This window comes from Bos indicus, chromosome 15 (genome assembly GCF_029378745.1).
Source record: "Bos indicus isolate NIAB-ARS_2022 breed Sahiwal x Tharparkar chromosome 15, NIAB-ARS_B.indTharparkar_mat_pri_1.0, whole genome shotgun sequence".
Classification (NCBI taxonomy): Eukaryota; Metazoa; Chordata; class Mammalia; order Artiodactyla; family Bovidae; genus Bos; species Bos indicus.
In genome coordinates this window covers 48,333,463-48,597,943 of record NC_091774.1, presented here as the reverse complement: position 1 = coordinate 48,597,943, position 264,481 = coordinate 48,333,463, and the positions used below count along the sequence as shown (strand labels likewise).

Here is a 264,481-nt window from a genome sequence, read left to right as displayed (position 1 = left end):
AAGCACTTTTAGGAAGAGAATGATTTCTTCTACTTTCTCCATACTTCCTTTTCTTTATGTTCATGAACAGCTTGTGAATAAGTGCCTTTGGTAGACAGGTGATGTATGCTTTTTGCGCCAACTATAAAATTATGATGAGGTGGCTGTGAGGATGGAAACAAATATCAAGGAGTTGAATATCAAGAGCTTGGCTGTCCATTATGGTAGCCAAGAGGTTCTGGTGGCTCTTGAACACTTGTCTGAATTGAGATGTATCATACATATAAATTGTACACTAAGATTTTGAAGACAGTTCAAAAAAATAATGTTAAATATCTTAGTATCTTTCACATTATAGATAGCAATGATAATGGGCTTCCCAAGTGGCTCAAGAGGTGAAGAATCTGCCTGCCATGCAGATGACCTGGCTTTGATCTCTTGGTCAGGAAGATTCCCTGGAGAAGGGAATGGCTAGCCACTCTTAATATTCTTACCTGGAGAATCCCGTGGACAGAGGAGTCTGGCTGGCTATACCGTCCATGGGGTCGCAGAGTCAGACATGTCTGAAGCAACTTAATACCCACACACTCATTCACAGTAGTGAAATAGTTCAGTTGGATCAGATCAGATCAGATCAGTCGCTCAGTCATGTCCAACTCTTTGCAACCCCATGAATCGCAGCACACCAGGCTTCCCTGTCCATCACCAACTCCCAGAGTTCACTCAGACTCAACGTCCATCGAGTCAGTGATGCCATCCAGCCATCTCATCTTCTGTCGTCCCCTTCTCCTCTTGCCCCCAATCCCTCCCAGCATCCAAGTCTTTTCCAATGAGTCAACTCTTCGCATGAGGTGGCCAAAGTACTGGAGTTTCAGCTTTAGCATCTTCCTTCCAAAGAAATCCCAGGGCTGATCTTCAGAATGGACTGGTTGGATCTCCTTGCAGTCCAAGCGACTCTCAAGAGTCTTCTCCAACACCACAGTTCAAAAGCATCAATTCTTCGGCGCTCAGCCTTCTTCACAGTCCAACTCTCACATCCATACATGACCACAGGAAAAACCATAGCCTTGACTAGACGGACTGTTGTTGGCAAAGTAATGTCTCTGCTTTTGAATATGCTATCTAGGTTGGTCATAACTTTCCTTCCAAGGAGTAAACGTCTTTTAATTTCATGGCTGCAGTCACCATCTGCAGTGATTTTGGAGCCCAGAAAAATAAAGTCTGACACTGTTTCCACTGTTTCCCCATCTATTTCCCATGAAGTGATGGGACCAGATGCCATGATCTTTGTTTTCTGAATGCTGAGCTTTAAGCCAACTTTTTCACTCTCCACTTTTCACTTTCATCAAGAGGCTTTTTAGTTCCTCTTCACTTTCTGCCATAAAGGTGGTGTCATCTGCATATCTGAGGTTATTGATATTTCTCCCGGCAATCTTGATTCCAGCTTGTGTTTCTTCCAGTCCAGCATTTCTCATGATGCACTCTGCATATAGGTTAAATAAACAGGGTGACAGTATACAGCCTTGACGTACTCCTTTTCCTATTTGGAACCAGTGTGTTGTTCCATGTCCAGTTCTAACTGTTGCTTCCTGACCTGCATACAGATTTCTCAAGAGGCAGGTCAGGTGGTCTGGTATTCCCATCTCTTTCAGAATTTTCCACAGTTTATTGTGATCCACACAGTCAAAGGCTTTGGCACAGTCAATAAAACAGAAATAGATGCTTTTCTGGAACTCTCTTGCTTTTTCCATGATCCAGCGGATGTTGGCAATTTGATCCTCTGCCTTTTCTAAATCCAGCTTGAACATCAGGAAATTCACGGTTCACATACTGCTGAAGCCTGGCTTGGAGAATTTTGAACGTTACTTTACTAGCATGTGAGATGAGTGCAATTGTGTGGTAGTTTGAGCATTCTTTGGCATTGCCTTTCTTTGGGATTGGAATGAAAACTGACCTTTTCCAGTCCTGTGGCCACTGCTGAGTTTTCCAAATATGCTGGCATATTGAGTGCAGCACTTTGACAGCATCATCTTTCAGGATTTGGAATAGCTCAACTGGAATTCTATCACCTCCACTAGCTTTGTTCGTAGTGATGCTTTCTAAGGCCCACTTGACTTCACATTCCAGGATGTCTGGCTCAGTTGTATGGTAGGTAGTAAATGGTTAATTTTTTTTTTTAACTGCCAAACTATTTTCCAAAGTAATTATACCATTTAACATCTGTTTTATCATTGTAGAAGTTATTCTACATCCTTGCTATAACTTGATTTTGTTTAAGTGTTTTAATAGATGCACAAGTGAAATATCTCATTGTGACTTGAATCTGAATTTCTCTGATGCCTAGGGATGCTGAATATCTTATTTTTCTTTCTTATTGTCAACTGTGTATTTTTTTTTTTTTTTTGATGAAGTGTCTTTTCAAGTCTTTGATCATTTTTTTTTAATTGTTGCTTATTTTCTCATTACTGAGTTTTGAGTTTTTCATACATTCTTGATATGTTTCTCATTATATATATGCTTTGCATATATCTTCTAATATTTGTCTTTTCTATTTATTTACTCTATTAAGAGTCTTTCAAAGAGGATGAGTTCTTAATTTTAATAATGTCCAAATTAGCAAGTTTTTCTTTTATGGATCTTGATTTTGATGTTTTATCTAAGAACATTCCTAACAAAAGGTCGCAAAGAATTTTTCTTTAGTTTTCTAGAAGTTTAGATTTTATACTAAGTCCATGAACTGCTTTGAGATTTAAAAAAGAAATAGTGCAAGGTATGTGTCAAAATCCATGTCTTTGTATATGGATCCAATCATTCCAAGCACTATTTGTGGAAAAGACATCTTTTCCATTGAAATTGCTTTGTAGCTTCATCATGTCTCAATTGGTCATATATATGTGAATCTTTTTCTGGATTCTGTCCTTTCCCATTCATCTACTTATCTATCTGGATATCAGTATTGTATGTATTGGTTATTGTGGTTTCATAATATATCTTGAAATAAGTTAGTATTAAGTTTTCTATCTTTTATTCTTTTCCAAATTTGCTTTCACTATTCTATATCTTTTTGAAGTCACATGTGCTGTTGTGCCTTGATTGACCTCGTTATGATCTCTGTCCACACGGTCTTTTATTCATCTATCCTAAGCTTTCTGAATGGCTACTGGGTTCCAAGAAGGCAAATGAAAGCTGCAAGGTCCATATGCCCTGGAATTCACACATCACTTCAAACTTATTCTGTTGATCAAAGCAACTCACAAGGCCATCTCTAATTCAGAGGGTTGAAGAGTAGGCTACTGCTCATGTATAGGGGAGTGGCGTGTGTGCACAGCAGATGGAACAATGATTGACAGCCATTTTTGTACATGGTCAACCACATTTGGTTAAGTAGCAGGTTGATAATGTTCAAAAACCTGACAATACACTCTGCTGGAAAGATTATGAGAAAAAAGACACTCTTACTGGAGTAGGTTGCCATTTTCTTCTGCAAGGGCTCTTCCTGACTCGGATTGAACCCACATCTTCCTCACTGCAAGCAGATTCTTTTATCCCTGAGCCATTAGGGAAGCCCCTATACATTGCTAGTAACAATCAAAAATGGTGCAATCACTATGAGGGAATTTTCAATATCTAGTAAAACTAGTATACAAATGCAGTTATTGTTTGACCAAGGTAATTGTGTTTCTAGTAATTAACCTTAAGATTTATTAATAGAATTAACCAACTAAAGAAGAAAGAAAAAATGAAAAAATTCTTTGATAATAATGCAACCATATCACAAGATCACATGTAGTTGGGATCCCAAAGTGAAATGAGAGAAAGACTGAAATCTGGCAGCTTACGTAAAAATCAAAAATTTACATGTTCAAAACTCTTGAAAAACTTCATGGTATAAAAAACAAGGAACGCTACATCTAGATACATCACAATCAAAAATTAACATAAATTGAAAATACTCAATGCAGTTAAAGGAGGCAGGGAAAAGAAATACAAATGTCCAAGTTAATAAAGACTCATGACTCTTCTATGAATTTTTAAGCATGCATTTTTATATTGCCTCAGGTAATAGTTAAACATAATTCATGACTCAAATTTGAAACTTATAAAAACTCAGGGGATGAATACTGTATAACTTCAGTGTAATCCTTTTTATGACTAGCAAAACTTGAAAAATCATTGGTGCCTTCAAATTACAACTATTTATATTCCTGTTGAAAATAGATTTCATATTAATTAAAATGAGCCTGTAGCAAGGCTAGATTAGGTAGAAAAGGCTTTTATATCAGAAAAACCTGAGAAAAGCAAAAATGAAGAGAAGTAGAAGAAAGAGTGGCAGATAGGCAATGGTCATAGTGATTTAGCCCACGTGGGAAGAGGGTGAGGCTGGTAGAGACAGCTCTGTCCCTGGAGTCCTGATGTGCTTCCCTCAAGGGCTCCACAAAGGAAGATAAACAACCCTACTCCTGACCGTCACATAACAGATCTCCTGTCTGTCTGATTCTATAATCTCAGCCGAAAGCTGGTGAGTGAATTCAATATCTGTTGAGTGGGTTGTTCCAGAATCAAGGAAGGACTGTGTGTGTGTGTTACTTGCTCTATCATGTCCAACTCTGAGACCCCATGGACTAGCTCACTAGGCTCCTCTGTCCATGAAATTCTTCAGGCAAGAATAATGGAGAGGGTTGCCATTCCCTTCTCCGGGAGATCTTCCCAACTCGGGGATTAAACACAGATCGCCTGCATTGCAGCAGATTCTTTACCATTTGAGCCACCAGGAAAGACCCAGATAAGGACTGGGCCAGTGTCATGTCCCAGACAGGCCAGCAGGGACAGGACTCTTGGAGACTATTGATATATGTGGACAAGGAATGGTAAAGACCAGAGGTGCAGATCTGATTGGTTATAGCAGATGTGGGGAATGGAATCTGGAAAGGGATGTTGAAAGCATGTAGGGGCTAGATGAAGGATGCTGAAGTGTGGTAAATAATGAGAAACAATTCAATAAATGACAAGTATCCTAATAATTAGATGAGAGATGAGAAAACAGAAAACATATTTACTTAGACTATAGTCTCCTCTTGGAAAACTATGAAAGGAGCCCTGAGAATGGCAGGAGACTGTGGTCACCTACCCTGTACAAGACATTTTAAGGAGCTTTGAGGAAACAGTCAGGGAATCTTGAAAGATATGAGAACTAGGAGCCAATTTTCCTCCCCAGAATGATACATCAGGGTCACTAAGAGGAGGAGCTGAAGTGGAAGAAATAATGAGCATAAAATATACCTTAGCCACTGAGATAGATATTTTAAGATATCCCTTAAATATTCTCAGAAACCCCAAGAAGAGGGTATTCATTGTTTGGCTCCATTTCTCTTCATTCTGTGAAAGGTAGATCGCCATGGCTGTCTTCTCAGAAGTATCATCTGGGTCCATTACACCTGGAACATTTTACAAAATTCATCTGCTTACATATCCACCATTCTCTCAAATCATCTGTCTAAATAGGACTCAGGCACCTGGTATGATGCCTGAAATATAGTCACTGCTCAAAATGTACTTGTTGAATGATTAAGCTCATGGATGAAGAAAAGTGTTTAGTAGGAAGTAATTGATGAAATCATATATTCATTTCTATCAACTGAAGAGTATTCCACGTACCAACTACTGCAACCCCCTACCCTCCAGCAATAAATTCTTTCTTTTTCCAATTTCATTTATTTCTAAGTTTAGCCCTTTAAAGTGGGAACATCACGGGTGCCTCATCTCTGCCATGGAAACCCTGTCTATGTAACCCCTTAGAACTTTCATGACTCCCTTCACAAGTAAGCAAACTGTAGATAGTGAAGTTAGAAGATCTAAATTCATTTCTATCAATTGTTGATTGTGAAATTTGACAGGTGATTCATAGTCTCTGAGTCTCACTTTTCTTAGGTGTGAAACAGAGATAACATCCACTTCCTAGAGTGGATTTCTACTCCCTACATAAAGAATACATAACATTAACCTGCATACTACAATCCCTGGTATAAAACAATGCTTAATAAATATCAGTGACTTTTTGTGGCTTTATTATATTTAGATCCATTCTACTTCTGGAATATGAATAATCTTTTAGCACCAGACTCTTCAGTCAAATACTAATAAACTTTCACGGGTAATCATTCTAAACTAGTATAATCGTAAACTCCTTGCTTCAAGACATCTAATGGCTACTCCCCATGTAAAAGATGGAGTCTAAGTGTAAGTTGTGATCAAGGCCTTTAACAATCATGGATATCTGCCTGTACAACCCCCTATGAAAATCTTAAGTGCCTGTTACTATGCGCTGGAAGTGTTCCAGGAGCTTCCTTTATTGCAGTAATCTGTATATTTACCTTGTGTTGTGCTATCATATGTCTCACTTCTCATTCATAATTTATGATAAGCTCATCATTTCAAGGTCAAGTTCAAGTGTCAATATGTTCACGGGTTTATCAGACATAAATACTGATTTCTTCCTTGTACTTTAATTTTCTCTTTGAAAGAGAAATACATATAATAGCATCTCTTTATTTAGTTGGAGGTAAGTGTAGTTGGCTATCACTCAATGGCGTGCAGACCATATTCTTTCACCCTTGCCTATTTCCTATGATTTGCATGTTCAAAAAAGATGGAGAGTGTGAGATAGGCCAAAAGCTCCTGGTATATTTGTCACAAAGTGTGTTTGTATGGTGGTGGTGGTTTAGTTGCTAAGTCCTGTCTGACTCTTGCAACTCCTTGGACTGTAGCCTGCCGGACTCCTCTGTCAATGGAATTCTCCAGGCAACAATACTGGAAAGTGTTTGTATGATCCCTCTTAATGAATATATTAAAGAATATATATTTTCCTCGATTTCTGTGAATAAGAAGTGCAGTCCCATGTCATCTGCTCCAGGTATGACTGCTTCTAACCACAGCAGTGTTAGCCACACAGTCTTCCACTTGCTGGGCATCCCTGGCCTTGAGGACCAGCACATGTGGATCTCCATCCCCTTCTTCATTTTCTATGTCATCACCCTGCTTGGGAACAGCCTGCTCATCTTCATTATCTTCTTGGAACGGAGTCTCCATGAACCCATGTACCTCTTCCTCTGCATGCTGGCTGGAGCAGACCTTGTCCTCTCCACATGCACAGTCCCTCAAGCCTTGGCTATTTTCTGGTTCAATATGAGGGAGATCTCCCTGGATCGCTGCATCACTCAACTTTTCTTCATCCATTCCACCTTCATCTCTGAGTCAGGGATCTTGCTAATGATGGCATTTGACCGCTACATTGCCATATGCTACCCTCTGAGATACACCACTATTCTTACACACACACTAATTGGGAAAATCGGTGTGATTGCCTTTCTGAGAAGTTATTGTACAATTTTCCCCATAATATTTCTTTTGAAAAGGTTGACTTTTTGCCAAAATAATGTCATTCCACACACCTATTGTGAACATATTGGCTTGGCCAAATATGCTTGTAATGACATTCGAGTGAACATCTGGTATGGGTTTTCTATCCTCATGTTAACAGTGGTCTTAGATGTCCTATTAATTTTTGTTTCTTACATTCTGATTCTCCACGCTGTCTTCCACATCCCTTCCCAAGATGCTCGTCACAAGGCTCTCAACACGTGTGGCTCCCATGTCTGTATCATCATTCTCTTTTATGGGCCTGGAATCTTCACAATCCTTACTCAGAGGTTTGGCCGCCACATTCCACCTCATATCCACATCTTGTTGGCTAATGTCTGCATGCTTGCTCCACCTATGCTGAACCCCATCATTTATGGGATCAAGACCAAGCAAATCTGGGAGCAGGTAGCCCATGTGTTGTTTATAAAGCAGAAATAACTTTGGCACAAGATGTGAGTTTTCAGAATCTCTAGCTATCTGTGAAGAAGTCTATGGAAGTGGTGGGAGGGATCAGCTGAAACACTAGGAAATAGCTCAGTGAGTCCTGTCTGAGAACAAATTCACCCCGAGATTGCAGAATTTAGTTTACTGTTGTCAAAACAACCTGGCAGAGTGAAGCCATGTTTGACTAAGTAAGCAACCTTCTTCAAAGACCCTGAAACAGGATGGATTGATTTTCAGAAGTCATCTATAATTAATAACACTATAGTATAATCTTCAGAATTAGATGAAGGGAGAATAGTGCTCTAGCTTGGGATTTTGCTCAGCTACACCTAACTGAGTTTCTCCCGCTCTGAAACAAACCTCTTTTACATACAAACCTCTGTGCCTCAGTGTCTCTCATTCATAACATTCTTAGAATCAGTGATTCCAGGATTTTACAGTTATTCCTATTATATCATAATTTATATCCTATAGACATGCATGTCTATAATAAGAGGATGTAAAGATATGTGTGTTTCATATTTTGTAGAACAACTCTTGAGGAGACTGAGGAGATTGAGAATGATCTGAGAAAAATAGCATATTGTACATAGTTCTATTTTAATACATATTTGACTAAAATCTATAGTTTTTGTAGAAAACGTTAGAAAAAAGAAAAACATGAAATGAAACTCATGGACTCATAAACTAAACAGCCCTCAAGCAATTTTATCATTAAAACTTTTTTCTATAGTTGTACATCTGTATCTATATATTTATATATCTATGTCTGTCTCCATCTATATCTAAATCTATATCTTAATCTGTGTCTGTACTTTATTTCCTTCTGAATCTATTTTTAGTTTTATCCATCCTTGTGCTATAAGGAAATATTATGATACATGTATAGATGTATAGATTATGTATGGTACTATATACATGGTCTATAACTTATCTTTTTTTCTGGCAGAACATTGCTGATACGGGGAACAAAAGTCAACAAAAAGCTTGACTTTTTGCCAAAATAATGTCTTTCCACACTCCTATTGTGAACATATTGGCTTGGCCAAGTATGCTTGTAATGACATTTGAGTGAACATCTGGTATGGAGGTTTTCAATCCTCATGTTAACAGTGGTCTTTGATGTCCTATTAATTTCCAAGGTTTATGAATTTATAAATTCATTACTATCTTTATATAGTATTTCATTGCAGGGTTTTACAATAACTTACTTAACCAAGCATTCCCTTTTTAAATCCTTTTATCTGGTATTATGACTATATATTCACAAATTTAAGTCTCATTCAATTTGTTATTTAAGTACACAGTCCAGGTGTGTTCTTAAATTATTTTAAGTATTGTCTTTTAATATAAAATGCAAATGCTCAATGTAAGACAGTTGGGAAACAGCAAAAATGTTTTTAAAAATTCCTAGTCTGGAGAGAACCAATGATAGCTTTTCTTTATGTTATCCCACCTTACATTCTTTGTTCCATGGATATGTAATTCATACATTTTCAATATTATTGGATATTTAGAGCTTTCCATTTTTAACTGTATATACAAGACTTCTCTGAACATATCTAAGCTTGCTCTGATCTTTCAATTTTTATTTTAGGAATAAAGTCTCAGAAATGCTGTTGTGGATTGGATTTTTAATGAATCCTATAAAATTACTCCCAGAAAAGATTCATAATGTATCTTTCTGCACTAATAATGAGGCTGAGTAAGAACAAAAGAATAAAAAAGATATTGTACTATAATTTTAATTTCTTTTTAATTGCTATTGAGATTAAACCTCTGTTGGAGAGTCATACTTCATCTTATCAAGTAGTGATAGCTACCATTTGTTGATGACTGTGTCACAGCTCCATGCTAAGCATTTTGGACATTACCTCACGTTGTCTTCATTTGGACCCCTTAAAACAGTATTACAGATGAGGAAATGGAAGTCTACTAGGGAAATGGCAAAGGCAGGAACAAATCTTTTGTCAAGTTTGTTTTCTTGACTACTAAATCTCTGCAATGGTTCTGATTGTTTCTGCTTTTGCCCATTGAAGTCTCGAAAACTCCATGTTGTCCTTATTGCTCTTTATCATTTTTTACAAATAACATAATACTCTGTGTTTTCACTGTCACATTTTGAGTATTTGCCTCTTTTTAGTTTATTGTTAATATTTTTATAAACTTAAAAAATATTTTTATAAACTTTTAAATATTAATAGCTATGTGTAAGTCTTTTCTCTTGTTTCTTTTTTATTGGTTACTCACAGAAAATTCTCCTTAAGCTTGAAAGCTTTGAGCCTTTGAGTATTATTCACATCTGTCTGCTTTCACCTCCTCATCCTTAAATTAGGATTATTTAATCAAAATTATGAAGTTCATATTAAATTAGGTTAATTTAATATGAAGTTCATATTAAATTAAATTAGATTAAATAGGCTAATATATGTAAAGTATCTAGAATGGTGTCAGGCATATAGTGTTATATGCATTTGATGTATAATAATAATTATTATATTTTTGTTTGTCTTCAGATATCTTTATTTCATATTCAGCAATTTTTTAAAAAAGCTTTTTATTCTGAAGTAATTTTAGATTAATTATCATTAATAAATAATTAAATGTAAGATTTTATTTTTCTAGAGTAAATGCTCAAGCACACAATTCTGTGTTGTAGGATAAGTTTGTGTTTATTTTTGTAAGAAGACACCAGACTGTTTTCCTGAGTGGCTCCATTTTAATATATCCCCACCAGCAGTGTATGAGTGCTTCAGATCTTCCGTTTCCTCATCAACATTTGGTGTCATCAATATTTTTTATTTCAGTTAGTTTGTTTTTCATCGTAGTTTTAATTTGCATATTTCTAAATGTTGATTATGTACATTTTTCATGCTCTTGTTTGTCACCTGAGTGCTCCTCTTTAGTGAGATGTCAGTTCACGTGTTTTGCCTGTTTTTTTTTTTTTTTTTTTTTAATGTTTATTTATTTATTTAGGGCTCTCCCAGGTCTTAGCTGTGGCACATGGGATATTCGATCTCCATTGCAGCATGTAGTATCTTTGGTTGCAGCATGAAAATTCTTAGTTGCAGCATATGGGATCTACTGCCCTGGTCAGGGATTAAACCTGGGCCCCCTGCCTTGGGAGCATGGAGTCTTAGCCACTGGACCATCAGGGAAGTCCCATTGCCTGTTTTTTAACTGGATTATTTTTTTCTTTTTAACTGTTAAGTTTAGGGAGTGCTTTTATTTTTTTTAATATAATTTAAATAAAAGGCATTTGTCACATGTGTGGTTTGCAGATAGATTTTCCCAGCCTGCAGCTTGTCTTTACATCTTAACAGAGACTTTTTCAGAGTAAATGTTTCTAATTTTTAAAACTTCTTAAATTTTTTTAACTTGATAAGTCTAATTTATTTTGCTTTTCTGAGTTCGGCTGTTGGTGTCACCTGAAAACTCTTTACCTAGTTCTAGTTTCTAGGGATTTTCTTTCTTACAAAATTTTTCTAAATGTTTTATGAATATTTATTTTATATTTAAGTCAGTGACCAACTTTGAATTAATTTTTGTATAAGGGGTTAAATTTGGGTCAAGACTCATATTTATTTATTTTTTTCCTTTGGATGTTCATTGCTTCTTGGTTAATGTAGCCAAATATTAAACTTTAACATGAAGTACAGTGACACGTTAGTTTTTCTTTAATTGTTTTAAATACTTTAAGTCTTTTTTATTTCTTTCCTTATAAATTTTGGAATAAGTGTATCTATATCTACAAAAATTCTTGCTGAGATTTTGATAGAATTTTATTAAATATATATATATTCTGTAAAAATTGATACCTGATCTCCCTTATTTTGAGTCTTCAAATTCATAAGTCAGTTATGCCTCTCCATTTATATGCTTCCTTTTATTTTTTATCAGCACTTCCTAATTTTCAGCATACATATCCTATCCGAAAAGCTTTATACCTATGTACTTCTTTCTTTTGCTCCAAGTGTTATTTGGATGTAAAAAACAGCATATGTCAGTGTGAAACATAGGTCATAACTACTGATCTATTTATCTAACCCTATAACTTGTTGTCTATTGATTTTATTCTAGTTTTCATTATCTAAATGAAAAAGGAATAATCAATTTCTTAAAAGTAGTCAAAGGATAGGTCCACTTATAATGGATACAGAAATTTTTGCAAGAAAGTTGTTAAAATTTCAACAATTTGGGGGACTCTCTTTCTGCGTTGGATTTGTCCTTCGTCTCTAAGTATGAGTCAGAAGATGGGAAAGGGTAGAAGGGATATTACACCTTGGAAAGCAGTTTCCAAAGGTCGCATTTTTTCTTATGTAATGTGTTTTCCAAGAGTACAAGAGAACCCAGGACTTCCTCAATGGATACAGCACAAAAAATTAGCCTAGGGACTTCTCTTGTGGTGCAGTGGATAAGAATCTGCCTGCCAATGCAGGGGACACAGTTTCGATCCCTGGTCCAGTAAGGTTCCACATGCTGCAGAGCAACTAAGCCCATGTGCCACAACTATTGAGTCCATGCTCTAGAGCCCATGAGTCACAACTGCTGAGTCTGCATACTGTAACTACTGAAGCCCATGCACCTAGAACCTGTGCTCTGCAAGAAGAGCTACCACAAAAGCCTGTGCACTAAAATGAAGAGTAGCCCCCACTCACTGCAACTAGAAGAAGCCCCCACACAACAACAAAGATTCAGTGTAACCAAAAATAAAATAAATAAATTTTTTAAAAGGGATTAAAAAAAATTAGTCCTTTAATTGTATTTCCTCAATAAAGCTAAATAAATAGATAAATAAATAAAAATTTTCATGGAGACATAGTGTTCTAGGATTATCCTGTGCCCAAGAAGGTGGGAGACTTTTGATAGGGACTTCTCTGCTCAAGGTTGTTCCCACCAGGTGTGGTTTCAACTCCCATCTCCTAGGAGATGGTGTAATGCTTTTGGGGAGCAAGTCGAACACTGGACAGGAAGGGTTGATTCAAATTGGTTGATTGGGGGACTTTCCTGGTAGTCCAGTGGTTAAGACTCTGTACTCCCAAAGCAGGTGGCCCAGGTTTGATCCCTGGTCAGGGGACTAGATCCTACCTACCACAATGAAGATTGAAGATCCCACATGCCACAACTAAGATATATCACAGCCAAATAAATATTTGTTTTAAATGGTAGAATGATTGAGGGCCTGTGCACAATTATGAAAGTGGTGGAGACCCTCCACTTCTAGCTGGTCTAGGAAACAGAGATGGCTAAACAGAATTTCTCAACCTCGGCATTTTGGACAGAACACTGTTGTGGGAGTGATCCTGTGCATTATAGAATGGTTGGCTGTATCCCTGGTCTCTGTCCACTAGATGGCAGAAGCATCCCCCACAACCAAATTTGTCACAGAGGCCAAAGGCCCCTCCCCTCTTGAGAACCTCTGGGTTAAAGCATTACTCTCTCCCCAGTGGCCCTAAGGGACAGCTGCCAACTTGGCCCAGAGTTCCTCCCCTCTTCCTCTTCCTGCCAGGCCAAGATTTCACTTTCGTTTCTCTGCCAGCTCCTCATAAGAAACTGCTTCATGCAGACTGAGCCCTATTTGGTGAGTGAATTCTGACCTTGATTGCCCCTGCTTTTCTTCACCACTGAAACCAAGAGTCTTCTCTGGAAGCTGAAGGTGTGTGGGGAGGTTTGTGGAGGCACAGAGGGCGGGAGACTCTGGAAGGAAAGTACTAGGCTTAATTGGATGAGTTTAGATTGTGGCCCAGGCTTGCACTGAAGGTCAAAAAAGCCAACTTGCAGGCTTCCTGCTGAGTGCAGACAGATGGCAGCTCTGAGTCTAGAGAAGGAACGGCCTGGAAAGAAGTGAGTGTGGAAGAGGCAGAGGGCCTTGCTTGCTTCCTGGAGGAGCACTTATTTCTCCAGGCTGAGTCCATCCGCATCTCTTTCCTACACCATAGCTTTGATTGTCTACCTTCCTGAGAGGAAATAGAATCCTCTCTCTGTGTGTCTCTCTGTGTGTTTATCTTTCTGTGTGTGTGTGTGTGTGTCTCTCTCTCATAAAGAGATGAACAGAAAATCTACTCACCTCCACCTCCTCAGAAGAAAACCTGGTGAAGGAGGTCCTTGTTTTCCAACTGTGTGAAGCCCCAGCTTCTTGTACGGAGCATGAGACAGAATGGAGCCTTGGGAACATGGCCAGGGGCAATGTTGAAGTTGATCCTTTTGCCCTCCTCCTAGCACCACTGAGGGGCGTCTGTGGCCGTCCTGACATCCCCTCAGCTTCTGTCCTGCCTGAGGATGGCAGGTTGGATGTTATGACAATTGCCCACCTCTGTGGCTTCCACTTATCGCGTGTCCCGCTGAGGTCCAGTCTCAGGAATCTGCTTGCACTTCCCTGAATAGACCTGCTTCTCTCTCTTCAGTAGTCTCTGCTGCCTTGGAACTTTTCTTCCTTCTTCTTCCACTTAGGCACACCTTTGAAGTGATTGTTCCCTCAATTACTTATTATTTACAATAGACCACTAATTAATAAGGAGTTGATTATTGCTCAGAAGTAGCCCAAAGACTCAGTGGTCTTGCCAAGAAGTTTGCTCTTATCGATTGACACTAAGGATGTCCCATCTTAAGCTCGCATTTCACAGTGATTGATATCTTTCTTTATTGTTATTATCCTATCTTTTTTTTTATTTTTAAATTTATTTTATTGAAGTGTAGTTGATTTACAATGTTGTGTTAATTTCTGCTAGGCAGAAAAGTGATCCAGTTATACATATGTATTATTTTTTATATGCTTTTTCCATTAGGTTTATCATAGGATATTGAGTATAATTCCCTGTGCCATAGAGTGGGACCTTAATGTCCATTGATAGAAGAATGGATAAAGAAGCTGTGCTACATATACACAAGGATTGATATCTTACTTACATTCTGATACATGGTCTCTCTGTTCTGTGTGCCCACTTTTCAGAAGTCATTGTTACTGCCTTTCTGTGAGTCTATGCCTTACTCTTGAATAGGATCCACTTCTCCCCAGATAACAGTTGTCTTCTCAGGGTCAAAAATAAGGTGCAATAAATAGGAGGAAAATAGATTTATTCATTTATTTTTAAGATGTATTTCATAGGAACTAAAGCAGGCTGCTGGCTTTTAAAAGTACAATGAATATCCATTCAACATACAATAAATGTTAAATATGTATAGTAGCTTACATTAGAGCTGGGAAGAGATTGTAAACAAACAAAACTAAATGTAGTATATAAGAAGATGATTAATATTATGGAGGAACATTTTTTAAATGTTGACTCAGGCTGAGGAATCTGCAAAGACCCAGTAAAGGTCTTGCAATTTTAAGTAGTGCTCTTGAAGCCTCATTGATTTGTTTTTTACAAATTCTGGTCACACCCTGTGGCATGTAGGACCTAGGTTCCCCAACCAGGGATCGAACTTGCATCTCTTGCATTGGAAGGTGGAGTCAACCACTGGACCAATAGGGAAGTCCCAAAGGTCTCATTGTGAAAAGAAAATTGAGCACAATCTTACGAATGTGAGAGACTTAAAGGCCTGCTTTTCTCATTGGCAGTTCCTGACTCAGGAAACCCAGAGAAGTGTCTGGGATGTTGTCCAGAAGCTCCTAGGGCCATCCTTCCCTGCACTCCACTTTCTAGAGACACTTTCATTTTACTGTCTAATCTGCAGAGAAGCATAGAGTTTACAATATCATGAATCCAGATATTAGGAGAAGACTCAAGTATAGGATGCATTCATTTGACACCATGGCAACTATCTGACCTGGGAGTTCTATTAGGTAGATACTTCTTGTCTTCCCTTCTCCATGTCCCTGAAAAATGGCTGCTGGGCTCTTGGGGTCATTCTTGGGTCTTGGTTGGGTCACTGCCCATGTTTGGGGGCTCTGGCTCCTCTGCACCTTTCTCCTTTTGTGGCCATTTATGGTGGCATCCACTTTGACATCAGTTCCTTGCAGCCAAACTCTAAACAGGAGATCCAAAGCCCCACAGTAGAATGCATGTTCTACTCTTCCCTCCTCTGTAGACTCTTAGTGTTTCTCAGTATTGAGTGGATTCTAAATAGAATGAAAATATATCATGCCAATGTTGGCTCATAGCTTCAGTTGTAAGCTAGGATGGACAGTGTCATATTATGTAAACCCCTGGTCTTGCCAGTTATCAGAGCCTGATCTGACACATAGTCACTGCAGCCAGGAGTTAACAACATATGGCCTTTAGACAATTTTCAGTATCTCTACCATTGGCTAGATTATACCCACCAGCTTTACTTCTCACCAGGTTCACTTCATGGATGATTGGTGAAGTGGACAAATTTCTAGACCTAAATTTATCTCCATGCAGCTTTCATTATGCCCCTCTCCCCGACTCTTTAGAGCAAGGGTAAGTTTATAGCTTATGAATCCCTCAGATCTTTGTTTCAATATCAAACCTTTGCAACTGTATTCATTTCCTACGACTGTCACAAAGAAAAATGGATCACAAATTGGGTTGTTCAAGGAACAGAAATTTATTTTCTCATAGTTCAGGAGGCTAGGAGTCCAAAATCAAAGTGGTGGTAGACTTGTTTCTTTTCTGTAGGCTCCAAGGAGGAATCCATTCCATGTTCACCTCCTGTTTCTGGTGGCTTTCAGCAATCCTAATCATTTCTTGCCTCGTGGCTGCACTACTCCAATCTCTGCCACCATCGCCACATGGCCTTCTTTCCAGCATGTCTGTGTGCCCTCTCGTCTTCTTGAAGGATATTGGTCATTGTGTTTATAGCCCACTTTGTATCAGTATAATCTCATCTCAACTTGATTACATCTGCAAAGACCTTGTTTTCAAATAAGCTCACATTCAAGCAAGTGAATGTATCTGCATAGGAGACAAAAAACCCATCATAGCAAGTTCCAAGATATTAATATCTACTGAGATATTCCTTTATTTTTATTTCTGTAATTTTTTGCTTCATAGTTCCTTGTACTGAGTCCAGGTTCTGAGAGTCAGCATCGCCATGCTACCACTCTGTGACAGGACCTCTGATGACCACTAGCACTAGTTTCAGGGTTGGTTTGCCATTCCCACTCACGTATCTTAGCAGGGCAGAAGCCAACCAGGTTCACTTAGCCTAGCAGGGGCACAGAGGAGAAGAGACCCAGAAGTCAGTATGGCCGCCTCTGGTGGGCTCTGCATGAGGGGCCATATTGTAATATAGTAGGTACGTCGTCTCTCTCTTCAGGTCATTTGCAAGAGAACAAGATCAGGTGGATATGTATGAAACTAACATAGTTTAAGTAAGTTTTATGCCAGCAGATTGATTACTTTGTAAGAACCAGAAGCATAGCTTACAGGACCCTATAGGTGACCCTATAAGAGTCACAACTTCTTTGATGAAGCTGAGGTCTCTGTTTACTAAAAATAACAAAAATAAAGAACAGGAGAAGGTAATGCCAGTGTCTTCCTTCTTACAGGAAGTAAAGACTTAAGCCTGATGATAATCCTTCATTCCCATATACATAATCTCTAACTCCCAAGCCTGTCATTTTGTCTCATCTCTCACTCTCTTCTGCTTCTCTCCATTGTTTCCATCAACTTGTCCTACAAACTTCCATCACTGAACCTCTGCTCTTTGGAAGGAAACTTCACATCATGTAGGAATTGTAAAATTTCTGGTCTCTTCTGGGTTCTTGCCATTCTGAAAGCCTAGCAGCTCTCTGTATACCAGTCAGGCTGACATTTTAAAGCAGGTCAAAGATGCCGTGCCTTTCACTAACAGGACGTCCATTCACATAGGTGACTCCTTTTCTCTAAAATATTTTTTTCCTCTCATTTCATATTCCCTTCTCATCATTCAGCTTTCGATTAAAATCTTACTTATTCAGCAGCTATATCTTCGATATTCTCCTATTTGGAAAATTATTTGATTTCTCAAAACTATGTACCTCTAGGTAATAATGTTTATCACATCCACCAGGCCTCTGAAAGAGGACCCTGAAGACACTATGAGTGAAGTGAGTGAAGTCGCTCAGTTGTGTCTGACTCTTTGTGACCCCATCAGGCTCCTCCAGGCAAGAATACTGGAGTGGGTTGCCATTTCCTTCTCCAGGAGATCTTCCCGCCCCAGGGATTGAACCTGGGTCTCCTATATTGTAGGCAGACGCTTTACTGTCTGAGCCACCAGGGAAGTCACCCCAATTCAACTTATTGATTTCAATGATCTTTGTAAGTCACTTGATTCTATTTATGCATCTGAATAAAGGGAGTACTCATTTCACAAGGATTTTTGTATGCAGAATAAATAGGTTGAAGTGACTTATAAATTCTAACTGGCTAGACAATTGTTACAAATAGCTGTGAAAAGAAGAGAAGTAAAAGGCAAAGGAGAAAAGGAAAGATATACCCATTTGAATGCAGACTTCCAAAGAATAGCAAGGAGAGATAAGAAAGCCTTCCTCCTAGATCAGTGCAAAGAAATAGAGGAAAACAATAGAATGGGAAAGACTAGAGATCTCTTCAAGAAAATCAGAGATACCAAAGGAATATTTCATGCAAAGATGGGCTCAATAAAGGACAAAAATGGTATGGACTTAACAGAAGCAGAAGATATTAAGAAGAAGTGACAAGAATACCCAGAAGAACTATACAAAAAAGATCTTCATGACCCAGATAATCACGATTGTGTGATCACTCACCTAGAGCCAGACATCCTGGAATGTGAAGTCAAATGGGCCTAGGAACCATCACTATGAACAAAGCTAGTGGAGGTGATAGAATTCCAGTTGAGCTATTTCAAATCCTCAAAGACGATGCTATGAAAATGCTGCACTCAATATGCCAGCAAATTTGGAAAACTCAGCAGTGGCCACAGGACTGGAAAAGGTCAATTTTCATTCCAATCCCAAAGAAAGGCAATGCCAAAGAATGCTCAAACTACCCCACAATTGCACTCATCTCACATACTAGTAAAATAATGCTCAAAATTCTCCAAGCTAGGCTTCAACAGTATGTAAACCGTGACCTTCCACATGTTCAAGTTGGATTTAGAAAAGGCAGAGGAACCAGAGATCAAATTGGCAACATCCGTTGGATCATGGAAAAAGCAAGAGAGTTCCAGAAGAACATCTACTTCTGTTTTATTGACTATGCCAAAGCCTTTGACTGTGTGGATCACAACAAACTCTGGAAAATTCTTAAAGATATGCGAATACAAGACCACCTGATCTGCCTCTTGAGAAATCTGTATGCAGGTCAGGAAGCAACAGTTAGAACAGGACATGGAACAACAGACTGGTTCCAAATTGGGAAAGGAGTATATCAAGGCTGTATGTTGTCACCCTGCTTATTTTACTTATATGCAAGTACATCATGAGAAATGCTGGGCTGGATGAAGCACAAGCTGGAATCAAGATTGCTGGGAGAAATATCAATAACGTCAGATATGCAGATGACACCACTCTTATGGCAGAAAGTGAAGAACTAAACAGCCTCTTGATGAAAGTGAAAGAGGAGAGTGAAAAAGTGGGCTTAAAGCTCAACATTCAGAAAACTGAATTAAGACCATGGCATCTGGTCCCATCACTTCATGGCCAATAGATGCGGAAACAATGGAAACAGTGAGAGGCTTTATTTCTGGGGCTTCAAAATCATTGCAGATGGTGACTGCAGCCATGAAATTAAAGGACACTTACTTCTAGGAAGATAAGTTATAACCAACCTAGACAGCATATTAAAAAGCAGAGACATTACTTTGCCAACAAAGGTCCATCTAGTCAAAGCTATGGTTTTTCCAGTAGTCATGTATGGATGTGAGAGTTGGACTATAAAGAAAGCTGAGCACCAAAGAATTGATGCTTTTGAACTGTGATGTTGGAGAAGACTCTTGAGAGTCCCTTGGACTGCAAGCAGATCTCACCTGTCCATCCTAAAGGAAATCAGTCCCGAACATTCATTGGAAGGACTGATGCTGAAGCTGAAACTCCAATACTTTGGCTACCTGATGCAAAGAACTCACTCCTTGGAAAAGACCCTGATGCTGGGAAAGATTGAAGGTGGAAGAAGAATGGGGATGACAGAGGATGAGATGGTTGGATGGCATCACCAACTCAATTGGCATGAGTTTGAGTAGACTCCAGCAGTTGGTTATGGACAGGGAGGCCTGGTGTGCTGCAGTCCCTGGAGTCACAAATAGTCAGATCCAACTATGCAACTGAACTGAACTGAGACAATTGTTAGTCATAAAATTACTTTCCTTTTATAATGTTTACTCTGTCTGTGTGTGTCTCTGGGGAGTGAGTGTAAGTATGTGGGAGGACTCCTTATGGAAAGGTATATTGGGAGAGACAGATGGGAAAATCGATTGATTGATCCATAGATAAATCTTTACTGGAAAACTATCTGTGCTCCTAAAGCTCACCTATAGGAGAACAGCTAATTAATGGAAAGAAAAGAGGAAATGCTGATTTTTTTTTAAAAGGTCTAATTTCCTCTGGAGAAGTGAGAAGATCCTTTATGTATTCATCAAACATCATGTTCCCTGTGCTAGGCATTAGGGATACAGCAGTGAATAAAAACAAGTGCCTAATCTACACAGATTGCATTTTTGGAGTAGGATACTTCAAGAAAGGTATCATATATTATACAGTGATAATAAGAAAAAGATGGTAAGTGCACACCAAGTGATGTATTGATGCTTGTGCTGTAGATGAGTTAATCGCATAAGGCCCTGCAAAGGAGAGGCCATGTAAGGAGGGTGTCAGATGAAGCATAACAGGAAGTCATGCAAATATCAAAGGAAAGATCATTGTAGGGTGAAAGAAAAACAAACTGCAAAAGCCCTGAGGCATTAGTGGCTTTCTCAGGCCATTAATTCTATTTGTTCTTTCTTGTTCTTCAGTATTTCAGTCTTAATCAGTTTTTAATGTCTGCATGATTGAAATCTTTTTTTATCTATGCCAGTCTTACATATCTCTTTTCAATCTGCCCATCCATCCCAGAATCCTTAAGCAAGAAGAGCTCCAGAAGTTTGGACAGGAGGAAGCCAGGGAGCAGCTGCTATGGCTTTAAATACTGTGATGAACCTACAGGAAGAGGTATCCTGTCCCATCTGCAGGGAGCTTTTAACAGAACCCCTAAGTCTAGGCTGTGGTCACAGCTTCTGCCAGACTTGCATCACTAACAAGGAGACAGACATCAGCCTAGGAGGGGACAGCAGCTGTCCTGTGTGTGGTACGCAGTACTCACTTGGAAACCTGTGGCCTAATCTGCACCTGGCCAACATAGTAGAGAGACTCAGAAAGGTCAAGCTGAGCCCAGAGGAGGGGCAGAAGACAGGTCTCTGTGTGCACCATGAAGAGAAACTCCTACTCTTCTGTAAGGAAGACAGAAAAGTCATTTGTCGTCTTTGTGAACGATCTCAGGAGCACCATGGTCACCACACATTCCTCATGGAAGAGGCACTCAAGGAAAGTCAGGTAGGGCCCAGGATGGAAATTAGTACTTGGTGGAAAATCTCACCTTTTCATTTTCTCTGTTTGGCACCATAGTAGTGAGCTCTATAATCTCTGATGTATGTCTCTTAACGGTATGCTCAACTTCCAATGTCTGAAGGACATTTCTGTGTTTTTCTTTAGTTACATAAAGGAGGAGCCAAAAGTATAGACTCTTGGCTGAAAGTGAGAGGTTTTCTTCTTTTGTCTCTTTCATTGTATTGATTGGCAATTCCTTCACCAGATTAGCTCTAGTTGCTGAGATTAGCTCTCAGCAGAATGGGTGCTGTTGAAGATTGTGGATTGGATATAGAAAGAGTGTCAATAAGAAAAAAGGACATTCCTTGCAAGAGCAGAATCAATAATTACTCTAAAAAAAAAGAGAGAGAATTGGCAAGGATAGTGACTTTCACCACTTAGGAATAAACAATGCATTTACCTTCTCAGATTTTCTTCTATCTCATGTCATCAATTTTAATGATGAGATTCAAACTGGTTTCCATAAACTGGTCTCTTCTGAGATCAGCATGGTTTCTTCCCTGTTTATTCTCTGTCCAGGTGCTGAAAAAGCCCAAAGTTTGATGCTAATGTAGTTCCTCCCTTATAGGAGATGCTCCAAGCAGCTCTGACGAGGCTGAGGAAGGAGCAGCAGAAGGCTGAGAAGTTGGAAGCTGACATCAGAGAAGAGAGAACTTCCTGGAAGGTGGGAGGAGACTCTTCCTAATGCATTTCTGAGTTAGGAGTCAGCACAACTGTCTCTTCTCCTGTCCTAATCATTAGGAAGCCCCTTCCTCTTGTCACCTGGCATTAAATGAGTCCAGGTGCCATTTTATTTGTTCTCTCCTTTGTCCTTTCCCTGTGGGAAGTAGGGTCTAGAGAGTGGATATGTTTCAAACATACACAGAGTTTTGGAATTCAACATGAAGACTGACTTTATGGTGAGTCTGTGTTGTTGTGCTCAGTTGCTTCAGTCGTGTCTGACTCTTTGCAACCCTATGGACTGTAGCCTGCCAGGCTCCTCTGTTCATGAGATTCTCCAGGCAAGAATACTGGAATGGGTTGCCATTCCCTTCACAGGGGATTTTCCTATCTCAGGGACTGAACCCAAGTCTCCTGAGTCTCCTGCATTGCACACATGTTCTTTGCCACTGAGCCACCAGGGAAGCCCTCTATGGTGAAGAAGCCTGGAGAATTCTGTCTTCCATTCCACCTGCAAGTCTCTGACACCTTCAATGGAAGACAATGGCAAAATACTGAGCTTTTTCTCAAGGTTCAAACTTAGGGACTGTAGTAATACAGGGAGGCATGAATGTCTAGGACAGCTATCCAGAACGCAAACCTCACTCAGACTTTACATTTTGGCCCAGGGTTGGCAGATAAGATTGTCTGAGACCTTTTTGATTTGTACTGAGGGAAAATAATAGAAAAAAAAAATCTGAGCTTTCCCCAAAATTGCTTGCCTACTTTAACTCCCCTCCTGGTAAGAAGCCCCTGAAAAATATTTTCCTGGCTCTTAATCCCTTACACAGTAGACTCCCCAGCTGACAAATTCATTCCCTCTCCCCCTTGTCTAACCTTACAGTATCAGATTCAGACTGAGAGACAAAGGATACAAACAGAGTTTAATCAGCTTAGAAGCATCCTAGACAGTGAGGAGCAAAGAGAATTGCAGAAATTGGAGGAAGAGGAGAAGAAGACCCTGGATAGCTTGGCTGTGGCTGAGGCTGAGCTGGTTCAGCAGGGCGAGCTGCTGAAGGAGCTCATCTCAGATCTGGAGCGCCGCAGTGAATGGTCAACTGTGGAGCTGCTGCAGGTGAGGAGGGCCATCCAACCTGCGGTTCTGAACCCGTGTCAGTTACCTTCTCATCTGTGTCCTTGAGTTCTAATCCTGTTGTTGTCACTAAGAGGCTCTTTTGAAATATTTATCAAGCTTATTTTCACTCATATTGATGGCTTTTCTAATGTTGAAGCAACCTGGCATTTCTGGGATAAATTCAAGTTGACTATGATGTATAATGGGCTTCCCAGGTGGCACTAGTGGTAAAGAACCTGCCTGCCAATGCAGGAGACATAATAGATCTGGGTTTGATCTTGGGAATGGTAACCTACTCCAATATTCTTGCCTGGAGAATCCCATGGACAAAGGAGCCTGGGAGGCTACAGTCCATAGAGTCGGAAAGAGTCAGATATGACTGAATCAACTTAGTATGCATGGACGCATGATGTATAATCTTTTATATTTTGCTGGATTAAATTTTCTAGTGTTTCATTGAAAAAGTTTCATGTCTATATTCATAAGGGATATTAGCCTGTGGTTTACTTTTCTTGTAATGTCTTTGTCTCATTTTAGTATCAGAATAGTATTGGCCTCATGGAATGATTTGGGAAGTGTTTCCTCATCTTCTGTTTTTTGGAAGAATTTGTGAAGTATTTGTACTATTTTGTCTTTAAAACTATCAGAATTCACCAGTGAAGCCATCTAGAACTGGACTTTCCTTTACAGGAAGTTTTTGGTTTCCAGTCCAATCTCTACATGTTTTAGGTCTATTCAGTTTTTTTATTTCTCTCTGAATCAGTGTGGATAGTTTCTGCGTTTGAAGGAATTTGTCCATTTAATTTGCATTATCTAATTTGTTGGTATATAATTTTTCATAGCCTTTATAATCTTTTAATTTCTGTTAATTCAGTAGTACCGTCTCTTCTCTAATTCTTGTTTTAGTAATTTGCCTTCTATGTATTTTTTTCTTGAGATATCTAGCTAAAGAGTTATCTATTTTATTGATTTTTTCAAATAATTTCAAATAACTTTGACTGCTCTGTTTTTCTCTATAGTTTTCCTATTCTTTGTTTCCTTAATCCTGCTGTTTTATTTCTTCTCCTTGACTTGTGTTTTCTCTCTTCCTCCTAGGACATGAGTGGAATCATGAAATGGTGCGTATGGGTGATCAGGAGTCATGTTCATGTGGTATGAAGAAAAGTTGGTAGCCATAAGAGTTATCTGGTCAATCAGAATGAAAAATCTCCCCAAACAATGAAATTTTGATGTAGTATTATTTTAAATTGTGGTCATAGATGAGGATTTTAGTGTTCTATATTTTTTGAGAATGAGCCAGATTCTATGTTAATGAATCCGGTAGTTGGAATTCACAGAGTTAGGGTCTATAAGGGCAAAGAGGATAAAGGATTTTACTGTTAGACTCCTGTGACTTCACTCATTTATTTCACCCTATGTTCTTCTTTGGTTTCTTTATTTCACTGGTGCTTGTGTTAGCACATGGGCCTTGTCAAGCCCTAAAATAGTTATGCGGGTCAGCTTTAAAGAGGAAAAAAAAATGTTTTGTTTTGTTTTAAATTTTGCCTACATAGAAGTAGAGTGGGACTGCATCATTCCACAAGCAGACCTGAGCCTTGAGGTTATTGGTTTTGACTCTGGTGGCAATAATTAATCTTTTCCAAGTCACACATTTTAAAAACTTACACAGGAAAGTGTAGTCTTTGTGTCTAAAGTTTGCTGATCCATCTAGCAGCACCAAATTCTTTACAAACACATGAAGTTCTAACCATTTTCAGTTCAGTAGTCATAACTTCTCCTTTGCCAGAAGTTTTTAACTTTTTCCCAGAACTCCTAAAAATCTCCAGTGTTGTTTGTGGGCCACACCCCTGGAAGTAAAGCTTTGAACCAGGGCACGGGCTTATCGGCTTTCCAAAAATAGACCCATACCACAGTCAGGATCTGTAGCCTCCCTACTGATCTGCCTGGGAATGTCCATCTGGGAGACCCATTAATGGTGTATGATGACTTTTCCATATTAGTACCATTTTAGAGGTAGCAAAGGGTTTCCCTGGTGATTCAGACAGTAAAAGAATCCATCTGCAATGCAGGAGACCTGGGTTGGGAAGACTCTGGAGGAAAGCATGGAGGAATACTCACTCCAGTATTCTTGCCTGGAGAATCCCCATGGACAGAAGAGCCTGATGGGCTACAGTCAATGGGGTCGCAAAGATTCGGACATGACTGAGAAACTAAGCACAGCACAGCACAGCACAGCACAGAGGTAGCAAAAGCCTTTCCTATATAGTATTTCACCTAGTTTCATATTCATTCCATGAAGTATCAAAAGAAGAGTTAATATATTCCATTTCTAGAAGGAGACAGCTTTTTATTTTACTTTTTTAAGTGAAGGTGTTCTTCCTAAGTGGGCAGGTAGACATGAGCACATTTCTTTTGGCTGCAGTGTTTCATATTCATTCCATGTTTCATATTCATTCCATGAAGTATCAAAAGAAGGGTTAATATATTCCATTTCTAGAAGGAGACAGCTTTTTATTTTACTTAGTTTCATATTCATTCCATGAAGTATCAAAAGAAGGGTTAATATATTCCATTTCTAGAAGGAGACAGCTTTTTATTTTACTTTTTTAAGTGAAGGTGTTCTTCCTAAGTGGGCAGGTAGACATGAGCACATTTCTTTTGGCTGCAGTGTCAGAGCCTTCACTTCTCCCCTCCTTGGGTTTCTCAGGGAGGAAGGTTTAAGTGCATCAGTGCATGGAAGGAGAGGAAGGCAGTGGTATTAAAAGGATGGAATGTAAGAGACATAGGGTCAACATTTTTGTCATCTCCAGGAGTGAGATCTGGACACTGAAGAAGCCAAAAACGGTTTCCAAGAAACTGAAGAATGTATTCCGTGTTCCAGATCTGCTTGGAATGCTGCACACGTTTAAAGGTGTGGAAGCCAGGGCAGGAGTGTGGATATGGGATTCTTGTGGTGCCAGGGACTAAATTTCGGCACAAGTCGGGGTTGAAAGAAGGAGGGTGTTCAGAGAAGGGGTATTGCTGAAGAGGATGTGGTTATATAAAAGGGAGAATGGCTAGGTTTCTGGTTCATCCTCTCATTCACCACTTCATAGCTTCACAGTGGTCCTACCCCTTACCCCACCCTAGAAAAGAAATAGGTATCAGTGCTTAGTCACTTGCATCAATCAACATCATTGAATCTTTTATCATTTCAGACCTAACACGCGTCCAGTGCCACTGGGGTAAGAAGATTTATCGGGTCTTCAAATTACTGTGTTCTGACCCCATTTCCGAAGTTTGCAGTTTCAATTAGATTTGGTCATAGCCCCATGTGTTCACCTCCTGATACATGCATATAATATGTCACTCTAATGTTTGAACCCCTTTCCCCAGTCCATCAACACAAGTTCTTCACAGTCAATTGCCAAGTTCCCTCTTCACAATGTCACTGGATAAGCTAACCCTATATTTGTTATATGTTTTGATTTTTTTTTTTCCTCTGCAGTGGACATCACATTGAATCCATTCAACCTAAATTTGAATCTTGTCCTTTCAGAAGATCAGAGACAAGTGCTATCTGTGCCAATATGGCCTGTTAAGTATTATAATTATGGTATCTTGGGCTGCCAGTATTTCTCCTCAGGGAAACACTACTGGGAAATAGATGTATCCGAGAAGAATGCCTGGATCCTAGGGGTATACTGTCGAATACGCTCCTGTAATATAAAGTTTGCTGTTCAACAAAGCACGAGTTATGAAAATGCTTACTCCATATACAGACCTCAATTTGGTTACTGGGTTATAGGGTTAAAGGATAAATTTAGATATGAAGCCTTTGAGGACTCTTCCACCACTCATCCTGACTCAAGAGTCTTAACTCTTTCCATGACTGTTCCTCCCCGTCATGTTGGTGTTTTTCTAGACTATGAAGCAGGCACTGTCTCATTTTTCAATGTCACAAACCATGGGTCACTCATCTATAAGTTCTCTAAGTGCAACTTTTCTCGGAATGCCTATCCATATTTCAATCCTTGGGACTGTCCGGCTCCCATGACACTGTGCCCTCCAAGTTCGTGAAACTTTTGTTCCCGCTCCCACTTCTTATAGTGACCCTTGCCTTGGATTTCATCTTCTATACCTGAGCCGATCTGTGCCATTCACACCATCTCTTCCTTCCAGTCTCCCATCTCTACTTTAGAACTTGTGCTCATCTTTGGGATGCAGAGTGCATCTGCTTTGAGTTAGCAGACATGCTTAATTACCCATTGACTCTCTTTTGTATTCTCAAAGAGAGACCTCTAATCCCTTCTAAATAAAAAAACAGTAATGGTATAACGTCTTTGCCCTCATAATCCTCCATAAATTTCTTTTTTGACCACCAACCTAAAGAAACATGGCAAAGCCTGTCTGCCTCCATCTATGATATCCAGGACAATCTACAATCACTCCCCACCCACTACCATCAACTAAGTATTTGAGCGAATGTCTGTTGCCCAGGACACACTCAGTTTATCAAAGGGTCATGGAAAGGAAAACACAAGCAATATCTGTACACAGAATAATAATTTTATGTTCAGAGTGTTGGAGTTCTAATCCTGTCTTGACTTTACAAGGTGTGTAATGATGAAAAATTTCTGAGCTTCTTTTTCCTTAAGTACAAACTAGGGTTTAAAACTGTGCCTAACTCTGAAGATCATTGTGTAAAACTAAATGTTAGTGTAAAACAACTATTTAAGTGTCCCGCACAATTTAATAAAGATTTACTCTATGATTACGGAAAAGTATAAGCTGTGTCAATGTCCTGTGTACATATTTGTGCCCTTCAGATGAACAATAATGGACCTATCAAGTCTCATTTTTCAAGTTCCCAGACTTGGCTGGCAAGACCACTCCAGTTCCCATCTTGTTTTACAGAACTTTTTTATACTGAGGCTGCTCTATATGGGACCATTTTTAACGTCCTTTACTGGAAATGGGTCAGAAAAGTATAAAAGTATGAGTTTCTGAAACCTATCTAGCAGAGGAAGCCATGTTTAGGGATAGCTGTTCTTATTAAGGATAGCCTTTTGATTTTCAGGCCTTTCTGTTATGGTAAAACACAGTACAGGGCTTCCCAGTTGGCACAGTGGTAAAGAATCCACCCTTTTGATCCACCTAAAGATCGAATGCTCGTTCGATTCCTGGGTTGGGAAGATCCCCTGGAGGAGGAAATGGCAACTCAATCCAGTATTCTTGCTTTAAAATTTACATAGACAGAGGAGCCTGGTGGGCTACAGTCCATGGAGTCAAAAAGAGTCAGACAAGACTGAGCATGCATGTGTGCACGCGCGCGCGCGCACACACACACACACACACACACTCACACACTCACCCACACATTCTACAGTATATGCCATACCATGTACTTTTCTTTTCTGTTCTTTTTTTTTGGTAACTAGTTTCAAATTCATGATGAGAAATTGACCTAGGATAGCAAAGGAGCAAGCTTTTCTCTGAGAAGTATATGTTATAAATTAGAGCAGACTACTATACAGCGTCTACATCAAATTATAGAAGGGTAGTACCTTGTCCCGGTGGAATGACAAAGCATGTAAACTGGGAATTGTATATATATACACACTCATACACACATGTACGTGTGTACACATACATATAATTATGTGTATAAATATACATATATACATGGAGTATCTTTATCCCAGTAAATCTTCAAAAATTTCACATGAAGAACAAGTTCCTATCAGGTCATGAAAGGAATACATAAACTTATGAGGTACATCCAACATTTCATGGCTAACAGTGCAGAAGACAGGATGATTAGCCCTAGGACTGCGTTTCTCCAGCACAGGTGCTCTTTCAGTAGAATACTCCCCAAGAAAAGGTAGAAGTCAGATTCCCTAGGATGTGGAGTACGAGGGAGAGCCATTAATGAAGCAAGAGCAGGTCATGGTAATGGCTAAAACTAAGTTGAGCTATTTCATAGCAGGGTGCTCTTACAGGTCACATATTATAGTTGGGGAACACTGTGGACAGTTAAGAGCTTGGGCTTTGAAATAACAAAATTTTATTATCATACTTACTGCTGCTGCTAAGTCACTTCAGTTGTGTCCGACTCTGTGTGACCCCATAGACGGCAGCCCAGCCCTTATTAAAATTAAATAGATTCAGTTTTCCATAAGAAATAAAAGTACTAAGACTTACCTTATAGGCCTATTGTGGGAATTAAATAATAGAATATTTGTAATAACTTAATCTCCCAGCATATAAGCACTGATCTAAACTGATATCAATTAATTTTCTTTGTGGGCTTCCCTTGTAGCTCAGTTGGTAAAGAATCTGCCTGCAGTGAGGGAGACCTGGGTTCAATCCCTGGGTTGGGAAGATCTCCTGGAGAAGGCAATGGCAACCCACTCCAGTATCCTTGCCTGGAAAATCTCATGGACAGAGGAGCCTGGTGGACTGCAGTCCATGGGGTCGCAAAGAGTCGGGCACGACTGAGTGACTAACACTAATTAATTTTCTTTGTGACTAGAAATGCATGTTAAGAATGAATAGGAGCTTACTTTTTTTTTTTTTTTTTTTTCATTTTTAAACACGTTTATTTAAACAACAAGATGCTTGACTAGTAGAGAAAACTATCCAGGATTCATTTCTTTTAGAGTAATTTATCTCTGCTTAAAGATAGATCGCTCTACATGTAACAGCTATGTACAAAAAGTTATAAAATTGTTCATGGTTTTACAGTGATAAATGAAAAACATTAAAATTCTCCAATCAAACAAGGTATACAAGAATTTTTATGTTCTTCTTTTTTGTTGTTGTTGTTAAACAGTGAGAGCAAAATAACTTACTGGAATACAAAGATAAGAGGTGATGGGCCTGCCACTAACGGAGAAAAGGGGGTATTTTCAGAGAATCAGTATTTTTCCCTATCCCGTCTCCATTTGATGCTGAGCAAAACATACCATTGGCCATTCAGTTTAAAAAAATGCAACATGCTTGTGCACACACACCAGTTACTTCAAGTACAATAAAGGAATGGGTACGAGGGAAACTAAAGAATGGAGAAACTATACTGTAGTAGTCAGGATGTGGTGGGAGAAAACTGTGGTTTTCTAACTGACAATGTCTTCTTGGTCTCGAGGAACAGAATTCTGGAGTAAAGTAGCAGGTTCCCTTTTTAGTAGACACTTCCTTCCTGCTGCTGGAATATGTCAATTGTATCTTCATCTTCCATCTCCGACTATGCAGGTGTGTCTGTTTCATTGATTAGCTGCCCATCAAATTGGAATCTGATCTGCCCCATTGATAAATCTTGTCATTCACAATAGGCTTTTATTAGTTTACTACGTGGTGTATATAGGGTAAGGGAGTTAGAGAAGGTGAAGTTCAGAAAAAGAATGAGACCGGTACTTTATAGGAACAGATCACCTTTAATGAGACGAGAAGGGGCAGCAGTCCGATTAGTGAGCTAATGCACTAACTCAAGAAAAGAGTAAGTATATATAGGCATATATGTGGAAATCAACTGTCTTAAGGGGGCCTGTTTTCTCCAAGGTTGTTCAGATTAGTTATCTCTTAAATGGCTGGGGCAAGGTATTCTGGAGATTGGCCAGAGGCTGGGACTAGCTGGGAGCTGGGCGTAATCTACTTTAAGGTCCATGTTTTCTTCAGGTGAGAGAGTTCTTTGTTTTGCAAAGAGTGGTGGGGAGAACCCAGAGGGGGGTTTTAACTCCAGGCTGTTTTGAGCCGTGTAACTCTCCTTCAGTGTATGTATGCCTCTTAATCTTAAACCACACCACAGAGCCATCCTGCCCCACCACCTACAAATTAATATGATTGATGTTCTAGGTCTTGACATCTTCCTTGGGCTTTTTGTCTACCATGTCGAGGACTGCTGTCTCCTCAGCTTCCGCTTCACAAAAAAGGTACGAGGTCCAAACTCAATGAGCACACAAGCAGCACCAGAAGTGGAAGAAGAAACGATAATCTACTTTAAACATTAGTAATTTTGCTTTGCTTTGCTTTGATAAGGAATAACTTGATTTGGGACTTTACCGGTAGTCCAGTGGTTAAGAATCCACCTTCCAATGCAGGGTACAAGGGTTCTATGCCTGGTCGGGGAACTAAGATCCCACATGCCATGGGGCAACTAAGCCTGGCACAGCAACTATTAAGCCTGTGTGCTCTGGAGCCCATGCACCACACTAGAGAGAAGCCACGTGCTGCAACAAAAGAGCCCTCATGCCTCGGGGAAGATCCCACATGCCACAGCTAAGACCTGATGCAATCAGATACATAAATTCACATTAAAAAGAATAACTTGATTAAGGAATCACAAATCATTTTGTGTATTTACTTTTTCTTAAATCTTTAAATACTTTTACTTTAAAGATAGTTTTCTGAATTTACAATTCTATATTGTTATTTATTTTCTGTAAACATCCTATTTGATTCTACTACTTAATACTCTGCTGTCAATCACATGGGCTCTTTTATGGTGGTTCAGTTCAGTTCAGTCACTAAGTCATGTCCGACTCTTTGTGATCCCATGAACTGCAGCACGCCAGGCCTCCCTGTCCATCACCAACTCCCAGAGTCTACCCAAACCCATGTCCACTGAGTCAGTGATGCCATCCAACCATCTTATCCTCTGTCATTCCCTTCTCCTCCTGCCCTCAATCTTTCCCAGCATCAGGGTCTTTTCCAATGAGTCAGCTCTTGGCATCAGGTGGCCAAAGTATTGGAGTTTCAGCTTCAACATCAGTCCTTCCAATGAACAACCAGGACTGATCTCCTTTAGGATGGACTGGTTGGATCTCCTTGCAGTCCAAGGGACTCTCAAGAGTCTTCTCCAACACCACAGTTCAAAAGCATCAATTCTTTGGCGCTCAGCTTTCTTCACAGTCCAACTGAGAGGGTAACAGGCAGGAAGGACAGGGATCTCCAAATGGAGGAAATAGCCTGCAAGTGTCAGACATTTTTATCTCTCTTAAGCGGCAGGAGGAAACAAACTAGTGATATTTTTTCCTTCTCTATACAAATTTAAAAGGAGGTTTCTCTTCAAATTCTGTGTTGCCATAAGGACACCTGGTTTCACCTGAAGTTAACTATTCTCAAATCTAGAGATAACCAATGCCTTTTTCTTATGGAAATGTTTGTCTTAAGCTATGCTAATGTACTATGCATTTACCCCCAAACTCTGTCTTCAAGTCCGTTCTGCTTCTTGGCTCAGAACCTGCAGGACAAACCAGTTTGCTATACTCAGATATAGTTCCCCTAATCTATGTAAATGAAACTATTTGTATGGGGGAAGGTAGCCTGCTGAGTCCACACATCTAATTCTGTTCTCATCTGGAAATGACACCGACACAGACACACCCAGAAACCATGTCTGACACAAATGACCAGTCAGTGTTAACACACAAAATTAGCCATAAAACTAATTTTCCTGCTTCATTTTGTAAGACTTTAAGGATTATATGATAAACAGCATTAGATGACATTGTCCAACAAATAACCCTCCTACAGTTTCCTCTTTTTCAACCTATTTAGGAAAAGTCTCATTTTAGCCATATAGCATCCAGCTTCTGAATGTCAGTGTCAATGAACTACCCCCTCTGTGATCACCCCTCTGACTGACAACCTGAGTGATTTCAGATTTGTTGAGCCATTTCCTCCAACATGACCTAATAAGGCAGACTGTCCATATTCACTTACTTCAGCTGGTGGACACAGGCCAGGGGAGAGCATGCCAGTGTTATTGCCTCAGGGGAGCTCTCAGTGTGGGTCTTCACTGGGGAAAAGGGGGTACTTTACTCCCTCCTCCTGACAGCTCCTTAATATGCAACAAGACACGGTGAGTGTCTGAAACTGCATTGCTTATGAAGCCTGATTTTCCAAAGGATTTATTATTTTGAAGAGACTTAAGAACAGCTTCTAGGAGAAGAGCTGAGAAAAGAATAAAATGTACTCACTGACCCACCAGGCTCAGGAGTAAAAGCCTTGTTTCCTCACAGTGTCCTAGTTAGACACCTCTTACTGGTCTATAGCTTCTCTCCTTTCTCGCACATACTCCACCCTCTAGAATTTAGCTTTCATTTTCACTTGTCATCTATTAGAGATCTTAGTGGAGGTCAGGCGCTGGTGTTTTGAGTGAATCCTGAACACATCTGCCTGTCTTCACAATTTCTGCATTAGGATGTGAGGATTGCTGAGTGGTTTGTGGAGGGAAGAGTTTGAAAGACACACAGAAAAAACGAAATCTGCTTGGGTGAGTTTCATTTGCTGTCTAGAAGCCGTTCTGAAAGAGGAAATGGCCCAGCCTGCAGGCTTCCTGGTTAGAGTGCTGGCTAAAGATCAGTCTGTGGGAGGTAGAGTCTTACAATAAGGGAGGTTGGAAGAAGAAATCTGCTTTGTTTGTCCCTCAAAGGGACTGTATTTCTCTAGGCTGAATCTACCTATCAGTTCAGTTCAGTTCAGTCGCTCAGTCGTGGCCGACTCTTTGTGACATTGTACAGGAGACAGGGATCAAGACCATCCCCATGGAAAAGAATCCACCCATATCACCTTCCTATTTTGTAAGTTTGAATCGCACATGCAGAGAACAGCCAGAATCTTTGATTTTTCAGAGGTAGAAAGACCTCCTTCAACAACAGGTCAAAGACCAAGGTGGTCTTTCAGTTGTGATGTTTTAATTTCTAACTGTAAAAATGCAATATTTCTGCATGGCTGTGTAGAACATTTCTTCATCACTTTGGTCTGCCTGTGCTCAGGCGTCTGATGGTGTGCCAGCTGGTTGGCCCTGCAGTCTGTTATGAATTCATTCATCCAGACACAGGGAACTGCTGCAGTTCCTTACGTCACTAACCTGCCCCTCCTTCTCCTTGAGGAGGATCTGCCACCCAGAACTAGCTCAGCTGAGAGATCAGGGGCAAGAGGAACATGTGGGAATAATTTCCAGAAGTGGCATCAGGAAATATCCAACTTTTAGTAACAATGACATCTAACTTTAAATGTTAAAAAGTTGATTTAATGCACTTGATTGGTGTTAATGATATTACAAAGATGTCTGAGAAGTATCATAAGACCATGAGGAAAGTAAGTTAGAGAAGTCTTTGTAGTTCCTCCCCTCCTCCTTCTTACAGAAGTTCCATCTTAATCCCCATTTCCCAGACATGGGACACAAGACAAGTCTCTTTTCTCACCATGACTTTCCAGCTTCTGACCAAATCTTATTTCTTCAATGTTGACTTTGGAAATTATCATCTCTACTACATATTACTTGTTGCTCTCTCAGCTATAGTCAGTTTTAGAATCTTGTCTCTTGAGCTCACACAGTTCACCTGTCAGGCCAAAAACTACAGAATTTTAGAATTGATTTGTTAGTTTACTGTTTCAGGTTTTATTTTGCTAGCATCACAAGGAATTTATGGTGTATAATAATAGATGACTGCCTGGGAAATAAAACAAAGCAAAATTTCATTTTCCAAGTCTACTTAGGAAAAGTGACCCCTTTCCATAAAACATCCATAATCCGTGGCTTTATCCTTAGAGAAACAGTTTTACTGGAATCACAAAAGAAGAAAGTTCTATATATAAATTTACTTCTAGGAACTTTTCTTTTTATGTCCTTTTTGTTTATCTATAGTTATTTCCTCTGAGGAATTTTATCTCTGTGCTCAGATGTGAGAAAAGCAACCTGTAAGATTCAGCCACCTGACACCATGGCAGCCAAGTGGCCTAAAGTTTTATGAGGCAAATGCCGTCATGTTCCTACATTTATCTCTCTGATTGCATTGGAGCCCTTGGGCCACTGCTTAGGAAGAAGTCGAGGGGTGGGTTCAGCCTTCATGTATAGAGACTAGTTCCTTCCATGTCAGTTGTGCTGCATCAACTTTGACGTATTAGCTCTTTGGAGCCCTGAAAGGAATATAAATTCTGCAGCCTCACGGCTGAATGCTTGCTCTGTATCTCCTGTCTCTATATGCTTTTGGTGCATCTCAAAACTGGTTGGATGGAAGAGAAATAGCCTGCCATTGAAGTTTTATTTCCTCCTGCCACTTGAGGACCTCTGGCCTCCCTATCAAGGCTATTAATACTCTCACCACCAGACTTACTAAGCTTAGCTGGAGGTGTCAGGACAGGAGACACAACACTGGGCATAAGTGCCTCAGGTGAGCTCTCAGAGATGATCCTTACAGGAGGTACATTATCCCCATCATCTCAGCTGTGTAAGGAACCACACTAGATGGATGTGTGTGAACCCACCACAGGTGAGATAAGCCTAGAGAATTGATTACCTTGTAAAAAGACCATGAGCACCAGTTTTCAGGTCCCTAAAAGAAACATATTTGATGATGATAGTCACAATCTCCTTGTGAAAAATGAGGTATATTCTAACCAACTATGTTTATTTAAGAACTATATAATGCCTTCCTAGTCCCAAATGCAGTTTATATCAGACTAATTGTGTTATCCATAATGTATTCTTGAAAGGCTGCAGAACTTCTACTCAGTTGTAATCCAATAGGTTTCCCAGAAAACAACACACACACACACACTCACACAGACTCAGGAGAATTGTAGCCAGTATTATCTTTATAGGAAGAAAGAGCCCAGACCTGATGTTAACCGTTGTTACTACATATCTAATCTAAAACAGAATCCTGCCTTTTTATCTCTCACTCTCATATGCTGCCCTGCATTCCCCTCATCACCCTGTTCTCAAACTATCATCATCTCTCTCCTGAGCAGCTGCATCCTACCTGATCTTCCTAATTCCACACTGGGTCCATCCAACACTTAACAGCCCAAGGTCCCAACTGGTCATGCCCCTACTCTTTTCTGATGGGAAAACATTGATAACTTCTCCTGACTCTTGGAGGTGGGTCTGCAAATGTTACAAATGCTAGGAAGTGTCATAGTTAATGTCACTGCAGCCTCTTGTGATATCAAGGGCCTGGCACTTTTCTGTGCTCCTGTCACACTGGCCTTTTGAAACCTATATAAGAGGTTGTGTCTTCAAGGAACAGGTCATTTTCTACACCTAAAATGTTTATACTCTCTTTACTTCCATGTTTCCTTCATCTTCCTTGAGTTCAGCCCTTATGTTTTCAAGTTGGAATTCTTGGATAACCCCCCCCTTTTTTTACCCCTATTATTTGATCTCTGATAAACATATATGTCTCTATAGTGGTATCTTTATATCTGATCTTTTGCATATATAAGACTGAATTTTTATTTACTACTACTTTCCAGGTGAGTATCAAGTTTACAATGGTCTAAATCATCTTTTTGAACTCATCTTACTGTGTATGGATATTAATCCAGTTGCCAGCACATAATTCTTCATCAACAATAATTAGATGAATAATATGACCTAATATTTTGAGATTTTTCTTCTCAAGACTGACATTCATTTCATCTATGTTTATATATTTTTATATATCTAACTTCTGTTATTCTATGAGTCTGTTTATACTAACTCCCTCCTCACCATCATACACATACTTCTTTTAGACTCCTATCAATGCTCCTAGGAATATTTCTGGGCCAAAGGGAAATCAATATGTACACACTCAAAACTTTGTAGAACTATCCAGCTGGTTTGGATTTCTTCATTTCCACACACCCCTTCACATTGCTCTGAATATTAATTGGGTCCATGAAGTAACTTCTGTTTGTCTCAGATTAACTCAGTGGGGTAGAAGACAGGCCTCTGAAAGGGTGCCATCAATATATTAGGTTCAACCCATTCAGTGTATTAAAGATGCATGATCTTTGTAAGTCACTGGCTGTATTTACTCATCTGATGAAGGATTTGCTCTTATCACATGTATAAACACATTATAATATACTATGTCATAATAATATGGGAGATCATTGCAAATGTCCAGCAGTTAATGGCAGTTGCTACTGCTGCTGCTGCTGCTAAGTCGCTTCAGTCGTGTCCGACTCTATGCGACCCCATAGACGGCAGCCCACCAGGCTCCCCCGTCCCTGGGATTCTCCAGGCAAGAACACTGGAGTGGGTTGCCAGTGGTTACACATAAATTGTTTAGTTAGAGCAGTTCTTTGTGATGAAAGAACATCAGGAAAGAGTTTACCAAAGCATAAGAGAGAGTCATACTGATATCAGGGGAAGCGTTTCATATTGAGAGAAGAGTGGATATAAAATCCCAAAGACTTTAAGTGATTTTAGCCTTTTGATACTGCAGACACTTGGGCATGGGAAAGAAAAATCAGGATGGATGGTGTGTCATACAAGTATCTTAGTAAAAAAGGCTTCAGGTCATACTTCTGTTGCTGCTGCTGCTGCTAAGTCACTTCAGTCATGTCTGACTCTGTGTGACCCCGTAGACGGCAGCCCACCAGGCTCCCCTGTCCCTGAGATTCTCCAAGCAAGAACACTGGAGTGGGTTGCCATTTCCTTCTCCAATGCATGAAAGTAAAAAGTGAAGTCACTCAGTCATGTCTGACTCTTAGCGACCCCATGGACTGCAGCCTACCAGGCTCCTCCATCCGTGGGATTTTCCAGGCAAGAGTACTGGAGTGGGGTGCCATTGCCTTCTCCTATACTTTTGTTAAGTAACATTAAATAATAAGAATCATTAAATTTACTGAGCTGATAGTAAAGCATTAAATTATGAAATGTCCTTTTGACTTGGTAGCCAAGATCCTTTCCTTGTTTCTCCATGTTTTCTGTCCTTCAATAATTTGATCTTGGCCTGTATTTGATTTATAAGCAATTAGTACCATGTTTTTCTACCTTTCTTACTCTGTTCCCTTTTATCCTTCCCAATCCTGTAGCAATCTGTGAGCAAGAGAACCCACAGAAGTCAGGACAGGTAGGAGAAGGTGAGCAGGTGCTATGGCTTCGGAAAAATTGGTGAGCCTACAGGATGAGGTGACCTGCCCAATTTGTCTGGAACTTCTAACAGAACCCCTGAGCCTTGACTGTGGCCACAGTTTCTGCCAAATCTGCATCACTGCAAACAGCAATGAGTCCCTGACTGGCCAAGAAAGGGCGAGAAAGTGCCCTGTGTGCAGAATCAATTATAAATCTGGAAAACTACGGCCTAATTGGCACCTGGCCAACATAGTGCAGAGGGTCAGGGAGGTCAAACTGAGCCTGGAGGAGCAAGAGAAACATCTCTGTGCTCACCATGGAGAGAAACTCCTGCTCTTCTGTGAGGAGGATGGGAAGGTCATTTGCTGGCTTTGTGAGCGGTCCCAGGAGCACCACGGTCACCCTACATTTCTCATGGAAGAGGTCGCCCAGGAGTACCAGGTAAGAGACCACAACGGAGAAAAAACAGGGCAGAAAATTGTAGTTGATTAGAACTGTCTACTTTACATTGGACTTTAATCACCTAATCACCATGAACCTGGGGCCTGTGATTTTTTTTCTTCCTGTGCTCACCTTCTGATGTCTGAGGACATAAATGTACATTTTTACAATTACAAAGTAATAACCCTATACACAGACTCTTAGCCTAGAAGTATACATCCATGTACCTTGTGCTAATACGTAGAGATTGGTGCCCAAGAGAAGCTTTCCTTAACTCTTTGAACAGGAGAGGTAACTAGGACACCAGGTGGATTGAAATGTAAGCTATTTCCTTGTTGCAGGATCAGGTTTCTTCTTAAACAACCAGTCTTCTCTAGGTGAGAGGATGGTGACTTTTATCTCTTCAGTCTTGTAGAACACATTCCCCACCTCAGGTCTTCTTCCAAGTGAAAGTGAAGTCACTCAGTTGTGTCTGACTCTTGGCGACCCACGGACTATAGCCCACCAAGCTCCTCCATCCATGGGATTCTCCAGGCAACAATACTGGAGTGGGTTGCCATTTCCTTCTCCAGGGGATCTTCCCAACCCAGGAACAAGTAATAGAGTCTAATTGCTGTTCTCAGTTTCTGTAAAGCATATTCTCTTTGGAAATCAGGCTCATTTCTCCTCCATTTATCCTCTACAGTGATGTTAGGAAAATCCATAGCTTGACTGTGATGTGATTCTTTTCTCAACAGAAGAAACTCCAGGCAGCTCTGGAGAGGCTGAAGCAGGAGCAGCAGGAAGCTGAGGAGTTGGAGTCTGACTTCAGAGAAGAGATTGCTGCCTGGAAGGTAGGAGGAGACACTTCCTGAAGGAGTTAGATATCTGGGCAGGACCTTAGGTTGATCACAAGGAGCTACCTTCCTATTTGTTCCCAGACAGTTAAGTCATTTGACTAGTCCTTTTCTTCACTGCTTCCCTGATAAGAGTGGGTGCTGAAAAGTGAACATAAAGCAAGTGAACATAAAGCAAATAAACATAGATATTGGAAAGGAGGTATTCTTTTAGAGGAACTCTCTGGTGGGGATGACTAGGGAATTTCATGTTCCATTCTTGACATATTCATTAGCCTTTGACTCTTCTGAAAAAGACATCTGACAATGGCTAATGGTTCTATCCTCAGTGTTTGCCTTTTTGGCAGAGGTTGGTTGGTGCGGGTCAGAAGCAATGCAGGGAGGCATGAGAATTCTGAATAGATGTGTGAAGGCTGGAATCCTTTTGGCTCTTGGTTGTCCTTAACAGTGCAGACTTGGAGGCATTATTTTGAAATGTGATAGAGAGAAAAAAAAAAAAAAACCAAAGTCAGCTTCTCCAAAAATTGTTTTCTTCCTCTCTCTCTCTCTCTCATTACTGAAGAATCAAACACAACATGAGAGACAAAATGTCCAGGCAGAGTTTAAAAAACTGAGAGAAATCCTGGACAGTGAGGAGAGGAAGGAACTACAAAAGCTGAAGGCTGAGGAGACAGCTATTCTGTGTACCATGGCAAACTCTGAGAATGAGCTGGTCCAGCAGAGCCAGTTGGTGAGAAATCTCATCTCAGATATAGAGCATCGTTTGCAGGGGTCAACAATGCAGATGCTGCAGGTAAGAGTTGGGAAGAAGCCCTAGCATCTAAGACACAAGAAAAATGAAGGCAAAGTTTCCATCGCTTTCAAGTTGCTGTGCTCCTTCTGGTGCTGTCACTCACCCGCATCCTTCACTCCTTATAACCATAAGTTTGTTCTCTAAGTCTGTGAGTCTGCTTCTGTTGTGTAAATAGTTCATTTGTATCTTTTTGAAAAGATTCTGCATGTAAATGTTAGCCTATAATATACGCTATATTATATGTCTGATTTCACTCATATGACCATCTCTAGTTCTATTCATGTTGCTGCAAATGGCATTGTTTCATTCTTTTTAATGGCTAATATTCCATTGTACATATGTATCACATCTTTATTCATTCCTTGGTTAATGGGCATTTAAGTTGTTTCCATGTCTTGACTATTGTAAATAGCACTGCAGTGAACACTGGGCTATGTATCCTTTCAGATCATATTTTTCTCCAGGCATATCCCTAGGAGTGGCCTCGCAGGATCATGCTGCTGCTGGTGCTAAGTTGCTTCAGTTGTGTCCGACTCTGTGTGACCTCATAGACGGCAGCCCACCAGGCTCCGCCGTCCCTGGGATTCTCCAGGCAAGAACACTGGAGTGGGTTGCCATTTTCTTCTCCAATGTATGAAAGTGAAAAGTGAAAGTGAAGTCGTTCAGTTGTGTCCGACTCTTAGCGACCCCATGGACTGCAGCCTACCAGGCTCCTCCATCCATGGGATTTTCCAGGCAAGAGTACTGGAGTGGGGAGCCTTGGATCATACGGTAGCTCTATTTTCAGTTTCTTAAGGAACCTTTATTGGCCTCACCTATTTACATTCCCATCAACTGTGTAGAAGGGTTCCCTTCTCTCCATTCAGTCTCCAACATTTATTGTTTGTGGGTTTTTAGATACTGGCCATTCTAACTGGTGTGAGGTGATTTGCGTTTCTCTAATAATTTTGATTTGCATTTCTCTAATAATTAGTGATGTTGAAAATCTTTTCGAATACCTCTTGGCTATCTGTATGTCTTCTGTGGAGAAATGTCTATTTAGGTCTTCTGCCTGTTTTTTGATTTGGTTATTTGTTTTGATGATATTAAGCCACATGAACTCTGTAAATTTGGAGACAAATCCCTTATAAGTCACATCATTTGCAAATATTTTCTTCCAATCTATGGCTTGTCTTTTCATTTTATTTAAAACTGTTGAATTTGATTAGGTTCCATTTGTTTATTTTTGTTTTTATTTCCAGTACTCTGGGAGATAGATCCAAAAAACATATTGCTGTGATTTTTGCCAGAGAGTGTTCTGCTGATGTTTTCCTTTAAGTGTTTTATAGTGTTTCACTTCATATATACATTCTTAATATATTTTGAGTTTATTTTTGTGTGTGGTGTTAAGAAGTGTTTTAATTTCATTTTTACATGTAGTTTTCCAGTTTTCCCAGTTTGGTGGTTTCCTTTCCTCTGCAATTTTTTGGAACAGCTTCAGGATTGTCAATAACTTTTCCCCATTCACATGTCAGCACATCTGGTCCTGGACTTTGTGAGTTGGATTTTTTAAGTCACAGCTTCAATTTCAATACTTGTGACTGGTCTGCTCGTCTTTTCTATTTCTTTCTGGTTAAGTCTTGGGAGATACCTTTCTAAGAACTCGTCCATTTCTTTGAGGTGGTCCATTCTATTGGCATACAGTTCCTTGTAGTAATCTCATGATTCTTTGTATTTCTATGGTATCAGTTGTAACTTCCTTGGTGGCTCAAACGGTAAAGCATCTGCCTACAATGTGGGAGACCCAGGTTCAATCCCTGGGTCGGGAAGATTCTCTGAAGAAGGAAATGACAACCCACTCCAGTACTTTTGCCTGGAAAATCCCACGGACAGAGGAGCGTGGTAGGCTACAGTCCATGGGGTTGCAAAGAGTCGGACATGACTGAGTGACTTCACTTTCACTTTCAGTTGTAACTTCTCCTTTTTTATTTCTAATTTTATTGATTTGAGTCCTTTCCCTTTTTTTCTTGATGTGTCTGGCTAAAGGTTTATCAATTTTGTTTATCTTTTCAAAAAGAATCAGCTTTTAGTTTTATTGATCTTTGCTATTGTTTTCTTTGCCTCTACTTCATTTATTTCTGCTCTGACCTTTATGATTTCTTTCCTTCTACTAACTTTAGGTTTTGTTTGTTCTTCTTTCTCTAGTTCCTTTAAGCATAAGGTTAGGTTGTACATTTGAGAATTTTCTTGTTTCCTGATGTACGATTGTATTGCTATAAACTTCTTTCTTAGAACTTCTTTTGCTGAATCCTGTAGTTTTGGATATTATTGTCCTTTTATTTTCATTAGTCTCTGGGTACTTTTTTATTTCCTCTTTGATTTCTTCAGTGCTCCCATTGGTTGTTTAGTAGCATATTGCTTAACCTCCACAGATTTTTGGTTTTTGTGTTTTTTTTTTTTTCTTATAGTTTATTTCTAATCTCATAGCATTGTGGTTGGAAAAGATGCTTTATATGATTTTAATTTTCTTGAATTTACTGAGGCTCACTTTGTGGTACAGTATGTGATCAATCCTGAAGAATGTTTCATGTGCACTTGAGAAGAATGTGTATTTTGCTGCTTTGGATGGAATGCTCTATAATATCAATAAGTCCATCTGGCCTAATGTGTGATTTAAAACCTGTGTTTCCTTGTTGATTTTCTGCCTGAATAATCTGTCCATTGGTGAAAGAGGGGTGTTAAATTCCCCTGCTATTATTGTATTAACTGTCAGTTTCTCCCTTTTTGGCTATTAGTATTTGCCTTATATATTGAGGTGTTCCTATGTTGGGTCAATATATTTTTAAAATTGTAATATCAACTTTTTGGATTGATCCCTTGATCATTATGTAGTGTCTTCCTTTATCTCTTATAACAATATTTATTTTAACATCTATTTTGTCTTACATGACTATTACTACTACAGCTTTTTTTTTTTAATTTCCATTTCCATGGAATACCTTTTTCCACAAACTGAGAAGTTCCAGATGTAGTAGCTGGGTTTAGAAAAGCCAGAGAAACCATAAATCAAATTGTGAACATTAATTGGATTATAGAGAAAATTACAGAATTCTAGAAAAACATTTACTTCTGCTTCATTGACTGTGCTAAAGGCTTTGACTCTGTGGATCACAACAAATTTTGGAGAAATCTTTAATGATATGGAATACAAGACCACCTTACCTGCCTCCTGAGAAACATGTATGCAAGTCAAGAAGCAGTAGTTAGGACCAGGCATGGAAAAACAGACTGGTTCAAAAATGGGAACGGAGTACATCAAGGCAGTAATTATCATCCTGCTTATTCAACTTACATGCAGAGTACATCATGCAAAATGCTGGACTGTATCACTCACAAGCTAGAAATCAAGATTGCTGAGAGAAATATCAACAATCTCAGATTTGCAGATAATACCACTCTAAAGCAGAAAGTGAAGAGGAACTAAAGATCCTCTTGATGAAGGTGAAAGAGGAGAGTGAAAAAGTTGGCTTGAAACTCAACATTCAAAAAACTAAGATCATCACATCCACCTCATCATCACTTCATGGCAAATAAAAGCAGAAAAAAAATGGAAGCAGTAACAGATTGTATTTTCATAGGCTCCAAAATCATTGTGGACAGTGACTTCAGTCATGAAATTAAAAGACATTTATTCCTTGGGAAAAAAGCTATGACAAACTTAGGCAGTGTATTAAAAAACAGAGACACCACTTTGCCAACAAAGGTCCATAGGGTCAAAGGTATGGTTTTTCCAGTAGTCATGTACAGATGTGAGAGTTGGACCATAAAGAAGACTGAGTGCTGAGGAATTGATGCTTTTGAATTGTGGTGCTGGAGAAGACTCTTGAGAGTCCCTCTGATTGCAAGGAGATCAAACCAGTCAGTCATATAGGAAATCAACCCTGATTATTCATTGGAAGGACTGATGCTGAAGCTGAAGCTCCAATATTTTGGCCACCTGATACAACCAGCCAACTCATTGGGAAAGACCCTGATGCTGGGAAAGATTGAAGGCAAAGTGAGAAGGGGAGTGGCAGAGGATGAGCTGGTTAGGTAACAACATTGACTTGGTGGACAAGAATTTGAGCAAACTCCGGGAAATTGTGGAGGACAGAGGAGCTTGGCGTGCTGTAGTCCATGGGGTCCCAAAGAGTCAGACATCATTTAGCAACTGAATATCAACAACAATCTTTTTCCATCCCCTCACTTTCAGTCTGTATGTGTCCCTAGATCTAAAGTGAGCTTCTTGTAGACAGCATACATATGGGTCTTGTTTTGTGTCCATTCAGCCAGGTTATGCCTTTTGTTTGGAGAGTTCAATCCATTTACATTTAAGGTAATTATTGATATGCTAGTTCCCATTGTCATTTTCTTAATTGGTTTTGTTTTTGTAGGTCTTTTTTCTTCCCTTTCTCTCTTATTCTCTTCTCCTGTGGCTTGATGAACACTTTAGTGTTGTGTTTGGCTTGCTTTTTCTTTTTTGTGTATGTATCTATCATAGTTTTGGTGTTTGCTGTTCTTGAGACGTTTTCATACAGCAGTATATATACTTACAAGGCTTTTCAGATTGCTGATCTCTTTCCTGCCTAGACAAGTTCCTTTAGCATTTGTCGCAAAGCTGGTCTGGTGATGCTAAATTCCCTTAGCTTCTGCTTTTCTGTGAAGCTCTTTATATCTCTGGCAAATCTGAATGAGATCCTTGCTGGGTAGAGTGTTTTGGTTGCAAGTCCTTTAAATATATTGTGCTACTTCCTACTAGCCTGCAGAGTTTCTGTTGAAAAATCATCTGATAACATTATGGGAATTGCCTCATATGCTATTTGTCATTTTTCTATTGTTGCTTTTAATATTTTTTCTAGCTTTTAATTTTTGTCACTTTGATTACTATTTGCCTTGGCATGTTCCTCCTTGTGTTTATCCTGCCTGGGACTCTCTTTGCTTCCTGGACTTAGGTTGCAGTTTCCTTTCCCAGGTTAGGGAAATTTTCAGCAGTTATCTCTTCAAATATTTTCTCAAATCCTTTCTTTCTTTCTTTTCTATCTGGGACCCTTAAAATGAGAACAGTTGTGCATTTAATGTTGTCCCAAAGGTTTCTTAGACACTCATCATTTTTTGTTGTTGCTGTTTTTCTTTATTCTGTTCTGCAGCAGTGATTTCCCTCACCCTGTCTTCCAGGTTGCTTATTCATTCTTCTGCCTCAGTTATTCTGCTATTGATTCCTTCTAGTACAGATTTCATTTCAGATATTGTATTCTTCATCCTTATTTGTTTTTTAGTTCTTCTAGGTTTTTGTTGAACATTTCTTCCATCTTCTTGATCCTTGCTTCCATTCTTTTTCCAAGATCCTGGATCATCTTCACTATCATTATTCCGAATTCTTTTTCTGGAGGTTGCCTATCTCCATGTCACTTAGCTCTTTCTCTGGGGTTTGTTACTTCAGCTGGGACATATTCTTCTGTTGTTTTATTTTTTTTCTAACTTTCTCTGATTGTTGTTTCCATTCTATAGGCTGATGGATTGTAGTTCTTGCTTTTGCTGTCTGTCTTCTGGTGGATGAAGTTATCTAAGTGCTTTGTGCAAGCTTCCTTATGGGAGAGACTGGTGGTGGGTGGAACTGAGTCTTATCCCTCTTGTGGACAGGGCTAGGGATACTGGTGGCTTCCAGGAGAGCTCACTCCAATGAGTGCCAGTGTCTTTGCCACAATGAAAAGCCATCCTGTGCTTCTGCAGGAGGCCTAGCAAGTAGATCTCACCCAATCTCTTATGGGGTCACTGCTTTTTCTCCCTTTAGTCCTGGTGCATACAAGATTTTGTGCATACACTCCAAGGGTGGAATTTCTGTTTTCCTCAGTCCTGTGAAATTTCTGTGATGAGACTCCTTTGGCTTTCAAAGTCAGATTCTCTGGTGACTCCTCCATTGCTGGACCCCAAGGCTGGGAAGCCTGACCTGGGCTCAGAATTTTCATTCCTGTAGGATAACTTCTGTAGTTTTTTTTTTTTTCCCCAGTTTGTGGTTTGCCCACCTGTTGTGTATCAGATTTTATTTCATTGCAATAGCACGCCTCCTCCCATCTCACTGTGTTTTCTCTTTTATCTTTGAATATAGAGTATCTTTTTTGGTAGGTTCCAGCATTTTTTTTGTCAGTGGCTATTGAGTAGTTGTGATTTTGGTGGTCTCTCAAGAATAGGGTGAGTACACACCCTTCTACTCCACCATCTTGAGACCAATCCCCTAGAAACAGTTTCTTAGGCCCATATATGGTTTTCTTTATTTGTATGTGTGTATATATTTGTGCACATGTGTGCAGGGGGAGCTGTTGATTTAATTTACTATTCCTTTCTTAATTTTTTGAAGTGAAAATTTAGACCACTGATTTGAAACAAGCTCTTTTGATACAGTATTTAATGGCAAAGTACATTTAATTAACTAATTGTATTTCACACATTTTGATTGTTTTATTTTTGTTTCCATTCACTTTGACTTATTCTCAAATTTCCTTTTCAGTTCTTTTTTTAATTTTCTTTTTAAAATTTTGATTCTGTGTTAAATCTAGGGTATTTTAAAGTGTGTTGTAAATGAGAAAATGCTTACTGATTTCCAAGTTTCACTCTCTTGAGGATTTCAAAGTTAATCTTGTCAAAATCAAAGAACACACATCTTTATTATTTTAAACTTTTATGTTTATTGTTACTTTTTATGGCCTAAAATATTGTATATCTAGAAAAATTTTTATTATGAATTTTAAAAGATTATATGTTTCTCATTTATATGGTAAAATGGGCTATACACATTAGTTAGGTCTAGTTGGTTGGTAGCATTGTCCATGTCTTCTGTAAATTTGAATGTTTTCATATAAGCTGTTCTCTCATTAGTGAGAGTGAGTTATTAACATCTGCAACTGCTATTATTGAATTGTGTGTTTTTCAATAAACAATTATTGAATTGTTTTTTCAAAGCAAAATTTTTGTTTTTGCTTTGAGTATTTTGAAGCTCTGCTGTTAGGCACATACACATTTATAATTGTATATTTTTGATGAACTGAACCTTTTATAATTATAAAATTGCCCTTATGTCTTTTCATAATATATATCTTAAAGTATGTTTTCTTTAATATTAGCATAAATATTTGACCTTTTTTTTATTACTGCTTGCATGATATATATTTTTCTATCTTTTTACATTTTCCCTTTTTGTGCCTTGACTATGTCTCATGCAAATAACAATAGGTGAATTTTGCTTTTTATACAGGTCAACAATCTCTGATTTCAATTGCTTCGTTAATACATGAAATTTAAAGCATTTACTAATACACTTATATTTAAATTTGCTCTTTTGCCATTTGCTTTCTATTCAGCTCAGTTCAGTTCAGTCACTCAGTCATGTCCGACTCTTTGCGACCCCATGAATCACAGCACGCCAGGCCTCCCTGTCCATCACCAACTCCCAGAGTTCACTCAAACTCATGTCCATCGAGTCGATGATGCCATTCAGCCATCTCATCCTCTGTCCTTCTCCTTCTGCCCCCAATCCCTCCCAGCATCAGGGTCTTTTCCAATGAGTCAACTCTTTGCATGAGGTGGCCAAAGTATTGGAGTTTCAGCTTCAGCATCAGTCCTTCCAATGAACACCCAGGACTGACCTCCTTTAGAATGGCCTGATTGGATCTCCTTGCAGTCCAAGGGACTCTCAAGAGTCTTCTCCAACACCACAGTTCATCAATTCTTCATCAATTGAAGCATCAATTCTTCGGCACTCAGCTTTCTTCACAGTCCAACTCTCACATCCATACATGACCACTGGAAAAACCATAGCCTTGACTAGATGGACCTTTATTGGCAAAGTAATATCTCTGCTTTTGAATATGCTATCTAGGTTGGTCATAACTTTCCTTCCAAGGAGTAAGTGCCTTTTAATTTCATGGCTGCAATCACCATCTGCAGTGATTTTGGAGCCCCCCAAAATAAAATCTGACACTGTTTCCACTGTTTCCATCTATTGCTTTCTATTACTATATGGATATTGTAAGTTTCATTCTTTTCTTTCTCTTTAGCTAGTTTGTTTTGTGTTAAACAGATATTTCTAGTATAAAATTTTAGGTCTGACTGTATTTTTTTAGTTTTTGTCCTAATGGTTGGTGTAATATATACAATATGTTTCCTGCCTTATATAATCTATTTCAGACTGATACTAACCTAGTTTCAGTAAAACTAGAAACTGTTTCATTACCTTCAGCAACAACACAAAAATATTTGCTCTTTAATGTGGGTAACTAATCCTATGCAGTTACCTGTATTCAGTTGTCTGAATGCCTGTAGGCATACAAGCATTATTATAACTGGGAGAAGAAACTCTCTTTTCTTCTGGAGTTTATATCAAGAGGTTTATGTTTCCTTCATAAACTTGGAAAAAGAGTCATTAGGGGCTGAATAAATAGAATTAAAGAAAGATTCTGGCCAGATTCTGAGAATAATGTTCGAGCTTCAGAATTAAACTATGATTAAAGTTGCAACTGCCACCCTAATTCCTTATTCTTTCTCTTCTTATTCTAGTTTTATTTGATTTCTTTGTCATATACACAAAAGAGCCCTAATACAAAGAGTTTTTTTTTTTTTTTTTGAAACTCAGCTGTTCTAGTTTTTGGTGACATGGAAGTAAATCTTTAGTAAAAGAGATCAAATAAAGTAACAGATACCTGTTCAAACAAATAAAATAGTAAACATGATGATTAATACAATTAGATGGTAAAAACTGTTAAGGACTGGATTGAACAGACTCAGCAGAGACTAAAGTGCAGATAAATGCACGAGTACTTGTACAGTAAGTGTATATTGGTAGCATTATGAAAATGGTGTACAAGAGATGAGACAATTTAGTTGGTGAATAATAAGTTATATATTAGACATCCTACATTATTGATTCCTGTGGCTTATTTACTACTGAATAAATTAATATAAGAGACAAAGTTGAGTAAAAAAGAAAGAGTTGGAAATCAACTGCACATATATGGATGCTGAATTTAGGGAATAGAAGAGATCACTAAAACAGAGCTCATAAAATGAGAAAAGAGAAAAATTTTTCAGGCTTTTCCTGAAAAGCTTATATTGATATATATGTTTGCTCGTACTCTCAACAAAAGCCATCTACATAGCTTGAGGAATATTAAGATTATGATTTCATTTCTGATTCTCTAAAGCTTGGTTTAATGCTTGGTGTACAATAGTGTCCACAGTCCAGTTGAATAAATGAAAGAACAATGAATTATTCAAATCACCTCATGGGGAACCAGAATTACAGGCCTCTTGTTTTTTCCATAAATATGTCTCATCTCCAGATACTAGAAGCTTCATACTTCCACAAGGGTTGAAGCTTTTTTACATTTTTGGAAACCTGACAACATCACATGAATCTCCTAGAATTATGGGCCTCACTCTTGTCTTTACTTTTTGGCTCTCACATTGAGAGCATTTCTATTCCCCAAATCAGGATTTGATGGGGATGTGCTTAAGCTTTGAAAGTGGGGGAACCTATTACTTCTTGACTCACATTTTCTCTTTTCTCACTAGGATGTGAATGACATCTTGAAAAGGTATGTGTGACAGACCAGAGATGGTCCATTTATGCTGTGAAAATAAAAACCCTAGACATAGCTGGTGACCAGTTAGAATAAAACAATGTTCAGGGCTGAAAAAATGGGGTGTAGGTTTACCTTAAATTTCTATTCACAAATCATGGCTAGATTGTTCTATAAATCACTGAGAGTGAAACAGATTCTATAGTAGGGAATTTTGCTTGTGGAAAGTTGCAGAGTTAGGGTGAATAGTAATATTAGGATAAGGAATTGCACTGTCAGACTCCACAAATATTTCATTCACACTATGTCATTATGCAACTCAGGTTCCCATATTTAATTGTGCTTATCATGGGAAGTTTGAGTCTTCTTCATCTGCCAAGTACCCAGAACTGGAAACAACTTCTTTATATTTGAATTTCTTCCCTGGGTATGTTAGAACAGGTCCTTGTATATCTTTCTGTTTAGATTTCCAAAAGCACATGTGGGCCTTAGGCTAGACTTGAAAGTCAGCATCTTTGTGTCTGAATTTGCACACCTACACGATAGCCTCAAGCTGTTCACAAACACATGAAAATCAGGTCACTATTAGTTTAGTATTCATAATGGCTTTTTCTTCAAGGGTGTTTGTCTCTGGAGAACCTGAAATCTCAGCATATTCTCCTTATCAAGAAACAGCCTTTGAAGATTTGAGGATTCTAGACAGTGTTCTCATTCTTGATTTGCCTAGAACACCCAGGAGCCAGATCCTGTTACCTCAATTTTCTGACATTTTTCTTGGAAATACATATCTACGTAGTGACTTTTCCACAAACTGATTTTTTTGAGATACCAAATATTTATCTTGTTAAATTAATTATTTCATATAATTTCCTATGTCTGTGCATGTTAAGTCACTTCAGTTGTGTCCAATTCTTTGTGACCCCATAAGCCCAACAGGCTCCTCTGTCTATGGAATTCTGCAGGCAAGAATACTGGAGTAGGTTGCCATGCCCCCCTCCAGGGAATCTTCCTGACCCAGAGATCAAACCCATGTCTCTTATGTCTCCTGCATTGGCAGGTGGGTTCTTTACTACTATTGCCACCTGGGAATCCCATAATTTCATATGATTTCTAGGAAATAGGCAAAGGTTAATGATTTCATTATAGAAAAAAGAGACTGTCCTTCTGAGAGGTCAAGACCATCCCAAGTCACACAGAGGGTAACTGGCAAGATGGACATGAGCACATTACTTTTGTCTCCAAGGTCAGGCATCCACTCTCTACCTCCCCAAGGTCTGCAGGGAAGACAGTTCAAGTGCATCAATGGGGTGAAAATTTTGAAAGTCTGTGGTTTTAGAGGGATAAATAGTGAGAGATGTGAACATCAATTTTTGTCATTCCTAGGAGTAAGACTTTGACTCTGAAGAAGCCAAAACCTGTTCCCAAAGAACAGAGAAGTGTGTTTCGAGCTCCTGATCTGAGAGATATACTGAGAGTGTTTAATGGTGAGGAGTGCTACCCAAGTGGGTCTTTGGGTTTTTTGTGATGGAGGAAAAATGGAGAGGAGGCTCCAGTTTCTCGGTGTGGATAAAGACAGCAAAGCCCAGATACTATGTGCTTTTGATGTGGTCATCTTATGATGAGTGACAAGAGATGTGGTTTTATCCTATCTTTCACCAGTTCACTACCTCACCATAGCCCTTCCCCTAATTTGAAAGAAAATAGATTACAGGACTGAATCTTTTGCTTATATTTAATATTGTGGATTTTTAACATTTCAGGGCTGAGATATGTGCAACGCTACTGGGGTAAGGAGACATCACAGTGTCATCAACCCCCCCTTTCTCATTATCTTTTAGAATTTTTCATTGTCTAGTAGACCTCATGTTTTAAGACCCATGTTTTCCCTCCCAATACATACAATGTATTGTCTTTCCACTAAAGTTATTCTAATATAGTTTTTAAAATGTCTGAAATAAAACTACATCATGGCCCTCACATAACCCTCTAAATTTTCAACAGTTCACGTGACCCTGAGTCATACAACAGGTAATCGAAATATCGCCATTTCTGCTGATCGAAGACAAGTGACACATGTGTACAAAGACCAAGGAAATAATCCACGTTGGAAACAAGTTTATGAAGATTATGGTGTCCTGGGATCCCCAGTTATCGAATCAGGGAGACATTACTGGGAGGTAGACGTGTCAAAAAAACGTGCCTGGATCCTGGGGGTATATGGTGAAAAACACGTTGAATATAATACAAAGTTACCCCTTAAAGCTGATGGAAATCATCAAAATGTTTACTCGAGATGCCAACCTAAAAATGGCTACTGGGTCATAGGGTTAAGTTATGGTTCTGTATATAATGCTTTTGATGAGTCTTCCTCCTCAGATCCCATGATCTTAACCCTCTCCCTAAGTGTTCCTCCTCATCGTATTGGAATTTTCCTAGACTATAGTGCTCGCACTCTCTTATTTCTCAATGTCACAAACCACGGGTTTCTCATCTATAAATTCTCTTCATGTTCCTTTTCTCAAAAAATATTTCCGTATTTCAATCCTATGACCTGTAATGTCCCCATGAATCTGTGCTCGCCAAGCTCTTGAACCTTCTCACATCCACCTCTCTGTAGTGCCTCTTACTATGAGTGGATCTAACACATCTGAGCTTATCTGCACCATTTTTACCTTTTTTCCTTACTGCCTCCCCTTTCTTCCATTCGAATGTCCTTCATTCACCAATAGGGTTTACAGTTTGCATTGTGTCATATTTTCCACAATATCATGTTTGCATTAGGAGAAAATCTGAATTTACCATTTTTCATCCACCAAGGGAAAATGACTGATGCCCCATAAAGAAAGAGTAGTATCAAGGCAGCACTTCTGACAAATTTTCACAATCTTATTTCCTCTGCCACTGACTGAGATGATGAAGAAAAGCTTCTCAATAACTGTTGCATATTATTGAGGACCTATTGTAGGAGTCATTCATAAACAGATGCATCTTAAGCAGTGTCACTGTTTAACTATCATGTTTCTTATTCATCAAGTAATTAACTACACAATATCATAGCTCATATGTACTAAGAGTGTAAGTTTTGTGTCCAGAGTATCTGAGTTCAACTCCTTTCTCTTCATATTATTAGCAGCGTAACCTAGAATAATATCCCTAAAAGCTGTCTTTATTTTCTTAAAGTAATCTTAATTTTAAAAGCCGCACCATACACAAGATCATTGTCAGAAGATAAATGCTATCACATAGAGAGTGTCTAAGTGTCTCAACTTAATAATAAATACTCTATCTATTAATTAATGAAAACTATGACTTTTCTCTCAGTGTCTCATTCAACAGATTTGTGTCTTCTGGGACACAAGGGTTCTCTCTACTAATATCTAATTTTTCATATCCTAGGTGCCTCTTTGTTGCTGTTAAGACTATTCTAGCTTTTCTGTCATAGAAAAGTATGTACATATGTGTGTGTGGGATCACATTTAAAATTTTATTATGATTTTGATGTTGCTACATTCAGGCTCTTATAAAGCAAACTATATGGAATCCAGTTCCTCACTTACAAAAAGATTATACAGAATTTACGTAATTACTATTGTGAATATGAAACTGTAAAATCTTTTTAATAAGTTCTGTAACTCCTAGGACAAAAGTGGTAGTAAAATGTGTCATATATTCATTCTGATTCCCTCTCACTGTGACTGAAATAAATCATTTTCAGAATACATATTGCTTTATTTTCAACATTATTACCCTTCCAGTTTTAAGAAATACAATAAATTAATTAAAGAATGACATTTTATTTAAATTTTGCCTAATTGTAAAATGTTTCTGTGTAGCTGCTTCATTTTATTTTTTAAAAAAATTCTGCACTGATCCTTTTTTCCTTGAAATTAGATTTCAATCTGGGTTCTGTTTCCCCAGCTTTGCTGCCATGGTGGCTCAGCTGGTAAAGAATCCACCTATAATGCAGGAGACCTGGGTTTGATCCTGGGGTTGGGAAGATGACCTGGAGAAGGGAAAGGCTAACCACTCCAGTATTCTGGCCTAGAGAATTCCATGGACTGTATAGTCCATGGGATCACAGAGTTGGACACAACTGAGCTACTTTCACTTTCACTTTCCCCAGCTTTACAAAGCTATCATTTATTGTGATACATTAGGACTCAGAAGTATAATTGTGGAATTTCTTAACAATGATGTAGGTAGGTGTTTTGTGTGCCCTGGTCAACTTTAGTTTTGCAGTGAGAGGCAAGCTGTCAAGAATGAAGAAAAAGTTGTGTTATCTTCCTTTAGTAAGATAAGAGGTGAATTATTTCTGCAGGGGATGTTCATTCAGGGTTTGATGGGATTCCCAAGTCTTTAGAATTTTTAATCCCAATTCAGCCTCCAATGGAGTTAAAGTTTAAAAACAAATGCCAAAGTGGATCAAGGGTACCTGCTCTCATCTCTGCTAGTTCCCCCAAATTCCCAACTGCTTTAACTTTGGACAATCTTTGAATTCACAAGGGAGTCTAAGGAGAATTTTTTTTTTTCAGTTTCTGTCTCTCTGGTGTGTATGCACACATCCACATCTTAACACTCATCCTTGGAAACAGGGGGAAACTGGTCTTTTAAATTTATCCTTTGCCTTCCTTACATCCCATTGCTACAATGACTGATGCTCTGATACACTAGGAAAAATCTGTACTCTTTAATTATTGACAAATGACTCTCCAGGGTCCTTGATAACTTTTCACTTACTGGAAGCCAGTTGAGGATGAAGCAATTAGTTAAAAGAAAATGAAGACCTGAATTTTTGTATTTAAAAAGAAAAGATCTGCACCCTGAGGGGCATTCACTTTCTAGTAGTGGCTCCTGGCCCCAGAAATAAAGCCCTTTGCTGAAAGTATATAACACTGATAAGTAGCTTCCAGTCAGATATTCTCTTCTCAGAGAAAGGACAAAGTAGGTGTCCCAGAACCTCTTCAGTAATTGGTGCTCAGAAAACAGGACAGTTACATGTGAGAAAATGAGAATTAAACATTATCTCACACAAAATTTTTGTTCTTTGCAGTAGTAGTAGCAGTGTTAGTCGCTCAGTCGTGTTCAGCTCTTTGCAGTCTTACGAACTATAGCCTGCCTCTGTCTATGGGATTCTCCAGGCAAGAACACTGGAGTGGATTGCCATTCCCTTCTCCAGAAGATCTTCCTGACCCAGGGATCAAACCCAAGTGTCCTGCTTTGTAGGCAGATTCTTTACCATCTGAGCTACAGGGAAGATCTTTGTTCTTTGCAGGCCCACAACAGATTGGATAATGTCCACCCACATTGGGAAAAACAAACTACTTTACCAAGAACACATCCAATTCTAATCTCATCTGGAGACAACACCCACACAGACACACCCAGAAAGAATGCCTAATCTGGTCACCTAGTGACCAGTCAAGTTGACACATAAAATTAACCATCTCACTAATTTTTCTAATTAGGAATTATATGTCATCTACTATATGTCATCTATATAGTATTAGATGACTGTGCAATAAATGATACTTCATATACTTTCATCTTCTTAGTGTATTAGAAAAGTGTCATTTTGGCCATATTGCACCCAACTTCTGAAAGTCAGCATCAGTGAATTACCACTCTGTGATCACCCCTCTGACTGACCACCTCCGTGATTTCAGATTTGTTGAGCCGTTTCCTCTAACATGACCTAATAGGACAGACTGTCCACATTCACTTACTTCAGCTGGTGGACACAGGCCAGGGGAGAGCATGCCAGTGTTGCTGCCTCAAGGGAGCCCTCAGTGTGGGTCCTCACTGGGGAAAAGGGGGTACTTTACTCCCTCCTCTTGATAGCACATTTGTAAGGAAATGAGGTAAGGTGGGTCTGTAAAATTACATTGCTCAGGAAGCCTAGTTTTCCAAAGGATGGGTTAGTTTGAAGAAACATGAGAACAGCTCAGGAGAAGAGCTGAGACAGGAATAAAATGCACTCACTGACCCAGCAAACTCAGGCACAAAAGCCTTGTCACTTCCCAAAAGCTCTATGTGGACACCTCTTATTGGTCTATAATTTCTCTCCTCCTTTCCTGTCCAAACTCCACCTCCTGGAATTTAATTTTCATTTCCCCTCATCTTCTACTTTGGATCATCATAGTGGAGGTCAGGCCTCTGGTGAGGTGAGTGAATTCTGAACACACCTGCCCAGGGGCTGTCTTCACCCTCTCCAAGGAATCACAACTTCTCCGTTAGGATGCGAGGCTAGCTGAGTGGTTTCTAGAGGGCAGAGTCTGAGAGACACAGAAGAAAAACATGAAATCTGCTTGAGTGAGTTTAATTAGATGTCTGGAAGCTGTTCTAAAGGGGGAAATGGCCTAGCCTGCAGGCTTCCTGCTGAGAGTGCTGACTGAAGAGCAGTCTGGGGGAGGGGAAGTCTTAGGAGAAGGGGGGGTTGGAAGAAGAGAAAGGCTTGGTTTGTTCCTTGGAGGGTCTATTTATTTCTCAAGACTAAAATCTACCCACAACTACTTCCCATTCTGTTAAGTTTCAATTGCACCTTGCTGAAGTCAGTCAGGATCCCTGATTTTTCAAGAGGTAGAAAATCCCTTCTATCAACAAGAACAAAGGCCAAGGGGTCTTGAGTCCTGTTATTTTAATCTCTATCAGGGTATCACTGTAGTATTTCTGCATGACCGTATCAATAAATTCTCATTCCATAGGCTTGTCCATGCTCAGGAGCCTGATGATGTGACAACTGGCAGGCTCTCCTCTGTGGTATTCACTGGTCCAGACATGGAACTACTGCACTTCCTTACATCCCTATCCTGCTCAAGCTTCTCTATGAGCTGGATTTTCCATTCAGAACGAGCTCAGCTCAGAGATCAGGATCAAGATGAGCACCTGGGAAAAATTTCTAAAAGTGACATCTGGAAGCATCTAACTTCTAGTAACAGTGACCTCTAACTTTCACTTTTAAAATCTTCTTACTTGATTGGTGTTCGTGATATAAAAAGATGTCAGAGAAGTATTATTATATCCACATAATTAGACCCAAAATGGAAATAAGTTAGAACAGCCTCCACATTTATTTCCCTTCCTCCTTATAGAATGTCCAGCTGTACCCACTGTACTTAGGCATAGAATGTGAAATTGGAAAGTGTCAGTCACTTAGTCAAGTCCAGTTCTTTTCGATTCTGTGGACTGGAGCCCACCAGGCTCCTCCGTCCATGGAATTCTTCAGGCAAGAATACTAGAGTGTGTTGCCATTCCCTTCGCAAGGGATCTTCCAGACTCAGTGACTCAAATACAGACACAAGTCAAATCTCTTTCCTCACCAGGAGTTTCCCCTTTCTAACTAAATCTTTCTTCATCAAGGCTGACTTTGGAGATTATCATCTCTGCTATGTATTCCTTGTTCCCTCTCTGCCATAGTCGGTTTTAGACCCTTGTCTTCTGAGCTCATACACTTCACCTCTGTCAGGCCAGTTACTATAGGGTCTTAGAAATGATTTGTTAGTTTACTGTTTCAGGTTTTATTTTACTAGCATTGCAAGGAATTTATATTAAATAATAGTAGATGACTACCTTGGAAATAAAGCACAATTTCACTTTACAGTTCTCTTTAGGAAAAAAAGACTCTTTCCATACAGTATCCATAATTTATGGTTTTATTGTACTTAGCAGAAACAGTTTTACTGCAATCACAAAAGAAAAAAATTCTGTCTATAAATTTCCTGTTTGAACTTTATATGTGTACACTGACATACACACATAACCAAAACCAAAACAGTCAAAAAAAAAAAAAGAAGAAGAAAGTAGAAGAGATTCATCTGGTGAGCAAAGGAAAGCAAAAATGATATCAACCAGTTAAAAACAAAACATAATCTGGAAAACAAAATTAAGCAATATGCCAGCTGGGGAATAAAGCAATGAAAGCAAAACAGACTAATAAACATCGTGAGAAAAAGACAGAAAAGAAAGAAGGAAAGAAAAGAAAACTTAAATAGAAGTAGGTAAAGGAGATTAACGAAGAAGGCAATGGCAAGCCACTCCAGTACTCTTGCCTGGAGAATCCCAGGGACAGGGGAGCCTGGTGGGCTGCCGTCTATGGGGTGGCACAGAGTCGGACAGGACTGAAGTGATTTAGCAGCAAAGGAGATTAATATATACTAAAGAATAACTACAACAGGAAAATAAGAAAAGCAAACAAAAAATATATGTAGAAAAAAAATAATAATACATTTTTTTAATTAAAAAAATGGGAGGAAAAACCTTCACAACAGCAAAAGGCCAACGTAGAGGTTGCTGCTGCTGCTAAGTGGCTTCAGTCGTGTCCGACTCTGTGTGACCCCATAGACAGCAGCCCACCAGGCTCCCCCGTCCCTGGGATTCTCCAGGCAAGAATACTGGAGTGGGTTGCCATTTCCTTCTCCAATGCATGAAAGTGAAAAGTGACAGTAAAGTCGCTCAGTCGCGTCCGACACCTGGTGACCCCATGGACTGCAGCCTACCAAGCTCTTCCATCCATGGGATTTTCCAGGCAAGAGTACTGGAGTGGGTTGCCATTGTAGAGGCAGACATATTTAAAGGAAATAAGAAGTCTGATTAACAACAACAACAAAAATTCTCTAATGTGTACATAGATTTATTAGCATTAATAAAATCAACAACTATAGCAACAGAGGGAAAAAAAGGAGAAGAGAAAAAAATCCAGAAACAATGATAGAACAAGTTAAAATATAAGAATAATAAATGCTTTTCTTGGATATCACCTGCAGTGTCTTTTCCCTTGCTATGAGTTATAGTCCACCTCACCTCCCTAGGGTGCCCTCCAATACTGGGTTAGTCTCTAGACCTGATTCTAATCTGGCCCTACTCCTGCATTTTCTTGCCTCCAATGTCTGCATCGGCCTGTGCTAGTGCGTTTTCCTTTGCAGGACCTGTCATTGTCCTTATATATATTCCATAGACACTAAGTCTGCCTAGTTGATCACGTGAATTTAATCTGCAGCTTGTACCACTGGTGGGAAGGTTTTGGGTTCTCTTTCTTAGCCACACTACCCCTGGGTTTCAACAGTGGTTTTATCTGCACCTCTGCATGTGAGTGGTCTATAGGGCTTTGCTCCTGAGGCTGCTCTGGAGGACTTGGGTTTGCCCCAGGGAGGACTTGGTATGGAGGCAGTGCAACTGCTTGGATTGCAGGCCCCTGGCAGTCCCAGGTACTAAGAGGAACCAGCGGCTAGGACAACAGGGAATAAGGGGCCCTTAGGGTTTTTCCTAGTCTCTGGCTGCTCTGTTCAAGTGGGGATCATTCGAGGGGGTGGCACAGGAGCTTTGATCCATGGCGATGCTGGATACATAGAGGTGCCAGTGGCAAGTGTCACAGAAGATATGGTGCTATTAGGGTTTTGCCGGGTTCCTCTCTCCACGGAGTTCTTCAGGCAAGAATACTGGAGTGAGTTGCCATTCCCTTCTCCAAGGGATCTTCCTGAACCAGGGATCAAACCCAGGTCTCCTGCAATACAGGCAGATTCTTTACTGTCTGAGCCACCAAGGAGGCCCACAACTTGCTTCTGGCAGCTCCGCCCTGGTGAGGATTGAGCATGGAGGCGACACAGCTGCTTGGATCGTGGGAACTCTGGTGGTGTCAAGTGCGCAGGGACACCAACTGCCTCAGCCGCAAGAGCTACAGTCCTATTAGAGTCTTTTCCTAGCCTCTAAGAGAAGTCGCTCAGTCATGTCCTGCTCTTTGCGACTCTATGGACCGTAGCCTATCAGGTTCCTCCATCCATGGGATTTTCCAGGCAAGGGTACTGCAGTGGGTTGGCATTTCCTTCTCCAGGGGATCTTCCTGACCCAGGGATCGCACCCAGATCTCCCACATTGCAGGCAGACACTACCGTCTGAGTCACCAGTTAAGCCTCTGGCAGCTGGCAATTAGAGGGCCTCTTTGGCTAGGCCTTCTCTCTTGCTTGACCCATTCAGGCATTTACAGGACTCCCCCCCAGCTCCAGTTGGGGTTCTTCTCTGTTTCTTGGTACCTCAGGCACTTGCAGGACCCTCCCCCACTTTGGAGGCCTTTGCTGTTTCTCAGCACATCAAGCACTTAAAGGGCCACCCTGACTGGGGTCCTTCTCTGCTGCTTGGTGCATCAGGCACTTAAAGGGCCACTCTCTCTGGGGTCTTTCTGTTTTTGTCTCTCTCTGGACAGGTCCCCACTGTCCAGTGATGACCTGCGGAGAGAGACCGGCTATGGACATGGCTCTATCTCCTGTGTGTGACTCAGCAGTATCACCCTGACTCCATGTTTGCTTGGCTTTCCTTCACAAACATTTCCCATGGCTTCTCCTCCCACCAGTCCCCTTGGGCTGTCTCCCTGCAGTCAACAGCAAACCTTGCCCTGGGATTGCTCTCCAATCTCTATGCTCCAGCTCCCAGCTGCTGTACTTCCTGGGGGACTTGTTCCCTCTCTGGAGTATATATGGCTGCAGCAAGGGTTGTCTGTGTGATTATTATTCCATTCAGACTGCCACAGATCAGCTGCTTCACTCTCCAACAGCCTCAACCCAAACTGCTTCACCTCTACCCAAAACAGTTGTCCCAATGTGTGGATCTGACCCCTGCTTCAGTTCCTCCACCCTCCAGAGGTAAATCCAGTCCTACTCTCCTCTTTTTCACCCTTCTTGCTTTGTACTATCGAGTTTTGCATGGTTTTATATATTCTTTTCTGGTGGTCAGGTATTCCTGTCCATTCTTAGCTGGTGTTCTGCAAGATCTTCTGTGTCTAGAGGTGTATTCCTGATGTATCCATGGAGAGAGATGTGCTTCACATCCACCTATTCCTCTGTCATCTTGGATTTAAGTCCTCCTTTTACACTAATCTTACTTCATACAGATATTAGCCCTACTACCAGCACATAATTCATCAATGATAATTAGTTTAAAGACCTGGACTAATATTTTGAGATGTTTTTTCTCAAAGATTCATTTCATCTAAGTTTATATGCTTTTAAATATCAGACTTGTATAATTCAATGAATTTTTTTAGGCCAAGGTGAAATCACTATTTATATAGACAAAACCTAGCAGAGTTCACTGATTGCTCTGAGTATTAACTGGGTCCGTGAAGTTTCTTTTCTTTCATTTCACTCAGTGGGATAGGAGACAGGTCTCTGAAGGAGTTCCCCTAACATATTAAGTTCAACCTCATTCTGTGTATTGAATACACATGATCTTTGTAAGTCATTGTCTCCATTTACACATCAGATGAAGGGTTTGTTCTTATACATACAAACACATTGTCATATATTAGGTCATGATGATATGGGAAATCATTGTCAGTGCATAGCAAATGATGGCATGGTTACACTATAAATAATTTAGATAGAGCAGGTCTTTATGATCAGAGACTGTCAGAAGACAGTTTACTGAACTATAAGAGAGAGTCATATGGATGTCAGTGGCAGCATCCGGTGCTGAGAGAAGAGTGGATATAAAAGCCCAATGGCTTTAAGTGGTTTCAGTCTTTTGATATTAAGAATGCTTCCTGGGCACTGGAAAGAAAAAGCAGGATGGATGGTGCATCATACAAGTATCTTAGTAGAAAAAGTATCCAGGCAACTTTCCTTTGGTAAAATTTAAATAGCAAGAATCACTGCACAGATAAGGATGGAATTTGATATGATATGAATCAAGAACTGATAGTAAAGTGCTTAAAATTATGATGAAATGTCGTTTTGGTCAGGTCCCTTGTTTCCATTGTTTTCCCTTTCCCGTGTTTCTCTATAGTTTCTTTTAGGTCCTCCATACTTCTTGGCCTTTATTAAATTTATAAGCAATTATTATCATGTATTTCTACCTCTTTTTACTCTGCCTCTTTTATCTTTCCCAATAATGCAAAGATCTGTGAACAAGAGAATCCTCAGAATTCAGGACAGGTAGGAGGAGGGGACAAGTTGCCATGGCTTCAGGAAAATCAGTGAACTTACAGGAGAAGTTCATCTGCCCCATTTGCCTGGAGCTTCTGACAGAACCCTTGAGCCTTGACTGTGGCCACAGCTTCTGTCAAGCCTGCAACATTGCAAACAACAAGGAGTCCGTGATTGGCCTAGAAGGGGAGAGAAGGTGCCCTGTATTCAGAATCAAGTATGAACCTGCGAACCTGCGGCCTCACTGGCACCTGGCCAGCATAGTGGAGTGGCTCAGGGAAGTCAAGGTGAACCTGGAGGAGCAAGAGAGAAATCTGTCTGTGCCATGGAGAGAAAGTCCTGTTCTTCTGTGAGGAGGATGGCAAGGTCATTTGCTGGCTTTGCAAGTGGTCACAGGAACACCATGGTCACCACACATTCCTCATGGAAGAGGTTGCCCAGAAGTACCAGGTAAGAGACCAGAATGGAGGAAAGACAAGTCAGAAATGGTACTTGAGGGGAAATGTCTACTTTGCACTGGACTTTGATTACATGCTCACCATGAACCTGGGGCTTGTGATCTCTTTTCTTCATATGCTCACTTTCTGATGTCTGAGGGACATTTCAGTGCATTCCTCCAATTATAGAGTAATAACCCTATACACGGCTCAGACAGTAAAGAATCTGCCTGAGATGCAGGAAATTGGATTCCATCCCTGTGTTGGGAAGATCCCTCTTCAGTATTCTTGCCTGGAGAATTCCATGGACAGACAAGCCTGGCAGGCTATAGTCCATGGGGTTGCAAAGAGTCTGACATGTCTGAGAGTGACCAACACTTAGACACTTCAACCCTACACACAGACACTTAGCCAGAAGTAGACATTCATATATCTTGTGCTAATAGGTAGAGATCTGATGTTCAAGAGAACATTACCCCTTTCAACAGGAGGGTAACTAGGACACTAGGTGGAAGAGATAGAAATTGTTTCCTTGCTACAGGATCAGGTTTCTCCTAGAACAAAGAGCACCAGTCTTCTCTTGGCAAGTGTATGGTGACTTCTATTGCTTGAGTTGTAAAGAACACATACCCTACCTCATTTTTTTCCCCCAAAGTCATGGATTCTAATTGCTGTTCTCAGTTCTGTAAAGTCTCTTTGGAAAACATCTTCATTTCTCCACCATTTATTTTCTACATTGATGTTGAGAAAACCATAGCTTGACTCTGATGTGATTCTTTATTCACAGTGGAAACTCCAGGAATTTTTGAAGAGGCTGAGGAAGGAGCAGCAGGAAGCTGAGAAACTGAAAGTTCAAATCAGAGGAGAGATTAATACCTGGAAGGTAGGAGGAGGCACTTCCTGAAGGAGTTAGATATCTGAGCAGACCTTGAGTTGATCACAAGTAGCTGACTTCTTCTTTTTTCCCTGACAGTTAGTCATTTGACTAGTCCTCTTCTTCACCATTTCCCTGATAGGAGTGGGTGCTGAATAGGGAATATATCACAAATGAATACAGATATTGGAAGGGAGGTATTCATACAGAGTGACTTTCTGGTGAGGAAAACTGGTGAATTTCACATTCCATTCCTGCCATGTTTATTAGCCTTTAACTCTTCTTGGAATCCATCTGGCAATGGCTCATGGCTCTGTCCTCAGTGTTCAACTTTTTGGCAAAGGAAGGAGGGAGGGGTTCAGAGTAATGCAGGGAGGCATGAGTATCCTGGACAGATGTGTGGTGGCTGAGCTATACTCATGAGGATCCCATTTTGGCTGAGGGTTAGCCTCGGTAATGCAGACTTGAGGCCATTAATTTGAAATGTGATGGTGGTAGTGGTTTAGTCGCTAAGCCATGTCTGACTCTTGAGACCCTATGGACTGTGTAGCCTGCCAGGCTCATCTGTCCACGGGATTCTCCAGGCGAGAATACTGGAGTGGGGTGGTACCGGGAGCCAGCACGGGAGTCCCCAGCCCATGACAAGGTCATGTGGGAGAGATCTGGTGGGCAAGGTGAGCCAGAACTCGAGGGGTGCCCCTCTGGGCCTGCCTGAGTGTCTACCCCAAAACCTGAGCCTGTCTGTTTTACTGCTTCATGACATTCACCAACTCCTCTGACAGTCACGAGGGGCTATCCCTAACCACTTTTCTCTGTAAGAAAAGCAACTTAAAGTTCTAGTTAATAAGTCTCCAGGGTATAATAAGGTGTGTTCCAATTGTGTTTCCCTCAGAAAACTTTCTAACCTGCCTAACAGATTTCCAGACTCCTACAGCTATGCATATGATTGTTTATGGCCTCCCAGCCATATGAGGCACAAGGAGACTTAGTTACTCTTACAATGCAGAGCCTCTCAGGGAGTTAGAAAATTGTTAAAATAGAACTGATAGAAGATTTCTTTGTTGAGTTAATGCCTGCTGCCAAGTTTCCATATTTCTTACCCACTGTGTTCTGGGAGTGTATTGATTAATATAGTTGATATATAAGAAATATAAGTAGAAGCTTTAATGTTAATAATAACGTTGGACCCCTAAGCTAATAAATTCTTTCCTTAATTACCCCCATGACACTCTTGCCCTATAGGAATGCAACTCTGTTTAGTGCTTTCGGGGAGTGGTATTAAACTCTAAGAAAAGTCACCTTTGGAGAAAATAAGTTTTTCTGGTGGACTAATTCTTATCAGAAGAAAAATGTTAGCAGGTCTCCTGACCAGAAGATGATGTAAATCACCTAAAGCCTTGCGATAATGATTAAGGTCTGCTGAACTTACATGACTTTTGCATCCCCCATTATCTTCTATGTACAACTTGAGGTATAAAAGTCCCTGCTAGAAATAAAGCTACGGACCCTGCTCACTAAGCTTGGTCTCCCCGTGCCGTTCTTTCTCGTCTCCTTTTCTTTCCTTTTGTCTCTACTCTTTCTTTAGGCCAAAGTAATTGGAGCATGGGGGTATATTGATTTCCCAAGTAAACCAATTATAATTAGGCCTCTGAGTCTCTCCACTGACGCTATCCCTTTAAATCGCCAAAGCTGTAATCCTGAGGGTATCCCTGGATCCAACCGGGGCTGGACCCCAGTAGGGTGGCATTTCCTTCTCCAGGGGCTCTTCCTGACCCAGGAATCGAATCCGGGTCTCCTGCATTGTAGGCTGATTCTTTACCAACTTAGCTACTAGGGAAACCTTTGAAAAGTGACAGAAAAAAACAGGAAAAGTCAGTTTCCTCAAGCATTGCTTTCCTCCTCCTCTTTCCCTCAGTCCTGAAGAATGAAATACAACACGAGAGAGAAAATATCCAGGCAGATTTTTAAAACCTGAGAGAGATTCTGAACAGTGAGGAGTTGAAGGAACGGCAAAATCTGAAGACTGAGGAGGAGGTTGGTCTATGTAACCCGGCTGACTCTGAGAATGAGCTGGTCCAGCAGAGCCAGTTGGCGAGAGATCTCATCTCAGATGTGGAGCATCATTTGCAGGAACCAAAAAACAAGATGCTGCAGGTAAAACTGGGACCTGCATTTGAGACCTGAGAAAAATGAAGGCAAAATTTCCATCTCTTCTGTGTTGCTGTGCTCTTTCTGGTTTTGTTACTAAGGTTGCTTTGTGCCTGCAGCCGCTATCCCTCATAGCTCCATTGTTCCTGCAATGCAGAAGAACCTGGTTCAATTTCTGGGTCGGAAAGATCCGCTGCAGAAGGGATAGGGTACCCACTCCAGTATTCTTGGGCTTCCCTTGTGGCTCAGCTGGTAAAGAATCTGCCTGCAATGCGAGAGTCCTGGGTTCAATCCCTGGGTCCAAAAGATCCCCTGGAAAAAGGAAAGGCTACCCACTCCAGTATTCTGGACTGGAGAATTCCATGGACTGTGTAGCCCATGGGGTTGCAGAGAGTCAGACACAACTGAGCGACTTTCACTCTTACTGTCATGCAACTCAAGTTCCCGTATTTAGTAGATGCTTGACTTATGGGAAAGTTGAATCTTCTTTACCTGCCAGAGACCTAGAATTGGAGACAATTCCCTTACACTTCAATTTCCCCCTGAGTATAGAAGAGAGCCAGTATCTTTTTGTATAAATTTTTAGAAACAGACTTGAATTTTAAGGAATATTTTTGCCTTGCTGCAAATCATTGATCCATTTGGTCACATACTCAAGGAGCCAGAATGGAAAGACAACATCTTTGTGTTTGTATTTGCACACCTATATGGCAGGATTAAGATCTTTACAAGCACATGAAATTCAGACCACTCTTCATTTAGTATTCATAATGTCATCTTTTCCCGGAGTTTGTAATTATTCCCAGGTATCATGAAATCTCAGGGTATTTTGACACCCACCCTTTTAGGGAGTAGACTTTGAAGGCATGGGGACTCTTGACACACACTAATATGTCTCAAACACCCAGGAGTCAGGTTCTGCAAACCTGAGTGGAAGTTTTATGCCCGGAGTATCTTATTTCAGAACTGTCTTCACATATTAGCAGTGTGACCTAGAATAACATCCTTAACTGCTGTGTTTATTTTATTAATGTAATCACGATATAAAAACTGCACCATACATAATATTATTGTCAGATGATAAATGATATTTTCTCCTTGGAAAGACCCTGATGGTGGGAAAGATTGAGGGCGGAAGGAGAAGGGGATGACAGAGGATGAGATGGCTGGATGTCATCACTGACTCGATGGACATGAGTTTGAGCAAACTCTGGGAGAGGCTGAAGGACAGGAAGCCTGGTATGCTGCAGTCCATAGAATCGTGGAGTCGGACATGATTGAACAACTGAACGACAACAAAACGATACTAAGTGAGAAGCATCTAAGTGTCTCAATAACAAGTATTTGACCTATTGAATACCAAAAAATATAACCTGTGTCAGTGTCTCATTAAACAGGTTTGTGCTTTCAGGGACACAAGGATTCTTTGCACTGATGCATCATTTTCCAGATCCTAGATCACCTTTGTGCTGCTGTCAAGACTATTCCAGCTCTGCCTGTCATGGAAAAGCATGTGTGCCTAGGCGTGTGTGTCTCTTTGTGTTTGTGGGATTACATTTTTTTTATAATAATTTCAGAATTGCTACATACTTGCTCTTATTCAGTAAACATATTCTTTACTAACTGAGCCACTAGAGAAAACCTAAGTAAACTAGATTCTATGAGATCCAGGATCTTATTTGCAAAAAATATATATATACAGAATTTACCTAGTTATCATTATGTGTACTAAACAATACAACAGTTGTAATAACTTCTGTACCTTCTAGCTCAAAAGTGGTACTCTATATAATGTTTATTCATTTTCTGCTTCCCTCTCATTGTGACTAAAATAAGTCATTTTCAGAATAAATATTAGCTTATATTCAACATGATGACCCTTTCTATGTTTTAGAAACAGAACACACTGATGAAAGAATTGCAATTTTATTTAAATCTTACCTAATTGTAAAATAAATGTTTCTGGATAATGCCTTATTTTATTTTTTCAAAAAATTGTACAATAATTCTATTTCTTTGAATTCAAATTTCAATTTAGGCTCTGTTTGGCCCAAAGTTACCATTCACAGTGATACATTAAGACTCAGAGGTATAATTGTAAGATTTCTTAACACTGCTTTAGGCAGGTATTTGTGTGTCCTGGTCGGCCTTACTCTTTTAATGAGTTAAAAGTTCTCGGGAATGAAGGAAAAAGTATGATATCTTCCTTCAGTAAGAGAAGAGAGGAATCACTTCTGCACTGGATATTCATTCAGGGCTTGGTGGAATCCCCATGTCTTTTGGAATTTTTAATCCCTATGGAGTCAAAGTTATTTTCTTTAAAAAGTGGATCCAGTGTATTTTCTCTTATCCATATTTGTCCCAAAGAATTCTCAACCTCCTACCTTTGGATGAACTTTGATTTGACAAGGTTTCCAAAGAGGAATTTTCCCAGTTTTGTGTCTGTGTGTGTATGCACACATCCATGTCTTAGCACTCACCCTGGGAAACAAGGGAAAATTGGTCTTTTAAATACTTCCTTCATCTCTGTCTTCCTATCTTCCCATTGCTACAATGACTGGGATTCTGACTCATGAGGAAAATTCTGTAGTCTTGAATTATTGACAAATGACCCTCCAGGGCCACTGATGCTGTTTCATTTACTGGAATGCTCAGTTCTCCAGTTCAGGAGGAAGTACCTAGTTATGAGAAACTGAGGAGCTGGATTTTTGTATACAACAGAAAAGATCTGCACACAGAGGGGCATTCCCTTTTATCAGGGACCCCTGGATTTCCCTGGTAACTCAGCTGGTAAAGAATCCAACTGCAATGCAGGAGACCTTGGTTCGATTGGGAAGATGCACCAGAGAAGGGAATGGCTACCCACTCCAGTATTCTGGCCTGGAGAATTCCATGGACAAAGAAGCCTGCCAGGCTACAGTCCCTGAGGTTGCAAAGAGTTAGCCATGAATGAGTGACTTTCACTGGCCCCAGAAGTGAAGCCCTTTCCTGAAAAGAATATGACACTTATAAGTTTTTCCCCGTCACATGTTCTTTTCTTGGTTAAAGACTGAAGAAGGTGCCTGGAAGCTCCTCAGTTACTGGTGCTGGGAAAACTGTATAACTGCACACATGAGATGAGAACCGAACACTTCCTCCCACCGTATACAAAGGTAAACTCAAGATAGATTAAAGGCCTAAATGTAAGTCCTGAAACCATAAAGCTCATAGAAGAGAACATAATTAGACACTGTTTCACATAAATCACAGCAATATATTTTTGGATTTATATCCAAAGGCAAAGGAATAAAAGCAGAAGTAAACAAATAGGACTGAATTAAAAGCATTTACACAGTGAAAGAAACATTTGACAAAATGAAGATATACTGAATGGGAGATAATTTGCAACTGAGATAAAGAATACTGGGTTAATATCCAAAATTTTAAACAGTTCATACAACTCAATATTAAAAAAAAAAAAATATCACTGTTTGGCTCATTCTGGTAATTGCTGCTTATCTGTGTCATTATCTTTATTATAGTTCACCTCTGCCCAGAAAAAACACAGCATTTTTTCTTTACTGTATTATTCAAGGTACTTCAGAGAAACAGAATACCTATTTCTATATCTATTGTCATCATGAATATTTATTTGAAGATTCTTTAATGTAAGGAATTGGCTCACATAATTACACACCATGAGAAATTCCATTCCTGCCGTCTGCAAGCTGGAAATCTATGTAACTCAGTCCAAGTCCGAAGCTTGGGGCCACAGTACAGTCTAGTCCAAATGCAATAGAAGAGCTGCATCTCAGCTGTAGTAGGCAGGCAGGAACAGGAAGAACAAATTCTTCCTTCTTCCACATGTTTGTTCTTTCCAGATCCCTCAACAAATTGAATGATGATGCTCACCCACCCTGGAAAAAGCAAACTACTTTACTGAGTCCACAGATCTAATTCTAATCGCATCTGGAAACGACACCCACACAGACACATCTAGAAACGTCTGACACAAAGAACCAGTTGGTGTTAACACACAAAACTAATTTTACAGCTTCATTTTATAAGATCCTAAGGATTATATGTTAAATAGTATTAGATGTCATTGTTCAACAAACAACCCTCCTACAGTTTACTCTTTCTCAAGCTGTTTAGTAAAAGTGTCATTTTGCCACATAGCATCCAGCTTCTGAACGTCAGCATCAGTGAACGACCACTCTGTGATCACCTCTCTAACTGACCACCTGAGTGATTTCAGGTTTGTTGAGCCATTTCCTCTAACATGACCTAATAGGACAGACTGGCCAGATTGCCTACTTCAGCTGGTGGACTGTAAAGAGCAAGCCAATGCTGCTGCCTGAAGGGAGTCCTCAGTGGGGGTCTTCACAGGGGTAAAGGGGGTACTTTACTTCTGCATTTGACAGCTCTTTAGTAAGGAAACAAGACAAGGTGGGTGTGTGAAATTGCATTGCTTAGGAAGCCTAAGTTTTCCAAAGGACTGATTATTTTGAAGAGACTTGGGAATAGCTTCTCAGAGAAGAGCTGAGATAGGAATAAAAAGCACTCACTGACTCACCGAGCGCAGGCACAAAAGCCTCCTTAGTTTCCAGAGGCCCCTTGTGGATGTCTCTTACTGGCCTATAGTTTCTCTTCTGCTTTCCTGCCCAAACTCCACCCACTAGAATTTTACTTTCAGTTTCCTTCAGGCCCCTGTTGAGGCGCGCGAATCCTGAACACATATGTCCAAAACATGTGTTTACTCTTCTCCAAGGAATAACAACTTCTTCATTCATATCTGAGGATACCTAAAATGGTTTGTGGAGGGCAGAATTTGAGAGATACACAAGAAAAAAACGGAATCTGCTTAGGTGAGTTTTATTTGTTGTCTGCAAGCTGTTCTAAACAGGGAAAGGCCCAGCTTGCAGGCTTCCTGGTGAGACTGCTGACTGAAGATCAGTCTGGGGGAGGGGAATTCTTAGGAGAAAGGTGATTGGAAGAAAAGAAAGGCTTTGTTTGTTCCCTGGAGGGACTGTTTATTTCTGTAGGCTGAATCTACCCACAGAGCCTTTGTATTTTGTAAGTAGGAATTGAACATGCTGAGAACAGCCAGAATCTTTGGTCTTTCAGAGTTAGAAAGCCCCTTTCCTCAATAACAGGTCAAAGGCCGAAAGGTCTTTCTTCCCATCCTGATATTTTCTTTTCTATCAGTGTAGAAATACAGTATTTCTGCATGGCTGTATAGATCATTTTTCATGATCTAGGCTTGCCTGTGCTTAGGAGTCAGATGCTGTGAGATCTGGCGGGCTCTGCAGCCTCCCATGAATTCTCTTGTCCAGACACAGGGAAATGCTGCACTTCCTTACATCCCTAACCTGTTCATGCTTCTCCTTCTGTGGGATGTGCCGCCCAGAAGCAGCTCAGCTGAGAGATTGGGGCAAGTAGAGCATGTGGGAAAAACTTCCAGAAGTACCATCTGGAAGCATCTAATTTCTAGTAACAGTGACATCTAACTTTAAGTTTTAAAGACTTGTTACTTGATTGTTACTAAGGATATCAAAAGATATTAGAGAAGTATTCTTATACCACATCATGAGACCTATGAAGGAAGTTAAGTTAGAATTTATCTACCTTCCTCTTTCCTATAGAAGGTACAGCTGTACCCACTGTAGTCAAGGCACAAAAACGAAAGTCAAATCTCTTTTCTCACCATAACTTCTTCTCTGTTGACCGAATCTTATTTGGACATTATCACTTCTGCTACAAATTCCTTGTCACCCTCTCAGCCACAGTCGGTGTTAGAAACATCTTCTGAATTCACACAGTGAACCTCTGTCATGGTAATTCCTACATGATTTTCAAATAGATTTGTTACTTTACTGCTTGAGGTTTTATTTTGCAAGTGTTGTAAGTAGTTTATACTATGTAATAGTAGAAAACTGTCTAGCACATAAAACAAAGCACAATTTCACTTTCCAATTTGATTTACAAAAATGATGGTTTCCCGTGTAACATCAGGAATTTGTGGCTCTATCATATTTAGATAAACAGCTTTACTGCAGTCACAGAAGAAATTTCTGCTTATAAATTTCCTGTTTGGATTTTTACATAATTATTGCAGTTTTATGTCCTTTTTTGTGGATTTGTAGTTGGTACCTCTGAGATATTGTGAGTTTGTATTCTCATGAGCTCAAGTGTCAGATGACTAACCTGTAAGGTGGAATCACCTGAAGTTTTTCTCAGGCAGATGTGACTCATGTTCCCACATCTGTCTTCCTGCTTGTCAGGGAGACATTGGGTCACTGTTTAGGTAGTGGTGGGGTATCATTCTTCATATGTAAGAAGTAGTATCTTCTGTGTCTATTGTGGCGATCACTGTTTTGATATTAGGTCTTATCTCTGCTGAGAAAATAAATTCTGCCACCCCATGTGGCAGAATTTGAATGGCAGAACATGAATGCATGTTCTGATCCTCCCTTCTCGATAGGTTCTCGATGCAGCTGAGCATCAGTTGGATCTTGAATGCGTTGAGATATAACTGGAGGCCTCTCACCAGATTTGAATCACAGTTTTAGTCATAGATTTGAATAATGTTGACCTTTGATCTTATTCAGCAGAGAGTGATCTGGGGTACTTGAACTTTGCAGTCAGTGGCAAAGTGCATATTTTCAGTCTCTGTAACATTAGCTGGATTATATTTCTGGTTCACTTTCAGCCTCATCTTTTTTTAATGTATTTATTTATATAATCATTAGAGGCTAATTACTTTACAATTTTGTGGTGGATTTTGCCATACATCGATATAAATCAGCCACGGGTGCACATGTGTACCCCGCCATTTTGAACCCCCCTCCCACCTGCCTCCCACCCCATCCAGAGGGCTGTCTGTCTTACACATTGAGTTGTTACTGTCTTTCTAAATTCCATATATATGTGTTAATATACTGTATCAGTGTTTCTCTCTTTCTGACTTACTTCACTCTGTATATTAGGCTCCAGTTTCCTCCACCTCATTAGAACTGACTCAAATGCATTCTCTTTAATAGCTGAGTGATATTCCATTGTGTATATGTACCACAACTTCCTTATCCATTCGTCTGCTGATGGAATTCTAGGTTGCCTCTGTGTCCTAGCTATTGTAAACAATGCTGCAATGAACATTGGGGTACATGTGTTTCTTTCAATTCTGATTTCCGCAGTGTGTATGCCCAGCAGTGGGATTGCTGGGTCATATGGCAGTTCTATTTCCAGTTTTTTAAGGAATCTCCACACTGTTCTCCATAGTGGGTATACTAGTTTGCATTCCCACCAACCGTGTAAGAGGGTTCCCTTTTCTCCACACCTCTCCAGCATTTATGGTTTGTAGACTTTGATTCAGCCTCATCTTTATCAGGATCCTTCATGTAGGATGAACATGGCACAGCTGGAGAGTTTCAGTAAGTCTCAGTTTAACTCTGTGCAGGCTGTATAGCTTTCATTCCCTTGTTCAGAGTGAACAGAGACTTATTAGCTGTCTCACACTGGAGATCTTTCTTTTGTCATCAAACTATGGCAGCCATTAAGACAGGAATATCATTTGAGAGCTTCCCTTTCTTGTTTGCTGCTTCATCGTCCCCTTTGCCTGGAACCTCTGATAGACCCTCTGAGTTTAGACTATGGCCACAGGGCCATAGTGAGTTCAGGTTGAGGAATGAGCATCACAGGGCTACCACTCTGTGATACCGCCACCGACTGACCACAAGCAGTGGTTTCCAATCGGAATCACCAATCCTACCCATACAACCTCATATGATATAAATTGCCAGGTTGGCTAAGCTTAGCTGGGAGTTACAGGACAAGAGACAGCATTGGGCACAGCTGCTTTAGTTGAGCTCTCAGAGATGTTCCTTACAGGAGGGACATTATCCCTCTCATCTCAGCTTTGTAAGGAACCATGCTAGATGGATGTGTGTGAATCCACCACAGGTGAGATAAGCCTAGTTCTGTAAAGATCTGAACTCTTTGTAAATGACTATGAGCACAACTTCTAGGGACCTAAAACAGACATATTTGACAGAAGACTCACAATTCCCTTGTGAAAAATGAGATGTATGTTCATCAATCATCATTTAAATTCCATGCAAAGTCTTTCTAGCCCAAATGCACTTCATACATACCCAAATGACAGCTAGTCTTGCTGTCAACAATGTGGTCATGAAAGGCTGCTGACTTTCCACTTTGTTGTAATTCAGTAGGTTTCCCAGAAACACAAATCATATGCAACGAAAACAGCAACAACAACAACAACAAAAACCTTAGGAAAAAAAAAAAGGCAATATGATCTTTATAGGAGGAAAATGTCCAGGACTGATATTAACCCTTTTTCCCACATATCTAATTCAACTCCCAGTTCTGTCCTTTACCTCCTCTCATCTCTCACTCTCACGGGCTGCCCAGAATTTCCTTCATCATCTTGTCCCTCAGGCTATCACCATCTCTCCCCTGAGCAGCTTGTGCCTGCATCCTGCCTGATCTTCCCAGTTCCACACTGGTTCCATTCAACATCTCACAACCCAAGGCACAGCTTGTCACGCCCTTACTCTTCTCTGATGGGAAAACATTGATCGCTTCTCCTGACTCTCAAAAATGGGTCCCCAAATGTTACATCATTTGGGAAGTGTCATATTTAATGTCACTGCAGCCTCTTGTAACACAAGACTAGCAGTCTTCTGTATACAGCCACACTGGCGTTTTAAAACTCATACAAGATGATACGTCTTCCACAAACAGATCATTTCCTTCACCTAATACACACTTTTTCTCTTTCTCGTTTAATGTCTCCTTCATCTTCTTCAGTTTTCAGTTCAATCCTTATGTTTTTAAGTTGGAAGTTTTGGATAATTCCATATTTCGCCCCAGTCTTTGATTTCTGAACAACACATATGTCTCCCTAGTAATGTTTTCTCTGTCTCTTTATATATATACAAGTGTTAGCTGCTCAGTTGTGTCTGACTCTTTGCATCCCCATGGACTGTAACCTGCCTAGCTTCTCTGTCCACGGAATTCTTCAGGCAAGGATACTGGTGTGGGTTGCCATTCTCTTCTCCAGGGGATCTTCCTGGCCCAGGGATCGAAACTGGGTCTACTGCACTGATCATAGATTCTTAACCATCTGACACACTAGGGAAGCCTGGTATATGTATATATATATAACTGAATTTTAATTTGCTATTACTTTCTAAGTGAATAGTAAGCCCATTCATTTTATTTAAACCCTATGTTTCCACTTTCTATGTGTGGATATTAGTCCAATTGACAATACACAATTTTTTGGCAACAGTAATTAGTTGAATGATCTTGCCTAATATTTTGAGAATATTTTTCTCAAAAGCAACATTAATTTCATCTGTGTTTCTGTTTTCTTATGTATTTGACTCATGGGATCCTATGAATCTATTTGCACCATCTCACTCCTTGCCATCCTCATACTTTCATGTTATTAATCTCCTATCAATGTCCTTGGTTGACATATTTCTAGACCAAAATGAAATCAATATTTACATACTTGAGACTACCCAGGACCTCCTAGCTGGTCTAGGTCTCCTTACTTCTACACCCTCATTGCCTTGTATTAATTGGGTCCATGAAGTGACCTCTGTTTGTCTCTGACTAACTCAGTGGGTAGGAGGCCTCTCAAGGAAGACCCTGAATTCCCATTCTGTGTATTGATATATGATTTTTGTAGGTCACTATCTTTATTTTCACATCTGATAAAGGATTTTTTTTTTTTTTTTTTACTATCTACACAAACCTATTGTCGTATATTATGGCGTGATAATAAGGGAAATCATTGCAAATATTCAACAAATGGTGGTAAGAGTTACAGTATAATAAGTCATCATAAAAGAACATGTAAAGAGAGAGTGTACTGAAGTATGAGAGAGTCATACTCCAGTCAGAATGGCCATCATTTAAAAGGCTACCAATAATAAATGCTGGAGAGGGTGTAAAGGAAGAGGGGATCCTTCTAGACTCTTGGTAGGAGTGTAAATTTTTGCAGCCACTATGGAAAAAATTACGGAGGTTTTTTAGAGTTACTGTATAATCCTATAATCCCACTCCTAGATATATATCCGGATTAAATTCTAATTCAAAAAGATGCATGCACCACCCCAGTACTCATTGCAGCAGTATTTACAATAGCCAAGATATGGAAGCAGCCTAAATGTCCATCAACAGATAAATAAAGAATACATACAACGGAATAGTAATCATAAAAAAGGATGAAATAATGTCATTTGCAGCAACATGGATGGACCTAGAGATTATTATATCCAGTGAAGTAAGACAGAAAGAGAAAGAGAAATATTGTGATATCACCTATATTTGGAATCTAAAAAAAACGATACAAATAAATTTATTTACAAAACAGAAATAGACTCATAGACATAGAAAACAAACTTATGGTTACCAAAGGGGATGGGTAAGGGAAACAAATTAGGAGTTTTGAATTAACATATACAACCTACTATACTTAAAATGGGTAAACAAGGGTTTCCTATATAGCACAGGTAACTATACTCAATGTCTTATAATAAACTTTAATGGGAAAAGAATATGAGAAAGAATATATATACATGTATCTGTGTGTGTGTGTGTGTGTGTGTGTGTATATATATATATACATACAGAAGTAGATTTAAGGGCCTAGATCTGATAGATAGAGTGCCTGATGAACTATGGACTGAGGTTCGTGACATTGTACAGGAGACAGGGATCAAGACCATCCCCATGGAAAAGAAAAGCAAAAAAAGCAAAATGGCTGTCTGGGGAGGCCTTACAAATAGCTGTGAAAAGAAGAGAAGTGAAAAGCAAAGGAGAAAAGGAAAGATATAAACATCTGAAAGCAGAGTTCCAAAGAATAGCAAGAAGAGATAAAAAAGCCTTCTTCAGTGATCAATGCAAAGAAATAGAGGAAAACAACAGAATAGGAAAGACTAGAGATCTCTTCAAGAAAATCGGAGACACCAAAGAAACATTTCATGCAAAGATGGGCTCGATAAAGGACAGAAATGGTATGGACCTAACAGAAGCAGAAGATATTAAGAAGAGATGGCAAGAATACACAGAAGAACTGTACAAAAAAGATCTTCATGACCCAGATAGTCACGATGGTGTGATGACTGACCTAGAGACAGACATCCTGGAATGTGAAGTCAAGTGGGCCTTAGAAAGCATCACTATGAACAAAGCTAGTGGAGGTGATGGAATTCCAGTGGAGCTATTCCAAATCCTGAAAGATGATGCTGTGAAAGTGCTGCACTCAATATGCCAGAAAATTTGGAAAACTCAGCAGTGGCCACAGGACTGGGAAAGGTCAGTTTTCATTCCAATCCCAAAGAAAGGCAATGCCAAAGAATGCTCAAACTACCACACAATTGCACTCACTTCACATGCTAGTAAAGTAATGCTCAAAATTCTCCAAGCCAGGCTTCAGCAATATGTGAACTGTGCACTTCCAGATGTTCAAGCTGGTTTTAGAAAAGGCAGAGGAACCAGAGATCAAATTGCCAACATCCGCTGGATCATGGAAAAAGCAAGAGAGTTCCAGAAAAGCATCTATTTCTGCTTTATTGACTATGCCAAAGCCTTTGACTGTGTGGAACACAATAAACTGTGGAAAATTCTGAAAGAGATGGGAATACCAGACCACCTGATCTGCCTCTTGAGAAATTTGTATGCAGGTCAGGAAGCAACAGTTAGAACTGGACATGGAACAACAGACTGGTTCCAAATAGGAAAAGGAGTTCGTTAAGGCTGTATATTGTCACCCTGCTTATTTAACTTATATGCAGAGTACATCATGAGAAATGCTGGACTGGAAGAAACACAAGCTGGAATCAAGATTGCCAGGAGAAATATCAATAACCTCAGATATGCAGATGACACCACACTTATGGCAGAAAGTGAAGAGGAACTCAAAAGCCTCTTGATGAAGGTGAAAGTGGAGAGTGAAAAAGTTGGCTTAAAGCTCAACATTCAGAAAACGAAGATCATGGCATCCGGTCCCATCACTTCATGGGAAATAGATGGGGAAACAGTGGAAACAGTGTCAGACTTTATTTTTCTGGTCTCCAAAATCACTGCAGATGGTGACCGCAGCCATGAAATTAAAAGACGCTTACTCCTTGGAAGGAAAGTTATGACCAACCTAGATAGCATATTCAAAAGCAGAGATATTACTTTGCCAACAAAGGTTCGTCTAGTCAAGGCTATGGTTTTTCCTGTGGTCATGTATGGATGTGAGAGTTGGACTGTGAAGAAGGCTGAGCGCTGAAGAATTGATGCTTTTGAACTGTGGTGTTGGAGAAGACTCTTGAGAGTCCCTTGGACTGCAAGGAAATCCAACCAGTCCATTCTGAAGGAGATCAACCCTGGGATTTCTTTGGAAGAAATGATGCTAAAGCTGAAACTCCAGTACTTTGGGCACCTCATGCGAAGAGTTGACTCATTGGAAAAGACTCTGATGCTGGGCGGGATTAGGGACAAGAGGAGAAGGGGACAACAGAGGATGAGATGGCTGGATGGCATCACTGACTCGATGGACGTGAGTCTGAGTGAACTCCGGGAGTTGGTGATGGACAGGGAGGCCTGGCGTGCTGCGATTCATGGGGTCGCAAAGAGTCGGACATGACTGAGTGACTGATCTGATCTGATCTGATATATATGTATACACACACACACACATATACATATGCATGCCCGCCCAGTCTCAGTTGTGTCCAAATCTTTCAGATTCCATGGACTATCCTGTCAAGCTCCTCTGACCATGGGATTCTCTAGGCCAGAATGCTGGAGTGGGCTGTCACTTCCTACCCCAGAAATGTTCCTGACCCAGCGATCAAACCCATATCTCCTGCTTTGGCAGGCAGATTCTTTACCACTGTGCCACCTGGAAAGCCCTACACACAGACACACACACACGTGCATGTGTGTGCATGCTTAGTCATTTCAGCTGTGTCCGACTCTTTGACACCCTATGGATTATAGCCCTCGAACTTTCTCTGTCCGTGGGATTCTCCAGACAAGAATAATGGCATGGGTTGCCATGCCCTCTTCCAGAGGATGTTCCCAACCCAGGGAATGAACCCAGAACCCTATATATATATATATATAGGCTTCCCCTGTAGTTCAGGTGGTAAAGAATCTACCTGAAATGCAGAAGACCCTGGTTCAATTCCTGGGTTGGGAAGATTTCCTGGAGGAGGTCATGGCAACCCATTCCAGTATTCTTGCTTGGAGAATCTCCATGGAGAGAGGAGCCTAGGAGGCTACAGTCCATGTGGTCGTAGAGTCGGACACAACTGAGGAACTAAGCACAGCACGGCACAGAATATATATATATATATATACACACACACACCAACACACATATTGGAGAAGGCGATGGCACCCCACTCCAGTACTCTTGACTGGCAAATCCCATGGATGGAGGAGCCTGGTAGGCTGAAGTCCATGGGGTTGCGAAGAGTCAGACATGACTGAGCAACTTCACTTTCACTTTTCACTTTCATGCATTGGAGAAGGAAATGGCAATCCACTCCAGTGTTCTTGCCTGAAGAATCCCAAGGACGGGGGAGCCTGGTGGGCTGCTGTCTATAGGGTCACACAGAGTTGGACACGACTGAAGCAACTTAGCATATATATATATATATATAATCACTTTATTGTACACTTAATACTAACACAACATTCTAAGTCAACTATACTTCCATCAAAAAAAAAAAGAGTGAGTAATACTGATACACCATGAGGAGAGAAGAGCAGGTATAAAAGCCCAAATACTTAAGTAGTTTAGGGTTTTTTACATTGAGGATGTGCTTTTAGCATGGAGGAGGAAAGCAGGGTAGATGGTGGGTCACGCACAGATCTTAGTAAGAAAAGCTCACTAGTTTTTGTTTTGGTAAAGAAAAATAACAATCGACGCATAAATAAGGATAGATGAAATTTGTCATGTGACGTGAACTGGAAATAAAATGTTTAGAATTATTATAAAAAATTGTTTTACCAGGTCAAGAAGCTCTTTTTTTATGTCTCCACCTTTTATGTTTTACCCTTCAATATTTTGTTCTCGGGTCATCCTTGATTTCTAGATAACTAGTGTCATTTTACTTCTACTTTTCTTACTCTTCACTTTTAACCTTTCCAATCATTCAGGGATCTGTGAGCGAGAGAACTGGCAGAAGTCAAGACAATAAGGAGCAGGTGAGCAGCTGCCATGGCTTCAGGAATCCTGATGAACATACAGGAGGAGGTGACCTGCCCCATTTGCCTGGAGCTTCTGACAGAACCCCTGAGCCTTGACTGTGGCCACACCTTCTGTCAAGCCTGTATCACTGGAAACAACAAGGAATCCATAATTGGCCAAGAGGGGAAGAGAAGCTGCCCTGTGTGCAGAGTTAGTTTTGAGCCTGGGAACCTGCGGCCTAACAGGAATGTGGCCAATATAGTGCAGAGGCTCCGAGAGGTTAAGGTGAGCCCAGAGGTGGAGCAAGAGAGAAATCTCTGTGCTCACCATGGAGAGAAACTCCAGATCTTCTGTGAGCAGGATGGGAAGGTCATTTGTTGGCTTTGTGAGCGATCTCAGGAGCACCGAGGTCACAACACATTCCTCATGGAGGAGATTGCGTCAGAGTACCAGGTAAGAGACCAGAATGGAGAAAAAAACAGAGCAGGAAATGGTACTTGAGGGAAATCTCTACTTTGCATTGGACTTTAATTACCTGGCTACCAGGGACTTGAGGCCTGTGATCTCTTTTCTTTGTATACCTACCTTCTGACATGTAAAGAAAATTTCTGTGCATTCCACCCAAGTATAAGCAAACAAATGGGCTCTCAGGCAGAAGTAGACATTCATGTTCCTTGTGCTGGTGCATGCACATCGGGGGCCATGAGAAACTCTCATTACCCTTTTGAACATGATAGGTAACTAGGGCACTGGGTGGGTTGAGCTGTAAGTTTTTCTTTCTTACAGAATCGAGTTTCTTCCAGAACAAAGAGAACCAGTCTTCTCTTGGTGAGGGAGCAGTGACTCCTATATCTTGAGTCTCAAAGAACACATTCAACATCAAGGTCTTCTTCCAAGTCACAGATTCTAGTCACTTTCTCATTTTTTGTAAAGTCTCTTCTCTTTGAAAATCAGCCTTATTTATCCACTATAGTGTTGCTGAGAAAGCCCATATCTTGACACTGGTGTGATTCTTTTCTCACAGAAAAAGCTCCAATCATGTCTGCAGAGGCTGAAGGGGAAAAAACAGGAAGCTGAGGATTTGGAAATTAAAGTCAGAGAAGAGATGTCTACTTGGAAGGTATGAGGAGACACTTCCCGAGAAAGTTAGACAGGTATCTATGCAGGACCTTGGGTTGGTCACAAGGAGCTGCCTTTTTCTTTGTACCATGACAGTTAAGTCATTTGGCTCCTCCTTTTCTTCAGCCGTCCCATAATCAGTGTGATATTAAAAAGTGACCGTATCACAAATAAACATAAATACTGGAGGGGGAGTTTTATAGAGAGGGCCTCTCTGATGAGGATGGCTAGGGAATTTTATATTCCATTCTTATCAAGTTTATTAGTCTTCTCAGGGAGATATCTGACAATGGCTCATGGTTCTGTCCTCAGTGTTCACCTTTTTGGGAGAGGGTGGTGGGAGGAGGTCAGGAGTATTGGAGGGAGGCATGAGCATCCTGGACAGATGTGTGAAGGCTGCCCACACCCAGAGATCCCTTTTGGCTCTGAGTTGTCCTCAACAGTGCAGACTTGGGACCATTATTTTGAAATATGGTGTAGAGAAAAAATATATAAACAAAGTCAGCTACCCCCAGTATTGCTTTCCTCTTTCTATTTCACTCTCTTGTGGGCCTCCATGATAATTCAATTGGTGAAGAATCCACCTGCAATGCAGGAGACTCCAGTTCAATTCCTGGGTTGGGAAGGTCCCCTGGAGAAGGGATAGGCTACCCACTCCAGTATTCTTGGGTTTCCCTTATACTCAGCTGGTAAAGAATCCACCTGCAATGTGGGAGACCTGGGTTCAATCCCTAGGTTGGGAAGATTCCCTGGAGAAAGGAAAGGCTACCCACTCGAGTATTCTGGCATAGAGAATTCCATGGACTGTGTAGCCCATGATGTTGTGAAGAGTCAGACATGACTGAGAGACTTTCACTCCTTGTGGGAACTTCCCAAGCAGAAGAGTTATATTTCTGGCTCCCAGTCCCAGGCCAGTGGTCCAAGTACCTCTCTCTGTCTTTTTTCATTCCTGAAGATTCAAATAGAAAATGAGATACAAAATGTCCAGGGAAAGTTTACACAACTAAGACAAATCCTGGACAGTGAGGAGATGAAGGAACTGAGAAAGCTGAAGGATGAGTTGGGAGTTATTCTCAAAGAGCTGGCAGAATCTGAGAATGGTCTGGTCCAAAAGAAGCTGTTGGTGAGCAATCTCATCTCAGATGTGGAGCGCCATTTGCAGGGATCAACAATGGAGCTGCTGCAGGTAAGACTTGGAAAGGAACCCCAGCATCTGAGGCATGAGAGAAATATGTTCCTGTGATCCTTCTGATGCCCTCGCGGAGGTTGCTTTGACCCTGCAATATACCTTCTCTGCATCTATTTCAGAGGTTGTAAGAATAACTGAATTATTCAATGTAAGAATAACAAGGGAAAGTTCTATTTTTATTGTTATCAAGCTCATTGCAAACATTTCACCGTCTAGAGATTATTTATTGTGTTCAGTGATTTTCCATAAGCCCCTGTTTTCTGTGGGCCAATGCTAAACATTTATCAAGTACCTTTTCATGATTCAGATTATCACAGACAAATTCACTTCAGATTCCAAGAAGTTTTTTTTCCTCAATGTGTTGAGATTGTCTAACTTTTTTCTGTTTTTGAAGACAGTTTATGAAGAACTGTTATTTATCTTTAAATACTCCATATAATTTACCAGCATCGCCATTTCACTCTGGGTTTTTCTTATTGGAAAAGTTTAAAATATACATTTTTTTTTTGCTTTCTTTTTTACTTGTACTAAGATTATTTAGATTTTTGCAATCTGTTAGTCCTTTATTGTATATTTTTGTAGGAATTTGTCTATCCTAAGTTGTCTGGTTTCTAAACATAAAGTTAGTTATAACAATTGCTTATTGTCCTTTAATTTCTATAGTACTCAGAGCGAAGTCCCTTTTTGTATTCCAGATTTTGCTCTTTCATTTTTTTCCCTACTCCTTTTAGTTATTTTTGTCAATTATATTAATTTTTTTTCAAAAGCATTGTTTCATTGATTTTGTTTATTTTGTAAATTTTCTTATGCATTTATTTCTGCTCTCACATTTATTGGTTTCTTTGTGTGTTTGTACTCTTTTGTGTGTGCATGTGTGCATGTGTAATGTGTGCACTGTTTTTTAATAACCTTTCTTAGTAGATCACTGATTTGAGAGCATCTTAATAATATAAGCAGCAGTGTCTTAGTATTTTTCCATTCATTTTGATTTAGTGTTTGTTTTTATTCAGATAAACTTATTTTCCAATTTCCTATGCAATTTCTTATTGTTAAAAAGTAGATATTTGAAGGTGTGTTGTTAATTACTAATCCTTGGTGATTTGTGAATTTTACTTCTGCTGTAGATTTCAAATTTAATTCAATTGTAATCAGAGAATATATATTTTATTCCTTTAAACTTTTAAATTCACTGATGATTCTTTATGGCCTCAGATATTGTATGTCCAGAAAAATTTACATATGAAAAGATTGTATATTCTCCATTCATTGGGTGAAATGGTCTATAGATGTCAGGTCAAGTTGGTAGATTGTATTGTCCATGTCTTCTATAATTGGGTGGTTTCCATACAAACTATTCTCTCATTATTGAGAGTGAGTTGAAATCTGCAACTGCTATTGTTAAATCCTGCATTTTTCCTTTTAATTTTGCTAGGTGAATTTTAAAGCTCTATTGTTAGGTGTATGCACATGTATAATTGGTTTATCTTTTGATATACTAAACCTCTTATCATTATAAAATTATCCTCTCATTCGTTCATAATTTTTATTGTTTTAGAGTCAGTTTTTTTCTAATAGTAATATAAAAATTTGAAATCATTAGAGCTTGCATTATCTATAGTTTTCCTCTTTTTACTTTTGCCTGTTTGTATCTTTAGGCAAAAGTAAAAAGAGGAAAACTATAGATGATGCGAGCTCTTAATGATTTCAATTTGTATCTTTAAGTCTAAAATACATCTCTTATAAATGACAATCAGTAATTCTTCCTTGTTATCCCATCCAACAATCTCTAACTGTTTAATTTGGGTATTAAGGTGATAGCTTTAATACAAATACTGATATAGCTGTATTTCAACTTCACTATTTGCTTTCTATTTGGCTACTGTAGTTTTCTTTCTTCTCTTTCTTCTTAACTAGCTGCTTTTGTGTTAAACAAATATTCCTGTCGTAAAATTTTAAGCTTTCCTATTATCTAACTGTATTAAAAAAAATTTTTCCCCCCTGTGGTTGCTCTAGTGATTACAGTGATCTACTTCACACTAAAACTAACTTATTTTCAGCAAATACAGAACCTTCCTGTAACATTGCTTTATTTCTTTCCAGCAACAACACAATGATTATTTCACTATGGACACCTGATTCTATGTAAACTAATCACTGCAGGCTTCTGAACTTTTGCTTACACTGGAGGGAAAGTTCTCTTCTGGGGTTTATATCAGGAGATTCATCTTCTCTTTAAACTGAGAATAAAGTCAGTAGAGGTGGAATGAATAGAATTGGCAAAAGACACAAGCCAGCTTCTGATGACAAGGTTTGGGCTTAAGAATTAGACTTTGACTAAATTTGCAATTGACCCCCCATCATCATTTATTTTCTCTCTACTTATTCTAATTTTACTTAATTTTTGTGATACACACAAAGAGCTTTAACACAGAGAATTTTTATCAAAGACCACTGGTTGCTCTTGTTTTTGTTGACATGGAAGAAATAAAGCTTCATGAAAAACAGATCAGATAAAATGGTGCATACCTATTCTAACCAATAAACTAATAATTTATGTGATGATTAAGAAGATTACATGGCTAAAACCTGTTAAGCCATGGACTAAGCAGACTCAGTATAGACTACAGTACAGATAAATGCTCTAGTTTTTGGACAGTGACTGAATGCATATTGGTAACATGCTAAAAATGGGGTACAAGAGAGGAGACAATCTGGTTGATGAATAGTAAGTTACATATTAGACATCCTAAGTTACTGATTCCTGTGGCTTATGTTTAACCGAATATATTAACAAGCATTTAAGAGACAAAGGTGAGTAAAACTAAGGCATTAGAAATCAACTGTACTTGTGTGTATGTGGATTTAAGAGAGTATGAGATCACTTATAGTGTATAAAATGAGATGAGAGAGACCAAAGAACCACCTACAGTAATACATTTGTTTGCTTGTACTCTCAACAAGTGCAGTATAAATAGCTTGAGGAATATTAGGATTATGAATTTTCTTTGATTCTCCAAAGCCTGGTTTAATGCTTGGCAAATAATAATACATGACTGTGCACTATTGTTGAATAAATGGAAGAACTGTGAATTATTCACATCATCTCATGGGACACCAAACTTACAAGCTTTTTGTTTTCCCCTAAATATGTCTCATCTCCAGACACTAGAAGTCTCCTTCATGCTTCTACAAGGGTCAAAGCCTTTTACCTTTGGGAAATCTGACAACATCGCGTGTGTCTTCTGGAATGACTGGCTTCATTCTTGTCTCTACTTTTTGGCTCTCACATTGAGACCATTTTTATTCCCACAATCGATGGCTGATGGGGATGTGAATAAGCTTGGGAAGTGGGGAGACTTATTACTTTTTGACGCATGTTTTCTCTTTTCTCACTAGGATGCGAATGTTATCATAAAAAGGTATGTGTGGGAAACCAGAGATAGTCCATTTATGCTGTGAAAATAAAATAAACCCCTTACAGTTATCTGATAGCCAATTAGGATAAAACAACGCTCAAGGCAGAAAAATGGAGGATAGTCTTATTTTAAATTTCTATTCATACATCAGGGCTAGATTGTTTTATAAACATTGATAATGGACTGGATTCTATATTAAAGAATATTGGTTGTGGGAAGTTGCAGAGTTTGGGTCAGTACCAGTATTAAGAATAAGGCAATACAGTATCAGATCCCCACGACTTCATAAAATTAATTCACACTGTGTGTCAATGTGCAACTCAGGTTCCCATATTTAGTAGGTGCTTGACTTGTCATGTGAAGGTTGAGTCTTCTTTTCCCGCCAAACACTTAGAATTAGAGACAACTCCTTTATATTTTAATTTCTGCTCCCAGAAGAGATAAAAGTCCTTGTATGTTTTTCGGCTTAGGTTTCCAAAACAGATTTGAATCTCAAGGGATATTTTGGCCCTGGACCAAACTATTGACCAATCTTGGTCACATCCTTTAGAAACCAGAACAGAAAGGTTAACATCATTGTGTCTGCATTTGCACACCTACATGGCAGCATCAAGATCTTTGCAAACACATGAAAGTCAGACTACTTTATTATTCATAATGTCTTCTTTTCCAAGGGTTTGTAATTATTCCTAGTGATTATGAAATCTCAGGGTATTCCGAGAGCCTCTCTATTGGACAGCACTCTTTGAAGATCTTGGGACTCTAGAGAGTGTTCTCATACCTGCTATGTCTCAAATACCCAGGAGCCAGATTCTGCAACCTCACTTTCTGACTCCTTCCTGGAAACACATATCTGTGCAGGAAATGTTCCACAAATTATTTTTTTTAGACACCAAAGTTTTGTTTTGTTAAATCCATTGCTTCATATAATTTCATATGATCCCTAGGAGGTGGAGTGTGATGGGTTAATGATTTCATTATAGAAGGAAGAAACTCCCCTTCTGACATTTTAAGACCATCCAGGTCACACAGAGGGTACCTGGGAAGGTAGACATGAACACGTTCTTTCTTGCTCCAAGATCAGGCATCCACTCTCTTCTTTCCCAAGGTCTCCAGGAAAGACAATTCAAGCCCATAAACAGGGTGAACACATAGCAAGCCAGTGGTTTAAAGGGAAAAAAATCAATCACATTTGTGAGCATCAAATTTGTCTTCCCTAGGAGTGAAACCTTGGCTCTGAAGAAGCCAAAATCTTTCCCCAAGGAACAGAGGAGAGTGTTTCGAGCTCCTGATCTGAGAGAGATACTGCGTGTGTTTAATGGTGAGGAATGCTACCCAAGTGGGTGTAGGAGGGCCTCTTTGACGGAGGGAAAATGGGTAGGGGGCTCCAATTTCTATGTGTGGAGGAGACAGCAAAGCCCAGACACTATGTGCTAATGATTTGGTCATATTTATGGGGGGTGACCGGGGGCTTGGTTCATCCTGTCTTTCCCCAGTTCACTACCTCATCATGGCCATTCCCCTCATCTGGAAGAAAATAGGTTTCAGGGCTGACTCTATTGCTTATATTTAATATTGTGGATTTTTTTTCTCATTTCAGAGCTGACAGATGTGCAACGCTACTGGGGTAAGGAGACAACACAGTATAATCAAGCCACCCTATTCTCATCATCTTTTAGAATTTTTCATTTTCTAATAGGTCTCATGTTTTAAGACCCATGTTTTCCCTCCCAACACATGCAAACATATTACTTTTCCAGTCAAGTCATTCTAAAGATCCCTTTCAAAATGTCATAAGAAAACTACATCATTACCCTAACCCAAGCCTATATTTTTCAACAGTTCAGGTGACCCTGAATTCTCCAAGGAGTGCAAATGTTGTCATTTCTCCGGATCAGAGACAAGTGAGATATGCATCCAATGACCAACGCTCTAATGTGTATTTGAATGATAATTGTGAAGTTTTTAGTGTCCTGGGCTCCCCAGTTATCACATCAGGGAGACATTACTGGGAGGTAGACGTGTCAAAGAAACGTGCCTGGATCTTGGGGGTATGTGGTGAAAATATCATGATAGAACCACCAATATTTGGAAATTTTGGAAATGGAAATTATCCAAATGCTTTTTCAGTATATCAACCTAAAAATAGAAATTGTGGAAATTCTCAAAATGTTTATTCAAGATATCAACCTAAAAATGGCTATTGGGTCATAGGGTTAAAACATGATTCTGTATATAAAGCCTTTGAGTCTTCCTTCTCAGGTCCTGAGATTTTAACCCTCTCCCTGAGTGTTTCTCCCCATCGTATTGGGATTTTCCTAGACTATGAGGCTCGCACTGTCTTATTTCTCAATGTCACCAACCATGGGTTTCCCATTTATAAATTCTCTTCATGTTCCTTTCCTCAGAACATAGTTCCATATTTCAATCCTATGAACTGTGATGCCCCCATGACTCTGTGCTCACCAAGCTGTTGAGTCTTCTTACATTCACACTCACTCCTCTATAATGCCTCTTACTGTAAGTACATCTGACACACTTGTGCTTATCTGCAACATTCTTACCCTTTTTCCTTGCTGCCTCTCTTTTTTTTCCATTTGAACATCCTTCATTCATTAGAAGGGTGAACAATTTCCCTTGTGTCATATTTTCCCCAATATCATGTATGTGTTAGAAAATCTTAATTATTTTTCCGTACTCCATGGTAAAATGATGGATGCCCCATAAAGAAAGAGCAGTATTGATGTAACACCTTTGCCAAATTTTACAATCTCATTTACTCTGCCACTGACTGAGAAAGTGAAAGAAAGCTTTTCAAAAACATTTGTATATTAGACATAGTATAGGAGTCCTTCACTAAAGAGTGAGTGCTGAGCTGTGTTTGAGTTTATCCATGATGCCCATGTTCATTAAGAAATTGAGGAAAAAATATCATAAATCATATGTACTAAGAATGAAAGTTTTGTGTTCAGAGTGTCTAAGTTCAAGCCCTGTCTCTACATTTTAGAAGTGTAAACTTAAATAGCACATTTAAGCGATATGTTTATTATCTTAAAATAATCTTGTTATAAAATTGTACCATACACAAGATCATTGTGAAAAAATAAATGCAACTCAGTGTAAAGCATATAACTGTCTCAATAATAAATATTTTATCTTTTAATTACTAAACAAAGAACCTATATCAGTGTCTCATTAAACAGATTTGTTCCTTCAGGAATACTACGGTTCTTTTCACTGAAGTCTCATTTTTCAGATCCTAGATTCCTTTGTGCTGCGTCAAGACTACTCTAGCTCTTCCTGCCATAGAAAAGTGTGTGTGTGTGTGTGATCACAGAATTTTATTATAATTCTTATGTTTCTACATAATAGCTCTTATCAAGTAAACTAAACTCTATGGAGTTCAGTTTCTCATTTAAAAAATCACCTGATTAATATTGTGAAAATTAAACAATACAACATTTGCAATAACTTCTGTAATTTCAAGCCCATAAAGGGAAGCCCAGTATAAATGTCTATTCCTTTTTGTTTCCTTCTCACTGTGATTGAAATAAATCATTTTCAGAATGCATGTTACTTTATTTTCCACATTATTTCTTTGTTTTTAGAAACAGAATAAATTGATTGAAGAATTGCAATTTTTTCTCAGTCTTACCTAATTGCTAAATAAATGTTTTTGGATAGCCACATTGTCTCACATTTTAAACATTTTCTGTAGTAATACTATTTCATTGAAGTTGAATTTTACTTTGTGGCCTGTTTGAAAGTGCAAGTCACTCGGTTACGTGCAACTCTTTGCGACCCCATGGACTATAGCCTGCCAGGCTCCTCTGACCATGGAATACTTCAGGCCAGAATACTGGAGTGGGTAGCCATTCCCTTCTCCAGGGGATCTTCTTGACTCATGGATCGAACCCAGGTCTCCTGCATTGTAGGCTGATTCTTTTCTGTCTGAGCCTCCAGAGAAACCCATGGTCTGTTTGTCCAGCTTTAAAAAATTCACAGTGATTACATTCCCAGTGATACATTAATACTCTAAAGTATAGTCATGGGATCTCTTAACAGTGGTGTAGATAAATGTTTTCTGAGCCCTGGTCAGACTTTTGCATTGAGGTGAAAGTTCACAAGAAGGAAGAGAAAAGTCTGCTATCTTCCTTTAGTGAGATTAGAGAAGGAATTATTTCTGAAATGAATATTCTTTCAGGGACTGATGGAATCCCCATGTCTTTTGGAGTTTTTTCCCCAGTCTTCCTCCAACCAAATCATAGTTCATTTTTTTCTTTCTCAAGAAATAAAATGGATTATCTGTTTAAGCTATCGCTGCTTTTATTCCTGTTTGTTCTCAGGAATTCTCAACTTTCTCATTTTAGGAAAACCTTTGATGAGAGAAGGGTTATCAAGGAGGACTTTTCCAGTGTTTCTCTTTGTGTGTGTGTGTGTGTTTGTATGCACATTCAATATCTTAGTACTGATTCTTGAAAACAGAAAAAAATTGGGCTTTAAAATTTTCCCTTTGACCTCTGCCTTTCTGTCTGCCCACTGCTACTATGACTAAAATTCTGACTTACTAGGAAAATTTTGTACTTTTGAATTATTGACAAATGACTGTCCAGGGACATTGATGCCTTTTCTTTTACTGGAATGCCCCGTTCTCCAGTTCAGGATCAAGTGCCTAGTTATTAGAAAAGGAAAATCTGAATGTCTACATACAAAAGAAAAGATCGGTTCACCATGTGACACTCACTTTCTCACAGAGGTTCCTGACCCCAGAAATGAAGCCACCTTCTGCTGAAAAGAATAGAAATCGATAAGTTTCTCCCAGTTACAGATTCTCTTCTCAGGAAAAGACTAAAAAATGTGTCTTGGAATTTCATCCATGACTGATGCTGAGAAAACTAGACAGTTATATGTAAGAGGATAGAGTTGAACATTTCCTCAGACCGCATACAAAAGTAAATTAAAAATGCATTAAAGCCCTAAATGTAAGCCCTGAAACCATAAAACTCCTAAAAGAGAATGTAGGTAAGACAGTTTTTCATAACAAATCATTGCAATATGTTTTTGAATCTGTCTCTTTTTTTTTTTTTTTTTTAGTCCTCGGATAGAGGACGTATCAGATATTAAACTGATAAGAACAGATACTACACTTGATCTTAGCCAAAAGGCCGAGAAGCGATCTGAATCTGTCTCTTAAGGCAAAAGAAATAGAAGCAAAAACAAAAAAAGAATGAGACCTAATTAAAAGCTTCTGCACAACAAGCAAAACAATTGGCCAAATGAAAGGACAACATATGGAAAGGGAGAAAATATTTGCAAATGATATGACCACTAGGGGTTAATATCAAAATTTATGAATAGCTCATAGAACTCAACATCAAGAAAACCAAGACCCCAGTAACAAATCAATAGAAGCCTGGAATAGACATTCTTCTAAATAAGACATAGATTTCTAACAGGTACATGAAAAATTTCTTAACATTGCTAATCATCAGGTTTGATTTTCATCAAACCTACAAAGAAATATCACCTAACATCTGTCAAAATGACTGTCATCAAAAACAGCACAAATACAAAGAGAAAATAAATAGCAAAATACCAAATGTTGGTGAGGAGGAAGGAAAAACAGGGAACACTGGTACAGTATTGATGAAATTTTTAATTGGTGTAGGCCTTATAGAAACCTTACAGAGGTTCTTCTTAATATTTACACACTCCAACAGAATCAAAGTTTAAAAAAAAAAATAAAGTGGATCAGGGATATCTGCTCTCATCCCTACTTGTTCCCCAGAATTCCCAGTTTCTTTAACTTTGGACGTCCTTTGATATGACAAGAGATTCTCAGGAGGATTTTTTCCCGTTTCTGTGTCTGTATGTGTATGCACACACTCATATCTTAGCTCTCATTCCTTCAACAAATTGGATGATGTCCAACCAACTTGGGGAAAGCAAACTACTGAGTCTTCAGCTGCAAATCTAATCTCGTCTGTAAACAACACACTCACAGACACACCCAGAAAGAGTGTCTAATCTGGGCACCCAGTGACTAGTCTTGCTGACATGTGTGCTCAGTTGTGTCTGACTCTTTGCCACCCCTTCGATGGTAGCCTGCCAGGCTTCTCTGTCCATGAAATTTTCCAGGCAAGAGTACTGGAGTGGGTTGCCATTTCCTACTCCAGAGGATCTTCCCAATACAGGGATTGAACCCATGTCTCCTGGGTCTCCTGAATAGGCAGACAGATTCTTTACCACTGAGCTACCTGGGAAGCCCTTTGTTGACACATAAAATTAACCATCTCACTAATTTTCCTACTTTATCATTATTATGTTAAGGTCATAAGGATTATATGTTAAATAATATTAGATGACATTGCCCAATAAATGACACTCCTACAGTTTCATTTTTCTCAGCCTATTTAGGAAAAGTGTCAATTTGGTCATATGACATCCATCTCCTGAAAGTCGGCATCAGTGAACAACTGCTCTGTGATTGCCCCTCTGACCGACCATCTGAGTGATTTCAGATTTGTTGAGCCATTTCCTCTAACATGGCCTAACAGGATAGACCGGCCAGATTCACTTACCTTAGCTTATGGACATGGGCCGGGGAAGAGCACAGCAGTGTTGCTGCCTCAGGGAAATCCTCAGTGTGGGTCTTAACTGGGGTAAAGGGGGGTACTTTACTCTTTCCTCCAGACAGCTTATTAGTAAGGAAACAAGACAAGTTGGGTGTCTGTGAAATTAACTTGCTCAGTAAGTTAGTTTTCCAAAGGATAGAAGAGACAGGAGAACAGTTTCCAGGAGGAGAGCTGAGATAGAAAAAAACTATCACTGACCCACCAGGCTCAGGCACAAAAGCCTTGTCATTGCACATAGAACCTAAACGGAGAGCTTCTATTGGTCTGCAGTTTATCTTGTCCTTTCCTGCCCTTACTCCACACCCTTGAATTTAACTTTCATTTCCCCTCACCTTCTACTAGGAATCTTCTAGGGGCGGTCAGGCCTTTGATGTGGTGACTGAATCCTGAAAACATCTGCCCAGGTCCTGCCTTCACTCTTCTCCCAGGAATCACAACTTCTCCACTGGTGTCTGAGGATAGCTGAGTGGTTTGTAGAGGACAGAGTTTGAGAGACAGAGTAGAAAAAATTAAATCTTCTTGGGTGAGTTTTATTTGTTGTGTGGAAACTGTTCTAAAGGTGGGGAAAGCCCAACTTGCAGACTTCCTGCTGAGAATGCTGACTGAAGATATGTCTGGGGAGGGGAACTATTACAAGCAGCGGGGTTGGAATAAAGCAAATGATTTTATTGTTTCTTCCTTGGAAGGGATGTTTATTTCTCAAGGCTGAATCTACCCACAGCTCCTTTCCATTCTGTGAGTTTGAATTGCACCTTGCTGAAGACAGTCATTTATCTGCATGACCGTGTAGGTAAATTCTCATTCCCTAGGCTTGCCTGGGCTGGCCTGGATGCTAGGGCACAGCCTCTCATGAATTCTCTTGTCCAGACACAGGGAACTGCTGCACTTCCTTACATCCCTAACCTGTTCATCCTTCTCCTTGAGCTGGATCAGCCACCTGGAACCAGCTCAGCTGAGAGTTCAGAGGCAAGGGAGCACATGGGAAGAATTTCTAGAAGTAACATCTGGAAGCATCTGACTTCTAATAACAGTGATATCTTTTATTTTTAAAATCTTACTTAATTGGTATTAATGATATAAAAGGATGTCAGAGAAGTATTACATTAACAACATTGTGAGACCCACATGGAAAGTAATTTAGAGGAGTCTCTCCATTTCCCCCCTTTCTTCTTTCCTAAAGAAGATTCATCTGCACCCACCTTTCTCAGGCACATGATGACACGAGTCAAATCTTTTTCCTCGACCCCATTTCCCTTCTTCTGACCAAGTCTTATTTCGTCAAGGTTGACTTTGGAGACAGTCACCTCTGCTATCTATTCTTGTCACCCTCTCAGGCACAGTCAGTGTTAGACCCTTGTCTTCTGAACTCATACAGGCCTCCGTCAGGCCAATTTCTACAAGGCTTTAGAATTGTTTTGTTACTTTAGTTTTTCAGGTTTTACTTTGCTAGTATTGTAAGGTATTTATATTAAATAATACTAGATGACTTCCTGGGAAATATTACAAAGCCCAATTTCACATTCCAGTTCTATTTGGGGAAAGTGAAGTGTTCTCATATAACATTCACACCTTGTGGCTATATTATGTTTAGAGAAACAGTTAAACTGCAGTCACAAAAGAAGAAAGTCATCTCTATGATCTTACTATTTTCCTTTTTGAGTAAATATTGTCTTTTTATGTCCTTTAGGCTTTGGCATAGTCAATAAAGCAGAAGTAGATATTTTTCTGGAATTCTCTTGCTTTTTTCATGATCCAGCAGATGTTGGCAATTTGATCTCTGGTTCCTGTGCCTTTTCTAAAACCAGCTTGAACATATGAAATTCACGGTTCACATATTGCTGAAGCCTGGCTTGGAGAATTTTGAACATTACTTTACTAGTGTGTGAGATGAGTGCAATTGTGCAGTAGTTTGAGAATTCTTTGGCATTGCCTTTCTTTGGGATTGGAATGAAAACTGACCTTTTCCAGTCCTGTGGCCACGGCTGAGTTTTCCAAATTTGCTGGCATACTTCTGCTTTATTGACTATGCCAAAGCCTTTGACTGTGTGGATCACAATAAACTGTGGAACATTCTGAAAGACATGGGCATACCAGACCACTGGACCTGCCTCTTGAGAAACCTGTATCTGGTCAGGAAGCAACAGTTAGAACTATACATGGAACAACAGACTGGTTCCAAATAGGAAAAGGAGTACGTCAAGGCTGTATACTGTCACCCTGCTTATTTAACTTAGATACGGAGTTAATCATGAGAAATGCTGGAATGGAAGAAGCACAAGCTGGAACTAAGATTGCCAGGAGAAATATCAATAACTTCAGATATGCAGATGACACCACCCTTTGGCAGAAAGTTAAGAGGATCTAAAAAACCCCTTGATGAAAGTGAAAGTGGAGAGTGAAAAAGTTGGCTTAAAGCTCAACATTCAGAAAACGAAGATCATGGCATCTGGTCCCATCACTTCATGGGAAAGAGATCGTGAAACAGTGGGAACAGTGTCAGACTTTATTTTTTTGGGCTCCAAAATCACTGCAGATGGTGATTGCAGCCATGAAATTAAAAGATGCTTACTCCTTGGAAGGAAAGTTATGACCAATCTAGATAGCATATTGAAAAGCAGAGACATTACTTTGCCAACAAAGGTCCGTCTAGTCAAGGCTATGGTTTTTCCTGTGGTCATGTATGGATGTGAGAGTCCGACTGTGAAGAAAGCTGAGCGCTGAAGAATTGATGCTTTTGAACTGTGTTGTTGGAGAAGACTCTTGAGAGTCCCTTGGACTGCAAAAAGATCCAACCAGTCCATTCTAAAGGAGATCAGCCCTGGGTATTCTTTGGAAGGACTGATGCTAAAGCTGAAACTCTAATATTTGGCCACCTGATGCGAAAAGTTGACTCACTGGAAAAGACTCTGATGCTGGGAGGGATTGGCGGCAGGAGGAGAAGGGGACGACAGAGGTTGAGATGGTTGGATGGCATCACTGACTGATGCATGTGAGTTTGAGTGAACTCTGTGAGTTTGTGATGGACAGGGAGGCCTGATGCTGCTGTTGCTAAGTCGCTTCTGTCGTGTTTGACTCTGTGCGACCCCATAGACGGCAGCCCACCAGGCTCCCCCGTCCCTGGGATTCTCCAGGCAAGAACACTGGAGTGGGTTGCCATTTCCTTCTCCAAGGCCTGGTGTGCTGCAGTTCATGGGGTCACAAAGAGTCGGACACGACTGAGCGACTTAACTGACTGAACTGACTCAACTGATGCTTGTCTTTGGCTGTTATATCTGAGATGTTCTCAGTTTGTATTTTAATGACCTCCAAGGTAAAAGGTCAAAGGTAAGGATCAAGCTTCTGACATTGTGGGAGTCAAAGGACTGAGGTTTCATCAGGCAGACGCCACTCATGTTCCCACATCTATCTTCCTATTGCCAAGGGAAGCCTGTATCACTGCTTAGAGAGTGGTGGGATTCATCCTTCAGGTATGAGGACTAGTTCCTTCATGTCCCTTGTGATCTAGCTGCTTTGATATTAGATCCTTGGAGCACTGCAAGGAAAATACATTTTGCCATTTCATGTCTGAATGCATGCTCTGTGCCTCCCTTCTTTATAGGCTCTTGATGCATCTCAGCAGTAGCTGGATCTTGAATAGGATGAGAAATAATTGGAGGCCCCTCACCATATTTTAAGCAAAGCTTTAGCCATGAAATGATATAATATCTACCCCGACCTTGATATTCATTAACGTGTTATCTTGTGCGCCTACCAAAATGCACATCTAGACTAGTTTTACTGTCAAAAATGTGGCCTTAAAGTGAAAGGTTGCTGCTGAGCCGTGAAAGACACCAGGATTCTTGGCCTCCGGAGGACAGGAATTCAATCCAGGGCTAGTGACGAGGCTTGATCGCTCAGAGCTTTTGTTTAACAAATTTTTATTAAAGTATAAAAGAGATAGACAAAGCTTCTGACATAGACATCAGAAGGGGGAAGAAATAGTGTCCCCCCTGCTAGTTTTAGCAAGCTGTTTTATGTCTGTTAGAAAGCTATTAATCAGATAAGAGAGACACCTCAAGGCTGAGAGAGTTTCACCAGGCCCCTCTCCCACAATATGCATTTTTGAGATAGGAAGGCATGAGGTGTATCATCCCCCAGCCATCAAATAATTGATATCAATACTGGTTTGTTGAGCTATTATCTGCCCAAGATTTGAGAAAAGGAAAAATGTTAGTCTTAGGTGGAACCACTTTGAAGAAAGGCAAAGTGAAAGTGAAAGTGAAGTCACTCCGTCTTGTCTGACTCTTTGTGACCCGACGGACTGTAGCCTACCAGGCTTCTCCGTCCGTGGGATTTTCCAGGCAAGAGTACTGGAGTGTGGTTTCATTTCCTTCTCCCGGGGATCTTCCCGACCCAGGGATCGAACCTGGGCCTCCCACATTGTAGGCAGATGCTTTTTCTGAGTCAGGGAAGTCTGAAGAAAGGCAAATTCCAAAGCAAATACATAGTTTCATTAACATAGCTTATGAAAAACATTTCCATAAGAAAACCTCAAGGTTTGAGAAAAGTTCATGCGGAACCAGGTGTCATCATGGCAACACAGAATTTTAAGAGAAACCTTCTTTTAACTTTGTATAGAGAAGGAAAACATTCTGACACTTGTAGTTTGTTTCCTCCTGCCGCTTAAGGGAGACATAAAAGATGTCTGACACTTGCAGCCTATTTCCTCTGTTTGGAGATCCCTGGCCTTTCTGCCTGTTACCCTTTCAAAAGTCAGCTGAGTTTTCACTTTATTGTAACCCAGTAGGCTTCCCAGAAAAACAAAATACACACACATACACACACAACACAAAACAAAAAAAAAAACAACAATAACAAAACCTAGAAGAGTAAGCCAATATTACCTTTACAGGAAGAAACATTCTAGGACTGATGTTATCCCTTATCCCCACATATCTAATCCAACTGCCAATCTTGTCCTTATACCTCTTCTTATCTCTCATCTCACCTGCTGCCCAGCATTTCCTTCATCACCCTGTCCCTCGAGCTATCTTCATCTCTCCACTGAGCAACTGTGCCTGCATCCTACCTGATCCTCCCTATTCCACACTGGGTCCATCCAACATCTCACAGCCCAAGGGCACAGCTGGTCATGCCCCTACTCCTCTCTGATGGAAAAACATTGAAACTTCTCCTGACTCTTGGAGATGGGTCCCTGAAAGTTATACAATTTGGGAAGTGTCATGTTTAATGTCACTGCAGCCTCTTGTGATGCAGAAAGCCCCGCAGTCTTCTGTACAGCAGCCACACTGGCCTTTTCAAACTCATACAAGATGATGTGTCTTCCACACACAAGTCATTTCCTCTACCTGGAACGTTTTTTCTTCTTTCTCATTCCATTTTCCTTTATCTTCTTCAGTTTCCACTTTCACTGTTGTATTTTCAAGCTGAAATTCTTGGATAGCCCTTATTTTCTCCAATTATTTGATTTCTAAACAACATCTGCATCTTTTTGGTAATGTTTTCCACATTTGTTGTTTTGTATGTATACAAGTATATATATATATATATATATATATATATATATATATATATATATGCACCTAAGACTGAATTCTTATTTACTCTTACTTTCCAGGTGAATATCAAATTAATAGTGGTTTAAATCTTCTGTTTAGACTCATATTTCTTTTTATGGATATTAGTCTAGTTGCTAGCATATGTTACTTATTAGTGATAATTAGTCAAATGGTCTTGCCCAATAAATTGAGAGGTTTTTTTTCAAAACTGACATTTATTTCTCCTGTGTTTATGTGTCTTCAGATACCTGACTTGTGTGATCGGTTGAGTATATTGATACTACCTCCCTCCCTATAATCCTCTTACACACACACATCTCTGGGCTCCTATCAATATCCTTGACCTAATTTCAGTCCAAGGTGAAATCACTGTTTACCCACTAAGACTTCCCAGTACCTCCCAAGTGATCTGTATCTCTTCACTTCCACACCCCCACTGCATTGGGTATTAATTGAGTCCATGAATTTGCCTTTGTTTGTCTTTGATTAGCTCAATGGGTAGGAGACAGGCCCCTAAAGGAGGACCGCTAATACATTAGGTTTAGTTCCACTCTGTATTGAAGATACGTGATCTTTGTGAGTCACCACCTCTCTTTACATATCTGATAATGGGTTTGCTTTCACCATGACAAACACACATAGTCAAATATTGTATGTGTGTGCTCAGTTTTGATCGACTCTTTGCAACCTCATGAACTGAAGCCCGCCAGACTCCTCTGTCCATGGGATTTTCCTAGCAAGATTACTGGAGTGGGTTGCCATTTCCTCCTCCAGAGGATCTTCCTGACCCAGGGACTGAACCTGAGTCACCTGCATTGCCTGTATTGGCAGGCAGATTCTTTACCACTAAGCCACCTGGGAATCCTTGTCATATAGTAAAATTATGTCATGACAATAAGGGAAATCATTGTAAACATCCAACAAATGATGACAATGATTACATTGTGTTAAGTCTTCAGAGCACGTCTATGTGATAAGAGAATGTTTAAGGAGAGTTTACTGAAGTACAAGAGACAGTCATACTGATATTTTGATACTGAGGATATTTGAGGCATGGATAGATGGTGGGTCACATAAGGATCTTAGTGGAAAAAGTGTCAGGTCATCCTTTTGTTTAGTAAAATTAAATAATAAAAATAATTCCACAGATAAGGATGGAATTTGTCATGTGACATGAATCAAGAGTAAAGTATTTAAAATTACTATGAAATGTCTTTACAGAATTATATTGGTTTCTGCCAAATATCAACATAAATCAGCTATAGATATACATATGTCTCTTCCCTCTTGAACCTCCCTCCCACCTCCCTCCCCATCCCACCCCTCCAGGTTGGTATAGAGTCCTGGTTTGAGTTCCCTGAGTCATACAGCAAATTCCCATTCAATTAAAAAAATAAATAAAAAATTTAAAAGTATTATGAAATGTCCTTTTTGCCAGGTCACCAAGCTTTTTATCTTGTATCTTCATGGTTCATTTTTGTTCCTCAATAATCTGGTCTTGGACTGTACTTGATTTATTCACAACTAGTATCTTGCATTTCTATCTTTCTTACTCGGTCCCCTTTTAAACCTTCCAACACTCAGGGATCTCTGAGAAAGAGAACCCTCAGAAGTCAGGACAAGTCGGAGCAGTTGAGCAGCTCTCATGGCTTCAGGAATTGTGGTGAACCTACAGCAGGAGGTAACCTGCCCCATTTGCCTGGAGCTTCTGACAGAACCCCTGAGCCTTGACTGTGGCCATAGCTTCTGCCAAGCCTGCATCACTGCAAACAACATGGTGTCCATGAATGACCAAGACGAGGACAGAAGGTGCCCTGTGTGCAGAATTAGTTATGAGCCTGGGAACCTGCGGCCTAATAGGCATGTGGCCAACATAGTACAGAGGCTCAGAGAGGTCAAGTTGAGCCCAGAGGTGGAGCAAGAGAGAAATCTCTGTCTGCGCCATGGAGAGAAACTCATGCTCTTCTGTGAGGAGGACAGGGAAGTCATTTGCTGGCTTTGTGCACGGTCCCAGGAGCACCATGGTCACCACACATTCCTCATGGAAGAGGTTGCCCAGGACTATCAGGTAAGAGAGCGGAATGGAGGAAAGACAGATCATAAAGTGTTACTTGAGGGGAAATCTCCACTTTGCATTGGACTTTGTTTACCTGGTCACCATGGACTCGAGGCCTGTGATCTCTTTTCATCCTATGCCCACGCTCTGATGTGTGAGGGACGTTTCTGTGAATTCCCCCAATTACAAAGTAATGATCCTACACACAGACTTTTAGTCAGAAATAGGTGGAGATCTGATGCCCAAAGAAGCTCTCATGATGACTTTGAACAGGAGGGTAATGAGGACACTGGGTGAATTGAGGTGTGTGGTTTCCCTGCTGCAGGATCAGGTTTCTCTAGAACAAAGAGAACCAGTCTTCTTTGGAAAGAGAATGCTGACTCCTATCTCTTGAGTCTTAAGAATACATTCCCCTCCTCAGGTTTTCTCCCAGGTCATAGATTCTAATAGCTGTTCTCTACAGTTTTTGTAAAGTGGATTCTCTTTGGAAATCAGCCTCATTTCTCTCTCATTTATCCTCTACAGTGATGCTGAGAAAGCCGATAGCTTGACTCTGTGTGATTCTTTTCTCACAGAAGAAACTCCAAGAAGCTCTAGAGAAGCTGAGGGAGAAGCAGCTGGAAGCTGAGGAGTTGGAAGTTAAAGTCAGAGCAGACATTGCTGCCTGGAAGGTAGGAGAAGGCACTTCCTGAGGGAGTTAGACAGATATCTTGGACAGGACCTTGGGTGGTCACAAGTAGCGGCCTTCCTCTTTGTTCCCTGACAGTTGTCATTTGATTAGTCTTTTCCTTCATCCTATCCCTGAAGGGGTGGTGCTAAAAAGGGAACATATCACAGATGAACATAGATCCTGGAAGGGAGGTATTTATACAGAGGGCATCTCTCATGAGGATAACAAGGGAACCTCAGATTCCATTCCTGTCATGTGTTTTTGTCCTTGACTCTTCTGATTGAGACATTTGTCAATGGCTCATGGCTCTGTCCTGGCTTCCCTGGTAGCTCAGCTGTTAAAGAGTCTGCCTTCAATGCAGGAGACCCCGGTTTGATACCTTGGTTGGGAAGATCCCCTGGAGAAGGGATAGGCTACCCACTCCAGATTCTGGCCTGGAGAATTCCAGACTGTATAGTTCATGGGGTCACAAAGAGTTGGACACAACTGAGTGACTTTCACTTACACTTTCATAGTTCAGTCAGACATAACTGAGCAACTTACACCTGTCCTCAGCTTTCAACCTTAGCAGAAGGTGGTGGGAGGGAGTCAAGAGTAATACAGGAAGGCACGAGCATCCTGGATATCTGTGTGAAGACTGAGTCACAGCCAGGGGTCCCATTTGGCTATGAGTTGTCTTCAACAATACAGACTTGGGACTATTATTTTGAAATGTGATGTAGAGAAAAAGAAATAGCATGTGAGCTTCCCTACTTATTGCTTCCCTCCTTCCTCTCTCTCTGTCTTCCTCTCTCTCTTTCTCGTACTCCTGAAGGACCAAATACAACGTGAGAGACAAAATGTCAAGGCAGTGTTTCAGAAACTGAGAAAGAACCTTAAATATGAGGAGGTGAAGGAACTGCAAAAACTGAAGGGTAAGGAGGAAGTTGGTCTACGTAACCTGGCAGACTCTGAGCATGTGCTGATTCAGCAGAGCCAGCTGGTGAGAAATCTCATCTCAGATGTGGAACATCGTTTGAAAGGGTCAACAATGGAGATGCTGCAGGTAACACTGGGCAAGAAACCCCAGAATCTGTGATATGAACACTTGAACTTTACTGTTCGTATGATATATAGCTTTCTATGTTTTTAACTTCACCATTCTTGTATCATTGAATGCAAAATGTATGTCTTGTAGATAGCAATAGTGGCTTTTTATCAAGTCAAAAATCTTCCTTTTAATGGGAGTATTAATATAATGCCATTTAATAATGCAATCATTGACCTGGTTAAATTTATCATTTTTCTATTTGCATTCTGTATGGCTAGTTTTCATTCTTCTCTTTCACTTCAACTAGCTTCTTTTGTGTTAAATATCTCTGGTATAAAATATTGTTTTGTTATTTTTGAACTATGTATATTTTTTCTTTTTTCCTAATAGTTTCTCTAATGATTAGAATGTTTCCTATCCCATCATGATCTACTCCTAACACCAAGTGCATTTCAGTAAAAATAGAAACTTCCTGTACCACTGCTTCATTTCGTTCTAGCAACAACACAATGATGCTTTTAATATTACACCCAATCCTACAGGCTAATGCCTGCAAGCATCTGAACTTTTCAGAATAATGGGAAGAAAAATTCTCTTTTCTTCTGGAGTTTATGTCAGGAGATTTTTGTTTTCTTCATTAACTGAGAATAAAGTCAATATGAATGATAGTTGCTCAGTTGTGTCTGACTCTTTGCAACCTCATGGACTATACCCCACCAGACTCCTCTGTCCATGGAATTCTCCAGGCGAGAATACTGGAGTGGGATGTCATTTCCTTCTCCAAAGTCAACATAGGTGGAGTGAATAGAATTGGAGAAAGACACAGACCAGATTCTGATGACGAGTTTGGCGCTTCAAAATTAATCATTGATTAAAGTTGTAACTGTATTCACAAAATTTTCTACTTATTGCAGTTTTCTTTGATTTTTGTCATATAAAAGAAAACAGCAGAGAGACTTGTTTTTTGGGTTTTTTTGTGTGTGTGGATCCAGCTGTTGTACTAGTTTTTGGTAACATGTAAATAAGTCTAATAACAAAGACATCAAATATACTGATAAATATCTGCTCAAAGAAAACAACATCTCTGATGATTAAGAAAATTAGATAGCTATAAACTGTTAAGGACTTGAACAAAACTGATTCAGTACAAACTAAAGTGCAGATAAATGCTCTAGTTTTTGGACAGTGACTGAGTGCTTATTGGTTACATTATGAAAATGGGATACAAGAGAGGAGGCAGTTTAGTTGATGAATAGTAACTTACACATTAGACATCCTAAATTACTGATTCTTGTGACTCATTTTTTACTGAATAGATTAATAAGCATTTAAGAGACAAAGATTGCTGGGAAAAATAGCAATAACCTCAGATATGCAGATGACACCACCGTTATGGCAGAAAGTGAAGAGAAACTAAAGAGCCTCTTGTTGAAAGTGAAAATGGAGAGTGAAAAAGTTGGCTTAAAGCTCAACGTTCAGAAAACTAAGATCATGGCATCTGGTCCCATCACTTCATGGAAAATAGATGCTGAAACAGTGGAAACAGTGTCAGACTTTCTTTTTTGGGGTTCCAAAATCACTGCAGAAAGTGATTGCAGCCATGAAATTAAAAGATGCTTACTCCTTGGAAGGAAAGTTATGACCAACCTAGATAGCATATTCAAAAGCAGAGGATTTACTTTGCCAACAAAGGCCCATCTAGTCAAGGCTATGGTTTTTCCAGTGGTCATGTATGGATGTGAGAGTTGGACTGTGAAGAAAGCTGAGCACCAAAGAATTGATGCTTTTGAAGTGTGGTATTGGAAAAGACTCTTGAGGGTCCCTTGGATTGCAAGGAGATCCAACCAATCCATTCTAAAGGAGATCAGTCCTGAGTGTTCTTTGGAAGGACTGATGCTAAAGCTGAAACTCCAGTACTTTGGCCACCTCATGTGAAGAGTTGACTCATTGGAAAAGACTCTGATGCTGGGAGGGATTGGGGGCAGGAGGAGATGGGGACAAAAGAGGATGAGATGGCTGGATGGCATCATCGACTCTATGGACATGAGTTTGAGTGAACACCGGGAGTTGGTGATGGACAGGGAGGCCTGGCATGCCTTGATTCATGGGGTTGCAAAGAGTTGGACACGACTGAGCGACTGAACTGAACTGAACTGAAGAGACAAAACTGAGTAAAATTAAAGATTTGGAAATCAACTGCCCGTGCGTATGCTGAACTTAAGGGAGTGAAAGAGATCACTGATAGTGTGTAAAATGACGCTAGAGAGACATGAAAAACACATACATTAATACATTTGTTTACTTCCAGCCTCATAAAAGCCATGTTAATAGCGTGAAGAATATTAGGATTATGTATTCCTCTTTGGTTCTCCAAAGCCTGACTTCAAGCTTGGCAAATAATAGTATAACACTTGATACTTTTGTTGAATAAATTAAAGAAACGTTAAATATTCAAATAGCCTCATGGGGCATTTTATGCCTTTGCAGGAAAGTGAATATGTCGGTTTTTTATGTTCTCTCATCAGCACATACTAAAAGCATCCTGCTTTTACAAGCGTCAAAGCTATTTCACCTTTGTTGAAAATGTGACAGCGTCACAAGCGTCTTCTAGAATGATTGGCTTTGCTCTTGTCTTTATTTTTGCTCTCACATTGAGACAATCATATTCACACAATCAGGGGTGGTGGGGATGTAATGAAGATTTCTAAGTGGGAAGACCTATTACTCCTTGACTCATGTTTTTTTCCTCACTAGGATGTGAACAACATCATGAAAAGGTACGTGTGGGAGACCAGAGATAGTCCATTTATGGAATAAAAATAATTAAAATCACTGACTAGATTTATCTGGTGGCCAATTAGAGGGAAACAATGCTCAAGGCAGAAAAAGTGGTATATAGATTTGCCTTCAATTTCTGTTCACAAATCAAGGCTAAATTTTTCCTAATGATTAAGAATGGACCAACTTCTACTGTAGATAATTGCAGTCATTGAAAGTCACAGAGTTTAGTCAGTAGCCATAATAGGAATAAGACGTTGCAATGACAGACTTCTGTGACCCCAAATATTTAATTCACACTTGGTGTCTTTATGCAACTCAGCTTTCGTATTTAGTAGGTGCTTGAATTACCTTGGGAGAGTCATGTCTTCTTTATCGGCCAAGCACCCAAATTGGAGAGAACTCCTTTATATTTGAATTTTGCCTAGTGTATAGAAAAGACTTGGCCCTTCTATACCTTTCTGATTAGATTTCCAAAAACAGACTTGAATATCAAAGACTATTATGGCTGTGCTGCAAACAGTTGATCCATCTTGCTCATATACTCTACAAGGCAGAATGGAAAGTTAGCATCCTTGTGTTTGAATTTCCACATGTACATGGTAGCATCAAGATTTTTACAAACACATCAAATTTAAACCACTGTTACTCTGGTATTCCTAATGTCCTGTTTCTCAAGGGTTTGTCATTATTCCCAGAGAACCTGAGATCTCAGGGTGTTCTGAGAGCCTGTGTATTGGGGAGCAGACTTTGAAGATCTGGGGACTCTCTAGACAGTGTTCTCATACCTGGTATGTCTCAAACACCTGGGAGCCAGGTCCTGCTACCTAATGTTCTGACACCTCCCTGGAACACGTATCTATGCAGGGATTTTTCCACAAATTAATTTTTTGTGGTACCAAAATATTATTTCAAATAATTTCATATGCTTTCTAGGAGCTAGAGAGGGAGAAGTTAATGATTTTGCTAAAGAAGGAAGAAACTGTCCTTCTGACAGGTCAGTACAGTCCCAGGTCACATGGAGGGTAACTAGGAAGGTGGACATTCACACATTCCTTCTGGCGCCAAAGTCAGGTGTCCAGTCTCTCCTTTCCCAAGACAGTTCAAGTGCATCAGTGGAGTGAAAGTCAGTGGTTTCAGAGGAACAAGAAGTCAGTCGTGTGGGAGTCAATCTTTTTCTTCCCTAGGAGTGAAACCTTAACCCTGAAGAAGTCCAGAACTCTCCCCAAGGGACAAAGGAGAATGTGTTCAGCTCTTGATCTGACAGACATACAGCGAGTGTATAATGGTGAGGAGTGCTACCTAAGTGGGTGTCTGTGGAATTCTTGTGATGGGGTAAAATGGGGAGCAGCCTCCAATTTCTAGATGTGGATAGAGATAGCAAAGCCCAGATACTTCGTGCTGACGATGTGGTCATATTTATGGGAAGTGACCAAGTGTTTGTTCATTTCTCTTTCATCAGTTCAGTACCTCAGCACAGCCCTTCCCCTAATCTGAAAAAAATAGATTTCAGAGCTGACTCCCTGGCTTATATGTAACATTATGGTTTATTATCATTATTTCAGGGCTGACAGATGTGCAACGCTACTGGGGTAAGGAAACATCACAATGTTATCAAGTCACCCTATTTTCATCATCTTTTAGACTTTTTCATTTTCTATTACATCTCATATTTTAAGATGTCCATTTCCACTCCCAACACACACATGCACACACACACACACACATACACTACCTTTCCATTTAAGTTTTTTTAAGATCCCTTTTACAGTATTACAAATAAACCTACATCATAGACCTAATCCAACTCTGTAATTTTTCCACAGTTCACATGTTCCTGAATCTTCTTGCTAGGACCTTGCCATTTCTGAGGACCAGAAGCAATTGAGATATGTGTGCGATTTGGAACCAAACAATATATATAAGAATGATGATTTTGAAGATCATGGTGTCCTGAGCTCTCCAGTTATCACATCACAGAAATATCATTGGGAGGCAGACGTGTCAGAAAAACCTGCCTGGATCCTGGGAGCATATGGTAGAAAACAGCATGGATATAAGATGAAGTTTCTATTTGAAAACAAGGGAAATTGTCAATATGTCTATTGGAGATATCAACCTAAATATAACTACTGGATTAGAGGGTTAAATAATATGTTCAGTTTGAATATGATGCTTTTGAGGAGTCTTCTTCCTCAGGTCCCTTGATCTTAACCCTCTCCCTGAGTATTCCTCCTCATTGTATTGGGGTTTTCTTAGACTATAATACTGATGTCTTATTTGTCAATGTCACAAACCAAGGAATTCTCATCTATAAACTCTCTTCATCTTCCTTTACTCAGAAAATATTTCCATATTTTAATCCTGGGAAATGTAATGCTCCCATAACTCTGTGATGGCCAAACTCTTGAACTTCCTTAGATTCACACTCACTTCTTTGTAGTGTCTCTTGATATATGTGCAGATTTCTATGGAAGGAATGATGCTAAAGCTGAAACTCCAGTACTTTGGGCACTCATGCGAAGAGTTGACTCATTGGAAAAGACTCTGATGCTGGGAGGGATTGGAGGCAGGAGAAGGGGACGACAGAGGATGAGATGGCTGGATGGCATCACCGACTAGATGGACATTAGTCTGGGTGAACTCTGGAAGTTGGTGATGGACAGGGAGGCCTGGCGTGCTGTGATTCATGGGGTCGCAAAGAGTCGGACACGACTGAGCAACTGAACTGACTGAACTGAACTGAAGACACCTTTGCTTATCTACTATTGCTCCACCCCTCCGTCTTGTTCAATTTAAATGTCCTTAATTCATCAAAGGCTTCCTTGGTGACTCATTGGTAAAGAATCTGCCTACCAAAGCAGGAGACCTTCAATGCAGGTGGGTTAAATCCCTGGGTCAAGAAGATCCCCTGGAGAAGGAAACGGCTACCTACTACAGTATTCTTGTCTGTGAAATCCCATGGACAGAGGAGACTGGTGGGCTACTGTTCATGGGGTCACAAAGAGTCAGACATGAGTTAGCGACTAAATAACAACAACAACAATTCATCAATAGGGTACAAGATTTGTTTGTATCATATTTTCCCAGTATCATTTTTGCATTAGGAGAAAATTTTAATTCATCATTTCCCATATCCTAAGGAAAAAAGACTGATGTCTCTTAAAGAAAGAATAGTATTGATGGGATGTCTCTGCCAAATTTTTACAATCTCATTTCCTCTGCCACTGACTGCTTAAGAAGAAGGAAAGCTTTTCAACAACTTTTGCACACTGTCACTTAGTTTAGGAGTCATTCTCTAAAGAATGAGTGCTGAGCAGTGTCTCTGTTTATCCTTCATGTCCCTTATTCATCAAGGAATTAAGGAGAAAATATCATAAATGATATGTACTAAGAGCGGAAGTTTTGTGTCCAGAGTATTTGAGTTCAAGACCTGTCTCTCTACACATTAGCAGTATAATCTTAAATAACATCCCTAAACACTGTGCTTATTTTCTTAAAGTAATTTTGATATAAAAATTGCAACATACATAAAATCATTGTGAGAAGATAAAAATTACTAAATGTAAAGTATGTAAGTGTCTCAGCTTAAATATTTGATCTATTAATTAATGAAAAATAAAACATTTGTCAGTGTCTTATTAAACAGGTTTGTGCTTTCAGGGGCATAATGTTTTGTTTTATTTTTTATTGACCTCTCTTTTTCCAGATCCTAGATACCTTTGTCCCTCTGTCCAGATCACTCCAAGCAGCTCTCCCTGTCACAGATTGTTAGAATTTTATTATAGTTTTTCTGTTTCTACCCACTGGCTCTTAGCAAGTAAACTAGATTCTGTGATACTCAGGGTCTCATTTGTAAGAAAAAAAGAGTTATACAAAATTTACCTGATTAGTATTGTGAAAGTTAAACAATACAATGTTTGAAACAATACCTGTAATTTCTTGCACATGAGGGAGTAGTCCCATAGGGTGTCTGTTCTTTCTTTGATTCCCTTTCACCGAAATCACTTTAAGAATATATGCTAGTTTCCTTTCAAAATTATTTCCATTTCTATGTTTTAAGAAACAGAATGCATTGACTAAGAGATTATACTTTTCTTTCAATCTTACCTAATTTTTAAATAAATCTTTCTCTGTATAAATAGCTTTTTTTCTTTCTTTATTTTGCCAACACCAAGAGACACATGGCATCTTAGTTTCCTGAGCAGGAAGCAAACTGGCACTCCCCCTAGAGTGGAAATGCCAAGTCTTAATCACTGGACTGCCAGGGAAGTTCCACCTTTTCTTATTTTTAAAAACTTTTCTGCAGTAAACATGTCTCATTGAAATTGAATTTTAATTTGTCACTTTGCCAAGTTTTAAAATTTATCATTCCCAATGATATGTTAAGACTCAGAAGTGTAATTGTGGGATTTGTTACCAGTTTTGTAGCTAAGTGTTTGTCTGTTCTGATCAGACTTACTATTGCAATAATGTGAAAGCTGTCAGAAAGACCTTGAATGTGGAATAGAAGCAGAAGATATTAAGAAGAGGTGGCAAGAATACACAGAAGAACTGTACAAAAAAGATCTTCACGACCGAGATAATCACGATGGTGTGATCACTCACCAGAGCCAGATATCCTGGAATGTGAAGTCAAGTGGGCCTTAGAAAGCATCACTACAAACAAAGCTAGTGTAGGAGATGGAATTCCAGTTGAGCTATTTCAAATCCTGAATATGATGCTGTGAAAGTGCTGCACTCAATATGTCAGCAAGTTTGGAAAGCTCAGCAGTGGCCACAGGACTGGAAAAGATCAGTTTGCATTCCAGTCCCAAAGAAAGGCAATGCCAAAGAATGTTCAAACTACCGCACAATTGCACTCATCTCATATGCTAGTAAAGGAATGCTCAAAATTCTCCAAGCCAGGCTTCAGCAATATGTGAACCGTGAACTTCCTGATGTTCAAGCTGGTTTTAGAAAAGGCAGAGGAACCAGAGACCAAATTGCCAACATCCTCCAGATCATCAAAAAAGCAAGAGAGTTCCAGAAAAATATCTATTTCTGCTTTATTGACTATGCCAAAGCCTTTGGCTGTGTGGATCACAATAAACTGTGGAGAATTCTGAAAGAGATGGGAATACCAGACCACCCGATCTGCCTCTTGAGAAATCTGTATGCAGGTCAGGAAGCAACAGTTAGAACTGGACATGGAACAACAGACTGGTTCCAAATAGGAAAAGGAGTATGGCAAGGCTGTATATTGTCACCCTGTTTATTTAACTTCTATGCAGAGTACATCATGAGAAACGCTGGGCTGGAAGAAGCACAAGCTGGAATCAAGATTCCCAGGAGATATAACAATAACCTCAGATGTGCAGATGACACCACCCTTATGGCAGAAAGTGAAGAGGAAACAAAAAGCCTCTTGATGAGAATGAAAGAGGAGAGTGAAAAAGTTGGCTTAATACTCAACATTCCGAAAACTAAGATCATGGCATCCGGTCCCATAACTTCATGGGAAATAGATGAGGAAACAGTGGAAACAGTGTCAGACTTTATTTTATGGGGCCCCAAAATCACTGCAGATGGTGACCGCAGCCATGAAATTAAAAGATGCTTACTCCTTGGAAGGAAAGTTATGACCAACCTAGAGAGCATATTCAAAAGCAGAGACATTCCTGTGCCAACAAAGGTGCATCTACTCAAGGCTATGGTTTTTCCAGTAGTTATGTATGGATGTGAGAGTTGGACTGTGAAGAAAGCTGAGCGCCGGAGAATTGATGCCTTTGAACTGTGGTTCTGGAGAAGACTCTTGAGAGTCCCTTGGACTGCAAGAAGATCCAACCAGTCTATTCTTAAGGAAATCAGCCCTGGGATTTCTTTGGAAGGAGTGATGCTAAAGCTGAAACTTCAGTACTTTGGCCACCTCATGCAAAGAGTTGACTCAATGGGAAAGACTGTGATGCTGGGAGGGATTGGGGGCAAGAGGAGAAGGGGACGACAGAGGATGAGATGGCTCGATGGCATCACTGAGTCAGTGGACGTGAGTCTGAGTGAACTCCGGGAGTTGGTGATGGACAGGGAAGCCTGGTGTGCTGTGATTCATGGGGTCGCAAAGAGTCGGACACGACTGAACGACTGAACTGAACTGAACTGTCAGAAAGAAAAGTCTGTTGTCTTCTTTCATTGAGATAGGAGGGATTATTCTTGCAATGGATATCCATCCAGGGCCTGGTGGGATCCCCATGTCTTCTGGAATTTTTATACCTAACTCTTTCAACAGAGTCAGAGTTTTAAAATAAAATGTGGATTTTTGTTGAAACAATATCTGCTTTATCCCTGCTTATTCCCAAGAATTCTCTACTTCTTTACCTATGGAAGCCCTTTGGTGAGTCAAGGATTTCCAAGGAGGATTTTTCCAGTCTCTCCATGTATGTGCACACATACATCCATGTCTTGGAATTTATTTATGGAAACTGAAGGAAATTGATCTTCTAACTTTTTCCTTTGACCTCTGTTTTCCTGTCACCCCATTGCTATGATGACTGAGGCTCTGACTCACTACTAAAAATCATACTCTTGGTTTATTAACACATGACTCTCTAGGGAAAATTATATCTTTTAATTACTGGAATAGCTGATCCTCCAGTTCAGGATGAAGTACCTAGTTATGAGAATATGAAAATTTAAATTTTTATATAAAGGAGAATAGAAAATATCTGCACACTGAAGAACATTCACTTTCTAAGGGGGGTTCCTGGCCCCAGAAGTAAAGCTCTCTGCTGAAAATTATGTGAAATCTATACATTGCTCTCAATTATAGGGTCTCTTCTCAGTAAAAGAACAAAGAAGGTTTTTGGAATTTCTTCAGTATTGGTGCTTGGAAAACGGGATAGCTGCACACCATATACATAAGTAAACTCAGAACAGATTAATGACCTAAATGTATGTGCTCAGTTCAGTTCAGTCGCTCAGTCGTGTCCGACTCTGAGACCCCATGAATTGAAGCACGCCAGGCCTCTCTGTCTATTACCATCTCCCGGAGTTCACTCAAACTCATGTTCATTGAGTCTGTGATGCCATCCAGCCATCTCATCCTCTGTCGTCCCCTTGTCCTCCTGCCCCCAATCCCTCCCAGCATCAGAGTCTTTTCCAATGAGTCAACTCTTCTCATGAGGTGGCCAAAGTATTGGAGTTTCAGCTTCAGCATCACTCCTTACAAAGAACACCCAGAACTGGTCTCCTTTAGGATGGACTGGTTGGATCTTCTTGCAGTCCAAGGGACTCTCAAGAGTCTTCTCCAACACCACAGTTCAAAAGCATCAATTCTTTGGCGCTCAGCCTTCTTCACAGTCCAACTCTCACATCCATATATGACCACAGGAAAAACCATAATCTTGACTACACGGACCTTTGTTGGCAAAGTAATGTCTCTGCTTTTGAATATGCTATCTAGGTTGGTCATAACTTTCCTTCCAAGGAGTAAGCGTCTTTTCATTTCATGGCAGCAGTCACCATCTGCAGTGATTTTTGGAGCCCAAAAAGATAAAATCTGACACTGTTTCCCCATCTATTTCCCATGAAGTGATGGAGCCAGATGTCATGATCTTCATTTTCTGAATGTTGAGCCTTAAGTCAACTTTTGCACTCTCCTCTTTCACTTTCATCAAGAGGCCTTTTAGTTCTTCTTCACTTTCTCCCATAAGGGTGGTGTCATCTGCATGTCTGAGGTTATTGATATTTCTCCTAGCAATCTTGATTCCAGCTTGTGTTTCTTCCAGCCCAGTGTTTCTCATGATGTACTCTGCATAGAAGTTAAATAAGCAGGGTGACAATATACAGCCTTGACGTACTCCTTTTCCTATTTGGAACCAGTCTGTTGTTACATGTCCAGTTCTAACTGTTGCTTCCTGACCTGCATATAGGTTTCTCAAGAGTTGGGTCAGGTGGTCCTAAAACCATATAACTCCTAGAAGAAAACATAGCAGATCACTCTTTGACATAAAGCACAGCAATATGTTTTTGGATCTGTCTCCTAAGGCAAAAAAAATTAAAGTAAAACCAAACCAAAGAGACCTAATGAAACTTAAAAGCTTTTGCACAGCAAAGGAAGCTATCCACAAAGCAAAATGGCAACCAACTGAAAGGGAGAAAATTTTTGCAAACGATATGAGAAATAAAGTATTAATATCCAAAACTTAAAAACAGTTCATAGAACTCAATATAAAAAAACAAATAAACAAACAAAAAACCCAATTTAAAAATGAGAAGAAGCCCTGAAAATATATCTTCTGCCAAAGAATACACACGTGTTTGACAGGCAGATGAAAAAATGTTCAGCATTGCTAATCATCAGAGAAAAGCAAATCACACCTGCCATGAGATAACATCTCACACCTTTCAAAATTGTTATCATCAAAAAGACCACAAATAACAAATATTGGTGAGTTTACAGAGAAAGGGGAGTTCTAACATAGTGTGGGTGAGATTTTAGATTGGTGCAATCACTATGGAGACAGTATGGAAATTTCTCAAAAAACTGAAAGTACAAATAGCATACGATTTAGCAATTTCACTCTTAGGTGTATATCTGAAGAAAGCAAAACAAAAACAAAAATTTGAAAAGATACCTGCACCCCAACATTCATGGCAGCATTATCTACAATAAAGAAGATAAGGAAGTAATCTGTGTCCATATAGATGAATGGGTAAAAAAGGTGTGGTAAATATACAAAATGGAATATTAGCCAAAAAAAAGAGAAAGAAATTGTGTCATTTGCAACAAATGTATGGATCTAAAGTACATAATGCTTAATGAAATAAGTCAGACAAAGGAAATCAAGTACTCTAGATTGATACTTACATGTAGAATCTAAAAAAATAAAACAAGTTATGAAACAAAACAGAAATAGATTCACAGATATAGGAAACAAATTAGTGCTTGCAACTGGGGAAAAGTAAGTGAGAAGAAACAAGATAAGCATGAGTTTAAGAGAAACAAACTACTATGCATAAAATAAATAAGCTATAAGAATATATTATATAACATTACTTAAAAATAACTTTAAAAGAAGTATTTCTACAAACATATTGGATCACTAGGTTTTACACCTGAAACTAATATCATATTACATATCAATTATACCTCAATAAAAATATTTTAGTGTATTATAAAATAATTATCATTGTGAGACATCTTTTCTTATCAATTTCATCGCTGCCAGGCCCTACTTTATAATCACAATAGCCTCTTTAACTGAATATATTAATTAAAAGTTGATTTATTTTATTTATTTATTTATTTCCCTTCCTCCTTATAGAATGTCCAGCTGTACCCACTGTACTCAGGCACAGAATGTGAAATTGGAAAGTGTCAGTCACTTAGTCAAGTCCAGTTCTTTGTGATTCTATGGACTGGAGCCCACCAGGCTCCTCTGTCCACGGAATTCTTCAGGCAAGAATACTAGAGTGTGTTGCCATTCCCTTCTCAAGGGATATTCCTGACCCAGTGAGTCAAGTACAGACTCAAGTCAAATCTCTTTCCTCATCAGGAGCTCCCTCTTTCTAACCAAATCTTTCTTCATCAAGGCTGACTTTGGAGATTCTCCTCTCTGCTATGTATTCCTTGTTCCCTCTCTGCCATAGTCGGTTTTAGACCCTTGTCTTCTGAGCTCATACACTTCACCTCTGTCAGGCCAGTTACTATAGGGTCTTAGAAACGATTTGTTAGTTTACTGTTTCAGGTTTTATTTTACTAGCATTGCAAGAAATTTATATTAAATAATAGTAGATGACTACCTTGGAAAAAAACAAAGCACAATTTCACTTTACAGTTCTATTTAAGAAGAAAGACACTTTCTCTACAATATCCATAATTTGTGGTTTTATCGTACTTAGCAGAAACAGTTTTACTGCAGTCACAGAAGAAGAAAATCCTGTCTATAAATTTCCTGTTTGAACTTTATATGTGTACACTTATTTACATACACACATAAGCAAAACCAAAACAGTCACACACAAAAAAAGAAGAAGTAGAAGAGATTGGTTTGGTGAGCAAAAGAAAGTAAAAAATGATATCAGTTAAAAACAAAACAAAAACATAATGTGGAAAACAAAATTAAGCAATATGCCAGCTGGGGAATAAAGCAATGAAAGCAAAACAGACTAATAAACATGGTGAGAAAAAAAGAGAAAGAAAGAAAGAAAAGAAAACTTAAATAGAAGTAGGAATTCTCCAAGCCAGGTTTCAGCAATATGTGAACCATGAACTTCCTGATGTTCAAGCTGGTTTTAGAAAAGGCAGAGGAACCAGAGATCAAATTGCCAACATCTGCTGGATCATGGAAAAAGCAAGAGAGTTCCAGAAAAACATCTATTTCTGCTTTATTGACTATGCCAAAGCCTTTGACTGTGTGGATCACAATCAACTGTGGAAAATTCTGCAAGAGATGGGAATACCAGACCACCTGATCTGCCTCCTGAGAAATTTGTATGCAGGTCAGGAAGCAACAGTTAGAACTGGACATGGAACAACAGACTGGTTCCAAATAGGAAAAGGAGTACGTCAAGGCTGTATATTGTCACCCTGTTTATTTAACCTATATGCAGAGTACATCATGAGAAACACTGGGCTGGAAGAAGCACAAGCTGGAATCAAGATTCCCAGGAGATATATCAATAACCTCAGATATGCAGATGACACCACCCTGATGGCAGAAAGTGAAGAGGAACTAAAAGGCCTCCTGATGAAAGTGAAAGAGAAGAGTGAAAAAGTTGGCTTAAAGCTCAACATTCAGAAAACTAAGATCATGGCATCCGGTCCCATCACTACATGGGAAATAGATGGGGAAACAGTGGAAACAGTGTCAGACTTTATTTTCTGGGGCTCCAAAATCACTACAGATGGTCACCGCAGCCATGAAATTAAAAGATGCTTACTCCTTGGAAGGAAAGTTATGACCAACCTAGAGAGCATATTCAAAAGCAGAGACATTACTTTGCCAAAAAAGGTTCATCTAGTCAAGGCTGTGATTTTTCCTGCGGTCATGTATGGACGTGAGAGTTGGACTGTGAAGAAGGCTGAGCGCTGAAGCATTGATGCTTTTGAACTGTGGTGTTGGAGAAGACTCTTGAGCTTCCCTTGGACTGCAAGGAGATGCAACCAGTCCATTCTGAAGGAGATCAGCCCTGGGATTTCTTTGGAAGGAATGATGCTAAAGCTGAAACTCCAGTACTTTGGCCACCTCATTCGAAGAGTTGACTCATTGGAAAAGACTCTGTTGCTGTGAGAGACTGGGGGCAGGAGGAGAAGGGGATGACAGAAGATGAGATGGCTGGATGGCATCACTGACTCGATGGACATGAGTTGGGTGAACTCCAGCAGTTGGTGATGGACAGGGAGGCCTGGCGTGCTGCGATTCATGGGGTCGCAAGGAGTCGGACACGACTGAGTGACTGAAATGAACTGAAAGGAGATTTATATATACTAAAGAATAACTACAACAGGCAAAAAAGAAAAGCCAACAAATAATATATGTAGAAAAATAATAATATTACATTTTTTTAATTAAAAAAATGGGAAAAACCTTCACAACTGCAAAAGGTCAATGTAGAGGCTGATGCTGCTGCTAAGTCGCTTCAGTCGTGTCCAACTCTGTGCGACCCCATAGGCGACAGCCCACCAGGCTCCGCTGTCCCTGGGATTCTCCAGGCAAGAACACTGGAGTGGGTTGCCATTTCCTTCTCCAAAGCATAAAAGTGAAAAGTGAAAGTGAATTTGCTGAGTCCTGTCCGACTCTCTGCCAATACATGGACTCAGACTACCAGGTTCCCCCGTCCATGCGATTTTCCAGGCAAGAGTACTGGAGTGGGTTGCCATTGTAGAGGCAGACATATTTAAAGGAAATAAGAAGTCTGATTAACAACAACAACAAAAATTCTCAAAAAGTGTAAATAGATTTAATAGCATTAATAAAATCAACAACTACAGCTCAGAGGGAAAATAAGGAAAAGAGAAAAAAATTCAGAAACAATCATAGAACAAGTTAAAATATAAGAATAACAAATGCTTTTCTTGGATCTCACCTGTCAGTGTCTTTTCCCTCCCTGTGAGTTATAGTTCACCTCACCTCCCTAGGATGCCCTCCAATACTGGGATAGTCTCTAGACCTGTTATGGGACAGTCAGATTCTAATCTGGCCCTACTCCTGCATTTTCTTGCCTCTAATATCTGCATCGGCCTGTGCTAGCACGTTTTCTTTTTCAGGACCTCTCACTGTCCTTATATATATTCCATAGACACAAAGTCTGCCTAGTTGACCACGTGAATTTAATTGGCAACTTGTACCACTGGTGGGAAGGTTTTGGGTTCTCTTCCTTAGCCACACTACCCCTGGATTTCAGCGGTGGTTTTATCTGCACCTCTGCATGTGAGTGGTCTATAGGGCTTTGCTCCTGAGGCTGCTCTGGAGGACTTGGGTTTGCCACAGCGAGGACCTGGTATGGAGGCGGTGCAGCTGCTTGGATCACAGGGGCCCTGGCAGTCCCAAGTACTGAGAGAAACCAGTGGCTAAGACAACAGGGAATAAGGGACCCTTAGGGTTTTTCCTAGCCTCTGGCTGCTCTGTCCAAGTGGGGATCATTCGAGGGAGTGGCACAGGAGCTTGGACCCATGGCGATGCTGGATACATAGAGGTGCCAGTGGCAAGTGTCACAGAAGATATGGTGCTATTAGGGTTTTGCCGGGTTCCTCTCTCCACGGAGTTCTTCAGGCAAGAATACTGGAGTGAGTTGCCATTCCCTTCTCCAAGGGATCTTCCTGAACCAGGGATCAAACCCAGGTCTCCTGCAATACAGGCAGATTCTTTACTGTCTGAGCCACCAGGGAGCCCCACAACTTGCTTCTGGCAGCTCTGCCCCGATGAGGATTGAGCATGGAGGCGACACGGCTGCTTGGATCGTGGGAACTCTGGTGGCGTCAAGTGCGCAGGGACACCAACTGCCTCAATCGCAAGAGCTACAGTCCTGAAGTGAAGTGAATTGAAGTGAAGTCACTCAGTCATGTCTGACTCTTGGTGACCCCATGGACTGTAGCCTACCAGGCTCCTCTGTCCATGGGATTTTCCAGGCAAGAGTATTGGAGTGGGTTGCTATTTCCTTCTCAAGGATATCTTCCCGACCCAGGGATCGAACCCAGGTCTCCCGAATTGTAGGCAGACGCTTTACTGTCTGAGGTCCTATTAGAGTCTTTTCCTAGCCTCTAAGAGAAGTCGCCCAGTCGTGTCCTGCTCTTTGTGATCCCACGGACTGTAGCCTATCAGGTTCCTCCATCCACGGGATTTTCCGGGCAAGAGTACTGGAGTGGGTTGGCATTTCCTTCTCCAGAGGATGTTCCTGACCCAGGGATCAAACCCACATCTCCCACATTGAAGGCAGACACTTTACCGTCTGAGCCACCAGGGAAGCCTCTGGCAGCTGGCAATTAGAGGGTCTCTTTGGCTAGGCCTTCTCTCTTGCTTGACCCATTCAGGCATTTACAGGACTCCCCCCCCACCCCCGTTCCAGTTGGGGTTCTTCTCTGTTTCTTGGTGCCTCGGGCACTTGCAGGACCCTTCCCCATTTTGGAGGCCTCTTCTGTTTCTCAGCACATCAAGCACTTAAAGGGCCACCCTGACTGGGGTCCTTCTCTGCTGCTTGGTGCATCAGGCACTTAAAGGGCACCTCTCTCAGGGGTCTTTCTGTTTTTGTCTCTGTCTCTGGACAGTGTCCCCACTGTCCAGTGATGAAGTGCGGGGAGAGAGAGGGTATGGAGATGGCTCTGTCTCCTGTGTGTGACTCAGTAGTATCACCCTGACTCCATGTGTGCTTGGCTTTCCTTCACAAACATTTCCCACTGCATCTACCACAAGTCCCCTTGGGCTGTCTCTCTGCAGTCAACAGCAATCCTTGCCCTGGCATTGCTCTCCAATCTCTGTGCTCCAGCTCCCAGCTGCTGCATTTCCTAGGGGACTTGTGTCCCTGTCCGGAGTATATATGGCTGCAGCAAGGGTTGTCTGTGTGATTGTCAGGACCTGAGAGAGATCCTGAACAATGAGCAATTGAAGGAATGGCAAAACCTGAAGACTGAGGAGGAGGTTGGTCTATGTAATCTGGCTGACTCTGAGAATGAGCTGGTCCAGCAGAGCCAGTTGATGAGAGATCTCATCTCAGATGTGGAGCATCGTTTGCAGGAACCAAAAAACAAGATGCTGCAGGTAAAACTGAGACCTGCATTTGAGACCTGAGAAAAATGAAGGCAAAATTTCCATCTCTTCTGTGTTGCTGTGCTCTTTCTGGTTTTGTTACTAAGGTTGCTTTGTGCCTGCAGCCCCTATCCCTCATAGCTCCATTATTCCTGCAATGCAGAAGAACCTGGTTCAATTTCTGGGTCGGAATGATCCGCTGAAGAAGGGATAGGGTACCCACTCCAGTATTCTTGGGCTTCCCTTGTGGCTCAGCTGGTAAAGAATCTGCATGCAATGCGAGAGTCCTGGGTTCAATCCCTGGGTCCGGAAGATCCCCTGGAAAAAGGAAAGGCTACCCACTCCAGTATTCTGGCCTGGAGAATTCCATGGACTGTGTAGCCCATGGGGTTGCAGAGAGTCAGACACAACTGAGCGACTTTCACTCTTACTGTCATGCAACTCAAGTTCCCGTATTTAGTAGATGCTTGACTTATGGGAAAGTTGAATCTTCTTTACCTGCCAGAGACCTAGAATTGGAGACAATTCCCTTACACTTCAATTTCCCCCAGAGTATAGAAGAGAGCCGGTATCTTTTTGTATAGATTTCCAGAAACAGACTTGGATTTTAAGGAATATTTTGGCCTTGCTGCAAATCATTGATCCATTGGGTCACATACTCAAGAAGCCAGAATGGAAAGACATCGTCTTTGTGTTTGTATTTGCATACCTATATGGCAGGATTAAGATCTTTACAAGCACATGAAATTCAGACCACTCTTCATTTAGTATTCATAATGTCATCTTTTCCCGGAGTTTGTAATTATTCCCAGGTATCATGAAATCTCAGGGTATTTTGACACCCACCCTTTTAGGGAGTAGACTTTGAAGGCATGGGGACTCTTGACACACACTAATATGTCTCAAACACCCAGGAGTCAGGTTCTGCAAACCTGAGTGGAAGTGTTATGCCCGGAGTGTCTTATTTCAGAACTGTCTTCACATATTAGCAGTGTGACCTAGAATAACATCCTTAACTGCTGTGTTTATTTTATTAATGTAATCACGATATAAAAACTGCACCATACATAATATTATTGTCAGATGATAAATGATATTTTCTCCTGGAAAGACCCTGATGGGAAAGATTGAGGGCGGGAGGAGAAGGGGACGACAGAGGATGAGATGCTTGGATGTCATCACTGACTCAATGGACATGAGTTTGAGCAAACTCTGGGAGATGCTGAAGGACAGGAAGCCTGGTATGCTGCAGTCCATAGAATCGTGGAGTCGGACATGATTGAACAACTGAACGACAACAAAACGATACTAAGTGAGAAGCATCTAAGTGTCTCAATAACAAGTATTTGACCTATTGAATAGCAAAAAATATAACCTGTGTCAGTGTCTCATTAAACAGGTTTGTGCTTTCAGGGACACAAGGATTCTTTTTACTGATGCATCATTTTCCAGATCCTAGATCACCTTTGTGCTGCTGTCAAGACTATTCCAGCTCTGCCTGTCATGGAAAAGCATGTGTGCCTAGGCGTGTGTGTCTTTGTGTTTGTGGGATTACATTTTTTTATAATAATTTCAGAATTGCTACATACTTGCTCTTATTCCGTAAACATATTCTTTACGAACTGAGCCACTAGAGAAAACCTAAGTAAACTAGATTCTATGAGATCCAGGATCTTATTTGCAAAATATATATATATATATATGTACAGAATTTACCTAGTTATCATTATGTGTACTAAACAATACAACAGTTGTAATAACTTCTGTAACTTCTAGCTCAAAAGTGGTACTCTATATGATGTTTATTCATTTTCTGCTTCCCTCTCATTGTGACTAAAATAAGTCATTTTCAGAATAAATATTAGCTTATATTCAACATGATAACCCTTTCTATGTTTTAGAAACAGAACACACTGATGAAAGAATTACAATTTTATTTAAATCTTACCTAATTGTAAAATAAATGTTTCTGGATAATGCCTTATTTTATTTTTTCAAAAAATTGTACAATCATTCTATTTCTTTGAATTCAAATTTCAATTTAGGCTCTGTTTGGCCCAAAGTTACCATTCACAGTGATACATTAAGACTCAGAGGTATAATTGTGAGATTTCTTAGCACTGATTTGGGCAGGTTTTTGTGTGTCCTGGTCAGCCGTACTTTTTTAATGAGTTAAAAGTTCTCGGGAATGAAGGAAAAAGTATGATATCTTCCTTCAGTGAGATAAGAGGGGAATTAATTCTGCAGTGGATGTGCATTCAGGGTTGGTGGAATCGCCATGTCTTTTGGAATTTTTAATCCCTATGGACTCAAAGTTATTTTTTTTAAAAAGTGGATCCAGTGTATTTTCTCTTATCCATATTTGTCCCAAAGGATTATCAACCTCTTACCTTTGGATGAACTTTGATTTGACAAGGTTTCCAAAGAGGAATTTTCCCAGTTTTGTGTCTGTGTGTGTATGCACACATCCATGTCTTAGCACTCACCCTGGGAAACAAGGGAAGATTGGTCTTTTAAATACTTCTTTTGATCTCTTCCTTCCTATCTTCCCAATGCTACAATAACTGGGATTCTGACTCATGAGGAAAATTCTGAAGTCTTGAATTATTGACAAATGAACCCCCAGGGCCACTGATGCTGTTTCATTTACTGGAATGCTCAGTTCTCCAGTTCAGGAGGAAGTACCTAGTTATGAGAAACTGAGGAGCTGGATTTTTGTATACAACAGAAAAGATCTGCACACAGAGGGGCATTCCCTTTTATCAGGGACCCCTGGGTTTCCCTGGTAGCTCAGCTGGTCAAGAATCCACCTGCAATGCAGGAGACCTTGGTTCGATTGTGAAGATGTCCCAGAGAAGGGAATGGCTACCCACTCCAGTATTCTGGCCTGGAGAATTCCATGGACAGAGAAGCCTGCCAGGCTACAGTCCATGAGGTTGCAAAGAGTTAGCCATGAATGAGTGACTTTCACTGGCCCCAGAAGTGAAGCCCTTTCCTGAAAAGAATATGACACTTATAAGTTTTTCCGCGTCACATGTTCTTTTCTTTGTTAAAGACTGAAGAAGGTGTTCTGGAAGCTCCTCAGTTACTGGTGCTGGGAAAACTGTATAACTGCACACATGAGATGAGAACCGAACACTTCCTCCCACCATACACAAAGGTAAACTCAAGATAGATTAAAGGCCTAAATGTAAGTCCTGAAACCATAAAGCTCATAGAAGAGAATATAATTAGACACTGTTTCACATAAATCACAGCAATATATTTTTGGATTTATATCCAAAGACAAAGGAATAAAAGCAGAAGTAAACAAACAGGACTGAATTAAAAGCATTTACACAGTGAAAGAAACATTTGACAAAATTAAGATATACTGAATGGGAGATAATTTGCAACTGAGATAAATAATACTGGGTTAATATCCAAAATTTTAAACAGTTCATACAACTCAATATCAAAAAAAAAAAAAAAAAACGCAAAATATCACTGTTTGGCTCATGTCTGGAAATTGCTGCTTATCTGGGTCATTATCTTTATTATAGTTCACCTCTGCCAAGAAAAACACAGAATTTTTTCCTTACTGTATTATTCAAGGTACTTTAGAGAAACAGAATATCTATTTATATATCTATTTTCATAATGAGTATTTATTTGAAGATTCTTTAATGTAAGGAATTGGCTCACATAATTACAGACCCTAAGAAATTCCAGTCCTGCCATCTGCAAGCTGGAAATCTATGTAACTCAGTCCAAGTCCGAAGCTTGGGGCCACAGTACAGTCTAGTCTCAACGCAATAGAAGAGCTGCCTCTCAGCTCAAGTAGGCAGGCAGGAACAAGAAGAACAAATTCTTCCTTCTTCCACATGTTTGTTCTTTCCAGATCCCTCAACAAATTGAATGACGATGCTCACCCACCCTGGAAAAAGCAAACTACTTTACTGAGTCCACAGATCTAATTCTAATCGCATCTGGAAACGACACCCACACAGACACATCTAGAAACAGTCTGACACAAAGAACCAGTTGGTGTTAACACACAAAACTACTTTTACAGCTTCATTTTATAAGATCCTAAGGATTATATGTTAAATAGTATTAGATGTCATTGTTCAACAAACAACCCTCCTACAGTTTACTCTTTCTCAAGCTGTTTAGTAAAAGTGTCATTTTGCCACATAGCATCCAGCTTCTGAATGTCAGCATCAGTGAACGACCACTCTGTGATCACCTCTCTAATTGACCACCTGAGTGATTCAGGTTTGTTGAGCCATTTCCTCTAACATGACCTAATAGGACAGACTCGCCAGATTCCCTACTTCAGCTGGTGGACACAGGCCAGTAAAGAGCAAGCCAATGCTGCTGCCTGAAGGGAGTCCTCAGTGGGGGTCTTCACTGGGGTAAAGGGGGTACTTTACTCCTGCATCGGACAGCTCTTTAGTAAGGAAACAAGACAAGGTGGGTGTGTGAAATTGCATTGCTTAGGAAGCCTAAGTTTTCCAAAGGACTGATTATTTTGAAGAGACTTGAGAATAGCTTCTCGGAGAAGAGCTGAGATAGGAATAAAAAGCACTCACTGACTCACCGAGCGCAGGCACAAAAGCCGCCTTAGTTTCCAGAGGCCCTATGTGCATGCCTCTTACTGGCCTATAGTTTCTCTCCTCCTTTCCTGCCCAAACTCCACCCACTAGAATTTTACTTTCAGTTTCCTTCAGGCCCCTGGTGAGGTACATGAATCCGAACACATATGTCCAAGACATGTGTTTACTCTTCTCCAAGGAATAACAACTTCTTCATTCATATCTGAGGATACCTAAGCGGTTTGTGGAGGGCAGAATTTGAGAGATACACAAGAAAAAAACGGAATCTGCTTAGGTGAGTTTTATTTGTTGTCTGCAAGCTGTTCTAAACAGGGAAAGGCCCAGCTTGCAGGCTTCCTGGTGAGACTGCTGACTGAAGATCAGTCTGGAGAAGGGGAATTCTTAGGAGAAAGGGGATTGGAAGAAAAGAAAGGCTTTGTTTGTTCCCTGGAGGGACTGTTTATTTCTGTAGGCTGAATCTACCCACAGAGTCTTTGTATTCTGTAAGTACAAATCGAACATACTGAGAACAGCCAGAATCTTTGGTCTTTCAGAGTTAGAAAGCCCCTTTCCTCAATAACAGGTCAAAGGCCGAAGGGTCTTTCTTCCCATCCTGATATTTTCATTTCTATCAGTGTAGAAATACAGTATTTCTGCATGGCTGTATGGATCATTTCTCATTCCCTAGGCTTTACTGTGCTCAGGAATCAGATGCTATGACCTCTGGCAGGCTCTGCAGCCTCTCATGAATTCTCTTGTCCAGACACAGGGAAATGCTGCACTTCCTTACATTCCCTCACCTGTTCATGCTTCTCCTTCTGTGGGATGTGCCACCCAGAAGCAGCTCAGCTGAGAGACTGGGCAAGGAGAGCACTTGGGAAAAACTTCCAGAAGTGTCATCTGGAAGCACCTAATTTCTAGTAACAGTGACATCTAACTTTAAGTTTTAAAGACTTGTTACTTGATTGTTACTAAGGATAGCAAAAGATGTTAGAGAAGTATTCTTATACCACATCATGAGACCTATGAGGGAAGTTAAGTTAGAGGAACCACGTGTTTATCTACCTTCCTCTTTCCTATAGAAGGTACAGCTGTACCCACTGTACGCAAGGCACAGAAACAGAAGTCAAATCTTTTTTCTCACCATGACCTCTTCTCTGTTGACCAAATCTTATTTGGACATTATTACTTCTGCTACAAATTCCTTGTCGCCCTCTCAGCCACAGAAGATGTTAGAAACATCTTCTGAATTCACACAGTGAACCTCTGTCATGGTAATTACTATATGATTTTCAAACAGATTTGTTACTTTACTGTTTCAGGTTTTATTTTGCAAGTGTTGTAAGTAGTTTATACTATATAATAGAAGAAAACTGGAGAAGGTGATGGCACCCCACTCCAATACTCTTGCCTGGAAAATCCGTGGATGGAGGAGCCTGGTAGGCTGAAGTCCATGGGGTCGCTAAGAGTCGGACACAACTGATCGACTTCACTTTCACTTTTCACTTTCCTGCATTGGAGAAGGAAATGGCAACCCACTCCAGTGTTCTTGCCTGGAGAATCCCAGGGACGGGGGAGCCTGGTGGGCTGCCGTCAATGGGGTTGCACAGAGTTGGACACAACTGAAGCGACTTAGCAGCAGCAGCAGGGGTCTGCCTGTCACATAAAACAAAGCACAATTTCACTTTCCAATTATCAAAAATGATGTTTTCCCATCTAACATCAGGAATTTGTGGCTCTTTCACATTAAGAGAAACAGCTTTACTGCAGTCACAGAAGAAAGTTCTGCTTATAAATTTCCTGTTTGTTCTTTTACGTAATTATTGTAGTTTTATGTCCTTTTTTGTTGATCTGTAGTTGGTACCTCTGAGATATTGTGAGTTTGTATTCTCATGAGCTCAAATGTCAGATGACCAACCTGTAAGGTGCAATCACCTGAAGTTTTTCTCAGGCAGATGTGATTCATGTTCCCACATCTGTCTCCCTGCTTGTCGGGGAGACATTGGGTCACTGTTTAGGTAGTGGTGGGTATCATTCTTCATTTGTGAGAACTAGTTTCTTCTGTGTCTGTTGTGGTGATCACTGCTTTGATGCTAGCTCTTATCTCTGCAGAGAAAATACATCTGCCACCCCATGTCTGAATGCATGTTCTGATCCTCCCTTCTCAATAGGTTCTTGATGCAGCTGAGCACTGGTTGGATCTCAAATGCATTGAGATATAACTGGAGGCCCCTCACCAGATTTGAATAATAGTTTTAGTCATAGATTTGAATAATGTTGACCTCTGATTTTATTCATCAGAGAGTGATCTGGGACACTTATCTTTGCAGCCAGGGGCAAAGTGCATATTTTAAGTATCTGTAACATTAGCTGGATTATATTTCTGGTTCACTTTCAGCCTCATTTTTTAAAAATTTATTTATATATATATAAAAATTGGAGGCTAATTACTTCACAACATTGTGGTGGATTTTGCCATACATTGACATAAATCAGCCATGGGTGCACATGTGTATCCCCCACCCTGACCCCCCTCCCACCTGCCTCCCCATCCCATCCAGAGGGATGTCTGTCCTGCATATAGAGTCACTGTTACTGTCTTTCTAAATTCCATATATATGTGTTAATATACTGTTTCAGTGTTTCTCTTTCTGACATACTTCACTCTGAATAATAGGCTCCAGTTTCCTCCACCTCATTAGAACAGACTCAAATGTGTTCTTTTTTATAGCTGAATACTTTCCATTGTGTATATGTACCACAACTTCCTTATCCGTTCGTCTGCCAGTGGAATTCTAGGTTGCTTCCATGTCCTAGCTATTGTAAACAGTGCTGCAATGAACATTGGGGTACATGTGTTTCTTTCGATTCTGGTTTCCGCAGCGTGTATGCCTAGCAGTGGGATTGCTGGGTCGTATGGCAGTTGTATTTCCAGTTTTTTAAGGAATCTCCACACTGTTCTCTATAGTGGGTATACTAGTTTGCATGTCCACCAACAGTGTAAGAGGGTTCCCTTTTCTCCACACCTCTCCAGCATTTATGGTTTGTAGACTTTGATTCAGCCTCATCTTTATCAGGATCCTTCATGTAGGATGAACATGGCACAGCTGGAGAGTTTCAGTAAGTCTCAATTTAACTCTGTGCAGCCTTTGTAGCTTTCATTCCCTTGTTCAGAGTGAACAGAGACTTATTAGCTGTCTCACACTGGAGATCTTTCTTTTGTCATCAAACTATGGCAACCATTAAGACAGGAATATCATTTGAGAGCTTCCCTTTCTTGTTTATTGCTTCATTGTCCCCTTTGCCTGGAACCTCTGATAGACCCTCTGAGTTTAGACTATGGCCACAGGGCCATAGTGAGTCCAGGTTGAGGAATGAGCATCACTGGGCTACCACTCTGCGATACCGCCACCGACTGACCAAAAGCGGTGGTTTCCAATCTGAATCACCAATCCTACCCATACAACCTCATATGATATAAATTGCCAGGTTGGCTAAGCTTAGCTGGGAGTTACAGCACAGGGGACATAGCATTGGGCACAGCTGCTTTAGTTGAGCTCTCAGAGATGTTCCTTACAGGAGGGACATTATCCCTCTCATCTCAGCTTTGTAAGGAACCATACTAGATGGATGTGTGTGAATCCACCACAGGTGAGATAAGCCTAGTTCTGTAAAGATTTGAACTCTTTGTAAATGACCATGAGCACAACTTCTAGGGACCTAAAACAGATATATTTGACAGAAGACTCACAATTCCCTTGTGAAAAATGAGATGTATGTTCATCAATCATCATGTAAATTCCATGCAAAGTCTTTCTAGCCCAAATGCACTTCATACATCAGGCTAGTCTTGCTGTCAACAATGTGGTCATGAAAGGCTGCTGACTTTTCACTTTGTTGTAATCCAACAGGTTTCCCAGAAACACAAAACACATGCAATAAAAACAGCAACAACAACAACAACAAAACCTTAGGAAAAAAAAGGGCAATATGATCTTTACAGGAGGAAAATGTTCAGGACTGATATTAACGCTTTTTCCCACATATCTAATTCAACTCCCAGTTCTGTCCTTTACCTCCTCTCATCTCTCACTCTCACTTGCTGCCCAGAATTTCCTTCATCATCTTGTCCCTCAAGCTATCACCATCTCTCCCCTGAGCAGCTGTGCCTGCATCCTGCCTGATCTTCCCAATTCCACACTGGGTCCATTCAACATCTCACAACCTAAGGCACAGCTTGTCACGCCCTTACTCTTCTCTGATGGGAAAACATTGATCGCTTCTCCTGACTCTCAGAAATGGGTCCCCAAATGTTACATCATTTGGGAAGTGTCATATTTAATGTCACTGCAGCCTCTTGTGATACAAGACTAGCAGTCTTCTGTATACAGCCACACTGGCGTTTTAAAACTCATACAAGATGATATGTCTTCCACAAACAGATCATTCCTTCACCTAATACACACTTTTTCTCTTTCCCTTTTAATGTCTCCTTCATCTTCTTCAGTTTTCAGTTCAATCTTTATGTTTTTAAGTTGGAAGTTTTGGATAATTCCATATTTCGCCCCAGTCTTTGATTTCTGAACAACACATATGTCTCTCTAGTAATGTTTTCTCTATCTCTTTTCATATATATATATATATATACATACATACACAAGTGTATATATATTATATATACATATACACATATATATTATATATATATACATATACACAAGTGTTAGCTGCTCAGTTGTGTCTGACTCTTTGCATCCCCATGGACTGTAACCTGCCTAGCTTCTCTGTCCATGGAATTCTTCAGGCAAGGATACTGGTGTGGCTTGCCATTCTCTTCTCCAGGGGATCTTCCTGGCCCAGGGATCGAAACTGGGTCTACCACATTGATCATAGATTCTTAACCATCTGAGATACTAGGGAAGCCTAGTATATGTGTGTGTGTATGTGTGTGTGTATATATATATATATATATATATAACTGAATTTTAATTTGCTATTACTTTCTAAGTGAATAGTAAGCCCATTCATTTTAGTTTAAACCCTATGTTTCCTCCACTTTCTATGTATGGGTATTAGTCCAATTGACAATACACAATTTTTTGGCAACAATAATTAGTTGAATGATCTTGCCTAGTGTTTTGAGAATATTTTTCTCAAAAGCAACATTAATTTCATCCGTGCTTCTATTTTCTTATGTATCTGACTCATGGGATCCTCTGAATCTACTTGCACCATCTCACTCCTCACCATCCTCATACTTTCATGTTATTACTCTCCTATCAATGACTTTGGTTGGCATATTTCTAGACCAAAATGAAATCAGTATTTACACACTTGAGACTACCCAGGACCTCTTAGCTGGTCTAGGTCTCCTTACTTCTACACCCTCAGTGCCTTGTATTAATTGGGTCCATGAAATCACCTCTGTTTGTCTTTGACTAACTCAGTGAGTTAGGACCCTGAATTCCCATTCTGTATATTGATGATATATGATTTTTGTAGGTTACTATATTTATTTTCACATCTGATAAAGGATTTTTTTTTTTACTATCTACACAAATCTATTGTCATATATTATGACGTGATAATAAGGGAAATCATTGCAAATATTCAACAAATGGTGGTAAGGGTTACAATATAATAAGTCATCAGAAGGGTCTGTGTGATAAAAGAATGTCAGGAAGCATTTAACAGGAGGCTTCCTGTGTGCTCTTTTGGATCTGTCAAGAATTCTCTATTCCTTATTAATTCCTGAATATTCAGCAATTAAGAGGAAAGGCAAGCCTCTCCTGGGACTGAGGAATCCAGGCATTTCCTTCATTTTTCTATACAATGATAATTACCCTCTTCCTGTTTATGAACCATATGGTAAAAGTGGTTATTTACAGCTCTGTCTTTCAGATGGATGACCTCATGTTTTCTTGATAACTTGTAAGTTTTAATTTTATCTCTGCTGAAAATAGCTATCTTGTAAGATAGTATAAATACCTACACAATGTTGAATAAAAAACATTTGCTCCACCAGAGCTCTGGTCCCCGTGTCTTTCTTTCTCTCTCTCTCTCAGGCTATTTCTTTGGAGTGCAGAGGCACTCTGAGTTCACTTTACTGCACGGGCTTCTAAGAGCCTCTCAAGAAGGTGCTCTGTGCCTTCACCCCATTGAAAGGGTGCCTGAGGCCTCTGTGAACAAAGCAAGCCCTGTGCCAGGGGCTTTATTGGCTTTCTGGGTAAACCAAGGAACATCAGCCTCTTTCTCTCCTTTACTTTTTTATCGTCGACTCCGGACCACCAGGTTCCAGTCCATTAAAGGACCTCAACAAAAAAAACCTGTAAAGAGAGAGTGTACTGAAGTATGAGAGAGTCATACTTCAGTCGGAATGGCCATTGTTTAAAAGGCTACCAATAATAAATGCTGGAGAGGGTGTAGAGGAAAAGAAATCCTTCTAGACTCTTGGTGGGAGTGTAAACTTTTGCAGCCACTATGGAAAAAATTATGGAGGTTTTTTAAAACAAATAAAATAGAGTTACTGTATAATCCTATAATCCCACTCCTAGACATATATTCAGATTAAATTCTAATTAAAAAAGATGCATGCACCACCCCAATACTCATTGTAGCACTATTTACAGTAGCCAAGACATGGAAGCAACCTAAAGGTCCATCAACAGATAAATAAAGAATACATACAACAGAATAGTAATCATAAAAAAGGATGAAATAATGTCATTTGCAGCAACATGGATGGACCTAGAGATTATTATATCCAGTGAAGTAAGACAGAAAGAGAAAGTGAAATATTGTGATATCACGTATATCTGGAATCTAAAGAAAATGATACAAATGAATTTATTTACAAAACAGAAATAGACTCATAGACATAGAAAACAAACTTATGGTTACCAAAGGGGATGGGTAAGGGAAACAATTTAGGAGTTTGGAATTAACATAAACAATCTACTATACTTAAAATGGGTAAACAAGGGTTTCCTATATAGCACAGGTAACTATATTCAATGTCTTATAATACCTTTAATGGGAAAAGAATATGAGAAAGAATATATATATATATGTATCTCTGTGTGTATATATACATATATACATATGCATGCCTGCCCAGTCTCACTTGTGTCCGATTCTTTCAGATTCTATGAACTATCCTGTCAGGCTCCTCTGACCATGGGATTCTCTAGGCAAGAAAGCTGGAGTGGGCTGCCACTTCCTACCCCAGAAATGTTCCTGACCCAAAGATCAAACCCGTATCTCCTGCATTGGCAGGCAGATTCTTTACCACTGTGCCACCTGGAAAGCCTACACACACACACACACACACACACACACGTGCATGTGTGTGCATGCTTAGTCACTTCAGTTGTGTCAGACTCTTTGAGACCCTATGGACTATCACCTTCCAACTTTCTCTGTCCATGGGATTCTCCAGACAAGTATAATGGCATAGATTGTCATGCCCTCCTCCAGAGGATCTTCCCAACCCAGGGACTAAACCCAGAAGCCTATATGTATATATATATAGGCTTCCTTGGAAGTTCAGGTGGTAAAGAATCCACCTGAAATGCAGGAGACTCTGGTTCAATTCCTGGCTTGGGAAGATTCCCTGGAGGAGGTCATGGTAACTCACTCCAGTATTCTTACTTGGAGAATCTCCATGGACAGAGGAACCTAGCAGGCTACAGTCCATGTGGTCGCAGAGTCAGACACAAGTGAGGAACTAAGCATAGCACAGCACAGAATATATATATATGTATATATATATATATATATATATATATACTGCTGCTAAGTCACTTCAGTCATGTCCGACTCTGCGACCCCATAGACGGCAGCCCACCAGGCTCCCTTGTCCCTGGGATTCTTCAGGCAAGAACACTGGAGTGGGTTGCCATTTCTTTCTCCAATGCATAAAAGTGAGAAGTAAAAGTGAAGTCGCTAAGTCGTGTCCGACTCAGCAATCCCATGGACTGAAGCCCACCTGGCTCCTCCGTCCATGGGATTTTCCAGCCAAGAGTACTGGAGTGGGGTGCCATCGCCTTCTCTGATATATGTGTGTGTGTGTGTGTGTATATAAGAGTGAGTAATACTGATACACCATGAGGAGAGAAGAGCAGGTATAAAAGCCCCAATATTAAGTGGTTTAGGGCTTTTTATATTGAGGATGTGCTTTTAGCATGGAGGAGGAAAAGCAGGGTAGATGGTGGGTCACTCACAGATCTTAGTAAGAAAAGCTCACTAGATTTTGTTTTGGTAAAGAAGAATAACACTCAATGCATAAATAAGGATAGATAAAATTTGTCATGTGACATGAACTGGAAATAAAATGTTTAGAATTATTATAAAAAATTGTTTTACCAGGTCAAGAAGCTCTTTTTTTATGTCTCCACCTTTTATTTTTTACCCTTCAATATTTTGTTCTTGGGTCATCCTTGATTTCTAGATAACTAGTGTCATTTTACTTCTACTTTTCTTACTCTACACTTTTAACCTTTCCAATCATTCAGGGATCTGTGAGTGAGAGAACTGGCAGAAGTCAAGACAATAAGGAGCAGGTGAGCAGCTGCCATGGCTTCAGGAATCCTGATGAACATACAGGAGGAGGTGACCTGCCCCATTTGCCTGGAGCTTCTGACAGAACCCCTGAGCCTTGACTGTGGCCACAGCTTCTGTCAAGCCTGTATCACTGGAAACAACAAGGAATCCATAATTGGCCAAGAGGGGAAGAGAAGCTGCCCTGTGTGCAGAGTTAGTTTTGAGCCTGGGAACCTGCGGCCTAACAGGCATGTGGCCAATATAGTGCAGAGGCTCCGAGAGGTTAAGGTGAGCCCAGAGGTGGAGCAAGAGAGAAATCTCTGTGCTCACCATGGAGAGAAACTCCAGCTCTTCTGTGAGCAGGATGGGAAGGTCATTTGTTGGCTTTGTGAGCGATCTCAGGAGCACCGAGCTCACAACACATTCCTCATGGAGGAGATTGCGCCAGAGTACCAGGTAAGAGACCAGAATGGAGAAAAAAACAGAGCAGGAAATGGTACTTGAGGGAAATCTCTACTTTGCATTGGACTTTAATTACCTGGCTACCAGGGACTTGAGGCCTGTGATCTCTTTTCTTCGTATACCTACCTTCTCACATGTGAAGAAAATTTCTGTGCATTCCACCCAAGTATAAGCAAACAAATGGGCTCTTAGGCAGAAGTAGACATTCATGTACCTTGTGCTGGTGCATGCACATCGGGGGCCATGAGAAGCTCTCATTACCCTTTTGAACGTGATAGGTAGTAACTAGGACACTGGGTGGGTTGAGCTGTAAGTTTTTCTTTCTTACAGAATCAAGTTTCTTCCAGAACAAAGAGAACCAGTCTTCTCTTGGTGAGGGGGCATTGACTCCTATATCTTGAGTCTCAAAGAACACATTCAACATCAAGGTCTTCTTCCAAATCACATATTCCAGTCACTTTCACAGTTTCTGTAAAGTCTCTTCTCTTTGAAAATCAGCCTTATTTATCCACTATAGTGATGCTGAGAAAGCCCATATCTTGACACTGGTGTGATTCTTTTCTCACAGAAAAAGCTCCAATCATGTCTGCAGAGGCTGAAGGGGAAAAAACAGGAAGCTGAGGAGTTGGAAATTAAAGTCAGAGAAGAGATGTCTACTTGGAAGGTATGAGGAGACACTTCCTGAGAAAGTTAGACAGGTATCTATGCAGGACCTTGGGTTGGTCACAAGGAGCTGCCTTTTTCTTTGTACCATGACAGTTAAGTCATTTGGCTCCTCCTTTTCTTCAGTCTTCCCGTAATCGGTGTGGTATTAAAAAGTGACCATATCACAAATAAACATAAATAATGGAGGGAGAGTTTTATAGAGAGGGCCTCTCTGATGAGGATGGCTAGGGAATTTTATATTCCATTCTTATCAAGTTTATTAGTCTTCTCAGGGAGATATCTGACAATGGCTCATGGTTCTGTCTTCAGTGTTCAACTTTTTGGGAGAGAGTGGTGGGAGGGGGTCAGGAGTAATGGAGGGAAGCATGACCATCCTGGACAGATGTGTGAAGGCTGCCCACACCCAGAGATCCCATTTGGCTCTGAGTTGTCCTCAACAGTGCAGACTTGGGACCATTATTTTGAAATATGGTGTAGAGAAAAAATATATAAACAAAGTCAGCTACCCCCAGTATTGCTTTCCTCTTTCTATTTCACTTCCTTGTGGACTTCTCTGATAGATCAAATTGGTGAAGAATTCGCCTGCAATGCAGGAGATCCCAGTTCAATTCCTGGGTTGGGAAGGTCCCCTGGAGAAGAGATAGGCTACCCACTCCAATATTCTTGGGTTTCCCTTATACTCAGCTGGTAAAGAATCCACCTGTAATGCTGGAGACCTGGGTTCAATCCCTAGGTTGGGAAGATCCCCTGGAGAAAGGAAAGGCTACCCACTTCAGTATTCTGACATAGAGAATTCCATGGACTGTTTAGTCCATGGGGTTGCAAAGAGTCAGACATGACTGAGAGACTTTCACTCCTGGTGGGAACTTCCCAAGCAGAAGAGTTATATTTCTGGCTCCCAGTCCCAGGCCAATGGTCCAAGTACCTCTCTCTGTCTTTTTTCATTCCTGAAGATTCAAATAGAAAATGAGATACAAAATGTCCAGGGAAAGTTTACACAACTAAGACAAATCCTGGACAGTGAGGAGATGAAGGAACTGAGAAAGCTGAAGGATGAGTTGGGAGTTATTCTCAAAGAGCTGGCAGAATCTGAGAATGATCTGGTCCAAGAGAAGCTGTTGGTGAGCAATCTCATCTCAGATGTGGAGTGCCATTTGCAGGGATCAACAATGGAGCTGCTGCAGGTAAGACTTGGAAAGGAACCCCAGCATCTGAGGCATGAGAGAAATATGTTCCTGTGATCCTTCTGATGCCCTCGCGGAGGTTGCTTTGACCCTGCAATATACCTTCTCTGCATCTATTTCAGAGGTTCTAAAATAACTGAATTATTTAATGTAGGAACAACAAGGGAAAGTTCTATTTTTATTGTTATCAAGCTCACTGCAAACATTTCACCATCTAGAGAAGATTTATTGTGTTCAGTGATTTTCCATAAGCCCCTGTTTTCTGTGGGCCAGTGCTAAACATTTATCGAGTACCTTTTCATGATTCAGATTATCACAAATTCACTTCAGATTCCAAGAAGTTTTTTTTCCTCAATGTGTTGAGATTGTCTACCTTTTTTCTGTTTTTGAAGACAGTTTATGAAGAACTGCTATTTATCTTTAAATACTCCATATAATCTACCTGCATTGCCATTTCACTCTGGGTTTTTCTTATTGGAAAAGTTTAAAATACACATTTTTTTTTTCTGTCTTTTTTACTTGGACTGAGATTATTTAGATTTTTGCAATCCGCTAGTCCTTTATTGTATATTTTTGTAGGAATTTTTCTATCTTAAGTTGTCTGGTTTCTAAACATAAAGTTAGTTATAACAATTGCTTATTGTCCTTTAATTTCTATAGTACTCAGAGTGAAGTCCCTTTTTGTATTCCAGATTTTGCTCTTTCATTTTTTTCCCTACTCCTTTTAGTTATTTTTGTCAATTATATTAATTTTTTTTCAAAAGCATTGTTTCATTGATTTTGTTTATTTTGTAAATTTTCTTATGCATTTATTTCTGCTCTCACATTTTTTTTCCTTTGTGTGTTTGTACACTTTTGCGTGTGCATGTGTAATGTGTGTGTATGTGTGTGTTCGCTGTTTTTTAATAACTTTTCTTTCTTAGTAGATCACTGATTTGAGAGCATCTTAATAATATAAGCAGCAGTGTCTTAGTTTTTTTCCATTCATTTTGATTTAGTGTTTGTTTTTATTCAGATAACCTTATTTTCATATTTCCTATGCAATTTCCTTTTGTTAAAACATAGATATTTGAAGATGTGCTGTTAATTAGTAATCCTTGGTGATTTTTGAATTTTACTTCTGCTGTAGATTTCAAATTTAATTCAATTGTAACCAGAGAATATATATTTTATTCCTTTAAACTTTTAAAATCACTGATAATTGTTTATGGCCTCAGATACTGTATGTCCAGAAAAATTTAAATATGAAAAGATTGTATATTCTCCATTCATTGGGTGAAATGATCTATAGATGTCAGGTCAAGTTCTTGGATTGTATTGTCCATGTCTTCTACAACTGGGTGGTTTCCATATAAACTGTTCTCTCATTATTGAGAGTGAGTTGAAGTCTACAATTGCTATTGTTAAATTCTGCATTTTTCCTTTTAATTTTGCTTGGTGAATTTTAAAGCTCTATTGTTAGGTATATGCACATGTGTAATAGGTTTATCTTTTTGATGTACTAAACCTTTTATCATTATAAAATTATCCTCTCATTCGTTCATAATTTTTATTGTTTTAAAGTCAATTTTTTTTCTAATAATAATATAAAAACTTGAAATCATTAAAGCTTGCATGATCTATAGTTTTTCTCTTTTTACTTTTGCCTATTTGTATCTTTAAATCTAAAATACGTCTCTTACAAGTGACGATCACTAATTCTTCCTTGTTATCCCATGCAACAATCTCTAACTTTTTAATTGGGGTATTAAGATGATATCTTTAATACAAATACTGATATAGCTGTGTTTAAACTTAGCTATTTGCTTTCTATTTGGCTACTGTAGTTTTCATTCTTCTCTTTCTTCTTAACTAGCTTCTTTTGTGTTAAATATTCCTGGTATAAAATTTTAAGCTTTCCTATTTTCTAACTGTATTTAAAAAAAAATTATTCAGCCCCTGTGGTTGCTCTAGTGATTACAGTGTTTCCTATCCTACCATGATCTACTTCACACTAAAACTAACTTATTTTCAGTAAATACAGAACTTTCCTGTAACATTGCTTCATTTCTTTCCAGCAACAACACAATGATGATTTACTATGGATACCTGATTCTGTGTAAACTAATCATTGTAGGCTTCTGAACTTTTGCTTACACTGGAAGGGAAAGTTCTCTTCTGGGGTTTATATCAGGAGATTCATCTTCTCTTTAAACTGAGAATAAAGTTGGTAGAGGTGGAATGAATAGAATTGGCAAAAGACACAAGCCAGCTTCTGATGACAAGATTTGGGCTTAAGAATTAGACTTTGACTAAATTTGCAATTGACCCCCCATCATCATTTATTTTCTCTCTACTTATTCTAACTTTACTTAATTTTTGTGATACACACAAAGAGCTTTAACACAGAGAATTTTTATCAAAGACCACTGGTTGCTCTTGTTTTTGTTGACATGGAAGAAATAAAGCTTCATGAAAAACAGATCAGATAAAATGGTGCATACCTATTCTAACCAATAAACTAATAATTTATGTGATGATTAAGAAGATTACATGGCTAAAACCTGTTAAGCCATGGACTAAGCAGACTCAGTATAGACTACAGTACAGATAAATGCTCTAGTTTTTGGACAGTGACTGAATGCATATTGGTAACATGCTAAAAATGGGGTACAAGAGAGGAGACAATCTGGTTGATGAATAGTAAGTTACATATTAGACATCCTAAGTTACTGATTCCTGTGACTTTTGTTTAACCGAATATATTAACAAGCATTTAAGAGACAAAGCTGAGTAAAACTAAGGCATTAGAAATCAACTGTACTTGTGTGTATGCTGGATTTAAGAGAGTGTGAGATCACTTATAGTGTATAAAATGAGATGAGAGAGACCAATACCTATAGTAATACATTTGTTTGCTTGTACTCCCAACAAGTGCAGTATAAATAGCTTGAGGAATATTAGGATTATGAATTTTCTTTGATTCTCCAAAGCCTGGTTTAATGCTTGGCAAATAATAATACATCACTGTGCACTATTGTTGAATAAATGGAAGAACTGTGAATTATTCACATCATCTCATGGGACACCAAACTTACAAGCTTTTTGTTTTCCCATAAATATGTCTCATCTCCAGACACTAGAAGTCTCCTTCATGCTTCTACAAGGGTCAAAGCCTTTTACCTTTGGGAAATCTGACAACGTCGCGTGTGTCTTCTGGAATGACTGGCTTCACTCTTGTCTCTACTTTTTGGCTCTCACATTGAGACCATTTTTATTCCCACAATCAATGGCTGATGGGGATGTGAATAAGCTTGGGAAGTGGGGAGACTTATTACTTTTTGACGCATGTTTTCTCTTTTCTCACTAGGATGCGAATGTTATCATAAAAAGGTATGTGTGGGAAACCAGAGATAGTCCATTTATGCTGTGAAAATAAAATAAACCCCTCACAGTTGTCTGATAGCCAATTAGGATAAAACAATGCTCAAGGCAGAAAAATGGAGGATAGTCTTATTTTAAATTTCTATTCATACATCAGGGCTAGATTGTTTTATAAACATTGATAATGGACTGGATTCTATATTAAAGAATATTGATTGTGGGAAGTTTCAGAGTTTGGGTCAGTACCAGTATTAAGAATAAGGCAATACAGTATCAGATCCCCACGACTTCATAAAATTAATTCACACTGTGTGTCAATGTGCAACTCAGCTTCCCATATTTAGTAGGTGCTTGACTTGTCATATGAAGGTTAAGTCTTCTTTTCCTGCCAAACACTTAGAATTAGAGACAACTCCTTTATATTTTAGTTTCTGCTCCCAGAAGAGACAAAGTCCTTGTATGTTTTTCAGCTTAGGTTTCCAAAAACAGATTTGAATCTCAAGGGATATTTTGGCCCTGGACCAAACTATTGATCACTCTTGGTCACATCCTTCAGAAAAAACATCATTGTGTCTGCATTTGCACACCTACATGGCAGCATCAAGATCTTTGCAAACACATGAAAGTCAGACTACTTTATTATTCATAATGTCTTCTTTTCCAAGGGTTTGTAATTATTCCTAGTGATTATGAAATCTCAGGGTATTCCGAGAGCCTCTCTATTGGACAGCACTCTTTGAAGATCTTGGGACTCTAGAGAGTGTTCTCATACCTGCTATGTCTCAAATACCCAGGAGCCAGATTCTGCAACCTCACTTTCTGACTCCTTCCTGGAAACACATATCTGTGCAGGGAATGTTCCACAAACTATTTTTTTAGATACCAAAGTTTTGTTTTGTTAAATCCATTGCTTCATATCATTTCATATGATCCCTAGGAGGTGGAGTGTGGTGGGTTAATCATTTCATTATAGAAGGAAGAAACTCCCCTTGTGACATTTTAAGACCATACAGGTCACACAGAGGGTACCTGGGAAGGTAGACATGAACACGTTCTTTCTTGCTCCAAGATCAGGCATCCACTCTCTTCTTTCCCAAGGTCTCCAGGAAAGACAATTCAAGCCCATAAACAGGGTGAACCTATAGCAAACCAGTGGTTTAAAGGGAAAAAAAAAATCACTTTTGTGAGCATCAAATTTGTCTTCCCTAGGAGTGAAACCTTGGCTCTGAAGAAACCAAAATCTTTCCCCAAGGAACAGAGGAGAGTGTTTCGAGTTCCTGATCTGAGACAGACACTGCATGTGTTTAATGGTGAGGAATGGTACCCAAGTGGGTGTAGGAGGGCCTCTTTGATGGAGAGAAAATGGGTAGGGGGCTCTAGTTTTTATGTGTGGATGGAGACAGCAAAGCCCAGACACTATGTGCTAATGATGTGGTCATATTTATGGGGGGTGACCGGGGGCTTGGTTCATCCTGTCTTTCCCCAGTTCACTACCTCATCATGGCCATTCCCCTCATCTGGAAGAAAATAGATTTCAGGGCTGACTCTATTGCTTATATTTAATATTGTGGATTTTTTTTTTTTCTCATTTCAGAGCTGACAGATGTGCAACGCTACTGGGGTAAGGAGACATCACAGTATAATCAAGCCACCCTGTTCTCATCATCTTTTAGAATTTTTCATTTTCTAGTAGGTTTCATGTTTTAAGACCCATGTTTTCCCTCCCAACACACACAAACATATAACTTTTCCAGGCAAGTCATTCTAAAGATCCCTTTCAAAATGTCATAAGAAAACTACATCATTACCCTAACCCAAGCCTATATTTTTCAACAGTTCAGGTGACCCTGAATTCTCCCAAGAGTGAAAATGTTGTCATTTCTCCGGATCAGAGACAAGTGAGATATGCATCCAGTGACCAATGCTATAATGCGTATTGGAATGATAATTATGAAGATTTTGGTGTCCTGGGCTCCCCAGTTATCACATCAGGGAGACATTACTGGGAGGTAGACGTGTCAAAGAAAAGTGCCTGGATCCTGGGGGTATGTGGTGAAAAATGTGAAGATATCATGAAGTTACCATCAAAACTTGGAAATTGTGGAAATGGAAATTGTCAAAATGTTTATTCAAGATATCAACCTAAAAATGGCTATTGGGTCATAGGGTTAAAGCATTATTGTGTATATAATGCCTTTGATGCATCTTCCTTCTCAGATCCTGTGATTTTACCCCTCTCCTTGAGTGTTTCTCTCCATCGTGTTGGGGTTTTCCTAGACTATGAGGCTCACACTGTCTTATTTCTCAATGTCACCAACCATGGGTTTCCCATTTGTCAATTCTCTTCATGTTCCTTTCCTCAGAACATAGTTCCATATTTCAATCCTATGAACTGTGGTGTCCCCATGACTCTGTGCTCACCAAGCTGTTGAGTCTTCTTACATTCACACTAACTCGTCTATAGTGCCTCTTACTGTAGGTGCATCTGACACACCTGTGCTTACCTGCAACATTCTTATCTTTTTTCCTTGCTACCTCTCTCTTTTTTTTTTTTTTTCCATTTGAACATCCTTCATTCATTAGGAGGGTGAACAATTTCCCTTGTGTCATATTTTCCCCAATATCATGTATGTGTTAGAAAATCTTAATTAATTTTCCATACTCCATGGTAAAATTACGGATGCCCCATAAAGAAAGAGCAGTATTGATGTAACACCTTTGCCAAATTTTACAATCTCATTTACTCTGCCACTGACTGAGAAAATGAAAGAAAGCTTTTCAACAATGTTTGTATATTAGACCTAGTATAGGAGTCCTTCACTAAAGAGTGAGTGCTGAGCTGTGTCTCAGTTTATCCATGATGCCCAGGTTCATTACGAAATTGAGGAAAAAATATCATACATGATATGTATTAAAATGAAAGTTTTGTGTTCAGAGTGTCTAAGTTTAAGCCCTGTCTCTATATATTAGAAGTGTAAACTTGAATAGCACATTTAAGTGATATGCTTATTTTCTTAAAATAATCTTGTTATAAAATTATATGATACACAAGATCATTGTGAAAAAATGAATGCAACTAAGTGTAAAGCATGTAACTGTCTCAATAATAAATATTTTATCTATTAATTACTAAACAATATAACCTATATCAGTGTCTCATTAAACAGATTTGTTCCTTCAGGAATACTATGGTTCTTTTCACTGAAGTCTCATTTTTCAGATCCTAGATTCCTTTGTGCTGCGTCAAGACTACTCTAGCTCTTCCTGCCATAGAAAAGTGTGTGATCACACAATTTTATTATAATTCTTATGTTTCTACATAATAGCTCTTATCAAGTAAACTAAACTCTATGGAGTTCAGTTTCTCATTTAAAAAATCACCTGGTTAATATCGTGAAAATTAAACAATACAACATTTGCAATAACTTCTGTAATTTCAAGCCCATAAGGGGAAGCCCAGTATAAATGTCTATTCCTTTTTGTTTCCTTCTCACTGTGATTGAAATAGATCATTTTCAGAATGCATGTTACTTTATTTTCCACATTATTTCTTTGTTTTTAGAAACAGAATAAATTGATTGAAGAATTGCAATTTTTTCTCAGTCTTACCTAATTGCTAAATAAATGTTTTTGGATAGCCACATTATCTCACACTTTTAACATTTCTGTAGTAATTCTATTTCATTGAAGTTGAATTTCACTTTGTGGCCTGTTTGAAAGTGCAAGTCGCTCGGTTACGTGTAAATCTTTGCGACCCCATGGACTATAGCCTGCCAGGTTCCTCTGACCATGGAATACTTCAGGCAAGAATACTGGAGTGGGTAGCCATTCCCTTCTCCAGGGGATCTTCTTGACTCAGGGATTGAACCCAGGTCTCCTGCATTGTAGGCTGATTCTTTTCTGTCTGAGCCACCAGAGAAACCCATGGTCTGTTTGTCCAGCTTTAAAAAATTCACAGTGATTACATTCCCAGTGATACATTAATACTCTAAAGTATAGTCATGGGATCTCTTAACAGTGGTGTAGATAAATGTTTTCTGAGCCCTGGTCAGACTTTTGCATTGAGGTGAAAGTTCACAAGAAGGAAGAGAAAAGTCTGCTATCTTCCTTTAGTGAGATTAGAGAAAGAATTATTTCTGAAATGAATATTCTTTCAGGAACTGATAGAATCCCCATGTCTTTTGGAATTTTTTCCCCAGTCATCCTCCAACCAAATCATAGTTCATTTTTTCTTCTCAAGAAATAAAATAGATTATTTGTTTAAGCTATCACTCCTTTTATTCCTGTTTGTTCTCAGGAATTCTCAACTTTCTCATTTTAGGAAGACCTTTGATGAGAGAAGGGTTATCAAGGAGGACTTTTCCAGTGTTTCTCTTTGTGTGTGTGTGTGTGTGTGTGTGTGTGTGTGTTTGTATGCACATTCAATATCTTAGTACTGATTCTTGAAAACAGAAAAAAATTGGGCTTTTAAATTTTCCCTTTGACCTCTGCCTTCCTGTCTGCCCACTGCTACTATGACTAAAATTCTGACTTACTAGGAAAATTTTGTACTCTTGAGTAATTGACAAATGACTGTCCAGGGATATTGATGCCTTTTCTTTTACTGGAATGCCCCGTTTTCCAGTTCAGGATCAAGTGCCTAATTATGAGAAAATGAAAATCTGAATGTCTACATACAAAAGAAAAGATCGGTTCACCGTGTGACACTCACTTTCTCACAGAGGTTCCTGACCCCAGAAATGAAGCCACCTTCTGCTGAAAAGAATAGAAATCGATAAGTTTCTCCCAGTTACAGATTCTCTTCTCAGGAAAAGACTAAAGAAAGTGTCCTGGAATTTCATCAATGACTGATGCTGAGAAAAGTGGACAGTTATATGTAAGAGAATAGGGTTGAACATTTCCTCAGACCACATACAAAAGTAAATTAAAAATGGACTAAAGCCCTAAATGTAAGCCCTGAAATCATAAAATTCCTAAAAGAGAATGTAGGTAAGACAGTTTTTCATAACAAATCTTTGCAATATGTTTTTGAATCTTTTCCTAAGGCAAAAGAAATAGAAGCAAAAACAAAAACAAACAAAAAAAAATGAGACCTAATTAAAAGCTTCTGCACAACAAGCAAAACAACTGGCCAAATGAAAAGACAACATATGGAAAGGGAGAAAATATTTGCAAATGATATGACCACTAGGAGTTTATATCAAAATTTATGAATAGTTCATAGAACTCAACATCAAAAAAACCAAAACCCCAATAACAAATCAATAGAAGCCTGGAATAGACATTCTTCTAAAGAAGACACAGATTTCTAACAGGCACATGAAAAAATTCTTAACACTGCTAATCATCAGGTTTGATGAAAATCAAACCTACAAAGAAATATCACCTAACGTCTGTCATAATGACTGTCGTTAAAAACACCACAAATACAAAGAGAAAATAAATAGCACAAATACCAAATGTTGGTGAGGAAGAAGGAAAAACAGGGAACACTGGTACAGTATTGATGAAATTTTTAATTGGTGTAGGCCCTATAGAAACAGTACAGAGGTTCTTCAAAAAGCTCAGAGTAGAAATACCATATGATTCAGCAATTCCACTCCTGGGTATGTGTCTGAAGAAAATGAAAATATTAATTCAAAAAGATATATGCACCCCAAAGTTCACAGCAGTATTATTTATTATGGACAAAATAGGGAAGCAGCCTAAGTGTCCATAGAGAGGAATGAACAAGTTGCGGTGTATATACACAATACACAGCTGACTATGGATCAGAAGAGTCCAGGTTTGACTCCTGGCTGGCTTGTAGTGTGCATCATCATTTGGGGGCTTCCCTGGTAGTCTGCCTGCAGTGCAGAGACCCCAGTTTGACTCCTGAGTTGGGAAGATCTGCTGGAGAAGGACTAGGCTACCACCTCCTGTATGCTTGGGCTTCCCTTGGCTCCGCTGGTAAACAATGTGCCTGAAATGTGAGAGACCTGGGTTCAATCCCTGGGTTGGGAAGATTCCCTGGAGAAGGGAGAGGCTACCCACTCCAGTATTCTGACCTGGAGAATTCCATGGACTGGATAGTCCATGGGGTCTCAAAGAGTGGGACAGGACTGAGCGACTTTCACTTTCACTTTTCATACACAATCAAATATTACGTACCTATAAAATAAAGTGAAATTCTGCCATTTGCAACATACATGGACCTAAAGTGCATTATGCTTATTGAAATAAGTCAGATAATGAAAGACAAATTTGTTATCACTTATATGTGGAATCTAAAAAATAAAACAAAGTTATATAAAAAACAGACACAAATCACAGATATAGAGACCAATCTGGTGGTTACAACTGGTGAGGGGGAAGCAGGGAGGAATGAGGTATTTATATAGGATTAAGAGATACAAACTACTATGTATAAAATAAATAAGATACAAAAATATATTGTATACCATGGGCAAATCTAATTATTGTTTGTAATAACTTTAAATGGACTACAATATATAAAAACGTAGGGCTTCCCAGGTGGTGCTAGTGGTAAAGAACCCTCCTGCCAATCCAGGAGAGATGTAATAGAAGCAGGTTCGATCCCTGGGTGGGGAAGATCCTCTGGAGGAGGGCATGGCAATCCACTCCAGTAGTCTTGCCTGGAGAATCCCATGGACAGAGGAGCCTGGCAGGCTACAGTCCATGGGTTCACAAAGAGATGGACACAATTGAGCGAATTTCACTTTCACTTTCATATAAAAAAATTAATATTTGAAATTTAAATACTGAGAAGACCTGCTCGATCCAGTTGTCTGTGTCCCTCCCCCACAGCACTCCCCTCCTGCCCCTGCCCCCCAATAGCAGAGCCTATGTCTCAAGGGATTCTGGATTCAAGGAAAGAGTGCATCATCTTGGTGATGACAGCAAATCTAGCAGAAGCAAGACAACAATGACCTTGGTGGCATAAGAAAGTGAAAGTCCCTCAGTCACGTCCAACTCTTTGCAACCCCATGCCAGGCTCCTCTGTCCATGAGATTATCCAGGGAGGAACACTGGAGTGGATTGCCATGCCCTCTTCCAGAGGATCTTACCAACCCAGGGATGGAACCTGCATCTCTTACGTCTCTCCTGATGGCAGGCGGGGTTCTTTACCATTGGCACCACCTGGGAAGCCCTACAGAGATGGTGGAGGCTGGAAATCGCCACCTCTCAAATACAACCAGAGGCAAAGCAGATAAGAGAGCTCAAAGCCTTGTTGCCACCTACTGGAAAGCAAAGGAAAGGACTGTCTCAAAATCTGTCATTTAATTTCACAGGCACAGAGAACAATTCATCAAACAGTGTGAAGAAGGACAGTAAACCATTCAACACAGAGAAAATGACAATTCTTCAGAGACCAAACTTAAAGTAACAGAATGTTTTGATCTAACTGATAGAGAATTCAAAATAGGTCTTGAAGAAACTCAAAGAGATAAGAAAACTAAGAAAAGCAGTTGAATGAGCTCAGAAATAAAATTACAGAACAGAGGAATGCTTTACCAAAAACACTGAACGTAAGGAAAAGCCAAACAAATTCTGGAGCTGAAGAACACACACACACACCACACACACACACAATGGGGTAAAGAATTCACTAGAAAACATTGACAATAGAGCAGACCATAGAAAGGGAGAATTTGTGAGCTCACAGAAAGAAATCTAAGAATGATACAAGTAGAAGAGGAAAGACAAATATGATACTAAAAAATGAGGAACACTTCTCTGGTAGCTCAGTGGTAAAGAATCCCCCAGCCAATACAGGAGACATGAGTTCGGTCCCTGATTAAAGAAGAGCCCACGAGCCGTGAAGCAACTAACCTTACAGCGTGTGCTCGGCAACAAGAGAAGCCATTGCAGTGAGAAGCCCGCGTATCGCAACTAGAGTGGATTCCGCTTGCTATAAATAGAGAAAGCCCGAGCGGCAGCAAACATCTAGCACAGCCCTGCTTCTGCTGCTGTTAAGTTGCTTCAGTCGTGTCCGACTCTGTGCGACCCCATAGACGGCAGCCCACCAGGCTCCCCCGACCCTGGGATTCTCCAGGCAAGAACACTGGAGTGGGTTGCCATTTCTTCTCCAATGCGTGAGAGTGAAGTCGCTCAGTCGTGTCCGACTCTTCACGACCCCATGGACTGCAGCCGACCAGGCTCCTCCGTCCGTGGGATTTTCCAGGCAAGAGAACTGGAGTGGGGTGACATTGCCTTCTCCGAGCACAGCCCTAAGTAAGTAAATAAGGAAATTCAGTAAAAGCTACCTGACAGTTTTAAGAAGGGCACTACTAGCGTAATGTGTATCCCATTAGAAAAAGAGAGGAAAGAGGGAGAAGAAATATTAATTAAAGAAATCCAACTTTTCTTTATTTCCAATAAATAATCCAGTATTTATATATTAATTAATTAATTAATTAATATTAATAATTAATATTTAAAGACTCCAACAGAATCAAAGTTTAAAAAAAACAAAGTGGATCAGGGATATCTGCTCTCATCCCTACTTGTTCCCCAAAATTCCCAGTTTCTTTAACTTTGGAAAACCTTTGATTTGACAAGAGATTCTCAGGAGGATTTTTTCCATTTCTGTTTCTGTATGTGTATGCACACACTCATATCTTAGCTCTCATTCCTTCAACAAATTGGATGATGTCCAACCAACTTGGGGAAAGCAAACTACTGAGTCTTCAGCTGCAAATCTAATCTCGTCTGTTAACAACACACTCACAGACACACCCAGAAAGAGTGTCTAATCTGGGCACCCAGTGACTAGTCTTGCTGACATGTGTGCTCAGTTGTGTCTGACTCTTTGCCACCCCTTCGATGGTAGCCTGCCAGGCTTCTCTGTCCATGAAATTTTCCAGGCAAGAGTACTGGAGTGGGTTGCCATTTCCTACTCCAGAGGATCTTCCCAATACAGGGATTGAACCTATGTCTCCTGGGTCTCCTGAATAGGCAGACAGATTCTTTACCACTGAGCTACCTGGGAAGCCCTTTGTTGACACATAAAATTAACCATCTCACTAATTTTCCTACTTTATCATTCTTATGTTAAGATCATAAAGGATTATATGTTAAATAATATTAGATGACATTGCCCAATAAATGACACTCCTACAGTTTCATTTTTCTTAGCCTATTTAGGAAAAGTGTCAATTTGGTCATATCACATCCATCTCCTGAAAGTTGGCATCAGTGAACAACTACTCTGTGATCGCCCCTCTGACCGACCATCTGAGTGATTTCAGATTTGTTGAGCCATTTCCTCTAACATGACTTAACAGGATAGACTGGCCAGATTCACTTACTTTAGCTTATGGACATGGGCCAGCGGAGAGCACAGCAGTGTTGCTGCCTCAGGGAAATCCTCAGTGTGGGTCCTCACCGGAGTAAAGGGGGGAACTTTACTCTTTCCTCCAGACAGCTTACTAGTAAGGGAACAAGACAAGTTGGGTGTCTGTGACATTAACTTGCTCAGTAAGTTTAGTTTTCCAAAGGATAGAAGAGACAGGAGAACAGTTTCCAGCAGGAGAGCTGAGATAGAAAAAAAACTATCACTGACCCACGAGGCTCAGGCACAAAAGCCTTGTCATTGGGCATAGAACCTATAGAGAGAGCTTCTATTGGTCTGCAGTTTATCTTGTCCTTTCCTGCCCTTACTCCACACCCTTGAATTTAACTTTCATTTCCCCTCACCTTCTACTAGGAATCTTCTTAGGGGCGGTCAGGCCTTTGATGTGGTGACTGAATCTTGAAAACATCTGCCCAGCTCCTGCCTTCACTCTTCTGCAAGGAATTACAACTTATCCACTGGTGTCTGAGGATAACTGATTGGTTTGTAGAGGACAGAGTTTGAGAGACACCAGTAGAAAAAATTAAATCTTGGGTGAGTTTTATTTGTTGTTGGAAGCTGTTCTAAAGGGGGGGGAAAGCCCAACTTGCAGACTTCCTGCTGAGCGTGCTGACTGAAGATATATCTGGGGAGGGGAACTATTATAAGAAGCGAGGTTGGAATAAAGCAAATGACTTTATTGTTTCTTCCTTGGAAGGGATGTTTATTTCTCAAGACTGAATCTACCCACAGCTCCTTCCCATTCCATGAGTTTGAATTGCACCTTGCTGAAGACAGTCATTTATCTGCTTGACCATGTAGGTAAATTCTCATTCCCTAGGCTTGCCTGGGCTGGCCTGGATGCTAGGGCACAGCCTCTCATGAATTCTCTTGTAAGGAACTGCTGCACTTCCTTACATCCCTAACCTGTTCATCCTTCTCCTTGAGCTGGATCAGCCACCTAGAACCAGCTCAGCTGAGAGATCAGAGGCAAGGGGAGCACATGGGAAGAATTTCTAGAAGTAACATCTGGAAGCATCTGACTTCTAATAACAGTGATATCTTTTATTTTTAAAATCTTACTTGATTGGTATTAATGATATAAAAGGATGTCAGAGAAGTATTATCATAACAAAATTGTGAGACCCACATGGAAAGTAATTTAGAGGAGTCTCTGCATTTCCCCCTTTCCTCCTTCCTAAAGAAGATTCATCTGCACCCACCTTTCTCAGGCACATGATGACACGAGTCAAATCTTTGTCCTCGCCCCAATTTCCCTTCTTCTGACCAAGTCTTATTTCATCAAGGTTGACTTTGGAGACAGTCACCTCTGCTACCTATTCTCGTCACCCTCTCAGGCATAGTCAGTGTTAGACCCTTGTTTTCTGAACCCATACAGTTCACCTCTGTCAGGCCAATTTCTACAAGGCTTTAGAATTGTTTTGTTACTTTAGTTTTTCAGGTTTTACTTTGCTAGTATTGTGAAGTATTTATATTAAATAATAGTAGATTACTTCCTGCGAAATATTACAAAGCCCAATTTCACATTCCAATTCAATTTGGGGAAAGTGAAGTTTTCTTATATAACATCACATCTTATGGCTATATTATGTTTAGAGAAACAGTTAAACTGCAGTCACAAAAGAAGAAAGTCATCTCTATGGTCTTACTATTTTCCCTTTTGTATAAAAATTGTCTTTTTATGTCCTTTAGGCTTTGGCATAGTCAATAAAGCAGAAGTAGATGTTTTTCTGGAATTCTCTTGCTTTTTTCATGTTCCAGTGGAGGTTGGCAATTTGATCTCTGGTTCCTGTGCCTTTTCTAAAACCAGACTGAACATATGAAATTCATGGTTCACATATTTCTGAAGCCTGGCTTGGAGAATTTTGAGCATTACTTTACTGGCGTGTGAGATGAGTGCAATTGTGCAGTAGTTTGAGCATTCTTTGGCATTGCCTTTCTTTGGAATTTGAATGAAAACTGACCTTTTCCAGTCGTGTGGCCATGGCTGAGTTTTCTAAATTTGCTGGCATACTTCTGCTTTATTGACTATGCCAAAGCCTTTGACTGTGTGGATCACAATAAACTGTGGAACATTCTGAAAGACATGGGCATACCAGACCACTGGACCTGCCTCTTGAGAAACCTGTATCTGGTCAGGAAGCAACAGTTAGAACTATACATGGAACAACAGACTGGTTCCAAATAGGAAAAGGAGTACGTCAAGGCTGTATACTGTCACCCTGCTTATTTAACTTAGATGCAGAGTACATCATGAGAAATGCTGGAATGGAAGAAGCACAAGCTGGAATCAAGATTGCTGGGAGAAATATCAAGAACCTAAGATATGCAGATGACACCACCCCTTGGCAGAAAGTGAAGAGGAACTAAAAGACGTCTTGATGAAAGTGAAAGTGGAGAGTGAAAAAGTTGGCTTAAAGCTCAACATTCAGAAAACTAAGATCATGGCATCTGGTCCCATCACTTCATGGGAAAGAGATCGTGAAACAGTGGAAACAGTGTCAGACTTTATTTTTTTGGGCTCCAAAATCACTGCAGATGGTGATTGCAGCCATGAAATTAAAAGATGCTTACTCCTTGGAAGGAAAATTATGACCAACCTAGATAGCATATTGAAAAGCAGAGACATTACTTTGCCAACAAAGGTTCATCAAGTCAAGGCTATGGTTTTTCCTGTGGTCATGTATGGATGTGAGAGTTGAACTGTGAAGAAGGCTGAGTGCCGAAGAATTGATGCTTTTGAACTGTGTTGTTGGAGAAGACTCTTGAGAGTCCCTTGGACTGCAAGAAGATCCATCCAGTCCATTCTAAAGGAGATCAGCCCTGGGTATTCTTTGGAAGGACTGATGGCTAAAGCTGAAACTCCAATACTTTGGCCACCTCATGCGAAAAGTTGACTCATTGGAAAAGACTCTGATGCTGGGAGGGATTGGGGGCAGGAGGAGAAGGGGATGACAGACGTTGAGACAGTTGGATGGCATCACTGACTGATGCATGTGAGTTTGAGTGAACTCCGGGTGTTGGTGATGGACAGGGAGGCCTGCTGCTACTGCTGCTAAGTCGCTTCAGTTATGTCCGATATGTGCGACCCCATAGACGGCATCCCACCAGGCTTCCCTGTCCCTGGGATTCTCCAGGCAAGAACACTGAAGTGGGTTGCCATTTCCTTCTCCAAGGCCTGGCGTGCTGCAATTCATGGGGTCGCAAAGAGTCGGACACAACTGAGCGACTTAACTGACTGAACTGACTGAACTGATGCTTGTCTTTGGCTGTTATATCTGAGGTGTTCTCAGTTTGTATTTTCATGAGCTCCAAGTTAAAAGATGAAAGATAAGGATCAAGCTTCTGACATTATGGGAGTCAAAGGACTTGAGGTTTCATCAGGCAGATGCCACTCATGTTCCCACATCTATCTTCCTAAGGCCAAGGGAAGCCTGTATCACTGCTTAGAGAGTGGTGGGGTGTCATCCTTCAGGTATGAGGACTAGTTCCTTCATGTCTCTTGTGGATCTAGCTGCTTTGATATTAGATCCTTGGAGCACTGCCAGGAAAATACATTTTGCCATTTCATGTCTGAATGCATGCTCTGTGCCTCCCTTCTTTACAGACTCTTGATGCATCTCAGCAGTAGCTGGATCTTGAATAGGATGATAAATAATTGGAGGCCCCTCGGAGAAGGCAATGGCACCCCACTCCAGTACTCTTGCCTGGAAAATCCCATGGATGGAGTAGACTGGTAGGCTGCTGTCCATGGGGTGGGGAAGAGTCGGACACGACTGAGCGACTTCACTTTCACTTTTCCCTTTCATGCATTGGAGATGGAAATGGCAACCCACTCGTGTTCTTGCCTGGAGAATCCCAGGGACAATGGAGCCTGATGGGCTGCAGTCTATGGGGTCGCACAGAGTCGGACATGACTGAAGCTACTTAGCAGCAGCAGCAGCACCATATTTTAAGTAAAGCTTTAGCCATAAAATGATATAATGTCTTTCCCTGACCTTGATATTCATTAACGTGTTATCTTGTGCGCCTACCAAAATGCACTTAATACATCTAGACTAGTTTTACTGTCAAAAATGTGGCCTTAAAGTGAAAGGTTACTCCTGAGCCGTGAAAGACACCAGCATTCTCGGTCTCCAGAGGACAGGAATTCAATCCGGGGCGAATGACGAGGCTTGATCGCTCAGAGCTTTTGTTTAACATATTTTTATTAAAGTATAAAAGAGATAGACAAAGTTTATGACATAGACATCAGAAGGGGGAAGAAATAGTGCCCCACCTTGCTAGTTTTAGCAAGCCATTTTATGTCTGTTAGAAAGCTATTAATCAGATAAGAGAGACACCTCAAGGCTGAGGGAGTTTCACCAGGCCCCTCTCTCACAATATGCATTTTTGAGATAGGATGGCATGAGGTGTATCATCCCCCAGCCATCAAACAATTGATATGAATACTGGTTTGTTGAGCTATTATCTGCCCAAGATTTGAGAAAAGGAAAAATGATAGTTTTAGGTGGAACCACTTTGAAGAAAGGCAAAGTGAAAATGAAGTTACTCCGTCCTGTCTGACTCTTTGTGACCCCACGGACTGTAGCCTACCAGGCTTCTCCGTCCATGGGCTTTTCCAGGCAAGAGTACTGGAGTGGGGTGCCATTTCCTTCTCCAGGGGATCTTCCTGACCCAGGGATTGAACCTGGGCCTCCCACATTATAGGCAGATGCTTTTTCTGAGCCAGGGAAGTCTGAAGAAAGGCAAATTCCAAAGCAAATACATAGTTTCATTAACATAGCTTATGAAAAATATTTCCATAAGAAAAACTCAAGGTTTGAGAAAAGTTAAGTTCATGCGGAACTAGGTGTCATCATGGCAACACAGAATTTTAAGAGAAACCTTCTTTTAACTTTGTATAGAGAAGGAAAACATTCTGACACTTGTAGTTTGTTTCCTCCTGCCACTTACTGCTAACTGCTAACTGCTAACTGCTAAGTTGCTTTAGTCGTGTCCAACTCTGTGCAACCCCATAGATGGCAGCCTACCAGGCTCCCCCGTCCCTGGGATTCTCCAGGAAAGAGCACTGGAGTGGGTTGCCATTTCCTTCTCCAATGCATGAAAGTGAAAAGTGAAAGGGAAGTCGCTCAGTCGTGTCTGACTCTTCGAGACCCCATGGACTGCAGCCTACCAGGCTCCTCCACTCATGGGATTTTCCAGGCAAGAGTACTGGAGTGGGGTGCCATTGCCTTCTCTTGCCGCTTAAGGGAGACATAAAAGATGTCTGATACTTGCAGCCTATTTCCTGTTTGGAGATCCCTGGCCTTTCTGCCTATTACCCTCTCAAAAGTCTGCTGATTTTTCACTTTATTGTAACCCAGTAGGCTTCCCAGAAAAACAAAATACACACATACTGGGGTCCAGCCCCAGTAGGATCCAGGGACTCCCTCGGGAGGACAGCATCGGTGAAAGAATAGATAAAGAGATAAGGAAAGAATTTTGCAGTTGAGAAAATAGAGGAGAGAAAAGAGGCTGATATTCCTTGGTTTACGCAGAAAGCCAATAAAGCCCCAGCACGGGACTTGCTCAGTTCATGTGGGCCACAGGCGCCCTCTCAAATCGCGGAAGGTGCCCCACCTTAGGCACCTTCTCAAGTGGATCTTAGAAGCCCAGGCAGGAAAATGAACACAGAGAGCCCCTGCGCTCCATGGAATCAGCCTGAGTAGGAAAAGGAAAGAGAAAGAACGACATGGGGAGACCTAGCTTCGGTGAGCAAGACCCGCACTTTAGTTTCCAAAGTAGTTTTTATACCTTAAGCTGTGCATAGAGGGTAATGGGGGAAGGGGTAGAGTCATGCAAGGTCAGCAGTCCTTGATCCTTATCGAAGCCAGGCTTTCTTTCTGCAAACTTATCTTATGCAAAAGCTTTAGGTGATTTACATCATCTTCCAGCCAGGAGGCCTGTTAACATTTTATGACCCTTTCTTCAAAAAACTTATTTTTCTCTTAAGGTGATTATTCTAAAGTCAGGTGCCACCCTCTGAAAGCATTAGATAAAGTTGCATTCCTATAGGGCAACAGTGTGGTGGGCTAAAACAAGAAAAGAATTAACTCAAGGGTCCAAGGTTACAAACATTAAGGCTGCTGCTTACATATCTATATACCAACTATATTAATCAATACACTTCCAGGGACACAGTAGGTAAGGGATATAGAAACTTGGCAGCAAGCATTAGTTCAACAAAGAAATCCTCTACTAGTTCTATTCTCTGAGAAACTCTGCATTGTTAGAATATCTTAAGCTTCCTGTGCCTCTCGTGGTTGGGAGGCTCTGAATCTTGAACAAACCTGTCAGGCAAGCTAGAAAGTCATCAGGGGGTTTGAATTGAAATACTCCTATTATGTCCAGGAGACTTATTAACTAGAGTTTTAAGTTGATTTTCTTACAGAGAAAGGTGGTGGGGGATAACCCCCTGTTAATGTCAGAAGAGTTGGTGAAAGTCATAAAATAGTAAAACAAATTCTGGTTTTGGGGTAGACGCTCAGGTAGGCCAAGAGGGGCACCCCTCGAGTTCTGGCTCGCCTTGTCCACCAGATCTCTCCCACATGACCTTGTCATGGGGTGGGGACTCCCGTGCTGGCTCCCGGCACACACACATATGCACACAACACAAAACAAACGACAACAACAATAACAAAACCTAGAAGAGTAAGCCAATATTACCTTTACAGGAAGAAAGATTCCAGAACTGGTGTTACCCCTTGTCCCCACATATCTAGTCCAACTTCCAATCTTGTCCTTATACCTCTTCTTATCTCTCATTCTCACCTGCTGCCCAGCATTTTCTTCATTACCCTGTCTCTCGAGCTATCATCATCTCTCCACTGAGCAACTGTGCCTGCATCCTACCTGATCCTCCCTATTCCACACTGGGTCCATCCAATATCTCACAGCCCAGGGGCACAGCTGGTCATGCCCCTATTCCTCTCTGATGGGAAAACATTGATAACTTCTCCTGACTCTTGGAGATGGGTCCCTGAAAGTTATACAATTTGGGAAGTGTCATGTTTAATGTCACTGCAGCCTCTTGTGACGCAGAAAGCCCCGCAGTCTTCTGTACACCAGCCACACTGGCCTTTTCAAACTCATACAAGATAATGTGTCTTCCACACACAATTCATTTCCTCTAGCTGGAACATTTTTTCTTCTTTCTCATTCCATTTTCCTTTATCTTCTTCAGTTTGCACTTTCACTGTTGTATTTTCAAGCTGAAATTCTTGGATAGCCCTTATTTTCTCCAATTATTTGATTTCTAAACAACATCTGCATCTTTTGGTAATGTTTTCCACATTTGTTCTTTTGTATGTATACAAATATATATATATATATATATATATATATATATATATATATGCACTTAAGGCTGAATTTTTATTTACTCTTACTTTCCAGGTGAATATCAAGTTAATAGTGGTTTAAATCTTTTGTTTAGACTCATATTTCTTTTTATGGATATTAGTCTAGTTGCTAGCATATGTTACTTATTAGTAATAATTAGTCGAATGATCTTGCCCAATATATTGAGAGGTATTTTTTTTCAAGACTGACATTTATTTCACCTGTGTTTATGTGTTTTTCAGATACCTGACTTGTGTGATCGGCTGAGTATATTGATACTACCTCCCTCCCTATAATTCTCTTACACACATATCTCTGGGCTCGTATCAATATCCTTGACCTATTTTCAGGTCAAGGTGAAATCACTGTTTACCCACTAAGACTTCCAGTACCTCCCAAGTGATCTGTATCTCTTCACTTCTTCACTTTCACACCCCCACTGCGTTGGGTATTAATTGAGTCCATGAATTTGCCTTTGTTTGTCTTTGATTAGCTCAATGGGTAGGAGACAAGCCCCTAAAAGAGGACCGCTAATACATTAGGCTTAGTTCCACTCTGTATTGAAGATACATGATCTTTGTGAGTCACCATCTCTCTTTGCATATCTGATAATGGGTTTGCTTTCACCATGTACAGACACACATAGTCAAATACTGTATGTGTGTGCTCAGTTGTGATCAACTCTTTGCAACTTCATAGACTGAAACCTGCCAGACTCTTCTGTCCATGGGATTTTCCCAGCAAGATTACTGGAGTGGGTTGCCATTTGCTCCTCCAGAGGATCTTCCTGACCCAGGGACTGAACCCGAGTCACCTGCATCGCCTGTATTGGCAGGCAGATTCTTTACCACTAAGCCACCTGGGAATCCTTGTCATATAGTAAAATTATGTCATGACAATAAGGGAAATCATTGTAAACATCCAACAAATGATGACAATGACTACATTGTGTTAAGTCTTCAGAGCAGGTCTATGTGATAAGAGAACACTTAAGGAGAGTTTACTGAAGTACAAGAGACAGTCATACTGATATTTTGATACTGAGGATATTTGGGGCATGGAAAGATGGTGGGTCACATAAGGATCTTAGTGGAAAAAGTGTCAGGTCATCCTTTTGTTTAGTAAAATTACATAATAAAAATAATTCCACAGATAAGGATGGAATTTGTCATGTGACATGAATCAAGAGTAAAGTATTTAAAATTATTATGAAATGTCTTTACAGAATTATATTGGTTTCTGCCAAATATCAACATGAATCAGCTATAGATATACATATGTCCCTTCCCTCTTGAACCTCCCTCCAACCTCCCTCCCCATCCCACCCTTCTAGGTTGGTATAGAGTCCTGGTTTGAGTTCCCTGAGTCATACAGCAAATTCCCATTCAATTAAAAAAATAAATAAATAATTTAAAAGTATTATGAAATGTCCTTTTTGCCAGGTCACCAAGCTTTTTATCTTGTATCTTCATGGTTCATTTTTGTTCCTCAATAATCTGGTCTTGGATTGTACTCGATTTCTTCACAACTGGTATCTTGCATTTCTATCTTTCTTACTCGGTCCCCTTTTAAACCTTCCAACACTCAGGGATCTCTGAGAAAGAGAACCCTCAGAAGTCAGGACGAGTTGGAGCAGTTAAGCATCTCTCATGGCTTCAGGAATTGTGGGTGAACCTACAGCAGGAGGTGACCTGCTCCATTTGCCTGGAGCTTCTGACAGAACCCCTGAGCCTTGACTGTGGCCATAGCTTCTGCCAAGCCTGCATCACTGCAAACAACATGGTGTCCATGAATGACCAAGATGAGGACAGAAGGTGCCCTGTGTGCAGAATTAGTTATGAGCCTGGGAACCTGCGGCCTAATAGGCATGTGGCCAGCATAGTACAGAGGCTCAGAGAGGTCAAGTTGAGCCCAGAGGTGGAACAAGAGAGAAATCTCTGTCTTCGCCATGGAGAGAAACTCATGCTCTTCTGTGCGGAGGATAAGGAAGTCATTTGCTGGCTTTGTGCACGGTCCCAGGAGCACCATGGTCACCACACATTCCTCATGGAAGAGGTTGCCCAGGACTATCAGGTAAGAGAGCGGAATGGAGGAAAGACAGATCATAAAGTGTTACTTGAGGGGAAATCTCCACTTTGCATTGGACTTTGTTTACCTGGTCACCATGGACTTGAGGCCTGTGATCTCTTTTCATCCTATGCCCACGTTCTGATGTGTGAGGGATGTTTCTGTGAATTCCCTCGATTACAAAGTAATGATCCTACACACAGACTTTTAGTCAGAAATAGGTGGAGATCTGATGCCCAAAGAAGCTCTCATGATGACTTTAAACAGGAGGGTAATGAGGACACTGGGTGGATTGAGGTGTGTTGTTTTCCTGCTGCAGGATCAGGTTTCTTCTAGAACAAAGACAACCAGTCTTCTTTGGAGAGAGAATGCTGACTCCTATTTATTGAGTCTTAAGAATACATTCCCCACCTCAGGTTTTCTCCCAGGTCATAGATTCTAGTAGCTGTACTCTACAGTGTTTGCAAAGTGGATTCTCTTTGGAAATCAGCCTCATTTCTCTCCATTTATCCCCTACAGTGATGCTGAGAAAGCCCATAGCTTGACTCTGTGTGGTTCTTTTCTCACAGAAGAAACTCCAAGAAGCTCTAGAGAAGCTGAGGGAGAAGCAGATGGAAGCTGAGGAGTTGGAAGTTAAAGTCAAAGCAGACATTGCTGCCTGGAAGGTAGGAGAAGGCACTTCCTGAGGGAGTTAGACAGATATCTTGGACAGGACCTTGGGTGGTCACAAGTAGCGGCCTTCCTCTTTGTTCCCTGACAGTTGTCATTTGATTAGTCCTTTCTTTCATCCTATCCCTGAGGGGGTCGTGCTAAAAAGGGAACATATCACAAATGAACATAGATACTGGAAGGGAGGTATTTATACAGAGGGCATCTCTCATAAGGATAACAAGGGAACTTCAGATTCCATTCCTGTCATGTGTTTTTGTCCTTGACTCTTCTGATTGAGACATTTGTCAATGGCTCGTGGCTCTGTCCTGGCTTCCCTGGTAGCTCAGCTGCTAAAGACTCTGCCTTCAATGCAGGAGACCCAGGTTTGATTCCTTGGTTGGGAAGATTCCCTGGAGAAGGGATAGGCTACCCACTCCAGTATTCTGGCCTAGAGAATTCCATGGACTGTATAGTCCATGGGGTTGCAAAGAGTTGAACACAACTGAGTGACTGTCACTTTCACTTTCATAGTTCTGTCAGACATAACTGAGCAACTTACACCTGTCCTGAGCGTTCAACCTTAGCAGAAGGTGGTGGGAGGGAGTCAAGGATAATACAGGAAGGCACAAGCATCCTGGACATCTGTGTGAAGACTGAGTCAGCCAGGGGTCATATTTGTCTATGAGTTGTCTTCAACAATACAGACTTGGGACTATTATTTTGAAATGTGATGTAGAGAAAAAAGAAATAGCATATGAGCTTCCCTACTCATTGCTTCCCTCCTTTCTCTCTGTCTTCCTCTCTCTCTTTCTCGTACTCCTGAAGGATCAAATACAACATGAGAGACAAAATATCAAGGTAGCATTTCAAAAACTGACAAAGAACCTTAAAGATGAGGAGGTGAAGGAACTGCAAAAACTAAAGAGGAAGGAGGAAGACTCTGAGCATGTGCTAATCCAGCAGAGCCAGCTGGTGAGAAATCTCATCTCAGATGTGGAACATCATTTGAAAGGGTCAACAATGGAGATGCTGCAGGTAACACTGGGCAAGATACCCCAGCGTCTGTGGTATGAACACTTGAGCTTTACTCTTCGTATGATATATAGCTTTCTACGCTATTAACTTCACGCTTTTGTATCACTGAATGTAAAATACAGGAATATGTTGGTTTTTTATGTTCTCTCATCAGCACATACTAAAAGCCTTCTGCTTTTACAAGTGTCAAAGCTATTTCACCTTTGTTGAAAATGTGACAGCGTCACAAGTCTTCTAGAATGATTGGCCTTGCTCTTGTCTTTACTTTCGTTCTCACATTGAGACCATCCTATTCACACAATCAGGGGTGGTGGGGATGTAATGAAGATTTGTAAGTGGGAGGACCTATTACTTCTTGACTCATGTTTTTTTCCTCACTAGGATGTGAATGACATCATGTAAAGGTACTTGTGGGAGACCAGAGATAGTCCATTTATGGAATAAAAATAATTAAAATCACTGACTAGATTTATCTGGTGGCCAATTAGAGGGAAATAATGCTCAAGGCAGAAAAAAATGGTATATAGATATGCCTTCAATTTCTGTTCACAAATCAAGGCTAAATTTTTCTTAATGATTAAGAATGGACCATCTTCTACCGTAGATAATTGCAGTCATTGAAAGTCACAGAGTTTAGTCAGTAGCCATAATAGGAATAAGACGTTGCAATGACAGACTCCTGTGACCTCAAATATTTAATTCACACTTGGTGTCCTTATGCAACTCAGCTTTCATATTTAGTAGGTGCTTGAATTACCTTGGGAGAGTCATGTCTTCTTTATTGGCCAACCACCCAAATTGGAGAGAACTCCTTTATATTTGAATTTGCCTTGGGTATAGAAGAGAATTGGCTCTTCTATATTTTCTGATTAGACTTCCTTTGTTTTGGGGAGCAGACTTTGAAGATCTGGGGACTCTCTAGACAGTGTTCTCATACCTGGTATGTCTCAAACACCTGGGAGCCAGGTCCTGCTACCTAACTTTCTGACACCTCCGTGGAACACATATCTATGCAGGGATTTTTCCACAAATTAATATTTTATGGTACCAAAATATTATTTCAAATAATTTTATATGCTTTCTAGGAGCTAGAGAGGGAGAAGTTAATGATTTCACTAAAGAAGGAAGAAACTGTCCTGTGACAGGTCAGTACAGTCCCAAGTCACAGAGGGTAACTAGGAAGGTGGACATTAGCACATTCCTTCTGGTGCCAAAGTCAGGTGTCCAGTCTCTCCTTTCCCAAGACAGTTCAAGTGCATCAGTGGAGTGAAAGTCAATGGTTTCAGAGGAACAAGAAGTCAGTCGTGTGGGGGTCAATCTTTTCCTTCCCTAGGAGTGAAACCTTAACCCTGAAGAAGCCCAGAACACTCCCCAAGGGACAAAGGAGAATGTGTTCAGCTCTTGATCTGACAGATGTACAACGAGTGGATAATGGTGAGGAGTGCTACCTAAGTGGGTGTCTGTGGAATTCTTGTGATGGGGGTAAAATGGGGAGGAGCCTCCAATTTCTAGATGTGGATAGAGACAGCAAAGCCTAGATACTTTGTGCTGACGATGTGGTCATATTTATGGGAAGTGACCAAGTGTTTGTTCATTTCTCTTTCATCAGTTCAGTACCTCACCACAGCCCTTCCCCTCATCTGGAAAAAATAGATTTCAGAGCTCACTCCCTGGCTTATAGGTAACATTAAGGTTTATTATTATTATTTCAAGGCTGACAGATGTGCAATGCTACTGGGGTAAGGAAACATCACAATGTTATCAAGCCACCCTATTTTCATCATCTTTTAGACTTTTTCATTTTCTATTATGTCTCATATTTTAAGATGTCAGTTTCCACTCCCAACACACACGCACACACTACCTTTCCATTCAAGTTATTTTAAAGATCCCTTTTACAGTGTTACAAATAAACCTACGTCATAGCACTAATCCAACTCTGTAATGTTCCCACAGTTCACATGTTCCTGAATCTTCTTGCTAGGACCTTGCCATTTCTGAGGACCAGAAGCAACTGAGATACGTGAGTGATTTGGAACCAAACAATATATATAAGAATGATGATTTTGAAGATTATGGTGTCGTGGGCTCCCCAGTTATCACATCACAGAAATATCATTGGGAGAAGATGTGTCAGAAAAACCTGCCTGGATCCTGGGAGTATATGGTAGAAAACAGCATGGATATAAGATGAAGTTTCTATTTGAAAACAAGGGAAATTGTCAATATGTTTACTGGAGATATCAACCTAAATATAGTTACTGGATTAGAGGGTTAAAAAATATGTTCAGTTTGAATATGATGCTTTTGATGAGTCTTCTTCCTCAGGTCCCTTGATCTTAACCCTCTCCCTGAGTATTCCTCCCCATTGTATTGGGGTTTTCCTAGACTATAATACTGATGTCTTATTTGTCAATGTCACAAACCAAGAATTCTCATCTATAAACTCTCTTCATGTTCCTTTACTCAGAATATGTTTCCATATTTAAATCCTGGGAAATGTAATGCTCCCATAACTCTGTGATGGCCAAACTCTTGAACTTTCTTAGATTCACATTCACTTCTTTGTAGTGTCTCTTGATATATGTGCATGTAAGACACCTTGGCTTATCTACTGTTGCCCCACCCCTCCATCTTGTTCAATTTCAGATCAGATCAGATCAGATCAGTCGCTCAGTCGTGTCCGACTCTTTGCGACCCTGTGAATCGCAGCACGCCAGGCCTCCCTGTCCATCACCAACTCCCGGAGTTCACCCAACTCATGTCCATCGAGTCAGTGATGCCATCCAGCCATCTCATCCTCTGTCGTCCCCTAATTCTCTTGCCCCCAATCCCTCCCAGCATCAGAGTCTTTCCCAATGAGTCAACTCTTCGCATGAGGTGCCCAAAGTACTGAAGTTTCAGCTTTAGCATCATTCCTTCCAAAGAAATCCCAGGGCTGATCTCCTTTAGAATGGACTGGTTGGATCTCCTTGCAGGCCAAGGGACTCTCAAGAGTCTTCTCCAACAACACAGTTCAAAAGCATCAATTCTTCGGCACTCAGCCTTCTTCACAGTTCAACTCTCACATCCAAACATGACCACAGGAAAAACCATAGCCTTGACTTGATGAACCTTTGTTGGCAAAGTAATGTCTTTGTTTTGAATATGCTATCCAGGTTGGTCATAACTTTCCTTCCAAGGAGTAAGCATCTGTTAATTTCATGGCTGCAGTCACCATCTGCAGTGATTTTGGAGCCCAGAAAAATAAAGTCTGACACTGTTTCCACTGTTTCCCCCATCTATTTCCCATGAATTGATGGGGCCAGATGCCATGATCTTCATTTTCTGAATGTTGAGCTTTAAGCCAAGTTTTTCACTCTCCACTTTCACTTTCATCAAGAGGCTTTTGAGTTCCTCTTCACTTTCTGCCATAAGGGTGGTGTCATCTGTATATCTGAGGTTACTGATGTTTCTCCCGGCAATCTTGATTCCAGCTTGTGTTTCTTCCAGTCCAGCGTTTCTCATGATGTACTGTCTTTAATTCATCAAATGCTTCCTTGGTGACTCATTGGTAAAGAATCTGCCTACCAATGCAGGAGACATTCAATGCAGGTGGGTTCAATCCCTGGGTCGAGAAGATCCCCTGGAGAAGGAAACAGCTACCCACTCCAGTATTCTTGGCCGGGAAATCCCATGGACAGAGGAGACTGGTGGGTTACAGTTCATGGGTCACAAAGAGTCAGACATGAGGTAGAGACTAAATAACAACAGCAACAATTCATCAATAGGGTGTAAGACTTGTTTGTGTCATGTTTTCCCAATATCATTTTTGCATTAGGAGAAAATTTTAATTCATCATTCACTGACTAATGCATCATAAAGAAAAAATAGTATTGAAAGGGCGTCTCTGACAAATTTTTACAATCTCATTTCCTCTGCCACTGACTGCTAAGAAGAAGGAAAGCTTTCAACAACTTTTGCATACTGTCAAACACCTAGTTTAGAAGTCATTCTCTAAAGAATGAGTGCTGAACAGTGTCTCTGTTTATCCATGATGTCCCTTATTCATCAAGGAATTAAGGAGAAAATATCATAAATGATATGTACTAAGAGAGGAAGTTTTGTGTCCAGAGTATTTGAGATCAAGACCTGTCTCTATACACATTAGTGGTATAATCTTGAATAACATCCCTAAACACTGTACTTATTTTCTTAAAGTAATCTTGATTTAAAAATTGCACCATACATAAGATCATTGTGAGAAGATAAATGTTACTAAATGTAAAGCATCTAAGTGTCTCAGCTTAAGTATTTGATCTATTAATTAATGAAAAATAAAACATTTGTCAGTGTCTTATTAAACAGGTTTGTGCTACTGGGGGCATAATGTTTTGTTATTTTTTTATTGACCTCTCTTTTTCCAGTTCCTAGACACCTTTGTGCCTCTGTCCAGACTATTCCAGCCAGCTCTCCCTGTCACAGATTGTTAGAATTTTATTATAGTTTTTCTGTTTCTACACACTGGCTCTTAGCAAGTAAACTAGATTCTGTGATACTCAGGATCTCATTTGTAAGAAAAAAAGAGTTATACAAATTTACCTGATTAGTATTGTGAAAGTTAAACAACACAATGTTTGAAACAATACCTGTAATTTCTAGCACATAAGGGAGTAGTCCCATAGGGTGTCTGTTCTTTCTTTGGTTCCCTTTCACTGTGACTGAAATCATTAAGAATATATGCTAGTTTACTTTCAAAATTATTTCCATTTCTATGTTTTAAAAAACAGAATGCATTGATTAAAAGATTATACTTTTCTTTCAATCTTACCTAATTTTTAAATAAATCTTTCTCTGTATAAATAGCTTTTTTTTTTTTTTTTTTTTTGGCAACACCAAGAGACACATGGCATCTAAGTTTCCTGAGCAGGAATCAAACTGGCACTCCCACTACAGTAGAAATGCCAAGTCTTAATCACTGGACTGCCAGGGAAGTCCCACCTTTTCTTATTTTAAAAAACTTTTCTGCAGTAAATCTGTCTCATTGAAATTGGATTTTGATTTGTCACTTTGCCAATTTTTAAAATTTATCATTCCCAATGATATGTTAAGACTCAGAAGTGTAATTGTGGGATTTGTTACCAGTTTTGTAGCTAAGTGTTGTTTGCTCTGATCAAACTTCCTATTGCAATAAGGTGAAAGCTGTCAGAAAGAAGTCTGTTGTTTTCTTTAATTGAGATAGGAGGGATTATTCCTTCAATGGATATCCATCCAGGGCTTGGTGGGATCCCCATGTCTTTTGAAATTATTATGCCTACCTCTTTCAACAGAGTCAGAGTTTTAAAATAAAATGTAGATTTTTGGTGAAGCAGTATCTGCTTTATCCCTGCTTATTCCCAAGACTTCTCTACTTCTTTACCTTTGGAAGCCCTTTGTTGAGTCAAGGATTTCCAAGGAGTATTTTTCCAGTTTCTGTATGTATGTGCACACATACATCCATGTCTTGGGACTTATTTATGGAAACTGAAGGAAACTGATCTTCTAACTTTTTCCTTTGACCTCTGTCTTCCTGTCACCCCATTGCTATGATGACTGAGGCTCTGACTCACTAGTAAAATCATACTCTTGGTTTATTGACACATGACTCTCTAGGGAAAATTATATCTTTTTATTTACTGAAATAGCTGATGCTCCAGTTCAGGATGAAGTACCTAGTTATGAGAATATGAAAACTTAAATTTTTATATAAAGGAGAATAGAAAATATCTGCACACTGAAGGACATTCACTTTCTAAGGGGGCTTCCTGGCCCCAGAACTAAAGCTCTCTGCTGAAAATAATGTGAAACCTATACATTGCTCTCAATTATAGGGTCTCTTCTCAGTAAAGGAACAAAGAAGGTTTTTGGAATCTCTTCAATCATTGGTGCTGGGAAAACTGGACAGCTACACACCATATACATAAGTAAACTCAGAACAGGTTAAAGACCTAAATTTATGTCCTAAAACCATATAACTCGTAGAAGAAAACATAGCAGATCACTCTTTGACATAAAGCACAGCAATATATTTTTGGATCTGTCTCCTAAGGCAAAAAAAATTAAAGCAAAACCAAACCAAAGAGACCTAATGAAACTTAAAAGCTTTTGCACAGCAAAGGAAGCTATCCACAAAGCAAAAAGACAACCAACTGAAAGGGAGAAAAGTTTTGCAAATGATATGAGCGATAAAGGATTAATATCCAAAATTTAGAAACAGTTCATACAACTCAATATAAACAAACAAACAAACAAAGAACCCAATTTAAAAATCGGAAGAAGCCCTGAAAAGATATCTTCTGCCAAAGAATACACAGGTGTTTGACAGGCTCATGAAAAATGTTCAGCATTGCTAATCATCAAAGAAACGCAAATCACACCTGCAATGAGATAACATCTCACACCTTTCAAAATTGTTATCATTAAAAAGACCACAAATAACAAATATTGGTTAGTTTACAGAGAAAAGGGAGTTCTAGCATAGTATGGGTGAGATTTTAGACTGGTGCAGTCACTATGGAGACAGTATGGAAACTTCTCAAAAAACTGAAAATACAAATAGAATATGATTTAGCAATTTCACACTTAAGTGTATATTTGAAGAAAGCAAAACAAAAACAAAAATTTGAATAGATACCTGCACCCCAACAGTCATGGCAGCATTATCTACCATAAAGAAGATACGGAAGTAATCTGTGTCCATAAGATGAATGGGTAAAAAAGTTGTGGTAAATATACAAAATGGAATATTAGCCAAAAAAAAAGAAAGGAATTGTGTCATTTGCAACAAATATATGGCTCTAAAGTGCATTATGCTTAATGAAATAAGTCAGAGAGAGGAAATCAAGTACTCTAGATTGATACTTACATGTGAAATCTAATAAAATAAAACAAGTTATGAAACAAAACAGAAACAGATTCACAGATATAGGAAACAAATTAGTGCTTGCAACTGGGGAAAAGTGAGGAGAAACAAGCATGAGTTTAAGAGAAACAAACTTCTATGCATAAAATAAATAAGCTATAAGAATATATTATATAACATTACTTAAAAATAACTTTAAAAGGAGTGTTCCTACAAATATATTGGATCACTAGGTTTTACACCTGAAACTAATATTACATATCAATTATACCTCAATAAAAATATTTTAGTGTATTATAAAATAATTATCATTGTGAGAGATCTTTTCTTATCAATTTCATAGCTGCCAGGCCCTACTTTATAATCACAATAGCCTCTTTAACTGAACATATTAATTAAAAGTTGATTTATTTTATTTACTTATTTATTTCCCTTCCTCCTTGTAGAATGTCCAGCCGTACCCAGTGTACTCAGGCACAGAATGTGAAATTGGAAAGTGTCAGTCACTTAGTCAAGTCCAGTTCTTTGCGATTCTATGGACTGGAGCCCACCAGGCTCCTCTGTCCATGGAATTCTTCAGGCAAGAATACTAGAGTGTGTTGCCATTTCCTTCTCAAGGGATCTTCCTGACCCAGTGACTCAAGTATAGACACAAGTCAAATCTCTTTCCTCACCAGGAGTTTCCCCTTTCTAACCAAATCTTTCTTCATCAAGGCTGACTTTGGAGATTCTCCTCTCTGCTATGTATTCCTTGTTCCCTCTCAGCCATAGTTGGTTTTAGACCCTTTGTGCTATGAGCTCATACACTTCACCTCTGTCAGGCCAGTTACTATAGGGTCTTAGAAATGATTTATTAGTTTACTGTTTCAGGTTTTATTTTACTAGCATTGCAAGGAATTTATATTAAATAATAGTAGATGACTACCTTGGAAATAAACAAAGCACAAGTTCACTTTAGAGTTCTATGTAAGAAGAAAGACTCTTTCTATACAATATCCATAATTTGTGGTTTTATCATACTTAGCATAAACAGTTTTACTGCAGTCACAAAAGAAGAAAATTCTGTCTATAAATTTCCTGTTCGAACTTTATATGTGTACACTTATTTACATACACAAATAAGCAAAACCAAAACAGTCACAAAAAAAAAAAAAGAAGAAGAAAGTAAAAGAGATTGATCTGTTGAGCAAAGGAAAGGAAAAAAATGATATCAACCAGTTAAAAACAAAACAAAAACATAATGTGGAAAACAAAATTAAGCAATATGCCAGCTGGGGAATAAAGCAATGAAAGCAAAACAGACTAATAAACATGGTGAGAAAAAGAGAGAAAAGAAAGAAAGAAAGAAAAGAAAACTTAAATAGATGTAGGAATTCTCCAAGCCAGGTTTCAGCAATATGTGAACCATGAACTTCCTGATGTTCAAGCTGGTTTTAGAAAAGGCAGAGGAACCAGAGATCAAATTGCCAACATCCGCTGGATCATAGAAAAAGCAAGAGAGTTCCAGAAAAACATCTATTTCTGCTTTATTGACTATGCCAAAGCCTTTGACTGTATGGATCACAATCAACTGTGGAAAATTCTGAAAGAGATGGGAATACCAGACCACCTGATCTGCCTCTTGGGAAACCTATATGCAGGTCAGGAAGCAACAGTTAGAACTGGACATGGAACAACAGACTGGTTCTAAATAGGAAAAGGAGTACATCAAGGCTGTATATTGTCACTCTGTTTATTTAACTATATGCAGAGTACATCATGAGAAACGCTCGACTGGAAGAAACAAAAGGTGGAATCAAGATGTCCGGAAGAAATATCAAGAACCTCAGATATGCAGATGACACCACCCTTATGGCAGAAAGTGAAGAGGAACTAAAAGACCTCTTGATGAAAGTGAAAGTGGAGAGTGAAAAACTTGGCTTAAAGCGCAACATTCAAAAAACGAAAATCATGGCATCTGGTCCCATCACTTCATGGGAAATAGATGGGGAAACAGTGGAAACAATGTCAGACTATTTTTCTGGGCTCCAAAATCACTGCAGATGGTGACTGCAGCCATGAAATTAAAAGACACTTACTCCTTGGAAGGAAAGTTATGACCAACCTAGATAGCATATTGAAAAGCAGAGACATTACTTTGCTAACAAAGGTCTGTCTAGTCAAGGCTATGGTTTTTCCTGTGGTCATGTATGGATGTCAGAGTTGGAATGTGAAGAAAACTGAGTGCCGAAGAATTGATGCTTTTCAACTGTGGTGTTGGAGAAGACTCCTGAGAGTCCCTTGGCCTGCAAGGAGATCCAACCAGTCCATTCTAAAGGAGATCAGCCCTGGTATTTCTTTGGAAGGAATGATGCTAAAGCTCAAACTCCAGTACTTTGGGCACCTCATGCAAAGAGTTGACTCATTGGAAAAGACTCTGATGCTGGGAGGGATTGTGGGCAGGAGGAGAAGGGGACGACAGAGGATGAGTTGTCTTGATGGCATCACTGACTCAATGGACGTGAGTTTGAGTGAACTTCAGGAGTTGGTGATGGACAGGGAAGCCTGGCATGGTGCGATTCATGGGATCGCAAAGAGTCAGACAGGACTGAGTGACTGAACTGAACTTAACTGAAAGGAGATTTATATATACTAAAGAATAACTACAACAGGAAAAAAAGAAAAGCAAACAAATAATATATGTAGAAAAATAATAATATTACATTTTTTTATTTAAAAAATGGGGGGGGGGGAAACTTTGACAACTGCAAAAGGTCAATGTAGAGGCTGCTTCTGCTGCTAAGTCACTTCAGTTGTGTCCGACTCTGTGGGACCCCATAGACAGCAACCCACCAGGCTCCACTGTCCCTTCGATTCTCCAGGCAAGAACACTGGAGTGGGTTGCCATTTCCTTCTCCAATGCATGAAAGTGAAAAGTGAAAGAAAAGTTGCTGAGTCGTATCTGACTCTCTTCGACCCCATGGATGCAGCCTACCAGGCTCCTCTGTCCATGGGATATTCCAGGCAAGAGTACTGGAGTGGGTTGCCATTGTAGAGGCAGACATATTTAAAGGAAATAAGAAGTCTGATTAACAACAACAACAAAATTTCTCAAAAAGTGTAAATAGATTTAATGGCATTAATAACGTCAACAACTACAGCAACAGAGGGAAAATAAGGAAAAGAGAAAAAAATTCAGAAACAATGATAGAACAAGTTAAAATATAAGACCAATAAATGCTTTTCTTGATCTCACCTGTCAGTGTCTTTTCCCTGGCTGTGAGTCATAGTTCACCTCACCTCCCTAGGATGCCCTCCAATACTGGGCTAGTCTCTAGACCTGTGATGGGACAGCTCAGATTCTAATCTGGCCCTACTCCTGCATTTTCTTGTCTCTGATGTCTGCATTGGCCTGTGCTAGTGCGTTTTCTTTTGCAGGACCTCTCATTGTCCTTATATATATTCCATAGACACAAAGTCTGCCTAGTTGATAACGTGAATTTAATCGGCAGCTTGTACCACTGGTGGGAAGGTTTTGGGTTCTCTTTCTTAGCCACACTACCCCTGGATTTCAACGGTGGTTTTACTGCACCTCTGCATGTGAGTGGTCTATAGGGCTTTGCTCCTGAGGCTGTTCTGGAGGACTTGGGTTTGCCCCAGGGAGGACCTGGTATGGAGGCAGTGCAGCTGCTTGGATCGCAGGGGCCCTGGCAGTCCCAGGTACTAAGAGGAGCCAATGGCTAAGACAATAGGGAATAAGGGGCCCTTAGGGTTTTTTCTAGCCTCTGGCTGCTCTGTCCAAGTGGGGATCATTCGAGGGAGTGGCACAGGAGCTTGGACCCATGGCGATGCTGGATACATAGAGGTGCCAGTGGCAAGTGTCACAGAAGATATGGTGCTATTAGGGTTTTGCCGGGTTCCTCTCTCCACGGAGTTCTTCAGGCAAGAATACTGGAGTGAGTTGCCATTCCTTTCTCCAGGGGATCTTCCTGAACCAGGGATCAAACCCAGGTCTCCTGCAATACAGGCAGATTCTTTACTCTCTGAGCCACCAGGGAGGCCCACAACTTGCTTCTGGCAGCTCTGCCCCCGTAGGGATTGAGCTTGGAGGCTACAGGGCTGCTTGGATCGTGGGAACTCTGGTGGCATCAAGTGCGCAGGGACACCAACTGCCTCAGCTGCAAAAGCTACAGTCCTGAAATAAAGTGAATTGAAGTGAAGTCACTCAGTCGTGTCCGACTCTTTGTGACCCCATGGACTGTAGCATAATAGGCTCCTCTGCCCATGGGATTTTCCAGGCAAGAGTACTGGAGTGGGTTGCCATTTCCTTCTCAAGGGTATCTTCCTGACCCTGGGATCGAACCTGGGTCTCCCGCATTGTAGGCAGATGCTTTGCTGTCTGAGAGTCCTATTAGAGTCTTTTCCTAGCCTCTAAGGGAGGTCGCTCAGTTGTGTCCTGCTCTTTGCGATCCCATGGACTGTAGCCTACCAGGTTCCTCCATCCATGGGATTTTCCAGGCAAGAGTACTGGAGTGGGTAGGCATTTCCTTCTCCAGGGTGTCTTCCCGACCCAGGTATGGAACCCACATCTCCCACATTGCAGGCAGACACTTTACTGTCTGACCCAACAGGGAAGCCTCTGGCAGCTGGCAATTAGAGGGCCTCTTTGGATAGGCCTTCTCTGTTGCTTGACCCATTCAAGCATTACAGCACTCACCCCCACCCCCCAGCTCCAGTTGGGGTCCTTCTCTGTTTCTTGGTGCCTCGGGCACATACAGGACCCTCCCTCACTTTGGAGGCCTTTTCTGTTTCTCAGCACATCAAGCACTTACTTAAAGGGCCACCCTGACTGGGGTCCTTCTCGGCTGCTTGGTGCATCAGGCACTTAAAGGGCCACTCTCTCTGGGGTCTTTCTGTTTTTGTCTCTGTCTCTTGACAGTGTCCTCGCTGTCCAGTGATGAAGTGTGGGGAGAGAGAGGCTGTGGAGATGGCTCTATCTCCTGTGTGTGACTCAGCAGTATCACCCTGACTCCATGTTTGCTTGGCTTTCCTTCACAAACGTTTCCCACTGCATCTCCCACAAGTCCCCTTGGGCTGTCTCTCTGCAGTCAACAGCAATCCTTGCCCTGGGATTGCTCTCCAATCTCTATGCTCCAGCTTCCAACAGCTGCACTTCCTAGGGGACTTGTGTCCCTGTCCAGAGTATATATGACTGCAGCAAGGGTTGTCTGTGTGATTGTCAGGACCTGAGAGAGATCCTGAACAGTGAGGAACTGAAGGAATGGCAAAATCTGAAGACTGAGGAGGAGGTTGGTCTATGTAACCAGGCTGACTCTCAGAATGAGCTGGTCCAGCAGAGCCAGTTGATGAGGGATCTCATCTCAGATGTGGAGCATCATTTGCAGGAACCAAAAAACAAGATGCTGCAGGTAAAACTGAGACCTGCATTTGAGACCTGAGAAAAATGAAGACAAAGTTTCCATCTCTTCTGTGTTGCTCTGCTCTTTCTGGTGTTGTCACTAAGGTTGCTTTGTGCCCTGCATCCCTCTTCCCTCATAGCTCCATTGGTAAAGGATCGTCCTGCAATGCAGAAGAACCCGGTTCAATTTCTGGGTCAGGAAGATCCGCTGCAGAAGGGATAGGGTACCCACTCTAGTATTCTTGGGCTTCCCTTGTAGGTCAGCTGGTAAAGAATCCGCCTGCAATGCAAGAGTCCTGGGTTCAATCCCTGGGTCGGGAAGATACCCTGGAGAATGGAAAAGCTACCCACTTCAGTATTCTGGCCTGGAGTATTCCACAGACTGTGTAGCCCATGGGGTTGCAGAGAGTCAGACATGACTGAGCGACTTTCACTCTTACTCTCATGCAACTCAGGTTCCCGTATTTAGTAGATACTTGACTTATGGGAAAGTTGAATCTTCTTTACCTGCCAGAGACCTAGAATTGGAGACAATTCCCTTACATTTCAATTTTCCCTTGAGTATAGAAGAGAGCCGGTATCTTTTTGTATAGATTTCCAGAAACAGACTTGGATTTTAAGGAATATTTTGGCCTTGCTGCAAATCATTGATCCATTGGGTCACATACTCAAGAAGCCAGAATGGAAAGACATCATCTTTGTGTTTGTATTTGCACACTTATAAGGCAGCATTAAGATATTTACAAGCACATGAAATTCAGACCATTCTTCGTTTAGTATTCATAATGTCATCTTTTCCTGGGGTTTGTAATTATTCCCAGGTATCATGAAATCTCAGGGTATTTTGACACCCAGCCTTTTAGGGAGTAGCCTTTGAAGGCATGGGGACTCTTGACACACACTAATATGTCTCAAACACCCAGAAGTCAAGTTCTGCAAACCTGAGTGGAAGTTTTATGCCCGGAGTATCTTATTTCAAGAACTGTCCTCACATATTAGCAGTGTGACTTAGAATAACATCCTTAACTGCTGTGTTAATGTAATCATGATATAAAAACTGCACCATACATAATATTATTGTCAGATGATAAATGATATTTTCTCCTTGGAAAGACCCTGATGGTGGGAAAGTTTGAGGGCAGGAGGATAAGGGGACGACAGAGGATGAGATGGCTGGATGTCATCACTGACTCGATGGACATGAGTTTGAGCAAACTCCGGGAGATGCTGAAAGACAGGGAAGCCTGGTGTGCTGCAGTCCATAGAATCGTGGAGTTGGACATGATTGAACAACTGAACAACAACAAAATGATACTAAGTGAGAAGCATCTAAGTGTCTCAATAACAAGTATTTGGCCTGTTGAATACCAAAAAATATAACCTGTGTCAGTGTCTCATTAAACAGGTTTATGCTTTCAGGGACACAAGGATTCTTTTTAATAATGTGCTGCTGTTAAGACTATTCCAGCTCTGCCTGTCATGGAAAAGCATGTATGCCTAGGCGTGTGTGTCTCTTTGTGTTTGTGGGATTAAGTTTTATTATAATTTCAGAATTGCTACATACTTGCTCTTATTCAGTAAACAGATTCTTTACCAACTGAGCCACTAGAGAAGCCCTAAGTAAACTAGATTCTATGAGATCCAGGATCTTATTTGTAAAAAAATATATATATACAGAATTTACCTAGTTATCATTATGTGTACTAAACAATACAACATTTGTAATAACTTCTGTAATTTCTAGCTCAATAGTGGTACTCTATATAATGTTTTATGACCAACCTAGATAGCATATTCAAAAGCAGAGACATTACTTTGCCAACAAAGGTTCGTCTAGTCAAGGCTATGGTTTTTCCCGTGGTCATGTATGGATGTGAGAGCTGGACTGTGAAGAAGGCTGAGTGCCAAAGAATTGATGCTTTTGAACTGTGGTGTTGGAGAAGACTCTTGAGAGTCGCTTGGACTGCAAGGAAATCCAACCAGTCCATTCTGAAGGAGATCAGCCCTGGGATTTCTTTGGAAGGAATGATGCTAAAGCTGAAACTCCAGTACTTTGGCCACCTCATGCGAAGAGTTGACTCATTGGGAAAGACTGATGCTGGGAGGGATTGGGGGCAAGAGGAGAAGGGGACGACAGAGGATGAGATCGCTGGATGGCATCACTGACTCGATGGACAAGAGTCTGAGTGAACTCCAGGAGTTTGTGATGGACAGGAAGGCCTGGCGTGCTGCGATTCATGGGGTCGCAGTCAGACACGACTGAGCAACTGATCTGATCTGATCTGATACAATGTTTATTCATTTTCTGCTTCCCTCTCATTGTGACTAAAATAGGTCATTTTCAGAATAAATAATAACTTATATTCAACATGATAACCCTTTCTATGTTTTAGAAACAGAACACACTGATGAAAGAATTACAATTTTATTTAAATCTTACCTAATTGTAAAATAAATGTTTCTGGATAATGCCTTATTTTATTTTTTCAAAAAATTGTACAATAATTCTATTTCTTTGAATTCAAATTTCAATTTAGGCTCTGTTTGCCCCAAAGTTACTATTCACAGTGATACATTAAGACTCAGAAGTATAATTGTGAGATTTCTTAACACTGATTTAGGCAGGTATTTGTGTGTCCTGGTCAGCCTTACTTTTTTAATGAGTTAAAAGTTCTCGGGAATGAAGGAGAAAGTATGATATCTTCCTTCAGTGAAATAAGAGGGGAATCACTTCTGCATTGGATGTTCATTCAGGGCTGGGTGGGATCCTCATGTCTTTTGGAATTTTTAATCCGTATGGACTCAAAGTTATTGTTTTAAAAAAGTGGATCCAGTGTATTTTCTCTTATCCATACTTGTCCCAAAGAATTTTGAACTTCCTACCTTTGGATGAACTTTGATTTGACAAGGTTTCCAAAGAGGAATTTTCCCAGTTTTGTGTCTGTGTGTGTATGCACACATCCATGTCTTAGCACTCACCCTGGGAAACAAGGGAAAATCGGTCTTTTAAATACTTCCTTCATCTCTGTCTTCCTATCTTCCCATTGCTACAATGACTGGGATTCTGACTCACGAGGAAAATTCTGTAGTCTTGAATTATTGACAAATGACCCTCCAGGGCCACTGATGCTGTTTCATTTACTGGAATGCTCAGTTCTCCAGTTCAGGAGGAAGTACCTAGTTATGAGAAACTGAGGAGCTGGATTTTTGTATACAACAGAAAAGATCTGCACACAGAGGGGCATTCCCTTTTAACAGGGCCTCCTGGGTTTCCCTGGTAGCTCAGATGGTAAAGAATCCACCTGCAATGCAGGAGACCTTGGTTCAATTGGGAAGATGCACCAGAGAAGGTAATGGCTACCCACTCCAGTATTCTGGCCTGGAGAATTCCATGGACAGAGAAGCCTGCCAGGCTACAGTCCATGAGGTTGCAAAGAGTCAGCCATGAATGAGTGACTTTCACTGGCCCCAGAAGTGAAGCCCTTTCCTGAAAAGAACATGACACTTATAAGTTTTTCCCCATCACATGTTCTTTTCTTTGTTAAAGACTGAAGAAGGTGTTCTGGAAGTTCCTCAGTCACTGGTGCTGGGAAAACTACTGCACACATGAGATGAAACCGAACATTTCCTCCCACCATATACAAAGGTAAACTCAAGATAGATTAAAGGCCTAAATGTAAGTCCTGAAACCATAAAGCCATAGAAGAGAACATAATTGGATACTGTTTCACATAAATCACAGCAATATATATTTTTTTTTGTGTGTGTGTTTTTTTTATTTTATTTTTAAACTGTACATAATTGGGTGTTTTTTTTTTTAATTTTATTTTATTTTTAAACTTTACAATATTGTATTAGTTTTGCCAAATATCGAAATGGATCTGCCACAGGTATACCGGTGTTCCCCATCCTGAACCCTCCTCCCTCCTCTCTCCCCTACCCTCCCTCTGGGTCATCCCTGTGCACCAGCCCCAAGCATCCAGTACCGTGCATCGAACCTGGACTGGCGACTCATTTCATACATGATATTATACATGTTTCAATGCTATTCTCCCAAATCTCCCCACCCTCTCCCTCTCCCACAGAGTCCTTAAGACTGATCTATACATCGGTGTCTCTTTTGCTGTCTCATACACAGGGTTATTGTTACCATCTTTCTAAATTCCATATATATGCGTTAGTATACTGTATTGGTGTTTTTCTTTCTGGCTTACTTCACTCTGTATAATAGGTTCCAGTTTCATCCATCTCATTAGAACTGATTCAAATGTATTTTTTTTAATGGCTGAGTAATACTCCATTGTGTATATGTACCACTGCTTTCTTATCCATTCATCTGCTCATGGACATCTAGGTTGCTTCCATGTCCTGGCTATTATAAACAGTGCTGCGATGAACATTGGGGTACACGTGTCTCTTTCCCTTCTGGTTTCCTCAGTGTGTATGCCCAGCAGTGGGATTGCTGGATCATAAGGCAGTTCTATTTCCAGTTTTTTAAGGAATCTCCACACTGTTCTCCATAGTGGCTGGACTAGTTTGCATTCCCACCAACAGTGTAAGAGAGTTCCCTTTTCTCCACACCCTCTCCAGCATTTATTGCTTGTAGGCTTTTGGATCGCAGCCATTCTGACTGGCGTGAAATGGTATTTCATAGTGGTTTTGATTTGCATTTCTCTGATAATGAGTGATGTTGAGCATCTTTTCATGTGTTTGTTAGCCATCGGTATGTCTTCTTTGGAGAAATGTCTATTTAGTTCTTTGGCCCATTTTTTGATTGGGTCATTTATTTTTCTGGAGTTGAGCTGTAGGAGTTGCTTGTATACTTTTGAGATTAGTTGTTTGTCCGTTGCTTCATTTGCTATTATTTTCTCCCATTCTGAAGGCTGCCTTTTCACCTTGCTAATAGTTTCCTTTGTTGTGCAGAAGCTTTTGAGTTTAATTAGGTCCCATTTGTTTATTTTTGCTTTTATTTCCGATATTCTGGGAGGTGGGTCATAGAGTATCCTGCTGTGATGTATGTCAGAGAGTGTTTTGCCTATGTTCTCCTCTAGGAGTTTTATAGTTTCTGGTCTTACGTTTAGATCTTTAATCCATTTTGAGTTTATTTTGGTGTATGGTGTTAGAAAGTGGTCTAGTTTCATTCTTTCACAAGTGGTTGACCAGTTTTCCCAGCAGAACTTGTTTAAAGAGATTGTCTTTAATCCATTGTATATTCTTGCCTCCTTTGTCAAAGATAAGGTGTCCATATGTGCGTGGATTTATGTCTGGGCTTTCTATTTTGTTCCATTGATCAATATTTCTGTCTTTGTGCCAGTACCATACTGTCTTGATGACTGTGGCTTTGTAATAGAGCCTGAAGTCAGGTAGGTTGATTCCTCCAGTTCCATTCTTCTTTCTCAAGATCGCTTTGGCTAATCGAGGTTTTTTGTATTTCCATACAAATTGTGAGATTATTTGTTCTAGCTCTGTGAAGAATACCGTTGGTAGCTTGATAGGGATTGCATTGAATCTATAAATTGCTTTGGGTAGTATACTCATTTTCACTATATCGATTCTTCCAATCCATGAACATGGTATATTCTCCATCTATTAGTGTCCTCTTTGACTTCTTTCACCAGTGTTTTATAGTTTTCTATATATAGGTCTTTAGTTTCTTTAGGTAGATATATTCCTAAGTATTTTATTCTTTCCGTTGCAATGGTGAATGGAATTGTTTCCTTAATTTTTCTTTCAGTTTTCTCATTGTTAGTGTATAGGAATGCAAGGGATTTCTGTGTGTTGATTTTATATCCTGCAACTTTACTATAATCACTGATTAGTTCTAGTAATTTTCTGGTGGAGTCTTTAGGGTTTTCTATGTAAAGGATCATGTCATCTGCAAACAGTGAGAGTTTTACTTCTTCTTTTCCAATTTGGATTCCTTTTATTTCTTTTTCTGCTCTGATTGCTGTGGCCAAAACTTCCAGAACTATGTTGAATAGTAATGGTGAAAGTGGGCACCCTTGTCTTGTTCCTGACTTTAGAGGAAATGCTTTCAGTTTTTCACCATTGAGGATAATGTTTGCTGTGGGTTTGTCATCTATAGCTTTTATTATGTTGAGGTATGTTCCTTCTATTCCTGCTTTCTAGAGAGTTCTTATCATAAATGGATGTTGAATTTTGTCAAAGGCTTTCTCTGCATCCATTGAGATAATCATATGGTTTTTATTTTTCAATTTGTTGATGTGGTGTATTACATTGATTGATTTGTGGATATTGAAGAATCCTTGCATCCCTGGGATAAAGCCCACTTGGTCATGGTGTATGATCTTTTTAATGTATTGTTGGATTCTGATTGCTAGAATTTTGTTAAGGATTTTTGCATCTATGTTCATCAGTGATATTGGCCTGTAGTTTTCTTTTTTTGTGGCATCTTTGTCAGGTTTTGGTATTAGGGTGATGGTGGCCTCATAGAATGAGTTTGGAAGTTTACCTTCCTCTGCAATTTTCTGGAAGAGTTTGAGCAGGATAGGTGTTAGCTCTTCTCTAAATTTTTGGTAGAATTCAGCTGTGAAGCCGTCTGGACCTGGGCTTTTGTTTTCTGGAAGATTTTTGATTACAGTTTCAATTTCCGTGCTTGTGATGGGTCTGTTAAGATTTTCTATTTCTTCCTGGTCCAGTTTTGGAAAGTTGTACTTTTCTAAGAATTTGTCCATTTCTTCCATGTTGTCCATTTTATTGGCATATAATTGTTGATAGTAGTCTCTTATGATCCTTTGTATTTCTGTGTTGTCTGTTGTGATCTCTCCACTTTCATTTCTAATTTTATTGATTTGATTTTTCTCCCTTTGTTTCTTGATGAGTCTGGCTAATGGTTTGTCAATTTTATTTATCCTTTCAAAGAACCAGTTTTTGGCTTTGTTGATTTTTGCTATGGTCTCTTTTGTTTCTTTTGCATTTATTTCTGCCCTAATTTTTAAGATTTCTTTCCTTCTACTAACCCTGGGGTTCTTCATTTCTTCCTTTTCTAGTTGCTTTAGGTGTAGGGTTAGGTTATTTATTTGACTTTTTTCTTGTTTCTTTAGGTATGCCTGTATTGCTATGAACTTTCCCCTTAGGACTGCTTTTAAAGTGTCCCATAGGTTTTGAGTTGTTGTGTTTTCATTTTCATTAGTTTCTATGCAAATTTTGATTTCTTTTTTGATTTCTTCTGTGATTTGTTGGTTATTCAGCAGTGTGTTGTTCAGCCTCAATATGTTGGAATTTTTAATAGTTTTTCTCCTGTAATTGAGATCTAATGTTACTGCATTGTGGTCAGAAAAGATGCTTGGAATGATTTCTATTTTTTGAATTTACCAAGGCTAGATTTATGGCCCAGGATGTGATCTATCCTGGAGAAGGTTCCATGTGCGCTTGAGAAAAAGGTGAAATTCATTGTTTTGGGATGAAATGTCCTATAGATATCAATTAGGTCTAACTGGTCTATTGTATCGTTTAACGTTTGTGTTTCCTTTTTGATTTTCTGTTTAGTTGATCTATCCATAGGTGTGAGTGGGGTATTAAAGTCTCCCACTATTATTGTGTTATTGTTAATTTCTCCTTTCATACTTGTTAGCATTTGTCTTACATATTGCGGCACTCCCGTGTTGGGTGCATATATATTTATAATTGTTATATCTTCTTCTTGGATTGATCCTTTGATCATTAGGTAGTGACCATCTTTGTCTCTTTTCACAGCCTTTGTTTTAAAGTCTATTTTATCTGATATAAGTATTGCTACTCCCGCTTTCTTTTGGTCCCTATTTGCATGGAAAATCTTTTTCCAGCCCTTCACTTTCAGTCTGTATGTGTCCCCTGTTTTGAGGTGGGTCTCTTGTAGACAACATATGTAGGGGTCTTGTTTTTGTATCCATTCAGCCAGTCTTTGTCTTTTGGTTGGGGCATTCAACCCATTTACATTTAAGGTAATTACTGGTAAGTATGATCCCATTGCCATTTACTTTATTGTTTTGGGTTTGAGTTTATACACCGTTTTTGTGTTTCCTGTCTAGAGAATATCCTTTAGTATTTGTTGGAGAGCTGGTTTGGTGGTGCTGAATTCTCTCAGCTTTTGCTTGTCTGAGAAGCTTTTGATTTCTCCTTCATATTTGAATGAGATCCTTGCTGGGTACAATAATCTGGGCTGTAGGTTATTTTCTTTCATCGCTTTAAGTATGTCTTGCCATTCCCTCCTGGCTTGAAGAGTTTCTATTGAAAGATCAGCTGTTATCCTTATGGGAATTCCCTTGTGTGTTATTTGTTGTTTTTCCCTTGCTGCTTTTAATATTTGTTCTTTGTGTTTGATCTTTGTTAACTTGATTAATATGTGTCTTGGGGTGTTTTGCCTTGGGTTTATCCTGTTTGGGACTCTCTGGGTTTCTTGGACTTGGGTGATTATTTCCTTCCCCATTTTAGGGAAGTTTTCAACTATTATCTCCTCAAGTATTTTCTCATGGTCTTTCTTTTTGTCTTCTTCTTCTGGGACCACTGTGATTCGAATGTTGTAGCATTTAATATTGTCCTGGAGGTCTCTGAGATTGTCCTCATTTCTTTTAATTAGTTTTTCTTTTATCCTCTCTGATTCATTTATTTCTACCATTCTATCTTCTAATTCACTAATCCTATCTTCTGCCTCTGTTATTCTACTATTTGTTGCCTCCAGAGTGTTTTAATTTCATTTATTGCATTATTCATTTTATATTGACTCTCTTTTATTTCTTCTAGGTCCTTGTTAAACCTTTCTTGCATCTTCTCAATCTTTGTCTCCAAGCTATTTATCTGTGATTCCATTTTGATTTCAAGATTTTGGATCAATTTCACTATCATTATTCGGAATTCTTTATCAGGTAGATTCCCTATCTCTTCCTCTTTTGTTTGGTTTGGTGGGCTTTTTTCCTGTTCCTTTGTCTGCTGGGTATTCCTCTGTCTCTTCATCTTGTTTAAATTGCTGAATTTGGGGTGTCCTTTCTGTATTCTGGCAGTTTGTGGAGTTCTCTTTATTGCGGCGTTTCCTCCCTCTGTGTGGGTTTGTACAGGTGGCTTGTCAAGGTTTCTTGGTTAGGGAAGCTTGTGTCCGTGTTCTGGTGAGTGGAGCTGTATTTCTTCTCTCTGGAGTGCAATGAAATGTCCAGTAATGAGTTATGGGATGTCTATGGTTTTGGGGTGACTTTGGGCTGCGTGTATCTTGGAGCTCAGGGCTGTGTTCCTTGCTGCTGGAGAATTTGCTTGGTATGTCTTGTTTCGCCCAGAGAGGTTTACAGAGTTATATGGAGAAGAGAAGAGTGAGGAGGGAGTTAGAGGTGACCCGAATGAGATGAGGTGGAGTCAATAGAGGAGAGAGTGGGCTATTCAGTAATCTCTTCCTTATGTGCACTCCACAACTGGACCACTCAGAGTTGTTCACAGAATTATACAGAGAAGAGAAGAAGGAAGAAGGTGGCAGAGGTGGCCAGGAGGATAAATGGGGGGAATGAAAAGGAGGGAGACAGATCCAGTCAGTAATCAGTTCCCTAAGTGTTCTCCACCGTCTGGAACACACAGAAATTCACAGAGTTGGGTAGAGTAGAGAGGGGTTAGGGAGGAGACACAGGCGACCTAGTGGAGAAAAAGGAGAGTCCAAAGGGAGAGAGAGCAGTCAAGCCAGTAATCTCACTCCCTAGTGAAAAATGGGTACTAAAGATTGGGTTCTTAAACGTACAAAATTGGTAACAAATACATAGAAGCAAAAATTTAAAATCTAGAGTAGAGTTTGGAATTTCAAAAATACAATGTTAAAGAAAAGAAGACGGAAAAGAAAGAGAGAAAAAAACGAACAAACAAAAACAAACAAGGTCACAAAAATTATACAGAAAATATAGGTACAAAATTGATAACTAATACCAAAAAGCAAAAGTTAAAAATCTAGAGTAGAGTTTGGAATTTCAAAAATACAATGTTAAAAAAAGAAGAAGAAAAAGAAAGAGAGAGAAAAAAAAAAACAACAACAAACAAGAACAAACAAGGTTGCATAAATTATAAAAAAAAAAATACAGGTACAAAATTGAGGACAAATACCAAAAAGCATAAATTAAAAATCTAGAATAGAGTTTGGAATTTCAGATATACAGTGTTATTTAAAAGAAGAAGAGAAAGAAACAGAGAAAAAGAAAAAAGAAAAAAGGGTCACAGAAATTATATAAAAACAAAAACAAAAAAAAAACTATAGGTACAAAATTGATAACAAATACTAAAAAGCTAAAATTAAAAATCTAGAGTAGAGTTTGGAATTTCAAAAATACAATGTTAAAGAAAAGAAGGGAAAAGAAAAAAAAAGTCAAAAAAATTATTAAAAAAAAATATATGAAGTTTGCTTTAAAAAAAATAGGGTCTTCTTTTTTTTTTTTTTTTGCAAAGTAATTGGTTATAAAAGTGGAAATTAAAGGAATAATAGAGGACTTATTTTATTTTTTTTTTTTAATAGGCTCACTTGTTCAGTCGCACTGAGGGTAGGTAGGGAGGGATGCTGCAAACAAATAACACTGGCGTGTGCTCGCAGTGCCTCAGCTACACTGGGTCTGCCCCCAGTTCACAGCGCGTGTAGCCTCTCTGCCCACGCTGCTCAGGCTCTAGGTTGCTCCGCCGCGAAACATCCGTGGCCCGCCCTGGACTGCCTGTACTTCCCGGGTCCAAGCCGCTCAGGTTCAGGCACTCGGGTAGTCCTCAGAGGCGCAGACTCTCAGTTGGGCCTGCGTTTTGTGCCCTTCCCAGATCCGACCAGTTCAGGTGATGAGGTGTTTTGAGCATGCGATTGCTGCGACTTACCGCCTCCCCGCCGCTTGGTTATCTAGCTGTACACCGGCACACCTTCTCAGGCAGATGTTGACCGTCCAGACCCCCAAGAAGTTTTAGTTAGCAAAGAAGCCTGCTTACAGTTTTATAGATAATGTCTCTCTGGGGCTGCGATTGTCCCCTTCCGGCTCTGGCTGCCTATCACCGGAGGGGGATGGTCTGCCGCCGGCTATCTCTGTTCAGTCCTTTATTCCATGTGCGGGCCTGGCAGTGTCATATGTTACGGCTGGCTTTTCGCGTGGTAGATATCCCACAGTCTGGTTTGCTAGCCCAAATTATTTCGCTCAGATAGTGCTCGGGGTATTCAGGCCAGATTCTTGCGATGCAGCCCACGCCGCGCCTCCCTGCCCAGCCCCCGCTTGCTAATAGCGTATGCAGGCATCTGCGCTGCTTCTCCGCTGGGGGAGTTACCGTAGGGCTAGCAATGTGCGGGTTTTAATTATTTATTTTTCCTCCCTGTTATGTTGCCCTCTGTGCTTCCAAGGCTCGGCACAGATTCGGCAGGGAGAAGGTTTCCTGGTGTTTGGAAACTTCTCTCTTTTTAAGACTCCCTTCCCGGGACGGAACTCCGTCCCTCCCTCTTTTGTCCCTTTTTTGTCTTTTATATTTTTCCCTACCTCCGTTCGAAGACTTGGGTTGCTTTTCTGGGTGCCTGATGTACTCTGCCGGCATTCAGAAGTTGTTTTGTGGAATTTACTCGGCGTTTAAATGTTCTTTTGATGAATTTGTGGGGGAGAAAGTGTTCTCCCCATCCTACTCCTCCGCCATCTTGCATAAAGGGTCACAGCAATATATTTTTGGATTTATATCCAAAGGCAAAGGAATAAAAGCAGAAGTAAACAAATAGGACTGAATTAAAAGCATTCACACAGTGAAAGAAACATTTGACAAAATGAAGATATACTGAATGGGAGAAAATTTGCAACTGAGATAAATAATACTGGGTTAATATCAAAAATTTTAAACAGTTCATACAACTCAATATTAAAAAAAAAAAAAAGCACAAAATATCACTGTTTGGCTCATGTCTGGAAATTGTTGCTTATCTGTGTCATTATCTTTATTATAGTTCATCTCTGCTGAGAAAAACAGAATTTTTTCCTTACTGTATTATTCAAGGTACTTCAGAGAAACAGAATATCTATCTATCTATCTATATATCTATTTTCACATGAATATTTATTTGAAGACTTTTTAATGTAAAGAATTGGCTCACATAATTACAGACCCTGAGAAATTCCATTCCTGCCGTCTGCAAGCTGGAAGTCTATGTAGCTTAGTCCAAGTCTGAAGCTTGAGGCCACAGTACAGTCTAGTCTCAACGCAATAAAAGAGCTGCATCTCAGCTCAAGTAGGCAGGCAGGAACAGGAAGAACAAATTTTTCCTTCTTCCACATGTTTGTCCTCTCCAGATCCCTCAAAAAATTGAATGATGATGCTCACCCACCCTGGAAAAAGCAAACTACTTTACTGAGTCCACAGATCTAATTCTAATCACATCTGGAAACGACACCCACACAGACACATCTAGAAACAGTCTGACACAAAGGACCAGTTGGTGTTAACACACAAAACTAATTTTACAGCTGCATTTTATAAGATCCTAAGGATTATATGTTAAATAGTATTAGATGTCATTGTTCAACAAATAACCCTCCTACAGTTTACTCTTTCTCAAGCTATTTAGTAAAAGTATCATTTTGGCCACATAGCATCCAGCTTCTGAATGTCAGCATCAGTGAACGACCACTCTGTGATCACCTTTCTAAGTGACCACCTGAGTGATTCAGGTTTGTTGAGCCATTTCCTCTAACATGACCTAATAGGACAGACTCGCCAGATTCCCTACTTCAGCTGGTGGACACAGGCCAGTAAAGAGCAAGCCAATTCTGCTGTCTGAAGGGAGTCCTCAGTGTGGGTCTTCACTGGGGTAAAGGGGATACTTTACTCCTGCATCGGACAGCTCTTTGTTAGGAAACAAGACAAGGTGGGTGTGTGAAATTGCATTGCTTAGGAAGCCTAAGTTTTCCAAAGGACTGATTATTTTGAAGAGACTTGAGAATAGCTTCTCAGAGAAGAGCTGAGATAGGAAAAAAAAGCATTCACTGACTCACCACTCTTATGGCAGAAAGTGAAGAAGAACTAAAAAGCCTCTTGATGAAGGTGAAAGAGGAAAGTGAAAGAGGGGAGTGAAAAAGTTGGCTTAAAACTCAACATTCAGAAAATGAAGATCATGGCATCTGGTCCTATCACTTCATGGGAAATAGATGGGGAAGCAGTGGAAACAATGTCAGAGTTTATTCTTTTAGGCTCCAAAATCACTGCAGATGGTGACTGCAGCCATGAAATTAAAAGACACTTACTCCTTGGAAGGAAAGTTATGACCCACCTAGATAGCATATTGAAAAGCAGAGACATTACTTTGCCAACAAAGGTCCGTCTAGTCAAAGCTATGGTCTTTCCAGTGGTCATGTATGGATGTGCGAGTTGGACTGTGAAGATAGCTGAGTGCCGAAGAATTGATGCTTTTGAACTGTGGTGTTGGAGAAGACTCTTGAGAGTCCCTTGGACGGCAAGGAGATCCAACCAGTCCATTCTGAAGGAGATCAGCCCTGGGATTTCTTAGGAAGGAATGATGCTAAAGCTGAAACTCCAGTACTTTGGCCACCTGATGCGAAGAGTTGACTCACTGGAAAAGACTCTGATGCTGGGAAAGATTGAGGGCAGGCGGAGAAGGGGACGACAGAGGATGAGATGTCTGGATGGCATCACTGACTCGTTGCATGAGTCTGAGTGAACTCCAGGAGCTGGTGATGGACAGGAAGGCCTGGCGTGCTGTGATTCATGGGGTTGCAAAGAGTCAGACATGATTGAGCAACTGAACTGAACTGAACTGACTCACCAAATGCAGGCACAAAAAGCCTTGTTAGTTTCCAGAGGCCCTATGTGGATGCCTCTTGCTGGCCTTATAGTTCCTCTTCTGTTTTCCTGGCCAAACTCCACCCACTAGAATTTAACCTTCAGTTTCCTTCAGGCCCCTGGTGAGGCGAGTGAATCCTGAACACATATGTTGAAGACATGTGTTTACTCTTCTCCAAGGAATGACAACTTCTCCTTTCATATCTGAGGATACCTAAGCGGTTTGTGGAGGGCAGAATTTGAAAGATACACAAGAAAAATCGGAACCTCCTTAGGTGAGTTTTATTTGTTGTCTGCAAGCTGTTCTCAACGGGGAAAAGGCCCAGCTTGCAGGCTTCCTGGTTAGATTGCTGACTGAAGATCAGTCTGGGGGAGGGGAATTCTTAGGAGAAAGGTGATTGGAAGAAAAGAAAGGCTTTGTTTGTTCCTTGGAGGGACTGTTTATTTCTGTAGGCTGAATCTACCCATAGAAACTTTGTATTCTGTAAGTAGGAATCGAAAACACTGAAAACAGGCAGAATCTTTGGTCTTTCAGAGTTAGAAATTCACTTCCTTCAATAACAGGTCAAAGGCCAAAGGGTCTTCCCATCCTGATATTTTCATTACTGCTGCTGCTGCTGCTTCTGCTGCTGCTAGGTCGCTTCAGTCCTGTCCGACTCCATGCAACCCCACAGACTGCTGCCCACCAGGCTCCGCTGTCCCTGGGATTCTCCAGGCAAGGACATTGGAGTGGGTTGCCATTTCCTTCTCCAATGCATGAAGGTGAAAAGTGAAAGTGAAGTCGCTCGTCGTGTCTGACTCTTCGCGACCCCAAGGACAGCAGCCTACCAGGCTCCTCTATCCATGGGACTTTCCAGGCAAGAGTACTGGAGTGGGTTGCCATTCTATCAGTGTAGAAATACAGTATTTCTGCATGGCTGTACAGATCATTTCTCATTCCCTAGGTTTTCATATGTTCAGGAACCAGATGCTGTGACATCTGGCGGGCTCTGCAGCCTCTCATGAATTCTCTTGTCCTAACACAGGGAAATGCTGCACTTCCTTACATCCCTAACCTGTTCCTGCTTCTCCTTCAGCAGGATGTGCCACCCAGGAGCAGCTCAGCTGAGAGATTGGGCAAGGAGAGCGCTTGGGAAAAACTTCCAGAAGTGCCATCTGGAAGCCTCTAATTTCTAGTAACAGTGACATCTAACTTTAAGTTTTAAAGACTTGTTACTTGATTGTTACTAAGGATAGCAAAAGATGTTAGAGAAGTATTCTTATACCACATCATGAGACTTATGAGGGAAGTTAAGTTGGAGGAATCACGTGTTTATCTACCTTCCTCTTTCCTATAGAAGGTACAGCTGTACCCACTGTACTCAAGGCACAGAAACAGAAGTCAAATCTTTTTTCTCACCATGACCTCTACTCTGTTGATCAAATCTTATTTGGACATTATCACTTCTGCTACAAATTCCTTGTTGCCCTCTCAGCCACAGAAGATGTTAGAAACATCTTCTGAATTCACACAGTGAACCTCTGTCATGGTAATTACTACATGATTTTCAAATAGATTTGTTACTTTACTCTTTCAGGTTTTATTTTGCAAGTGTTGTAAGTAGTTTATACTATATAATAGTAGAAAACTGCCTGGCACATAAAACAAAGCACAATTTCACTTTCCAATTTAATTTACAATACTGATGGTTTCCCATCTATCATCGGGAATTTGTGGCTCTATCAGATTAAGAGAAACAGCTTTACTGCAATCAGAGAAGAAAGTTCTGCTTATAAATTTCCTGTTTGGACTTTTACATAATTATTGTAGTTTTATGTCCTTTTTTGTTGATCTGTAGTTGGTATCTCTGAGATATTGTGAGTTTGTATTCTCATGAGCTCAAATGTCAGATGACCAACCTGTAAGGTGCAATCACCTGAAGTTTTTCTCAGGCAGATGTGATTCATGTTCCCACATATGTCTTCCTGCTTGTCGGGGAGACATTGGGTCACTGTTTAGGTAGTGGTGGGTATCATTCTTCATTTGTGAGAACTAGTTTCTTCTGTGTCTGTTGTGGCGATCGCTACTTTGACATTAGCTCTTATCTCTGCAGAGAAAATAAATCTGCCACCCCATGTCTGAATGCATGTTCTGATCCTCCATTCTTGATAGGTTCTTGATGCAGCTGAGCATTGGTTGGATCTTGAAATATTGAGGTATAACTGGAGGCCCCTCACCAGATTTGGATCACAGTTTTAGTCATAGATTTGAATAATGTTGACCTCTGATTTTATTCATCAGAGAGTGATCTGGGACACTTATCTTTGCAGCCAGGGGCAAAGTGCATATTTTAAGTATCTGTAACATTAGCTGGATTATATTTCTGGTTCACTTTCAGCCTCATCTATTTTTAATGTATTTATTTATATAACCATTGGAGGCTAATTACTTTACAAGTTTGTGGTGGATTTTGCCATACACCTATATAAATCAGCCATGGGTGCACATGTGTATCCCCCATTTTGAAACCCCCTCCCACCTGCCTTCCTCCCCATCCAGAGGGCTGTTTGTCTTACATGTAGAGTCATTACTGTCTTTCTAAATTTCATATATACATATTAATATACTGTATCGGTGTTTCTCTTTCTGACTTACTTCACTGTGTATATTTGGCTCCAGTTTCCTCCACCTCATTAGAACTGACTCAAATGCATTCTTTTTAATAGCTGAGTGATATTCCATTATGTATATGTACCACAACTTCCTTATCCATTGTCTGCCAATGGAATTCTAGGTTGCCTCCACGTCCTTGCTATTGTAAACAGTGCTGCAATGAACACTGGGGTACATGTGTTTCTTTCAATTCTGGTTTCCGCAGTGTGTATGCCCAGCAGTGGGATTGCTGGGTCGTATGGCAGTTCTATTTCCAGTTTTTTAAGGAATCTCCACACTGTTCTCCATAGTGAGTACACTAGTTTGCATTCCCACCAACTGTGTAAGACGGTTCCCTTTTCTCCACACCCTCTCCAGCATTTATGGTTTGTAGACTTTTTGACTCAGCCTCATCTTTATCAGGATCCTTCATGTAGGATGAACATGGCACAGCTGGAGAGTTTCAGTAAGTCTCAGTTTAACTCTGTGCAGCCTTTGTAGCTTTCATTCCCTTGTTCAGGGCGAACAGAGACTTATTAGCCATCTCACACTGGAGATCTTTTTTTTTGTCATCAAACTATGGCAACCATTAAGACAGGAATATCATTTGAGAGCTTCCGTTTCTTATTGGTTGCTTCATTGTCCCCTTTGCCTGGAACCTCTGATAGACCTTCTGAGTTTAGACTATGGCCACAGGGTCATAGTGAGTCCAGGTTGAGGAATGAGCATCACTGGGCTACCACTCTGTGATACCTCCACCGACTGACCACAAGCGGTGGTTTCCAATCGGAATCACCAATCCTACCCATACAACCTCATATGATATAAATTGCCAGGTTGGCTAAGCTTAGCTGGGAGTTACAGCACAGGGGACATAGCATTGGGCACAGCTGCTTTAGTTGAGCTCTCAGAGATGTTCCTTACAGGAGGGACATTATCCCTGTCATCTCAGCTTTGTAAGGAACCATACTAGATGGATGTGTGTGAATCCACCTCAGGTGAGATAAGCCTAGTTCTGTAAAGATCTGAACTGTTTGTAAATGACCATGAGCACAACTTCTAGGGACCTAAAACAGATATATTTGACAGAAGACTCACAATTCCCTTGTGAAAAATGAGATGTATGTTCATCAATCATCATGTAAATTCCATGCAAAGTCTTTCTAGCCCAAATGCACTTCATACATCAGGCTAGTCTTGCTGTCAGCTATGTGGTCATGAAAGGCTGCTGACTTTTCACTTTGTTGGAATTGAATAGGTTTCCCAGAGACACGAAACACATGCAATAAAAACAGCAACAACAACAACAACAACAACAAAAACCTTAGGAAAAAAAAAGGGCAATAAGATCTTTATAGGAGGAAAATGTCCAGGACTGATATTAACGCTTTTTCCCACATATCTAATTCAACTCCCAGTTCTGTCCTTTACCTCCTCTCATCTCTCACTCTCATGGACTGCCCAGAATTTCCTTCATCATCTTGTCCCTCAAGCTATCACCATCTCTCCCCTGAGCAGCTGTGCCTACATCCTGCCTGATCTTCCGAATTCCACAATGGGCCCATCAACATCTCACAACCCAAGGCACAGCTTGTCATGCCCTTACTCTTCTCTGATGGGAAAACATTGATCGCTTCTCCTGACTCTCAGAAATTGGTCCCCAAATATTACATCATTTGGGAAGTGTCATATTTAATGTCACTGCAGCCTCTTGGAATACAAGACTAGCAGTCTTCTGTATATAGCCACACTGGCGTTTTAAAACTCATACAAGATGATACATCTTCCACAAACAGATCATTCCTTCACCTAATACACACTTTTTCTCTTTCTCGTTTAATGTCTCCTTCATCTTCTTCAGTTTTCAGTTCAGTCCTTATGTTTTTAAGTTGGAAGTTTTGGATAATTCCATATTTCGCCCAGTCTTTGATTTCGGAACAACACATATGTCTCCCTAGTAATGTTTTCTCTATCTCTTTATATATATATACAAGTGTTAGCTACTCAGTTGTGTCTGACTCTTTGCATCCCCATGGACTGTAACCTGCCTAGCTTCTCTGTCCACGGAATTCTTCAGGCAAGGATACTGGTGTGGGTTGCCATTCTCTTCTCCAGGCGATCTTCCTGGCCCAGGGATTGAAACTGGGTCTACTGCACTGAGCATGGATTCTTAACCATCTGAGATACTAGGGAAGCCTTGTATATGTGTGTGTGTGTGTGTGTGTATATATATATATATATATAACTGAATTTTAATTTGCTATTACTTTTTAAGTGAATAGTAAGCCCAATCATTTTATTTAAACCCTATGTTTCCACTTTCTATGTATGGATATAAGTCCAATTGACAATACACAATTTTTTAGTGACAATAATTAGTTGAATGATCTTTCTTAATATATTGAGAATATTTTTCTCCAAAGCAACATTAATTTCATCTGTGTTTCTATTTTCTTATGTATCTGACTCATCTGATCCTATGAATCTATTTGCACCATCTCACTCCTCGCCATCCTCATACTTTCATGTTATTAATCTCCTATCAATGTCACTGGTTGGCATATTTCTAGACCAAAATGAAATCAATATTTACACACTTGAGACTACCCAGGACCTCTTAGCTGGTCTAGGGCTCCTTACTTCTACACCCTCATTGCCTTGTATTAACTGGCTCCATGAAGTCACCTCTGATTTGTCTTTGACTAACTCAGTGGATTAGGAGGCCTCTCAAGGAGGACTCTGAATTCCCATTCTGTATATTGATGATATATGATTTTTGTAGGTCACTATCTTTATATTCACATCTGATAAAGAATTTTTTTTACTATATACACAAACCTATTTTCATATATTATGGCATGATAATAAGGGAAATCATTGTAAATATTCAACAAATGGTGGTAAGAGCTACACTATAATTAGTCATCAGAAGGGTCTATGTGATAAAAGAACATGTAAAGAGAGTGTACTGAAGTATGAGAAAGTCATACTCCAGTCAGAATGGCGATCATTTAAAAGGCTACCAATAATAAATGCTGGAGAGGGTGTAGAGGAAAAGGAATCCTTCTAGACTCTTGGTGGGAGTATAAATTTTTGCAGTCACCATGGAAAAAATTACAGAGGCTTTTAAAAACAAATAAAATAGAGTTACTGTATAACCCTATAATCCCACTCCTAGACATATATCCAGATTCAATTCTAATTCATAAAGATGCATGCACCACCCCAGTACTCATTGCAGCACTATTTACAGTAACCAAGACATGGAAGCAACCTAAAGGTCCATCAACAGATAATTAAAGAATACATACAATGGAATAGTAATCATAAAAAAGATGAAATAATGTCATTTGCAGCAACATGGATGGACCTAGAGATTATTATATCCAGTGAAGTAAGACAGAAAGAGAAATATTGTGATATCACCTATATTTGGAATCTAAAAAAAAAAAATTGATACAAATAAACTTATTTACAAAACAAAAATAAACTCAGACATAGAAAACAAACATATGGTTACCAAAGGGGATGGGTAAGGGAAACAAATTAGGAGTTTGGAATTAACATATACAATCTACTATACTTAAAATGGGTAAACAAGGGTTTCCTATATAGCACAGGTAACTATCCTCAATGTTTTATAATAAACTTTAATGGGAAAAGGATATGAGAAAGAATATATATACATGTATGTGTGTGTGTGTGTATACATATGCATGCCTGCCCAGTCTCAGTTGTATCCGATTCTTTCAGACTCCATGAACTATCCTGTCAGACTCCTTTGACCATGGGATTCTCTAGGCAAGAAAGCTGGAGTGGGCTGCCACTTCCTACCCCAGAAATGTTCCTGACCCAGAGATCAAACCCATATCTCCTGCATTGGCAGGCAGATTCTTTACCACTGTGCTACCTGGAAAGCCCCCCCACCCACACCCCACGCACACACAAACACACACGTGCATGTGTGTGCATGCTTAGTCACTTCAGTTGTGTCCGACTCTTTGAGATCCTATGGACTATAGCCCTCCAACTTTCTTGTCCATGGTATTCTCCAGACAAGAATAATGGCATGGGTTGCCATGACCTCCTCCAGGGAACCTTCCCAACCCAAGAATTGAACCAGGGTCTTCTGCATTTCAGGTGGATTCTTTACCACCTGAACTTCCAGGGAAGCCTATATATATATATATATATATATATATACACATATAAGCTTCTGGGTTCAGTCCTTGGTTTGGGAAGATCCTCTGGAGGAGGGCATGGCAACCCACTCCAGTATTCTTGCTTGGAGAATCTCCATGGAGAGAGGAGCCTAGCACGCTACAGTCCATGTGGTTGCAGAGTCAGACACAAGTGAGGAACTAAGCACAGCACAGCACAGATTATATATATATATATATATATATATATATATGATATATATAATTCACTGTTCACTTAATACTAACACTACATTCTAAATCAACTATACTTCAATTAAAAAAAAAAGAGTGAGTAATACTGATACACTATGAGGAGAGAAGAACAGGTATAAAGGCCCAAATACTTAAGTGGTTTAGGGCTTTTTACATTGAGGATGTGCTTTTAGCATGGAGGAGGAAAAGCAGGATAGATGTTGGGTCACTCACAGATCTTAGTAAGAAAAGCTCACTAGTTTTTGTTTTGTTAAAGAAAAATAACTATGCATAGATAAGGATAGATGAAATTTGTCATGTGACATGAACTGGAAATAAAATGTTTAGAATTATTATAAAAAATAATTTTACCAGGTCAATAAGCTCTTTTTTTATGTCTCCACCTTTTATTTTTTACCCTTCAACATTTTGTTCTCGGGTCATCCTTGATTTCTAGATAACTAGTGTCATTTTACTTCTACTTTTCTTACTCTTCACTTTTAACCTTTCCAATCATTCAGGGATCTGTGAGCGAGAGAACTGGCAGAAGTCAAGACAATAAGGAGCAGGTGAGCAGCTGCCATGGCTTCAGGAATCCTGATGAACATACAGGAGGAGGTGACCTGCCCCATTTGCCTGGAGCTTCTGACAGAACCCCTGAGCCTTGACTGTGGCCACACCTTCTGTCAAGCCTGTATCACTGCAAACAACAAGGAATCCATAGTTGGCCAAGAGGGGAAGAGAAGCTGCCCTGTGTGCAGAGTTAGCTTTGAGCCTGGGAACCTGCGGCCTAACAGGCATCTGGCCAATATAGTGCAGAGGCTCCGAGAGGTTAAGGTGAGCCCAGAGGTGGAGCAAGAGAGAAATCTCTGTGCTCACCATGGAGAGAAACTCCAGCTCTTCTGTGAGCAGGATGGGAAGGTCATTTGTTGGCTTTGTGAGCGATCTCAGGAGCACCGAGGTCACAACACATTCCTCATGGAGGACATTGCACCAGAGTACCAGGTAAGAGACCAGAATGGAGGAAAAAAACAGAGCAGGAAATGGTACTTGAGGGAAATCTCTACTTTGCATTGGACTTTAATTACCTGGCTACCAGGGACTTGAGGCCTGTGATCTCTTTTCTTCATATACCTACCTTCTCACATGTGAAGAAAATTTCTGTGCATTCCACCCAAGTATAAGCAAACAAATGGACTCTTAGGCAGAAGTAGACATTCATGTTCCTTGTGCTAGTGCCTGCACATCGGGGGCCATGAGAAATTCTCATTACCCTTTTGAACATGATAGGTAACTAGGACACTGGGTGGGTTGAGCTGTAAGTTTTTCTTTCTTACAGAATCAAGTTTCTTCCAGACCAAAGAGAACCAGTCTTCTCTTGGAGAAGGGGCGGTGACTCCTATATCTTGAGTCTCAAAGAACACAGTGAACATCAAGGTCTTCTTGTAGGTCACAGATTCTAGTCACTTTCACATTTTTTGTAAAGTCTATTCTCTTTGAAAATCAGCCTTATTTATCCACTATAGTGATGCTGAGAAAGCCCATATCTTGACACTGGTGTGATTCTTTTCTCACAGAAAAAGCTCCAATCATGTCTGCAGAGGCTGAAGGGGAAAAAACAGGAAGCTGAGGAGTTGGAAATTAAAGTCAGAGAAGAGATGTCTACTTGGAAGGTATGAGGAGAGACTTCCTGAGAAAGTTAGACAGGTATCTATGCAGGACCTTGGGTTGGTCACAAGGAGCTGCCTTTTTCTTTGTACCATGACAGTTAAGTCATTTGGCTCATCCTTTTCTTCAGTCTTCCCATAATCGGTGTGGTATTAAAAAGTGACCATATCACAAATAAACATAAATACTGGAGAGGGAGTATTTATAGAGAGGGCCTCTCTGATGAGGATGGCTAGGGAATTTTTTATTCCATTCTTATCAAGTTTATTAGTCTTCTCAGGGAGATATCTGACAATGGCTCATGGTTCTGTCTTCAGTGTTCAACTTTTTGGGAGAGGGTGGTGGGAGGGGGTCAGGAGTAATGGAGGGAGGCATGAGCATCCTGGACAGATGTGTGAAGGCTACCCACACCCAGAGATCCCATTTGGCTCTGAGTTGTCCTCAACAGTGCAGACTTGGGACCATTATTTTGAAATATGGTGTAGAGAAAAAATATATATACAAAGTCAGCTACCCCCAGTATTGCTTTCCTCCTTCTATTTCACTCTCTTGTGGGCTTCCCTGATAGTTCAATTGGTGAAGAATCTGCCAGCAATGCAGGAGACCCCAGTTCAATTCCTGGGTTGGGAAGGTCCCCTGCAGAAGGGATAGGCTACCCACTCCAGTGTTCTTGGGTTTCCCTTATAGCTCAGCTGGTAAAGAATCCACCTGTAATGCGGGAGACCTGGGTTCAATCCCTAGGTTGGGAAGATCCCCTGGAGAAAGAAAAGGCTACCACTTCAGTATTCTGGCCTAGAGAATTCCATGGACTGTTTAGTCCATGGGGTTGCAAAGAGTCAGACATGACTGAGAGACTTTCACTCCTGGTGGGAACTTCCCAAGCAGAATAGTTATTTTTCTGGCTCCCAGTCCCAGGCCAGTGGTCCCAGTACTTCTCTCTGTCTTTTTCCTATTCCTGAAGATTGAAATACAAAATGAGATACAAAATGTCCAGGGAAAGTTTACACAACTAAGACAATTCCTGGACAGTGAGGAGATGAAGGAACTGAGAAAGCTGAAGGATGAGTTGGGAGTTATTCTCAAAGAGCTGACAGAATCTGAGAATGATCTGGTCCAAGAGAAGCTGTTGGTGAGCAATCTCATCTCAGATGTGGAGCGCCATTTGCAGGGATCAACAATGGAGCTGCTGCAGGTAAGACTTGGAAAGGAACCCCAGCATCTGAGGCATGAGCGAAATATGTTCCTGTGATCCTTCTGATGCCCTCGCGGAGGTTGCTTTGACCCTGCAATATACCTTCTCTGCATCTATTTCAGAGGTTCTAAGAATAACTGAATTATTTAATATAGGAACAACAAGGGAAAGTTCTATTTTTATTGTTATCAAGCTCATTGCAAACATTTCACCATCTAGAGAAGATTTATTGTGCTCAGTGATTTTCCATAAGCCCCTGTTTTCTGTGGGCCAGTGCTAAACATTTATCAAGTACCTTTTCATGATTCAGATTATCACAGACAAATTCACTTCAGATTCCAAGAAGTTTTTTTTTTCCTCAATGTGTTGAGATTCTCTACCTTTTTTCTGTTTTTGAAGACAGTTTATGAAGAACTGTTACTTATCTTTAAATACTCCATATAATTTACCAGCATCGCCATTTCACTCTGGGTTTTTCTTATTGGAAAAGTTTAAAATATACATATTTTTTTCTGTCTTTTTACTTGTATTAAGATTATTTAGATTTTTGCAATCCGTTAGTCCTTTATTGTATATTTTTGTAGGAATTTGTCTGTCCTAAGTTGTCTGGTTTCTAAACATAAAATTAGTTATAGTACTCAGAGCGAAGTCCCTTTTTGTATTCTAGATTTTGCTCTTTCATTTTTTTCCCTATTCCTTTTAGTTATTTTTGTCAATTATATTAATTTTTTTCAAAAGCATTGTTTCATTGATCTTGTTTATTGTGTCAATTTTCTTATGCATTTATTTCTGCTCTCACATTTATTGTTTTCTTTGTGTGTTTGTACACTTTTGCGTGTGCATGTGTAATGTGCATGTGTGTGCACTGTTTTTTAATATCTTTCTTAGTAGATCACTCATTTGAGAGCATCTTAATAATATAAGCAGCAGTGTCTTAGTTTTTTTCCATTCATTTTGATTTAGTGTTTGTTTTTATTCAGATAAACTTATTTTCCTATTTCCTATGCAATTTCTTATTGTTAAAAAGTAGATATTTGAAGGTGTGTTGTTAATTACTAATCCTTGGTGATTTTTGAATTTTACTTCTGCTGTAGATTTCAAATTTAATTCAATTGTAATCAGAGAATATATATTTTATTCCTTTAAACTTTTAAATTCACTGATAATTGTTTATGGCCCCAGATATTGTATGTCCAGAAAAATTTATATATGAAAAGATTGTATATTCTCCATTCATTGGGTGAAATGGTCTACAGATGTCAGGTCATGTTTGTAGTTTGTATTGTCCATATATTCTATAACTGGGTGGTTTCCATATAAGTTGTTCTCTCATTATTGAGAGTGATTTGAAATCTACAATTGCTGTTGTTAAATTCTGCATTTTTCCTTTAATTTTGCTTGGTGAATTTTAAAGCTCTATTGTTAGGTGTATGCACATGTATAATTGGTTTATCTTTTTGATGTACTAAACCTTTTATCATTATAAAATTATCCTCTCATTCGTTCATAATTTTTGTTTTAAAGTCAATTTTTTTCTAATAATAATATAAAAACTTGAAATCATTAGAGCTTGCATGATCTATAGTTTTTCTCTTTTTACTTTTGCCTATTTGTATCTTTAAATCTAAAATACATCTCTTATAAGTGACAATCACTAATTCTTCCTTGTTATCTCATGCAACAATATCTAACTTTTTAATTGGGGTATTAAGATGATAGCTTTAATACAAGTACTGATATAGCTATATTTAAACTTTACTATTTGCTTTCTATTTGGTTACTGTAGTTTTCATTCTTCTCTTTCTTCTTAACTAGCTTCTTCTGTGTTAAAGAAATATTCCTGGTATAAAATTTTAAGCTTTCCTATTTTCTAACCATATTTAAAAAAATTATTCCCCCCTGTGGTTGCTCTAGTGATTACAGTGTTTCCTATCCTCCCATGATCTTCTTCACACTAAAACTAACTTATTTTCAGTAAATATAGATTCTTCCTGTAACATTGCTTCATTTCTTTCCAGCAACAACACAATGATGATTTTACTATGGACACCTGATTCTGTGTAAACTAATCACTGCAGGCTTCTGAACTTTTGCTTACACTGGAAGGGAAAGTTCTCTTCTGGAGTTTATATCAGAAGATTCATCTTCTCTTTAAACTGAGAATAAAGTCAGTAGAGGTGGAATGAATAGAATTGGCAAAAGACACAAGCCAGCTTCTGATGACAAGTTTTGGGCTTAAGAATTAGACTTTGAATAAATTTGCAATTGACCCCCCACCATCATCATTTATTTTTTCTCTACTTATTCTAATTTCACTTAATTTTTGTGATACACACAAAAGAGCTTTAACACAGAGAATTTTTATCAAAAACCACTGGTTGCTCTTGTTTTTGTTGACATGGAGGAAATAAAGCTTCATGAAAAAGAGATCAGATAAAATGGTGCATATCTATACTAACTAATAAACTAATAATCTATGTGATGATTAAGAAGATTACATGGCTAAAAACTGTTAAGCCATGGACTAAGCAGACTCAGTATAGACTACAGTACAGATAAATGCTCTAGTTTTTGGACAGTGACTGAATGCATATTGGTAACATGATAAAAATGGGGTACAAGAGAGGAGACAATCTGGTTGATGAATAGTAAGTTACATATTAGACATCCTAAGTTACTGATTCCTGTGGCTTATGTTTAACCGAATATATTAACAAGCATTTAAGAGACAAAGCTGAGTAAAACTAAGGCATTAGAAATCAACTGTACTTGTGTGTATGCTGGATTTAAGAGAGTATGAGATCACTTATAGTGTATAAAATGAGATGAGAGAGACCAAAGAACCACCTACAGTAATATATTTGTTTGCTTGTACTCTCAACAAGTGCAGTATAAATAGCTTGAGGAATTTTAGGATTCTGAATTCATCTTTGCTGCTGCTGCTAAGTCACTTCAGTCGTGTCCAACTCTGTGCGACCCCATAGACGGCAGCCCAGGAGGCTCCCCCATCCCTGGGATTCTCCAGGCAAGAAAACTGGAGTGGGTTGCCATTTCCTTTTCCAATGCATGAAAGTGAAAAGTGAAAGTGAAGTCGCTCAGTTGTGTCCGACTCTTCTCGACCCCATGGACTGCAGCCCATCAGGCTCCTCCATCCATGGGATTTTTCCAGGCAAGAGTACTGCAGTGGGGTGCCATCGCCTTCTCCGAAGCCTGGTTTAATGCTTGGCAAATAATAATACATCACTGTGCACTTTTGTTGAATAAAGGGAAGAACTGTGAATTATTCACATCATCTCATGGGTCACCAAACTTATAAGCTTTTTGTTTTTCCCATAAATATGTCTCATCTCCAGATACTAGAAGTCTCCTTCATGCTTCTACAAGGGTCAAAGCCTTTTACCTTTTGGGAAATCTGACAACATCGCGTGTGTCTTCTGGAATGACTGGCTTCACTCTTGTCTTTACTTTTTGGCTCTCACATTGAGACCATTTTTATTCCCACAATCGATGGCTGATGGGGATGTGAATAAGCTTGGGAAGTGGGGTGACTTATTACTTTTTGACGCATGTTTTCTCTTTTCTCACTAGGATGCGAATGTTATCATAAAAAGGTATGTGTGGGAAACCAGAGATAGTCCATTTATGCTGTGAAAATAAAATAAATCCCTTACAGTTATCTGATAGCCAATTAGGATAAAACAATGCTCAAGGCAGAAAAATGGAGGATAGTCTTATTTTAAATTTCTATTCATACATCAGGGCTAGATTGTTTTATTAACATTGATAATGGACTGGATTCTATATTAAAGAATATTGATTGTGGGAAGTTGCAGAGTTTGGGTCAGTACCAGTATTAAGAATAAGGCATTACAGTATCAGATCCCCACAACTTCATAAAATTAATTCACACTGTGTGTCAATATGCAACTCATGTTCCCATATTTAGTAGGTGCTTGACTTGTCATATGAAGGTTAAGTCTTCTTTTCCTGCCAAACACCTAGAATTAGAGACAACTGCTTTATATTTTAGTTTCTGCTCCCAGAAGAGACAAAGTTGTTGTATGTTTTTCGGCTTAGGTTTCCAAAAACAGATTTGAATCTCAAGGGATATTTTGGCACTGGAGCAAACTATTGATCAATCTTAGTCACATACTCTGAAACCAGAACAGAAAGGTAACATCATTGTGTCTGCATTTGCACACCTACATGGCAGCATCAAGATCTTTGCAAACACATGAAAGTCAGACTACTTTATTATTCATAATGTCTTCTTTTCCAAGGGTTTGTAATTATTCCTAGTGATTATGAAATCTCAGGGTATTCTGAGAGCCTCTCTATTGGACAGCAGTCTTTGAAGATCTTGGGACTTTAGAGATTGTTCTCATACCTGGTATGTCTCAAATACCCAGGAGCCAGATTCTGCAACCTCACTTTCTGACTCCTTCCTGGAAACACATATCTGTGCAGGGAATGTTCCACAAACTATTTTTTTAGATACCAAAGTTTTGTTTTGTTAAATCCATTGCTTCATATCATTTCATATGATCCCTAGGAGGTGGAGTGTGGTGGGTTAATGATTTCATTGTAGAAGGAAGAAACTCCCCTTCTGACATTTTAAGACCATCCAGGTCACACAGAGGGTACCTAGGAAGGGAGATATGAAAACGTTGTTTCTTGCTCCAACATCAGGCATCCACTCTCTTCTTTCCCAAGGTCTCCAGGAAAGACAATTCAAGCCCATAAACAGGGTGAACATATAGCAAGCCAGTGGTTTAGAGGGGAAAAAAAATCACATTTGTGAGCATCAAATTTGTCTTCCCTAGGAGTGAAACCTTGACTCTGAAGAAGCCAAAATCTTTCCCCAAGGAACAGAGGAGAGTGTTTCGAGCTCCTGATCTGAAAGGGATACTGCGTGTGATTAATGGTGAGGAATGCTACCCAAGTGGGTGTAGGAGGGCCTCTTTGATAGAGGGAAAATGGGTAGGAGGCTCCAATTTCTATGTGTGGAAGGAGACAGCAAAGCCCAGACACTATGTGCTAATGATGTGGTCATATTTATGGGGGATGACCAGAGGCTTGGTTCATCCTGTCTTTCGCCAGTTCACTACCTCATCATGGCCATTCCCCTCATCTGGAAGAAAATAGATTTCAGGGCTGACTCTATTGCTTATATTTAATATTGTGGATTTTTTTTTTCTCATTTCAGAGCTGACAGATGTGCAACGCTACTGGGGTAAGGAGACATCACAGTATAATCAAGCCACCTTGTTGTCATCATTTTTTAGAATTTTTCATTTTCTAGTAGGTCTCATGTTTTAAGATCCATGTTTTCCCTCCCAACACACACAAACATATTACTTTTCCAGTCAAGTCATTCTAAAGATCCCTTTCAAAATGTCACAAGAAAACTACATCATTACCCTAACCCAAGCCTATATTTTTCAACAGTTCAGGTGACCCTGAATTCTCCCAAGAGTGCAGATGTTGTCATTTCTCCGGATCAGAGACAAGTGAGACATGCATTCAGTTACCAATGCTCTAATGCGTATTGGAATGATAATTTTGAAGATTTTGGTGTCCTGGGCTCCCCAGTTATCACATCAGGGAGACATTACTGGGAGGTAGACGTGTCAAAAAAACATGCCTGGATCCTGGGGGTTTGTGGTGAAAAATGTGAAAATATCATGACAGTACCATCAAAACTTGGAAATTGTGGAAATGGAAATTATCCAAATGCTTTTTCAGTATATCAACCTAAAAATAGAAATTGTGGAAATTCTCAAAATGTTTATTCAAGATATCAACCTAAAAATGGCTATTGGGTCATAGGGTTAAAACGTGGTTCTGTATATAATGCCTTTGAGTCCTCCTTCTCAGGTCCTGTGATTTTACCCCTCTCCCTGAGTGTTTCTCCCCAGCGTGTTGGGGTTTTCCTAGACTATGAGGCTCGCACTGTCTTATTTCTCAATGTCACCAACCATGGGTTTCCCATTTATACATTCTCTTCATGTTCCTTTCCTCAGAACATAGTTCCATATTTCAATCCTATGAACTGTGGTGCCCCCATGACTCTGTGCTCACCAAGCTGTTGAGTCTTCTTACATAACTCACTCCTCTATAGTGCCTCTTACTGTAGGTGCGTCTGACACACCTGTGCTAATCTGCAACTTTCTTACCCTTTTTCCTTGCTGCCTATCTTTTTTTTCCATTTGAACATCCTTCATTCATTAGGAGGGTGAACAATTTTCCTTGTGTCATATTTTCTCCAATATCATGTATGTGTTAGAAAATCTTAATTAATTTTCCATACTCCATGGTAAAATGATGGATCCCCCATAAAGAAAGAGCAGTATTGATGTAACACCTTTGCCAAATTTTACAATCTCATTTACTCTGCCACTGACTGAGAAAATGAAAGAAAGCTTTTCAAAAACATTTGTATATTAGACCTAGTATAGGAGTCCTTCACTAAAGAGTGAGTGCTGAGCTGTGTCTCAGTTTATCCATGATGCTCATGTTCATTAAGAAATTGAGGAAAAAATATCATACATGATATGTACTAAGAATGAAAATTTTGTGTTCAGAGTGTCTAAGTTCAAGCCCTGTCTCTACATATTAGAAGTGTAAACTTAAATAGCATATTTAAGTGATACATTTATTTTCTTAAAATAATCCTGTTATAAAATTGTACCATACACAAGATCATTGTGAAAAAATAAATGCAACTCAGTGTGAAGCATATAACTGTCTCAATAATAAATATTTTATCTATTAATTACTTAACAAAGAACCTATGTCAGTGTCTCATTAAACAGATTTGTTCCTTCAGGAATACTATGGTTCTTTTCACTGAAGTCTCATTTTTCAGATCCTAGATTCCTTTGTGCTGCATCAAGACTACTCTAGCTCTTCCTGCCATAGAAAAGTGTGTGTGTGATCACAGAATTTTATTATAATTCTTATGTTTCTACATAATAGCTCTTATCAAGTAAACTAAACTCTATGGAGTTCAGTTTCTCATTTAAAAAATCACCTGATTAATATTGTGAAAATTAAACAATACAACATTTGCAATAACTTCTGTAATTTCAAGCCCATAAAGGGAAGCCCAGTATAAATGTCTATTCCTTTTTGTTTCCTTCTCACTGTGATTGAAATAAATCAATTTCAGAATGCATGTTACTTTATTTTCCACATTATTTCTTTGTTTTAAGAAACAGAATAAATTGATTGAAGAATTGCAATTTTTTCTCAATCTTATCTAATTGCTAAATAAATGTTTTTGGATAGCCACATTATCTCACATTTTAAACATTTTCTGTATTAATGTTATTTCACTGAAGTTGAATTTTACTTTGTGGTCTGTTTGAAAGTGCAAGTTGCTCAGTTATATGTAACTCTTTGCGACCCCATGGACTATAGCCTGCCAGGCTCCTCTGACCATGGAATGAATACTGGAGTGGGTAGCCATGCCCTTCTCCAGGGGATCTTCTTGACTCAGGGATCAAACCCAGGTCTCCTGCATTGTAGGCTGATTCTTTTCTGTCTGAGCCACCAGAGAAACCCATGGTCTGTTTGTCCAGCTTTAAAAAATTCACAGTGATTACATTCCCAGTGATACATTAGTACTCTAAAGTGTAGTCATGGGATCTCTTAACAGTGGTGCAGATAAATGTTTTCTGAGCCCTGGTCAGACTTTTGCATTGAGGTGAAAGTTCACAAGAAGGAAGAGAAAAGTCTGCTATCTTCCTTTAGTGAGATTAATGAAAGAATTATTTCTGAAATGAATATTCTTTAAGGGATTGATGGAATCCCCATGTCTTTTGGTTTTTTTTACCCAGTCTTCCTCCAACCAAATCATAGTTCATTTTTTCTTTCTCAAGAAATAAAATGGATTATTTGTTTAAGCTATCACTCCTTTTATTCCTGTTTGTTCTCAGGAATTCTCAACTTTCTCATTTTAGGAAGACCTTTGATGAGAGAAGGTCTTTTCCAGTGTTTCTCTTTGTGTGTGTGTGTGTGTGTGTGTGTGTTTGTATGCACACTCAATATCTTAGTACTGATTCTTGAAAACAGAAAAAAATTGGGCTTTTAAATTTTCCCTTTGACCTCTGCCTTCCTGTCTGCCCACTGCTACTATGACTAAAATTCTGACTTACTAGGAAAATTTTGTACTCTTGAGTAATTGACAAATGACTGTCCAGGGACATTGCTGCCTTTTCTTTTACTGGAATGCCCCATTCTCCAGTTCAGGATCAAGTGTCTAGTTATGAGAAAATGAAGATCTGAATGTCTACATACAAAAGAAAAGATGGTTCACCGTGTGGCACTCACTTTCTCTCAAGGTTCCTGACCCCAGAAATGAAGCCACCTTCTGCTGAAAAGAATAGAAATCTATACGTTTCTCCCAGTTACAGATTCTCTTCTCAGTAAAAGACTAAAGAAAGACTCCTGGAATTTCATCAATAACTGATGCTGAGAAAACTGGACAGTTATATATAAGAGAATAGAGTTGAAGATTTCCTCAGACTGCATACAAAAGTAAATTAAAAATGGATTAAAGCCCTAAATGTAAGCCCTGAAACCATAAAACACCTAAAAGAGAATGTAGGTAAGACAGTTTTTCATAACAAATCATTGCAATATGTTTTTGAATCTGTCTTCTAATGCAAAAGAAATAGAAGCAAAAACAAAAACAAAAAACTGAGACCTAATTAAAAGCTCCTGCACAACAAGCAAAACAATTGGCCAAATGAAAAGACAACATACGGAAAGGGAGAAAATATTTGCAAATGATATGACCACTAGGGGTTAATATCAAAATTTATGAATAGCTCATTGAACTCAACATCAAGAAAACCAAGACCCCAGTAACAAATCAATAGAAGCCTGGAATAGACATTCTTCTAAAGAAGACATAGATTTCTAACAGGCACATGAAAAAATTCTTAACATTGCTAATCATCAGGTTTGATGAAAATCAAACCTACAAAGAAATATCACCTAACATCTGTCATAATGACTGTCGTCAAAAACACCACAAATACAAAGAGAAAATAAATAGCACAAATACCAAATGTTGGTGAGGAGGAAGGAAAAACAGGGAACACTGGTACAGTATTGATGAAATTTTTAATTGGTGTAGGCCCTATAGAAACAGTACAGAGGTTCTTCAAAAAGCTCAGAGTAGAAATACCATATGATTCAGCAATTCCACTCCTGGGATATGTGTCTGAAGAAAATGAAAATATTAATTCAAAAAGATATATGCACCCCAAAGTTCACAGCAGTATTATTTATTATGGACAAGATAGGGAAGTAGCCTACGTGTCCACAGAGATGAATGAACAAGTTGTGGTGTATATACACAATACACAGCTGACTGTGGATCAGAAGAGTCCAGGTTCAACTCCTGGTTGGCTTGTAGTATGCATCATCATTTGGGGGCTTCCCTGGTAGCTTAGCTGGTAAAGAATCTGCCTGCAGTGCAGAGACCCCAGTTTGATTCCTGGGTCGGGAAGCTCTGCTGGAGAAGGAATAGGCTACCACCTCCTGTATGCTTGGGCTTCCCTTGGCTCTGCTGGTAAACAATCTGCCTGAAATGTGAGAGACCTGGGTTCGATCCCTGGGTTGGGAAGATTCCCTGGAGAAGAGAGAGGCTACCCACTCCAGTATTCTGACCTGGAGAATTCCATGGACTGGATAGTCCATGGGGTCTGAAAGAGCGGGACAGGAGTGAGCGACTTTCACTTTGACTTTTCATAGACAATTGAATACTACGTACCTATAAAATAAAGTGAAATTCTGCCATTTGCAACATACATGGACCTAAAGTGCATTATGCTTATTGAAATAAGTCAGATAATGAAAGACAAATTTGTTATCACTTATATGTGGAATCTAAAAAATAAAACAAAGTTAAATAAAAAACAGACACAAATCACAGATATAGAGACCAATCTGGTGGTTACAACTGGTGAGGGGGAAGCAGGGAGGAAGGAGGTATTTATATAGGATTAAGAGATACAAACTACTATGTATAAAATAAATTAGGTACAAAAATATATTGTATAGCACAGGAAAATCTAATTGTTGTTTGTAATAACTTTAAATGGACTACAATGTATAAAAACATAGGGTTTCCCAGGTGGCACTAGTGGTAGAGAACCCTCCTGCCAATCCAGGAGAGATGTAATAGATGCAGGTTCGATCCCTGGGTGGGGAAGATTCTCTGGAGGAGGGCATGGCAATCCACTCCAGTAGTCTTGTCTGGAGAATCCCATGGACAGAGGAGCCTGGCAGGCTACAGTCCATGGGGTCACAAACAGTTGGACACAACTGAGCGACTTTCACTTTCATGTAAAAAAAATTTAATATTTGAAATTTAAATACTGAGAAGACCTGCTTGACCAGTTACCGGTGTCCTTCCCCCCACCCCACAATCCCCTCCCACCCCCGCCCCCCAATAGCAGAGCCTATGTCTCAAGGGATTCTGGATTCAAGGAAAGAGTGCATCATCTTGGTGATGACAGCAAATCTAGCAGAAACAAGGCAACAATGACCTTGGTGGCATAAGAAAGTCAAAGTCCCTCGGTCATGTCCAACCCTTTGCAACCCCATATGCCAGGCTCCTCTGTCCATGAGATTATACAGGGAGGAACACTGGAGTGGATTGCCATGCCCTCTTCCAGAGGATCTTACCAACCCAGGGATGGAACCTGCATCTCTTACGTCTCTCCTGGATGGCAGGCGGGTTTCTTTACCACTGGCACCACCTGGGAAGCCCTACAGAGATGGTGGAGGCTGGAAATTGCCACCTCTCAAATACAACCAGAGGCAAAGCAGATAAGAGAGCTCAAAGCCTTGTTGCCACCTACTGGAAAACAAAGGAAAGGACTGTCTCAAAATCTGTCATTTAATTTCACAGGCACAGAGAACAATTCATCAAACAGTGTGAAGAAGGACAGTAAACCATTCAACACAGAGAAAATGACAATTCTTCAGAGACCAAACTTAAAGTAACAGAATGTTTTGATCTAACTGATAGAGAATTCAAAATAGGTCTTGAAGAAACTCAAAGAGATAAGAAAACTAAGAAAAGCAGTTGAATGAGCTCAGAAATAAAATTACAGAACAGAGGAATGCTTTACCAAAAACACTGAACCTAAGGAAAAGCCAAACAAATTCTGGAGCTGAAGAACACACACACACCACACACAACGGGGTAAAGAATTCACTAGAAAACATTGACAATACAGCAGACCATAGAAAGAGAGAATTGGTGAGCTCACAGAAAGAAATGTAAGAATGATACAAGTAGAAGAGGAAAGAGAAATATGATACTGAAAAATGAGGAACACTTCTCTGGTAGCTCAGTGGTAAAGAATCCCCCAGCCAATACAGGAGACATGAGTTCGGTCCCTGATTAAAGAAGAGCCCGCGAGCCGTGAAGCAACTAACCTTACAGCCTGTGCTCTGCAACAAGAGAAGCCATTGCAGTGAGAAGCCCGCGTATCACAACTAGAGTGGATCCCGCTTGCTACAAATAGAGAAAGCCCGTGCGGCAACAAACATCTAGCAGAGCCCTGCTGCTGCTGCTAAGTTGCTTCAGTCGTGTCCGACTCTGTGCGACCCCATAGACGGCAGCCCACCAGGCTCCCCCGACCCTGGGATTCTCCAGGCAAGAACACTGGAGTGGGTTGCCATTTCCTCCTCCAATGCGTTAAAGTGAAGTCGCTCAGTCATGTCCAACTCTTCACAACCCCATGGACTGCAGCCTACCAGGCTCCTCCGTCCGTGGGATTTTCCAGGCAAGAGTACTGGAGTGGGGCGCCATTGCCTTCTCTGAGCCCAGCCCTAAGCAAGTAAATAAGGAAATTCGGTAAAAGCTACCTGACAGTTTTAGGAAGGGCACTACTAGCGTAATGTGTATCCCATTAGAAAAAGAGAGGAAAGAGGGGGAAGAAATATTAATTAAACAAATCCAACTTTTCTTTATTTCCAATAAATAATCCAGTATTTATTAATATTTAAAGACTCCAACAGAATCAAAGTTAAAAAAAAAAGTATATCAGGGATATCTGCTCTCATCCCTACTTGTTCCCCAAAATTCCCAGTTTCTTCAACTTTGGACATCCTTTGATTTGGCAAGAGATTCTCAGGAGGATTTTTTTTCCAATTTCTGTGTCTGTATGTGTATGCACACACTCATATCTTAGCTCTCATTCCTTCAACAAATTGGATGATGTCCAACCAACTTGGGGAAAGCAAACTACTGAGTCTTCAGCTGCACTTCTCATCTCATCCCTAAACAACACACTCACAGACACACCCAGAAAGAGTGCCTAATCTGGGCACCCAGTGACTAGTCTTGCTGACATGTGTGCTCAGTTGTGTCTGACTCTTTGCCACCCCTTCGATGGTAGCCTGCCAGGCTTCTCTGTCCATGAAATTTTCCAGGCAAGAGTACTGGAGTGGGTTGCCATTTCCTACTCCAGAGGATCTTCCCAATACAGGGATTGAACCTATGTCTCCTGGGTCTCCTGAATAGGCAGACAGATTCTTTACCACTGAGCTACCTGGGAAGCCCCTTGTTGACACATAAAATTAACCATCTCACTAATTTTCCTTCTTAATCATTATTATGTTAAGGTCATAAGGATTATATGTTAAATAATATTAGACGACATTGCCCAATAAATGACACTTCTACAGTTTCATTTTTCTCAGCCTATTTAGGAAAAGTGTCAATTTGGTCATATCACATCCATCTCCTGAAAGTCGGCATCAGTGAACAATTGGTCTGTGATTGCCCCTCTGACCTACCATCTGAGTGATTTCAGATTTGTTGAGTCGTTTCCTCTAACATGACCTAACAGGATAGACCGACCAGATTCACTTACTTTAGATTATGGACATGGGCCGGGGAAGAGCACAGCAGTGTTGCTGCCTCAGGGAAATCCTCAGTGTGGGTCTTCACTGGAGTAAAGGGGGGAACTTTACTCTTTCCTCCAGACAGCTTATTAGTAAGGAAATAAGACAAGTTGGGTATCTGTGACATTAAGTTGCTCAGTAAGTTTAGTTTTCCAAAGGATAGAAGAGACAGGAGAACAGTTTCCAGGAGGAGAGCTGAGATAGAAAAAAAAACTATCACTGACCCACGAGGCTCAGGCACAAAAGCCTTGTCATTGGGCATAGAACCTATACAGAGAGCTTCTATTGGTCTGCAGTTTATCTTGTCCTTTCCTGCCCTTACTCCACACCCTTGAATTTAACTTTCATTTCCCCTTACCTTCTACTGGGAATCTTCTCAGGGGTGGTCAGGCCTTTGATGACCTGTAAACATCTGGCTGAATCCTGAAAACATCTGCCCAGGTCCTGCCTTCACTCTTCTCCAAGGAATCACAGCTTTTCCACTGGTGTCTGAGGATAACTGAGTGGTTTGTAGAGGACAGAGTTTGAGAGACACAGTAGAAAAAATTAAATCTTGGGTGAGTTTTATTTGTTGTGTGGAAGCTGTTCTAAAGGGGGGAAAAGCCCAACTTGCAGACTTCCTACTGAGAGTGCTGACTGAAAATATGTCTGGGGAGGGGAACTATTACAAGCAGCGAGGTTGGAATAAAGCAAATGACTTTACTGTTTCTTCCTTGGAAGGGATGTTTATTTCTCAAGGCTGAATCTACCCACAGCTCTTTCCCATTCTGTGAGTTTGAATTGCACCTTGCTGAAGACAGTCATTTATCTGCATGACCGTGTAGGTAAATTCTCATTCCCTGGGCTGGCCTGGATGCTAGGGCACAGCCTCTCATGAATTCTCTTGTCCAGACACAGGGAACTGCTGCACTTCCTTACATCCCTAACCTGTTCATCCTTCTCCTTGAGCCGGATCAGCCACCTAGAACCAGCTCAGCTAAGAGATCAGAGGCAAGGGGAGCACATGGGAAGAATTTCTAGAAGTAACATCTGGAAGCATCTGACTTCTAATAACAGTGATATCTTTTATTTTTAAAATCTTACTTGATTGGTATTAATGATATAAAAGGATGTCAGAGAAGTATTATCATAACAAAATTGTGAGACCCACATGGAAAGTAATTTAGAGGAGTCTCTGCATTTCCCCCTTTCCTCCTTCCTAAAGAAGATTCATCTGCACCCATCTTTCTCAGGCACATGATGACAGGAGTCAAATCTTTGTCCTCGCCCCAATTTCCCTTCTTCTGACCAAGTCTTATTTCGTCAAGGTTGACTTTGGAGACAGTCACCTCTGCTACCTATTCTTGTCACCCTCTCAGGCATAGTCAGTGTTAGACCCTTGTCCTCTGAACCCATACAGTTCACCTCTGTCAGGCCAATTGCTACAAGGCTTTAGAATTGTTTTGTTACTTTAGTTTTTCAGGTTTTACTTTGCTAGTATTGTGACGTATTTATATTAAATAATAGTAGATGACTTCCTGGGAAATATTACAAAGCCCAATTTCACATTCCAATTCTATTTGGGAAAAGTGAAGTTTTCTCATATAACATTCACACCCTGTGGCTATATTATGTTTAGAGAAACAGTTAAACTGCAGTCACAAAAGAAGAAAGTCATCTCTCTGATCTTACTATTTTCCCTTTTGTGTAAATATTGTCTTTTTATGTCCTTTAGACTTTGTCATAGTCAATAAAGCAGAAGTAGATGTTTTTTGGGAATTCTCTTGCTTTTTTCATGGTCCAGCGGATGTTGGCAATTTGATCTCTGGTTCCTCTGCCTTTTCTAAAACCAGCTTGGACAACTGAAGTTTACGGTTCACATATTGCTAAAGCCTGGCTTGGAGAATTTTGAACATTACTTTACTAGCGTGTGAGATGAATGCAATTGTGCAATAGTTTGAGCATTCTTTGCATTGCCTTTTTTGGGAGTGGAATGAAAGCTGACCTTTTCCAGTCCTGTGACGGCCACTGTTGAGTTTTCCAAATTTGCTGACATACTTCTGCTTTATTGACTATGCCAAAGCCTTTGACTGTGTGGATCACAATAAACTGTGGAAAATTCTGAAAGACATGGGAATACCAGACCACTTGACCTGCCTCTTGAGAAACCTGTATGCTGGTCAGGAAGCAACAGTTAGAAGTATACATGGAACAACAGACCAAATAGGAAAAGGAGTATGTCAAGGCTGTATATTGTCACCTTGCTTATTTAACTTATATGCAGAGTACATCATGAGAAACGCTGGAATGGAAGAAGCACAAGCTAGAACCAAGATTGCCGGGAGAAATATCAATAACCTCAGATATGCAGATGCCACCACCCTTATGGAAGAAAGTGAAGAGGAACTAAAAAGCCTCTTGATGAATGTGAAAGAGGAGAGTGAAAAAGTTGGCTTAAAGCTCAACATTCAGAAAATTAAGATCATGGCATCTGGTCCCATTACTTCATGGGAAAGAGATGATGAAACAGTGGAAACAGTGTCAGACTTTATTTTTCTGGGCTGCAAAATCACTGCAGATGGTGATTTCAGCCATGAAATTAAAAGACGCTTACTCCTTGGAAGGAAAGTTATGACCAACCTAGATAGCATATTCAAAAGCAGAGACATTACTTTGCCAACAAAAGTTCATCTAGTCAAGGCTATGGTTTTTCCTGTGGTCATGTATGGATGTGAGAGTTGGACTGTGAAGAAAGCTGAGCGCTGAAGAATTGATGCTTTTGAACTGTGTTGTTGGAGAAGACTCTTGAGAGTCCCTTGGACTGCAAGAAGATCCAACCACTCCATTCTAAAGGAGATCAGCCTTGGGTGTTCTTTGGAAGGAATGGTGCTAAAGCTGAAACTCCAATACTTTGGCCACCTGATACAAAAAGTTGACTCATTGGAAAAGACAAGGATGCTGGGAGGGATTGGGGCCAGAGGAGAAGGGGACGACAGAGGATGACATGGTTGGATGGCATCACAGATTCAATGCATGTGAGTTTGAGTGAACTCCAGGAGTTGATGATGTTCAGGGAGGCCTGGCGTGCTGCAATTCATGGGGTCGCAAAGAGTTGGACACGACTGAGCGACTTAACTGACTGAACTGACTGAAATGATGCTTGTCTTTGGCTGTTGTATCTGAGGTGTTCTCAGTTTGTATTTTCATGAGCTCCAAGTTAAAAGATAAAAGGTAAGGATCAAGCTTCTGACATTATGGGAGTCAAATGACTTGAGGTTTCATCAGGCAGATGTCACTCATGTTCCCACATCTATCTTCCTGTTGCCGAGGGAAGCCTGTATCACTGCTTAGAGAGTGGTGGGGTGTCATCCTTCAGGTATGAGGACTAGTTCCTTCATGTCCCTTGTGGATCTAGCTGCTTTGGTATTAGATCCTTGGAGCACTTCAAGGAAAATACATTTTGCCATTTCATGTCTGAATGCATGCTCTGTGCCTCCCTTCTTTATAGGCTTTTAATGCATCTCAACAGTAGCTGGATCTTGACTAGGATAAGAAATAATTGGAGGCCCCTCACCATATTTTAAGCAAAGCTTTAGCCATAAAATGATATAATGTCTACCCCTGACCTTGATATTCATTAACATGTTATCTTATGCGCCAGCCAAAATGCACTTAATACATCTAAACTAGTTTTACTGTCAAAAATGTGGCCTTAAAGTGAAAGGTTGCTGCTGAGCCATGAAAGACACCAGGATTCTTGGCCTCCGGAGGACAGGAATTCAATCCGGGGTGAGTGACGAGGCTTGATGGCTCAGAGCTTTTGTTTAACAAATTTTTATTAAAGTATAAAAGAAATAGACAAAGCTTCTGACATAGACATCAGAAAGGGGAAGAAATAGTGCCTCCCTTGCTAGTTTTAGCAAGCTGTTTTATGTCTGTCAGAAAGCTATTAATCAGATAAGAGAGACACCTCAAGGCTGAGGGTGTTTCACCAGACCCCTCTCCCACAATATGCATTTCTGAGATAGGATGGCATGAGGTGTATCATCCCCCAGCCATCAAACAATTGATATGAATACTGGTTTGTTGAGCCATTATCTGCCCAAGATTTGAGAAAAGGAAAAAAAGTTAGTCTTAGGTGGAACCACTTTGAAGAAAGGCAAAGTGAAAGTGAAAGTGAAGTCACTCCGTCGTGTCTGACTCTTTGTGACCCCACGGACTGTAGCCTACCAGGCTTCTCCGTCCATGGGCTTTTCCAGGCAAGAGTACTGGAGTGGGGTGCCATTTCCTTCTCCAGGGGATCTTCCTGACCCAGGGATCGAACCTGGGCCTCCCACATTGTAGGCAGATGCTTTTTCTGAGCTAGGGAAGAAAGGCAAATTCCAAAGCAAATACATAGTTTCATTAACATAGCTTATGAAAAACATTTCCATAAGAAAAACTCAAGGTTTGAGAAAAGTTAAGTTCATGCAGAACCAGGTGTCATCATGGCAACACAGAATTTTAAGAGAAACCTTCTTTTAACTTTGTATAGAGAAGGAAAACATTCTGACACTTGCAGCCTATTTCCTCCGTTTGGAGATCCCTGGCCTTTCTGCCTGTTACCTTCTCAAAAGTCTGCTGACTTTTCACTTTATTGTAATGCAGTAGGCTTCCCAGAAGAACAAAACATACACACATACACACACAACAAAAAACAAACAACAACAAAAACAACAAAACTTAGAAGAGTAAGCAAATATTACCTTACAGGAAGAAAGATTCCAGAACTGGTGTTACCCCTTGTCCCCACATATCTAATCCAACTCCCAATCTTGTCCTTATACCTCTTCTTATCTCTCACTCTCACCTGCTGCCCAGCATTTACTTCATCACCCTGTCCCTCGAGCTATCATCATCTCTCCACTGAGCAACTGTGCCTGCATGCTACCTGATCCTCCCTATTCCACACTGGGTCCATCCAACATCTCAAAGCCCAAGGGCACAGCTCGTCATGCCCCTATTCCTCTCTGATGGGAAAACATTGAAACTTCTCCTGACTCTTGGAGATGGGTCCCTGAAAATTATACAATTTGGGAAGTGTCATGTTTAATGTCACTGCAGCCTCTTGTGATGCAGAAAGCCCTGCAGTCTTCTGTACAGCAGCCACACTGGCCTTTTCAAACTCATACAAGATGATGTGTCTTCCACACACAAGTCATTTCCTCTACCTGGAACGTTTTTTCTTCTTTCTCATTCCATTTTCCTTTATCTTCTTCAGTTTCCACTTTCACTGTTGTATTTTCAAGCTGAAATTCTTGGATAGCCCTTATTTTCTCCAATTATTTGATTTCTAAACAACATCTGCATCTTTTTGGTAATGTTTTCCACATTTGTTCTTTTGTATGTATACAAGTGTATATATATATATATATATATATATATATATATATATATATATATATGTACCTAAGGCTGAATTTTTATTTATTCTTACTTTCCAGGTGAATATCAAGTTAATAGTGGTTTAAATCTTCTGTTTAGACTCATATTTCTTTTTATGGATATTAGTCTAGTTGCTAGCATATGTTACTTATTAGTGATAATTAGTCGAAAGATCTTGCCCAACATATTGAGAGGTTTTTTTTGTTTGTTTGTTTTTAAGACTTACATTTATTTCTCCTGTGTTTATGTGTTTTCAGATACCTGAATTGTGTGATTGGTTGAGTATATTGATACTACCTCCCTCCCTATAATCCTCTTACACACACACATCTCTGGGCTCCTATCAATATCCTTGACCTATTTTCAGGCCAAGGTGAAATCACTATTTACCCACTAAGACTTCCCAGTACCTCCCAAGTGATCTGTATCTCTTCCCTTCTTCACTTCCACACCTCCACTGCATTGGGTATTAATTGAGTCCATGAATTTGCCTTTGTCTGTCTTTGATTAGCTCAATGGGTAGGAGACAGGCCCCTAAAGGAGGACCACTAATACATTAGGCTTAGTTCCACTCTGTATTGAAGATACGTGATCTTTGTGAGTCACCATCTCTCTTTACATATCTGATAATGGGTTTGCTTTCACCATGTACAGACACACATAGTCAAATACTGTATGTGTGTGCTCAGTTGTGATCGACTCTTCGCAACCTCATAGACTGAAGCCCGCCAGACTCCTCTGTCCATGGGATTTTCCCAGCAAGATTACGGGAGTGGGTTGCCATTTCCTCCTGCAGAGGATCTTCCTGACCCAGGGACTGAACCTGAGTCACCTGCATCGCCTGTATTGGCAGGCAGATTCTTTACCACTAAGCCACCTGGGAATCCTTGTCATATAGTAAAATTATGTCATGACAATAAGGGAAATCATTGTAAACATCCAACAAATGATGACAATGACTACATTGTGTTAAGTCTTCAGAGCAGGTCTATGTGATAAGAGAACGTTTAAGGCGAGTTTACTGAAGTACAAGAGACAGTCATACTGATATTTTGATACTGAGGATATTTGGAGCATGGAAAGATGGTGGGTCACATAAGGATCTTAGTGGAAAAAGTGTCAGGTCATCCTTTTGTTTAGTAAAATTACATAATAAAAATAATTCCACAGATAAGGATGGAATTTGTCATGTGACATGAATCAAGAGTAAAGTATTTAAAATTATTATGAAATATCTTTACAGAATTGTATTCAGTTCGGTTCAGTTGCTCAGTCATGTCCGACTTTGCTATCCCATGAATCGCTGTAAACCAGGCCTCCCTGTCCATCACCAACTCCCGGAGTTCACTCAGACTCACATCCGTCGAGTCAGTGATGCCATCCAGCCATCTCATCCTCTGTCATCCCGTTCTCCTCCTGCCCCCAATCCCTCCCAGCATCACAGTCTTTTCCAATGAGTCAACTCTTCACATGAGGTGGCCCAAGTACTGGAGTTTCAGCTTTAGCATCATTCCTTCCAAAGAAACCCCGGGGCTGATCTCCTTCAGAATGGACTGGTTGTATCTTCTTGCAGTCCAAGGGACTCTTAAGAGTCTTCTCCAACACCACGGTTCAAAAGCATCAATTTTTCAGCACTCAGCTTTCTTCACAGTCCAACTCTCACATCCATACAGGACCACTGAAAAAACCATAGCCTTGACTAGATGGATCTTTGGTTTCTAGCAAATATCAACTTAAATCAGCTAGAGATATACATATGTCCATTCCCTCTTGAACCTCCCTCCGACCTCCCTCCCCATCCCATCCCTCTGGTCGGTATAGAGTCCTGGTTAGAGTTCCCTGAGTCATACAGCAAATTCCCTTTCAATTAAAAAAATAAATAAAAAATTTAAAAGTATTATGAAATGTCCTTTTGCCAGGTCACCAAGCTTCTTATCTTGTATCTTCATGGTTCACTTTTGTTCCTCAATAATCTGGTCTTGGACTGTACTTGATTTATTCACAACTAATATCTTGCATTTCTATCTTTCTAACTCGGTCCCCTTTTAAACCTTCCAACACTCAGGGATCTTTGAGAAAGAGAATCCTCAGAAGTCAGGAAAAGTTGGAGCAGTTGAGCAGCTCTCACGGCTTCAGGAACTGTGGTGAACCTACAGGGGGAGGTGACCTGCCCCATTTGCCTGCAGCTTCTGACAGAACCCCTGAGCCTTGACTGTGGCCACAGCTTCTGCCAAGCCTGCATCACTGCAAACAACCTGGTGTCCATGAATGACCAAGACGAGGACAGAAGGTGCCCTGTGTTCAGAATTAGTTATGAGCCTGGAAACCTAAGGCCTAATAGGCATGTGGCCAACATAGTACAGAGGCTCAGAGAGGTCAAGTTGAGCCCAGAGGTGGAGCAAGAGAGAAATCTCTGTCTGCGCCATGGAGAGAAACTCATGCTCTTCTGTGAGGAGGACAGGGAAGTCATTTGCTGGCTTTGTGAGCAGTTCCAGGAGCACCATGGTAACCACACATTCCTCATGGAAGATGTTGCCTAGGACTATCAGGTAAGAGAGCAGAATGGAGGAAAGACAGATCATAAAGTGTTACTTGAGGGGAAATCTGCACTTTGCATTGGACTTTGTTTACCTGTTCACCATGGACTTGAGGCCTGTGATCTCTTTTCATCCTATGCCCACGTTCTGATGTGTGAGGGATGTTTCTGTGAATTCCCCCAATTACAAAGTAATGATCCTACACACAGACTTTTAGTCAGAAGTAGGTGGAGATCTGATGCCCAAAGAAGCTCTCATGATGACTTTGGTCAGGAGGGTAATGAGGACACTGGGTGGATTGAGGTGTGTGGTTTCCCTGCTGCAGGATCAGGTTTCTCTAGAACAAAGAGAACCAAAGAGAATGCTGACTCCTATCTCTTGAGTCTTAAGAATACATTCCCCACCTCAGGTTTTCTCCCAGGTCATAGATTCTAATAGCTGTTCTCTACAATTTTTGTAAAGTGGATTCTCTTTGGAAATCAGCCTCATTTCTCTCTCATTTATCCTCTATAGTGATGCTGAGAAAGCCCATAACTTGACTCTGTGTGGTTCTTTTCTCACAGAAGAAACTCCAGGAAGCTCTAGAGAAGCTGAGGGAGAAGCAGCTGGAAGCTGAGGAGTTGGAAGTTACAGTCAGAGCAGACATTGCTGCCTGGAAGGTAGGAGAAGGCACTTCCTGAGGGATTTAGACAGATGCTTTGGACAGGATCTTGGGTGGTCACAAGTAGTGGCCTTCCTCTTTGTTCCCTGACAGTTGTCATTTGATTAGTCCTTTCCTTGATCCTACCCCTGATGCTGCTGCTGCTGCTGCTGCTAAGTCGCTTCAGTCATGTCCAACTCTGTGAGACCCCATGGACTGCAGCCTACCAGGCTCCTCTGTACATGGGATTTCCAGGCAAGAGTACTGGAGTGGGGTGCCATTGCCTTCTCCATATCCCTGATAGGGGTGGTGCTAGAAAGGGAACATATCACAGATGAACATAGATCCTGGAAGGGAGGTATTTATACAGAGGGCATCTCTCATGAGGATAACAAGGGAACCTCAGATTCCATTCCTGTCATGTGTTTTTGTCCTTGACTCTTCTGATTGAGACATTTGGCAATGGCTCGTGGCTCCGTCCTGGCTTCCCTGGTAGCTCAGCTGTTAAAGAGTCTGCCTTCAATGCAGGAGACCCTGGTTCGATTCCTTGGTTGGGAAGATCCCCTGAGTTGTGTCTGACTTTGCAACCTCATGGACTATACCCCACCAGGCTCCTCTGTCCATGGAATTCTCCAGGCAAGAATACTGGAGTGGGCTGTCATTTCCTTCTCCAAAAGTCAATATAGGTGGAGTAAATAGAATTGGAGAAAGACACAGACCAGATTCTGATGACAAGGTTGGAGCTTCAAAATTAAGCACTGATTAAAGTTGTAACTATATCCACAAAATTTTCTATTTATTGCAATTTTATTTAATTTTTGTCATATACAAGAAAAGAGCAGAGAGACTTTGTTTTTGTTTTTTGGGCGTGGACCCAGCTGTTGTACTAGTTTTTGGTAACATGGAAATAAGTCTAATACTAAAGACACCAAATATACTGATAAATATCTGCTCATAGAAAACAACACCTCTGATGATTAAGAGGATTAGATGGCTACAAACTGTTAAGGACTTGAACAAAACTGACTCAGTACAAACTAAAGTGCAGATAAATGCTCTAGTTTTCAGAAAGTGATTGAGTGCTTATTGGTAACATTATGAAAATGGGATACAAGAGAGGAGACAGTTTGGTTGCTGAATAGTAAGTTACATATTAGACATCATAAATTACTGATTCTTGTGACTCATTTTTTACTGAATAGATTAATAAGCATTTAAGAGACAAAGATTGCCGGGAGAAATATCAAGAACCTCAGATATGCAGATGACACCACCCTTATGGCAGAAAGTGAAGAGGAACTAAAAAGCCTCTTGATGAAGGTGAAAGAGGAGAGTGAAAACATTGGCTTAAAGCTCAACGTTCAGAAAACTAAGATCAAGGCATCTGGTCCCATCATTTCATGGGAAATAGGTGGGGAAACAGTGGAAACAGTGTCAGACTTTTTTGGGGGGGGTTCCAAAATCACTGCAGATGGTGATTGCAGCCAGGAAATTAAAAGACGCTTACTCCTTGGAAGGAAAGTTATGACCAACCTAGATAGCATATTCAAAACCAAAGACATTACTTTGTCAACAAAGTTCCGTCTAGTCAAGGCTACGGTTTTTCCCGTGGTCATGTATGGATGTGAGAGTTGGACTGTGAATAAAGCTGAGTGCCAAAGAATTGATGCTTTTGAACTGTGGTGTTGGAGAAGACTCTTGAGGGTCCCTAGAGGGTCTGCAAGGAGATCCAACCACTCCATTCTGAAGGAGATTAGTCCTGGGTGTTTCAATGTAAGGACTGATGTTGAAGCTAAAACTCCAATACTTTGGCCACATCATGTGAAGAGTTGACTCATTGGAAAAGACTCTGATGCTGGGAGGGATTGGGGGCAGGAGGAGAAGGGGACGACAGAGGATGAGATGGCTGGATGGCATCACTGACTCGATGGTCGTGAGTCTGAGTGAACTTCAGGAGTTGGTGACGGACAGGGAGGCCTGGCGTGCTGCAATTCATGGGGTCACGAAGAGTCGGTTACGACTGAGCGACTGAACTGTACTGAACTGAAGAGACAAAACTGAGTAAAAGTAAAGATTTGGAAATCAACTGCCCGTGTGTATGCTGAACTTAAGGGAGTGAAAGAGATCACTGATAGTGTGTAAAATGATGCTAGAGAGACATGAAAAACACATACATTAATACATTTGTTTACTTCCAGCCTCATAAAAACCATGTTAATAGCGTGAAGAATATTAGGATTATGTATTCCTCTTTGATTCTCCAAAGCCTGACTTCAAGCTTGGCAAATAATAGTATAACACTTGATACTTTTGTTGAATAAATTAAAGAACCATTAAATATTCAAATAGCCACATGGGCCATTTTATGCCTTTGCAGGAAAGTGAATATGTTGGTTTTTTATGTTCTCTCATCAGCACATACTAAATTCCTTCTATTACAAGTGTCAAAGCTATTTTACCTTTGTTGAAAATGTGACAGCGTCACAAGAGTCTTCTAAAATGATTGGCCTCGCTCTTGTCTTTACTTTTGCTCTCACATTGAGACCATCCTATTCACACAATCAGGGGCTGGTGGGGATGTAATGAAGATTTGTAAGTGGGAGGACCTATTACTCCTTGACTCATGTTTTTTTCCTCACTAGGGTGTGAACAACATCATGAAAAGGTACGTGTGGGAGACCAGAGATAGTCCATTTATGGAATAAAAATAATTAAAATCACTGACTAGATTTATCTGGTGGCCAATTAGAGGGAAACAATGCTCAAGGCAGAAAAAGTGGTATATAGATTTGCCTTCAATTTCTGTTCACAAATCAAGGCTAAATTTTTCCTAATGATTAAGAATGGACCAACTTCTACCATAGATAATTGTGGTTATTGAAAGTCACAGAGTTTAGTCAGTAGCCATAATAGGAATAAGACGTTGCAACGACAGACTCCTGTGACCTCAAATATTTAATTCACACTTGGTGTCCTTATGCAACTCAGCTTTCATATTTAGTAGGTGCTTGAATTACCTTGGGAGAGTCATGTCTTCTTTATCAGCCAAGCACCCAAATTGGAGAGAACTCCTTTATATTTGAATTTTGCCTTGAGTATAGAAGAGACTTGGCCCTTCTATATCTTTCTGATTAGATTTCCAAAAACAGACTTGAATATCAAAGACTATTATGGCTGTGCTACAAACAATTGACCCATCTTGCTCATATACTCTACAAGGCAGAATGGAAAGTTAGCATCCTTGTGTTTAAATTTGCACATGTACATGGTAGCATCAAGATTTTTACAAACACATCAAATTTAAACCACTGTTGCTTTAGTATTCCTAATGTCCTGTTTCTCAAGGGTTTGTCATTATTCCCTGAGAACCTGAGATCTCGGGGTATTCTGAGAGCCTGTGTATTGGGGAGCAGACTTTGAAGATCTGGGGACTCTCTAGAGAGTGATCTCATACCTGGTATGTCTCAAACACCTGGGAGCCAGGTCCTGCTACCTAACTTTCTGACACCTCCCTGGAACACGTATCTATGCAGGGATTTTTCCACAAATTAATTTTTTATGGTACCAAAATATTATTTCAAATAATTTCATATTCTTTCTAGGAGCTAGCGAGGGAGAAGTTAATGATTTCGCTAAAGAAGGAAGAAACTGTCCTTCCAATAGGTCAGTACAGTCCCAGGTCACATGGAGGGTAACTAGGAAGGTGGACATTAGCACATTCCTTCTGGCGCCAAAGTCAGGTGTCCTGTCTCTCTTTCCCAAGATAGTTCAAGTGCATCAGTGAGTGAAAGTCAGTGGTTTTAGAGGAACAAGAAGTCAGTCGTGTGGGGGTCAATCTTTTCCTTCCCTAGGAGTGAAAACTTAACCCTGAAGAAGCCCAGAACTCTCCCCAAGGGACAAAGGAGAATGTGTTCAGCTCTTGATCTGACAGACATACAGTGAGTGTATAATGGTGAGGAGTGCTACCTAAGTGGGTGTCTGTGGAATTCTTGTGATGTGGGTAAAATGGGGAGGAGCCTCCTAATGGGGAGGAGCCTCCAATTTCTAGATGTGGATAGAGATAGCAAAGCCCAGATACTTCGTGCTGACGATGTGGTCATATTTATGGGAAGTGACCAAGTGTTTGTTCATTTCTCTTTCATCAGTTCAGTACCTCACCACAACCCTTCCCCTAATCTGAAAAAAAATAGATTTCAGAGCTGACTCCCTTGTTTATATGTAACATTAAGGTTTATTATTATTATTTCAGGGCTGACAGACGTGCAATGCTACTGGGGTAAGGAAACATCACAATGTTATCAAGCCACCCTATTTTCATCACCTTTTAGACTTTTTCATTTTCTATTAAGTCTCATATTTTAAGATGTCCGTTTCCACTCCCAATACACACACATACACACTACCTTTTCATTCAAGTTATTTTAAAGATCCCTTTTACAGTGTTACAAATAAACCTACATCATAGCCCTAATCCAACTCTGTAATTTTCCCACAGTTCACATGTTCCTGAATCTTCTTGCTAGGACCTTGCCATTTCTGAGGACCAGAAGCAATTGAGATATGTGTGTGATTTGGAACCAAACAATATATATAAGAATGATGATTTTGAAGATCATGTTGTCCTGGGATCCCCAGTTATCACACCACAGAAATATCACTGGGAGGCAGATGTGTCAGAAAAACCTGCCTGGATCCTGGGAGTATATGGTAGAAAACAGTATGGATATAAGATGAAGTTTCTATTTGAAAACAAGGGAAATTGTCAATATGTCTACTGGAGATATCAACCTAAATATAGCTACTGGATTAGAGGGTTAAAAAGAATATGTTCAGTTTGAATATGATGCTTTTGATGAGTCTTCTTCCTCAGGTCCCTTGATCTTAACCCTCTCCCTGAGTATTCCTCCCCATTGTATTGTGGTTTTCCTAGACTGTAATACTGATGTCTTATTTGTCAATGTCACAAACCAAGGAATTCTCATCTATAAACTCTCTTCATGTTCCTTTTCTCGGAAAATGTTTCCACATTTCAATCCTGGGAAATGTAATGCTCCTGTAACTGTGATGGCCAAATTCTTGAACTTTCTTAGATTCACACTCACTTCTTTGTAGTGTCTCTTGACATATGTGCATCTAAGACACCTTCGCTTATCTACTGTTGCCCCACCCCTCCGTCTTGTTCAATTTAAATGTCCTTAATTCATCAAAGGCTTCCTTGGTGACTCATTGGTAAAGAATCTGCCTACCAACGCAGGAGACCTTCAATGCAGGTGGGTTCAATCTCTGGGTCGAGTAGATCCCCTGGAGAATGAAAGGGCTACCTACTCCAGTATTCTTGTCTGGGAAATCCCATGGACAGAGGAGACTGGTGGGCTACAGTTCATAGAGTCACAAAGAGTCAGACATGAGTTAGAGACTAAATAACAACAACAATTCATCAATAGGGTGTAAGACTTGTTTTTGTTATATTTTCCCAATATCATTTTTGCATTATGAGAAAATTTTAATTCACCATTCTCTTATCCTAAGGAAAAATGACTGATGCCTCATAAAGAAAGAATAGTATTGAAGGGATGTCTCTGCCAAATTTTTACAATCTCATTTCCTCTGCCACTGACTGCTAAGAAGAAGGAAAGCTTTTCAACAACTTTTGCACACTGTCAAACACCTAGTTTAGGAGTCATTCTCTAAAGAATGAGTGCTGAACAGTGTCTCTGTTTATCCTTGATGTCCCTTATTCATCAAGGAATTAAGGAGAAAATATCATAAATGATATGTACTAAGAGAGGAAGTTTTGTGTCCAGAGTATTTGAGTTCAAGACCTGTCTCTTTACACATTAGCAGTATAATCTTGAATAACATCCCTAAACACTGTGCTTATTTTCTTAAAGTAATCTTGATATAAAAAATTGAACCATACATAAGATCACTGTGAGAAGATAAATGTTACTAAATGTAAAGCATCTAAGTGTCTCCGCTTAAATATTTGATCTATTAATTAATGAAAAATAAAGCCTTTGTCAGTGTCCTATTAAATAGGTTTGTGCTTTCAGGGCATACTGTTTCATTTTATTTTTTATTGACCTCTCTTTTTCCATATCCTAGACACCTTTGTGCCTCTGTCCAGACTACTCCAACCAGCTCTCCTTGTCAAAGATTCTTAGAATTTTATTATAGTTTTTGTGTTTCTACACACTGGCTCTTAGCAAGTAAACTAGATTCTGTGATACTCAGAATCTCATTTGTAAGGGAAAAAAATTATACAAAATTTACCTGATTAGTATTGTGAAAGTTAAACAATACAATGTTTGAAACAACACCTGTAATTTCTAGCACATAAGGGAGTAGTCCCATAGGGTGTCTGTTCTTTCTTCGGTTCCCTTTCACTGTGACTGAAATCATAAGAATATATGTTGACTTTTAAAATTATTTCCATTTCTATGTTTTAAGAAACAGAATGCACTGATTAAGACATTATACTTTTCTTTCAATCTTACCTAATTTTTAAATAAATCTTTCTCTGTATAAATAGCATTTTTTCTTTCTTTTTTTTTTTTTGGCAACACCAAGAGACACATGGCATCTTTGTTTCCCGAGCAGGAATCAAACTGGCACTCCCCCTCCAGTGGAAATGCCAAATCTTAATCACTGGACTGCCAGGGAAGTCCCACCTTTTCTTATTTTTAAAAACTTTTCTGCAGTAAATCTGTCTCATTGAGATTGAATTTTGATTTGTCACTTTGCCAGTTTTTAAAATTCTTCATTCCCAGTGATATGTTAAGACTCAGAAGTGTAATTGTGGGATTTGTCACCGGTTTTGTGGCTAAGTGTTGTCTGCTCTGATCAGACTTACTATTGCAATAAGGTGAAAGCTGTCAGAAAGAAAAGTCTGTTGTTTTCTTTCATTGAGATAGGAGGGATTATTCCTGCAGTGGATATCCATCCAGGGCTTGGTGGGATCCCCTTGTCTTTTGGAATTTTTATGCATACCTCTTTCAACAGAGTCAGAGTTTTAAAATAAAATGTGGATTTTTGGTGAAGAAGTATCTGCTTTATCCCTGCTTATTCCAACGAATTCTCTACTTCTTTACCTTTTGAAGCCCTTTGGTGAGTCAAGGATTTCCAAGGAGGATTTTCCAGTTTCTGCATGTATGTGCACACATACATCCATGTCTTGGGACTTATTTATGGAAACTGAAGGAAACTGATCTTCTAACTTTTTCCTTTGACCTCTGTCTTCCTGTCACCCCATTGCTATGATGACTGAGGCTCTGACTCACTAGTAAAAATCATACTCTTGGTTTATTGACACATGACTCTCTAGGGAAACTGACATCTTTTTATTTACTGGAATAGCTGATCCTCCAGTTCAGGATGAAGTACCCAGTTATGAGAGTATGAAAACTTAAATTTTTATATAAAGTAGAATAGAAAATATCTGCACACTGAAAGACTTTCACTTTCTAAGGGGGGTTCCTGGTCCCAGAAGTAAAGCTCTCTGCTGAAAATAATGTGAAATCTATACATTGCTCTCAATTATAGGGTCTCTTCTCAGTAAAGGGACTAATAAGGTTTTCGGAATCTCTTCAAATATTGGTGCTGCGAAAACTGGACAGCTACACACCATATACGTAAGTAAACTAAGAACAGATTAAAGACCTAAATGTATGTCCTCAGTTCAGTTCAGTCCAGTCACTTAGTCATATCCGACTCTTTGTGACCCCATGAATCACAGCATGCCAGGCCTCCCTGTCCATCACCAACTCCCGGAGGTCACTCAAACTCATGTTCATTGAGTTGGTGATGCCATCCAACCATCTCATCCTCTGTCGTCCCCTTCTCCTCCTGCCCCTAATCCCTCCCAGCATCAGGGTCTTTTCCAATGAGTCAACTCTTCGCATCAGGTGGCCAAAGTATTGGAGTTTCAGCTTCAACATCAGTCCTTCCAGTGAACATCAAGGACTGATCTCCTTTAGCATGCACAGGTTGGATCTCCTTGCAGTCCAAGGGACCCTCAAGAGTCTTCTCCAACACCACAGTTCAAAAGCATCAATTCTTCGGTGTTCAGCTTTCTTTATAGTCCAACTCTCACATCCATACATGACCACTGGGAAAACCATAGCCTTGACTAGACGGACCTTTGTTGGCAAAGTAATGTCTCTGCTTTTCAATATGCTATCTAGGTTGGTCATAACTTTCCTTCCAAGGAGTAAACATCTTTTAATTTCCTGGCTGCAGTCACCATCTGCAGCGATTTTGGAGCCCCAGAAAATAAAGTCTGACACTGTTTCCACTCTTTCCCCATCTATTTCCCATGAAGTTATGGGACCAGATGCCATGATCTTCGTTTTCTGAATGTTGAGCTTTAAGCCAGCGTTTTCACTCTCCTCTTTCACTTTCATCAAGAGGCCTTTTAGTTCCTCTTCATTTTCTGCCATAAGGATGGTGTCATCTGCATATCTGAGGTTATTGATATTTCTCCCAGCAATCTTGATTCCAACTTGTGCTTCTTCCAGCCCAGCGTTTCTCATGATGTACTCTTCATAGAAGTTAAATAAGCAGGGTGACAATATACAGCCTTGATGTACTCCTTTTCCTATTTAAAACCAGTCTTTTGTTCCATGTCCAGTTCTAACTGTTGCTTCCTGACCTGCATATAGGTTTCTCAAGAGGTAGGTGAGGTGGTTCTAAAACCATATAACTCCTAGAAGAAAACATACCAGTTCACTCTTTGACAGAAAGCACAGCAATGTATTTTTGAATCTATCTCCTAAGGCAAAAAAACTGAAAGCAAAACCAAACCAAAGAGACCTAATGAAACTTAAAAGCTTTTGCACAGCAAAGGAAGCTATCCACAAAGCAAAAAGGCAACCAACTGACAGGGGGAAAATTTTTGCAAATGATATGAGCAATAAAGGATTAATGTCCAAAATTTAGAAACAGTTCATACAACTCAATATAAAAACAAACAAACAAACAAACAAAAAACAATTTAAAAATGAGAAGAAGCCCTGAAAATATATCTTCTGCCAAAGAATACACAATGTTCGACAGGCACATGAAAAAATGTTCAGCATTGCTAATCATCAGAGAAAAGCAAATCACACCTGCCATGAGATAACATCTCACACCTTTCAAAATTCTTATCATCAAAAAGACCACAAATAACAAATATTGGTGAGTTTATGGCAAAAAGGGAGTTCTAGCATAGTGTGGGTGAGATTTTTAGATTGGTGCAGTCCCTATGAAAACAATATGGAAATTTCTCTAAAAACTGAAAGTACAAATAGCATATGATTTAGCAATTTCACTCTTAGATGTACATCTGAAGAAAGCAAAACAGAAACAAAAATTTGAAAAGATACCTGTGCCCCAACATTCATGGCAGCATTATCTACATAAAGAAGATACAGAAGCAATCTGTGTCCATATAGATGAATGGGTAAAAAAGTTGTGGTAAGTATACAAAATGGAATATTAGCCCCACAAAAAAAGAAAGAAATTCTTTCACTTGCAATGAATGTATGGATCTAAAATGCATTATGCTTAATGAAGTAAGTCAGACTGAGGAAATCAAGTACCCTAGATTGATACTTACATGTGGAATCTAAAAAAATAAAACAAAGTTATGAAACAAAACAGAAACAGATTCACAGATATAGGAAACAAATTAGTGCTTGCAACTGGGGAAAAGTAAGTGAGGAGAAACAAGATACGTATGAGTATAAGAGAAGGAAACTTCTATGCCTAAAATAAAAAAGCTATAAGAATATATTATATAACATTACTTAGAAATAACTTTAAAAGAAGTATTTCTACAAATATACTGAATCACTAGGTTTTACACCTGAAACTAATATCATATTACATATCAGTTAAGTTCAGTTTATTCGCTCAGTCATGTCTGACTCTGCGACCCCATGAATCGCAGCACGCCAGGCCTCCCTGTCCATTACCAACTCCCGGAGTTAACCCAGACTCACGTCCATCGAGTCAGTGATGCCATCCAGCCATCTCATCCTCTGCCATTGCCTTCTCCTCCTGCCCTCAATCCCTCCCAGCATCAGAGTCTTTTCCAATGAGTCAACTCCTCGCATCAGGTGGCCAAAGTACTGGAGTTTCAGCTTTAGCATCATTCCTTCCAAAGAAATCCCAGGGCTGATCTACTTCAGAATGGACTGGTTGGATCTCATTGGAGTCCAAGGGACCCTCAAGAGTCTTCTCCAACACCACAGTTCAAAAGCATCAATTCTTCGGCGCTCAGCCTTCTTCACAGTCCAACTCTCACATCCATATATGACCATAGGAAAACCATAGCTTTGACTAGACGAACCTTTGTTGGCAAAGTGATGCCTCTGCTTTTGAATATGCTATGTAGGTTGGTCATAACTTTCCTTCCAAGGAGTAAGTGTCTTTGAATTTCATGGCTGCAGTCACCATCTGCAGTGATTTTGGAGCCCCCCAAAATAAAGTCTGACACTGTTTCCACTGTTTCCCCATCTATTTCCCATGAAAGTGATGGGACCAGATGCCATGATCTTCGTTTTCTGAATGTTGAGTTTAAGCCAACTTTTTCACTCTCCACTTTCACTTTCATCAAGAGGCTTTTGAGTTCCTCTTCACTTTCTGCCAGAAGGGTGGTGTCATCTGCATATCTGAGGTTATTGATATTTCTCCCGGCAATCTTGATTCCAGCTTGTGCTTCTTCCAGTCCAACGTTTCTCATGATGTACTCTGCATATAAGTTAAATAAGCAGGATGACAATATACAGCCTTGACGTACTCCTTTTCCTATTTGGAACCAGTCTGTTGTTCCATGTCCAGTTCTAAGTGTTGCTTCCTAACCTGCATACAAATTTCTCAAGAGGCAGATCAGGTGGTCTGGTATTTCCATCTCTTTCAGAATTTTCCACAGTTTATTGTGATCCACACAGTCAAAGGCTTTGGCATAGTCAATAAAGCAGAAATAGATGTTTTTCTGGAACTCTCTTGCTTTTTCCATGATCCAGTGGATGTTGGCAATTTGATCTCTGGTTCCTCTGCCTTTTCTAAAACGAGCTTAAACATCAGCAAGTTCACAGTTCACATATTGCTGAAGCCTGGCTTGGAGAATTTGAGCATTACTTTACATTACTTTACTGGATCTTCACTACCCATATAATCACGATGGTGTGATCACTGACCTAGAGCCAGACATCCTGGAATGTGAAGTCAAGTGGGCCTTAGAAAGCATCACTATGAACAATGCTGGTGGAGGTGATGGAATTCCAGTTGAGCTATTTCAAATCCTGAAAGATGATGCTGTGAAAGTGCTGCACTCAATATGCCACCAAGTTTGGAAAACTCAGCAGTGGCCACAGGACTGGAAAAGATCAGTTTTCATTCCAATCCCAAAGAAAGGCAATGCCAAAGAATGCTCAAACTACCACACAATTGCACTCATCTCACACGCTAGTAAAGTAATGCTCAAAATTACATATCAATTATACCTCAATAAAAATCTTTTAGTGTATTATAAAATAATTATCATTGTGAAAAATCTTTTCTTATCAATTTCATAGCTGCCAGGCCCTACTTTATAATCACAATAGCCTCTTTAACTGAATATACTAATTAAAAGTTGATTTAACATCCTATCCTAATTTTGCAGTAGTCTTATTTCTTAAAAAATCCTTTTCTCTCTATGCCCAATTTCAAAAAATTATTGTTTAAGGCACTGCAGGAATAGTCAGGAGTATTTTGTGGAATTTCTCAACAATATTGAAGGCAAACTTTGTTTCTCCTGGCTCACATCCCCCTTTCTAGAGGGCTCATAAACATGGCCATCCTGGAATGAAGATGAGACCACTCTCCTCCCCTGGTGTGAAGGGAAGAGGGAATGTCCCTGGCACTGGTTATTCATGCAAGCCTTGATTGGATCCCTATGTCCTGTCTTTTAGAATTATGAACAAATCATATTTCTTGAGTAAATAACATGAGTTGATTGATTTTTAGGGTCATATATATTTTGAGTCATAAACAGTCAGATTATTTTCAGAGTGGTTGTCTCAGTTTTTATTCTCATGAAAGGAGAAAGAGATAACTTTGTATATGGTGGTTAATGCAGAGCTATGCAAATGTGACTTTGAATATAGACTATTTTTGATCTGAAAATCTTGTTGACTTTTGGAAGGGACTAGAAAGCTCAGCGTGTGTGAGTGTGTTAATGTGGCCTGCAAGGGAGGAGGGTAAAATTTATTGTGAGGACCAAAGGTGATGAGTTTCACTGTTCAAGGACCTCTCTTCTCTCTAATCCTTCTTCCTCTCTCTTGCCTCCCACAAATTCCATGTTTCTCCTTTTACTCTCCAGTCCCTTTGAATGTCTAATCTGACCCTTCTTCCTGGACCCTAGAGAACTAAAGGATTCCCTCCAGAGGAGTCTGTGTGTGATATTTGTATGAGATATATGTGCCTCTGGAATGTGAAGAAAGAATTCTTTCTGCTGGTGGAGGATGTAGATTCTGGCTCTTTATCAGGATCTCATCTCTTTAACATCCAAGAACTCCCTTTCTTCAAAAACTCAAACTCCTACTTATGTATTTCTGGGGAGACTGATATATAGCAGACTTGGATTGTAAAGTCTTGTTTCAATCTATAATTTGAAAATGGTGGCTATATAGGTATCATGTGTTTCTGAGGTTGTTTGGTGATATTATCAAAAATACACTTGGAAAATATAGGAGGAAATCTGAACCTCGAAAAATTGTGAAAATGTAGGGGTAGGTGAGATCAATGTCCTGGGAACCTCCTCTGACATATTAGATTTATGGTAAGAAGAAGCCAGTAAAGAAATCACAGTGGTGAGGTATAGAAAACATGGGCCAATGGGAAACCTGAATGATCCAAGCTCCTTTTCCCACCACCCAAAACCTGTGTCCAGAGCCAACTACATTGCTAGCAATTACATTACAGGTTATTGAAGAACCAGAGAATAATAAATTCTCCTTCAAGCTGTTTCCCCCTCTAACCTATACATTTCTTGTTGGAGAGGAATCTAATGAAAGATTTGTCACTTTGGGTCTTTGACTTCTAACTGTTTCTGGTCTAAAAAAACCCTAAAGTATAGGAAACAGTCGTTAGAGTTTGACCATATAGATAAACTAGATTAAGGTAAGTATCTGAGTAAACCTTTGGAACAAAACAGGGAAGATATTAAAATTGGTTAGTTAAGTTTTCTTCAAAGAAATTCATGTAAATGTTAATTGTAAGGCTAGTGAAGAGAAAAAGAGAGCAAGCTGGGCAGTCAGGCAAGAAAAGGAAATTTATTAGAAGGAAAAGAGAAGGTGACTGGCTCTTAAGGAGAACCAGTGTTCTCCCTTTCTGACTGAGTCCTTCTTATACCCCATCAGTGAAAAATTCTCTGAAGGGATGATCACGTAGTGGAGATCTGGAATCTGGTGGTCTCGCAGCTTTGAGAGGATAGGTGCCAGTGAGATAACAGGATGCTGTTTGGGCAATTTGGTCAGTCTTACAGATCACTGTGGTTTATTCTTTGTTTGCGAGGTCGACATAACGAGCCATCTTATCAATGAGACCCCATGTGGGCCCTATCACTCCTGCCTTTTTGATTTAGGATAAGGGCTAAAGGTCAATCTTCTGTAACTGCTTCCTACGGGAGAGGGGCAGGAAACGGGGCCGGGTGGGGGGGGGGGCGCGTAAAATAAGAAAAGGCTGAAATGCAGGTCATGGGGATTTGTGTGGAGTCAAAGTTTTTGATAATCTGAGTGAGTTAGAAGTAGCTCGTGGATAGTTCGGTTGGCAAGGCTTGTAAGCGGTCCTGAAGAAATTTTGAAAAAAGACCCAATGAACATGGGCTGAAAGTTAGAATAGGGGTAAGTAGAAAGAGAGAGCCAAGAAAAGGTAGGACCCAGGGCATCCAATTCCAATTGCTTAACCAGTTTTCCCATGAATTACTGAGGTATTGGCATATTCTCGAGGCCTTGTTTGTTAGATTTCTTGCTGCTTCCTTTACAACGCCTGATTTACTGGCATAGAAACAACAGACTTCCTCCAAAAATAGGCATCAGATCAGATCAGTCGCTCAGTTGTGTCCAACTCTTTGCGACCCCATGAATCGCAGCACGCCAGGCCTCCCTGTCCATCACCAACTCCCGGAGTTAACTGAGACTCACGTCCATCGAGTCAGTGATGCCATCCAGCCATCTCATCCTCTGTTGTCCCCTTCTCCTCCTGCCCCTAATCCCACCCAGCATCAGAGTCTTTTCCAATGAGTCAACTCTTCGCATGAGGTGGCCAAAGTACTGGAGTTTCAGCTTTAGCATCATTCCTTCCAAAGAAATCCCAGGGCTGATCTTCAGAATGGACTGGGTGGATCTCCTTGCAGTCCAAGGGACTCTCAAGAGTCTTCTCCAACACCACAGTTCAAAAGCATCAATTCTTTGGCGCTCAGCCTTCTTCACAGTCCAACTCTCACATCCATATATGACCACAGGAAAAACCATAGCCTTGACTAGATGAACCTTTGTTGGCAAAGTGATGTCTCTGCTTTTGAATATGGTATCTAGGTTGGTCATAACTTTCCTTCCAAGGAGTAAACGTCTTTGAATTTCATGGCTGCAGTCACCATCTGCAGTGATTTTGGAGCCCAGAAAAATAAAGTCTGACACTGTTTCCACTGTTTCCCCATCTATTTCCTATGAAGTGATGGGACCGGATGCCATCATCTTCGTTTTCTGAATGTTGAGCTTTAAGCCAACTTTTTCATTCTCCACTTTCACTTTCATCAAGAGGCTTTTGAGTTCCACTTCACTTTCTGCCATAAGGGTGGTGTCATCTGCATATCCTAGGTTCTTGATATTTCTCCCGGCAATCTTGATTCCAGCTTGTGCTTCTTCCAGTCCAGAATTTCTCATGATGTACTCTGCATATAAGTTAAATAAACAGGGTGACAATATACAGCCTTGATGAACTCCTTTTCCTATTTGGAACTAGTCTGTTGTTCCATGTCCAGTTCTAACTGTTGCTTCCTGACCTGCATACAAATTTCTCAAGGGGCAGGTCAGGTGGTCTGGTATTCCCATCTCTTTCAGAATTTTCCACAGTTTATTGTGTTCCAGACAGTCAAAGGTTTTGGCATAGTCAATAATGCAGAAGCACATATTTTTCTGGAACTCTCTTGTTTTTTCCATGATCCAGCGGATGTTGGCAATTTGATCTCTGGTTCCTCTGCCTTTTCTAAAACCAGCTTGAACATCAGGAAGTTCACGGTTCACATATTGCTGAAGCCTGGCTTGGAGAATTTTGAGCATTACTTTACTAGCTTGTGAGATGAGTGCAATTGTGGGGTAGTTTGAGCATTCTTTGGCATTGCCTTTCTTTGGGATTGGAATGAAAACTGATCTTTTCCAGTCCTGTGGCCACTGCTGAGTTTTCCAAACTTGCTGGCATATTGAGTGCAGCACTTTCACAGCATCATCTTTCAGGATTTAGAGTAGCTCAACTGGAATTCCATCACCTCCACTAGCTTTGTTCATAGTGATGCTTTCTAAGACCCACTTGACTTCACATTCCAGGATTTCTGGCTCTAGGTCAGTGATCACACCATCGTGATTATCTGGGTCGTGAAGATCTTTTTTGTACAGTTCTTCTGTGTATTTTTGCCATCTCTTCTTAATATCTTCTGCTTCTATTAGGTCCATAGCATTTCTGTCCTTTATCAAGCCCATCTGTGCATGAAATGTTCCTTTGGTATCTCTGATTTTCTTGAAGAGATCTCTAGTCCTTCCCAATCTGTTGTTTTCCTCTATTTCTTTGCATTGATCACTGAAGAAGGCTTTCTTATCTCTTCTTGCTATTCTTTGGAACTCTGCATTCTGATGTTTATATCTTTCCTTTTCTCCTTTGCTTTTCGCTTCTCTTCTTTTCACATCTATTTGTAAGGCCTCCCCAGACAGCCATTTTGCTTTTTTGCATTTCTTTTCCATGGGGATGGTCTTGATCCCTGTCTCCTGTACAATGTCACGAACCTCATTCCATAGTTCATCAGGCACTCTATCCATCAGATCTAGGCCCTTAAATCTATTTCTCACTTCCACTGTATAATCATAAGGGATTTGATTTAGGTCATACCTGAATCGTCTAGTGGTTTTTCCTACTTTCTTCAATTTAAATCTGAATTTGGCAGTAAGGAGTCCATGGTCTGAGCCACAGTCAGCTCCTGGTCTTGTTTTTGCTGACTGTATAGAGCTTCTCCATCTTTGGCTGCAAAGAATATAATCAGTCTGATTTCGGTGTTGACCATCTGGTGATGTCCATGTATAGAGTCTTCTCTTGTGTTGTTGGAGGATGGTGTTTGTTATGACCAGTGCATTTTCTTGGCAAAACTCTATTAGCCTTTGCCCTGCTTCATTCCATATTCCAAGGCCAAATTTGCCTGTTACTCCAGGTGTTTCTTGACTTCCTACTTTTGCATTCCAGTCCACTATAATGAAAAGGACATCTTTTTTGGGTGTTAGTTGTAAAAGGTCTTGTAGGTCTTCATAAAACCGTTAAACTTCAGCTTCTACAGCGTTACTGGTTGGGGCATAGACTTGGATTACTGTGACATTGAATGGTTTGCCTTGGAAATGAACAGAGATCATTCTGTCGTTTTTGAGACTGCATCCAAGTACTGCATTTCGGACTCTTTTGTTGACCATGATGGCCACTCCATTTCTTCTGAGGGATTCCTGCCCACAGTAGTAGATATAATGGTCATCTGAGTTAAATTCACCCATTCCAGTCCATTTCAGTTCGCTGATTCCTAGAATGTCGACATTCACTCTTGCCATCTCTTGTTTGACCACTTCCAATTTGCCTTGATTCATGGACCTGACATTCCAGGTTCCTATGCAATGTTGCTCTTTACAGCATCAGACCTTCTTCTATCACCAGTCACATCCACAGCTGGGTATTCTTTTTGCTTTGGCTCCATCCCTTCATTCTTTCTGGAGTTATTTCTCCACTGATCTCCAGTAGCATATTGGGCGCCTACCGACCTGGCGAGTTTCTCTTTCAGTATCCTATCATTTTGCCTTTTCATACTGTTCATGGGGTTCTCAAGGCAAGAATACTGAAGTGGTTTGCCATTCCCTTCTCCAGTGGACCACATTCTGTCAGATCTCTCCGCCATGACCCGCCCATCTTGGGTTGTCCCACGGGCATGGCTTAGTTTCATTGAGTTAGACAAGGCTGTAGTCCCAGTGTGATTAGATTGACTAGTTTTCTGTGAGTATGGTTTCAGTGTGTTTGCCCTCTGATGCCCTCTTGCAACCCCTGCCATCTTACTTGGGTTTCTCTTACCTTGGGCATGGGGTATCTCTTCACAGCTGCTCCAGCAAAGCGCAGCCATTGCTCCTTACCTTGGACGAGAGGTATCTCCTCACCGCCGCCCTTCCTAACCTTCGAATAGGCCTCCTTTTTCTGCTTTGAGGAGGTCTAATCCTCTTCTGTTTTGGAGGACCATGGATGCCAGGGAATCTAGCTGATTTTGGATAGTGATAAGGCTGTTAGCTATTTCTTTTAGGCTGTGAGGTTTTTAGAAAGGCTTTGATAGTAATTTAAAGAGGTTGTGAGTTCTGTGGTCCCTTTCCCCATCCCAGTGGCTATTCCTAAACTGATTAATAGAGGAATGAATTGAATTGCCGGTGTGGGTCAGTTATGAGTTAGTGGGTTATTAGTTAGTGGGATAGGAAGGGTCTGATTGTTAGGAGCAATAGACGTATCTGGGGCCAGATATACCACGGTGCATGTTCCTGTCCAGTTAGTGAGAAGACATAAATAAATAGTGGTTCTACATAATAAAAATACTCCAGGAGTAAGAAGACAACAGCTGAAATCGATAGCAAATAGGAGTCTTTCTGGGAACTTGTTAGTGGTCTCTGAAACTGACAGTGAACTCCCCAGAGTAGCCCCTACAAGAGGAGTATTTATACCATATGCAGAAGGGAGTCTCCCTGAGAAAGTAAGAGAGTGTCCTGCAGTTCCTGAGACATGATAGATCGGCCTGAAGGGAAGGAGAGATGTGAAGTGTGATTACAAAGGTGTGGCGGTATAGTTCCTAGTTGGGGATAAAGAACTGTTTATAGAGTTTTGTCTGGAAAAACAGAAAGGAGTCTGTTGTAGACAACATCAAAAGTGGTGGATGTTAAGGAGCAGTAACCAGGCTAGATCAGAGGGTGGGCTTGGGATAGTAATAGAGGCTTTGAATTTTGAGAGAAAGTCTCTCCCAAGAATAGGAGTGGGGCATTTTGGGAGTATGAGAAAAGAATGGGAAAATGGGGTATCTTGATGTGTGCAAGGTAGAGGCTCGGTTATTCATGGTGTAGATATTAAATCGTCAACCCCCATTACAGAGACCTGAGAAACTTTGGTCTTTCCAGAGTAGACAGGCAGAGCAGAGTAAGTGGCCCCCGTGTCAATGAGAGAGGAGACCGGCTTACCTGCCTCTCTAAGAGTTACCCTGGGCTCTGTAGAGGTGATGAGAATCGGGGCCTGGGACCCTGGGCACCTTCAGTCTTCAGCAGCAAGCCCAAGGAGACTGGGCAGAGCTGGGTGAGAGGACTCCTGTTTGGCACCAGGAGGGGATGTCTGGATCCCTGGAGGGGGCTTTAGGCAGTCGACCTGCCAATGTCCCTTTATGCCACAGCTGGGACAGGGACCTGGAGGGGGCCTTGGCTTTAGGCATGAGCAGGCCCAGTGGCCTTCTTTGCCACATTTGAAGCAGGGCCCAGATGGCTTCCTTTCTTTTTGGTTGATGGAGGCAGTGGCTAAAAGGTGGTATTTGGCCTGATCTTGTTGGGCCTTCTCTAACTTTGCCTGTTCTTCCCGGTTATTGAAAATTTTAAAGGCTAAATTTAAAAGGTCTTGTTGAGGGGTTTGAGGGCCTTCTTCGGCCTTTTTTTAGTTTCTTTCAGATATCTGGGGATGACTGGGAGATAAAATGGGTGTTAAGGACAATGGTGCCTTCTGCTGAAGTGGGGTCTAATTTTGTGTATTTTTGTAGTGCTTCCGTTAACCTGGCTAGAAATTGTGCTGGGTTTTCATATTTCCCTTGAGTTATTTCCTGGAGCTTATCAAAGTTGATGGCTTTATGCCCTGCCTTTTGAAGGCCCACAATGAGGCAAGCAACCATGTGATTACAGGCCGCTTGTCCAGGTCTCCCTGCCTGATAATCCCAGTTGGGATCATCTCGGGGGACAGCCATTGCCCCTATGGGATTAGTGTCATCAGTCCTGTGTATCTCATCAGCATGCATCTGAGAGGCTTGCCATACTTGTTCCTTCTCTTCTGGGAGAAGAGTGGAGGGAAGGATGATGTAAATATCATGCTAGGTTAAGTTATAAGACTGGGTAAAATACTTGAATTCTTTTAGATAATTATCAGGATCGGAGGAGAAGGACCCAAGACGCTTTTCAATCTGAGATAGATCAGTGAGGGAGAATGGGACATGAACCCAAACAATGCCTTGTGATCCAGCTACTTCCCATAAGGAGTGGAGCAGAGGAAGGAGAGGGGTCCTGTGGTGAAGTTTCCTGTTTTTAAGTTGTACGGGACTAGGCACAGGGAGGGGATCTAGGGAGGTGGGGTAAAGCCTTGGGAGCCTCCGGGTAGAGGGTGGGGCTGAGGTCTCAGAGCTTATCTCAGGCACAGGCTGGGGAGGAGGGTTGGGAGCTGCAGGTGGCAGAGGCCTGCACTTGAGAAGGAGGGAGGGAGGAGAGGACATAAGGTGGATGGTGTGGAACTGGATCTGGAGCAGCTGCAAGGGGATTGGGAGCGATAGGGGTGGCCTGTGGTTGGAAGGGTCAAAGGAAGAAGAACCTTCTGAACGGGGATTGGGAGACATTGTATTGGAAGGATTTAGTGTCTGTCTATAATGTGGAAGACCTGGAGTATCAAAATTGAGAGTTCTAGCCACTGGGACCTGTTATCAAGTCTGTTATCAAGACCTGTTATTGCAGCCAAACAGTGATAGAATAGTAAATAAGTCTTTTTAGTCTTATCTCCCCTTGGAAGCCCAAAGCTTTTAGGTTTTGGAGAAGGCATCCTAGAGGAGTAGATTTTTGAGGGCTGGGATTGAGAATTTCCCATTGAGGCTGAATAGGGAGGTTAGACAAGGGAGAGAGAAAGCGAGGAGAAAGGTCCAAGAGAAAAGGCATCCCTGTTCTCAGGACTTTCTCAGAGAGTAATAATAGTCTGCTTTGAAATGGGCATCCCCTATTTCACAGTCAGACGGGGCACAAAGCCGAGGGCCTGAGGGCCGTGGGGATCCTCCCTCCTAGAGAGAGGTGGGGGGGGATCCGAGAGAATGGATTTCACTCACCCTTGTAACCGATGGATGAAATGAATGGATGTCAGTCCAGCAAGACAAGTAGAGAGTACCGTCCGAGCTCGGCTCAGTTTCTAGGCAAGGTCTAAGGGAGGGAACCACTGGAGGTGGGCTCGTGAGAGGAGCCCACCCAGTTGTATCTTCCCTCCCGTTTTGGCACCAGAATGTAGAGAAAAAGAGAGTGAGCCGGGCAGTCAGGCAACAAAAGTAAATTGATTAGAGGGAAAAGAGAGGGTGATTGGCTCTTAAGGAGAACCAGCGTTCTCCCTTTCTGACAGAGTCCTTCTTATACCCCACCAATGAAAAATTCTCTGAAGGGATGGTCACATAGCCGGAGGTCTGGAATCTGGTGGTCTTGCAGCTTTCAGAAGATAGGTGCCAGTGAGCTAACAGGATACCATTTGGACAATTTGGTCAGTCTCATAGATCAATGCGATTTATTCTTTGTTTGTGAAGTCAATATAACAGGCCACCTTATCAATGAGACCCCATGTGGGCCCTATCATTAATAATACTAGAGTTCCATTAGGTACCACAGCAATTATATTACTGCAACAATAGAAGAAAACCATGACTACCCTCAGTATGCTCAAGACAATTAAAACTGTATCAATAGCCATGTCACTGCATGTCTTTCTATTTAAATTTCACTCCTTATCCACAACAATTTGCAGCAGAACTGAGACAATAAAGAACAGCATAGAAAATTTCCCTCCCTGCCTTCAAAAACCTTACCACTGTTTGATCCATGAGGAGAGATTCTCAGTAATTGCATTATTTAATAACACAGAATATAAAGGGAAAAAATGCCAGTTCTCAGAATACCATTTCTACAAAAGTTAGATCATTATCATTACACTTGAAAATCATCGTGGGTTTTAGTTCATGCATTCCCAAGAAAATGAAACTGTTCATATGGCTCAACAATTATGCCTAATATAATTTAATTTCTGCCTGATAGATATGAGTCAAAAAGAGTTTATAAGCCAATATTAGCTTTTTTCTCCTGTGTATTATAAATAATATCAAAATATGTGTCCTTTAACTTTACAAGCATCTACTTCTCTGTCTCCCAACCTCCCAATCTGCTGATGTGTGCAGATTGCTATGCTTTGCAGTCTGTCAATCAAGGACCCAATATATATGATCAGAACCATCTATTAATTTATGTGTTCTTACTTGCCTCTAAGTTGCTAGATGAAATGGCAGTGATGTAGCTTTACCATAGTTAGTCTCTGGAAGACTGCCTCAGTAAGGAAGGATTGTGCATGCCTGAGTGTGCTAAGTCACCTCAGTCATGTCCGACTCTTTGTGATTCTTTAATACTACCAGGCTTCCCTGTCCATCACCAACTCCCAGAGCTTACTCAAACTCATATCCATTGAGTTGGTGATGCCATCCAAACATCTCATCCTCTGTTATCTCCTTCTCCTTCCACCCTCAGTCATTCCCAGCATCAGGGTCTTTTCCAATGAGTCAGTTCTTTGCATCAGGTGGCCAAAGTAGTGGAGTTTCAGCTTCAACATCAGTCCTTCCAATGAATATACAGGACTGATTTCCTTTAGGATGGACTGGTTGGATCTCCTTGTAGTCCAAGGGACCCTCAAGAGTCTTCTCCAAGACCACAGTTCAAAAGCATCAGTTCTTTGGTACTCAGCTTTCTTTATAGTCGAACTCTCACATCCATACCTGACTACTGGAAAAACCATAGCCGTGACCTGAAAGACCTTTGTTGGCAAAGTAATGCTTTTTAGTATGCTGTCTAGGCTGGTCATAGCTTTTCTTCCAAGGAGCAAGCATCTTTTAATTTCATGTCTGCAGTCACCATCAAAGTGATTTTGGAGCCCAGAAAAATAAAGTCTGACACTGTTTCCCCATCTATTTCCCATGAAGTGATGGGACCAGATGCCATGATCTTAGTTTTCTGAATGTTGAGTTTTAAGCCAACTTTTTCACTCTCCTCTTTCACTTTCATCAACAGGCTCTTTAGTTCTTCTTCACTTTCTGCCACAAGGGTGGTGTCATCTGCATATCTGAGGTTATTGATATTTCTCCCGGCAATCTTGATTCCAGCTTGTGCTTCATCCAGCACAGCATTTTTCATGATGTACTCTGCATCTAAGTTAAATAAGCAGGGTGACAAGATACAACCTCGACATACTCCTTTCCCTATTTGGAACCAGTCTGTTGTTCCATGACCAGTTTAACTGTTGCTTCTTTACCTGCATACAGATTTCTCAGGAGGAAGATCAAGTGGTCTGGTATTCCCATCTTTTTCAGAATTTTCCACAGTTTGTTGTGATCCAGACAGTCAGGTTTTGGCATAGTCAATAATGCAGAAGCACATGTTTTTCTGGAACTCTCTTGCTTTTCCATGATCCAGCGGATGTTGGCAATTTGATCTCTGGTTCCTCTGCCTTTTCTAAATCCAGCTTAAACATCTGGAAGTTCATGGTTCAAGTACTGCTGAAGCCTGGCTTGGAGAATTTTAAGCATTACTTTACTAGCTTGTGAGATGAGTGCAATTGTGTGGTAGTCTGAGCATTCTTTGGCATTGCCTTTCTTTGCGATTGGAATGAAAACTGATCTTTTCCAGTCCTGTGGCCACTGCTGAGTTTTCCAAATTTGCTGGCATATTGAGTGCAGCACTTTCACAGCATCAACTTTTAGGATTTGAAGAAGGTCAACTGGAATTCCATCACCTTCACTAGCTTTGTTGGTAGTGATGCTTCCTAAGGCCCACTTGACTTCACATTCCAGGATATCTGGCTCTAGGTGAGTGATCACACCATCATGGTTATCTGGGTCATGAAAATCTTTTTGGTATAGTTCTTCTGTGTATTCTTGCCACCTCTGCTTAATATCTTCTGCTTCTGTTAGGTCTATGTGATCCTGAAGCTGCTCTAATTAACAGATAGAGATTAATATACGTTTTATTCTAAGGTGGCAGACGGGGGGATCATTGAGTCTGTGCTGTAGTGACCTTCACAGAAGGGAGGTTTAAAAAAGCAAAGAACCTGGTTTTTTTCTTGAAGATACTATTTCTGCATGCTGACTTACCCTCATCTTCCTTCTGTTCTATAGTTTTGATGTTCCAGCTTGCCAAGGTGAGCCAGAAGACTCTTTTTCAGAGACGTGCTCTTTTTCTGCAGAAAAGTTGTAAGATGGAGCCATGTTTTCCCTCTTATAAAGTTCAAGCTCCTGGTGAGAACCAGCAGATAAGAGAGCCCTTATCTGAAGTTATGTGAGAAGGAAAGAGATTTTAAGGATTCTGCCCAAGATAAGATTTTCTTACACTTCATCCTTTTACTTTTGTCCTGGTACCCTCTGGGAAACTGTCCATTGCCTTCCTGATAGATTACTAGTACTTCATCCAGCCTGATGAAATGGACCAGGTAATCCGATGGCTACCCACCTCTGCAGCTCCCCTGTAGTAACTGTCCCTCTGGAGCTTCAGGAATAGGGAATTCTCCTGTGAGTTTCCTGTTCTCCTGTGAGTGCCTATGACTGCCTCCTACCTCAGCAGCACCCCTTTCACCCTCTGGTGACCTTTCCTTCCTTAGAACTTGTTATTCATCATTGATAAAATTTTCCATTGCTTATGACCTCAATTCTTTACTTTGTTCCCTTGCAACAAGATAAAATAGAGCTTGATAATTTCTCAAGAGGAAATTCACCTTAGTCTCTCTTCTGAAGACTTTGCACCTTGATCCCTATATTACACCTAAGTTTATGTGCACATTTCTTTCCTTCTGCATTTCAGAAATTCTGAGTCTGTACCTTATTCCTGGGCAAAGCCTCTATCTCACATAGAGTAATTGTCTACTAAGGTGACAGTTGGAGAAGGGAATGTCCAGTACAGTGTCTGATAAACAAAAGAAAATGGATTTTTAAATTTCAATGTTTTAAATTAAATTCACAAGAAGAAAAATCAGGATTGAACTTCCCTGGTGGTTCACTGATTAAAAATCTGCCTGCCAAATCAGGAACACAGGTTTAATCCCTGATCTGGGAATATTCTATGTGCTGTGGAACAACTAAGCCTGTGCACCACAACCACTGAGCCCACACTCTAGAGCCCAGGATCCACAACTACTGAAGCACACAGATTGACAGTCTGTATCGCAAGAGAAGCCACCACACTGAGAAGCCTGCACATCATAATAAGAATAGCCCCTGCTTGCTGCAACTAGAGAAAGCCTGCACAGCAACAAAGACCCAGTGCAACCAAAAATAAAGAAAAAAATTATCCAAAAAAAAAAAAACAATCAGGGTTAACATCTATTGAACACAAAATACATATTAAGTACCTACAGGAGAAGGAAGTAAACATTGAAAGAGTAAGGCAGTATGCCAAAAGATAAAAATTACACTGCAGATAGTGATTGCAGCCATGATATTAAAAGATGCTTACTCCTTGGAAGGAAAGTTATGACCAACCTAGACAGCATATTAAAAAGCAGAGACACTACTTTGTCAACAAAGGTCCATCTAGTCAATGTTATGGTTTTTCCAGTGGTCATGTATGGATGTGAGAGTTGGACTATAAAGAAAGCTGAGCGCTGAAGAATTGATTCTTTTGAACTGTGGTGTTGGATAAGACTCTTGAGGGTCCTTTAGACTGCAAGGAGATCCAACCAGTCCATCTTAAAGGGGATCAGTTCTAGGTGCTCATTGGAGGGACTGATGTTGAAACTGAAACGCCAATACTTTGGCCACCTGATGTGAAGAGCTGACTCATTTGAAAAGACCCTGATGCTGGGAAAGATTGAGGGAAGGAGGAGAGGGGATGACAGAGGATGAGATGGTTGGATGGCATCACCTACTCGATGGACACGGGTTTGGGTAGACTCCAGGAGTTGGTGATGGACAGGGAGGCCTGGCATGCTGCAGTTCATGGGGTTGGTCGGACACGACTGAACAACTGAACTGAACTGAACTGAACTATGCCAGAAATGTAAAACAAAGAGACAACAATCAAAAAAAGAGGTGCATTAGGGCAAGGTATCCAGAAAGTCCTGGTAAACGACTTCACACTTTTTAAAGGGTGTCAAGTTAGGTGTCAGTGTAGGAAGATAACTCTAAGTGCATTATTCAAGGAAGTGATAGCTTTCAGATGAGTTTTACCATGTGTAATGTGTACTAACCTAGACCATGTTAAATACTGACTCACACTGAATGACATGCATTTGAGCAAAGAACTGACAATTTTTTATGTATATCATAAAAAAGTCACTTTGGCTGATGAATAGTGATGAGGACAGACAATATGAGACCATTAACAGTGTCAAGAAAAGCAATGGGAAAACCATTCTTGGAATCCATGTAGAAGTCTCTATGGGATGGGACCTAATTGAAGAGAGTGCTATAGAATTTTCTGATACTTTGTGAGAGAAAACAAGAGATAAAGGGTAGCTTTATAAAGATGGATTCCATTGCAAAATGACTTCTTTGAGACAAATGATCTGAGAGCTAGAGGGACAACTTTGTTAACTCGGGAAAGATTAAGCACTGGATTCTAAGTGTGGTAGAAGAGAAAGTTCAGTGTATAGAGGAGTGGGAAGGATTTGCCATATGTCTGGGTTCCCAAGGTTTTTGAATACTAAGAACACATGGCACCTTCCCATTGACCTGATCCAGGGAATGGAGCAAATTTCAAAGATGTTCACTCATGTCTTAATAGGACTTCCATTTATTTTTGAGACACTTTCATTTTTCTTGTCAAAACTGTGTAGATACAGAAGGCCATTGTGCAGACAATCACAATATAATGAGTTAAGAAAAAGTGAGACCTAGTTTGCCCTTATCCTATTGTAAAGACTTCTACATGGTACCATCTCCAAAGGGAGCCTACATTTTATCTGTCTGCCTTGTCTTAGTTGTGTGTGTCTTAGTTGAGGAGTATTTTAATGAAGTAATCCTTCTTCAATGATAGAATTAAAAAACAATAAAAGGAAAATAATTACATGAATTAGTTTTTTAGGATTGTCACAAAAAATAAATACTATAAGCTGGGCAGCTTAAATAAAATTTATAGTCTCACAATTCTGGATACTAGAAATACAGGAACAAAGGTGTTGATGTGTTGATTCTTTTTCAGGGCTGTGAGGGAAGAACCTATTACATGCTTCTCTGCTAGCTTCTGACAGCTGCTGGCTGTCACTGGCATTTCTTGGTTGTACAGGCATCAACCTGATTTCTGCTTTTTATTCATACACCATTCTCTATGTGTCCATATCTTTCTATGTCAAAATTCTTATTTGTTCTAATAGGGACACTGTCATGATGGGTTAGTGAAGTCGCTCAGTCGTGTCTGACTCTTTGTGATCCCATGGACTGTAGTCTACCAGGCTTCTCTGTCCATGGTATTTTCCAGGCAAGAGTACTGGAGTGGGTTGCCATTTCCTTCTCCAGGGGATCTTCCTGACCCAGGGATCGAACCCAGGTCTCCTGCATCGCAGGCAGATGCTTTACCCTCTGAGCCACCAGGGAAGCCCACTCAATTATTACTTCATTTAAACTTGATATTTTTATTCTGCAAAGTTGCTTCTTCCAAATAAAATTACACTCACAGAAATCAGTCAGACAGAGGAGAAATATTGTATGATAACTCTTATATGTCAAAATCCAAAAAGAAATGATACAAATGAACTTGCATACAAAACAGAAAAAGACTCACAGACTTAGATGACAAACTTACAGTTGCTGGGGTGAAGGGATAGTTAGGGAGTTTTGGAAGGTCATGTACACATTGCTAAATTCAAAATGGATAACCAACAAGGATCTGTTGTATAGCACATGGAACTCTACTCAATGTTATGTGCTAGCGTAAATGTGGGAATGTTTGGGGAGAATGGATACATGTGAATGTATGGCTGAGTCCCTTTGCTGTTCCCCTGAAACCATCACAGCATTGTTAATGGCTATACCTCAATATGAAATAAAAAGTTTCTTAAAAATAAAGTTACACTCACATATATTGGCAGTTAGGACTTCAACATCTTTTGGGAGAACACAGTTCAGCCCATGACCTATTACAGCACTCAATGTGTGTGAAATGAAATACTAGTTGATGAAAATAAAGGTGAAAACCTAATAAGAAAGGTCTGGAGAGATAGTAAAGCATTGTATTTCTGTGTGTGATGCAATTTCAGTAACTGAAGCTATATCACTGAGCAAAAGCAGTGCCTTATTTTGCATGGATTACCTTTTTGGAGGAAGAGGTAAATATCTAAAGGAAGATTTTATATATTGTACAATAAAAATAAGAAAAATACCATGAATGTATAGTAAGTGATATTAAGGGCAATTTTGCTATAGACAAGTTACAGTGTCTCCTTCTGATAAGAAAACACGTAAAGGAAAATTTAATGAAATGTAAGTATGAGTTCAAGCTGGTTTTAGAAAAGGCAGAGGAACCAGAGATCAAATTGCCAACATCCGCTAGATCATGGAAAAAGCAAGAGAGTTCCAGAAAAACATCTATTTCTGCTTTATTGACTATGCCAAAGCCTTTGACTGTGTGGATCACAATCAACTGTGGACAATTCTGAAAGAGATGGGAATACCAGGCCACCTGACCTGCCTCTTGAGAAACCTGTATGCAGGTCAGGAAGCAACACTTAGAACTGGACATGGAACAACAGACTGGTTCCAAATAGGAAAGGAGTACGTCAAGGCTGTATATTGTCACCCTGCTTATTTAACTTCTATGAGAGTACATCATGAGAAACTCTGGGCTGGAAGAAGCACAAGCTGGAATCAAGATGGCCGGGAGAAATATCAAGAACCTCAGATGACACCACCCTTCTGGCAGAAAGTGAAGAGGAACCGAAAAGCCTCTTGATGAAAGTGAAAGAGGAGAGTGAAAAAGTTGGCTTAAAGCTCAACATTCAGAAAACTAAGATCATGGCATCTGGTGGAAAATAGATGGGGAAACAGTGGAAACAGTGCCAGACTTTGTTTTCTGGGGCTCCAGAATCACTGCAGATGGTGATTGCAGCCATGAAATTAAAAGATGCTTATTCCTTGGAAGGAAAGTTATGACCAACCTAGATAGCATATTGAAAAGCAGAGACATTACTTTGCCAACAAAGGTCCGTCTAGTCAAGGCTATGGTTTTTCCAGTGGTCATGTATGGATATGAGAGTTGGACTGTGAAGAAAGCTCAGCGCCAAATTGATGCTTTTGAACTATAGTGTTGGAGAAGACTCTTGAGGGTCCTTTGGACTGCAAGGAGATCCAACCAGTCCATCCTAAAGGAGATCAGTCCTGGGTGTTCATTGGAAGGACTGATGTTGAAGCTGAAACTCCAATATTTTGGCCACCTCATGTGAAGAGTTGACTCATTGGAAAAGACTCTGATGCTGGGAGGGATTGGGGGCAGGAGGAGAAAGGGACGACAGAGGATGAGATGGCTGGATGGCATCACCAACTCGATGGACATGAGTTTGAGTAAACTCTAGGAGTTGGTGATGGACAGGGAGGCCTGGCATGCTGTGATTCATGGGGTCACAAGAGTCGGACACGACTGAGTGACTGAACTGAACTGAATTGAAGTATGAGTTATTTTGACATCATGGGTGAATTACTCTATGCAGAGGTAAGCAGGTGTAAAATCTGCGAGCCACAGTGGGCTCTGTGGATGTGCTTTGGCCATGGGGAAAAAGAGCAGGCTAAAAAACAATATGCCAAGTGAAAGAACCCAGACTGCAAAGATCATGTATTAAGGTTTTCATTTTTATGAATTGATCAAAAAGGAAATCTATAAAAATGTGAAGAAGATCGGTGATCATCTAAGGCTCATGTCAGAATGAAGATGACTGTTATAATATTAGATTTGTTTTCAAGTGATGGAAATGCTCCAAATTTGCTTGTGGGTCAGAGACGTAGCCATGTGGAAAACTATCTTTCTCTCTCTCTCCTTCAATCTACAACCATTAAAACATTCACAGCTCAACAAAAGGCCCTCCATCCAACACAGTGTGACACTGAAGAATTCTGAGCATGAAAGATGGATGGCCTGGAACACACAGTAGGTGGAACCAAGGGAACGGTGGGGATGGGGCATGAGATCCCAGGCTTCTGACCATGGAAGCTGAGCCCATTGCTCCAGAGGAGCCAGCAGCAGCAGGCAAGGCAGCGCACATGACTCTGGCATCATGCATGGGCACACAAACCCTGCTTCCAAAGAAACGTGACAGTAGTGTCCATGAAGACCTGGCCCACACCCTCACCCTTCCTGCTGCTGAGGCATCAGCACCCCAGCTCCTGCACCCTCATCCACGGTGGTGGGGCCCTTGAACCTTACAACAAAGGTCAAGGTGGGGATGGGCTGCTCAATCCAGCTCAATCCAGGTCCTTCCAGCTCTCCCCCTCTTCCCCACAATGGAACCTGTTTCAAGGGATCTCGGATGTAAGGAAAGAGCCTGCCATTCTGATGAAGACAGCAGCTCTGGCACAAACAAAGCAGCAATAACACTGCTGTCACAAGATGGAGCAATGGAAGTGTGGAACCACCCACACCTCTTACAGAGCCGGTGGAAGCTGGAAAGTGCCAACTTCAAATGCAACCACAAGTAACTGCAGATACTAGAAGCCAAAAGCTTATGTGACGTTGCCACCTACTGGTAAATAAAAAGAAATAGACTATCTTGAATCTGTCATTTAATTTCAAAAGTGCAAGCAGAGGAAAAATGTATCAAACAATATGAAGAATTATAGTAACACTACACCACACAAAGAAAAAGATAATTTTCTAGATGCCAAATTTAAAATAACTGGTAGTCCAGTGGGTAAGAATCTGACTTCTAATTCAGGGGTCCCAGGGCTCAGCGGGGAACTAGGATCCCATATGTCTGGAAGCAACTGAGCCCGTGTGCCACGACTACTGAGTTTGCCTGCTGTAGAACCCATGCTCCAAGACAAAAGAAGCACTTGACTACTGCAACTGGAGAAAGCCCAGATACCACAGCAAAGGGGCCAAGCACCACAAGGAAGGCTCAGTGGAGCCAAAAATAAATAAATAATCAGAATAGTGTGATCGAACTGTTGGAGAATTCAAAATAGTTGTCATGAAGAAATTCAACGAGTTACAAGAAAACTCAGAAAGGTAATTTAATAAGCTGAGGAATAAAATTAAGGAACCCGAAGGAATACTTTACCAAAAAGACTGAAACCCTAAAGAAGAGCCAAACAAAAATTCTAGAATCAAAGAACACACTAAATGGGGTGAAGAATTCATTAGAAAGCGTTTAAAATAGACCAGATCATAGGAAGAGAGAATTAGTGAGCTCATAAATAGAAATCTAGGAATGATGCAATAGATGAGGAAAGAGAAATAAGATATAAAAAAAAAAAAATGAGGAAATCCTACAAGAATTACTGGAAACTTTTAGAAAGGGCACCATTAGCATAATGGGTATCCCATTAGGAGAAGAGAGGGAAAAGGGAGAAGAAATATTATTTAAGAAATAATAGCTGTGAACTTCCCAAACCGGGGGTAGGAACTTGATATACAAGTCCATGAAGTTAAGAGAACATCTAAAGACCCCATTGCAAAAAGACCTTTTCCAGGACAAGATAATAAAATTGTCAAAATTCAATACAAAGAAAGAATTTTAAAGGCAGCCAGGGCAAAAGGGATGGTAACCTACAAAGGAGCTCCTACTGGACCATCAGCAGGTTTTCAGCAGAAACCTAACAGGCCAGGAGGGAGTAGAATGACATTTTTAAAATACTCAAAGATAAAACTTGTCACTCAAGAATATTCTATCCAACAGAGTTATTATTCAGCTATTATTCAGTTATTATCCAGCAGAGTTAGTATTCCCTGACAGATATGGCAGGGGAATACTTACCCAAGCAAGCAAAAGCTGAGAGAGTAGATGAACCCTAGACCTTCCTTACAAGAGATGCTAAAAGGAGATCCTCTACCAGAATCAAAATGGCAAAAATACACAAAACATTCAGCAAGGAGATAAAGAGACAGAACCGGAAAATTACAAAGAGCTCTTTTTACCCTGTCATTAATCTACTCTTCTTGTATCACAAGGTTGTGATAACTTCAGGTGAACAGGAAAGGGACTCAGCCATACATATACACATATCCGTTCTCCCCCACAACCTTCTCTCATCTAGGCTGGCATATAACATTGAGTAGAGTTCCGTGTGCAATACAATAGGTCTTTGGTTATCCACTTTGAACACATTTTAATAATCTAATTTCTTTACTTATTAAACATCCTGACCCAGTGCCTAAAGATTTGAAAAAAGATAACTTCAAAAAAATATTTAAAATAACTGAGTGTTTGAAGTTTGGATAGTAATAGCAATATAATAACAGTATTATAGCAGCATGGGGCTGCATCCTTCAGCCTGCAAGCCCTGTACTTGCTGAGTCTCAAGACCAAAGAGAAAGCCCAAAGTCAATGATAGAGACATGTTTAATAGACAGAGGAAACCTTATGTGTGTGAAGCAAGGTCCTGGAGCAACTCCCACTATCTGTAGCAGGTAGAGGAGAGAACACAGCAGCAATCTTGCTGTTGGACAGAACTGCCAACAACAGTGTTGAGGAGCTAGGGAAGCTGTCTGAGGGGTGAAAGTGAGGTGTGTCTGACTCTTTGTGACCCCATGGAGTATAAAGTCCATGGAATTCTCCAGGCCAGAATACTGGCGTAGGTAGACATTCCCTTCTCCAGGGGATCTTTCCAACCCAGGGATCTAACCCAGGTTTCCCATATTGCAGGTGGATTCTTACCAACTGAGCCACTAGGGAAGCCCAAGAATACTGGAGTAGGTGGCCATTCCCTTCTCCAGCGAATCTTCCCCACCCAGGAATCAAACTGGGATCTCCTGCATTGCAGATGGATTCTTTACCAGCTGAGCTACCAAGGAAGTCTGCAAGATACAGCACCCCTAATATTGATTTATCGGTTACCAGGGAAACCAGCAGAGGGGCTAAGGACCTTCATGGGGTAAAATCTTCCCTTTGAAAAAATAGCATGGTGGAGTCATTCTGATCTAAGGATTAGAACAATCACTAGCCAGAGTCAGGGGGAAGGAAGGACACAGGTTTTTACTGATTAGGCTTTAAATTTAAGAGGGAAGATCAGTCATGTGTGTAGGATGTAAGTAAAGCAGGGACTGGTAGAGCAGAGGATAACCCAGAGAGAAAGTCTGCTTGTACAGGCAATCAATGATTATTTATGCCATGAAATGTCTTGAGAAGTTTCTAAAGCACTTCCCAAATGCAGTTATTATCCTTGACAAAGTGAAAATAAAATTAAGTCAAAGGAAGTTTAAGGTCACCAGCCCAAAGTCATATAATTAGCGAGCATTCAAATTAGATTTTGAATTGAAATTTGCCTCACTCACAACCACTTAGGGAGAAGAAAGCAATATTTGTACTTTCTTTTAAAAACTTTTGCTAATTATATTGAGGAGAAGGGTATAAAATTGTTTGAAAACAAGTCCATTTTGTAAAGAAAAATTCTGATCTTTTTCTAGTATAGAATAAAGTGTTAGCTGATTCTTAATCTCACATTTTATCATTATACCCCTCTGACTCTAAGTTTATTTATCTTTACAATTAGTGACAAACAAACAAAAATAACAGAGACACAGCATGTAATAGAATTTCTGGAAAGTTTCTACTTCCCAGACTTTTATATGATAAATACTTCATAAAGAGAATTCCCTTCCAATAATTTTTCTCTTTTAAAAGTAATCCAGGAATTGTCTGTCAAAAACATAACTAGAGAAAGCATTTACATAAATCTTTTTTGTTTGCTTGTTTGCTTTGGTTTTGGTTTGGATTTTGCTCAGGTCGTCCACAGAGAATCAGCTTGAAATCTTTATGTACTTCTCCGTGTTTCTGGCTCAGAGGGTAAAGCGTCTGCCTGCAATGCAGGAGACCCGGGTTCAATTCCTGGGTCGAGAAGATCCCCTGGAGAGGAAATGGCAACCCACTCCAGTATTCTTGCCTGGAGAATCCCGTGGACAGAGGAGCCTGGTGGGCTACAGTCCAGGGGGTCACAAAGACTGAGCAATTTCACTTCACTTCACTTCTGTGTTTCTTACCTAGACATGGTACAGAGCAGTTTATGCCACACAAATCTTTTCTTCTGTCCCTTGGGTTCCTATAAACAAAGATGCTATTCAGCTCCTTGAGGACATTTAGGAACCTATATAAATCCTACTCAGCAGGGTAAGAAGTTGTACAGAAAGCTGAAGGCACTGGCAAGAAGACAAAGGTAAAATAACATAGTCATAGAATACCAGAAAAGTGAGATAGAAAGTAAGACTGAACAGGGAGAGTTATTTCTATGAACTGGACAAGTATATATGTATTACTGTTACTTAACTCAGGTTTCGTTGCTCTCTGCTCAAAAGCCAGTACTCAAGAAACAAGTGTTGCATGGATAGAAAAGCTTGCTTTATTGTGGAGGCTGACCACCTGGGGAGAAGGTGACTAGACTCGCATCTAAGAATGAACTCTGAAAATTCTACTTTACCATAAAAGTTTTTAAAGGGAGAAAGAAGTTAGTTGCAGTTAGTAATTTGAGAAAGGGGTCAGAGTCTTTGTTATCTTCCACTGTGTGCAGACTTTGTTCTGCACAATAAATCACAGATTTATTGGTGATGAGGGAGGTGTTCCAGGACTCATGCTTAGCATGACGTTATCATCCTCCACCTGGGTAAGGGTCTTAGTTCCTGCAGAACAACTCAATGATATTGTCATGTTTCTCCCTTGATGAAGAACCACAATCCTGCTTTATCATTGCACTATTGTTTCTTGATTTCTCCTTTGTTTCTTCAGTCCGTCACTGTTCTGGTTAGCAACTGCTTGAATCTGCCTTTTGGAACTCATGGAAGGTCTTATGAGGCTGCATGAAGTCCATTTCTTACAAACAAGAATCAGGGACATGAAAAGGATTTGTACCCACATGGTTCCCACAGGGTTCTGATCGGGTTCATTACTAAAGAGATAAGTGAAGGAAGAAGGCAATGGCACCCCACTCCAGTACTCTTGCCTGGAAAATCCCATGGACGGAGGAGCCTGGTAGGCTGCAGTCCATGGGGTCGCTAAGAGTCAGACACGGCTGAGCGATTTCACTTTGACTTTTCACTTTCACGCATTGGAGAAGGAAATGGCAACCTGCTTCAGTGTTCTTGCCTGGAAAATCCCAGGGATGGTGGAGCCTGATGGGCTGCCGTCTATGGGGTCGAACAGAGTCGGACACGACTGAAGTGACTTAGCAGCAGCAGCAAGCTTAGAAGATCACAGTCTACAAATGCATAAAAATTGTACCAAGGCACTAATTACTGAAGGAAACTTTTTATGGGTAACATTATTTTGGGAGAAAGGGCACCAAAGAAAATATTTATTAATGATGAAAAAGCTGCTGGACCTCTGAGTATAGAGAGAGGATAGTAATGAATCTGCAGAGATTTTGGCTTCCATCATCTGGGACTTCTCCCCTTCCTGTTCTCTTCCTGCCTCCCCAATCTATTAGTCTTCATATCAGTTAAGATAACATTTATTATGACCTTCAGTCACTTGGAGATTGCTGAGTACCAATTTTCTTTTTCTGATAGAGGACAGAAATAGCAAGATTTGAGCTTTTCAACTGCAAGATTAGAGAAAGCACAAGAAAGTTTTACCAGCTAGCAACGTTATGAAACAAACTGATGAAATAGTTTATCCAAACACCTGTAGGGGAATAAAATGATTTTTCCTTTATCCTTCTAGGTTTTTGACAAAACCTCCTCTGTAATAAAAGACAGATTAACAGGAGGAAACAAACAGAAGTTTAAGAATATGCATACTTCCTGTATACATGAGACACACCAAGGAAAACTGAGTAATTCATAGAAATGGCACAAGCCATCACCTTAAATATCTCTGCAGCTAAAACAAAGAAAGATTACCAGGGGTCTGTTAATAGGTTACAGGGAAAGCACAGTAAACAAGATTACAAGACAAGGTCAAAAATGGTTATGGGGCAGAGGATGAGATGGTTAGATAGCATCACAGATTCAATGGACATGAACTTGGGTGAACCCCAGGAGATGATGAGGGACAGGGAGGCATGGAATGCTGCAGTCCAAGGGGTCAAAAAGAGTCAGATATGATTTAGCAACTCAACAACAGCAAAAATTGTTATGCAGATATAGGTCCTAGCCTTGTCTATTGATAAGAGTTTCCAGAGACTCACTCATCCTCTTCTCACACAGAGAGGAAGATACCTTACAAATGGACTGTCCCTCACAAATGTAAATATCTCTTCCAGAAGTGCAAATGTTCCAAGCTCACTCTGCTTGCTGTGCTCCAGGTCAATGAATCTGAGAGACAAGGTGTTGAGGCAAGAAAGAGACTTTAAATGGGGAGCCAGCAGACCAAGGAGATGGCAGGCTAAAGCCTCAAAATAACCATCTTATTGGGGTCTGGATGCCAGATTCTTTTATAGATCAGAGAGAAAGAAGCAATGAGGAACTAAAGTCAAAAGGCAGAATAAAGAAGGAGATGCAGTGAGGAAGAAAAGTAAAAGGGTCTTCAGTTTTGCAAAACATCTCCAAGGGAATGCCCAGCCTTCTGAAGGGGTGTGTTAATCTCTTCTATTCACAGGTGGGCAGGCACAAGCTATCTCCATGAGCTAAACAAAGGCACTTTAGTTTACAGTCAAGCAGAGGGGCAGGGTCCTTCAGGCAAGCCATAGAATACAATTATAATAATATTATAATTATAATTATAAAAGCAAGTAAAAAAAACATCTTCCAACATGGAGTCAAAATTGGCTTCCTCCTTGCAAGATAACTTTTAATTATAATTATAAAACAACAAAAGCAAGTAAAAAAAACAGTTTCCAACATGGAGTCAAAATTGGCTTCCTCCTTGCAAGATAACTTTTACCCAATTTTCAGAGATCCTATTATATCTGCAGTGTTTTGTTTTTGTTTTTAATAAATAATCAGCTCAATTCCAGAAACTATTTCTTAATCTTTTAATATATGTTATTTTGACAGATATCTGAGCACTGAAGTTTTAAAAATTTAGCTTATCTAATGTCTTTTTCTGACCCCTCTGCCAATATGCTGCTGCTACTGCTAAGTCGCTTCAGTCATGTCCGACTCTGTGCGACCCCATAGACAGCAGCCCACCAGGCTCCCCCATCCCTGGGATTCTCCAGGCAAGAACACTGGAGTGGGTTGCCATTCCCCTCTCCAATGCATGAAAGTGAAAAGTGAAAGTGAAGTTGCTCAGTTGTGTGCGACTCTTCGTGGACCCCATGGACTGCAGCCTACCAGGCTCCTCCATCCATGGGATTTTCCAGGAAAGAGTACTGGAGTGGGTTGCCATTGCACCATCCCTAAAGGAGCTTTCCTGGTGGCTTAGATGGTAAAGAATTTGCCTGCAATGTGGGAGACCCAGGTTCAATCCCTGAGTCAGAAAGATTCCTCTGGAAAAGGGAATGGCTACCCTCCCCAGTATTCTTGCCTGGAAAAATTCATGGACAGAGGATCCTGGCAGGCTACAGTCTATGCGGTTGGGTCACAAAGCGTTGGATACCACTGAACAACAAACACTTTAACTTTCACTAAAAGTCTGTGAAAGTTTTTTTTTTTTTCTTTTTTCTCAAGATTCCTAGGTTCTGAAGACAGACATCTTTCCTCACTCTGCCACAGTTCCTTCATTTCTTTGTGATTTCATAGGCTCAAAAGACCCAATAGGAATTCTTGGCTAAAAAAGAAATGCACAAGGTGAGAGTTATGAGTCAAGTTTTATTTGGGGCGAAAGGAGGACTGTAGCCCAGGAGACAGCAATTTCAGATAACTCTGAGAAACTGTAATCTACAGGACTCTAGGGGTCTTTCCTTGGACAGGCCACTCCCCACTGCCCCGTTCTCTGCTTTAGCTCCTCTCTGAAGTACCTAGATAACAGTATCAAAGGCACATTTCCTGTATTGTTTTACTGCTATGAATACCCCTCACCAAACAGGTGTTAACTACTTGATGACCCTGAGCATACAGCCCCAGGCCTATTGGAGCCTCAGTTCAGTTCAGTTCAGTCGCTCAGTCGCTGTCCTGTCTGACTCTGCGACGCCATGAATCACAACATGCCAGGCCTCCCTGTCCATCACCAACTCCGGGACTTCACTCAGACTCACGTCCATCGAGTCAGTGATGCCATCCAGCCATCTCATCCTCTGTCATCCCCTTCTCCTCCTGCCCCCAATCCCTCCCAGCATCAGGGTCTTTTCCAATGAGTCAAATCTTCGCATGAGGTGGCCAAAGTACTGGAGTTTCAGCTTTAGCATCATTCCTTCCAAAGAACACCCAAGACTGATCTCCTTTAGAATGGGCTGGTTGGATCTCCTTGCAGTCCAAGGGACTCTCAAGAGTCTTCTCCAACACCACAGTTCAAAAGCATCAGTTCTTTGATGCTCAGCTTTCTTCACAGTCCAACTCTCATATCCATACATGACCATTGGAAAAACCATAGCCCTGACTAGACGGACCTTTGTTGGCACAATAATGTCCCTGCTTTTGAATATGCTATCTAGGTTGGACATAACTTTCCTTCAAAGGAATAAGCATCTTTTAATTTCATGGCTGCAATCACCATCTGCAGTGATTTTGGAGCACCCAAAAATAAAGTCTGACACTGTTTCCACTGTTTCCCCATCTGTTTACCATGAAGTGGTGGGACCGGATGCCATGATCTTAGTTTTCTGAATGTTGAGCTTTAAGCCAACTTTTTCACTCTCCACTTTCACTTTCATCAAGAGGCTTTTGAGTTCCTCTTCACTTTCTGCCATAAGGGTGGTGTCATCTGCATATCTGAGGTTCTTGATATTTCTCCCGGCAATCTTGATTCCAGCTTGTGTTTCTTCCAGTTCAGCGTTTCTCATGACGTACACTGCGTATGAGTTAAATAAACAGGGCGACAATATACAGCCTTGACGTACTCCTTTTCCTATTTGGAACCAGTCTGTTGTTCCATGTCCAGTTCTAACTGTTGCTTCCTGACCTGCATACAGGTTTCTCAAGAGGCAGGTCACGTGGCCTGGTATTCCCATCTCTTTCAGAATTGTCCACAGTTGATTGTGATCCACACAGTCAAAGGCTTTGGCATAGTCAATAAAGCAGAAATAGATGTTTTTCTGGAACTCTCTTGCTTTTTCCATGATCCAGCAGATGTTGGCAATTTGATCTCCTGTTCCTCTGCCTTTTCTAAAACCAGCTTGAACATCTGGAAGTTCACGGTTCACGTAATGCTGAAGCCTGGCTTGGAGAATTTTGAGCATTACTTTACTAGCGTGTGAGATGAGTGCAATTGTGCCGTAGTTTGAGCATTCTTTGGCATTGCGTTTCTTTGGGATTGGAATGAAAACTGACTTTTCCAGTCCTGTGGCCACTGCTGAGTTTTCCAAATTTGCTGGCATATTGAGTGTAGCACTTTCACAGCATCATCTTTCAGGATTTGGAATAGCTCAACTGAAATTCCATCACCTCCACTAGCTTTGTTCGTAGTGATGCTTTCTAAGGCCCACTTGACATCACATTTCAGGATGTCTGGCTCTAGGTCAGTGATCACACCATCGTGATTATCTGGGTCATGAAGATCTTTTTTGTACAGTTCTTCTGTGTAATCTTGCCATCTCTTCTTAATATCTTCTGCTTCTGTTAGGTCCATACCATTTCTGTCCTTTATCGAGCTCATCTTTACATGAAATGTTCCTTTGATATCTCTGATTTTCTTGAAGAGATCCCTAGTCTTTCCGATTCTGTTGTTTTCCTCTATTTCTTTGCATTGATCACTGAGGAAGGCTTTCTTATCTCTTCTTGCTATTCTTTGGAACTCTGCATTCAGATGTTTATATCTTTCCTTTTCTCCTTTGCTTTTCGCTTCTCTTCTTTTCACAGCTATTTGTAAGGCCTCCCCAGAGAGCCATTTTGCTTTTTTGCATTTCTTTTCTATGGGACTGGTCTTGATTCCTGTCTCCTGTACAATGTCACGAACCTCATTCCATAGTTCATCAGGCACTCTATCTATCAGATCTAGGCCCTTAAATCTATTTCTCACTTCCACTGTATAATCATAAGGGATTTGATTTAGGTCATACCTCAATGGTCTAGTGGTTTTCCCTACTTGACCTATATATAAATATATAGGTCAGTTTTTCGGGGTCTTTGTCTTCCTTCAGGCCAATTACCTGGTTTCTTTTTCTCACACCTGACCTGCTCTGGGACTCTCCCCTGGGGTGCGCATATGCCCCTCAGTCAAGACAAATCAAGTGAAGGCTTCTGGGAGGAATAAGACTCTTTATGGCTTGACAATAGTCCCTTGACTTTTGACCCACAAGGAGACTTTCTGTGCATGTGTAGTGTCTCCCTTATCCCAAGAGAAAGAGGAGGGAGATCCCTTAAACCTTTCCTCAAGTAGGGTTTTGCCCCCTCTTTGTCCTTGCCATTACTATTACTTTACGGTATTTACAAGAGACAAATACTGGCTATTTACTCCGCGTCTGTTGTTATTTCCATTTTGGAGAGCAAACAGGAGGCTAATTATAAATTCCTTAACTGGAGCCCACCTATCTCTTGTTGCAGGAAATACAACAGGAAGCTAGTTGTAAATGTCTAACCTGGAGCCCATCTATTTCCTACATCAGTGGAACTTTGGTTTCCCTTTTGAACTAGCCTTGGTCATTCTGCGGCTTCATCTCTGATAGGGCATTGGTTGAGGTTGCCCCTTTTTGGACTGACTGGGCATTTGTTGGGAATTTTCCTTTTTTAGGGCTAGGCAACTCTGACCCTGAACAATCATTCTGAATTGCTGTTTGCTTGATATTTGCTAATGGTGACGATGAATAATTAAGTGTGGATGATCAGAGCTCTGTTCATCTTACAGTCCCTTGGGGGTAGTTTTGCAAATTTAAGAGATCCTTTAGCTGTGCTCCCTAAATGAAAAAAATGCCTCAGTGCTCCCTGAGATCTGCAGGGCAGAGGCCTCTAATGGCTTGTCTATTGTATCAGAATGGATCTTTTGCAATTGCTTTTCTCTTGCAGCGGGTGGGGAGTGTGGGGGTTGGGGGTGGTAATGTGTGTGAATAGATGTCTCAGTACCTGAGTCCAATCCCTGACTCTCTTCCTGGTTTTGTTAAGAGTGGCTTAAGAGTGTGAGCAGATGATATGTATTATTGTCTATTACTGTTACTTGGTTTTCTTTCTTTCTTTCTTTCTTTTTTAACTGAGGTGAATATTTGGAAACTGGAAAAAAGAGTTCCCTGAATATACATCAAGATGGCTGGATTTTGTACAAGTAGAAAAAAATGTGCATTTTATCCTCCTGTGCCTTTGAGATGTAAATGATCTACCTAGGCCCTCTGGAGCTTATCTGTGTTGCTAGGAACTGAAGAAAAAAGGGATGCAAAAATAATATTTAAAAAACCCTCAAAACTACCGGGGATGCTCCCTCAGCGAAACTTTACGTAAGTTTCATAAGAGATGATCAAGAAAATCAGTAAAACCATAATTTATCTAAGCAAGCAAATTTAATGTATTCAAACTATTCTTTGTAGGCTAGCAAATTTATATTGTTGTTTAGTCACTAAGTTGTGTCCGACTCTTGTGACTCCGTGGACTATAGCCTACCAGGCTCCTCTGTCCTTGGAATTTCCCAGGCAAGAAGACTGAAATGGGTCGCCATTTCCTTCTCCTAGGGAGCATTCTGACTCAGGGATAGAGCCTGCATCTCCTATGTTGCAGGCAGATTCTTTACCACTGAGCCATATAGGACTTTGTTGTTATTCAGTCGCTCAGTTGTGTCTGACTCTCTGCGACCCCCTGGACTGAAGCATGGCAGGCTTCCTTGTCCTTCACCGTCTCCTGGAGTTTGCTCAAACTCATGTCCCTTGAGTTGGTGATGTCATCCAACCATCTCGTCCTCTGTTGTCCCCTTCTCCTGCCTTCAATCTTTTCCAGCATCAGGGTCTTTTCCAATTAGTCGTCTCTTCACATCACGTGGCAAAAGTATTGGACACCTAGAACTTTAAGCACTTAACAATTCAAATATTTAAAAAGTTAGACAAAATGCGTTTCAAGTTCATGTGGAAGGGGAAATACTATATTGTTGATACTTGGCATTAAGGTTAGTTTGTTGATTTAATTAGGTCTAATGAATTTGGTCTAATTAATTAATTAGGTCTTTAGCGTCATCAACTTTCATGCTTTCACAAAGTAACATTTTCACTGAGCTTAGGTTTAGTAGAAGTTAAAGGAAATCTTGTGATATCTGTTGCAGATCTGTCAGTGAGAAAAATAACTTGGTGTGGTGAAATTTTTGAGTTAAACTATAGGAATAATTATGTTCTTAAATTATATAAAATAATCTCTCCAGATTTTGGTAAAAATTACTTGCTCTCTTGGTTTTCCTTAGAAATTAAGGTGTTTAAAAGTTGGGGATTCTAATTTAAATATGTAATTAAAGTTACTAGACATAATAAAACATTTCACTATATAGTAGGAAAGTGGGTTATATATTTTGAGAAAAAAGTTTTATGCATGGCCAGGCTTATTTTAGTTTAAACTTAATTGGGTAAATGGATTTTGTTATTAGAAGTAGACTGGTACAGGACTAGATTTGGTTCCTTTCTGCCAAAAGAACAAGTTTACTTCAAATGCTGCTTTTGATAATATATGTGAACTTCCTTGCCTTTCAATGATATGATTTTGTTTTGAAATATTTTAAGTGACCTATGATTCCACCAGACCAAATGTTCTTAAAACCTTTTGAAGTTTTTGATGAGCTTCTTATCAAATTCTGGGTTTCCCAGGTGGTACTAGTGGTAAAGAACTGGCTTGCCAATGCAGGAGAAGTAAGAGACCTGGGTTCGGTCACTGGGTCGGGAAGATCCCCTGGAGGAGGGCATGGCAACCCACTCCAGTATTCTTGCCTGGAGGAGAATACCATGGACAGAGGAGCCTGGCGGGCTACCGGCCATGAGGTCGCAAAGAATCCTACAGGACTGAGCAACTAATACACACACACAATCAAATTCTAATTAAATTTCTTTTGACTTCAGCTTGCTCTGGGATGCTTCAGAGGGCCCCTAAGTCATGAGATAATCCTTCCCAGGCAAATGCTGGAGTGGGTTGCCATTCCCTTCTCCAGGGGATCTTCCAGACCCAGGGATGAAATCCAGGTCTTCCACATTTCAGGCGGATTCTTTTCCATCTGAGCCACCAGAGAAGCTCAGCACATTGAGTGGCCTACCAGGGAAATCTCCACCAGATTTGGGAATGAGCATTCCTATCATCACGAGATGAAATGGTCATGAAATACCCCCAAAGCTAGGATCAAACTTATAAACATGAAAAAGCCTTGCCAGCTGGAAACTGACACTTGCTCTCTATCTCTACAAGGATTAAATCATGAGCCACTGCAGTTCTGACCTTGAACACCCCTGAAAGGAGTTTCAGGGTGGAGATTAGGAATGGGGCACACTGTGCTCAGGGGTAAAACTGGCAAAACAGGCTCTCAAATAGAAATTTTAAGATTTTTATGAGCCTAAATCATCACATCTTTTCATATCTTAAAAAGCATTAAAATCACTAATGGTGATGCCTTTTTTGGCAATTTAGGAGAGACATGCATTTGGATATAAAAATGGAGTAGCTGTCAGACTCAGACATGCCTAGTCGGTCTCCCAGCAGTGTCTGTTGGAATTGTAACCCAGCAGAACACTGTAGGTACCTCTATCAAGTCTATGATTAACCTCCTTATCTGAACCTTTATTCTTTTTCTTGTTCAAAACTTGTTCTCCTCAAGATTGAGAATTGTCAAAGAAATAGGGGGAATTGTAGCCCAGCAGGACCCTAAGGGGCCTTCCCAGGACAGGCTTTTCCCATATCTTCTACTTTAGATATACCTAGATAGCAGTATTTGATGCAATAATTTGACTGATAATGTTAACTCTGTAATATCACCCTGTTCCCTCACCCTCAGCCACTCAGAATTGTACACTCACTGATCACATACCCTGAAACCCCCTTCCCTTCCCTGGGTTTTAAAAATTCTTTGCCGAATTTCACCCTGTGCCGGGAGCTCAGGGTGGTGCGTGGGGGAGGGGGAGTGAGTGAGGCACATAAACTTCTTGTCTCATTGCATGGCCCTGCAATAAATACTTCTCTGATCCAAACTTCAGTGTTTCTGTGTGTTTGGCCTCACTCTATCAGGCACACAAACTTGCTCTAACAAAACTGTTCCAAAAATGTTGGTATACACGTGATCAGTATACATATGATTTTAGTGAAGGAAGAATACATGCAATCAGGCACATATTTGTTTGTAGAAGATTAACACTAGTCACCAGGGGCAGAGGTCATTATGAAGAATTTTAGTGCTTTTCTAGATACAAGAAGATGCAAGAACTGGGCTCATGAAATCTCCTGAAAACATGTAACTATCTGAAGACATGTTCTGCCAGTTTTTCCCAGAGCACAGTGTCTCATTCTTGATTTCCACCCTGAACTCCTTTTAGGGAGTGTTAAAGTTCAGCAGCTGCAGTGGCTCTAATTGGATCTTTGTAGAGGTAGAACGCAAGTGCCAATTTATAGGTGACAGTATATTGTATTGCTTTTTAACTTTATCAGTCTATGCTCTCTCTTCTCCAAACTTTATTGTATCAAAGAATATCCTATAGTAATCTTTTCTCTACAGCTATTCTCTCCAACAGCGATAAAACACTCCTATACTTTCCTGCTATAAGTGCATGACTGCTTTCTGGACAGATAAAAACGTCCTTAGGTTAAAAAAATGACTGATTTATGCTCTCAACTAGGTGAATGACAAGCTTTGAGCTAAAACAAGCAAAAATAATAAAGCATTTTGAGCTCATTTCCTGTTTATCTCTTTAACCAGATCTCTCTTGAAAATATATCACATGATGATTTAACATGGTTGTAGAACTTTTATGTTTTCCACTTTTCACAGATTTTGCAACAAACTCTGGTCTTGTGGCTGCCTCCTCCAGTCATGCTTTTCGTTACTGCTACTGCTACTGCTAAGTCACTTCAGTCGTGTCCGACTCTGTGTGACCCCATAGACGGCAGCCCACCAGGCTCCCCCGCCCCTGGGATTCTCCAGGCAAGAACACTGGGGTGGGTTGCCATTTCCTTCTCCAATGCATGAAAGTGAAAAGTGAAAGTGAAGTTGCTCAGTCATGCCTGACTCTGTGTGACCCAATGGACTGCAGCCTACCAGGCTCCTCCATCCATGGGATTTTCCAGGCAAGTGTACTGGAATGAGGTGCAGTTGCCTTTTGGTTACTAACTCCACCCAAGTCCCCTTCTACTTCATCCTCATGGGCATGGCCATCTTTCATACCTGGATTTCCATCCCATTCTGCTGTCTGTACACTATCTCTATTGCAGGCAACACTACCTTACTGGCTGTCATCAGGGCAGAGCCCTCTCTGCATGAGCCCATGTACTTGTTTCTTTCCATGTTGGCCCTAACAGACCTGGGACTTAGCCTCACTGCTTTGCCTACACTCATGAGGATCCTCTGGTTCAATGCCTCAGAGATCAGCTTTGAGGCTTGCTTTATTCAGTTCTTCTTCCTCCATGGATTCTCCTTTACGGAATCTTCTGTGTTGTAGGCCATGTCTTTTGCCACCACGTGGCCATTTGCCACCCTCTCCATTATTTTTCCATCCTCACCAAGAAGGCAATCTGCAGAATAGGTCTAGCCATCATTTGCCACTATCTTCTGGCTGTTCTTCCTGCATTGTTTCTGTTGAAAAGGCTCCCCTTTTATGGCTCCCCTCATCTCTCCCACTCCTACTGCCTCCATCAAGACATTATTCACCTGGTGTGTGCTGACACCACTACAAATAATGGGTATGGATTTGTTCTAGCTCTGCTTATTATCGTACTGGACCCCTTGCTCACTGTGCTGTCCTATGCACTCATCCTGGGACACGTCCTCAGAATTGCCTCCCAGGTTGAAAGGCTCCGGGCCCTCAGTAACTGTCTGTCCCACATTTTGGCTCTTTTGGCCCTTTACATACCCATGGTTGGTGTGTCCATGACTCACCGCTTTGCCAAGCATGCTCCCCGAGTTGTACATGTCAGTATGGCCAGTGTCTATGTACTAGCACCTCCTGTGATGAACCGCATTATCTACAGTGTTAAAACCAAACAGATCCGTTGAAGGATCTTTGATCTCTTTGCTCATAGACAGTTGGAATAGAGTGTTGAGAAGTGGGCTTTTGGTACTACTTTGTAAAATAATAGTTTGAGAAACTTGAAAAATTATGATTTGGATGTCTAGTCATGTATGAATCAGGAAGCAGGGTTGGGAGTTAAATACAATATTATGTTCATTGGATTTGTAATTTAAGCTAAGTTGAACCACCTGCATGTGGCAGAGCTGCTTCATTTACACGCACTTTTTGCACGCTAAGTTCCTCAACATTTGTATCCTGGAATTGCCAAGCTTCTAGTTCAAGATGTGAAATATGTTATAGAGTGAACTACCTGAGTTAGGTAACCCTTCAAAAGTCCTTCAAATGGGGACATCCTGTTTTCAACAGTGTCTCTTCTTGTGAAGCTCTCCCCTAACATGTACATGAAGCCGCTAAGTTGCTTCCATTTACACTGTTTCTTCTCGGAAAATGCCCTGAGAAGTAATTCTGGATTCAAAAGAAAACACAAAACAAAACAAAAACTCACTAGGCATCAAACGTGGGGTCTCTCATGATTCAATATAAGTTCTAGGGTTTCTCCTTCTCACCTCTCAGCTTCTAAGTGGCAATTATTTCATCTTGTATTTTTTAGACTTTAGATGTGTACTGGGACATTAATTTGGGAGATGGGTATTCACAGTGAAAATTTGTTAAGAAGGAGATCAGAAGAACCTTGGAAATAAACTGGCTTCCTTTTACGGGTTCGTTCATTCATTCATTCATATACTTTTACTTGCTTTTCTTGTTTTTTGGGCTAGGACCTACAGTTCAATGATGAACGAATGTTGACATGTTCCTTGATATGTTCCCAGTCAAACAGAGAATGTATTCAATATTTAACCATTAAATATGATGTTAACTGTGTGCTTTTTCTTATTTAGCTTGAGCAGATTGGTATCTCTAATTTAATACTACCATGACTGGATAGTAGATTTGGTGTAATGCATTTCTGCCTACATTGAAATGAGCATGTGATTTTTACCCTCTTGTTTCTTATTTAATTCAACTACACTTGCAGTTTTACAACTGCAATATCTTAGTATTTTTTCTGTACTTAAAGCCTATGTTGATACCTTGAATTTTTTAACATGGTATTTAGTATGTATCCATACTTTAAAATACAACTAGTCTTAATTTTGTGATTCTCTTAAGCCAAAACTTCATCTGTTTTTTGATTGATTATCATTTTTAGTTTTGGTTTGGCCATAAAAATCTATTTCTATTTGTCTTCATCTAGTGCATGTTAAATATAAAGTTATTTTCTTTTATATGTTCCATACTTGATATAATGGCTGCTGTGAATTCCTTGTCTATTACATTCAATATCTGGATTATTTTGGAGCTGATCCCCACAGATTATTTTTCTCTGGAATATGCACCACATTTCTAGTTTCATTTTATGTTGAGTACTCTTAAATTGTATCTAAAATTCCCTCAACCATGTTTTGAATAAGATGTTGAGATTCTGGATTCTGTTTATATCTCTGAAGAATTTGACTGATTTTTATTCAGATAGTTAACTCATGGAACTCAAATTCTCAATTCACCCCTGCATTTTGAAGCACCTAATATCTTTGTTCGGTTTTGTTAGCCTTACATAGGCTGTTTGATACCTGTCTCAAATATGTACAGTTCAGATATTCACTGAGTTTATATGCACAAATTTGTATTCTTCTTGATCTTTTACATGTATTTTCCTACCACGTTCTAGATAATCTGGCAGCTCCAAAATATTCCTTTTGTTTTTCAAACCAGTAAGTCTGTATGTTTTTTACTGAGTTTTAACTGACCCATCTCCTATCAATAGAGATCTCTGTAAAGCTAAAAGTCATAAAACAAAGAAACTCCCTCAATAATGTTCTCTTTTTCTAAGTAAGTGTAATGTTTCTCTAAGTACACTGTACTTACCTTTCTCTTTTGTCACAATGGCACCCCACTCCAGTACTCTTGACTGGAAAATCCCATGGATGGAGGAGCCTGGTCGGCTGCAGTCCATGGGGTTGCTAAGAGTCAGACACGACTGAGGGACTTCACTTTCACTTTTCACTTTTATGCATGGGAGAAGGAAATGGCAACCCACTCCAGTGTTCTTGCCTGGAGAATCCCAGGGACGGCAGAGCCTGGTGGGCTGCTGTCTATGGGGTTGCACAGAGTTGGACACAACTGAAGCGACTTAATGGCAACAGCAGCAGCAGTGCTTTCATAGTTAAAAAAAAACACATTTGTTCAAGGTTTATAATGTTGATCTATGGGTTAAAGGTGTCATTTTGTTAGAATAAATACCTTTAGTCATTGAAATACATAGTCTTATCTATAGTTGAATTGCTGGATTGTACGGTATATTGTAATACAAACTGTCACATTGTGTTCAAAGTGGTTGTAACACTGCATCCCCTCATACTTAAGGAAGACGACAATGATGATATGGAGTATGGTGGTTAATGCAGAGATATTCAGATGTATTTTTAGGTATATTATACAATCAAAGTTGGAGGGGATTTGAGAGAGTGAAGTCACATTGGTTATATGACAAATACAGCAGAGGGGTACTGTTTTCAATGTTGAAAAGAAATGAGCTCCCTTATCCAAATGTATTTTCTCTGTCCAATTCTCTTCCCACTTCTTCTACAGATCCAATATCCATCCTTATACTCTTTCTTTGACTCTCTGAACTGACCCAGTTTCCTTGGTTGATAATTTGCTTGTTTGTGTTATAAAGCATTAGATTTATAAGCCTCCAGAAGGCTCTGCACAAGCTGGAATCAAGATTGCCTGGAGAAATATCAACAACCTCAGATACGCAAATGACACCACCCTTATGGCAGAAAGCAAAAAAGAGCTTAAGAGCCTCTTGATGAAAGGCAAAGAGGAGAGTGAAAATATTGGCTTAAAACTCAATGTTCAGCAAACTAAGATCATGGCATCCAGTCCCATCACTTCATGGCAAATAGATGGGGAAATGATGAAACAATGAGAGACTTTGTTTTTTTGGGGGGGGGCCTCCAAAATCACTGCAGATGGTGACTGCAGCCATGACATGAAGACACTTACTCCTTGGAAGAAAAGCTATGATGAACCTAGATAGCTTATTAAAAAGCAGAGACATTACTTTACCAACAAAGATCTGTCTAGTCAAAGTTATGGTTTTTCCAGTAGTCATGTATGGATGTGAGAGGTGGACTATAAAGAAAGCTGAGCACCAAAGAATTGATGCTTTTGAATTGTGGTGTTGGAGAAGACTCTTGAGAGTCCCTTGGACTACAAGGAGATCCAACCAGTCTACCCTAAAGGAAATCAGTCCTGAATATCCATTGGAAGGACTGATGCTGAAGCTGAAACTCTGATACTTTGGCCACCTGATGTGACTCATTGGAAAAGACCCTAGTTCCGGGAAAGATTGAAGGTGGGAGAAGAAGGAGACAACAGAGGATGAAATGGTTGAATGGCATCACCGACATGATGGACATGAGTTTGAGCAAGCTTTGGGAGTTGGTGATGGACAGGGAAGCCTGGCGTGCTGCAGTCCATGGGGTCACAAAGAATCCGACATGACTGAGTGACTAAACTGAACTGAACTAAGGCTCTGTATTTAACCTCCAGTCATTAAATGTCATGCCTAGAGAGGAATCCAGTGAAATATTTCTCCCTTTGGCCCTCCCTTTTCTCCTTTGAGAAAATCTTAGGCCAAAGTAAGAGTTACTGTGGTTAAATTGTGGTAGTGGAGACAGATTAAATAACAATCTTGTAAATTTTAGAAAGAAAAGAGGAGATAGGAATAATTATTGGCCAGTCCTTCTCAAAAGAACCACATTTTGTTCATAATACCATAAAAATTGCTGAATTTCATTATGTGATACAGCAATTGTGTTTACATGAAGAAGAGTAGATAGATGCGTTATCATCAAGATGTTCAGTTCAGTTAAATTGTAGTCACATTTACATCTGTAGAACTGTATTTTTCACTCTTTTATACACCTTAGGCATTATTCAGTAAAATAAAGTCCTTATCTGACTTCATGAAACTTAGAGTTGGGGGCGCAATGTGGGGCTGTGTTGGAGATGACTAATGACAGTGTTCGGAGAAGTCAATGACACCCCACTCCGGTACTCTTGCCTGGAAAATCCCATGGACAGAGAAGCCTGGTGGGCTGCAGTCCATGGGGTCACTAAGAGTTGGACACGACTGAGTGACTTCACTTTCACTTTCACTTTTCACTTTCATGCATTGGAGAAGGAAATGGCAACTCACTCCAGTGTTCTTGCCTTGAGAATCCCAG

The 264,481-nt window shown here is 40.2% G+C and overlaps 6 protein-coding genes, 3 long non-coding RNA genes and 6 pseudogenes across 21 annotated transcripts; 11 read left to right on the top strand and 4 right to left on the bottom strand.

Moving 5' to 3' along the window:
- Positions 1 to 6,891: 6,891 nt before the first annotated feature.
- LOC109569684 (olfactory receptor 52B4-like) lies at positions 6,892 to 7,836 on the top strand. Its single transcript, XM_019975311.2, has one exon. It carries the CDS (start codon positions 6,892 to 6,894, stop codon positions 7,834 to 7,836), a length of 945 nt encoding a protein of 314 aa, XP_019830870.2.
- A 5,439-nt stretch (positions 7,837 to 13,275) lies between these two features.
- Positions 13,276 to 27,895, top strand: TRIM34 (tripartite motif containing 34). 3 transcript variants are annotated; one of them, XM_019975307.2, is made up of 8 exons: positions 13,276 to 13,423; positions 20,822 to 21,298; positions 21,921 to 22,016; positions 22,896 to 23,126; positions 24,222 to 24,244; positions 25,937 to 26,037; positions 26,324 to 26,350; positions 26,614 to 27,895. In XM_019975307.2, exons 2-8 carry the CDS (start codon positions 20,882 to 20,884, stop codon positions 27,183 to 27,185), a joined length of 1,467 nt encoding a protein of 488 aa, XP_019830866.2. In that variant the 5' UTR covers positions 13,276 to 13,423; positions 20,822 to 20,881; the 3' UTR covers positions 27,186 to 27,895. The 3 variants fall into 3 exon arrangements, with proteins under 3 accessions (XP_019830866.2, XP_019830867.2, XP_019830865.2); XM_019975306.2 differs by having other exon boundaries at positions 13,343 to 13,498; XM_019975308.2 differs by lacking the exon at positions 22,896 to 23,126 and having other exon boundaries at positions 13,342 to 13,498.
- Positions 16,333 to 21,925, bottom strand: LOC139187323 (uncharacterized). Its single transcript, XR_011570874.1, has 2 exons — positions 21,753 to 21,925; positions 16,333 to 16,703 (listed from the first exon to the last, which is right to left on the bottom strand). It is a non-coding gene; the product is annotated as an uncharacterized lncRNA (long non-coding RNA).
- Positions 27,896 to 32,890: 4,995 nt separating the features above from the next.
- Positions 32,891 to 53,338, top strand: LOC109569681 (E3 ubiquitin-protein ligase TRIM34-like). 2 transcript variants are annotated; one of them, XM_019975305.2, is made up of 8 exons: positions 32,894 to 33,381; positions 37,920 to 38,400; positions 39,138 to 39,233; positions 39,799 to 40,029; positions 49,612 to 49,634; positions 51,003 to 51,103; positions 51,380 to 51,406; positions 51,621 to 53,338. In XM_019975305.2, the coding sequence occupies exons 2-8, from the start codon at positions 37,981 to 37,983 to the stop codon at positions 52,208 to 52,210; spliced, it is 1,488 nt and encodes a 495-aa protein (XP_019830864.2). In that variant the 5' UTR covers positions 32,894 to 33,381; positions 37,920 to 37,980; the 3' UTR covers positions 52,211 to 53,338. The 2 variants fall into 2 exon arrangements, with proteins under 2 accessions (XP_070659889.1, XP_019830864.2); XM_070803788.1 differs by lacking the exon at positions 51,380 to 51,406 and having other exon boundaries at positions 32,891 to 33,381.
- Positions 53,339 to 58,552: 5,214 nt separating this feature from the next.
- LOC139187321 (uncharacterized) lies at positions 58,553 to 69,629 on the bottom strand. Its single transcript, XR_011570872.1, has 2 exons — positions 69,543 to 69,629; positions 58,553 to 67,468 (listed from the first exon to the last, which is right to left on the bottom strand). It is a non-coding gene; the product is annotated as an uncharacterized lncRNA (long non-coding RNA).
- LOC109569685 (tripartite motif-containing protein 5-like) lies at positions 61,561 to 65,023 on the top strand (annotated as a pseudogene).
- Positions 69,630 to 69,665: 36 nt separating the features above from the next.
- Positions 69,666 to 92,089, top strand: LOC109569680 (tripartite motif-containing protein 5). Of its 4 annotated transcripts, none has more exons than XM_070803787.1 (8): positions 69,666 to 69,834; positions 79,160 to 79,643; positions 80,215 to 80,310; positions 81,265 to 81,495; positions 84,895 to 84,917; positions 86,135 to 86,235; positions 86,515 to 86,541; positions 91,892 to 92,089. In XM_070803787.1, the coding sequence occupies exons 2-8, from the start codon at positions 79,221 to 79,223 to the stop codon at positions 91,900 to 91,902; spliced, it is 912 nt and encodes a 303-aa protein (XP_070659888.1). In that variant the 5' UTR covers positions 69,666 to 69,834; positions 79,160 to 79,220; the 3' UTR covers positions 91,903 to 92,089. The 4 variants fall into 4 exon arrangements, 3 of the variants coding, with proteins under 3 accessions (XP_070659888.1, XP_019830862.2, XP_070659887.1); XM_019975303.2 differs by lacking the exon at positions 91,892 to 92,089 and adding an exon at positions 86,757 to 88,490; XM_070803786.1 differs by lacking the exons at positions 81,265 to 81,495; positions 91,892 to 92,089 and adding an exon at positions 86,757 to 88,490.
- Positions 89,968 to 90,091, bottom strand: LOC139176174 (U2 spliceosomal RNA; annotated as a pseudogene).
- A 2,979-nt stretch (positions 92,090 to 95,068) lies between the features above and the next one.
- LOC139187322 (uncharacterized) lies at positions 95,069 to 122,506 on the bottom strand. Its single transcript, XR_011570873.1, has 3 exons — positions 122,446 to 122,506; positions 120,254 to 120,350; positions 95,069 to 96,002 (listed from the first exon to the last, which is right to left on the bottom strand). It is a non-coding gene; the product is annotated as an uncharacterized lncRNA (long non-coding RNA).
- On the top strand, positions 97,103 to 107,769 carry LOC109570039 (tripartite motif-containing protein 5-like; annotated as a pseudogene).
- Positions 122,507 to 122,580: 74 nt separating the features above from the next.
- Positions 122,581 to 140,248, top strand: LOC109569825 (tripartite motif-containing protein 5-like). 4 transcript variants are annotated; one of them, XM_019975551.2, is made up of 8 exons: positions 122,581 to 122,735; positions 130,954 to 131,437; positions 132,012 to 132,107; positions 133,063 to 133,293; positions 136,643 to 136,665; positions 137,866 to 137,966; positions 138,251 to 138,277; positions 138,493 to 140,248. In XM_019975551.2, exons 2-8 carry the CDS (start codon positions 131,015 to 131,017, stop codon positions 139,086 to 139,088), a joined length of 1,497 nt encoding a protein of 498 aa, XP_019831110.2. In that variant the 5' UTR covers positions 122,581 to 122,735; positions 130,954 to 131,014; the 3' UTR covers positions 139,089 to 140,248. The 4 variants fall into 4 exon arrangements, with proteins under 4 accessions (XP_019831110.2, XP_070659884.1, XP_070659883.1 ...); XM_070803783.1 differs by having other exon boundaries at positions 138,498 to 138,709; XM_070803782.1 differs by having other exon boundaries at positions 138,251 to 138,345; positions 138,493 to 138,618.
- LOC139187320 (tripartite motif-containing protein 5-like) lies at positions 122,600 to 200,315 on the top strand. 4 transcript variants are annotated; one of them, XM_070803779.1, is made up of 8 exons: positions 122,600 to 122,735; positions 190,737 to 191,220; positions 191,793 to 191,888; positions 192,845 to 193,075; positions 196,664 to 196,686; positions 197,899 to 197,999; positions 198,282 to 198,308; positions 198,524 to 200,311. In XM_070803779.1, the coding sequence occupies exons 2-8, from the start codon at positions 190,798 to 190,800 to the stop codon at positions 199,165 to 199,167; spliced, it is 1,545 nt and encodes a 514-aa protein (XP_070659880.1). In that variant the 5' UTR covers positions 122,600 to 122,735; positions 190,737 to 190,797; the 3' UTR covers positions 199,168 to 200,311. The 4 variants fall into 4 exon arrangements, with proteins under 4 accessions (XP_070659880.1, XP_070659879.1, XP_070659881.1 ...); XM_070803778.1 differs by lacking the exon at positions 122,600 to 122,735 and adding an exon at positions 183,295 to 183,464 and having other exon boundaries at positions 198,524 to 200,310; XM_070803780.1 differs by lacking the exons at positions 122,600 to 122,735; positions 192,845 to 193,075 and adding an exon at positions 183,295 to 183,464 and having other exon boundaries at positions 198,524 to 200,315.
- On the top strand, positions 154,967 to 159,847 carry LOC139176124 (tripartite motif-containing protein 5-like; annotated as a pseudogene).
- An 11,611-nt stretch (positions 200,316 to 211,926) lies between the features above and the next one.
- Positions 211,927 to 219,991, top strand: LOC109568893 (tripartite motif-containing protein 5-like; annotated as a pseudogene).
- A 39,268-nt stretch (positions 219,992 to 259,259) lies between these two features.
- On the top strand, positions 259,260 to 260,170 carry LOC109568879 (olfactory receptor 51Q1-like; annotated as a pseudogene).
- Positions 260,171 to 264,481: the final 4,311 nt, after the last annotated feature.

Excerpts from the sequence above, each read along its gene's own strand:
- LOC109569684 (XM_019975311.2), top strand. The coding sequence starts at position 6,892 with ATGACTGCTTCTAACCACAGCAGTGTTAGCCACACAGTCTTCCACTTG.
- TRIM34 (XM_019975307.2), top strand. The coding sequence starts at position 20,882 with ATGGCTTTAAATACTGTGATGAACCTACAGGAAGAGGTATCCTGTCCC. Across the intron at positions 21,299-21,920 it reads AGGCACTCAAGGAAAGTCAG|GAGATGCTCCAAGCAGCTCT; the intron begins GTAGGGCCCAGG and ends CCTCCCTTATAG. Across the intron at positions 26,038-26,323 it reads AATGCTGCACACGTTTAAAG|ACCTAACACGCGTCCAGTGC; the intron begins GTGTGGAAGCCA and ends TTATCATTTCAG.
- LOC109569681 (XM_019975305.2), top strand. The coding sequence starts at position 37,981 with ATGGCTTCGGAAAAATTGGTGAGCCTACAGGATGAGGTGACCTGCCCA. Across the intron at positions 39,234-39,798 it reads AAGAGATTGCTGCCTGGAAG|AATCAAACACAACATGAGAG; the intron begins GTAGGAGGAGAC and ends TCATTACTGAAG. Across the intron at positions 40,030-49,611 it reads CAACAATGCAGATGCTGCAG|GATGTGAATGACATCTTGAA; the intron begins GTAAGAGTTGGG and ends TTTTCTCACTAG.
- LOC109569680 (XM_019975303.2), top strand. The coding sequence starts at position 79,221 with ATGGCTTCAGGAATCCTGATGAACATACAGGAGGAGGTGACCTGCCCC. Across the intron at positions 79,644-80,214 it reads AGATTGCGTCAGAGTACCAG|AAAAAGCTCCAATCATGTCT; the intron begins GTAAGAGACCAG and ends CTTTTCTCACAG. Across the intron at positions 84,918-86,134 it reads GCGAATGTTATCATAAAAAG|GAGTGAAACCTTGGCTCTGA; the intron begins GTATGTGTGGGA and ends TGTCTTCCCTAG.
- LOC109569825 (XM_019975551.2), top strand. The coding sequence starts at position 131,015 with ATGGCTTCAGGAATCCTGATGAACATACAGGAGGAGGTGACCTGCCCC. Across the intron at positions 132,108-133,062 it reads AAGAGATGTCTACTTGGAAG|ATTCAAATAGAAAATGAGAT; the intron begins GTATGAGGAGAC and ends TCATTCCTGAAG. Across the intron at positions 136,666-137,865 it reads GCGAATGTTATCATAAAAAG|GAGTGAAACCTTGGCTCTGA; the intron begins GTATGTGTGGGA and ends TGTCTTCCCTAG.
- LOC139187320 (XM_070803779.1), top strand. The coding sequence starts at position 190,798 with ATGGCTTCAGGAATCCTGATGAACATACAGGAGGAGGTGACCTGCCCC. Across the intron at positions 191,221-191,792 it reads ACATTGCACCAGAGTACCAG|AAAAAGCTCCAATCATGTCT; the intron begins GTAAGAGACCAG and ends CTTTTCTCACAG. Across the intron at positions 196,687-197,898 it reads GCGAATGTTATCATAAAAAG|GAGTGAAACCTTGACTCTGA; the intron begins GTATGTGTGGGA and ends TGTCTTCCCTAG.